The following is a 288,358-nucleotide window of genomic DNA, read 5'->3' as shown; positions in this document are numbered from 1 at the left end:
TCAGTTTATCTTTAGAAATATATTCAAATCTGTATGTGTATATATGTATATACATATATATACATGCAATGAAATTAATACTAAAAAGGTCATTAATTTGAAAGAGAGCAGGAAGGGGTATATGGGAGAGTATGGAGGGATGAAAGGGAAAGGAAAAATGTTATAATTAGAGTATATTATCAACCACATGCCGAACTCAGCTAGAAAAATTAGAATAAAATAAATGGACACAATACTTCTTTGGCCGTTTCGTTCCTTTAGCTAGATTTAAATTTTCATTAATTTAACTGCTAACTTGTGAATTATTTCAGTCTATTTTCCTACCTATTCTTCTTTTTCCCATAAGGTCTCAAAAATCTTGATTTACTAACCGAAATTTATAGAATCTTCATTTTTGGGCTTTAGTGTACGTAGAAAATTTATTGTCTGACATTTATGATTTTACTCTTCAAATGTGAATAGGAAGATGACTTTGTTGAGCATAGTGCAAGGGAGCAGCGGGAGAGCCTGCGACTGCAGTATAGCATGAAGCACTACTGCAGTGGGCTTTCAGAGTTCTCATCCATACTACCTGTAACTTCTTCCTCTGTCAAATATATTGTGCCAGAAGGCTGAAGAAGATGCTCCAACATTATAGAGAGTTTTGCATGACTATTCAGGTAGCAAACTGTATTTTTCATCTTCTCATTTGGAAAGCTGCTAACCTGCCCTCCCGATATACTTCAGTAATCAATTGTATTCCTTCTCAAGTCTCTGATGGAGCTGAAGACCAGGTAGCTTAGTTTTACAATGAAGCTTAATTGTTTAGGGGTTAAGGTGTTTTTAGATCTAGATAGATGTTTTAAGTTGATAAAGAGGAGATATGATAGATATTGACTTACATTCAGAATTTTAGACTCACCAAGATAGGAAAGATGTTTTATTCAAGGCTGCCAAATACAAATAGCCAACACACTAAGAATGTAACATTTATATAATTCCTGATTGTGTCATGGTTCTTCCTGATATAGGTAGTTAATTGTATATATGTGTAGTAATATAAATGTATATGTAAAACTAAAAGATATATTTAATAGAAAAATTTTAAATTCCATCCAGGTGAGAGGTGTCAGTCCCACTGCCAGGAGCTACAGATATATCTACCCATTTATAGTACCTGTCAGCAGGCAGTTTGGATGAATATATGTTTTTTTCTCTCTGTGGTTTTGGAACCCAGCTTGGCAAAACTGCCTAGAGAGTCCTCTTCCATTCTACTCTCTCTTGTAAATGGAGTTTCCTGCTCATACACACATGGAAAGTAGAAGCACTCAGTATGACACATTTAGGTTAAAGCACACTCCAAGTAAGACATTGACTATGCTCTGGTTTTACTTCTAAGGGAATAAATTCTTTTCTTTAAATCTATCCTTCCTGGCACAAAAACTATACAGCTATCCAAGTTAAAACAAAACACACATTATCAGCTTCTGCCAACATCTTCACCTGACTCATAGCAGTTTGTCCCACTGACTCAAGTTTTTTATAATTTTTTATTAATTTATTCAGATTACATCTCAATTGTTATCCCATCATTTTTATCCTCCCATTCCTCTTTCCCACCTGCTTTCACCCTATTCCCCTCCCATAGGTTTATGACTGAGGGGAACCTCCTCCCCCACTATATGGTCATATGCTATCAAGTCTCATGTTGGTGGCCTGCTTATTCTTTCTTTGAGTGCCAGCGGCCTCCCCACCAAGGGGAAGTGGTCAGATATGGGGCACCAGAGTTCACATCAGAGTCAATTCCCTGTTCTCCACACAACGGTGGAGAATGTCCCATCCATTGGCTAGATCAGAGTAGAGGTTCTATGTTTACTGCTTGTACTGTCTTTGATTGGTACAGTAGTTTGAGCAGTCCCCCATGAGCCTAGATATGCCCATCATGATGTTCTTCTTGTAGGGTTTTAGGACCCTCTGGATCCTTCTATTTCCCCACTCTCTTATATTTCTCTCACCTAGAGTTCCAATAGGATGTCCTCACATCCATCCCAATTCCACTGACTCAATTTTGCTATAGAAATAGCAAACAGTTTGTTGATAGATTCAATAAGCACAATATATAAGTGTCTTGGTTGTGTGAAGAAGGGATCTTAATTGTAGGGTCAGGAGGTTCTTTCTGAATTCCTTTGTAGAGTTATTATAATCAATTTTTCCCTCCATGTCCTAATATATTTTCATGGTCAGGCTGTGTTATGCGTATTATCAGTACAGAGTACATTGGAAAGACTGGAAGACCGGGGAACCTCTATAAGAACTCTGAATTCTTTTTTTACAAAATAGAAATGGTGAATGGATCCCACAGTGATTTTTCATTATATGAATTCTTTATTTTCAGATGTGAAAATGCAAGGGGAAACATTAAAATTAAAACTCAAATTAAACAAGGGCAAAGTGGTACTCTCATCACACCAAAAGAGTGTGCAGAAATTCCCTCCATCCTAGACATTTTAGATTTTTGTAGAATAGAATTTTTCATCTTGAGCTAGGAATAGTGGAGTTTTGATGGTCAGGATTTATCTCACTCTATTTCTCAGAAATATATGTTATTCTGACTAATTTTTTCCATTTCATGTCTCTCTTTTGATTTTCATTAAAAAAATTGCCGTAGGTCAACTTTATACGTGCTCTTCAACATTATCCTGTTATAGCTATTATAAACAAATGCTACAAGCCAGAAGCTAGACATATGCCACCAAGTTTCAACAGGCTTGCTTTCTCCAGAGGACTCACTCCTTAAACTGCAGACAGCTGGCATGCTTACAGCTTTTCTCTGTACCAGTACAACCCTGGGGTCTCTGGGTAGCCAAACTTTCCTTTAAAGAAGTTTTACTCCATTTTATTCATTTGTTTTGTTTCCTGTATTTGTGTTTTGGAGTGTGTGCGCATGTGTGTGTGTGTTTGCGTGTAGAGTATATGCCTCTGGGTCTATGCATTTCTATGTGAATGTGTTTGTGATTACATGTGTTTCTTGAAGTCTATGTATCACAGAGCACCCTCAGAAGTCCGAGGATAACCACCAGTATATTTTTTTTTTTTTCTTCTATCATGTGGGTCTCAAGGATGAACTCCTCCATGGCAGCAAGCTTCTCTAGTGACTGGGCTATTTCACAGGTCCAGTACAATGCTTTGATTCACATTTCCACTTGATAGTGATTAGTTCAGGGTAATTAATTTGTATGTATTTAATACTTTTCATGAGGAATGCATTCAAAGATGTCTCTTTTATTTGGCCGTATATGATATATTATTGCTAATTGTATCCACCTCAGTCTGCCACAGAACACTTGGTGTTTTTCTTCTCATCAACCAGTGACATAGGACTGCTTATATTCTCTCTTCTCCAAACCTCATATTTTTTCACACTCTCAGGTTAACACAATTCAGCTTTCAATTTCTAGGGGATCAACTTGATTAAATTTCATTTATGAGTGGGATCAAGTATTTATCAGTTCATTTAAGGCAGTTCTCTAGGTCTGCCCATGTCTGAGAAAGAGTTAACATTCTGACTACAAAATACACATAAACAACTGAATAGAAAATTTAAATTTAATTTTTATTAATTTAATTCCTAGTTAAAGGTCTGAATAGATAGTTTTCATATAAAAAAGGCAAAAAGATATATAAAATATTATCAGTAGTCATAAGAGAAATGTAAATAAAAATCACACTGTGAGAACACTTTACATACATACCTGTTATTTGAAAAGAAATGCTTATGAGGATGTGGAAAGGGAGATTACCACACAGATAACATCATGACATCATCTGAACTTTAGGTGTTTCCTTCTAACTCTGAGTAAGGAGCAGAATGCCTGAATGCTAGAATGACACAGACTATTTCTTATGATCTATCCATGTGTCTCTGAGCATACGTACTTTACAAAGAACAGCAATGCAGTGAAAATATGAGCAGTATGTGTTCCTAAAACCCTCATATTGAAATTTAATCTGCATCATAAGATACCGACATACAGATAGAAAGAAATGTATACCTTATAAGCTATATCATTTATGTCTATATAAATATATATTTGTACATATATCTATAGAGTTATATATATACAGATATCAGATAGAGCTTTTAATTGGTGACAGGTTGAATGGTCTTCATGGATGAATTGTTCCATGAATTATTAATGGGTTAAGATATCATGGTATGTTCCTATACACAGTAACTGTCATGTGCTTACATTCTCTCATTTGCAATGCATTAAATAAACTTAAGACAATGCCAGCAAATGAGAGACATCCAATGCATTTCCTATAACATGGAGCTAACCAAAAATAAACACTTTCTTTATAAAAATTACCCAATCTATTATAATACATTATTAACAACACAAAATATAAACTTGGGTTGGTGTCATGAATGATGACAAACAAATGCATATGACCCTGTAAAATTAGTCTTTTTAAGCCTCGTATCCACTGGATAATTTGATTTACCAATAATTCTGTCTCCTAAATGATAAAATATAAGCACATTTGAGAATAAGGAAGTGACTATTACAGGTAAGTTTTACATTAATATAGTAATAAATTAATACATTTGCAAAATTTTTATAAAATTGGATATGTAAGACTGGAAAGTCAATATTTTTTAATTTACATATTAAAAGCTGTAAAACAAGAGTGCTTTGACAGAAAGTCACCAAATGTTCATCATCCTGCCTTTCAGGATACCTAAAGAGAAAAAAAAGCCTCAGAATTGCTCAGAGGTTAAAGTCTTAGCACAGAAACTAATATTTCTCATCACTGGTTCTTCTAAATTAATGTCAACCAATGCTCTTGCTTCCTTTGAAGTTCCATGAACAAATATATCATATAGATGCATGTTTGTGCAACTAATAGTTTTTTAGGTGTTTTTTTTTTTTTCACATTTGATCACAAGCATTGCTCAATAACATTATCTGTAGAGTTAGGAACTTCAAGAACAAAAGATTTGTTTTAAACTCTGCATTAAAAGCTAATTTGTTTTCTTGTTTTCCTTCTGGAACCTTAAAAATCTCAACCAAATGAGAGTGTCTCCCAAGTAACCTGAATTGAACCTCTTCTTATCATCAATATCAGGAACATTTTCTGTCTCAGTATCACTCATATTGATAGCAATCAATTTCCAATCTGTTACCCTTATCTAAAAGGCAAACAGTCCAAGGAATTTTACAGGAATTGCCTCTCTATGAGAAGGGATATGTGAACCCATTTCACAAACAATGATGTAATTGTTATCTCTATATCATTTTGTGCTCTTAACTTTTTGATAATGATTTTCCAAATTTGAGGGGGGACCTGTAGTATATATGTCTCTGTAAATGAAGATATTTACATTTAGAATATGCGTTCATTCTTTACATCTTGTTTATTGGGATTCTGTGGCTTCTCGGTGGTAAGCTCCATTTTGTTGTTCGTCTATAGAGATATATCCACAAACTAAATAAACACATTTTCTTTGTAAGAATACCAGTTTTCACTTTGCAGTCCACTCTGAAAGGAATATCATCAGGAGGCGGTATATAGTGAGCAGATAGACCCTTGAAAAGCAGGCATGTGGAGTGCATGGCAGGTCACAATCCTCCATATAGTACAAGACCATGGTAAACAGATAGGTGGGATAGAATGTCAAAATTATTGAAAAATAAGACTAACAGAATAAACATTAATTACCTTTTGGTTATGCCAAACTTCAAGGGCAATGATTAGATAACTATCAAAAAGAAACCTCCTACTTAAAAAGATATTTATTGGTTTTGAATTAATATCTAATAATAAATTTAATGTGAAAAGTAAAGATAAAGATAAAGAAAGATATTTTATCCTTTTTTCAGGTTATCATTTACATATCACTTAAAATATAATGAAATGTGGCAATATTCCATTATATAAGGCTAAAGTAAATATTAGGGATGGTTTGTTACAGCATGATGAACTATTTTTTTAGTATTATATATGTGAATATTTAACATGAATAGTAGTATATTTGGCATCAAGTAATAAAATAGCATTTAAATGGTTTACTTTTTCTATATTTTCTAATTATTCTAATATGGCTTATGGTAGCAATATAATATTATGTTTTGTTTTATAATAAAATACTTAAAATAAATGGTGGCTTCTTTAATTCACAAAGAAAATCTTCTTTGAGGCATCTTAAAGCAGAAGTGCATGCCAATTTTGGGATCTTTATTAGCAACTTAAACTTTACTTTCTATGCCCTAAATACTAGCACTTAGTTGGTAATTAGTACTCCTAGAGGAAAATTGCTTCTTTGCTTCAGGTCAATGCTCAACAATAATTAAAATTACTAAACACTGTGGAAAAAGGGCTAGAAAACAGAAGGGCATGGCAACATGATCCAATTTTGAAGTTATTTAAAATTGGGAAAAGCCCATCGGAAAGAATACTGGAAAACCAACCACTATATGTGATCCCTTTTATTGTTTTAAGTTATGTTAACATAATTTAGTATTTCTTTATTATTTGTAATTTATCCAATAATATTTAATTAAATAAATGATAAATGAATAAATAGTGCTTGAATTTTATCCAAGAATTAAAACTTTGAAGCCTATAGCATGTGCAAGAACTTTAGAAAGAGATTAACATTATTAAAAGTGGTAAGAAAAATAAAACAGTGGTAGAAATTAGAAATATAAAGATTAACTTTAGAACCATCAAATTAGTTTACTTGAGAAGAGAAATATTTTGAGAGGAGGAAAATTGAAAGACATAATGAATAAGAAATATTTGTCTCCCAAAAGGTTGTCTAATTTTGTCTTACTTAATTTTAAATGCAATAATGACATGAATAGACAATATAAAAAGTTTGAGGAATATATTTACTTATGTCTTTCAATTTAAAATAAGCCATGCATAGTGATACACAGCTTGAGTTCCAGCACTCAGGAGTCAGATAGAGCTGAGTTCAAGGCCACCAGGGCTACCCACAGAACCACTGTGACAAAAAATTTAATTAAAAAAATTGAAACTGAAAGAGATATTCTTTAAATATGTTTAATGATAGCACATTTTTCTGTTTCAAAATATTTAGTTACAAATATCACTATTCTATTCAGGTTAACATAGACTGAAGTGACAATCACAGGATGTGCAGGGGCTGTAACAGGTCCTCTGCGTTTGTGTTATAACTGTTAGCTTGGTGTTTTGTGAAACTGCTATCTGTGGAAGCAGGTGTGTCTGCTCTTCGAATTCTTCCTTCCATTGGGCTGCCTTGTCCAGCCCTGTTGTGAGGACTTTTGCCTGGTCTTTTTGAATTTTGTTTTGTTGTGTTTGGCTGTTGTCTTTTAAGGCCTTTTCTGAAGGGAGGTGGAAGAAGAGTGGATCTGGTGAAGACAGGAGACTGTGGGGAGTTGGGAGCAGTAGAGGGAGGGAAGCAGAGGTTGGGGTGCATTGCATGAGAGAGGATCTATTTTCAATAAAACAAACAAACAAAAACCAAATATCACTATCCCAGTGAACCAGCTCCTCTTTAAATACAGTATATTGTAAAAAAAAAAAAAAAAAAAAAAAAAAAAAAAAAAGTGATTTTTGTTGTTCTATTTCTTCAACAATGGAAAATTTCAGTCTGTCAAGTGATCTCAATGTGCACAGAGTTAGAAAAAAAGTGGACAAGCTTTTAGTTTTACTTGAGTAAGTACAACATTGTGTTTAATTTTAATAGCACACTCCAGTGTGGCAAAATTATTTCTTTATTCAATAATTATATACCCATTGAAAATGATAACATTCATGAACCTTTAAAATGATGTAGAGCAAACAATATATTAGTCCAGTCTATCCTTTCCTTTTTGTTTTTTCTTATAATTTCCATTCACACTTAAAAAGGCAACATTGTCCAGAAAATAGCATACTTGATTATTGTTCTCTGTAAATATAAACATGACAATGAAAGTCTGTGCTCATAGTACAAGGCTAGAAAAGTTTTGGCAGATGCATAGTTTTCTGCCTTATTCTTTGCAGGAAAACAAAAGGTAGTTTAATTCTCAGCATAAACTTTGTGAGCTGCAACTTTGGATACAGTATTTAGTATCAATAAGTTAAAATGTCTCTAGACTTTGTATCTCATTCCTTTGGGATGCACATAATTTCTGGTAATGAGAATAATAATAAAAAGTTGTGAATTAAGTATAAATCTATGACTAATTATGTGATATATATTTATTTTCAGTTAGTATCAGAAAGCGGGGATTATAGCTATAATAAATGAAGCAAGAAGAAAATGTGCTGAAGACAGCTTTTCATAATTTTTACTTAACTTTTTGTTCTGGGGCAAAATTTAGAAGAAATTGAATTTGCTGTCATTATCCCCCAAATATAATAAAAATCAAGGTGTAATAAAAACACATACACAACATTCATATGCCCAATACAATAGTACAACCACGTCTAAAAGCAATAAATTTTAAAATGCATTTGTATAGCTGGCATATGAAAGCACTTTTTGAGAGAAAGATAACTTGTACATTACTTCTATTTAATTTTTTAATTGAAACTGTGATAAAGTAGGACATCAATTTTGTCACTATCCTGTGTACAGTGCTGTAGATAATAGATTAAAGAGGAGAGTGTATCCTGACAGGAAAAAAGTCTCCAAAAGAGAAAATAACACATCAATAAAAACTTCTCGTGAGGGTCTGGAAATACATGTCTCAGCCATCTAAAGTGAATACTGCTGTTAAAGAGGATGCTCATAGGTTCCAAGTGTCCACACTGGGAAGCTTGAAAGCATTTGTAATTCCAGCTTTAGGGATATAATGCCCTTTACTGGACTTCCCAAACACCTGCACATACATGAACATACCTGCACAAATTTTATTCAGATATATTTAATTGAAAAAAACTAAATATAAATTTGGTGGCATTTTGAAGGTAAGTTAAATGAAAGGAAGTGACTCAAGAGAAAAAATCCTTTTCTCTGCGAGTTCAGGAGTTTTGTTTCTTACTGAAATTTCTCACATAAATTTTTACTTAAGTGTAAGCTGTTTTTATGGTTGGTTGAAAATCAACTCATCAGTCTTGTTCCCTGACCTCTCCCTGGCCCTTTCTAGGCATGATGAAGAGTTTCTTTGCTGGATAACTGCAAACCAATTATACAAAAACTATCTTACTTATCAAGGACAGAGAAATACCTGTAATATTACATTTTTTGCAAAATTAGTTGGTTATAGTTACTGAACTGTTACCCCAGCCCAAGTTCATTTTATTTATAAACCATAATAGTTAAGGTTCAGGTTTATCAAAATTGATAGAAAATACACTCAAAATAAACAAACTCAGATGTCTACTATGATTTCTTGGCCTGGGTCCTCTGACAACTTGTTTTTCCACATCAATGTGGACAGTCAAACAGATGCTGTAGACAGAACATGTTGCGTTACAGTGAATGGGTTTGTTTTTACATTTTCAGGAACCACCTATGATTTATGTGCTCTTGGCCTGATGGTAGATAATGTTAGATAACCAAGGTTGTTTGCCATAAACATTGTGTATAGGTCAGGGGCAAGGCAACCCTTTGGATATTTCTAAAGTGTGTGGACATGAAATTTGCAGATGGTCATCCACTACTAGTTTCAAAACAAAATGAAAAGTATGAGAAGAAAATATGTGTACTTATAGTCTATGTTGGTGTTAGAAATATAGCATTGCGAAGAAGAAAGAAGAGTGTTTATGAGGTTAAATTAGACTTTGTAGTTTACCACTGGTTAATTTTTGACATGATTTTTTTTTTTTGGTTTGTTTGTTTTTTTGGTTGGTTGGTTGGTTTTTCAAGACAGGGTTTCTCTGTGTAGCCTTGGCTGTCCTGGACTCACTTTATAGTGTGCCACCATGCCCAGCCAATTTACATTTTTAAAAGATAGAAATGTCAGTAACTAGGCATGCCTTTTTCCCCCTCCTTCCTTTCTTTCCTTCCTTCCTTCTTTTCTCATCCATATCTCTTCTCTCTCCTCCTTCATTCCTTTCTCTTTCTCTCAGTGTGTCTGTCTCTGTCTTTCCCTATCCTTCTGTTTGTCTCTGTTTCTCTTTTTTCTGCCTGTTTGTGTGTCTCTGTCCCTCTGTCTGACTCTTACAGTCTGTCTCTCTCTGTGTCTGTGTCTCTCTCTCTCTGTCTCTGTCTGTCTCTGTATCTGTCTCTGTATCTCTCTGTCTCTGTCTCTCTGTCTCTCTGTCTCTCTCTCTCTCATGCACACACATATACACACACACAACCACACAACCACACACTTATACACAGAGGATTAGGCTTGATGTAATAAAGTAAGAATTATATAGCTCATGGAGAGAAATCACTAACAAATTACCTTTACAGTTGTACATGGGAATAGCTCTGCGACTGGCTGAAACATGAAATTCTATGCATTAGACAATGCTCATTGTTGGTCACAGAATCCCTGTGACATAGTATTAGATTCCATTCTCCTATGGCATGAATGAAGATTTAAAGATGTGTTTCTTCTTATCATTCAAAGAGCAGAGGTCTAGCCTTAATTGCTCTGTGCATCCTACACACCTCATACATTTATAATTTTAGGATTGTATAATGCTTGTGAGAAATTATATGCTTTCAGAATGAAATGAATGAACACTGGACTAACCTGCACTCCCGGTATACACAGGTAGTCAATTTTATTCTTTCTCAAGTCTTTGATGGGGTTGAAGACCAGATATTTTTATTTTACAATTAAGTTTAGTTGTTTAGGGGTTAAGATGCTTTTGGGTCTAGAGAGATGTTTTAAGTTGATAATGACGATATATGATAGATATTGATTTACATTCAGAACTTTAGATACATTAAGATAGCCAAAGATGTTTTCATTAAGGCTGTCAAATACAATTAGGCAAAACTTTAAGAATGCAACATTTATATAATTTCATTCTGTGCCATGGTTCTTCTTGCTGTAGGTAGTTTATTTCATACATGTTTAATAATATAAATGTATATGTGAAAAATAAAAAATGTATAATAATTTTTAAATAAAAAACTAGACACTGTCATTGACCTGATTGGATTCACTCCTCTCTGCATGCTGGATGCTGACATCCTGCTTACTTCAGGTTCCAGCCCCACGTGCTTCAGAGGTTGTTCCTAATCAGAACAGGACAGCTTCTAAGGAAGCTTTTGATCCCAGCCGGTCCAGCATTTCAGACTTTCTCACACAGGACTTCTATTAAGCATGGAATTTCTCAACATTTGGAAACTGGACCACAAGTGCTATTCCTAGCTTGTTTAACTATTTCCTAAATTTGTTTGTGACCTTATAAAGGTATTATTTACTCCAAATCAGCTAAAAGAAACCTTAAGAGAATGATGCAGCATTTCCCCTAAGGGGAGCTGGGTAGGTTTTTGGTTGCTCCTTTGGGCTTCAGAGGTTTATTTTCATTGCTGGTTGATTATAAGTTATTATTGGTCTTATTCAGAGAGAAACCAAAGTTGGACTAAGGGATGTGTTTGTTTTCCTTTATCTTTCTTTTGTATGTATGGAGGTAGGGGTTGGACCTACAGAAGGGTGCATATAGAAATATATAGAGATGATAGGACAAAACATAGGTTATTGAATCTACTCCTCAACTTAAGGCCTTAATTGTTACTCGCAAATAAAGTTATTGTTAATTCATTGGTATACACTTTTGTATAGTGATGCAAAATAAGTTTAATTTTGATACATTAGCATGGAATTCAAATTTAAGATTATTCTTCACACATTATATATATATGTGTGTGTGTGTGTGTGTGTGTGTGTGTGTGTGTGTGTGTATTTCTACTCTAATATCAGATATTGTACCCACACAACTCAATTACAATACAAGGTTTACTTCCAATACTTTGAAAGTGTTATTGCAGGCTGTTTAGGATGATTAAATAATACAAGTTAATTGTTAGTTGATCAAATCATGGTCATGACAAATACTAGTCTATTTTTATTGTAGGAATATACATCCTAGGTTTTACAAATCAATATGATTCTATAGATAAGATAAGATAACATAATTAGATAAGGTCTTCAAAAACCTCAGAGACCTACAGAATATGGCATTTAAAGATGTTTTTATTATTTTTAAGATTCTTTGACAACAACACAGGTTAACTCCTCGCAACACCCAGCCTACTTCAAAGATGAAAAAGAAACAACTTCCTAAGGAGATGGCTTCAAGTGTAGCAAATCAGGCATTGGGCAAAATGTCTTTATTTCTACCACAGAGAGAACAGCGCAAAATGAGCAGGCTTGGATGTAGACAGAATCGCTGGCCAAACCCTGCTAAGAGAGCATAAGCAAGTCCTCAATACTTCCTGCTTTAAAAATATGTCTGTCAGACATCCTGGGCCAGAAGGCTGAAGATGATGCTCTAACATTACAGACAGTTTAGGGTGACTGTTCATGGTTCTTTTTGCTGTACATAGTTTATTGCATTTATGTGTAGTAAGATAAATGTATGTGTAAAAAAAGAAAAATAATAATTAAAAAGGAATAAAAATTGCAATCATCACTCATAGAGGAAATATTAAAGTTGTTAACCAATTTGAATATATAAATCAAAAATTAAAAGATGCTATCTCTTTTTTCTTTTGAAAAAATACACACATTGGAAAATAGAAAAACAGAAAAGTCTTGAAAGCAAATTTAGAATCCCATACTGAAAGCCTTTAGTTAGTAAGTCAAGTTGTATCATAAAGTACAAATCTTACACACACTCTTTGAAATACACATTTTTCCACTGAGGGAAGTTGAGTAGAAGGAATTATTTGTTTTCTAAAGGAAAACCAACTGACAGTAAGGCAGCATACCAAGTTATTACAAAAGAAAGAAAGAAAGAAAGAAAGAAAGAAAGAAAGAAAGAAAAAAATACAGTCATTATGTGAGTCATTAGCACCTATCAATTTTCCCAAGTCAATACCAAGAATTTTCATGCCTAATACCAAGGTCAGATTGTCTCTGATTTGGTCTTTCTACTATCTGTCTATCTTCTATCTGTATATCTATCTATCTATCTATCTATCTATCTACCAGCTATCTTCTTTCATTTATTTTAATAAGACTGTCTTTCCTAGAATAAAAGTAAATTGCAATGGTATATAAATCACAACAAAATTTAATTATTCTAAAGCAATCAATCAGTATGGCTGACTAAGCATTGCCCTGAATATACTTCAGTTGGAAATCTACAATCTATAGCATTCATTTGTGTTTCAACTCTGTTTACACTATTAAGCAGTAATAAAATTAACATTGTGCCAAGGTTGTTTATATTTCTGTTGTTGCTAATTTATGCAATTTAACTATTTCCATCTAACTCTAGAAATTATTTTGTTTATTTTACTCTAAAATTCAGTTTCAGAGAATTTAAGAATTTCTTAATATGTTAATTATAGGTATATGCTTCACTTAACTATATTATATGAGATAATTAAAATAAATTGTATTTAAGGGTTTTATTGCCTTAAGACATTTAAAATGTGTTCATCAACCTATAGCCATGTGACCTGTGCTTACAAAGGAGTTCAATTTCCATATAGTGCCCCATTCTACTATCTTACAATAACAAAGTGATGGTCTATGAAATCTGAGTTTTTTCTTATGGTCACTACTTGCATTGGATAACTAGAGGAAAGTTAGTGCGTTCTGCCACAAGATATCAGAGTTCAGTATTTACAATATTAATTAAAATAAAACAGGATTGCTACTCCTACTCAGTAATGCAATATTACCAAACAATAGTATTGTGTTAACGAAGGTGTGCTACTCTAGTAGCTGTTAAGTCAGTACATTGAGTCCATTACCAGGACTACCATGTCTAAGGTGAGAATAGAGAATTTCATATTTGAAACTAGAAGTGTTAATTATTCGGTCAGGAATCTTAACATCTTAATGTGTACTTTTGAAATTCTAACAAAAGCTTAATTTATGTTTCTTCTTACCACAATTCACCCAAATTAGCGTGACTAAGAGCCTTGATCTTTAATTTGGCTTTTATCTTGCCTCACGTCAAATCCTAAATTTTATACTCAGAAACATTAGACACAGACTAAGATTTATGCACGTATGTGATTTAGCACACACACACATCCTATGAAAGTCAATGAACTAATAGTGTATTCACTTTCATTTTTCTTACTTGAAAGGGGAGAAAAAATGACCTCTACAGTGTTATAATTCTTACTGAAAAACTCTATATTTATTTTTCGTGCATTCCGTGTGCACTGATTACACAATTGAAGTTAACAAATGTAGGCTTTCCTACCATACAATTATGCTAGTATATTCTTTGGTCTGAATGGCGCTTCAGCTTCTGAATCTAGGCACAGTCTAAAAAGGTGGCATTAACGGAGCCATTCTTATCAATGGGAGTTCAGCAGAGAGTGACTAAAAATGTTAAAAATAAGCAAATGGTGCACAGATGCTCATAGCTGACTTCTTGATTTCTAATTTATTAAATGGTCTTTTTGCAAACCTATAGACTGTTATTCATGCAGATTTTCTATTCAGGGCACTTCAGTAGAGACTGCCTATTTTGAGTTAATGAGAAAAGTCCTAATTAAGCTAGCCATATGTTCAATTGCATTTATAAATGGAGAAATAGCCCTTCTTGCTGCTGATACCACCATTGTTGTCATCTCCTGCTGCTACGGGTGTCACTGAAGCAGTCCCCATTTCCACTTCTCCTCTGTACTCATCCTGTGCATTCCAACCCTGCACTCCGTCTCAGGAGATATTCTTGCCACGCACAGCAGAGTGCCTGCAATGCTTGCTTAGGAAAATATCTTTCTGAAGATCTATGTCTGTATTGAATGCAACTATGTCTTCAATTTTGCCCTGGGGATATAGATCTAGCAACGCTGCCAAAACATATTCTTTCTTTTCAAGCATTTAATCTATTCTACAGCACACAGAGTGCCCAGAAGTTAGGATTGCCCTACATAGCCCAGGCTGCTTTTGTCATGATATGTAGCCTTTTCTTCTGTACAGGTGCAAAACTTTTGTTTACACTCCCATCTTCACTGATATCAGGCAAATGAACTAAATTGAAGAGTTGCATTTCCTTGAGCCTAACACTGCTAAGAGAAATGTACTTTCTTTTCACAATTACCTTAATGTAATTATTGAAAACTGTACAACTAAATAATTTTAAATTAATGATGGTGTCAGAACAATGACTAGAATCCATTTTTCATTTACTTATTTTATGCAGTCTATAAATATAATGAGTTTGGTCCTGGGTAGATGGTTTAGTGGCTAAGTGTGTGCACTGCTCTTGTAGAAAACACAAGATTGTTTCCAAATGCTCAAGTCAGATAGCTCACAATGCTCTGTAATCCGAGCTTCAGGGAAAGTAAATGCATGCTACATTTGTGGAAACCACCTCCACACTCAAAGAAACACACTCACACAAACCAACAGACCCACAAACAAGCACATTATTTAAAATAATAAAAATGTATATTCATATTTATATCTAACCCTCCTTTAGTTTAAAGAACCTTGTATGAAACCCACATTTTCTGGGAAAAATAATAATCTCCATTTATGTGCAAAGTTGCAATAATCATAATCACAAAATATATGCATATACACATATCTGTGACATAGACAAGGTGGATATCACTATCTATGTATAATTTGAATGCATTTTGTCTTTGGAGTTTGGAAAATGGCTTATGTGCCTAAAATATATGGTGATTATAATTTCAATAATGATATTTTTCTGTTTTTTCATTTATATTTGTTAATCATTTAACCTTCCCAATGGTCTTTAACTTTATGTACAAAGCATTGTTTATATTATTTACTGGGACTCAAACCAAAGACTCACTCGGGCTTGGCAAGGCTTTAACAGTGAGTTAGCTTACCTCTGGACCTTCATTAACAGGTGCATTGATGGCTAGACAAGACTTCAGATGCTACAATAATTTTCTAAATCTCTGTTTAAACAGGACAAAATGAAAACTGTCATTAAATCTGTCTATTCTCAACAACCCCATTATCCCAAATAATGTATTTGTAAAACTATGCCTTCACTCTCCTCCTCCAAATATTTAATCTTTTAAAATTTTATTTTGTCATATGATATATTATTGATTTTTCATTTATATTGTCTTGTTGTTGTGTCACAATCATTAACAAAGAATACTACCCTATTCTCTAACATAATTAATTAGTGGTTCTCTTACTTGATTACCTTGCCATTTCAAGTGAATAATTACCTCAACTATACATATTTCTTTCATTTGTGGTATATTTTCCATTGAAATCTTGAAATTTGCAGTCAAATGGATGAAACTAGAAAAGATCATCCTTAGTGAGGTAACCCAGACCTAGAAAGACATGCATGGTATATTCTCACTTATAACTGGATATTTACCCAGCATAGTTGTCCTCTGGGAGATTTCATACAGCCAGGAATCAGGAAAAACACTGGGACTCTGGACAGAGCCCTGAAAGATGTATGACGTGATGGGATGGAAGGAACCAGAGGGGATAGGAGTTCCCCAGAAAGACCATAAAGGCCTGAGGATCTAGACACAAGGGAGCCTCCACAAAGTGATGCACCAACCAAGGACATTGCATACAGAGAGCCTAGATCCCCTTGAAAATAGAACCAATGGACGGCTAATTCTCCACGTGTGTGGGCGTGGGGTGGGGAAGACTGCCGCTGTATTTCTGACATGCACTCTGGTACCCAAGGCTTGAACACTGTCCATTCGGGCACACAGAAGAAGGAGATGAAGCCTATTTTGATGAGACCTGATAGGCTGTGGCCACACAGTCGGAGAGGAGCTCCCCCAAACACCCACCAAAGTCTAGGGAAGGGGAATAGGGCAGAAAAGGGAGGGAAGTTGGGAACCAGACTATAAGAGTGAAGGGGATAAAAATATGAATGCAATGTGAATAAATTTTAATGAATAAAAAATTTTTAAATATTTAAATTAATTTCCATACCAACATTATATGGTGATATCCAAACTAATCGTTACTACTTTTCTTGCTCTATTTGAAATAAAAGTTTTTCTTGATTATTTCTTATTGTAAATCAAATTTTTACTTTAACACTAATAATGGATGTTGAAATTTAACAAATGCTTAGAGAGTTAGAAAATTTTTACCCTTTCTTGGTGACATGATAAAATCATGTAATCTGACTTACTAGCTCCATGAAAACTGCATATAATACAGCATACTTACATTAATATTTAATTATTGTAAAATCTAATTAAGTTATATATATATATATATATATATAAAGAGCATTTAAAACAAAGTCCCTGGAAGGAGATAAGCATGCAAGAGTTAGTCTTTCTCATCTTGAGCAACATTTGCAATAAACACATAATGTAAAATTATTTCATTCTTTCTTCAATTTCATCTTGTTCACATTTTAAATTCCTGTGATTAAGCTACATTAAATTTTATCACACTAGAATAAACATGTTCATGAACACACACGCATAATATTAATCGTAAAACATGTTTAAAGGCACATTTCTGGAGTTAGTTTTTTTTTTTTTTTAATTACTGTCTTTCTTCCAAAATGGCCTCCCTTTGGAGATATGTATCCTAGACAATTATTCAGATGTATCTTCAAATTTAGAACAGCACAGATGGGATGTGTGTGATTGTACGACGGCATAGTTTGTTGGTAGAAGGGCCTTCATCCTTCTCGTCTGAAGCAAGAGTAGGTTTTAATATATTCCCTGGCATTTAATATTCAGTTTAAGATACGTACGTACATGTGTCAATTTACAGTGGTTGTTAGTGGTGTTTTTTCTGGACGTGATGTCTCAAAGTATTTACCATCAGCTGGGCGAAAGCTTTACGTATAACAGGAGAACACTAGGTGGTATATCACTGCTGTCACTCGTGCCTCAAGCTGTCATTATCCCATCTTAGTTTTTTTTTTTTTTTTTTTAAGCTGATGAAAAAATAAAAAGTAAACACCTGTCAAATTTTCTTCAGTTTTCTCAATTAAGATATGGACATGAAAAAGTAGAAAATGTATAAATATAGTACTAATTTTTAAATGATTATAATGTTGTGAAAAAATCTCCATTAATATAATGTAAATATAAATATAAAAATTTATACATAGTATATGCATTTAAGTTTAACAAAAGCATGAATCATTAGCTAATGATTCATTATTAATTACATTTTGCAATGTGTCAATCTTACTTGAAGCAACATATTTCTTTTTTTTTTTAATTTTTTATTAATTTATTCTTGTTACATCTCAATGGTTATCCCATCCCTTGTATCCTCCCATTCTTCCCTCACCCCCATTTTCCCCTTATTCCCCTCCTCTATGACTGTTCCTGACCCAGTAATATAAAAGAAGTCATGATTTGGATCAAGTTCTTCTAGTACCAGAGAGAGTGTCCATAACTTCTAGAATATGTTGGTTATTGTCTTTGTGTTATATTTAAGGTATGCTTCTCATATTAATATTTGAATTTCTAAAAATATTTGCTATTTTAAGATTCTTTTTTCATAATTTTTTTCTAGGTTTTAGTAAACAATAACAATCACAAAATTTTACCTTTTGGCATTATTTTTGTGAAAGCTAGAAATATACAGTATGATGAAGATGGTGAGTCTCAGGTCGGCTACAAAGAGCATGGTGGCTCCCCAATTTGTGAACAACGCCCAGAGGTGCTCCGACCACTCAATTACTGAAAAGATTTGCAGGATTAGAGATTCTCTGTCTTTCCAGGGACTGGACTGAAGAATTCTGAAACTCTCTGTTGTTAGCAGTGAAAAGAATGTGGAAAATGTGGTCTAAAGTCTTTATATAATGTAAGAAATCAGGATTGTGCCAAAAAATCTGCAATTTATTGCTTAATTAGTTAACTTATGAAATATACCATTTATTTTTAAAGCCATGGATTATTTTTTATTTTAACAGATCTGTTCATGCACAACAAGTCATATTGCTAACGTTGGTGTCTCTTTCATGAATTCATGAGGTAGGACCATGGATTTTAAATGTTATGGTTAACTCCCACCCCTGAAAGACTCTCAAGAGTTGAAAGTAATTTCTGTGAAAATTTAGCTAAAAATGAAATTATATGTAGGGTAGCTTTGGATGTTTGCAAACCTGTGTGGTGCTATGGATAAAATATTCCATGGATTCCAAAACTGGCTCTTATTAATAAAGCTACTATAAACATAGTTCAGCAAATATTTTTGTTTTGTGGTTGAGTATATTCAGGTATATGCCCAGGAGTGTTATAGCTGGGTCTATAGGTAACACGATTCCCAATTATATGAGAAAGTGTCATATTGATTTCAAAGTAGTTGTACAAGTTTGAACTCCCACCAGCAATGGAGTGGAGTGGAGGTTTCCCCACAACCTCATGGGCATCTGTTGTCATCTGAGTTTTTGGTCTTAGCCATCTTGTAGATATAAGATGGAATCTCAGTCACTGCCCATTGGCAGGGTGGCCTGCAGGCACACAGAGCAAGGGGATGTAGGCTATCTCATGGAGACCTGTAGCCTGAGGTCAGACAGTAGGGGAAGAGGGCTCTCCTTTCAGAGGTCTAGGGGAGGGGAATAGGATGGAAGAGGGATGGAGGGAGGGTAGGAATGGAAAGATAAGAGCGAGGGGATAACAATTGGAATGTAATGTGAATAAATTATAACAAATAAAAACGTTATCTGGTAGCTGTTTCTGATAAGACTATTGTATGTATTTATGATCAAATAGAGCCTGTAAAAATAGATTTTATTGAACATTTATATATGAAACAAAGTCATTACTATACTTTATTTGAATTATATTGACCTTTATTTTTTAGGAATGATGTTATCATTTGCCAACATTTTCGTTTTTATTATGTGTAAAGAAAAAGTATCTAAAACACAGGAGTGTATATTCTATTTGAAGGTTAGTGCGATTTTGGGGGGAAGAATTCTTTCTGAGTTAGGAGAGTATTTGTCACTGAAACAAAGATCACTCCTCAGAAAAATATAGATAATCTTAGCCTTTAATCTAGAGTCGGTCATATGTGTGTGTGTTTATTTATTCACTTCACATCGCAAATGCATCCCCCTCCCTCCTCTCCTCCCAGTCCTACTCTCCCACTCTCTTTCCCTCTCCCCTTTTACAAAAGGGGATCCTCTCTGCGTCATCCCTCCCCTGGAATTAACAGAACAGAGTATTTATACAAAGCTTTATCAAGTGATGGAGCACCCTAGTTCCACTTTGTATTTGTCACTATAAATGCAGTAAGAATGAAGAAAAGGTGAAAGAAAGACAAAATTTAGAGGGCAATGCTGTCAGGAATGCATAACATAGTAGCTGAGAGCAAACATAGAACACAGATGTAACTCAGTTCATTGGGAAGAAGTCTATGTGTCCACCTGATTATTTATTAAAATAATATATTCTTATTTTATTTGTATCTGTATTTTTGGTAGTGTAAAAGTATGAGCAGATATGTGCACATGGTACAAACTGGTATGAATATTGCTTGGGTAGCCAACTATATATTGATTGGGTCTGAGGTTCTACTCCCTGATGTAGATCATATTCTAAGCACTATTAAGGGTGAAAAAAAAAAAAAAACTTGTGCTATGGGTCATAGGTCATGAGACCTAGGAGAAAATCTAATAGTTTACTTCTACTAAATGTACATAGTATTAAATTCCCCCTAGTGATTTCTTGCTAGACATCTCTTTATCCTTTTCAGTAAAGAGGTTTCTTGCAGTTAACATAGACATATTCACTTGGTCAATGAAAAGAAAATAAGAGCCTTTTAAATTCTCAGTGATAAATGGAATTTCTAAATGACAATCTTACCCTCAAAGCTCAGGAATTATCTGGGAAGAGGAAATGGAAATAGTGTATGAGACTGAGACTGAGGATAACTTCAGAAAAACAGTATTTAATGAACATAAAAAGGCATTTATACTTATTAAATGGCAATATATGTGACAACTTGCACAAGATTTTAGGAATTTTATGGCAAAAAAAAATTCCAGCACATAGTAGAAGAAATGGACCCTAAATGCCCAGACTAACAAAACAGTTATTGTTTTTTCAAATGCCAATGTGATACCTGACAAATTTGTCACAATCCAGACCAGGCCTTAATTTCAAAAGCAGTTAAAAACAGATTGGGACTAATAGAAAACAGGAGTAGAAGAAACATTGGAAGAGGAGGAGGAAGGAAAAGAGGAAACTTGAAGGGAAAGAAGAGGAAAAACAAGGAGGTGGTGGTGGAGGAGGAGGGAGGAGGAAGGGGAGGAGGAGGAGGAACTGAACTTGGTTGCATAAAGAAATGAAGGTCGATATGGAAGGAGCTGGGAGGAATGTATGATGGTAATCTTGTCAACTTGGCTACATTTAGAGGTAAATAAAACCCAATTAGTAGGAAACAGCTATGAGAGATTTTTCTTGATTGGATTATTTCACTTACCCTAAATTGTACCCTATCAATAGAGTTAAGGAGACCCATGCTAAGTCTGGACCACAAGTTCTTGTGGCAGCCTACATAAAAAGTCCTGAAAAATGGTTTCCATTTTTCATGTTTACTATTACTTTAGATAGCTAGTAAAGGTATCTTGTTCCTGAATACCCCTTCACTTATATTAGAGACTAGTTGTTGTTGGGTTTTTCTTTTTCCTCCCACATAGGCTGGACACTGGCATCTCTCTAGTATGCTCTATCAGTTCTGTTCTTAAAGAAACCTTACCAATACGGTCTATTGTGATAAGTGTTTCACAAGACATTGCCTGAGAATTTCTTCCAAGAAAAATATTTTATTCTTACAGTTTCTAGGGATGGAACCATTTTCGAACATTAGGATCCAACTGTGAAAAAACTTGATTTCTTCCATTTATTCTCTATTTCATGAATCTCAGGAAAGAATGCATTGCCAACCTTCTTCCTCCATCAGAATGCTGTCATTTTATGTGTGTTTCACTTTTCAGCTGTAATTGAGGAACCTACCTGCACTTCACTTTTCCAACAGTTCCTTCATTGACTATCCTTGGAGTTCTGAACTCAGGGGAATTTTAAAAGGGTATGCCTGGCACATAGCAATCTTCCTTCTCAAAGAGTTCCGATTTTTATTTTCTTACTCAAAAATATTACATTCAGTAGTTTTTGTTTTAGACAATGCTTTTACATGAATGCCCTACTGTCTCTCAAGTGTGAATAGTTACAATTGTGTGGGGTTTTTTTTTGGGGGGGGCAAGTGCATATCTTTTTCTAAAAATTCATTGATAATTATCGATAATTACAATTTGTGAATATAGGTTTAATTTAGTCCTACTAAAAGACTACATAATCTTGACGACTTCTATTCACTATCCTCTAGTAACTCACATCATGTCAAAATGATGTTAGCCTTGAGTAAGGTGGGACTAACATTGCATTGTGTAAAAGAATAGATATTGCATTGAGGTAAAGGGAATCATTAAAAGGTTTTCTGTTTGTTTATATGGAAATACACATGTGTAATGATATCTGGTTACACTCTAGAGAGTTCAATTTAACACAATTCTGAATTTTAATGTGCATGTATATGTGCATGCTTGTGTGTGTATATTCATACATGTGTGTGTGTTTAATGTGTGCATGTGTCAGTATATGTCTGTGTCTGTGTGTGTGCCTGTGTGTGTCTGTGTATTGTGTGTGTGTTTCCTCCTGCTCATATATATGTGTAGAAACCAGATGCTAACAGGTGTTTTCTTTAATTGCTCTGTACCTCCCTTCCTTCCTTCCTACTTTCCTTCCTCCCTCCCTTCCTCTCCCTTTCTCTCTCTCTCTCTCTCTCTCTCTCTCTCTCTCTCTCTCTCTCTCTTCTTTCTTTTCTTCTTCTTTAAATGAAGTCCCTCACTAAGACCTGGAGCTCACTATTAAACTATGATGGGTGACCACTGAATGTCAGGTATCTACCTCTCTTTGTCTTTCAAGAAGTATTCATAACTGTGTAGCACCAGAGCCACCTTTGTACACAAGTGATATAGATTAAACTAAGGTTCCCATGCTTGCATGGCTGCACATTACTGACTGAAATAATTTCCCCAGATCCCTGATTTATGTTAAATCTTTAAACATCAATTTTATTTTTCTTTTAATTACATTCCTTGGAAAATTGCCATTCTGTTATTCAATTTCCCATATACATTAACTAGGAAAATGCTTTGTATATATATATTTTTTTTGATTTGGGTGTGAAATGAAAGAAATCACAATTCAATAATACAACAGAGTTCACTTGATAAATTAGCAAGTATGTGTGAACTCAAAACCAGGAATGACTACAAATTGTAGTCTTGGTATAGAAGCAATATACAGGAACGGCTTAGCTGTCGCAATGGTTCACTTGTATTCTTGACATGACAGCATCATGTCTGCTATTACTGGTTTATATTATATTTAAAATAGTATTACTATCAGTATGATCAGTATTCCCAGCTAGCAATCAATTAAGACACAGACACTTGTTCTGTTTTAAAATAGCTTTAGTTAACCTGGGGCAGGGCAGACATTAATCCTCTAGACTACTTCCCATAGTGGGGCAGGTATGGGATCCCTGCCTTAATCCCAGGCCATGTGCTTCTAATAACTTCTGCCAAGCTACCTTCCACCCATAATCTCAAATACTTGTTATTGTTCTTTATCTGGGCTGGATTCTCCATTCATGCAGGCCATGCTCTTCTCCTCCATCTAACCCATGGCAGCCTTCCTCTCTTCTTGTTTTTCTCCTTCCTCCTCATGGCAGTCTTTCTTCTTCTTCCCCGAATTCTCCTTCTCCCTAAACCCAGGAAATTTAGCCACACCTCTCTCATCTGTCCTGTCCAGTTGGGATGGCTTTTTATTAATTAACATAAAAATACATTTGACCATCCTCCAACAGTCACTTGTGATTGTCTGGGAACAGCCTATCCTTTCTAAAACATATGATCCTGAATTAGTGTTCAGTTTTTACACACACACACACACACACATCATCTATCTATCTATCTATCTATCTATCTATCTATCTATCTATCTATCATCTATCTATATATATATGTATCACTAAATGGTTATTAATTTAATATGTAGATTACTCATAAAGAATTGATTTGTTTCAGGTTGGGCCAGGTATTATTTGGAAATTCTCTCAATCTCTGATCTATATTTCCCTCTATACATCTTTTAGGCAGGGTAAATTTGGGATTGAAGTTTTTTGGTTGGGTTCATGTTCTCTTTCCTCCACTAGGAGTCCTGTCTATTTAGAGAATGCCCACTTCATTTTCCATGTCCCCTGCTACAAGGAGTCTCAACTAGAGTCAGCCCCATGTCCTCCATGGAGAGAACTAACCTTTGACACTATTAATGTTCTCTGTTATGCTCGTATAGTATAGCTGTCCAGCAGTAGACCCAAAAAGATGTGAAGACTCACAGCCATACACTTGGCAAAACATAGGAAGTCTTGTGGAAAAGTGAGGTAAAGCATAGAAGAGGCTGGAGGTGACAGGAGTACCACAAGAAGACCAACAGAGCCAACTAACCAGGGCCCAGAGGGTCTTTTGGAGACTGAAGCACCAACCAAGAACCATGCTTAAGCTGGACTTAGCCCCCCTACACACAGACAGGCATCTCAAGCTTCATGTGGGTCACCTAGTAAGGGGAGCAGCAGCTGTCTCTGACATGTACTTTGTTGGCTGCTTTTTGATCACTCCCTGCTGACATGGCTGCCTTGACAAGCCACAGGGGAAGAGGATGTCCTCAGTCTTAATGAAAATTGATGAGCTAGGGTGTATGAGGAGAGGAGGGCTTCCCTTTCCTGAGGAATAGGGAAATAGGGATGGGAGAAGAGGGAGGGAGGGTGAGGCCCAGAGGAGAGGAAAGAGGGGGCTATGATGATTGGGATGTAAAATGAATAAATACACTAATTTTTAAAATGAATTAGCTAGTTGATGACAGTTAATGGATAAGAAAACTATATTGTATTTCTTTTAGAAAAATATAGGGTTCTGGTCTTGAGGTAATGAATGAAATACTAACATTGACAATGGGAAAAATACGGCAATTTCAGTTTCAATAAATAATTCAGAGGTAGAATTTACATAAGCAACACGTTACCAGGTAACTTTTCATCCTGTTAGGTGAGCATGGTGACATTCGGTTTCACGGTAGGGAAAAATGAAGATAGAATGTCAATTTTCTGCATATCATTTCTGCTTTCTTAACTGATTTTTCAATATCACCTTTAGTAATGGTGAAGCTATTGACTTGAATCATAATCATTATTGATATGAAATTAATGTTACAAATGTAATATTTCTAGTAGTAATGGTCCTAATAAGAAGAGATTAAATTGACTACCATACAACAATTCTGATTGGAAATCCCCTTGGGGTGTGGAAAATTAGTAAAGAACATTTTAAAACAAATAGTTTTCATAGAAAAATAAAGTCAACTTAAAACAATAGGAAAAAAATCATCTTGAAAAGAAGAGTAATGAGCAAAACTCAACTCAGAACTCATTCATCTATGCATCTATCATACTTTCTAATTGAGTGTCAAAATAATACCTGTAGTACCAGATTCGTAGTGGGATATTATTCTCACACCATTCAGCTTTAAAAATGTATACAATATATATATTCTACATATATATATATATATATATGTAAAATGCCATGAAATAATATTTCATTTACAGTGTTTACATGATGAAAATTTATATTTCTAAATGCAATGACCGCCCTTTTTTCCTGTACGGACTAGGTTATACTCACTAGTTTTTAAACCATATACTTAGACTGGGACAATATTGTATTAAAGCCATGAGGTTGTGTCTCCTCATCATGTCAGAAGCTGTACCAATAAATTCTCAGTAACATGAGTGACCTAACATGAGCTGGACATGAACAAAACAAGCAGAAATGCCAAAGTGGACAGACAGAAACCCACAAGTCCTTGCTATTACAAAAACTACACAAAGAACTCCACAACTAAGAAATACTGAGAGTTGGAGAAATAGTCTTTCCTTGGGAAGAGCCACCTAATTGGTTATTCACCCATGAATGTATGGTCATCCCTGAAAGCACACCTACAAGTGACGTAATACAGACAGAGCAAGTCGTATTATGAGCATATATATATATGTACATGTATACATACGCAGCAATTAATTTTAAAGAAGCATGACGTTGAAAGGGTGCAAAGAGGGCTATAGAGAAGGAAGGGGAGAAGAAATGTTCCAATTATATTCTCAACAATAAAACGTAAGTAAATTACAATGTTGATGTATTCCAATAGGAACAAAATCTTAAATGAGTTTAGTTGCCAATACCTAATGCAGGAACTGATATGTGGAAAAATTGGTAGGAATTTCCTAATCGTACTAGATTAAACTTAGACATCATACTATACTGTCTAATTTACAACCACATTGAAGTAAAATGGTTTATTCTTTACTCTGAGCTTTATTTTTTTTAAAGAACCAAACATGACAAAAATAAAATATAATACAATAAGGGAAAAATCTATCATATTGAAGTTGGACACAGGAACTCAATAGAAGGAATGGAATCCCAAGAGCAGAGACAAGAGCCAGGGATCCACTTTTCTCACAGTCAGGAGTCACAGAAAAGTACTAAACACTAAGAACTCAAATGACATGATTCCACTTACAGTCCCCAGTGACTACTCTTTTATATAAGCGCCAGAGGGTTAGGGAACAGGGTGGCCATGGAAAGTGTCAAGATGCTCCTGCCTTTTACATCTGAACTCCTGAAAATTACCTTTTTACCAAAATGGTTTTGTAGCTGATAAAAATGCTGTGGCCAGCAGCCATTGTGCAGTTGACCTCCCTCCGAGGTAAGTACCGTCTTGTGGGTGGCACTGGAAGGACAGTACTGACCGGCACCACAGAGCCTGCAGGATATTATTTTTTAAAATTTCTTGTTCTTGTTCTTCTAGTTATTCTTGTTGTTCTTTTTTTCTTGTTCTTCTTGTTCTTGTTCTTCTTCTTATTATTATTAATTTGCTTTTTGAGACAGGGTTTCTCTGTGTCACCTTGACTGTCCTGGACTCGCTTTGTAGACCAGGATGGCCTAGAAGTCACAGAGATCCACCTGCCTTTGCCTCCTGAGTGCTGGGATTAAAGGCCTGTGCCATATATTTTGAATGGAACATTTGATGTTATTTTTAGAGAATAGAAACCAAATTAATAGAGGAGGGAGGGTGTGTACCCTCTGCTGACTGTTTTGGAAATGATTAAGAAGATCCAAGGAGCCTAGAAGGAGTGCCAATGTCAGCAAAGCCAGGGGATCCTTTACCATGCAGTCTTGGACAAAGTGAGAATGTCGTTTCTAGCAGTGCTTGTATCATACCTCTGATTTCAGGATGTTGGATTTATGTTGTTCAGTCTGTGTGTGATTCATCTTATGTATCAGATAGTTTTTATGGATAACTGTTTGGGTTGTAAACTTCTATGCTCTTTTATTTTTTAATTATAATTTAATCAGATTACATCCCGATTGTTATCCTCCTACTTGTATCTTCCAGTTCCCACACTTGCTCTCTCTCCTGCCCTACTCCCCTCCCTTAGGCCTCTGAGAGAAGAGGACTTCCTCCCCCACCCCCTGGCCATAACCTCTCAAGTCCCATCCCCATAGCCTGCTTCCACTTCCTCTGTGTGCCATTGCACCTCCCACTTCCTATACTCTTTACTAAAATGGATGTAATTAAGAAAAAACATGCTAAGCTAATAGTTGTAATACATACACAGGAGGCAAGAGAATCAGAGACCTACTTTGTTGCACATGGAATTCCATGAGAATACTGAAGTGGAAGCTATAATATATAAACAGAAGTCCTGGTACAGACTTATGTAGTATGCTGCTTCAGGCTCTGTGAGTTCATATGAGTTTTGCTCAAGTTTTCTTGGTGTTCTCCCTCCCCTATGACTCTTAAATTCCTTCTGCTTCCCTCTTTGCTGAGCTCAGGAATTTGGCAGAGATATCAATCTAGAGCTATATATGTCATATTTTTTCTTTTTAAAATTCAATTTATTCCTTACTATTTTCTTTTTAAAAATTTGTTCACTTTACAACCTGATTGTACCTCCCCCCATTGTCGACTCCCACTCTCTCTCCCTCATACTCTCTCCTTTCCTCCCCCCAGTCCTCAGAAAGAGGAACCCTCCTCCTCCAACATCTGACCTCAGACTATCAAGTCTTATGTGGACTGCCTGTATCCTCTTCCTCTGTGGCTTGGCAAGGCTGCCGCACCAAGGGGAAGTGATCAATGGGGGAGGGTGGCAGAGTCCAGTACAGAATGTAGTCCCTACTCCCCATATTATAGGACCCACAAGGAGACTGTTGCCTACATACTACATCTGAGTAGGCTGTCTAGCTTCTCCACAGGCTTGGTCCTTGGTTTTTCCATCAGTCTCTGAAGCATACGCATCCTTTGCCCAGGTTTCTTGGCTCCATTGGTGGTCTTTAGGAGCTCCTGACATCTCCAGGTCCATCTAGTCACCAAGTCCTCCATAAGACTCCCTGCTAGAGCAGTAAGACAACTAAAGGAGATCAAATGGATACAAATTGAAAAGGAAGATGTCAAACTGTCAGTGTTTGCAGATGATATGATAGTATACATCAGTGACCCCCAAAATTCTACCAGGGAACTGCTACAGCTGATGAACAACACCTTGAGCAAAGTGGCTGGACACAAAATCAACTCACTATTTTTAAAACAATGCATATAAATCAAAAAAGTAAATGATTTGCAAGTATTGTTATCAATATAAATTTATTGTAAGAGAAAACATTAAAGTATATTTAAATTTCTGTGTTATTTAAATGTGAAATATTTCCTAAGTATGTATACGTTTGAGCGCTTTTCTGACTCTCACCCAAGTATTGTTTGCGGTACTCTGGAAACTTTGGGGCCAGGGGCATATTTGATGTGGGTAAGACACCCTGAGTCACTAAAGGTCATAACCTCCTATTGTTCTCTTTCGTGCTCTGCTTCCTATTTGCCACTGTGATATGACTAGACACGTCTTCATCATTACAGACCAAACCACCCTAAATACCATATTTTCATCATTATGCATCATTATACACTTTGTACTTTAATCTGTGAGCAGAAATAAATATGTCTAGCCTTATGTTGTTTGTTCCATCACTATGATGAGGAAAATGGATCAAAATATCATGTAACAGAACATAACAGTTTGAGATAAATATGACTTTTTTTTTCAAATTTTAAACACCTATGAAACAAAATTTTGGCACATTCTTAAGCAAGCAGCAACACTATTTATAAACACATCTGAACAAATAAAATTTTGTTTGATTTTAATTTTCAAATAAAATTTGATTCTTCAAAGGTTGATAACTTTTACTGTTTCAGTTAAGTTTGTCATTTGTTATTGACTTTGTACATATAAATATATTTATCAAAGGTGAGTTTTTAAAATTAATTTGTTTCTATTAGATACAGAATTTATCTGTACATATCACAAACAAAAAACACAAAAATACAAACCATAACTAATTCATCACTTTGCTTTTTGACTGATTTTTGGTACAAAGCACACACAAAAAAAGCAAGACAACACACTTCTTTAAAGAACAGGTTGATGCAGAGTAACCCATGTCACTCGGGAAGTGAAAAATGAAAGAAAAATTTAAATACTATGTTGACTTTTCTTAAAATCTGGATTACTTAGCAACATGTTTTGTGTTTCAAATAGATCAAGAAGAAGTTGACTTTGAGATTAAATTTTTGTACAAACATGTTTATTTTTCTTCAATTTTGTAATGAATTGTAGTAGTGCAAATTAGGTAACATCAATGTATTCTAGGTTTTAAGAATTATTGCCCCACTTTCTGTCTTTGTTATTGCTGCATTTGAAATTTTGAGGTGTGTATATTTATCTAAGGATTGTTTAGGACATAATAAAAGGAAATGCATTTACATAAAGGACACACAAATATGTTTCTAAATGTTATACCTTTAATGGAATAATTTGCCTGATGATAATTCCGTTCAGTTGGATGTAACTTTCCATATTTAAAGTGCTTTTTTGTTTTGGAACTATCAAAAAATATTCTTTAAAGTGCTCTGCTAAGTACTTTAAGTCCCATCCAGAAATAACATCTCCACACTTTGTTCTCTATTGTTAGGATCTGCCATTCAAAAAAAAAATTATCATGAATTTAGTTCATTGAGAAATTGCATATTATTTACTCTTTGTACAAAAGAATTTGTACTGCAATTTTAAATGACAGCTATCCTATCATTACGCCAATATAGTGGCAACAATGATGGTTATAACCTTTGCTCTCTTTTGACAGCTATAATTTTGTATCATGATCCTACACCCTCTCAATTGTTTAATATCTGCCTTTCAATAGAAATGGATGACAGAGTAGACATCTCAGACTACATGTTATCTGTAAGATCATTCCAACCCTTACTCATATACTTTATCTATGTGGATGCAATGATAGAATAAAATCAGAATTCATATATAAAAGAAATACTGGTTCTGAAATAAAACTATGTTGTTACAAGCTAAAGACTGTATATCAGTTTTGCCATATACCTCATACCTACCTAGTTATAAAATATTATTTAAACAACTAAAGAGTCCTTATAGAATAAATTTAGATGGTGTAGTGGGATATACAAATATATAATAAATAAGAAAGTAGATGAACTATAAAGCAAATCCAATTAATTTCTCTGAGTTATAGTGTTGACATGGTTAGTCTTTTGTACCACCATGTTCTTTATTATTGTTATATCCATATTCTACTTATGCAGTCTTAAAAGAAAAATAATTTGTTTAATAGATAGCATTTTTATTGGCATTTGTACATTTTTCATGTCTCTATCCCTAGGTACTTTGCATAAACACTCAGATTTTGATAGAAAATCAAGTATCAATATCAACAAAATTTTATTATATAAATGACATCTAAATTTGTCCTCAAACATCAAATAGATGTAACATATGAAAATATTTATTAAGCTGTTAGTACTATTATTCAGGAGAAATATCAATCATTTTACTTGTTATAGAATAGAAAGTTTAAATGCTATCTTATGTATAAATTTTAATTTTAAAAATAGTGTTTCTTTTTCTAATGTTTGTTTTTTCATTGCCATTGCCCAGACTGATATACATAGCCTATAGTTTTATTATGGTTACATAACCAATGGTCTATGTCCTGGGTACAGCAGTACATGTCTATGATACCAGAACATGGGAGGTAGAGAAAGGACGGTGTTCAAGGTCAGCTTCAGCTATGGAATGAATTCAAAGTCAGAATAAGTTATATGACATTGCGACTCAAAGAAAAGGAAAAGGACAAACATATCCAGGTGATCTATCTGCAGTGTTAAAATTCGTTTCTCATTAATATTTTGTGATAATTTGTAGGTTCTCTGATAATTAAAGAAGACAAATTTCCTATGAGATGAGGGCTTGTTCTGTACATTTAACTCTTACCTTTCATAATATTTGTGCAATTTGTCATTAGTATAAGTAGTAAAAATCTCTTTATGTGCTTTGTGTGTAATGACTGGCAACATAAATCAGCTGGTACTCTCTTCTCTCTTTATGGTATGTTTCATGAGAAAGAAACATTCACAAGATACTACTCTTTAACTAGTTCTTGATATTTGGATGATGCTTTAAAACAAATGCTTTTATTTAACCCTTAATATTTTAATGATATTACTACTACTACCTCCACCACCACCACCACCACCACTACTACTAATATACACCATAGATATAGATAGATTAGGTAGATAATAGATAGATGATGGATACATAAATAAGTGGATATAGACATAATAGGCACAGCATTAGAGATAGATAGATAGATGGATGGATAAATAGATGATACTTTAAATGCTGTTTCTTACAATAGAGGGGCAATGTCTCTCCAAGACACCATATGTAATCTAATAAAAGTCCTGTGTCAGGTATCGCTCATCCCCTCCAGAGTTAATCACTGGGATCCCTTAGACATCTCCTCAAACATCCCTCAGACATTACAAGATATTACTATTACAAGCCATTACAAACTTGTCATTTCACTTGTTCATGCCTAGAACTTGATGCTACGACCCTATACTATAGACACTAAGCAGTTAAGTAACAATCTATGGAAAAATAAAATTAGAATGGACATGAAATTTTAATTTTTATTCCCTGGCTTTCACAGTCTTAGAAGGTTCTAGGCACACTGACAGGACAGAAAAGGGCAGGACAGTCTTCCATGAATTAACAGGGCTCCAGCAACAAACCCTATGAGCTAGATCTGGTAAAATACATATTTAGTTAGACAGTAATGGCATGCAATTTATGGAAGTAATAATTTACTTTCTAATTGTATTTAAAGTCCACTCCATAAGTTGTCACCCATGTCTTGTCCAGTTAAATGGGCCAAACACATGTGGCTAGCTAGACTATAGGAGATTCGGAAGAATATATTTTTATTCTGTTAAATAAGAATACTAAAAACAGCTCCCTAAATTCTTTACTTGATACCCATATAGTATACATCTGAACTCTCAGTAGAGAAGCTGCTTTTTACAGAAGATGATGATGGTTTATGAAGAGACCCACAACTGGTCAAGGTGAAGAGAGTAAGTCTGTGGAGGCACTGAGTTCTAATAAATAATTCATATAAATCACTTGCTGTCTGTCCCAAGCTCAGGCATCATGGCAGAAGATGGAACTGAAAATTATAAGCAACAGAGGTAGTGAGTTTCTGTAGTGAAATGGTATGTGCTCAACATGATAGATCCATCCACACTTAAACTCATAACAACTGTGATTACTTTTATAAGATCTTCACAAGATGGATGCATCCAAAGTACCCACATGTATGGTAAAGGGGATCATAATGACCCAGCCTTAGCTCAGTAATATTGGCAATTGATGGCTTTTGTTGATGGGGAGTTGATTTCCCTTAAAGATATGTCCTCTTTGAAGCTACACTAATATTGTCTCTTACAAAAACTCATAGAGTTATTTCTAAGTGAAATCATTTGCTTTATAAATAAAACACATAAGGGTGGAAGAGATAAATGGCTTGTGGATGAGTGATAATTAAAGGTGAGGTAATAGTGTGGTGTTTGATCAAAACACATTATATTACATTTTCCATTAAGAACTCGTTAATGTCAATGTGTTCACAATAAATCATCATCATCATCACAATAAATGCTGAATAATACTATTTTATTTTTATAAATATGAATCAAATTTAATCATTTTAGTATATTCTTCATAAGGTTAATTTGAAATTGCCATAAAGTAGTGTATGAGTACAATGTGAGATATTGTGGTTCTCAAAATGAGCTTTTCAACTTATGAACTATCATTAAATTTTTTAAATATTGTTTACAACATTTGCAATTGTTATACTACACGATCCAATAATTCTGTGTTCTGCTTAGAGAGGTCTAAAATAGGCATAATTTTACCAAGCAAAATTAGATTATGATACAACAAGATAGTGGTGGACTAACTTCTGATTTGTCATATCAGAGAGCCAATTTTCTCACAATAATAACAATTTCAGTACACTCCTTAGGAGTATTCATTCCGCATGTCATATTTGGTGCATGATTGTGACTCTAAAGGCTTTTTTTTTTTTTTCAGAAATGGAACATTTAGTTACTGATAATTGGAAAGTTTGTGCCTCATCTGTGATTCTTTTCTCACTATTTAGTAAGGTGCTACACATCATTGAGAGAGCCAATCTGTTCCTGTACAGTGGACATCAAACGTAGAAATGACAAATTACTCATCAAACCCATAAAGTTGCCTTATGTTATCCATGAGAAAGTGAGGGAAAGTGATACTGTGAGCCTTGAGGACTATGTTGTAGACATCAATCAAGTGTGTTCCCCTTGTAATAAATGTTGACTATATCACAGATTAGTCTTTCCACTCATAACTTTTTGGACCCTAGTCTCTTTGGTCATTATGTCATTTCTTGACTTAAGAAGGGTATTCATGAAACACTATTACTTTTCTCAAATAGTTCAGATGTCTCCTTTTCATACGTAAGTGCCAACTAATTCAGGGTATAAATACAGCGTCACTGTGTATCATCGCCTGCTTCACTTTTAAGTCTCAACTCAGTCAACTGTAACCTTTAGTTATCATGAAGATATAGTAAAATTCTAAAAGTATCTACTGGTTTATGCCTATGCATAATGCATGTGGCAAGATTTATGATTGGAGATATACAAATATATATGTATAGTACATTTTTCCAAGAATACCATCCAATGTTTGTGATTTACTATATTGCTAGTTTTAAGACCAGGATGACTAAATTAAGCTGCACATTAGTGGCTGGCAGTAATTCTTTTGCTCATTAAATGATGATAAATCTAAGAGAGTTACAAGAAAAAAAAAATAAAAAGATATGGAACTATACCTTGCCAGGACAAGATTTCATTCTGTTAACCAAAATAAACAACATATTGTTAGGAAGTTTGTTAAGTAAGAGATAAGTTAAAAATAACTTATAATCCATAATAAAAGTATAAATAAGATGCTTTACAAATTGAACCATTTAGTCTCTAATTACACAATGAATGTGGGAGATGGGGTCAATATGCATCAACATCAGGTCTACAGACTGTGAGGGAAATTCTCACAATCTGGATTCCAGTGTATGTGCTCCAACGGAGGTGTCCCAAATCTCATTAGTCCTGAAATATTTGATTTCGCTCCAGAGTTATAGTTATGTGACACAAAACCTTAAATTTTGCAATCCAAAAAGTCTCCATGACACTTCATTTTTTATAACTTTGAATTAGTAAGATATTAATTGCATATTAATTTTATTTTAAATTTTAATGATCATTTATTAAATACTGAAAGTTCATTTCCAGTCATGTATATTTATGAGAATAATTGAATGTAGTCCTTAAACTACACAAATTGCTTTTTATATGTCTGTATTTATATTAAATTTTATTATGTTTATTATAAATAATAACATTAAACAATGGAAATTAAATATAAATAATAAAAAAGTTATTACATATTTAGAAATTTGTTAACTGATTTTTTGGTTTTATTTCTTGACAGTTTTATATATGTATATAATGCATTTTAATTTCTCTCACCCTCAGCCCTCTCTAAATTTTCCATCATTGTAACACCTCATCTTTTCTATACATCCCTTTCTCATGTTGATGTCTTGTGTTATTTTGTGGCTCATTGAGTTTTACTAGGGTTATTTGTGAGACTATGAGTTTGTACTTTCTCAGTTGAACTGGTGAGCTAACCAGGGTAGAAGTCAATGAGCTTATTACTCCCAAAATTGCAGTTGAGGGCTAATATTCAATGAGCTCCTCTAAATCCATAACTTATAGGTGGACATGTCCAGACATGTCCAAACCTAATACAGAGAAGCTATTATGACTTCATGATTTCAATGGCTCTGACAACTTTCTCTTGCACAATTTTTCATTTTCTTTTCAGTCCATATCCCAAATTTATCCTTGATTATAAACTGTTTTGAAAAATGTCATTTTTTTTAGGATTAAATGTTTAACAATAAATTATTCTCAGTATCTTTATGATATATCTGCCTCAGAGCCCTTATTTCAAAGAAAAGCTTATATTACTAAGGCTCTGAGTTATATTAGCCTATGGCATGCATGTAAACATGGTTTTGTTTTGATCCAAAGTGTGGGATGTGAAATAGACTTCTGAGAGGACATGTGGTGTTTCTTCACTAGAAGAGGAACTGCCTCTTGTTGGGGTAAGGACTCTGCTAACAGATGACCATCCTAGCATGAACTCTGAGAGTTATTTACATAGATACATAGATAGATAGAAAGATAGATAGATAGATAGATAGATAGATAGATAGATAGACAGACACACAGACAGATAGATAATTAGATAGGTTCCCAAAACCAGAGGCTTGACTTTTGTTTTTGCATCATCTGGCTGTTCATTCCTCTGCTTCAGGACACTCCTAGAGAGAAGTACTCAAGAGAACACTTGGAGGCTCCAGGCTCTGGCTGCTTCTCCAATGTCTGGCTGCTTGCTGTTTATTAAGTCGGCTAGAATCCTCATGATGAAGAGTTGAATCCCTCTAAGGAACTAAGTCTAAATAGGTCTATTTCTCCTGTCCCCATTAACTTTTTTTTCTCTCCTATCTAGGGAAGGAAGGTTGGAAGGGAGATATAGGTAATAAAGAACACCAAATAAAGTAGGATCATAAAGTTCAAAGCCAATTAGTTTATGGGTATAAACAAAAAAAATTTTCAATATTTATCTTATTTTTTATTCACTTTAGAGCCTGATGACAATCCCTCAATTCCTCTCCTCCAAATACCACCCTCATATCCTCTCCCTAAACACCCATTCCTCATCCCTTTATCCTCAGAGAAAACGAGGTCCCCCATTGGTACCAACCCACCATGGTACATCAAATAGCAGCAGAACTAGGCTCATCCTCACCCACTGAGGCCAGACAAAGCATCCTAAATATGTGAGAGGGATCCAAAAGAGGCAAAGAGTCAGAGACAGCACTTGATCTGATTGTTAGGAGACAAACATGAAGAGCAGCTGCGCATTTGCTACATTTGTGTAGAGGCCTATGTACAGCTCATGCATGCTCTTTGGTTAGTGGTTCAGTCACTGTGAGGCACGATGGACCCAGGTTATTTGGCTCTGTAGGTCCTCTTGTGGTGTCCTTCATTCCTCTTGCTTCCTCAATCCTTGACCCTACTCTTCCATAAGACTCCCTGAGCTCCTGTTATTGCTTGGCTATTGGTCTCTGCACCTGTTTCCATCAGGTGCTGAATGAAGCTTCTCAGAAGACAGTTATCCTATGCTCCTGTCTATAAGCATAGAAGAGTATCATTAATAGTGTTAGGGATTGGATGTCTTCTATGAATCTGTAGATTGCTTTTGGTAAGATGGCCATTTTTACCATGTTAATTCTACCAATTCATGAGCATAGGATATCTTCCCGTCTTCTGATATCTTCTTCCATTTCTTTCTTCAAAGACTTGAGGTTTTAGTCATACAGGTCTCTTTCACTTGGTAAGAGTTACACCAAGGTATTTTATATAGGACATTACACATCATATCAACTTAGCCAATAAGATTAGTTCTACTTTAGTGTTCAAAACCTCTCCAACATGGATTGACTAAATATGCATTGCCGGGCATGAATTGTCACCTATACAGAAGGGCTCAAATCTAAGCTAAGATCTGTTGGCTGTCCCTACCCCCCATAACAATTTTTTCACTATTGTACAAGTAGAGATATTTTGCCTTTCAGGTTGGCATTGTACTTCACGATATTCACTTATGGGTAAGACTACTGATGCCTTTCCTTCCAGGATACTTAGGTAACATCTTCTGACATCAAAAAAGCTAACCAATTAAAAGGACACTTCTACTATAGTGCTGGTTTAAGTGTCTATATATCACAAACAATGTGTCTACTTCCTTCTGTAACAGAGACTTATTTACATTTGGTTCTTCTGAGTGAATCACTTCTGACTCATAAATCCTAACACCTTATAAGGAGGCATGCTACACTTGGCACTGAGATGTGTGTTTAATAACTGCAGTGGTTTGAATAAGAGTGTCCTCAATAGGCTTTTTGTATTTTTCATTTTAATTCTTGGTTGCTAGTTGTTGGAATTATTTGGGATGGATTAAAAGCATGACATTGTTAGAATATTTTTGTTGCTGTTGATGTTGGAGGAGAGGTGTCAGTGTTGAGTAGATTGGAGGGATTTTTTTGGTAGAAATTTTCAGTCCATATACTTAAATTTTTAGGTTTTTACATACAAAATATAGAGCTAATTTTGGGGGAGCTTTTCCCCTCACACAGTTGATAATTACAGTGTTGACCAATAGCTTTAATTTTGATTTGAGTTTTTAAAAGCCCATGTTAGTCCATGCTTTCTGTCCATGTTTTCTGCTCGCAGATTAGGATGTAAGACTCTCAGCTATTACTCCAATGCCTTGTTTCCTGATCATGGACTAATATCCCGAGTTATAAGCAAGCCCTCATAAATGCTTTCGTGAGTTCAATCCCTTGGTTATGGTGACTCTTCATATCAATTGAACAGTCACCATAATAGTGACCTATGGTTTCGAGGAACAGCATGATGCTTCTATGTGTATAACTCTTACTTTTTGCATATTTATTTAAATGGACCTATAAAACAGTAGATTTCTATGTGGCTTTTTAATATACCCTTCATTTTAGTTAGCTGTTCTTATTCTCAGTCATCTTCAGACAGTTCCAAACAGACATTACTATTTTCTACTCTCCCTTATTATACTCGCTTATGTTTTTGTCATTGTGATCAATTACCCTGACCAAAACAACTTAGAGGAGAAAGGTTTGTTTTATTTAAGAGTTCCAAGTTATGGGTCTTTTGTAGCAGAGAATTTACAGAAGCACTAGCTTTAAATAGTTGGTCACAGGTAAGAACTTCTTGAACAGAATAGCAATAGCTCAGGCTCTGAGATAAATAATTAATAAATGGGACCTCATGAAACTGAAAGGCTTTTGTAAGGCAAAGGACACTGTAAACAGAACAAAATGACACCGTACAGACTGGAAAAGTTTTTCACCAACCCTACATGTGACAAAGGACTAATATACAAAATATATAAAGAATTCAAGAAAGTAACACTACCAAACCAAATAATCCAATTTTAAAAAGAAGAGACTTGATACCCTATGAGAATATATAGAGGGAGGTAATCCCCCTCAGGAACAGTCATAGGGGAGGGGAATAATGGGAAAATGGGGGGGGGGAGGAATGGGAGGATACAAGGGATGGGATAAACATTGAGATGTAACAAGAATAAATTAATAAAAAGGAAAAAAAGTGGGGTACATAAATAACTAAACAGAGAATTCTCAAAAGAGGAATATCAAATGGCTGAGAAACACTTAAAGAAATATTCAATGTTCCTAGTCGTTAGGGAAATGCAAATCAAAATGTATCAGAATGGCTAAGATCAAAAACTCAAGTCAGCCCATGCTGACAAGGATGTGGAGAAGGGGGAACACTTCTTGATTGCTGGTGGGAGTGCAAGCTTGTATAATAACTTTGTAAATCATCTGAGGTTCTAATGAAGGAAAGATGTAACTATCAGATTAGCAGTGATTAAGTATGATATTATTGATAGATTATTCAATATCAAGTGACCATTTCTAAACACAGGAGCTAACAGTAACACAAATGGATTCATCTGAAATACGTAAATATTATATAACAATGATCATTATAGGGATGATGTAAATAGAGTAATCTTATAAAGTTATAAAAGATAAAAGGACAAATATTAATAATATGCTGAGATCACTATAATGATTTGCAGTATAAAATGTGTATCTTTAAAACTTAGACAGTATTTCAGCATAGTGAAATTCGAGGCATCATCCACTCAGCATTTTTAATTCATATTTTGCTATTAATTTCAAATCTGACTGTTAATTCCTTTTATGTATATTACAATTTATGTTTTATTTACATGTATGCATTTCATTTTGAATCCTTTCTTTGTTTCCTTTAGCAGGAGCTCAGATGCCTGTACTAGTTAGATTTGTACTTCTGGGGACACAGTGCCTGATGGAAAAAACACAAGGCTAGAAAGTTTGTTTAGGCGCAGAGTTAGACTGAGGTATGCCCATCATAGAAGGGAAGGTATATTAGACTGTGTGGCGGTGGCAGTGTATGGCAGACACCTATCACATTGTGGCAGACTAAGAAGCAGAGAGAATAGGCCAGAACCTGGAGAGAGGTAACGGTCAAAGACTTGCCCTTAGTGATGTATTTCTGCCAACTTGGCCCTACATCCTAAGGACCCCAAAATCATGCCACTAACTGAAGAGGCACTCAAAATATGAGTCTGTGAAGGAATATTTCAGTTCTACCCCAGTACCTGGTAGCTCAGCTCACTTCTCAGCTCAAGTTTACAAAGAGCTTACCAATAACTTTTGATTCACTGCAAATATTGTAAACAAACCCAAGACCTACATGGATTTAAACTACCTAATAATACTTGTAACTCCATGATAAATGTAAAAACAAAAGAGGAAACATTTCATATACATGTAAGTAATGCTAAATTTTTAAAGCAATTGCTACTTTATGTAAGACATATTCCTATTGAAAAACATATGTAATTCTAAATCACAGGACATTCTTATGGCATTTAAGAAAAATACTACAAAAAATTTAACTTCTTTATTTTCTTTTATTTCTTATGTGTGTAGGTGTGTGTGTGCTTCTGAAGAGCATATGTGTATAGTGCCTGTAGAAGTCATAAGAGATTTTCATATACTCTAGAAAAGGAATTATAAGCCATTGTGAGATTATATCTGCATCATGGGACCAAGCACTAATTCTATGCCAGAAAGGGACCATATTATTTTAATCATTATGTATATGTACATTATATAACCCTCATGTTCTTCCCCACTATAAAGCTTGCTTTTCATATTCAGGTGTAATATTGAGTCAACTAATTGTTTCCATCTTATTTTCTCTTGAATGATCTGAGTCTTTTTAAGCCATTTATTTTGTACATTAAAAGGTGAATTTCTACTTGGAATAGACGATTGATCCTGGCTGTCCATTTTCCTTGTTGGCATTTGGCTTTTCCTGCCTTGCTTCTTGGGGAATCTAATTTCTTTCCTGCATGGGATTGATTCTATTACAATATACTGAGTTTCTCTTTTTGAGAATCATTTTTCTCTTATAGTTGTTATGATTGCAGTTCTCAGTGCTTTTCTCACTTCTTTGTGCTCTGTTTTGTATTTCCCCAAGGCAGAGAGTCATTCCGTAAATGTTGTACAATTTGTTTTGTTCAGCAGAATTCTCTCCATGCACGTACACGTACTGCATTTAGTTTCATTCGACTATCCTTTCCAATGTTGCTTTTTTTCCCGTAATCACTCTTACCCTTTTCAGGTCGCTGCTTGATGTCTAAAGCTAGGATATTACTTTCTTGTGTCCATGGCTATGTTCCAAGTACATAAAAGAGTGCCTGACATACACTACATGTTCAATAAGTGTATGGTGAGTCAATGGATTAAGTTGATTTTTTTTTTATTTTTTTCCTTCAAGACTCTATATTTTATTGTTGCTTTTAGAAGGTCATAATATCTGTCATTTGCTACACAATGTTTTTAGTGTTTGTATTTGTGCCATAGCCCTTCCTGGTTTATGAATTTATCACAGAATTGTGATTCTATGTTAATATATCATACATAATAAACTTTTAGTATAACACTAGCTGTAAATAAAAAATTGACTGCGTAGTACTCAGTTATTGGTACTTGAAATCTATATCATATACCCGAAGGATCAGGGTTGGAAAGAAAGACTGTAAAAGCCAGAGTTTGTAGAGCAAAATAGAAAACAGTGTTTTCGGAACACTGTAGCTCTGATGATTAGTTAATTAATACCATCTGTTGTTATCTCCAAAAGACCTTTACAATATCAATCCATTTAGTGTTTTATCAATGACTGAAAAGTGGTTGCTTATTCCCCAATCTAAAATGCAGAAAATATGGCCAGATGATGGATTATGTGTTACAGAGATTCAGTTTGCTTTAATTATAAAGTTCCTGGTGAGTGGATCATGCCTCAGTGGATACCCAGAATTGTAGGAAAAACACAAATATGGTCATTGGCCTATTATGCACAACCAGAGAGAACATGGAATTGAGTGTTGAGGGTACATTTGTGGACAGATCTTGAAGAAATTAAGAATAATGTTTTGGGTTGAATATGATAAAATAATTGGAATATCTAAATAATTATAAATTATTGTTTTAAAATTTAAAGTTAAGAGACAAGCATAACTAAAATAGTGTAATTATTAAAATTATAGAAAGTATAATAGAATATTACTCTTATCTCCCTATCATAAATAAGGAATATAAAATAACCTAGATCTTGCCGTGCTAAACTACTCAAAGAAACTATTTCAACTTTATTCTCAGTTAAATTAATCATATGTCATGGTGACATATTGTGAACAGACTTTATGGCACATGATATTATATAAATAAATCTAAGTGGAGAACACATGTATTGCCTTGATATATAAGCATGGTAGAAAGGAGAGAGGATGAAAGGATAGCTTTTAGGTTATTTATTTGAGAGGTATTGTATGCATTCAGTATACAAAAAGCTGTAGAAGAACATATTTCAAAGAGAGCACACCAGTTATTTTGGCTTTTTAGTTTTTTACTTTCTGTAGACTGCAAAAGAGATAATTACTAGTGACCAAAATGATCATCACTAAGCTAATGATATGTGATTCTAGGAAGTAAAAGGGGAAAATAGATATTCCCAGTAAATAGAAAACTAGTAAGAACCAACAACAGTGACATGAGATAAGTTAGACTATTTGATGATTCTATCAAGAACACAAGTAATGAATTTAGACCAGACGAGGTCTACATCCTGTAATGTGGCAATAAGGAACTGTTCAAGAAGGATTCTGAAAAGAGCTAAGAGAGATCTAACTTTGAATGCCTTAGTAGAGGAAACCTGAGCCTATCTCTCTGTTAAAAGAATGATAGGCTTTAAAATACTACTAGAATGGACTTGAAGGACACACACACACACGCACACACACACACACACACACACACACACACACACCCATGCACACATTTTAACAGTCATTGTAATTAGCAATATATGGAACATTGATGTGTTCCTGTGGAATTCCTAACAGTGTACGTGGGAGCTGTCTCTGACTCTTTTGCCTGCTTTTAGGACACTTTTTCTCTTATTGCGTTGCTTCATCCAGCCTTGATATGGTAGTATGTGCCCAATCTTATTGTAACTTCTTATGCAATGTTTTGTTGATGTTTTCTTTTCTGAAGGGAAAAGGGGTAGTAGTAGGTCTGGGGAAAAGGGGAGGTTGGGGAAGGAAGAGGAAGGAGAAATTTTCGTCAAGATATAATATATGAGAGAGAAAATATTTTAAAGGTCAAAATTAATTAAATAAATAAATAAAAACAGAAATTCAAGACATTAACAAGAGCATTTTTGTGAAATAGCTGGACATAAGCACTAAAGAGTGTCTGATGAAAACGTACAACAAAAGTTTGAGACAGTTTGGTTTAAACTATATAGTCTATGGCAACATGAAAAATCTATCCTGATCTGATTTCCTAGTTTGAAAATCTTAGGAATATACACACAAATTAATGTCTAAGAAACAATTTTAAGGAATTATAGAAGGAGGCCACTTGTTAGATTGTTGTCACTCTAAGCACATACCATATTTTAAAAGAAACTTTAAATATGAAAATATTCATTTTCAGATGACTTCAGAGAATTCATCTCACACTTGCTTGACTACATGTTTCTGCGCTTGAATTAATGTCATCCCTCCTGGACTTAAGAGCATTTGGCAGAGCCATTCATTTCCTTGTGGAGAACCAGGTGAGAAAGATAATTGTAAGACTTTATCCTATTTACACAATACAAATTGTACACAAATTGCAAACTTTATCCTGTTCCTTTTATTCTGTTATGTTAATATACCATGAGATGCAACCCATATCCAGGGTGGAAATGCCCCTTTCGGGCAATGCACTTGAAAACAAATTCTTTTGTATAGTTGTGTGTCTAGATCATCTGAGTGACTAAATCTAATTGACTTGGGGAATCATGTGCAGCTCTTGCTTGATGAATATGCCCTTGGCATTTTGTACCTTTGTGAAAAGAGATTCTATTATTAGTGGAAAATTAGTTTAGCAGTACCTGGCAGGAAATGCTGGTGCTATGATGTGTTCTCCTTTATTAAATATTCCTCTAGTACCTATCAGTAATTAGGAATATAAAAGGTCTATGCTTAATTTATCCTTATCAGCTGATACTAATTTTGAACAGCAATGTCAGTGATAGAGTACTGAACATATAGACATATATTTTAAAAGTATCCTGATCAAAAAGTGTTAAGTTCTGTTTAACAAATGTTGATTATTTTAATTATATATTTATTAACTTACTTGAGTTATGTTACATATATTTAGAAATATAACTTCTTTTTTGTCAGAAATTAGACTTATTTGGAAATTTTCAACACTAGAATTGCAACACCAGCATTTATATTAGGCATATTCTTACTATCTGTTTTGTAATATAGCATAGCAAGGAGAAGTTAGCATAATTCATGCATATAAAGTCATTTCAATGAGCAAATTAACTAATGATTAGTAGTGCCTTTGTAAACCATCCACCATTCCTCTTAAAAAGTTAACAAGAAAATAATTCCAACAACATTAAGATTTAGAGATCCTAACAAGTAATACTGTTGTCCAACATAAAGCTGTCACTTTGTAGCAGAAACTGTATTGCAAACAAAACTTTATGCATAAATTTTATAGATTTCTGTACATTTGCTGGATATGTAGCACCACAACAAGAAATCTGAAATGATCTGTGTAGGGGATGAATTGAGGTGAAATTAATGTAGGGATACTGTGATGGTTGATAGAACCAAGACTTCCTGTGATCTTCAGTTTAGTTCATGATTCTATGTGTAAAAAGTATTTTAAAATTACACTAAAATATAATTGATCAAACCAGAGAAATGTGAGCTTGCATACGTTTTGTCAAAAGTAAATTCATTGTATTTAATACATGAATTTTCTTGTGGGAATTACGATGTACACAAGATTGTATTTTTTTTTTTTTTGAGTTTTAAGAGTTTAGAGAAAATTTAGAATTGAAATAAAACATATATACACACAGAGAGACACATACACATAGGAAGTTATACCTATTAGTTTATCCAAATTAGTTGCAATTGGCAATTATTGCCAATACATACTTATCTAGACAATGTCAGTAAATAATCAAGCTATTAGGAATTATCATATTTCTCTGTGCCTCAAGTTTTATATGTGAAACTTAAATGTGATTAGATGACATCTATCATACTTATTATTACATGTCTTACCATTCATAGTGTTTCCTTGAGGCAGATGGCTTTGTTTAATGGAAGACATACTTTGATTACCAGTGACAATTTTGATTCTGTATATAATATAGGTTACTAAGACAAAAGAGGTGTTTAAAAAAAGAAAAGCATTGATTTGAACATAATACTTTTCAAAAATTGCGGATTCTCAAAAGATGAATGATCTAAAGAAAGAAAATTGTAGAAGAATTTTAATTCAGAACATGGCTGGTCTGGCAATTAATCACATCCAAAGACCTTCTAGGTCTGTATGATCCAGTTGGAAAACAAATGTACCTACAATCAGGAGACTGGAGCGAGCAGGTCTGAGTTCAAGAATAGCCTGACACTGACAAAGTTTCAGATAAAGAAAAGCCTAGGTACAGGCATGGTGGACATGCCTTTAATCCCAAACAATGAAGGTCCAAATAGTTTGTAGAATGAAGCACCCATGTTTAAAAGTGATGTTCAACTGAGTGGCAGAAAAGTGATAAGTCAGAGAAAGACTTGACAGAAAAGGACATGCTCAACTCTCACCAGAACAGAGGGGAAAGGGAAGTGACTTAAGGAGCAACACAGAGAGATAGAGACAGTTTTACATGAACAGTTTTACAGAGAGAGGTTGAATGGCAGGACAAGCTAGACACAGATAAAGTCAGAACTTCCAGAGAATGAGGAGCCAAAGATAGGAAACAAATGCTGAAGTTATTTTGAGGACAAACAGAGCAATGCAGAGGCTGAGAGAAAAGCCAGAGATTTGGATGGGAGAGGAGTTTGAGCCAGAACAGCTGAGATACATCACCCAGCTATGAACTCAGAAAGAACAAGAAAGGGTGTGCTTATTAAACAGTAAGTCTTAAAGGCTGAAAGTATTATAGGCCTAGGTTAGAGTGTATGGAGCCTAGAAGCTTCCAGGACCCAGCTTAGGTTAGCACACAGAGGCAGTAAGCCCCCCAGACAACAACTGAAACAGGTGAATAAATGTTCCTTTTATAGAATGTGATACAGGAACATTAGTAAAGTCAGAGAGTGAGGCGAGGTTAAGGCTGAGCATAAACAATAGAACAATTGTAGAAAAGAATACAACAAAAGTAAGTGTATATTCGGAATTCAACCAAATAGTTCACTGGAAGTAAGAAATTTGTTATTTTCAATAGGTAGCCCTTTACACCAAGGCTTATAGTATTGAGGTAAGGATAGAAATAAGTAGTTATAACTAGGTATGTCACCTCATATATAGAAGAAAATTTACACAAAGTTTTCTATTCCTGCCCAATTCACTCTGGATTCATGTATAAAAAAGTCCCAGTGATACAAAATATATGTGATTCCTTACATATTCTTTTTAGACAAGCAAGGAAAGGTGTTTGAGGGAGATTAGATACTATTTTTATTGTATTTCAAGAAAAACAAAGAGATCCAAGAAGAGGGTTTCTAGAATGAGATGGTTTTCTCATTTTATCTGTTCTGGAAAGGGTTTCTAAATGAAAAGGAAGGTACATGTGACTTAAACCTCCTGCGTCCCTTCTGTGTTTCTTTCTAGAAGAAGCCTAAATGCATACCAATTATTGACCTATACTCTCAACCACGGCAGATCTTTTTGCCTGGTGATTACGTTTGCTGTGCTCTTGAAAGCTGAAGCACAATTTATCAAAAAAGCTATGAATAAAGCAATAGTTAGCAAAGCGCCTCAACAGGTAGTTCCATTTTTCTACAAGCCTGATGATTTGAGTTCAGTTCCTGGTACCCACGGGAAGAAAAGATGTGAATTCCAAGGTTGTTATGTGATCTGCATGTGTATGCGACAGCATGTTAGTGTGCATGCTCCTTGTACACATTCACCATATAGATGAAGTTAGCATAAAACCAACAGTAACAACGACAACAAGAATAACTTGAAATAATAAAATAGAAATACATTTGCCATGCCTTGTCTAACTATCTTAACTCTCCCTCATGTTTCTAATATCAAGCCTAGAATAAAGCTGTTCCTTCTGAGTAATTCTGCTAAAACTTCAAAGCGCACTCTCACCTTTTTTGTATCATTATCTAGTATGAAATGGGCTCTTGTGGAATATCAAGAGCTTCAATGAGTCCATTGGGTCCTAACTACCAATAAAAATTTCTGTACGTTCTTCCGCACAGACGAAAATGCACACTTAACCTTAGGCTCAGTCATTGTTTAATCCAAATCAATTAGCTCAATTTGAAATCCTTATCTCTCTCAGCTAATCAGCATGAAACCAAACTCATACAGCACAGAAAGTGTCTCTGTGAAAGAAAGACTGCATTATTTCTTTGTGGCCTTTGTGATCACTCCATTTATACACAGACATAATTTTTAGTAGCACATCATAATATCTGCCTTAATTATACTTACCCAAGATTTCATGATGTGCGCATTTTCAAAGGGGTATTTTGCCATAGTTTTGAATTTCAGAGGTCTAGATAACATTGTTTAGAGGAGTGTCAAAGAAGAATTCATTAAGATTAAGATATAAATCAAACCATTACTTACCAAATTGAAATTTGGGAGCTGATTTTCCAGGATGAAGACTGTGAAGAAGAAAAGCAGATCATGAACAATGAATATGGAGAACTCTGAGTGAGGAAAATGCAGGATGTATGTCAAAAATGATGCTTGCAAATTTAACAAAAATATAATTAATTCTATTGAAGATGACATGGATAGGGTCATGAAAAATATAGGGTGAAGAAAGAAAAGAAAAGAAAAGAAAAGAAAGATAAAAGAAAGAAAGAAAAGGGAAGCCACTAAAAACATATTTTGGAGGACAACATTTCTCAAAGCACCAATCCTGTTTTCTTCAAGGTTTGCAATGTTCTGTTATTTTGAATACATTTATTTTGTCTAAATTGATAGCATATCCTCATCTATAAAGTGCTGATCTACGACAGAAATAGCTAATCTTTAGATAATGGATTTTAGTGACCCGTGAATCCAATTTCAAAGGTGCTATAGCTTTGCAACACACTGCAGAATTATGATCTAGTATGCAATATTCAGTACAATAATGCCTTTAAAATGTCCATAGGCATTAGGGTGATTATACATGAGCATTCGCTCAGTGGGTACAAGAATGTGAAAGTCCCTTCTTGGATGTGTAACTTAAGCTTAAATTATCTCAGCAAAGATGGATTAGAGAAGAGTGATGAAAAGTTTAAAATGAGCCAAACTTTATAGATAGCTGTTTGTGTTCTTCAGATAATAGATAATGGGAATTTCAAGTACACTCTGCAGCTTTAAGATTCAACATGGATATGAACTGTTTTGGGACCCTGTTCCTACTCCAAACATACAGTGAAACACTCTCTAGGTCTCAAGTGTTGTCACTTGTCACCCTCATATTCACAATCAGAATGGAACTGCAGGGGAAATGGTACTTAATCATTGATATATTTGAATTCTTCTCCTGAGGGACAGATATTTTATCATTTGAAAAGGACAATGAGCTATATTCTTCTTTTTTTATAGCATATGTATGCAATTTGTACTGCCTTATGACTATTTTTCACATCCACATAGAACCTTAATGTTAACAAGGTTGCATGCGTGCTTTTCATGAATTAAATGAAAAATTTATAGCCAACACTAGTCTTGTTTTCTCATTATTAGTGCTTCCTTTGAATAAAAAGTTTTACAGTGTGTATGGCATTAAAGTAAATTATGATACATATTTCATCATTAGCATTTAATCTTCCTTTTTAGATAACTTCAAAATGTCAGTGTCTCAAAAATTTTCTTGAACTTACACTTTTATCTTCCATTGTTATTCATATAACATATGAATAATATGAATATGCATATAGCTATATGCATGTGGTATATATATTCATATACCATTCATATACATAAAAGCTCACGATAAATTGGCATTGACACAGGATGAGAAATAATTTGTCATACTGTATGTATACATTGCATTTTCTTCAAGTATACATAACTGACTAGTTTCCAGTCATGTTTTTCTCCTGCTCTGTCCCAAACTATACACCATTACAACACCAAATGCTTCCAGCCTGGATCCCTGCTTTCCTAAGCTTGAAAGGTCTTTGAAGGATAGGCAAGTAGTAACTTCTCTTTGCATTTCACTGCAAGTGTCTGTGAGCAAAACTGGGTAAACACATCCACCCTTTGCTGAAGTTACTTTGGAAATATGAAGTTCTCATCAGCTTTCCCGAGTCTTTATTATGGGTATAGCCCACAGGATTTGACTTTTCCTGTGTGCGACCCATGTCATGATATAATCACTTGTTTGTTGTGCCATTGCTTCAGTCAAAACATAATTTAGAGAGTAGCACTCTAGGGATTTTTAAAAAACATTTCTCATTCATGCAGGCATTCGTTTAATTGTATTTGGCCCATGAAATAAACAATCATTTGAACGTTATTTTTCATCTTTTGCTAGGTGTTTAAGATTTGATAGTTTGTATGACTGGTCTATAGATGTATGGAAAAAATTAAGCATGTACGTTTCTGTGTATTTTCAGAACTCCCATAATTTACTATCGACTCATTAGAGACTATACTCAATCAGGACTAAATGTTATGATAGCTATATATAATGCTAACTGTAAATATATGACATGGGCCTTGGTAGTTAAAGAAACACTTTATTTTGTTTCCATCATCAGTTATAAGTACCAGACCACAATCCACCAAATAACTCCAGGTTCTGTTAGCCTAATAAGAGAAAGCTGAATCTGAGAGCCACATTCAGTCTATGTTCACAGAGTAACTGTTCAGAGGCCGCTTCAGAGTGATATGATAACTTCAAAACATAAACCATTCGTCTATTTCCTACTGTATTCAAAAATTCGCTTTACCAAGAAACAATGTATAGCATATGTGTTGATGTACAATTAATCACAAATAGTAAATAAATAGCTTCTCTAACTGGAAGGACAAAATCAAATAATTATAGACAAGATAATTTTATTAGACTATTTAAGATGAAATAATATTATGAGTGTTAAATATTTTGCAACATGCAATATCATGATTTTGATATTTCATCATTTCAAAGTTATGAAAAGTGTCATTTTGTAGTAGTCACTGTCAAAATATTAGAAATTAGTGAACTAACTTTAAAATACTCTAGAAGTTGTGTTGCTCATGATTATATATTTAAAATTTTTAACCATTACTGATATTGAACATAAGGAAGTGACTGAAGACAGAGTGCTGGTTCGTAAATGACTAAAGAAGGGAAAAAAGAACAAGGAGTAAGAAAACAACTTCCTTGATATAGAAAATATAGACTGAGCAAAGAATGACATGTTTGAGAAAAATCAATAGACTATGACGTTAGGAAAAGAAAAATGAGTGAAATTTCAATGACTCATGAACATAGATAATATTTATTTTATCACTATAACATGCAAAAAATCAAGAGAATTGGGTGATGGAGAAAGCACGGTGCTCGTGACTTTAAGGTATTCCATCCTAGTTGTTATCTGGGGTTTTAATGCATGGATATACAAAGAGCCAAGTTTATAGACGTCTATGACCCCTTTCATTGAGTTTACATTATAAATCACTGTGGAAGCAATGACATTTTAAATGAGACTGTGAGGTTTGAAGGAAAACACCTTGAAATCATTAATTTTATGAAAGATTTATAGTGAACTAATAAAGAATTTTTAGACTTGTTTCTTATTATTCTGTACTGCTAATTATAATAGGTATCAAATATATACATTGATATATAGATAAATAAATGATAGGTAGGTAAGTAGTTAGATATATAATATATCCATAGATCCATAGATGATAGATAGATAGATGATAGATAGACAGATAGATAGATGATAAAGAAAGATAGAAACAAACATGAACAAATATAATAATTATATAACCTAAAGAAAGATAACGGTGTAAAGGTAAATACAAATAATTAATATATGGTCAGATTCTGCTACTTTTATATCTTATTTTATTTTCCTATTAAGAAAAGCATCCAGAGTTTCCTGCTTAAAAAAAAACCCTAGAAAATGCTGCTTAAAGAAAACTGTTCCCCTAGTTAACACCAGATGGCAATGTAAACTTTTCCATTTCCTTAAGATGATGCAAACAAATGTGATGAGATCGAAATAAACTATCATTGAGGAAATTTCTCTTATTTCTGTTTGCAGGTTACCCAACACTACTAGTTAATGTACAATCGAGGACTATGCTCAAAAGTACTATTTTACATCTTTTTAAAATTCCTTTTTATTGAAATAGAACTTATTTTAGAATGATAAATTTGATTATAATTTTCCCAGCTCTTCCCCAGTTCCCCAACTACCCTAATCTTTCTTTCGTTTTAGATTACAAAGATGCATCTAAAAATAATAATAATAATAATAATAATAATAATAATAATAATAATAATAATAATATAATATTAGATAAGATAAAAACATACTGTTTCTTAAATAAGAATGTTTTCTTGAGTGCTTCCCAAATGTTTGCATTTCATTTCCTGTTGGAATTTAATTAATTTTCACATATATTAACCACTCTCCATACTGATCATGCATAAATATACCAAAATAGCAAAATCACTAATATTTTTTGAATCGTGAATGAGTTCCTAATCTATCTACCTCATTATGAATTTTTAAGTTTCATTAATAGATTTTACTTGTTAACTTCTTCAAGTTGACAAATGCTTATGAAATAGTTCAAATGATTATATAGTTTTGTTTATTTTTATTAAAGAAAGGATATGTAAACGTGAAGTAAGTGATATATATGAAAACATATTTGGTTTATGGTTATATTAGAGAATCCCCAAAAGTTAAGGTTATTTTGTAAGTAAAGAAATAAGGTTTTATTAAAAAGTACATTGTTCTTGTAGTCTGATTCTCCAGAAACACCGCTTCTCTTTCCAAACACTCTGATATACAAGTGTTTGGATTGCCACTAAGTATCAACATTAAAGTTTACAAAAACCTATTCTCTGTAGAACCCTAATCATATAAATTTCCATTTGTTTGTAACCAAGTTTTACTTTTATGTATATCAGATTTTTCAGGAAGCTACTCAGAGATGTATTTTTACAGGCACATCTTTGTATTGTCTGCCCAAAGTATTGTGTGTGTGTGTGTGTGTGTGTGTGTGTGTGTGTGTGTGTGTGTGATGCATACATGTACCTGTGTATCAGTTTGCAAGTGCCAATGTGAATAAGCAAGCACAAATCTATACACATCATGGGGTAGTGAAAGGACAAATAAATTTGATTGTCCTTTACAGATGTTCCTCCACCTTGGAACACTGTGTTTGTTGCTTGGACTCCTGAAATGATTCAGTTGCCTTTCTTGTGGAGGTCTATAATTAACTTTCAGGCCCACCCACAGTTTAGAGGTTATACTCGGTTGGGTAGAGAATTACAGGTTTTTAAAGGTAAGTAAATTTTCATATACCTTTCTTTATGTTAAATAATTATTATATTTGTTTGTGTATCTATCTATCTATCCATCTATATAAATATATATCATTAATTAATCTATCTACTTTTCTATATCTAGCTATCTGCCCCCCACCTTTACTTCCTCCCTTTAACTCCACACAGTGAAATTGCAATTGTGAGTTGCCATTCCTTGTTTTTAGAATGGGTATTCTTGAGATTGAGTTGAAGTCTTAGTGTTTACAATGTAAGTGTGTTTCCAAAGGAGTTATCAACGCAGCATCCAGTAGTATATGTGTGCATTGTACAATGTACAGAATAAGACTTACATACGTATCTTCTTAAATATTTTTCATTTGTTAAGATGAAAATATTCAAAAGCTGTATCTTAGCTCTGTTAAAATTTTATCACACTTCATTGTTATGTACAATTACTTTGCTATTCAGTACAATATCAACCTTTCTGATTTCTGTCTTTCCTTTCTTTTCTTAAGCATTTGGAAACTAACATGAAAAGATAGTCCTTGATGTACACTTTTTAAAAAATCATTTTATGGTGTTTAGTATAGCATAGCATTATGCCTTGAAAAAAGCCAATACAATAAATCTATGGAGTTATTATAATCCATAATTTCAATTTAAATAGATAAGACTGTGTTACCACTCTCAAATAATTATACTTTAACAAAGTGTAAGAGATATTTACCACATGTACACTCATATTTAGTAGAAATCCAAGGAATACTTAAATATCTGTGAATTTTACTCATATGCCTTAAAAAGAGCCATGAACATCTCAAAGCCCTGCAAGCATCTGTGAGCCATAAGGAGGCAGGATAAAATGGGTTTCCTTGCATTTGACATTCTACAATTTGGGTTTTGTAATGAGAGCCTTTTTACATAAGAGAGAAAAGCATATGCTTATATGGATGTTTTGGTAGAATTGACTAAAGGTTACATGAGAAATAAGTTAATGGACTGAAGTTTATAGCTGTGTGTATAACTGTCAAATCTTTCTGTAAATTACCTTTCTTTTCTGCTAGCTGGGATGCAAAAATCCAATAAACTGTTAATAAAAATGGAAAGGTCATATGTAAATATCAAAGATCTTGAAAATGAACCAGAAAAGATGATAGTTTGCAGAAAAATATCATTTCATATTCTGTTTCATTGTATTCAGAATGTAATTTGGGTTGCAAACTGTGTTTCCAAGAAAAAATGCATAGGAAAAGTTTCTAGTTAGAGGAGATTAGCTTCTCATCTGAAAAAGAGAAGTTTAGGTACTAATTGGCTGTTGGTTTCTGCAACTTCAGAAGAATTGCAAACAATTAAACGCTTTGATATTTTCTCTGATTAAGCAAAGTCTTAATAGGGCCTCATGGAATTATTTTGGAAACAACGAGAGAACACAATGGGCACAGGGTGTGAGTGTGTGTGTGTGTGTGTGTGTGTGTGTGTGTGTGTGTGTGATGAGAGGTTCATTGCTTAGAGCCTAGGAGGTCATTTTCTCTCTGCAGCCAGACTCCACACAAGCCAATATCTTTTGGTCTGTGCTCAAGCCTACATAGAATCAGGGACACAAAGAAGTGGAGCAGCAGAAACTGCTCCTTTATGCCCTATTCCATTTTCCAAAGACGGAATGGTCTTTTAAAAGCCAATTTGAAAGTTAGAGTCTCATAAAGGCAATGAATTGAGGTCTGGGGAGAAGCTGGGTTTGAACACATGCTGCTTTTGATGAAGCCATGCGTGGTGCCTCTTGATCTCTATGTCTGTATTTCAAGGGCTGTCCCGGTGCTGAAAAGAATGGATCACACAAGGGCAAAGCAGAGGTTTGGTCCCCTGAATAGGTTCTTAAAGGAAAATTTCTTTCCTCTTTTCTTGCCATATGCTATTTTAGTAGTTTCTATATAATGTCATTGAACATACTCAACATAGAAAAGACATATTACTAAGAGTATAAAATAGTATCATTGGTTTTCAAGAATGCTGTACATCTTAAGAAATAATTAATCTGTAAGCAGAGACTTGATTTTACTCATTAAATATTCTCAGTTGTTCACCAAGAGCAATGAATGAATGAAAACAGACTAGTAATTGACATGACCATGATTTGATCAACTAAAAAGTAGTTTGTATTACTTAATTATCCTAAATAGCCTGGACAGCACTTTCAAAGTGTTGGAAGTAAACCTGTATTACAATGTATTATAATTTAGTTACATAGGTACAATGGTTCATATTACAGTAGAAATATATATATATATATATATATATATATATATATATATATATATATATATATAATGTGTGTAAAGAATAATCCTAAGTTTGAATTCTATACCAATCTATAAATTTTAAACTTATTTTGCACCAATATAAAAAATCTACTAATGAATTAAAATGGCCTCATTTGAGAGTAACAATTAAGGCTTTAAGTTGAGGAGTAGATTCAATAATCCACATTTTGTCCTACCATCTCTCTATATTTCTATATTACCCCTTCTTTCTTTTCAATCCCGATCTCTATACTTACAAAAGAAAGATAAAGGAAAAAAGAGATATCCTTGAGTCCAACCTCATTTTCTCTCTGAAGACCAATAAAAACTTATAATCAACCCCCACTAAAACTAATCATCTGTAGCCCAAAAGAACCATTGAAAACCTACTCAAGCTACCTTAGGGGAAATGGGGTATCATTCTCTTAAGGTTTCTTCCTGCTGATTTGGGATGAATAATACCTTTATAGGGGCCCAAATAAAATTAGGGAAAATGGTTAAACAAACCAGGAATAGTATTTGTGGTCTTGTTTGTAAATGTTGAGAAATTCCATGCTTGATAGAAGTACTGTGTGGGACAGTCTGAAATGCTGTAACATTGGGATTTGAAGCTCATTTCAAAGCTGTCCTGTTCTGATGAGGAACAGCAACCGAAGTGCTTGGTGCTGGAACATGAAGTTTTCAGGATGTCAGTGACCAGCATGCTGAGAGGAATGAATCTTGTCAACTCTGATCCACCAACAGTGTCTAGTTTTTTTATTCTGAAACCGTATAATTTCTCACAAGCATTATAAAGTCCTAAAATTATAAAATGTAAGAGCTGTGTGGGATACACAGAAGAATTAAAGCTGGTTCTGTGCTCTTTGTATGAGCAGAAGAAAGGCATCTGCAAATCTTCATTTATGCCATCCAAAGAATGACATCTAATAGTAAGTTAAAGAGATTCTGTGACCAATAAGAAGCATAGTCTATTGAATTTCACATGAACTCTGGTGTCCCATTTTTGACCATGTCCCCTGGTGGCACTCAGAGGAAGGATAGCAGGCTACCAAGAAGAGACTTTATACCCTATGAGCATAGACAGAGGGAGGAGGTCCCCCTCAGTCACAGTCATAGGGGAGGGGAGTAGAGAAAAAGTGGGAGGGAGGGAGGAATGGGAGGATACAAGGGATAGGCTAACAATTTAGATGTAATATGAATAAATTAATAAGTTATTTAAAAAAGAAGCATAGTCTATACATAGATATTCATGTTTCAGGCAGTCTCAGAGCTATTCCCATGTAATGGGATTAGCAATATAAATTATCTGTGTTTTCTGTAGTTTGAATTCTTCCCAACGCCAATTGTAGTCTCCTCTCTCATCACCTTCTGATCCCACCCTCCTTCTCTCCTTCAGTCCCTCTCCCTCCCTCCCCTCATCCTCAGAAAGTGTAGCCCTCCACCCCTAATATCTGACCTCAGCCCAGGTTTAACACATAGATATGATTCTCAAAAGAGATAATATAAAAGAGTTAGACAAGGTCTTCAAATGCCTCAGAGAACTATAGAATACGGCATTTAGAATTGTTTGTTTGTTTTTGTTGTTTTTTAAAAGATGTTTTGGCAACAAGACAGGTTAACTCCTGGCAGATTCCAGCCTACCTCAAAGACGATAATGAGCATCAAAGAACCTCCTAATGGAGATGGCTTCATATGTGGCAAACCAGCCACTGGGCAAAATGTCCTCATTTCTGCCATAAACGGAAATCTTCCCTAAAATGGGCGAGCTTGGATTGAGGCAGAGTTGACAGCCAAACTCTGCCAAGACAGGGTAAGCAAGCCCTCAGTTGTTCCTGCCTCACAAATATTTCTGTCAGATATACCTGGCCAGAAGGCTAAAGATGATGGTTTAACCTTATAGAGAGTTTTGGGAGTCAGGAAGCAAACTCTCTCTGCCAGTTTTTCATTTTGAAAGCTGCCAAAGTGCACTTCCTGTTTACTCAGGTAATTAAGTTTTATTCTTTCTCAGGTCACTGATGGGGTTGAAGACCAGATAGCTTAATTTTACAATTAAGTTTATTTGTTTAGCGGGTAAGATATTTTTAGGTCTAGATAGATGTTTTAAGTAGATAGAGATGAACTATGACAGATATGGATTTATATTAAGAAAATTAGACTCACAAAGATAGGAAAGATGTTTTCTTCAAGGTTGCAAATGCAAGTAGCCAAAATACTGTGAATGTGACATTTATATAATTCCTGATTGTTTTGTGGTTCTTCTTGCTGTATGTATTTTATTTTATATATGTGTAATAATATAAATGTATATATAAATAAGAAAAATAATTAAATGGGAAAAATAAAGTACTTAGACCAAAATTTCCTGATTTTGTTTAATTATCTAAATGTGTCATCAACAGTACTGATTGAACACATATAGGTATTGAACTAAATTTAGAATTAAATTTACATTGTTCATATTTTGTATAAATGGCTCTCATTAGCTAACAGTTGAAACATGCTTATATAACATATAGATGATGTGGGATGGATAGAAGTATGTGCACAATTAAGAATTTAAGTTTGTGGAAAAGTTCTATCTTGATTTCATAACTTACTGCATTGAAATAACATTGGCTTAAGGTCAAATAGAAACGAAAAGGTCTTTCAATGTAAGCCTTTCTGATTCCTTGTGATGTCTTTTCAATTAGACAATGAAAAACAACTCAGTGGTTACTTAGTGTAATTGGTTTGCTTTTACTTTTTGACCTCTGGACTCTATTTAAATATTCTATGCAATATGCTGTACAATTATGTACCTTTTTAGAATGCACAGTTCCTGTGATTTTATACAAGGCTCTTTGGTTCAGTCACTGATAACTAATCTTTACTCTTTTTCCTCCTTTAGACTAGTAGGATTCAAGGCATGTCGTCTACATTCTAGGATCAAAGAAGACTTAACTTCTTAAAGGGTCAATAAATTACACCAAAAACAGATTTATGTGCATAATTCCAACTATATATCTTGTTAAAAATAAAAAATAAATGGTATAATGAGAAATTGTCAGTAATGTGGATAATAAGCTTTCATTAGACCTAAACTTAAATATTTTAACAGTGAATATTTAGAATGACAGCCATGTTCCTATCTCATTGTTAAGTTTCTAGGTGTCTAAATTCCTTTGTATGAAGTTGACATTGTGTTTCAAACATATAGTGGTTCAGTTATATATTACCAATTTTATACAATGATTGTATGCATCTGTTGATGAAAAGTATAGGTTAAAAGAAAAATCAGTGTTTTATGAATTCTGATCTTAGCTTAAGAGATTTAATAATGAGGGTTAGGGAGGAACTCGGTGGTAAAGAAATGCCTACTGTACATAGTGATTTAGGTATTATTTTCAGTTACTCAAAAATATAAATGAATAAGGAAATAAATAAATAATAGTTAAATAGATAGCTTTCTTATCAGCATTGCCTTGGTGTTGGTGAAAAATTCTTATAAGGCTCAAATTTTCTTACAAAGTACGATTTAGAATGATAGACGGACGTTCCATTACACTGGGAAGGAAACATTAAAACTAGTCCTGAAGCTAGCCTCATTTGAAGTAAACGTGTTTATCAATTCATCACAGATACAATGATTAAAAAGGAAAAATAAGTAAAGATAATCCATCTCTTTAATATTTAACTCAAGGTCCGGGTTTAGTTCTTTTTCACCTCTTTTTAGCAGAGCTGCAAAACATGAGTGTAAACTCTTCAGGAGAAGAAGGTTTTCAGTTTTCACAGACCTTATATCCTGCAACATAGCTTTTAAATTTTTTTAAACTATATCACACAGCTTCAGAACATTTCAAATCAGACTTCTTACTTCAGGGTTACTTCAGTGTTCGTTATTATCCTCTATTTCTGGTTCACGTTACAAACAAGTGTCTTCCAAAAGCTCACTTCATATCTGTAAATAGAATCTTCAGTGGACTTATTCTGTAGGAATGAACTCTGACCATTTGGCTTCCTGGCACTGCATCGACCAACTCTGTAATCTCCCTGCCCTGATTATCTACAGTTTACAATCAAACTAAATCTGTTTTTGGATTCTTAGGCAAGGAATTTACAAAGGACACGAACTTAGGCAATGTTGGTGATTCTCTCTAGACTTTAGTGGAAGGTGGTACAGCACTGGTCTCAAAAGGTATTAACAATCATTATTATTAAATTAAAGCTTGATAGTGAAAATTAGCCACAAAGTGTTCAGTGAGTTCAAGTGTTTATGTGTCGTTTGAAATCCCTTATAAGTCAAATCAGACCAATAAGCATGGGTATTCCAGCACCTTTTATTAAAAAATAATCCTATAGATTATGAGGTATCATTTCTATTCTTTTACTGAATTCCTCAGCCTGAAGATTGCTTGTAGTATTCAATTTTAAAATTGATTGTTTTCCTCTAGATAGTCTACCTATGCATGCTTTGTATTTCTTTTTAGATGAAAAATCTGAAATTCATGAAATGGGCTATTAGTGCTGCATGCTTTGGGGTAAAGATACCATTTCATAGTATATTTGTATTTTGCAGTCTTAGGTAGGGTATTTTAAGATCAATCTCTAGTCACCTAATTCTTGTTCCTTAGGGCATATTAGCAATTCTAGACTTTAATTATTGTGATATTATGAGATATATCAGCAATTTGGAAAATCTTGCATGCCTACCAGCTAAGAAATAAATTATCTATGTGTAGTCAGCCAGTTTTTATCTTTTCCCTCCTATTAGATTTCTTTCCAACCCCGAGCAGGCATGGGTACTTCCTGTCCACATTTAATAGGCAGTCTACTTAATGAAACTGATGTAATCATTATCACTTCAACCAAAGCAGGGTAGAAAATTGTTGCCAATAATTCTCGGGATTAGATTCAAGGTGTGCACATTTGGATAATTTAAAATATTTGGCTAATAATACAAAAGAAATTAGGAATGGACAATTTTAATTTTTCTTTGAAAAAATATTCTAAAGGAGTGTTTCTCAACTTGTGAGCTGTAACCCTGTGGCAGGTTGAAGGAAAGTATCACAAAGGTCCCCTACTACGATCAGAAAAGACAGATATTTACACTGCAATTCATAACAGTAGCAAAATTACTGTAATGAAGCAATGAAAATAATTTTATGGTTAAAATAATTGAATGGTTGAGGGTCACCCCAATATGAGGAACTGTATTAAAGAATCACAGCGTCAGGAAAGTTGAGAACCACTCTAATAGAACTTAGTTTTATTATGAAGGTTTTGAAACTTAGTATGTTTAGAATACTATCATTTGTTAGACTTCATGACGTATTTGAGCTAGGAGAATAGAGTTTTTAACATTGAAAACCTAGTGACTTCATAAGTAAAACATAACCAAAATTTAGAGATAAATTAAAATTCAATTAGCATTTTGAAAAATAAATTCAACATACATCAAGCAGAATCTAATTGGACAATGAAATGTAAATTTCATTTGTTAGTATATAAATAGGTTCAGATTTGAATTCTCAGTAATATTTAAGATAAAAAGGACATACTGTGTTTTTGCTATATTGTATGTGTTTTATATCACAGTGTATATAGCATCAGCCTTTGATTCATTTTATTTCTATGGTATTATATTTCACACAGGATAAAAGTACATAGAGTGACCTAAACATTTTTACATTTGTATTACATTTATTTAGTGTACATGTGAGTTTAAGTGCACCCAAATATGTGTGTATGTGTGTGTGTGCGTGTGTGTGTGTAACATGGAAATAAAATAGATGTCCGATATCAGAAGACAACTAAGTGGGATTTTTTCTCTTTTTCTACCCTGAGGCTTCTGGTAGTACACTCTAGTCACCAGGCTCAGTGACAAATCTTTTAACTACTGAGCCATAATTCTCTGAACATCCCCCTATCTTAAATATTAAAATCTTCACTATTAACACATGTATTTGAGCTCATCTAAAATTATTGTTTTTAGATATATTCCAACCTAAAAAAAACACTTGATATTCCCTAGAAATACAAAAATCTTTCCTCACAGATGGCCATTACATATATTCTTATCTACTGAAACAATCTTTCCAAAGAAACTTGTATGTCCTTAAATCTCTTTCTAGGTTTCTGTTCAAATATCCTTTATTAGGTTTGGCAATTCTATTTCTACTCAAAAGAGTAATGATAAAACATGATTATTATTTTTCTCCCTTTTTTAATTAGAAAGAACTGACTTATAAACATTTCAAGTGTTACTGTTTTTTTGGTCACAAAAGAATAGAATAATGAGCTACTTTGAAGTATTATGTAATTGCTTTTCATGTCTTCGCTTTCCATATCGTTAAATGAATAACAAATAACTACCACAGTAGTTTACAAAAGAAATAGAAGAAACAATGCAATAAAGAGAGAAAGCATGCATAAGGATGAAAAGGATGGAAAGAAGGAATGAGAGAGGACACGTGTATATTGAGATAAAAAATTTCCGTATAAAAAGTACCTATATTAAGATGTGGAACTTAATATTGCTGGAAATAAGTTTCTGAACATTTAATGTGCAGTTTGTAAATGTATTTGATGCTTTCACATGTTTCATTTTTACAAGCAAACGTGACTAAGAAATCATGTGAACACCGTGGTGATGCTCACTCTCTCATGCAAGGTTCTCTGGGTAATGAATCTGAAATAAAACTTGTGATATGATATTTTACTGACAAGATATGCAGATGATGTCAATGGAGGAAATGGATGAAGACTCACCAGGTAGGAACTACCTATCATTTTGCAGATATACTCCAATCACAAAAGAAAACTCTGTAGCTGTGTTAATTTCCCAAAGTTTTCAATCTACATCTTTGAATTCCCCTCTTATAGACCACAGGTTGCCAAAATACACTTGGGTTAGGCATTATCCTGAGGATGGTGGATTTTTACATGATTTGATTTATAATTCATCAGCAATTTATATTAAATTTACATAGAAGATATATGTATTAATTTTTAACAGGGTGATACAATCTACTAACTTCTTTGACACTTGTAGTTATATTTCCTGAAAAAGTAGTGTTCTCAATAATATCAATTATCAAGGATTGATAGTAAATATTTAGCTTGAGTACATACAAAATTATAGAATCAGAAATTCATATTTTCAATTCATAAACTAAAAATGCCTTTTGAATTTATTAATTTCATTTTGTTGATCACATTTTGGATGGGAGGCAGAGGCAGGATATTTCTATTAATTTGAGGTCAGCCTGGTCTAACAAAGCCAGTTCTACAACAACCAAATCTACATAGATAAACCTTATCTCAAAAACAAAGCAAAAAAAAACCACAATAGATATAATTTTATATTGTGTATTTGTGTGTTTTTTCTTGCTGAAGAGATTGCTGTTATATCAGGGAACATTGCTCAGATGAATAGAACTTAAGAAATCTTAAACTCCCTATCCTAGGTCTTAGGAGAAACAGCAAATGGATGTCTATGAGACAAAAACAACAAACTAAAACAGAGGATCACCATCTCAAGTTAAATATTTGCTCTTTTACATCCTAGAAAACCTATTATGTTATTGGTATCCAACCCAAAATTAAATTGTTCACTGATATGGGTGATGTTATTGGTCCTGTGCACTCTGTTTCCTCCTCTGACTTGCTCTTTTTCCTTGCCCCCTTACTTTGTCTCACTCTCTCTATCTATTGTTCTTTATGTCTCCTCTAGCAAATGATAGAATTCAAACATGAAGGTTTTCTTCATAAGAGACCCTTTGAAATAAAATGAGAGGATTGTAAAAACATTACAAATAGCTTAAGCATTCCTCTATTCAAAAAGTGCACATTATTTTTAGTTATTGATTAGGTAGAATAAAAAGAGGTGCTAGATGGATATGGAGAGATTGAGAGATAGATAGATAGATAGATAAAAGGGCAAATAGATGACAGATAAATAGACAGACTATTCTTGTAGACAAAAGACTATATGTTCTGGGAATTTTCCATGTTATTACATCTCTAAATTGATTCTTATTTTCACCATATCCAGCTCTTCTAATATATATTCTTCTTGGAGATTCAATATGGTGGAACTAATCATACACAGATTACTGGAACTGCTGTGATTGCAAAGTGACCCCCAAACTCCAGTGTCTGTGTTTCCCAGGTAAGAGGAACACCCACAGTGAGGGAAACAGCAGGTCCAACCTCAAGTCATCCGGCTAATCCCAGAAAAAGTCCCTGACTTCTGAGGGAGCTTTGTCTCAGCCTGCTAGTCGCATACTCTCACCATCCCATGTGCGGTTACAAAATATGCAGCTCCAATGTAACCCCCAGAATCCATGGAAACACCCCAGCAGCTGCTCCAAAGAACAACTCATCTCCCTAAGGGACCAACCATCCCTATGAACTAATAGGATCTACAAAAGAGTTGCATCCAAAGAGCACATTGTCTGGGCAGCTGGATCCTATCAACATAAGAGCAACAAAGACAGTAGCTAGACTCTGGGACTTCTAGTGACAAGATGAGGGACCCAGGGATCCTCTGGAGCCCATTCTATCCTGAGGATCATACGCAGAGGACAGTTTGAGGCAATTCACTGAGAACTACCAGGCAGTCTGAGACCATATCGTGCAAGAATATCTATCTTCCTGTCCACGGTTATGCTCAGCTGGCACAGTGCCTTTGCAGCTGGAGGTCATTTATATTGGAATCAGAAAGGCAGTAGTGGAGGAGCTGACTCCAGGACTTCCCCTGTTGAGAGGGGGACACCCCCAAGCTCCCAAGGAACCCAATGAGTACTGAGGAACGTAGAGCAGAAGAAAACCAGGGACAATTCCCTGAGAACCACTCACCTGCCAGTTAGAGACCATACCAACCAATCCAAGGAGGCCTTCTGCAGGAACATACAGCATCCTACCCAGGGCTCTTTCTGAACCCTTGAAAACCCCAGAAAGCACCAAGAACTACACCAGAGACAAAAAAATGGCTAAAGGCCAGCATAAAAACGCAATCAACAAAACCCAAAGCAATATGGGATCTCCAGAAAATCTACCTACCAAATAATAATTCAAACACTAAATGTACAGAACAAAGAAAATGTATTAAAAGCTGCCATGGAAAAAACCAAATAACATATATTGGTAAACCTATCAGAATCACATCTGACTTCTCAGCAAACACCCAGGGCCTGGGAAAATGTCTTACAAACCATAAGAGACCACAGATGCCAATGCAAAAATCGATACCCAGCAAAAACTTTCAATCACAATAGATGGAGAAAACAAGATGTTCCACAACAGAACGAAATTTAAAATATATCTATGCACTAACCCAGCCCTACAGAAGATAGTAGAAAGAAAACTTCTACCCAAGGAGGTTAACTACACACAACAAAGCCACAGGATATGAACAACTTCACTAAACCCAACCCAAAAGAGGATAAGCACACAAACATTCTACCACAAGCAACATCATAATAAAAGGAATTAATAGTCACTGGTCATAAGTTTCTCTCAGCATCAATGTACTCAACTTTCTAATATAAAGACAGAATAGCAGAATAGATGTGTAAATAGGACTGATCATTCTGCTGTATACAAACAAACAAACCTCAGCCACAAAGATAGATATTACCTGAGAGTACAGAGCTAGAAAGAAGATTTTCCAAACAAACAGGATCAAGAAGCAAGCTGGGGTAGCCATTCTCATATCTAATAAAATAGACTTCCAACCAAAATTAATCAAAAGAGATGAGGAAGGACACTTCATACTCATCAAAGAAAAATCAACCAAGATGACATCTCAATTCTGAAAATCTATGTGCCAAATGCAATGACACCCACATTTGTAAAAGAAACATTGATAATGCTTACACATATCAGAATGGTTAAGATCAAGACCTCAAGGGACAGCACATGCTGGCAAGTATGTGGAGGAAGGGAAATACTCCTTCATTGCTTGTACAACCATTTTAGAAATAAATCTAGCACTTTCTTAGAAGGTGCTAAAGTATAGCTCAAGACCCAACTATTCCACTCCTAGGCATATATACAAAAGATGCTCCATCATACAAAAAGGACATTTGCCGGACTGTCTTCATAGAGGCATTATGCATAATAACAAGAATCTGGAAACAATCCGGGTTTCCCTCAACAAAGGAATGGATAAAGAAAATGTGGTACATCTAGACAATGGAATACTATTCAGCTGATAAAAACAAGGAAACCTTGACATTGGCAGTTGGATGGAGCTGGAAAAGATCATGCTGAGTGTAGTATCCAAGATCCAGAAAGACACACATGGTATGTACTCACTTATAAGCTGATATTAGCCATATGATACAGGATAATCATACTACAATGCACAGAGCTAGAGACGCTAAATAACAAGGAGGGCACTAGAGAATGTGCTTAATTCTCACTCAAAAGGACAAATTGAATAGACACTGGAAGCTGTTGAAGAGAGGGAAGAGGATGGGAGCCTACCTTAGACATCCTCTGAAAGACTTCACTTAGCAGGAGAACAAAGCAAAAGCTGAGTCTTACAGCCAACTTTGAGCAGAGCACTGGTAGTCTTATGGAAAAGTAGGGGGACAGAAGCACCCAGAAGGCATAAGATCTCCACAAGAAGACCAACAGAACCAACAAATCTGGACTCAGGGATCCAGTGGAGATGATACCCTGAACAGGGATCTTGCATGAACAGGATCTAGGCCTCTTGCTTAGATAAGCATCTTAGTTTCCTTATGGGTCCCCTAGTAAGGGGAGCAGGGGCTGCCTCTGCCAAAGACTCTGTGGCCTACTCTTTGACTACTTCTCCCCTTGCAGAGTGCCTTATCACACAACAGAGGAAGAGGATTCAGTCAGTCCTGATGAGATTTGACAGGCTGGGTTCATTTGTAAGGAAGAAACCTCTCCTTCTCTGAAGACTAGAGGAAGGGCATAGATCAAAGAGGGAGGAAGGGTGGAACCAGGAGGAGATATGGGAGGGGGCTATGATTGGGACATATAGTGAATATATTATTTAAAAGTTTTAAATATATATACATACATATATGGACAGATGATAAATCTATTTCAATATCTTCATCAATATCTGCTATTTCAATTCTAATTCTAAACCCAAACATTGCTTAAATTACCCAGAAAATATTTATTTATTCAAAAATTATCATTCATCAGAAGTATATAAATAGCATAATGATGTTTCTTCTCAGAAAACATACAATATAGAATGGTAAAATAAGAAATATGTGCATTTTATTCACATAAAATATAAAAGACTGTTTTAGACTAACACTATTCATTACCCACAAAAACTTACATGATACTCTCCTAATTTTAAATGTGTCAGGATTTTAGGAAGGAATTATAATTATATGAAATCATGATAGTAGATGCATAAGATGGAATGAAATAATACAGCTCATGAGACAAATTTCAGGTATCTCACATAGATACTGGAAAAATAAGTTAATACATAATTATGTGACTGTATGAAAATTTGGTAGCAAAAAATAATACATACATTTATAGGTACATAGCACATAAAATTTCTAATGGATTTTCTGAAAACAAGATATAATCAGAGAGAGAGTACAGATTTTTGTTAAATATTCAACAAGACATTCAAAGCCTTGTAAATTTACAAAAGTCTGTTAAATGCCTAAAATAAAATAGGAAGTGGACTTTTGAATTATTTTTACATATGCATTTATATTATTACACATATATTCAATAAACTACCTAGAGCAAGAAGAACCAAGGAACAATAAGCAATTATATTAATGTTACAGTCACAGAGTTTTGGCTATTTGTAATCGGAAAGCTTGAAGAAAACATCTTTCCTATCTTGGTGAGTCTAAAATTCTGAATGTAAGACAATATCTATTATATCTCATCTCTGTCTATATAAAACATATATCTAGACCTAAAAACATCTTAAAGCCTGACCAACTAAGCTTAATTGTAAGACTAAACCATCAGGTCTTCAACCCTATCAGAGACTTGAGAAGGAATAATTTAATTATCTGAGTAAACAGGAAGTGCAGTTAAGCAGCTTCAAAAATTAGAAACTGACATGCACAGTTTGATGCCTGAACAGTCACTCAAAACTCATGTGACATTGGAGCATTGTCTCCATCCTTCTGGTTCAATGTACAAACATATTTGTAAGGCAGGAACTAGGGAGGACTTGCTTTCCCTATCTTGGTAGGGTTTGGCCATAGACTCTTCCTAAATCCAAGCATACCCGTTTTTAGGCAGAAAACTGCCTGTGGCAGAAACAAAGACATTTTGTCCAGTGGCTTGTTTGCCACATTGGAAGCCATCTCCGTAAGGAGGTTTTTTGATCCTCATCATCTTTCCTGAGATAGGCTGGGTGTTTCCAGTATTTAACCTGTCTCATCATCAAAGAATCTTTAAACTAATAAAAAATACATTTAAATGCTATATTCTGTATGTCTCTGAGGTTTTTTGAAGACCTTATCTATTTTACCTTATCTATCTATAGAATCACATCTATCTGTTAAACCCAGGATGTATATTATTGTTATAACAATAGATGAGTAATTGACATGACCATGATTTTATCAACTAAGAATTAACTTGTATTACTTAATTATCGTAAACAGCCTGCCAGAGCACTTTCAAAGTATTGGAAGTAAACCTCATATTATAGTTGAGTTGTGTGAGTACAATACATCATATTAAAGTAGAAATATTTATATAATGTGTGTGAAGAATAATCTTAAATTTGAATTCTATAGCAATATATCAAAATTAAACTCATTTTGCATGAATATACAAATTTCTATACCAGTAAATTGATAATAACCTTGTGAGTAACAATTAAGGCCTTAATTTGAAGAGTAGATTCAATAATCTACTTTTTGTCCTATCAATATTATGTTTCTATATTTTCCCATCTTTCTTTTCAACCCCTAACTACAAACTTAAGAAAGAAAGATAAAGTAAAAGAGAGACATCTCTGGCTCCAATCTTGTTTTCTTTATGAATAAGACCATAACTTATAACCAACAGCCAATAAAAATAAACATCTATTGCCCAAGAAAGCAAGTATACACCTACCCAAGCTCCCTTAGGGTAATGGGGTATTGTATTTTTAATGTTAATTCTGGTTGATTTGGGATGAATAATACCTTTTTAGGGGCACAAATAATATTGGGGAAATGGTTAAACAATCTAGAAATAGCATTTGTGGTCCAGTTTCTAAATGCTGAGAAATTCCAGGTTTAATGGAAGTCCTCTGTGGGACAGTCTGAATGAGTAGAACAATTGGGATCAGAAGCTTTCATGGAAGTTGTCCTGTTCTGATGAGAAGAAAGTTTGAATATGATATATTTTAGAAAAAAAACAATGCTTTATGATTCAGAATAGATGCTAATAAAATTACATTATTATAGGTTATACTTACAATTAATAAGTATACAACACAATTAATTGTGCCATATTTGCTTTCTAAGCCCAAATGTCCCTGTTGATTTTTAAGATTAAAGCAAGAGTAAAAATGAAACAAACAAACATAAAGCTACTAAATTTCATCAACTACTGAATAAAGAGAAAAGGAAGTACTAGCATTGGTACTGGAGTGGTATGTATAAAGCTTGGCCAAGGATGTGTGATAGTATTTGGAAGGGATGGTAGTTTAGAAAGTAGAGTATAATGGAAAAATTCATTTTGGAAATACAGTTGAAAGGGGTCTTGGGACATTCAGCCTTTGCACTTTGCCTCCTAGTCACAATGAAATGAACAGCATACTTTTGTCTAAATTTCTATTTATGTGTCTTTTTCTCCCATTACATCATTGTGAACAAACACTTTACCTTACATTTCATGAGATTCTGGATATATGGAAGGGAGCTTTGACAAATGCATAAAGGCACTAGAAATATGAATTGAAGATGTTGGTTTTAAATATTGTGCTGTGTCCACCTTAAGAAGAAAAGTAAAGTGTGTTTCAGGAGCATAATAAAGAGACTGCCCATACAGCGGCCTAATCATGCAATATGAAGTGTGAAACTTTATAATTCCCATTAAGTTGTACTTAAAAAAAAAAATTACTCTGGGAATACTACTAGTTAGAGATACTTGCTCTTTTGTGTTAAATCCCCTCAGGGTTTCTTTATGCCTGAAAAAGAAACAGCAGTCTATATGAATGCAGGGAAATGTAAAACCCTTTAGGTGTCTCAATCAGAGAAAATTCAGCACAAGTAATCAGTTACATGGGTGACTGAAGACCAAAGGAACAGAATGTGTGTGGAAGTTAGGCAGAGATTAGAAACTGCAGGAGGTGCTATCCGCTCCTGTTAGACTGATGCATGAAGTTAGTGACAGGACAGAGCTCTGGAGTTGCTATACAGCACAGGAAAATTCTACAAGTTCCTCCCATTAGCCTCTGACCAAAAGAACTGAGGTTGTTTTGTTCCTATGTCAGAGGAGAAAAAACGGCATGTTCAGAGAAAAATAAGCATTGTCTGAATAAACACTGTCAGGACAGGAATCCAAACACAAAGCTGTTAATAATCTTACTAATTGATGAAATGTATATGCATTTTTATTATTACAATGGAACAATTCAGCTGAAACTGCTTTGGGCAATGGACTCAGTAGGAGCTATATCCCATTATTTTATAAATGAGCATTAATACAAGAAAAAAATCTGACTAAATCCTACTTCCCCACTTTGTTTTATGTTTTAAAAATAAGAAAATAAGATAATAAGATGCCAGGCAACATATATCATATTACACGAGGTTTATTGAGCATGGGGGGAGAAGGAAGCAGGGAGGGGTACCCTAGAGAGAGAGACAGAAAGAGAGAAAGTAGAGAGAGAAGCAGAGAGAGTGGTAAAGAGAAGAGAGCATGTAAAGGGTCTGTCTTTTATATGGCCTTGGGCAGGGTCACGCCTCGTGGCAGGTAAGCAGTGACATCACAGTGAGGCAGATTGAAGCAGAACTCTAACATTCTTACCTTTTCCTATAGTTAAAAAAATGAGGAGTATTGGGTTGTTTTATATAAGGTAAGTTAAAGTATATAAAAGTAGGTTCATTGGAAGCCACTTTTGACTGCTATGTAAGAGGAAAAGAGAGAGGATTAAAAAAAAATAAAAGCAATAGCAACAAAATGTCCACATTATATAGTGAAGGGGAAGGAAAAGTTCTTGTCTGAAAGTTCAAGGTAAAGGGCAGGCTATGTCAGCCATGTCCTGCAGCAGACAGGGACTGAGGAGTGCTAGGGGAACCTGGAGCTGTTTGTCCTGGGCCTGGAGCACACCATTTAAGCCTTTTACAAATGGATAAGGGGCAAAGTAATAGTCTTAACTACTTCCTGCTTACAGTAGGGAAGTGATAGGCAGTTTTAAAGGCTGAAATGTTGGCCAGGTTCTAGAAGAAGAGGCTGTTGATTTATTGTCCAGCATCTGAGAACATCCGCAGCTCAGAAGGGCAATAGAGGTCCAGCTAGGAGGAACAATGCAGGCCCAGCTGGCATGATCTATAAGGTACGGGAGCACTTGTGGGTAGCTGCTTTGATGATATCTCAGATGTAGAGAGTCTGGCAGGATACTGGAACATATATGTGAGCAGAAGACAAAGTAAATAGGCTAGGGAAATAATTTTCTTTAGGTGTACATTTGAAACTCTTGGAAGAGCAAAGGGAAAAGGCTTGAAAACAAGGCAAGAGACAATGCTGACAGTTCAGGAAAATTTTGCGAGAGCAAAGAAAAATGTTTGGACATGGGAAACTTCCTTTCATTTAACCCTAGGAAAGACTTGAACACAGGAGAGCAAAGAAGAGGTTTGGACAGGGGAATTTTTCTATTTTATCTGATTGCTGGCAATAATTAGAACAGCTTAGTTTTGGATCTGTCCAAGTTTGGTTACATAGGCATGAAGGCTTAGAATCCCTTATTGTGGGCATGGAGATTTGAGGTTCTCTAAAAGACATCCCAAGGGCATACTAGAAGGAACAGGCATCTGAACATTTTTCCATGGTGAGGTGAAGCCAGTAACCCATTAGAATGTCCCCCAAAATGGATAATGACCCAAGGGACAGTACAGACTGGTCAGTAGCTCATCATCTCTGACCAGCAATCAAGAGTGCAGCTCAATGGCAGATTGAGCTGGGCCAGAAACATAACTACTCAGTGTACTGAGATTTGGACAGCAGCTACAAATGGCAAGGACAGCTGCGGGAAGGAAGCTATATCTGAAAGCTCGCCCAATTGGAATGGTCCTAGTTGTAGGTCAGCGAGGAGGACTGGCATTGGGTATCTCTACTCCCACTGAACCAGAGAGGTGTCGACAGTCTCTTGAACAAAGGGAAGCATTTAGGCGAGTAGGATAGGGAAATTTGGCTGGTGTTGGGTGCAGAAAGGTGACAATCAGGTGGTTAGGGGAGTCCCAAATCCAATGAAAAGAAGAATCCCACCCTCAGAGATAGGTGATGGGTGAGAAACTTAGGCTTTGGATTGCAGTACTTGTCTGGATTAAATATGACCTGAGACAGATTTCCTGTAACTTACAAGAATCCTTTTAAGTTCATAAAGGGGAATAAATTTTACACCTGTTAGCATCATCATTTTTTGTAATCTGCAGTGAAATATACATGTTAGACATGCATACATTGTAGGAAAAGGCAGTAGATATATAGCATAGCATAGCTTGGGAAAAGAACTTTGTGTTATATACTCAAATACTTTTAGGTGAGCTTAGGAAAAGCAGAAACCTTTCTGGCCTCCGAGGAACAGTACCATGGGGGACAGAAATCTCCTGTGGAGCAAGATGGGAAAAGCTGACTAGCCTCACTACACCTCATGGCAGAAGGGCTTTTTCCCTGTTTAGAAGACTAGAGGTATATAATTTTATTACAATCTGAGACATTTTAAGAAAAGACAAAAGAAAAGTTAAAATCCTGAGGTTGGAGCTATGATAGGATCATATAGTGGAATGTTTTCCATAGTTAAATCAATAAATTAGAGCTCCATTGACCAGTGTCAATACTTTGAACAGATAACCCAACAATAGCATAGCAACAGGAAGAAGTAAAGCATCCTTTTAGACCTTCATAACTCACATTTACCACTATAAAACACATTCTTAGACCTTCTAACATTCATAAAGCACCTTCTTAGGCCTTCTAACCTTCACAAAACATTGTTATGGAAGCTTTAAGTCACAGGGAAAATTGCTGTAAGTAGTCACCTTCCTTAGCTAGAAGAATGGGAAGGCAGACTGTATCTAGACCTGACAGTTAAAGTTTGGTCTCCTGCATATGAAGAGGCCTGGGAAGGTACCTGATGTCTCCCATGATAAAAGGTGGCCATGTGACTGACTATGTAGCCCAAGTAAGAGTTTAAAACAGATCTGTAGCATTACCCTGGGTTTGGAGAGGCTCCTAAATCTAAGAATCATCTGTACTCCACCAGGTCAAGGAGCTTGAAGGCTGGAAATGTCTATAGCTTCTGATGGTTGAACCTCCAGTGGCTTGGCACAGAGAACAAGCCTGCACATGAGCATTCTGACATCCATAGGCCCTATTTGCCAACAGGCTAGGCTGTGGGGCCAGTGTCCCATTCTGCCTGGAGAGACCAGTGTCTCCTTTTGGCTGCATCTGAAACAGGTCTCTGGCAGAGCTGGTTCATGCTGGATCCCAGAAAGAGGGTGCACTGCAGACCTCTATTTTTCCCTAAAGGGTAGCTGAGCCTGTCGAGGAGGCACTTCTTGGATATTAAAGACATTACCAGTTCTTATATGGGGGGTTCAGGAAACATCCTCAGCTGTTTAATTAATTGTCTACCTTAAGAATATTTAAATAGACAACTTTGTAGTTTATCTTAATACTTAAGTACTAAAACTTTAGGTTTTATTCCTGTTAAGTTGAATCTTAAAACATAAACACAGTCCAAAAACACAGTCCAAAAAACAGAAAAAAAGAGTTTTTGTAAGATAAATAATATCACATTTAGAATTTTAGGCTAAATATGTTTTAAGGCAATGATTTAAATTTTAACTTTGAGAACAAATGAATGTTAACACAGCAGAACATTATAGAATAATTTAAAAACGATATCAAACCCATTAGCCAGGAATGGTTGAATCCAGGTTAGCTGTTGACAGGGGGAACAGCATTTATTTACTTCTTTAAGAATTAGTAAAACCATGTTAGAAACAAGACATTTTGGATCAGGGTAAAAACAGCCAATAAACAATTTTATACCCAATAAACAATCATAACTTTTTTTTTGACAGCAGAAAAGAAATCAGAGGCAATTTTCATTTTCAGGAATTGGAAAGCATAGTTTTAGAGAAAAAGGCAGGTTTTATTTTAGCCGAAAGCCAGGTGTATTTGGCTCTTTTAGGCCATAATTAACTGAGTTAGCAAAGCTGAGAGTTCAGGGTTGGAGGCCTGGAACCAGTCACTGCATTTAGGTGGAGAACTTCACCCATGGCCTTCCCTGGCCTGCCTTTGGGAAGACAGGGCTCAGGGAGTAGAGGCCAGGCATGTGCATACCCAGTGAATCTCAGGCAAACCTACAGTGGGGAGGGGGAGGTGCCAGGGCAGCGGTGGGAAGCTAGTAGTGGTGGCCAGGCTATGTGTAAGAATTTTTTAAATGGAAGAGAGCAGGCAGTCCTCAAGCACCCCAGAAATGGTCTGGGTCACTTTGGAACAGCATGGATACACAAGCTGGCCATGAGGCAGGGAGTGGCTGTCTTAGCAAAGCCATGTGGATGCCAGAGCACACCCCATGAGGTGTAATCTCTTTTCCCACTTGCCTCTAATGAACCATGTGACACAGTAGTGTAGCAGCATGTTTGTTTGTTTGTTTGTTTGTTTGTTTGTTTAATGTGGTTAGGTGCAGTTCGCAGATGATGCAAGTGCACAGGAAGGAGAGATAGGAAGCCAGTGCCAAGGGTAGGCTCCCGAGGGCTGGGGAACCAAGACAAAAAATATCCCTTTACCTCAGTAGCAGTCTTGAAAGCTGGTTAGAAAGGCTTAATCACAGGTGGTCTGGGGCAAGCACAGCTAGGTTCCTCTGAGGCAGCAATGGGGGGAGAGTTCAGGGAAGAGAATGCTTAGAGAAATTTTTTATGGACAGCAAAGGGGGGTAGGGAGCTGGGATTCCACTGTGAAGACAACAGGACGACCCTCTGGATTTCATATCAAAGTCACCACACCAATTTTATGTTTTAAAAACAAGAAAATAAGACGATAAGCTAATAAGATGCCAGGCAACACATACTATATTATATGAGGTTTATTAAGTGATCATGAGGAGAGGAGAAAAGGTGGGAGGGGTACCGCAAAGAGAGAGGGAGGAGGGCGGCAGAGACAGAGACAGAGGAAGAGAGGGGAAAGAGAGGAAAAAGGAGGGGTGAGGTAGGACTGTTCTTTTATATAGCCCTGGGAAGGACTTCACCACCCCTCCTCCCCCCTGCAGTGGCAGGTAAGCACTGACATAACAGGTAGGCAGACTGAAGCAGAACTCTAACAGTTTGCATATTAAAAAGAAAGATAGTCTATTTCTACCACAAGAATGTAAATCCTAGGTTTAACAAATAAATATGATTCTATAGGTAGATAAGGGAAGAAATATATGGTCTTCAAAAACCTCTCAGACCTACACAATATGGCATTTAAAGATGTTCTTATTAGTTTAAAGATTCTTTGACAATGAGACAGTTAATGCCTGCCAACATCCAGTCTACCTCACAGAGGATGTTGTGCATCAGAAAACCACCTTATGGAGATGGCTTCAAATGTGGCAAATGAGCCACTGGGCAAAATGTCCTCCTTTTTGCACATACAGAATTCTGCCTAAAACTGAGCAAGCTTGGATTCAGGCAGAGTCAACGGCCAAACTCTGCCAAGACAGCGTAGGCAAGTCCTCAACAGTTCCTGCCTCACAAATATGTCTACCAGACTTATTGGCCAGAAGGCTAAAGATGATGCTCCAATGTTATAAAGAGTTTTGGGTGACTGTTCAGGCATCAAACTGTCTGTGCCATATGCTATATTCCACAGACCCAAAGTAGGTAAGTTACAAGGAAGGCCCCAGCAAGGGAGGATGCTTGAATCTCACTGAGAATGGACATCTATGGGGTGCATAGTGGGAGAGAACAGCATGGAAGGAGAGAGTGAGAACTTGGACAAAACAGTTGAATCAATGGGTAAGGGCATCTCTGAGATGGGTTAGAAAACTAGGAAAAGGAAAGCTCCCAGGAATCAATGATGGTGATTCTAGGTAAGACTTTTTACAATAGGAGACTTGGAACCTGAAACTGCTACTCTCTTCAAAGGAGAGATGAAGACACTAATCCACCCACAAACTCTTGACCAACAATTTGCTGTGCTTACAAGTTATGCATGGAAAAAAATGGAGAAGTTGAGGGAAGGGCCAACCAATGACTTACTGGTCTAACTTAAGACCTTTGCCATGAGAGCGAGTCCATTCCTGACCCCATTAATGATACTCTGATTTACTTGCAGACAGGAGCCTAGTGTAACTGTCCTATGAGAGGCTTTCCCCAGCATCTGATGGAAAGAGATGCAGAGACCAAACATTAGGCAGAACTTGGGAAATCATACGGAAGAGAGGCAGAATGGATTGGAGGAGCCTGAGAGGTTAAAGACACCACAAAAACTCCTACAGAATCAACTAACCTGGGCCCATGATGACTCAAAAGGCAACCAAAGAGCACGCTTAGGACATAGTAGCACCCCCTACACATATGTAACAGAAGTGCAGCTTGGTCGTTATGTTGGTCTCCTAAGCCTAGGAGCAGCTATGGTCTCTGAATCTGTTGTCAGCCTTTGGATCCTTTTCCCTTAATTGGGAATGAGAGAGAGAGAGGAACTCGGAGGAGAGAAGTGAGGGGAAGCTGGGAATGAGATATAAATAAACAATAAACAAATTAATTAATTAAATGTCTTAGATGCAAAACAAAAAAAACCATGGTATTATTGTCATTAGTAATATTATGGACAACTCACCTCTCAATTATAAATTCTTGACAAGCTTGTTGGCAGTCAACCATATAATGGGCACATTTTGTTCTCTTCTCAAGAATAATGGAATAAACTAAATTTTAATTTTGTTTTGACTTGTTTAAATTTATAGTTGGTAATTTATCATAAAGAGACAGTATAGAATATTCACCATTTAAAAATATCATTTTAAATGGAATTAACTTTTTAATATTCCAAACTATAACTGGTTCTCCATGATAATGACCAGTAAGCAGATATTCCTTGATGTCAAATAATAAATTCCTTGTAGGGAAGCTACACAGCTGGTTCAGTGCCAACAGATTCTTGGCAGCTAGAGGTTTTGCATGATAAATGTTACAATTAAAGTTATTGAGTTATGCATAAGATATCTTTCTCAAATATTGCTTCAAATTTTTCTAGAAAGAAGTACGTTAACACAAAACATATGAGAAGTTTCCTAAAACATTCATACAACTCAAAATATTATCATATTAAAATGTATAATAAAAGTTTCATCATGACAAAGGAATAAGAAGTGAAAGATACAAAAATAATTCCATTTGATTATTATGTTTATGAAAGTTATTTATATCTTGTGTTTTGACATGTAGTTTTCTAACCATATTATAGACAAATATTCCACTAGCACCACTAATTTCCCTGGTTCCATCATTTCAATGACAACATGAATATAAGATATGGATATGACTGAGCAGTTAAGAATACTTACCTTTTTTGTAGAGACAGAAACAATGTTCCCAGTACCTAAACTATATGCCTCATAACAGCCTGTAATTCCAGTATCAAAAATTCATGTTGAACATATTTAAATAGTAAGTTTCCTTTCCTTTCCTTTTCTTTCTTTTTTTTGTATTTTGTGTTTATTTTTTGAGATGGTTTTTCTGTGCAGCCTTGGATGACCTGCATTAGCTTTGTAGACCAGGCTGGCTTTGAACTCACAGAAATCTACCTTCCTTTGCCTCCTCAAGTGCTGAAATCACAGGCATGAGCACTGTGCCCATCCATTTAATGCAAACTTTATACATAGAAATAAAAAGCATTGTTAAAACAATTGCTATAGTATATTAGCAGAATAAATCATAACCATGTTCCTATCTGCCATTGAATTCACATACACAACCTATTAATGGGTACTGAGTTAATTGCCTAGAAAAGAATGTCATTAGCTTGCTAGTACACATCTTTTCCTGACATGGTTTTGTGACTGCCTGAATTCTATAAACCTTTTCTTTCTCAGAATGCATCAATAGGAGTTTAGAATTGCATGAAGTCCACATGGAATCATCATCATAAAAATGTTGGAATTCTGATCTAGTCTACATGGTATTTTCCAAATTCATATCTTAAAAAAAAATCTGTGGCAATGTGATACAACCAAAATACCTTATCAGTTTATATAGAGGAGAGGCTTATTTTTGTTCATGGTCCTAAATATAAGTGATGAGATGACATATAGTACGCTTGCCTCATAGGGACCAGATCTCACAAGAATCAAGACAAGTCTGTAGGGAGACATTCTCATCTTGTAAAGGCAATCTCCCTTTAAAGACTTCTCAGACCAAACATTCACAACCATTTAAATGTCTGCATGGGCTGTAGAGGAGGCCAGATAGACTGTGGCTCTAACAGATGTGGAGTAAATTATAGACATTGAGCTGGAACAAGATATTCATATGCTATAACACATCTGTAGCACGTAGATGTGTGAACACATGTCTTCGCACAGGTGTTTAAAATAGTTCAGGAAGATTCTTTCTTGATATTCATGAATATTATCCCATAAAATACAGAACAAACTCTATATTATAGTGAAGCTGAATAGAGCCTGAAATTCTAGTTCTGTTTCCACAATTTCAGTAAATACAAGGTTCTCAGCTCTCCCCCCATCCCCAAACCCTTCCACCTCCTCTTATTTAAGAGCTAGTAGCTAGCAAAGACCTCCATGTGTGCTTGGGGAAATGCTGAGTCCTTCATTGCCTTGGTCAATATTGAGTAGAATAGATTTTTGTCTTCATGGTTTCTTACCTTGGTATTAACCATCATATAACATTGTTTCACATGCAAAAACATGAAGTATCCCAAAATTTCCAAAAGTTTGTATGACTTATTTTTGGTTTCAATTCCACATTTTAAATTAGATATAAAAAATACAACCCACATAAATCTGGAAATAATCTAGCTCTTCAGGAAACAATGACTTCTACAAAAGCTCTTACTTCGGAGAAGGTCTATGTACATTTACAAGTGTTGATTTCTAAAAATATATTTGATATATAGAATCACTTTCCTCAACATAAGCCAGATCAAATTAATTCTAGTTTATTATTAATACATGCAAACATATTGAATTGTTATTCCTGAGTTTATCAAAGATATGATTTATTATTTATACTAATTAAGTACAGTTTGTCATCTTGTAAATAGTCAATAATGACTACACAATTAACCATCATTACAAGAATAATTTCATAGTCATTTTATACCCACAAGAGTGTAAAGTATCCTGTTACTATGTTACAGATACAAGGGAATTAAGGCTTAAGAAAATCAATAATGCTTCTCCAACCACATAGCCAATGACACAGTGAGATTAGAATGCAGATTTTCCTCAGAAACAATGTTCAGGGTTAAGCAGTATCCATTCACTCTAAATAAGAAAACATTGAATTGCATTTAATTAAGATGTACTAAACCTTAATGATACAAATTATTTCCATTTATAGGCTAATTGTGTAGTAAACAAAACTGCTGTGAATTAAGGTTAAATGTTTAAAGAATAGTTATATTCTACTTACATTTTTCCTTTATTGAAAATATATTTTTTTCACATAATATACTCTTCCTAAGATTTTCCCTCCCTCTACTCTTCCCAGTTCCTCCCGCCTCCCTTCCTATTATGGATCTACTCCATTTCTATCTCTCAATAGAAAACAAATAGGCTTCTACGGTTTAGTAGTAAAATAATGTATTAATGTAAGATAAGATAAAAACAGAAACAACACATCAGAAATGGACAAACCAAACAAAAATATAGGAGCCCAGTGAAGGTATAAGTAACAGAGACCCACTCTTCATACACTCAGGAATCCCATAACACTAAATTGGAAGTGAAAATACATACACAAAGAATCTGTTGTAAACTAGTGCAGGCCCTCTGCATGATTTCTGTTAGTTCACAAGTGTTAATTATGCTGATTTAATGGGTGGTATTTCCTTGGTGTATTCCATGCCCTCTGGCTTTTATACTCTTTCGCCTCTACTTCCTTGGAGTTTCCTAAGCCCTGTGGAAAGGAATTTGATGGAGACTTCCTGTTTAAGGCTGTGTTCAAAGGTCTCTCATTCTCTGTATATGGGTCATTTTATTTGTTCCCATCCGCTACAGGAGGAAGCTTCTTTGATGATGTATCAGCAAGGTACTGGTCTATGAATATTGCAGAATGGCATTAAGGGTAATTTTATAGCTATCTATTTTTAGTAGAAGAGTAGTATCTGACTTTATGTTGGATGCCTGGGATATTTAGTCTCAGGCTCTTGGTCAAGCAAGATAAGGTATATTTTCCATCTCGTGGAGTGGGCCTTAAATCAAATTAGATATGGCTTGTTACTCCTACGAGCTTTGTGCCTTCCTTACACTAGCATAACTTGCAGATAAGACATGCCAGTAGAGCAAAGGGTTTGAAGCTTGGTTGGTAGAATGAGTGGTAGAATGAGTGTCCTGAAGACACTAGCATTCTGGCACTCACAAGTGAAGGCTCTGTGTTGAAATCAGCTCAATTCTCCATGTTAAACAAGTTGTGTAAGTTTTGTCCTCAGTAATGTGGCCTTGCCATCAATTTGTGGCAACAACCTTGTTTGTTGGGCCTTCCCATGGGAACCCTTTGAACAACAACACAATTAGATATAACCCAATCTTGGTGCTGGATGTTTCATTTGGTAACAAGAATTGCCCAGTTGCAGATCTGTCTCCCTCATTATTCTGTGATCCCATTTGGACTGCCTTAATATTGGTATATATGCTAGTAAGCTTCTATGCTAATGCACCTTCATACTACCCTGCAAAAACACCCCTAAGTTTTAGCAGTGTTCCCCTATCTCTCTTCCGTTGTCGGCCTTTCACTATCCCTCTCCACTTGATCCTCCATTTCAGTCCTTCTAACATCTATAACTATCTTTATATTTCCTTTTCCTAGGGAGATCTATCTGTCCCCTCTCCTGCCAGTTCCTTACTCAGTACCTAACCTCTCTGATTCTATGGATTGTAGTTTGGTTATCATTCACTAAACAGCTGATATCCATATATAAGTGGGGTAGGATTAAGCACTATTGTGCATATTTGCAAGACGGTACAGTTTTATCTTAAAGTAGATCAATTCTTATGTTCCAGAGAACTAATACACTCATTTTTGTATTGGATGTACAAGTTTGTACTCCCACCAACAAGAGTGTTCCCCTTACTCCACACCTTTGTCAGTATGAGGTGTCATTTGTTCTACTTATTTAGCCATTTGACTGGGTTTATGATGAAATTTTAATGTACTTTTTATTTGAATTTCCTAGATGAATAAGGATTTTGAACATTTCTTTAAGTGCTTCACAGCCATTTGAGTTTTCTCCTTTTAGAATCCCCTGTTTAGATTCATACCCCATTTTTCCATTGTATCATTTATTTTCTTGACATCTAATTTTTGAGTTGATTATATATTGTGTTTATTAGTCATCTATTGGATGTGAATTTGATAAAAATATTTTCCATTTTATACACTGTCACTTTGTCCTTTTCCTTGCAGAAGCTTTTCATGAGGTCCCATTTATTAATTGCTGATTTTAATTCCCTTGCCATAATAGTCTTTTCAGAAAGTACTCTCCTGTGTGAATGAATTGAACGCTAGTGCCCACTTTCATTTTTCTTAGAATTTTTGGATCTGGTTTTATGTTGGGGTCTTTGATCCATTGGAGTTGACTTTTGTGCAGGGTGACAGTGTAGATCTATTTAGATTCTTCTACAGGCAGCTGTCTAGTTTCAGATGTTATCTTTTCTCCTGTGTGTATTTCTGTATTCTTTATCAAAAATCACTTATTTGCAGCTGTGTGGATTTATCTTCAGTTCACTTTCATTGATTAATGTCTGTTGTTGGTGCCATAGTTTGAGTAGGACCCCTGGGCCCAGATCTGCTCATCATAATGTTCTTCTTGTAGGTTTCTAGGACCCTAGGATCCTTCTATTTTGCCATTCTCCCATGTTTCTCTCACCTAGAGTCCTAATAGGATGTCCTCCCCTCTGTTCCACTTTCCTGGTAAGTAAAGACTTTCATGGGACACGCCCCTTGGCCAGCCAAGGACAATACATGCAGTAAACTTCAAACCCCTACCCAGATCTAGCCAGGACAGTCTCTACAGTTGAGTGGAGAGTGAGGTCTGACTTTCACAGGAACTCTGGTGCCCCATATTTGACCACGTTCCCTGGATGGGGAGACTTGGTGGCACTCAGAGGAAGGATAGCAGGCTACCAAGAAGAGACTTGATACTCTGTGAGCATATACAGGGGAGGAGGTCCCCCTCAGTCACAGTCATAAGGGAGGGGAGTAAGGGGAAAATGGGAGGGAGGGAGGAATTGGAGGATACAAGGAATGGGATAACAATTGAGATGTAACAAGAATAAATTAATAAAATACTTTTAAAATGTCTGGTGTTGGGCCAATACACTGCTGTTTTTATCACTGTAGCTCAGTTGTACAACTTGAAATCGTGGATGGTAATACCTCCAGAAGATCAGTATTATTTTACATAGCCTGAGTTTTTGTCTTTTCATATGAATCTGCAAATTGCTTTTTAAAGATCTGTTAATATTTGTGTTAGAATTCCTTGCATATCTTGAAAGTACAGTCCATTCATACATGCCAATTTTTAGGTATGTTAAAATGTTTACTTTACAGTAGTTGAAATTATATAATAGTTTCTAGAAATAAAGACATCAAGGTAGATATATCAAAAGAGTATCATTGTAAAAGTAACCTTCTATGTTCTTCTAAATTTATGTTGATACATTTCATTTCCAGAAGTTTGTTTTTCTGATTTAATACTTAAGGAATGGAGTTGATCAATCAAGCTGGAGAGGGTTGCAACATTTCTAAAAGCTACATTGTTGCTGATGCATGAATTATTTCTGAGTATAAGAGCAAATGGGAACATGTTCTGGGGGTTATGTGGGCTTACTAATTTTGAGTTTCCAGATTCTCCTAATAATTAATTGCTTCACAAGTACTCAGAAGTTAGCTAGGCTTCCAGGAGAAACACACCCCTACAGAAAACCAGACAAATCAAAACATCCCTGTACCTAAGGTTTAAAAGACACTGTAGAAGACAGAGAGGTAAAATTGTAAAAGCCAAAGTATTAAAAAATGCTTAATTTTTCTATGGCATAAGAAAAAATCAAGCCAGATGATTGTGGCTCACACTTTTAATCTCAGCACCCCAGAGGCAGAAGCAAGCAGAACTCTGTGTCTTCAAGGCTAGCCTAGTTTACAGGATAGCCAGAGCTACACAGAGAAACCTTGTCTCTAAAAACATAAATAAATAAATAAATAAAATCAAGGATGAAGGAAGGAAAGTGCTTATTTTTAAATAAAATTATGTTTATTTCTTATTAGGAGTAATTTTATCACTACATTCCTTTAATAGAACAGTAGTATTTGATATTCTTCTAGATCCTAGCCAATCTAGTCTCAGATTTGGACGTACCCTAGTAGTATTGAAAATCACTTTCATTTCATGGATGAAGCTTAAATCAGATCAGATCTTCATTGGTTACTCCCACAAGCGTCTGCCTCTATTTAAATAGTGTATTTTGAATTCCTATCACCATTGTACACCTGAGGGTTTGTAGTAAATTGGAATTTACCTTTCTCATATGATATCAAGTAGAATACCTCCCAGTACCATGAACACTAGTCCCTATGGCAGAAAGTGATAGGTAGGCAGCAGGTCAACTAATTTGTGTTCAATTAATTGTCATCAGCAATAAGGTCTTGCTTTGATTTTGTGGATAACCAGAAGTCTTGTTAACAGTCTCATTGTCTGGGGTTCCCATGTAGGTTCCTTTGGAGAACAACTTGATTAGATATAACCCATTCTAGGTACTGAAAGTTTCATTTGGTGATAAGTTGACCAGTGGGTCTGTGAGCCCCCATTATTTGGCTCTATCTTTTAGAATAACACCTATATGTATGTATTTTAATAACTTAAAACTGTTTCTGGTTTTCATGACCCCTCAGTTGCCCCTGTATCTTACTTCTCCCCCTCCACATTCCCCACTTCAACCCCTCTTCCTTCCTCTTCATGCTTGTACCTCCCATTTCTGTTCCCTCCCTCATCCATAGATTATTACCTATTCTGTTGAGGAAGGGAGAGAGAGAGAGAGAAACACAGAGAGAGAGAGAGAGAGAGAGAGAGAGAGAGAGAGAGAGAGAGAGAGAGAGAGAGAGAGAGAAGAGGAGAGAGGACCAAAACTTAGGGTGCGTTGGAAGATGGGAGACTTAGGAAAAGGTGATCAAAATATGTTGTATGTAGAAATATTTAAGCAAAATTAAAATACAATGTAAAATATCAGACAGCCATTTACTTCAATGAAAAAAGTAGAAAAGGTGTGTGTGTGTGTGTGTGTGTGTGTGTATGTGTGTGTGTGACATTCTTCCCACATAAGACGTTTTTTTTTGATATTTACATAATGCAACCCTATCAGAATTCCTCCAGTCCTTCTATGTCTGTCCTACCTTGTGAACAACCCCCCAAAGGAGTAAAACTAAGAATAAAAAAGAAAACAAAAAGACAAACAAACAACCAGACAAAACTATCCACTTTATGTCATCTGTATACTCAGTGAAGTATGGTCAAACTCTCAGTGGCATGCCTGTTAAATAATGTTGAGGCTTTCCCCTCCTGTATATCTGGTGGAAGCCTTGAATTGTGGAAAGCTACTCCTCAGCATCTCCATCCAGAACTTTTAACAATAACAAACAAACAATAAAAAAAACATGAGCAACAAGAAAGTAAATAATATGTTTACAATTACAGAGACATTTAATCAGGGTATTCAAAATTAGATATAGGACAGATGAATAAACTTAGTAAAATATGCTAAAACATATTATTCACTTTTAATTAAAAACTGCCATAGGATAACACTTCACAGTCCTTGAAAGTTTAAATATTAAAAGTGTGAAAATACTAAGAGATGACAAAGATTTGGAAGAGCTCAGCTCCTATGACAGCCAGAAGAACTGCTCCACACTGCTAAGCATCCATCATGCGTTAAGAGTCTCTTTGTTGGCTTTCCGTTGAGGCTGTTACTTTATGAGGGATAGAGTGAGAGAAGGAAGAACTCTCATAGAGGCCTTTCTTGTTTTTCTCTCAGCTGAGCATCTGAACTCATCAGTATCACAGTAAGTGTATCCCCTTGCTCTTCAGTAGTCATTGGGAGCAAGGATCATGAGTTTTCATACAATTTCTGGCAACACCCAGACCCAGAACACTGCCCCCTGCTGCAGAGGATAACATCTCTCAGAGGCTGCCCAGATCACAGACATCAACTTGGCCTCAGGTATCACCATGTCCCAAGGCATCAATGTGGCTTCAGGCCTGGGGTGGCACACAAGACTGTGCTGCTGGATCGTCCTTATTTTTGTGTTAATTATTACATATTTCTCTCTTTGCTTTCCTCCCTCATAAGCTTTCAATATCCCATTCTACATTATTGTACATTTTATAAGATTTTTTGTGATATTCAGATGAAAGAAAATGTGTTTGTGAAAGATACTCCCATAAACTTGCATATATGCATGGATCTTTTCTAAAAGTCACTTTAGAGTTTGTGTATATCTTTGCTTAGGGAGTAAGGGATGGCTTATTTTAAAAAAGAAACTACAAATGAAGTTTACTACGAAGTATAACTTGGGAAACCCATATATATTCATATGATTTTAACACATAATTTAAAGTAAGAGAAAAAACATTAAATTTTTAGCAGAGACAAGTGAACTTACTTAAAATAGCCCCATATCCTTTATTTGGGGCTCAATTTTCTGATCATTTGCTTGCATCAGCTCTACATACTGAGGTTGAATTTCCAAAAAGACTGATGTATGTACACTGACACATAATTGTTTATGTTGTAATTTTCTTACTCTGAGAATTCAGGTTTAATCATTGCTGAAATGAAATCGTTTACAAAATGTTCTTTTACTAAAATTATTCCCTTTAGGACAATTTTGTCAATAATGTATGCACATTAAGCATATATTGAGGAAACTAACAAGTTTTCTATTTCTTTTTGACAAATGAACTCCATGCTGCCTTAGAGAATAGTGTTAAGAGTAAAAGTCATCAGAGGCTCAACTGTAGAGCTCTTGCAAATCACATGCATGGTGTATGTGTGTCATCTAAATTACAGAATAAACATGTCAAATCTTGACCTGCTGCAAATAGCACATGTCCTACAGATTTGTCTTAATATGCTGGGCGATTAGACTATGCTTTAAAAAACCTTCTTCTTTCTCTGCATACAAATTAAGTGTACTAGAAACTGGAAGCTATGAAAAAGTTCCACCAACTGAGACTACTACATTTTACTATCTTAAACTGCTGCTACTTTCACAAATTTAGCAAATGTCATAATTATCTCAACATCAAGGTTTTGGTCCTAACATAAAAAATGATATTGATTCGTAGAAACACGCAATGTAATACCACTTTAAGTACCACTCTCAGAAGAATATGAAGATGAATAAAGTCTTGATTAACCTAATGAACAGTACCAAATAGAATGTAGTGGGCTATAAGCCACCCCTCCTCTCTTTGGGGTATGTAGAAAAACATCAGGATAGTCATTTCAGATAATATTCTTTTCTTCCCAATGGCTTCACAAATATACTGCAGATAATTTATAGACAGATCACATCACTAATATATTTATTTAGTAATTGTCTAAGAAAATATCGGGTCATATTTAAAAGGCAGTGTTAACAGGGAATTTAGTTTAACCTAAGAACATGCTATATGCACACATGATGTCTGTGGGCAAATGGTTTATATAGAAATATAATCTGTAATCAAAGAAGCGTGAAACCAAGAAAGGAAGAAAAGAAAAAAGAAAAAATGGAGGAAGGCTAAAAGAAATGATAGAAGGCTTCATAAAGACAACAAACTTCTACTTTCTATGCATGTGATACTACATCTACAACTATTATTCTCTTTTATTTGTGTATTTCTATTATCCTCTGTTATTCAAATGATCAATACATGTCAAAACTCTTAAAATATGAATAAAATGTTTAAGTCATCTTTTATGTGAAACTATATGAATATGCTTATACGTAGTCCACTTTTCCTCTGCTAAACATGAATATAGACATGTCTCTATTGGCTGTCTCCTTGTAGGGATTCAGGCATGTGGAAGTCAGTATCCATGTTAGAGTATGTTTGCTTGTATTTTGCAAGTAAGATTTAGGTGAAAGAAAAATATCCCATCAGAGATTATATTGAAATTTACTCTTCATTGATAGGTATGTTTATTCATATTTGGGTAACACTGGGATATGAAAAGACAAAGTTCGTCACTTTTATTACCTCTGCATAATGCAGACTCTCTTGGTGCCTAGTAAAATGCAAAGGTGCATGTGCCAGAAAATCTAATTCTGAAATGCTTTGCTTTCCATATGGTAAATCCAAGTGTAATTTATTTTCTCCATTTGTTACTCCCTAGTCACTACTATTACATAAGAAATTGAAAATGGCCTTTTTGCTTCAACAATAACAAGGACATTTTAATTAAAAATTGAAAAACATTGGCAACTTTAATATATTCTTTATCTACATTTTGCTTTTTAATGGGGCTCTGCATTCCATGCATAATCACAAAGGACGATGCACCAGAACACTCAGTCCCTTGCCATATTTTTTTCTAAGTTTTCTGCTTCCATGAACTTGGATTCTCTATTGTTACATTCTTTAATTTTCTTTTGTTATTATTTTTCCTTTTACATATATATATATATATATATATATATATATATATATATATATATATATATATATATATATACACAATAAACTACCTACAGCAAGAGCCACAAAGCAATCAGGAATTATATAAATGTTACAGTCATAATGTTTTGGCTATTTGTTGTATTTTGCAGCCTTGAAGAAAACATCTTTGTGTTCCTAAAATTCTGAATGTAAGTCAATATATATCATATCTCATCCTTATTAACTTAAAACATCTATCTAGACCTAAAATCATTTTAACCCCTAAACAACTAAGCTTAATTGTAAAACTAAACGCTATCAGAGACTTGAGAAGGAATAAAATTAATTGTCTGAGTAGACAGGAGTGCAGGTTAAGAGCTTCTCAAATGAGAAAATGACAGAGATGGTTTGCTGCCTTAACAGACACACAAAACTCTCTGTAACATTGGATCATCATCTTCAGCTTTCTGGCCCAATATATCTGACAGACATGTTTGTGAGGCAGGAACTATTGAGGTCTTGAGTACCTATCTGTCTTGGCAGAGTGTGGCCATTGACTCTGCCTGAATCCAAACTTGCCCATTTTTAGTAAGAATTCTGTCTGTGGGTGAAACAAGGACATTTTCCCCAGTGGCTTGTTTGCCACATTTGAAGCCATCTCAATTCAGAGGTTCTTTGATGCTCATCATCCTTTTTGAGGTAGGCTGGGTGTTGCCAGGAGTTAACCTGTCTTACTGTCAAAGAATCTTTAAAATAATAAAAAAAAATCCCTGAATGCCATATTCTGTAGGACTCTGTGGTTTATGAAGACCTTATATAACTATTTTACCTTATCTATCTATAAAGTCATATCTATCTGTTAAACCTAGGATGTATATTCTTGTGATAAAAATAGACTAGTAATTGGCATGACTATTCTAAATCAGTAATTCCCAGCCCTCTTCAATCTGTGACACTTTAATACAGATCCTCTTGTTATGTTGACCCCCATCAGAAATTATTTCATTGCTACTTTGAACTCAATTTTTTCTGTTGTTATAAATTGTAACCCAATCTCTGATATACAGGATATCCGATATGTGACTCCTAACTGTTCTGCAACTTACAGGTTGAGAACCACTGTTAAGCTTTGTACTTTTTCTAAATTCTTCCTTTTATGAAGAGTTTAATAAGAGTATGCAAATATATTGAATGGTTTAAGGCAACTTTAATCCAATGCTAAGTGTTTGTACTAAATATTATGATTAATGAGGGTTAATCCTGAAGCTCATATAGACATATGCAACCTCATGAATCTTTCCATTGAAATTAACCACTTGCAATTCAGAGAGGGCCTAATTAACAATTAGTCAGATTCATACTTTGAAAAAATTAAGAGCTTGATTGAGTTATTCTTAAAACAAATATCTTGCTTTACGTGAAATTCCAGTTCTCTTTAGTTGTTGATTAGAGTATGGTGGTTGTCATTTAGACAAAAATAAATTGTAAAAACTGTTGACAATACAAAGAGGTAGTTTAGCAGCTTAGCCCTCTCAAACCAAGTGATAGGAAAGAGGAGGAGGAAAGGAAGATGGAAGGTGAGAAGGAAGAGGAAAACGGAGGAAGATAGATGAGGGGCAAAGAGAGAAGGCTATGGTAGGGAAGGGTGAGGTAGAGGAAATAGGTGGAGAGGAGTAAGTTAAGAGAGTTAGAAGGAGTAATGAGAAGGGAAGGAAAGGTGAGTGTATGGTAGATGGGAGAGGAAGAGTGGGAGTGGCCGTGCAAAGGAGAGGTGGGAATGAGGAGTTTGGATAGATTAAAATGAAATTTGCATTTATGTGCCATATCTGAACCTTTCATGACCATGTTGTGACCATGTGGACAATAGCTATGTTACTATCATTTTGTGAGCCAGATGTCCTAAATAGTAAAAAGTATAAGAAGCTTAGTGACAAAATTTAGAATTTAGAGAGTTACAACCCCATGTAATTATTGGCCTAGAAAATGGATTGATGAGTATATACATTGAGAATGATGTTTTACTTAGTTGAACATGTGGATTAAATTATTTAGTTTTGGATATTTACAAAAATGGGGTAGGAATGGGATCAGCAAAAACCAAAACATGATATGAATCTTCTAGTACAAAGTTTGTATCTTTTGGTTTTTGGAAACTATATTTCTCTTTTAAAGTTACCCCGACTATTTTTTTTTTGCATTTTTTTTATTAATTTATTCTTGTTACATCTCAATGTTTATCCCATCCCTTGCATCCTCCCATTCCTCCCCCCCCCATTTTCCCATTATTCCCCTCCCCTATGACTGTTCCTGAGGGGGATTACCTCCCCCTGTATATTCTCATAGGGTATCAAGTCTCTTCTTGGCTACTTGCTGTCCTTCCTCTGAGTGCCACCAGGTCTCCCCCTCCAGGGGACATGGTCAAATGTGAGGCACCAGAGTATGTGAGAAAGTCGTATAAAGAAATTGGAAACATCGCACATAAGCATCTTAACAACACAACTGGAAGCCCTAGAAAAAAAAGAAGCAGAAACACCCAAGAGGAGTAGATGCCTGGAAATAATCAAACTCAGGGCTGAAATTAACAAAATAGTTACCCCGACTATTACACTCTATTATAGGAGTATAAATTGAGACAGACATTAGGAATGATTATCATTGTCTGTTTTCTTTTTATTGGGAAGCAAGACATGTTTTGAGGCTGTAGATTTCCAATTGTATTTTAGAATAAGGAGGACATAGTTATAGAACTAACCAAAGCGCCATAGGGGAAGAGCTGTGGGCATGTCCAGGCATAAGTCTCCAAATCTATATTGCCATAACTCACATGCCAAACACTATGTCAGGATGGAAATCAATAGCATAAAATTTCATGTTTGTCCTGAAATAGTTAAAAGTGTGAAAGGAAATATTTTTATTGCATTTTGTTTTTAAATATACAGAATTATTTAGTTTGGTACTAGTCTTGATAATTTGCAACGTCACTGAAGTTTTGAGGTTGACCAATGTTGGCTTTGGCTTTTATGGATGATTCTACTTTAAGGGGTTAAATCCACCACTCTTTAATATAAACCCCGAATCCATCTTTTCACATGTTCCCATTAAGAAATTGAACTCCATAAAACAAGAAGTCTTTTTAAAAATAATTATATTTCTATATCCCATATTTTATAAAAATATACAAAACAAAGAAATAATAATTCACTCAGGAAATGTAGAATTTTAAAAAAGAATTATGTTTGGTGTATAAAGATTATCTGATTAAACATTTCACTGAGAATTCAGAATAAGGATACTAACTCTCCATCCTGATAATAGTCACTAAGTTTACATATCACGTGACATGACATGACAAAATGGTAAAATGGTTAAACATTGTCCAGATTGATCATCCCTTTAAAATATGATTTTTTTAATTTAAACTATTTTTTATTAATTTATTCTTGTTACATCTCAATGTTTATCCCATCCCTTGTATCCTCTCATTCCTCCCCCCCCCTATTTTCCCATTATTCCCCTCCCCTATGACTGTTCCTGAGGGGGATTACCTCCCCCTCTATATTCTCATAGGGTATCAAGTCTCTTCTTGGTAACCTGCTGTCCTTCCTCTGAGTGCCACCAGGTCTCCCCCTCCAGGGGACATGGTCAAATGTGAGGCACCATAGTACATGAGAAAGTCATATCACACTCTCCACTCAACTGTGGAGAATATTCTGACCATTGGCTAGATCTGGGTAGGGGTTTAAAGTTTACCTCCTGTATTGTCCTTGGCTGGTGCCTTAGTTTGAGCGGGACCCCTGGGCCCAAAACTGCCTATCATATTGTTCTACTTGTAGAAAATATTATTGCTCTGGATTCCAGAAATTTTTATTTTTGTTTTCAGATTTTGGACATTTGTATATAAATAACAAAGTCACTTGGAATGTGCCTTTCTTTTAGAGACAGCATTCAATTATATTTCATAAATCGTGGTGGCCATGCAGCATTTGTACGGAACAGCATATTAGAGCTTTGCTAATGGGACAGGGCACAGCAAGGCCCATGGAAAACATTTCCCACTTAGTAAGGAGCTGCACGTGAATTTTTAGTGCCTTCTATGCTTATTACCTTGACCGTGTATGCTACAAGCTCTCCTTGCTTTCTTTATGCTGTTTATACTAACAGCGATATTTATTTTCACGTTGTTGGTCACGAATAAGACTGGGATCACACAGACTAAAAGACCTGTCCATGTTTTTCTCATAACTCTTTAAGGAGTACAGCCGTCCCCTCTTCCATCTACCTTTTTTGATCCTACAGATGTGAACGTTAATCCTGGGTATCTGGGGTCACGGAATCATGTTCCTAGAGAAATACCTACATTCACATTGAGGAAGACTGTGACAGTTGTGGAGAGCAGTGGGTCCTGCATGCTTAACTGTTCTGTGGAAGCTGTGTCTGAGCAATAGAGACATACAAAAATGATTCTTGGTTAGATGTTATCAGACATTAATAGGTGCATATCAAAAAAAGTTTCTCGGTACAATGAGGACAGTTCTGTCTACAATTTAAAAAGTATTATGACTAAAGGATTCTGTATGATGGCTGGACTTATATTTACAAATGGGTAATCTGTCTCTTTCCTTAACAACTGTGTAACCACATTTTTGAACAACTTGTTATACGCTCATGTCCACAGGATATGCCTGGCCATATATTTATTTTTGGCTTGCTAAAATCATGTTTTTTAGTTCAAAATATGTTAAGCAGGAGAGGAGAAGGAAGAAAAACTATTGGGGAACATATAGGACTTTTGCAATGATAGGGTGTTTGAAATATGATGTTATGATTTCTTTGAATAATAATTAAAAAAGCAATAAGGCATACCTCAGGCAAACACGCTTGTGATTGTATAAATGAAGATGGCTTGAGCTATTGGGGCCACTTGCTTGAATGTCAACTGTAGTCAGTGTCAGTGTCTTCATTCTTGCTGATGTCACATATCCATCCTCATTTCTAGAACCCTGCAGTAGTTCTGGTCACTGGCATGTAGATGGTTTATGCACATATTTTAAGTATATGTCATAATTTGCATGCACTGAATTTTGATGATAACCTATCACTGAAGTCAGGGGAGAAATTTTTCACATGTGGAAACACTTTGATTCTTATAAAGGTTCCAACTTTAGGATATTTCTGATTTCATATTTCAAGTTTAGTGATAGTCATCTTCTATCATATATTGAAAAGTATTGATGGGAACCACATACATGCAAACACACACTATACTACCACACAGAGAGTCATAACATAGCACATCTCTCTCTTAAAGAATAAGTTCCCCTGGTCTACAGTTTGCACATCCCTGTCTAGGTAGATCAATGTCTCTGAGGAATGGACCTCACCTGAATTTGAGGCTTGGAATTGAGGACCTAGAGGTCTGTCACTTCAGGAGAAATCAAATCATGCAGAATGCAGATATAAGATCCTCACAAGTGTTTTCTGCCTTTACTTGCCAGGCTACCAGGATATTTATCAGGGATATGTCCTATGACACTCTGTCTCCTCTGGCCATTAATAAATGATGTGCCACTGGAACACGGTCATATTCATGCAGCTTATCATCCATGACCTGAAGCTTTGCGCACTGGACTCTTGATTGGTTTTACTTATCTGACTTTTAAACTTGGTCTCACAATGTGACCACTTACTGAATGTGAAACAATACATATTTATTTACTTTAAGTAGCTCATAATATATTGAACCTGACAGTGGATGAGGAGTTCTTAACAGAGGTTCCAATGCATATTAAAATATGAAAAGGTACTAGGAACTTCTATTTATATAGAGAAAAATATCCTAATCAAACACAAAAACAATTAGGAATAAATATGACGCATTGGCATGTTGGAAAGTCCTGTTGAGATGTGACTAAATTGAAATTCCACCTTCAATAATAGCAAATATATAATCTTCACAAAACGTTTTAAGTTTCTCTATGTTTAAAAGAGTTATAATTGGAATAGAACTCATTAGTTTATTATGAAAATTTTGAGTCTTTGAATTGTCCCTGGACTTTCATTTATATACAAATGTGTATCTGCTAAAAGTTAATCTGTGTTGTATGGAATGCGAGAGCCACTGAGTTATTTTTAAATTTTTTGGAGAGAAGAGTGGCATCCAATTTTTTTGTTAGGGCACAGAAGTAGCCTATAACTATTCCTCTTAGCAAGTGAAGCATGCATGCATAATAATACAGAGTGCATGGATGATAGTAAAATCCTAAATGATTCAATGTTATAATGGGATATTAGAATTTGATGACACACAGTTTCAGGATCATTTGAAAGAATGGTGACAGCTTTCCCATGTGAAGGGAAAACATTGGGCCCAACTGTATAAGAAAAATTGGAACAAGAATGAGAGTTCAGAAGCGAGAAGTTTAGGTTAAAAAAAAAAAAAAAATGAGAGATAAGTTTTTGAACTGGACTTTAACAAACACCTACCCTAAGCTTAATAATGGCTTATGTAAGTTTTACAACAGCTGTGAAGCTGCATGTGTCAATGCAATGCACATATATTTTGTGCTAAAGACTTGAAGCACCAGTGTACAGAAGTAATAATTGTCATAACTATCAAAAACAGTATCTTGTATAAGACTCTGCTTTAATGCACAACCCCAATTCCATCCTCCTGCTCTTACGTCAGCCTTGGTATGGTTTGCCTGCCCGGATACGGCTAATCACCCAGAGAGAGTCACAGGCAAGGCTGATGGGTTCATTCTGCTTTTTAACTGTTTGTAATAATGTCATGGTCACATCTAATTTATTTCATCTTTATCACAGCTAAAGTTAATCTTTAGATGTTAATTGGAGGTGAATTCCACCCACTTTCCAATCCTTTCGATGATGCCTCCACACTCTGCTCTTCTCCTCTTTCCCTGAAGTCATCTCTGCTTTAAAATTAAATTGTATGATTTTAACTCTTTTTGACCTTTTGTGCTAAATCCATATTCTAGCTCTTCAATCAATTTTGTTTCTTTCTGCTTTATCTTCTAAAATATAGTTTCAGTAAAAATTAATTAACATTTGTTAAGCAACTCTTTCTAATTCTGACAACTAATTAATGATCAAACAGACAGAAGAAGACATGTCCTATGCCAATTTATATGAAAGCATGTCATAAAAACATTTAAACCTGGCACAATTAGGCTCTTTTCTCATTAGTTTTTTTTTTTTTAACAGTATAGGGATATGTGTTCTTATCAAATCTGGTGTTAAGACTCATAATAGCACTGGATATATTTCAGATTTTGCCTTGCCTAAATTAAATCCAAGAAAATAATTTATATCTTCAGATGTATGTATTATACTTATGCAGTTAAGTTTGTCTTTCATACTACAGATAAATACATCTATATATAGTCATTTCTTTTGGGCTATAAATATGTATGACTGAATAAATATTGATGACAGGTATATAACCTTTATATCCATAGCCATCTGCTTATCAATTATTAACTTAAACTAATTTTAGCCTGTGGAAATCCTTCACTGTGTCCTAGTATAAAAAATTAAAAATCTAACTTAGGACATAAACTACCTGAAAATTTAAGTTAAGTGTAAAATCGTATAAAATAGGTAAGTCTGAGTCAATCACAGCAGCTGAGCTTCAGTCAATTTTAGATGGCTAAGTTTTCCAAATGTGTTTAAAGCCTGTCAATGTCGATTATTTCTTTATGCATGTAATTTTCTCTTTCCTTCCCACAAATACTATTTTGCAGTTGTTTGCAGCTGTTCTTTTTCTGAGGCCTGCCAAATTCTCAAATCATTCTTTTTTCAGGATATGTTGTATGGATGCATTTTAATCTCTTAAAATTAGATCATAGTTTATACATATTTGTATTTTCTACATTGATTCTTCATTACAAAGATTTTCTATTGGCTTTTCTAGCCCAGTATTTATAAGAAAAAAACTTTCCTTTTCTCCTTGAGAAAACTACTATATGTTTAATTTCATATCTGTCTAGTTAAACCACGGATGTGTGTGAAGATATGAATAATGGGAAGTAGTTCAGAATTCATCACAGTGAATATGGCCAAGTCGTATTCTTATATTTTTAATACAGGAAATATTTGCTATCTCTTTGGTGCTGTGTTGAAAACATTAGTGTCTAAGCTGGTAAAAAAAAAAAAGTTGATTGACAGCCAAATTGGTGTTTCTAGATCTTATAATTGTATAGTTTTGGAGAGGTACCTCTATGTTACAGAAGATAGGTGTGAAAACCTCTTCTATGGTGCCAGCTGTACTTTTCATCTTCAGACTTTGGTCTTAGGAAAGACAATCACCCATTCCCTAGTGTAGAACATGGAAAGGGGGACTTAGTGTGAGGAAGCAGAGAAGTCTTTAAGCACTACAACCCAGTCACTGAAGCCCAGCCAAACCTCATGGAATGAAATGATAGTTCCATTTTCCCCATTCATTATGTTATTGTTTTGCCTTATGCTTCCACTACCAAGCAAAAGGATCCTAACTTCAATATATCTAAAATCATATTTTTTAATATTTAATTGTTAATATGTACTCAAGATTTATTTTTAATGTAGTTGGAATTTGCTTAAGATTTTATTTTATTTTTTTATTTCAAGTGGAACAAATATCCTGTTCCTATTCTGCCTTGTGGGTATAAAACTAGTTGAGCGTCTTTATTCTTCCTCCAATTTCTTGTTATCTCTCTGTACTGTTATCTTCTTACTGATTGTCCATCCACTGAAACCATAATATCCCACATATGTGTCTACATAAAATTAAAGCATTACGCACCCCTCTTTATATCATTTAGTCAGACTTCAACATATATAAATCATAGGATATATTGTTATTTTTAAATAATGTATAGTAAGCTTTTAGTTTCTCAAGCTGATATTAATCAATGGGATTCTCAAGCTCCTAATAACCCTGGAGATTTCATCACACATCTGCTCTGAATAAAGCTTAGTAAAACACATTACTGTTTAGTAGAAATGCTCTGGATTGTGTATGACTGAACATCTGTGAACATCTAGAGACAGACTGTTCCCCTAGAAGTTAGAAAGGATCAAGAGCTGTGAACATCATCGGTCAATTATACAACCCTCGACTCACACTTTTCAGGATGGAGACTTTATTTTTTGGTCTCCACTGGTATACCCCACTTTGTTTTACTTGAAGAAAATGTAGATATCTTTAATCACCTGTAAGATCTTTATTTAACCAATTTAGGTACATTTATTGAAATATTAGTTTGGCAAAGTTTTAGTTTAGAAACTTTGAGGCTTATTTAATCTTATTACTCAATTAGTTATTATTATGCCCTTAAGTAATTATATTATCACATGCTTTTCAATTTAGTTTATGCATATATTTCTAAAATGGAAAGGTGATATAGATCATCAGTAATTATTGTTTTTCCTATACTTAGATACACCTTTTTGTACTAGCTATTTTGTCAAGTACCTAAGCATATTGTGTAGATAACAAAATCGCCTTTCTTATCATCCATACTGTTAACTTTATTTTCATAATCTACTAACAAAAAGAATGTATATATATATATATATATATATATATATATATATATATATCAATATATAAGCTTTGGAAGTAAACTTCTAAGCATATTTTAACTTAAAGTATTGAGATTAAAAAATCTACATTTTAGTTGCTTTATTATGTGTACTTGATGTAGGAGGATGAGTGCTAAATTCATAGTTGGTTCCCATTATTATCAGATGCAACAGTCTCACAAGGCAGTGAATGAGATAAGTTATCCAGCCAATATAGATGTTCTTTGACAATTGTATTATATGCATGTTCTAGTCTATCAACACACTTCAGTTATATGAGAAATAATAGGTTGTACTTTTCCTTACCATTGAAGTGAAACAATTCTATGGCTATTTATGTTTATACAGTTTTGAAGGAATTTAACTGGCCTACCTAACTTTTCATTGTGTGTGAGTGTCTTTGTGTCTAAAATAATTATGTAACAATTTCTCCATTTGCTTTTGAATTTCTAAACATATATGTTCATTACTTTCACTGAAAGTGTCACCCCTGGCTTTCTCCTCAATAGCCTCATCACCAAATGTTATATTCCAAAGCCAGGGAGGAGTTAAATACTAAAAGATCAATGCCGATTTTATTCTTTCTGCTGTGTCTATCCATCCATCCTTGAGAGACAATTATCAATATACTTAATCATATTTTATAATGAAATTATTAAAATATGAACCACCAAAGACAAATACAATTTTCTAATTATATACATTTCAAAATATATTGAGACAATAATTTTCTGGGCTACCATACTCTGATGTATTTTCTAAACGATCACATGTTTCTGAAAAGTATGATCATATACTAGTGGTAACAATAATGACATGTGACTCAGGTAGGATATTTTAAACTCTAATTCCTGTCCTCCATTTCCCATTTCTCAGTCCTATTCCCAGCTTTGAAGTAGACTACCTATAATTGCCTGTCTTTCCTCTATTTCTTTATTCCCTGGGAATTCAGTTGATTCTTAGAACAGACACAATTTCCTCCCTAATTTGGACTCTCACCATTTCCTTCCTTGAACCCATTCCCATTCTTCCATGTCTGCTCCCTATAACTAGAAAGACATTTAATCCAGGACTCCTAGGGCTACACCTGATAGAGGCTAAGAATCATTTCCTACTATAAAACTCTCAGCCATCACTCCCTTTAAAGTCAAAAGTAGGCAATGGAAATTAAGGAATGAAACAAACATCCTCAAAAAACAGAACCAGGTATTTACACAGAATAAAATCATCCCAATCACAGATACATGACCACAAGAGTGAAAGCACAATCAATACAAGTAAGGACAATATGGATTCACTAGTGTCTGGTAAACCTGCTGCAGTAGATCCTTAGGCATGCAATATAGATTAATCACAAGCAAATAGTCAAAATGACTATTGTGAGTGTTCAAGGTTCTTAAAAGAAATATGTGTGTAAATCTATTAATAACATCTATAAAGCATGAGCAGTAGAATTAAATAATAAATGAAGTTCAAAACATGGAAATATCGAATATAAGAGATAGATGAGAGAATCTCAGCCATTGGAGACAATATAGAAAAAATAGGTTACTTGTGTGAAGAAAATGTTGAATCTAAAGCAGTTCAGGTTAAGACATCCTAATATTAAACACTATGAAAAGACAAAATATATGAATAATGTAAATAAAGAACTACAAAATAATGAGAATCCATAAGCATTGCTCATTAAAAGTCTTAACATCAATTCAGTTCTCAGTAAAAAGACATAAATTAATAGATAAATTATAAAACAGGGTCCATCCTTCTGCTACATCCCCCCCAAAAAAATCCACCAAGGAAAGGTAATACCTCAGGATAAAATAATAGAAAAATATATTATAAACAAATGACCATGAAAAACAAACAGTGTTGACATTTTAATATCTGACAAAATAGACTTAAAAAAAAACTAAATAGAAGAGATAGATAAGGACACTACAATGAAGGATGAATTCATCAAGAATATGTTGCAATGCTAGTTATCTATGCACCAAACACAAGAGTACTCATGTTCATAAAAAGATAGATTACTACAGCTAAAAATCAGGTATTGAGGTTCAAAGAGTAATATGGGGTGACTTCAATACCCTACTCTTGCCTATAGACAGGTCATCCAGACAAACAGTAAAATACTGAAACTAAAAGATGTCATAAAGCAAAACACATAACAGATATTTACAGATTTCTTCCATACAAAAGTAATTAAATTCATCTCAGCATTTTATGAAACATTCCTCACAATTGGCCACATATCTTGACACAGATCAAATCCCAATAGATACAAGAAAATTAAAATAATACCCCACATGCTATTTGACCACCATGTATTAAAGTTGGATAGCAATATCAAAGAAACAACAGAAATATAACAAACTAATTGAAACTGAACAATTCACTAATGAATAAAGTATGAGTAATAAAAGCAATTAACTGTTTGAGTTTAATGAAAATTGAAACACAATATACTTTAACCTATTGGACATAATCAAGACAATTCAAAGAGGCACCTTCATAGCTATAAGTACCTACTAACAATTGAAACAATCTCCTCCTACCAGTAATGACATGAAGACATCTGATATGTCTAGAACAGAAAGAAGAATTGAAACCATAAGTAAAAAGCAAGAAATACTCAAAATCAGAGGTGAAATAAATGAAACACTAACAATAACAACAATACAAAAATCTAAAAAAAAAGAAAGAAAGAAACAAACAAACAGTTGGTCCTTTAAGGGAAGCAATAAGATTGACAAACCTTTAGCCAAATTGACTAAAGTATTGATATAGGGCATACAAACTAGTGAAACTAGAGATGAACAGAAATAATAAAAACACACACCAATGAGATTCAGAAAATTAGAAGGATATAATTTAAAAACCCGTACTCTACCAAATTGAAAAGTATAAAAGAAATGGATAACTTTTTGATAGCTATATAACCTATCAAAAGTAAATAAATATCAACTAAGCCATATAAACAGACTTATAACTCCTAGAGAAATTTAATAAAACTAATTAAAAGTCTTCAAATCATAAGACACATGGCCAGCAGGTTCAAGTTCAGAGTTATACATGACTTTCAATGAATAATAAATATATTTACTCTTTAAATTATTCCCCAAAATAGACAGAACATTGTTCTAATCTTTGTACAAAGTCTCAGATACTTCGATACATAACAACCTGAGAAAGAATTAGAATTACAGACCAATTTTCCTTATGAGCATACATACAAAATCTCAATAAAACGCTTATGAACTGAAGGTTTTTGTGGATGGGTGGGAGTCTCAGACATATCCCTGGAAGCCTTACCAGGTTACAGAAGATGGATGCTTCAGGCTCCTTATCATCCCTTACTAGGAGTCCTCACTTGGGTCACCCTTGCCGATTCCTAGGAGTTTCCACTGCACTAGATTTCCATATAACTCCTCAAATGCTCTCCAATTCCAAGCATCTCTCCCCATAGTGTCTACCTCCAAACCTCTACCCCCGCATGATGCCCCCATTACCGTTCACACCCACCCCTCAGACCACCTGTAGAATCTATTCTATTTCCACTCCTCAGAGAGATTTAATGCATCCCCCTAAAGCCTTCTTTATTACTTAGCCTCTTTGAGTCTGTGGATTGTAGCATTATTATAATTTATATAACAGCCAACTTCCAGTTATAAGTATATACCCTATTTATCTTTCTGGGTTTGAGCTACCTCACTCAGGATGATTTTTTCTTGGCCTTCAATTTGTCATGTCTGCAAGATGTGCTTGGGCCATGGTGTTATAGAACTTGTAGGAGTGGCCAACCAATGACTCAGTGACTTGTCTAATTTGAGGTTCACACCAGGATAGGATGTTTTTGTCTGACAGACACTGTATTGTAACCAGAAACCAGAACTGAATACTCAGTGACTTAGGGTAGATCCAAAACTGGAGAGAGAGAGAGAGAGAGAGAGAGAGAGAGAGAGAGAGAGAGAGAGAGAGAGAGAGAGAGAGAGAGAGAGAGAGAGAGAGAGAGAGAGAGAGAGAGAGAGAGTTGGAGGGTTCCATCAAATCTCTCTCCTTGGAGCACAAGAAACTTCACTGAAGTGGAGGAGGAGTAATGGGAGAGAGAGCGGTTGAGTACACTGAGAGTGCACATCCAGCAAAATCAACCAATCAGGGTTCATGGGAATCACAGAGACTGAAGTAAAACCTCCATTGGTCTGCACTAACCCTCTGCTGACTTGGTAGTTTTGAGGGACTCCTGAAAGTGAGAGTGGGGGTGTCTCAGGCACTTCTGCTTGCTCTTGAGACACACATCATCCTACTGGGCTCCCTTGCCCAGTCTTAATATAAGGATTTGTGCCTAGTCTTATTGTATCTTTTTCTATCCTGTCCAGTTCATGTTTCTGAGAGGCCTGCTCTTTCCTGAGAGAGACAGTGAGTGGGAGGAGGTCCTGGATTGGAGCTAAAGTGGAAGCAGACATGGGAGGAGTTGAAGGAGGGGAAGCTATCATCATAATATATTGTATGAGAGCAATAATTACAAAATAAAATCAAAATCTTGCAAACTGAATCTAAGAACACATCAAAAGAAGCAACCAAATTCCTCACATAAGCTTCCCACAGCAGTGGTCCAAAATATGTAATTTGATAAATGATATGCAACACACAAACAGATTTTAAGGCAATATCTCACATTATTATCTGACTAGATACAACCCAACACACCTTTATAATTACTTTGGAAAGATCGCATTCATTTGATTGCTTATCATTGATTCATTTGATACCTTATCAAAAAGAAGCAACTTACAAGAAGCCCAGAGTCAGCATCAACCTAATGATTTTAGAGACACTCAAAGTATTTCAACTGAAATCCAGAACAAGACAAAGTTGTCCTCTCTCTTCACACCTTGTCAGTACAGTTCTTAAGGTCTTAGAAGAAACAATAAGAGAACTGATGAGAACAAGGAAATACAAATTGAAATGGAGCAAGTCAAAGTATCTTTATTTGCAAGTGATAGGATTTTATACTTAAGTGGGTATTACAATTCCATGGGAACACTTCTTCCTTTGATGAGCCCTTTCACCAAAGCAGCAGGATACAAAATTAATATGCAAATGAGAGTCCTATATAAAACCAGATACACTGAATCAGATAGAAGAAGTGGGAAATAGTCTTGAATTAGTTGTCACAGGAAACAGCTTTGTGAACAGGACACCATTAGCATAGACACTAAGATAAAGAATTAATGAATAGGGCTACATGAAAATGAAAAGCTTTTGCACGACAAAAAAAAACCATTATTACAACAAGCCATTAAATATAATTTTGCTTATATCAATTTTACATTATAATCATTCACTCCACTAACTTTAATATGTCATTTCTAGATTGATAGCATTTTAAATATATGATCTATTCTTCATTACTTACTTTAAATGGTAACTGAAATGGTTAGTTTGATCTTCTGTGTACCAATTATTTCTAACAAAATCCACTTAAAGTATGGATTTCCAAAATAACATTCCTAGATGTGGAATATATTAACATTATAGTTGTACTGTTAATAATACTAGTGAAGAATAGCTTCTGTGTTTCTGATTTTTAAGCATACGAACTTCAATAATTTATTTAAACTAAATATTTATTGTGTAGACAAAAAGATATATTTAAAATAATAATATATAGTTTTAGAATATTTAAGATAATATAATATATACTATAGCATATGTCACACAAAAGTTTACATTTAAGATGTACTTAATTCTGTTTAAAAGGCCAAAGACTCACAGTTAGCAATGCTGCCTATATGGTGTAAGGATGTTTCCCATCTTAAGTTATTAAAATTGAATAGAATTTACATGAATACATATAAATAACATTAAATAGGCTATATTTAGTAATAGATGTGTACTACATACACTATGTATAGATAAACGTAAATGTACACATAAATGCATGCAATATTAATTAATGAAAAAATAGATTACAATTTTGAAAGAAAGGAGGGTTATATGCCAAAGCTTCAAGGGAAAAAAGGGAATGGAGAAATATTATAATTATATTGTATATTCAAATTTGTTAATGTTAAATGTTAATATTAAAAAATAAATATAATATGATCTCTCTCATCATTTACAAATTTTAGAGTGACAGCACATGAATCTAAACGGGATTGTAGCTTTTCTCAGTTACCAAATTAAAAAGTAATCATGTAAAGTGCTCTTTATGATTGTTCTTAAAAACTAGGGGAATTAAACCAATTTTATTTCTCTATTATTGGTATTTTTCAACTTAAAATTCATTTTGCAATGAGCATATTCAGGGGGAGGAAGTCCTCCTCAGTCACAGTCATAGGGGAGGGGAGTAGGGGGAAAATGGGAAGGAGGGAGGAATGGGAGGATACAAGGGATGGGATAACCATTGAGGTGTAATATGAATAAATTAATAAAAAATAAAATAAAATTCATTGTCAGAAAAATAGTGTTTTTTTTTAATTATACAGAATTTTCTCATTTGTAATTAGGCTATTTTATTTCTATTTTTGAATTAAATCTATTTGTAATCACAAATATTATGAAAAAATTTCTTTATATAATTCTATCATCACATCACCTTAATCTCATTGGCCAACATTTTATTTAATTTTTCTAGAAATGCCCTTTTGACTTATGTAGCCACTTGTATAGATTATCTTCTTTAGTTCTAATATTGCACTGAGGAAAAGCATGTGTGAATAAAGAGAATAAATTGGAGTTTCTCCCAGAACAAGAAAAAATAAAGCTCATTTTTAGTGAGCATTTGACGTATGACATTTATTTTGCCAAATGGGACACAGGCTCTCACTCAAGGAGCAAACAGACAAATGAAAGAGAAAAGAAAATGATGGCAAAAGGCTAATTCCTATCATGGACATCTAAAAGATCTCAGGGACACCTCAATGGAGAGCTGTTGCTACATAGTTAACTTCATATGAATGGATGGCACCGTGGAATGCACCAGTGGGAAGTGAGAAAGGGAGTGCCTAATTATAGAATCCTGGGAACAAACTGTAAATGAAATTGTTTAGAACAGTTGAGCAAAAGTAATAACCAAAATAAGGAAGGGTCTGATAATAAAAATGTTCTTGTCATCATAAGAAACCCAGCTTCAGGTGCCTACATACATTTGGGGGAAGTAAAGACTGAAGATTTGTCTCAGCAGGCGTGGTTACCAGCTGCTGAGAAATTAAAAAGTGTGAGTTGAAGCTGTTTCAGACATTCAATAAAATACTTAGACTCCAACTGTACAACCAAATGTCTCCAGAGGAAAATCAGTCCATGCCCTGAAAAACAATAGTAATTTGACAGCAAGGACACCCATCACACATATGGTTTCTTGTTTAATGAAAAAGCGTTTCAGAGACCTGTGCATACAAAGAAAACAAAGCTGAATGCTACATCAGTAGAATGCAGAGATGTAATTCTGGAGTGCATACCACAACTTTCTTATTGAATACCTGCTCTATCTCAAATCTTCTCTAAGTATCATTTTGCAAGAATAAAATGAGGCATTAGATCAATGACTTGCTTCCTCCAGTTTCCTGTTCAAAGAAGTTTTCAGTGAATTACCTGGGGTTTATGCAGCAGTATTATAAAAAATTAAAGACAAACCTGGTGCCTGGAGGGATGGCTCACTGCAACAATCTTTCCTGTGTGAGCATGAACACTTGAGTCCAGATTTCCAGCAACCATTTAAAATCTCGGCATGCCTGTGTGGATACAATCCCAGAGTGCAGACACTTGGATTTGATATAGCTTACCAGCCAGTCAGTCTAGATGAAACAGAGAGCTCCGGGTCCAATGAAAAAACACAGTGAGAAAAGAAGATGGAGTAGCAGGAGGAGAAAGAGGAAGAAGAAGAAGAAGATGGTTATGATGATTAAGTAGCAGGAGGAGGAGGAGGAAGAGGACCAAGAACAAGAACAAGAAAAACAAACACAAGAAGAAGAGCATGAGACAGAGAAAGAGAAAAACATTCAAATCTACTTCTGTTTGGCAGGGTCATACCTAAGAGTGAGCATGACTGGAAACAAATATATATAGAGAGAGAGAGAGAGAGAGAGAGAGAGAGAGAGAGAGAGAGAGAGAGAGAGAGAGAGAGAGAGAGAATATGAGTCTTTTACCATCTGTATTTCCCACCCACCTCCAAACCCTAGGAAGTGCGCATTCTATTTTCTATCTGTTTTGTGTTCTACATGTAATATTCATCTTTCTGAGTCAACTTCATATCTTTGATACAATGTCCTCCACATTCTACAATGCTTTGACAGATGTCAGGATTTCATTATTTTTTAATAAACCCAAAAGTAGTTCATCACTGATATATATATATATATATATATATATATATATATATATATATATATATAATTTCTGTTTCCTTCAAATATTCATCTATTGACATACTCATTGAATTAAACTACATACCATTGCCTTTCTTCATTTTCATAAGCCATTGAATCTTCTCTATATGAATATAATACTATTTCCTTTAGTTGAGTGGAGAGTGGGGTATGACTTTCACACGCACTCTGGTGCCTCACATTTGACCATGTCCCTTGGAGGGGGAGACCTGGTGGCATTCAGAGGAAGGATAGCAGGTTACCAAGAAGAGACTTGATACCCTATGGGCATATACAGGGGGAGGAAATCCCCCTCAGGAACAGTCATAGGGGAGGGAAATAAGGGAAAAATGGGACGGAGGGAAGAATGGGAGGACACAAGGGATGGGATAACCACTGAGATGTAACAAGAATAAATTAATAAAAAAATAAAAATAAATAAACTCTATTGGTCCATACAACCTCTTCACCTGGACAGATCTTGAGCATCCTTTCCCAAGTGATTGTACAGTGCCAAAAAGTTAGCACCCAAGACATTCTTAGAGGCAACATTATACATAGATGAATGGAATAGCAATTGCTGGAAAAAGAGGCTACGCACTCGAGACTGAGAACGGGTGTTTGGGGTGGCGATACTTATATTATGATATCAAAAGTAAATAAATAAAAACAATTTATAGTGAAGGTGCCTTTGAAAACGAAAATGGTGAAAAGTACAAATGTTTCTCAGGCAATATCTGTACCTTTTAAAATTAAAGACAGTCAATTTCAAAATGATCATTGATTCAGCTCAACCAAACTTGTTCTTTTGAATTCTCAGCGAATTATGCTTTTTATATGCTTTATCTGAAGATTTTGCATAATGAAAGATACTAACTAAGCATTTAAATACTTTTATTCTGAAAGAATATATTAACTAGATTTTAACTTATTAAAATTTTCTTATAAGAAATTGATAAATTCTGTAAGTTCAAAAGTATGAAATAAGGTCTATTGTGAAATAATGTGGTGAAAATGTCAGCAGCTTGCCTTTACTCCAGGTGTATAAATGCAAGGTGTTCATGGAGAGAATAGGTTCTGTAAGAACAAGTTATGTAAGGAAATTATCTTTTAAGTAATCACATAAACCTTCATAACAATTATGTATGGGTCTTTAGTATTCATACACAAAAGTCAAATTTTGAAGGAAGAAAATGGGAGTGACATATAAGTAAGTACACATGAATATTAAAACAAATATTGGGCCATTTAAGAATGATACTGTTTTAAAATAGCACTAAGTGGATACAAAGACATTCAGATTTAGAGAGTGCTCATTTATAAGTTACAATGAATTGTGGCTTGAATATGAATGGCAGCAGAGCCTTATATATTTGAAAGCTATTCATTAAAGAGTGCTGCTACTTGAGAGTAATTAGGAGATGTGCCCTTGTTGGAGAAAGTGTGCCATGGGGTGTGGAGGGATTGGGGTTTTGGGGGAAAATTATGGTTTCAAATATCCAAGACACACCTAGTATGCCTACTTTCCAGTTGCCTGAGGATCCAGGTATAGAAATCTCAAACTATTTACCTAGAACCATGTCTGCATGTTTGCTACCATGATTCCTACCATGATGACAATGGACTAAACTTCTGAAGCTCTAAGGAGGACCCAATTAAATGATTCCTTTATTATAGTTGTGGTCATGATGTCTCTTCACAACAATGGAACACTGACTTAAGCCAGAAGTTGGTACCAAAGACCTGGGTACTGCTGTGAGAGGTCTGACCAAGTTTCTTGTTGGTGGGGTTGGACTTTGGGATTTTGGATTAGGGAAGCACTTGCCTTGTTTAAGCAGGGCCTAATAGGCTATACTACTTGTAGCATGGAAGACAGTGCTGCTGGGACCAATGCATATGATGATGGTAGCCAGTCCAGGACAGTTTTGAGAAGAATATTAACAAGTGTCATAGTTACCGGTCCTGTGATATTATGCTGAAGAGTGTGGATGCTCTTTCTTCTTGTACAAACGAAAATATGCCTGACGTTAGACTGAACAGTTTTGGGGTAATGGCATTGGCAGAGGAGATTTCAAGGTAGGCTTGTTGACACCATCCTGTGGGTATTAGGGGTAACTGTGATGCAGATCTACAAGAAAAAGTAGCTAGTAGAGCAAGAAAAAAACAGATGTGCCTTAACCAGATAAGAAGTAAAATGCTCCAACAGTGGGAATTGCTATCAGGCAGTTTAATCAACTTCACCTTTGCCTCCATCCTGTATAGTTTCTTCAATAATTTTGCTAGTTATGTCTTATTTTAATTCATATTGTGATAATTTTGGCAAAGTTATTAAGTAGAAAATTAACTTTTCAAAGTAGGAGCATGATAAAATGATACATTTTTCAAAAGCACATGACAGCTTAAGAATCAGTATATTAGACAGTAACATGCTATGCCATGTGCTAAAATAGCTCTCCTCTGTTGCTATTATCTAGTTAAATAGTGTATTGTAATGATTCTATAGGATATCAATTGAACTGATACTGAAGTAATAATGGTTTTTCACATTTTCAATTAGTACTTTTAATGTATTACATGTATTATTTGGTGATACAAAGGATTATAAATTAATCATTTTGGTCCTGGCTATGAACGATTTAGAATACAGTACTAATTTTATTTATACTCAGACTAAGGGGGAGCTAAATATCGCAGTTCTGCTAAAGAAAGATATCAATAAGATGACTCTTAATGGCGTTCTGCTACACTCCTAGATCCTTGTCTTGCTAAGCCATTATCACTGAAGCTTCTTGCAGCAGATGGAAAAAACTGCAGAGCCCTACAGCCAGAAAATTTTCATAGAGTGGGAGACCTTGCAACACTCAGCCCTAAATGGGATGTATTCATCAAATAACAAGGCTCAGGGAACTCTGCAGAAAGGAAGTGGAAAGAGTACAAGAGCCAGATGAGACAGAGGACACCAGGGAATCAAGGGCGTCTAGAGACAATGCCTTGAGCACAATGAATTCAGAGAAATTCAGGCACTTTACACAGTTCTTGCAAGAATCTTCATGAGATGGGGTCCTAGAGTTAGAAAGAGAAATAGACACAGACACATCATTAACTCAGAATCTATTGCCAATTGATGAACATTCCTTCAAGGGAATGTTACCATATAAACACACTGCTTTTTTAAATGTATATTTAGTTCCAATACATTGAAAGTGGTATGTATTGTATGCAGGCTGTTTAGGATAAATAAGTTATACAAGTTAATTATTAGTTGATCAAATCATGGTCATATCAATTATTAGTCTAGTTCTATAACAAGAATATATGTCTTAGGTGTAAGAGGTAGATATGAATCTATAGAAAGTTAAGGTAAAATAGTTAGATAAGGTATTCAAAACCCTCAGAGACATACAGAATATGGCATATTTAAATGTTTTTATTACTTTAAAGATTCATAGACAATGAGACAGGTTAACTCCTGGCAACACCCAGCTTACCTCAAAGAGGATGATGAACATCAAAGAACTTCCTTACGGAGACGGCTTCAAATGTGGCAAAAAAGACACCGGGCAAAATGTCCTTATTTCTACTGCAGATACATTTCTGCCTATAAATGAGCAAGCTTGGATGCAGGCCAAGTTGATGGTCAAACTCTGTCAAGACAGGGCAAGCAAGTCCTCGATAGTTCCTGCCTCACAAATATGTCTGTCAGACATATTGGGCCAGAAGGTTGAAGATGATGCCCCAACTTACAAAGAGTCTTGGGTGACAGCTCAGGTAGCAAATTGTCTCTGTCATCATTTCATTTGGAAAGCTACTAATCTGTGTTCCTGGTATACTCAGGTGATCAAGTTTATTCCTTCTCAAGTCTTTGATTGGGGTTCAATACCAATAGTTTAATTTTATAATTAATCTTATGTTTAGGGGTTAGATGCTTCTCCTCCAGCTAACCCATGGCGGCCTTCATCTCTTCACTCAGGTCTCTCTCCTTTCTCTTGTTGCAGTCTCTCTTCTTCCCTGAATTCCTTTCGCCCTTTCCTAGCCCCATTTATCACGCCTTGCCCAGGTGAGATGACTTTTTATTAAGCAAAAGTTGGATCAGACAACAAGCAGTAATTAGCATCCAAAACCATCAGACCATCCGCCAGCACTAAATATTTCTAAAACAGCTGAGTCAGACATGTTTATATAGAAAACAAAATTCATCATCAAATGCACCACTAATTCATCCAGTAATCATCTTATGACCACATGTGTTCTGCTATTTTGTTTATTTAAAACTATATTTAGCTTTCTTATAAAACCTGTACACACCTTCTTAATTGAACAAATTTTCAAAGGAAACTGAGTTTAATTAACATATCTTAAAAACAGTATTGTTGGTTACATAATGATAGAGTATATCAGTTGTGTTAACATGGAAGTAAGAAAGACTAGAGATTAATAAATAAAGCATTAAGTAATTATACAATGTACTGTAGAGTATTAATAAACTGAGGCTTATATCATTGAAAGTGATTTTAGTTTTATCACAAAGCTGAGCTGATACCATAACAGAATTTACAGTGACAATCAAGTATTCATCCATTTATTAAATTGTTTACAATACTTATTCAAATTTTTCCATTACATAATACATCAGTACTCCAAAATTCTGTTACTGTTACTTCTATGAATCATGACATTTCATAATTAACCTGGAAGGTGAGAGAATGAAATCACCCTGTCATTTAATAAATTATTGAATAATTAGAGTGGATATTACTACCATTTAATGTGCAATTGTTGTATAAAGTTTTGCTTAGACGATTTAAAAATGTATTACTATAATGTTAACGACAAATTATTTATTAATTATCTGAATTTCCAGTCTTTTTGAACAATATTAGATAGATTTTATTTTAATTTTTTGTTGATTCCATAGGTATTAAATTATACTATCTTTGCCACTATTTCCTAGTTTTCATTGACTAACATTTCTGTGCTCTTTTGTGCATATTGTGTATGATTCCGTGTTATGACTTGCTTCTGATGTTTGAGGTACTGGGTGGGTATCAATGCCAAGTTCTGGATTTGCTAAGCAAATACGTCACCAATGACCTTACTCTACACCTTGTAACCTACTTTTATGTGTTATTATTTCTTCATTTCTTGGAGTCATATATTGGTTTTTTTATTTTGAGATCTGTATGAAATACTTTTAGAGACTCTGCATCTGCCAAATAACATTATCCTAGTTCATGTACTACCAGCATTTTATGAAGACAGTAAATCTAATCACTCACATCCTATTGGATGCTCTTGACCTTTATCTCAAGTGTTGATAAGGTGATAAATATTACACTCTTATCATTGCTACTTTATGCAAGTATGTTTATATAAATTATGAAAAATAATCTATACTATATTTACATATCTTGATTTCTTCAGGTGGCACCACATTTCTTATCTATAACATTTTTCTTCTGTTCAAGCATGTGTTGTCAACATTTATGTAAAGAGTTATTTCTAATAATTTTTTCATATATTTGTTCATTTTTAGCAACATATTAAGATATAAATCATATCAATTTTGGTTATTTAAATTGCATAATTTCCAGGACATTTTAATTCAGAATTTTACAACAGTTACTTATGTTCAAAAATATTATCATATTTTCATTATATCAGATATGTGTGTTCACATGCATGTCTCCATGTTAACTTTGAATGAAATTTTATGAATGTATATTTGTACTGTAAGGCTTTTCCCTAAGCATATTAAATATATTTTCTCCCTGGTTGAATTATTTCCTTTTGAACCAGGAGAACTGAATAAAAATGTATTTTAAACATTTTTAATTATCATGTGATTTACACTGGAGTTTGATATGACCTTTGTATGCATGAATGTACTTTGCAATGATCATGTCAGAGTTCTGCATGTTCACTATCTCAGACATTTATTTTGTACCAAACCTCAAAACATCTCATTATTGCATATTATTTCTTCCTTAATATCTGTTAACTACTATTCTACTTTCATGTTCTGTAAGATGTACTTTTTTATGTTTTGCATATAAGCAATGTAATACCACACATGAATTTCCTTGCGTAGCTTATTCCAGCAACATGATGTCTTCAAATTCAATAAATTTTCGTGTGTGTGTGTGTGTGTGTGTGTGTGTATGTGTGTGCATTTTTATCCTGTCATTCCATCTGGACTCCATGAACATTAATTGACGTATAAGTATCAATTTGTTTCAAATTTTCACACATACTCATGGCCAAGTAAGTACAGTAAAGAAATCATATGTTATAGATCACTTGGTCAAAACATCTTGCAGAGTCATAGGTTATGACTGAAGTAGTGCAGTGTCATGTTATTATTATGCAACTTACATTCACGAAATATGTATAATAAATGTGACCACTTTTTGCTTTATTCATTATAGCATAGTTTAAGGCAGTATATAAACTAGAATGTTTTCTAGAAAGACCAGATCAATGAGAAAACAATGCTTACTACTATCTAGATATTTTGTAGATTTACATAAATTAGCATAAGCATGACACATCCTAAGGCCTAATTAAAAAATAGTAGTGACATGGATTTAGATTCATAATGAGAAAAATCTGTTATCAGTTGAGTCATGAGTGATGAATATACTGCTTTGTAGTGCGTTCATGGTTGCTCTGTTTTCAGTTAAACACGAGATCACTATCTGTTACCCAATCTGTATGTATGTTAAAAAATTTCTAAGTGTCAAGAATAATAAATTTTCTCAAATATGGTACAGTAGTTGTCTATTGCATATGTCCCGAGAAGAAAGTTAGAAGTTGAAGACAATTACATCAATAATAAGCATTCGTCCATAGACAGTAGAATGCATCTTATCACTCTCATGTACGTCGAGTCTCAGATTCCAGCTTTGATAGACAGCACAGCATACTTTTGTCATTTTTAGTCTTTTTTGCTAATATAGTAACCAACAAACTTGTTTGTTCTGAATACTCTACTTCAGATTATCTTCAGTGAAAATACTTACGTGCATTTTAGTGTATTCATTGATATTGTTATTGTTTCCTTTCTTCTTGGTTAGTAAACTATTTGCTTATGGGAATGGCAAAATGATTAAAAAAAAAAAAAAAAAGACAAAAACCAAAACCAAACACAGGAAAAAAAAAAAAAAAAAAAAAAAAAACCTCCTGGAGCTTAGCAGACAGTCCGCCAGCATTCTCCTGAAAGAGCCAGATTGCTAACATTTGCTTTTCCGATTGTGATATAAGAGTTACTTAATCAATAGGGTGATAACTGAAGACAGTCATTTTTAAATATAATTTTAAAGCTGGAAAAAAACTGGTGGACAAGGGCAGACCTTAAGTTTAGTTGTTAAAGTTAATAGGATAAAAAAATAGAACATTAGAATTTTATAACAGGAACGAGGAAGCATTTTATATGTGTAAACATGCTATTCCTATATTTGGGGCACACACTATATTTAACTTCTATTTATCTAAAGTTATCCAAATAAGGATTAATACAATTGGTGCTTCGTTTGTGTTTACATATTACACAATAAACTTCATAAGAGTTTTGTACTTATAATAGATAATTTATAATTAATAAATATGATAGATACAAGAGCTATTGTGCATATCAGACAAATGAAATTACATAAGAGTTCAGAAAGAATAATGGATACAGTATCATATATTCAGTTTTAGCAAGTGTGTGGATCATTTGAAGCCTTTCTTGAAAATCAGTGAGCCTATGGGCACTATTTTAACAATCCTTCCAAAGCTCTAACTTTGACTTAAGTAAATCTTTTTATCTCCTTTTGGAAAAACTGGGCTGTGTGGATAGAGTAAAATATTTTCTTTATTAGATAATGTACTTTAACATTTTTCTTGCTGAGAATATCCAGTCTTCTGATGTCCAAGATGGTTGTTTATGTTGGTTCCCCCTTCATAGTTGGTCCACATGACTTAGCTGCTTATCACTGGCTTTAAGAAAAATGAAAAGCTCAAGCTTTTCAATATAAAACTCACTATTAAAAGAAAATTTCAGTTTAAGTGTCATCATCAGATTTGAAAGAAAAGAGAGACATATATATATATATATATATATATGTATATATATATATTCAAACAATTTCAATAGAAGTTTCATTTTTCTTAAACAAATTGTTAAATATGTTAGAATAATCTTGAATGTAGAAGGGGACTGAAGCTGTCTCACTGTGATCAGATGAATCAGATTCATGGACAAAGATAAAAATAATATATATATATATATATATATATATATATATAAAATTCATAAAAGTCTTGTAAATTAATTTTTACAGATGTGACTAAGAAAAGTATTATCTTGAGCACAGGTATTCATTGTGATTTTATCACCTTTACCCTTTCACCCTGATCCATTTTCTGAGGTATTTTTAGATTGTTTCTGTTTCTGTGGTGAGCCTGAGGCCTTCATCATTTGAACCAATTGTGTATTTATCCCAAGCAAGAAGATAAGAGTCTTATATATTTATGAGACATTTTAAAACATTTTCATAAAATCCTATAACTGTGTATGTAATATGGAAAATCAATTTAGTGAATTCCCAAAGAATGGTAAGTAGCATATTAACACAATTGTAAAAATACTGATGTTTCCCTTACACATATCTTTAAAGTCTGTCAGAATTTAAAATTTTTGCCAGAGATTGATTATCTTGGTGATACAAAATCCTATTTATCATTAGATAGTAAAACCATAACAGTATAGAAACTAATTCATAGGACATTGAGGATAAATTTAAACTTTAAATATTTAAATAAGAGGACAAGCAATATTTGAGGTTTTTCGATTAAAGGAACATCCGTCGGATTTATGAGAAAAACAAAATATTAACTGAACCCATCCTTAGAATCAGTCTCTGGTATCTCAGCAAGTTTCTTTTAAATTCCCTTATGTTTGAAACTTAAAGAAACTATTTTTAGAGATCTAAGGAGGATGGCTTTGAAAAGCTCAGCTTGATTAAGAGCCAACAACACACGTTCAGAGAATAAAAGGAGTCACTCACTACTTTTGTAAAATTCCACAGGGACTTCGCTCTAGGTAGACAAATGTGGAAGGGAGTTAAAGGGGATTTTAAACTTGGATGTTCAGAAAGCTTTTGACAAAATTCTTTACAGTCTTGTAACGTCAGTTGGAAAGATCAATGAAACCAACAGTAAATTGGCTCAAGGTTCTGAACAATGATTTATAGACAGAAATAAAGATACTAGAGATAGGGCTTTGTGTCCCACATCAATCTTCTTATTTTCACAAATAAGAAACAAGGGTCTGATTGTTGAATACTGTACAATTCTGCTTGACATATAATTTATTTACATATCTTTCAATAAAATAAAATATATATGACAATGACCATTTTAAAAATGTTTTCCTCATTTTTTTTTCTTTTTGTTACTGATGTAGTATACGGGCCCAAACCGACTTACATATGAGAGGTTTATTTTGGCTCCTGTGTTACTGTAGTCTATCATCAAACAGAAGCACAACATGTACTCAAGGCAGGAACTAGAGGCAAGACTGAAGCCGAGACACTGGACAGACGCTGTATGCTGGCTTCTTTACTGCAGCGTCCCATAGGATGCTGCATCACAAGCTTATTAGGATTGCCACCACAGACTATGCACTGAGCCCTAACACATCAAACATTAGTCTAGAAAATCCTCCACAGTATAAAGATACATGTAATGTGATTGGAGAAATAGATAAAAAAGGGTCTCTATTAGAGAAGAGAAAGGAGCTTCAAATAACAACAAAGATGTCTGAAATAATAAGGAGTCCTACTATAAACTATTTAATTTAAAATTAAAAAGGATTATCTGTGTATAAATATAATATAGTATGTTTTATATAAACATATAGATATACTATGTATACATACATATACTATACACATACATGTTATACACACATATAAATATAGTATATACGCCATATGGTATATAATATATAGTATATTTATAACATACATAATTACATAAAAATAGACTGTAAATATTTTATGTGCACATATACATATAATTTTCTCATTTGGGCTGCTGATAAACATTCCCCAAGAACTAAATACCTCTTAATAAAATCCCAACACTAGTCATGAGAGTCTCTGGTTTGAGTTATTGGTTAAGTATGTCTAGGAGACTCCCATCACATATAACCTACTGCTATAACTTCTGTTGCCCCAGAGGTACAATTAAGTCCCTAATGCTGAAAACACCATTCAGTTTTTTCATACAAGGATCCCAAAAGTTCCCAATCTGGAACTGACCTGAAAGCCTCCTTTCTAAGCACTAGCTTACATGGTACCATAAGATATCATAAGAGCTTCCAAAGGAGGGAAGCAATCAACAGCCCCACCTAGCAAACATGCCTAAAAACCACACAATGGCCAGTATATCACAATAACACTAAGGCTGTAGGAGTGACTCACAGAACTTTGTGTTTTACAGCGTCTTTGAAATAAGAACTAAGGATCCTTCATGTTTGGTATAGGGAACCAAGCTAACTACCCACTCCTAATGAAATCATGGATCTTGGAAAAGAACATACAACCAACACTTACCTAATCCAAGATAACCCATACCTACATTCTAAGTATTACCACAGATAAGGATAATCTTCATTCTTCTTTAAGGAAGCTTCTCTTGCAACAGACAGATATCATTGTGAATAAAATTTTAGAACAGGCACAGATGATCAAAATTTAGAATTGTAGAATCTAGTCCCAATGGATATACCTACACTTTCTTCAAGGGAGAAGGAAAACTGTGGAAGAAAAGGCAGACAGATTGTAAAATAAGAGAATTAGGAGGTTTCCTGTAATGATATGTCTCCCAATAATGTTAGAAGTTATATGGTTAAACTCTTAGCAATAAGACTGTCTAAATATGTGCTGAACACTGTCAACACCTATAAACAGACACAGTGAATGGCCAAGTGAAAGGCCAAGAAGGCCTCAACACTACCCAAAGAACTATAGGCAACTAAGGAATGCTTCGTCTTGCTCAGGAATATACTACCAATTTGTGATCTAGTACCAACTACTCATTTCTGAAAACATAGACACAATTAACATTACAGAGACTGAGAAGGCCATGTTTATAAATATCTATCAATAATTAATAGAACCAGAGGCCATATATTTCAAAATAAGCAATGAGATGTATATGGCAAGGTTTAGGGGGATGGGAAAATGGTAGATTTATATTAGAATCTCAAAAAAGTTCAAAATTTTAAAAGATGTGAAGTTGATTATTTTATCTACTGTGTGCAGATGGCTGTCAGAAAGCCATTGACGGTGATGATACTTAGTATGACTCTTTTTATTACATGAAAAAAGTAATATTAGAAATTCCAAGATAAAGAACTAAATTGGAAACCTCATAACATTACAGTCCGGATGATTTGGCTAATTTATTGGGAAAAATATGTAGATGTTCCTATGGCTCTCACTTTTGTGAACTGGACAGTAGGTAGAAGAGTACAATTAATTAAAAATAAAATTATGTGGAAAGTGTAGATAATTATGGCATAATAATACAGATTTTGAGCATAACAGTGCTTGGAAAAGTCAAGTTCAAAATGCCTACGGCAAAGGGGACCATGAGTTTCAGAGAAAAGAATGGATACTTAGACAGTCAGTAATGAATAGATTGAACCAGAGAATGTGTGTAACAAGGGAATATGTGTTGAATTTAAGAATTAAAATTACTTTTGGAGGAAGATCAGGACAAAAAAATACAAATTAAACAATTGTCAGTGTTCGTGAAATAACTCACACAAGACAGTTATGGACAACCATGCTAAATAAGCCAACTGAAAGCTTTAGTACTTTTACTAATGGTTAAATCAAGAGCAGGATCTTGCCTGTGAAACATCTCTTGATGTCAAAGAGTATAGCATTTTAAAAGAGAAATTAGAACTTTCTTCCATATTTACAAGGTGTATGTGTTATATTAGGGAACAATTTGGAGTAGCCGATCACATTTGCTTTCCTTGTAAAGCTCAGAAGTATTTTTGCAAACATTTTATAATACATTTGTACAAATGTCACAGTCATAGAAAGTCAAAAAAAAAATACTACCAAGGTGAATGTGGCTATTGGGTGACACAAGCTGGAGAAGTGATCCATAGACTCTGATAAATTTAGGACAATATGTCAATACCTTAGTCATATTATTTGAAGTGGGATAAAGAGGCCAGGTAGCAAAATGACCTATAAAGGTACATAGATCAGCTCTCTGTGAATAGGAGAGGATTAACTATAAGTTGTGAAATATTGAAACATGATGCTTTCTCTTAGTCTTGAACCCAAATAGACATAGAAACGAATGTATGTTACATCAACTGAAAACAAAATAAAACAAAGGAAAAAAAAAAGCAAAAACCAAAATCACCATAAAAAATCAAAACATTTGTGAAATAAGTTGTTTCTTAGGATGTTAAGTTTTCTTGTTAAGTACTAGCTGTACGCAGGTTTCTTAAATGGGGAAACTAAAATACACCATTTGCAGATATTTTATGTGAACTTATTCAAAGTCTCTGAGTGGTCTGAACATGTGTTTACTGTGAGGAAAGAAGTTAATGAGGCAAAGACAGTGGGAGACTTTTACCTCAATCTCAGCAAGATATTTGATAAAAGCTTAGGTACGACTCAACTAAGGAAAAAATCAAGGACTTGGAATAAATGGTTTAACAAGCTGGAACATAAGATGAGTAGATGCAAAGATGTATAAGAGTGATCTAAGCTGCATTTGAAGGAAAGAACAGCAGGATTCCTTTGAACTCTTTGCTGTTTTGCTTTACACTTAATATTCATAAAGCAATTGTCAGAGATGAAGCAGTCAATACCGGCACTCAGTTGAGTCGTTAACAGCATCAATAACTATGTCTGACTGTCTAATTGCATTTAGTCTGTGTTTCTTTAGACCAGTATTATGCTCTTTAGTTTAGATATGATTTTAGATCAATAAAATAACTTGATTAGCATGTACTCTCTTTTATTACAATATAGAGTTATGGTAAGTTTGGCAAAACTGCAGCAGGCCATTTGAACTGGATGGTTACTATACCCTAGCCGTTTTACTATCCTTGAAAACAAAGATATCAACCTAGAATATTTTTTTCATAAAAGAAGTATGGTAAAGATTGATATATTGAACAAGATAATCATAATCTTGTAAGATGAATACCTAAATAATAGTTTGAATGAAAATAAGCAAACAAAGCAGGCAATGTACGAAGAGGCTGGGATATTGGGCACCCCTTTTGACAGAAGAAATTCAAGCATGCCACAGCAGCTGGAAAGTAATCTAACTGGAAACGGAACTAGAAGGATTTAATGCAAGACGTGTGAAAGACAATCCATGCAAAAATGGGTAGAGGTTGCAAGAGCAAAGACTTCACAATTTTGTTTACAATAAGAATAGAAACCAAATAGTTTTCTTCTGAAATTTGCTACAACTTTCTACATTCTACAAATTTTTGCACCAAATAGCCTCTGTATGGAGAGGCAAACTTATCAACATACGAACAGTCTTGTACTCAAAGCACTTCTTTCATTAGTTTTTATCAATACATCCACACCTGATACCACAGTCAAAGAGATATTTAATCTCTCAGAGGAAAAAAAATTCAATTGTCAGAGTGAAGCAAAAAGGATAGGGCTCTTTCAACAAGTTTGTATGTTTATTAATTAAGAAAAGAGAGGAGTTCTGGACCAAAACAGTATATGGTTTAACCAGACAGCATTTAGGTATGTTTGCCTATGCACCCAGGACCTGCAGATGATGTTGTTTTCAGATGCAGAAGAGTCTATATTACCAAAGGATACTTCTAAAATGATGAGATTAGAAGTTATAAATAGCATGCCTGAGACAATTGCCACTCCCTTGCAATCTAAAATATGAATAATTACTATTCAGGGAGAGGAGTAAAGCTCTGTAGGTCACTATCTTCAAAGGTAAGCTCACGACTGAGAAAATAAATAGTAGTTCTTTGAGTTCTACATTTTCCAGTTGCTGCTGTCTTTAATTTATGCTAGATCAGCATTTTTCTTTGTATTCATTCTTTTCTCACACAATACATTCCAGTTGCAGTTTCTTCTTCTCTCTAGCCCCCCCCCCCAAGTTCTCCCCAAACCTCATCTCTCCCCAGATCCACTGCTTCTCTGTTTTCCTTCAGGAGGATCAGACATCTGGGGATATCATTAGAACATGGATGGCAAAGTACAAAAAGACTAGGGATAATATCTCATTCCAAAAATGGGTGAGACAACTCAGCCGGGGGAAAAGGGTAATGAGAGCAGGCCAAAGAGGCAGGACACCACCACTTCCACTATTAGGAGTCTCAAAAGAATTCCAAAACTAAACAACCGTAACCATCTTGTTTATTTGAAACTACTAACATGCTTTAATTGGAACATAATAATATAATTTATTTCCTGCCTATGTCTTTGGTTGCCTTTTGATCAGCTCTCCATCATTTAGTTGTTGAGACCACCACTATAGATAGTCTTGTCTCTTCTCTTCTGCAAGTTGTACCATTTACTGCTTGCTGAAAGAGTGCTGCCTCTTTTCAAATTCATGTGTATGTGTGTCTCATTTATTTACTTTAGATCTCAACAGAAATTTGAATCTTCAGAGAATTATACTTGCTCATGCTGTGTGGCAAAATCCATACAAAGTTTTCTTCCCAAGTTTGCTATTATTTTAAGCCTAATGGACATTGGGCAATTTTATTTCCAAAACCTAAAATGTTGCAAGTTCTAGTTCAAAAGATTTTGAAATCTTAATCATATCTGTATTTCTATCATATAGAAGTATTAACTGATACAAAAATACCTTGTATTTATGAGATTTTCTGTGTGTGTGTGTGTGTGTGTGTGTGTGTGTGCATACGTGTGAGGACGTTGCTCTCCATTTTTTTATTAGCTACAGTTTGATACAGGGTTTCTCACTGAATGTGGTGTTCCCAGATTTGTATTTAATGACTGACCAACAATCTCAAGAATCTTCCTATCTCATTAGCGTTGGGATTTTATGTGCATGTTTTCACAGTGGACGCTTCTGTGGATTTTTAGTAATTGAGCTCATGTTCTCTTGCTTGAGCATCAATGATTTACAAAGGCAAAATTGACTCATCAGTCCTGAGAATGATTTTATTATGAAATATAGTAAAAAATAGGTACATGAATCTTAAAATTATTTTTATCACAACTCTATCACCTTTAAAAACGAAAACTAAAAATCAAGAAAATACTGCCTCAAGTAATTCTTTCAAGGAAAGCACTTAGAATGTACAAGGAAAGATACTAATAAGTGATGCTTACCTTTAATATATAGCTCTCTAAATATTCTCAGATAAATAAATATATCATTGCATTTTATATAACACTGGCAAATATAAGTGTTGAAATCTCTAAATACATCTACATATATACCATGATGTAATGCACATTCCTTATTATAGAGACATTCCCAATATTTCCTTAAGCTTATAAATATATCCCATAGAATTATTACAAAATATATAAAAGTATACAACTAGAGAACATGTAATCATCTTTATGAAAATTAACTGAGGTCTTAACTTTAATGTAAAAATTATGTGTTTTGGACAAATATTCATTGACTGTTTGTTTTGTTTAGGGCTGTATGGATATGGAGCCAACTGATTGACCTCTGAGTTTATATTTATTAAACCTGAAATTTTAGTTCTATCTGTTTTCATCTGCTTACAAAATAGTTTTATCCCATAAACATGAATATACCAACTTAGGAAATTGTTTTATTTATATTTATGATGAATTATTAAAATGATAATTTTATGGAATCCTAATACTGTGTTTGGAATTCACTTGTTTTAGGTTTATGTAGAAGGCAGTGTCACTATCTATGTTTGAGCATTTCACACATGACAAAGAAGATGTAACTCTGTAAAAAGGCTATAACAACATTACACCTTGAGTTATTTTTTAAATTTTTAAACATTTATTTATGTTATTTATTTGTCTGAATCTCTTGCTCTCATTTATATTTGTGTCAGGGCCTTGCTGGGATTCATGGAAGTTAGAAGAAAGCATCAAGACCCTCTGAAATTAGAGTTAAAGTTCTTATAGCAGCAATTTTGGGTTCTGAGAACTAAACTAGGGTCTTCTGCAAGAGCAAGAAGTGTTTTAAATAACTAAGTCATCTCTCTGACCTCTAAACTAGAACAGATAATTTTGAGATTCCTGTAAAATGATTAAGTGGATGCACAGAAATGTGCACTTAAATTTTTAATTCTGTTCTTTGGAGGTGTGGCATAAAATGCACAGTAGAGTATCATGTTGTTGAGACAACAATGATCAGTAAAATACATACAAAACTAAACAAAAATATTTCAATTGCTGAGCATTGTGAACACTAATATTGTGGCATGACCAGAGAGTTGTAAGAAATTCTTAAATGAAACTGAGCATCAGTATCAACAAAGGGAGAGACAAGGAACATATGGCTTCATAAAACCTAACAGAATAGAAATGAGGACTTTTTGCCAGTGGCTAGTTTGCCACATCTGAAGCCATCTTCATAAGGAGGTTCTTTGATGTTCATCATCTTCTTTGAGGTAGGTTGGGTGTTGCCAGGAGTTAACCTGTCTCATTGTCAATGAATCTCTAAAGCATTAAAAACATTTTAAATGCCATATTCTGCATGTCTCCAGGGCTTTTGAAGACCTTGTCTCTCTATAGTGTCACATGTATATGCTGTACCTAAGATGTATATTCTTGTGATAAAAGTAGACTGGCAATTAACATGACCATGATTTAATCTCCTAACATTTAATTTGTATAACTTATTTCTCCTAAGCAGCTTGATAGCACTTTCAAAGCATTGAAAATAAACCTTGTACTATAATTGAGTTATATAGGTACAATAACTCATATTAAAGTATATATATATATATATATAGTGTGTGTGTGTGTGTGTGAAGAATAATCTGAAATCTGAATTCTCTACCACTGTATCTAGAACTTATTTTGCATCTATATACAAAATTCTTTCTCAGTGAATTAAAAATATCTTGGGAGTGACAGTTGAGGCATTAAGTTGAGAAGTAGATACACTAATCTACTTTTTGTTCTATCTTCCCTGTACATTTCTATATTCTGCCTTCTTTATTTTCAACCCCTTTCTCCAAACAGGATGTCAATGTCCAGTATGCTGTGAGGAATGCATCCTGTCAGGTCTGATCCAATGTCAGTGTCTGGTTCTTTTGTTCTGAAAGCATATAATTTCTCACAAGCCTTTCTACCACAGACAGAATTCTACCTAAAAAAATAGCAAGCTTGGATGCAGGCAGAGTCAATAGCCAAACTCTGCCAGGACAGAGTAAGCAAGTCCTCAATAGTTCCTGCCTCACAAATATGTCTGTCAGAGATATTGGGCCAGAAGGCTGAAGATGATGTTCAAATGCTATAGATTGTTTTGTTGACTATTCAGGTAGAAAACTGTCTCTGTCATCTTTTCATTTGGAAAACTACTAAACTGCACTCCTGGCATACTCAGATAATCAAGTTTACTCTGTCTCAAGTCTCTGATGGAGTTGAAGACCAGGTAGCTTAGTTTTGCAGTGAGGCTTAATTGTTTAGGGGTTAAGATGATTTTAGGTCTATATAGGTGTTCTAAATTGATAATGACAATATGTGATGGAGATTGATTTACATTCAGAAATTTAGATGGACCACAAAAAGAAAGATGTCTTCTTCTAGGCCGTCAAATAATTATCCAAAAACTAAAAATGTAACATCTATATAATTCCTGATTGTGTCATTGTTCTTCTTGCCATAGATAATCTAATGTATATATGTGTAATAATATAAATATATATGTACAAAAATAATTTAAAAATTAAAAAAGAAAAAGAAAACCAACAAAATAGGCAATTGATATATCCCTGAAGCATTTGATAGCAGACATTCTAATTATTGGAATTTGCACTCAATGCTTTGAGGATATTGCATGTGACAGATGCCATACTACTATTATCAGCTTTGAACTGAAATGGAAGTGAAAAAAAAAATGCTATTGTGGGCTTTTTTCACACTCAAGTAATATGTGTGAAAAACCCCACAAATTAAAGAAAAAAAGTTTGGGGTAAAGAATCAACTAAGAGCAGATGGAATGGATTTAGATAAAAAAGGAACAGTCTTTTCTTTATAGCAGAAAGGAGAAGAGAAAGTGTGATAGTTGCCTTTAAATAACATTCACAAACTTAGATTAACTTTTCAGGTTAATTGCTTCATCCGCAGATGAAGAAATGTGTACATCAATGTCTAATCCCTGTGAGATTTGCTTTGATCACCGTAAATGATATAGGAGAACACAACGTGGGCAATAGCATCCTTAGGATCTGCACTGTTTGAGAAAAAAGAGTTTAGTGTAAGGATGTGCACATGAGTCAGCCAGCACTAGCTTCTTTCATGATTTCTGTAATAATTATTGGCTATGAATTTAGTCAGATATAACACTGTGTAATCAGTATGGAATGCCAAGCCTGCCTGTCTGCATGTTGTTGCCTTGAGTTCTCTTCCCTAACATTATTTCAATAGAATGTTTTATTACAGTAACACAGAGAACAATTGTTACCAAGGATATAACACTGTTGTGAAAAAAAGACATATTGTTTCTATGTTTTGGGAAGTTATTTGAGGAAAGAAAGTGGAATATTTTGATACTTTTGTCTGGATAAGCCACTGAGTATTAGGGACCTAATAAGCCATTGTTGTGGGGAGTTGGAAGACATCATTTCTGACAGCAGTGTGGACTATGAAGACCTGGCTTGAGAGGTTCCAGATATAAAGAAAAAAATTCAGTACTTGAGGAAATCTCAATGATATTTTGGGTAAGGAATCTCTATGTGCTAATCACCTTGGGAGCGAATAAACAGCTGTACGGCCAAAGAGCTCAGCATCAGCAGTGTGAAGCCTCTTGTGCTTCATCAGGGCATTAAGGTGGTGATCAGGTAGGGTCTGAAAAGTCAGATGTGATTAATAAGAGATCAGCACTACTGCTTTGCAAATTTCTCTCCTTCATTGGAATGATAGAAAGCATTTTCTCAAGGTCAGCTCAGAGAAGCTGATCAAGTGGACAGGGCAAGATATTGACTTGGAAACCTAAATTGGCAGTGTACAAGCATCAGCTATGAGGTAGTGATTTTGTAGGCAGACAAGATGCAACACTGAATGGGTCCTGAAGAGAAACTGAATCCTGACACTTTATCTGCTATGCAATCCTGCGGAGGCTAAGTATTCGCACTGTTGATGGGGTAGCAGCTTCAGATACAAAAAAGAGCCACAAGTTGTTCAAGGTGTCAAGACCATTTGTGGGGCACCACTGAAGGACTTGTAGTAGAGTTATGGGGCAGCGTTGTCCTAATTCTAAGATGTAAACTTATGTACTATGGATGGCACATCTGGAGAAATTCCTAACCTTTTAAATCCAGAAGATTCGACTATGATTCCCCAATGCCAGCCACTGAGCTACAGAATTCTAATTTATACTGATGTCTGGTTTATGTGATTATTTCTGTACCTCACTTTTTCTCTTTTGAAATAATCATTTATTTTATAATACTTATTGAATATAGAAAGCATATAACATGTTTTGATTCTGTATCATGTTACTTTTACAAAATAGATTATGATTTACATTATGATATTAACATGAGATTTGTGCAACAAGAAATGAGAGATTATAGTTTTAAAGTGATGAGTTTCTGTGTCAAATTGACAAGAGGTAAAATGTCTTGGTTATTTTAACTATCAATTTGTTAAAAGTCTCGGTTGTGGAATTATCTAAAACAGATTAGTCCTTGGGTATGTCTGTGGGGGCTGTCTTGATTGCTAATTGACTTAAGGAAGCTCAACCCATTGTGGTCAAGACCAACCCTAGGCTAATTATCTTGAACTCCTTAATAAAAGTAGTACAGTATGATCTGCCTTGTGAGTATCCATTATGTTTGCTGATGGTATTCTTTGTCTATAAAATCATTGGAGGTAACACAGTGTGCAATAGCAGACAGACAGGACTACAACCTCCTTTCTCAACTTCTTCCCATAACTCTCCTCAGTGATAGACTTTGAGTTGGATTTTATACAGAATAAACACTTTCTTACCTTTAGTTGCTTTGGTAAAGTATATTACCATAGCAACAGCAAAGAAACTAGATTAGGAAGGGAGGAAGCAAAGATTAGGAAGGCAGGAAGACAATCAAACAAATGAGTAAGTCACTGAGAACTCGAGGATGGTATCTATCTTAAAAGCAGAACAATACATAAATTCTGAGGCTCAATTCTATCTCCAAATAAACACAGCATATAATCATGTAAACATTTCTTTTAGCTTAATTTAGGTAAACCCCAGGATATCTATGCATGGACAATGCATACCTACATATTTGTCTCATTTCATCCTATTATGCTGATTTTTCTGAAATTACATTCTCTATAATACATAGAAATAGCCAACCAGAGTCAAAGCTAGATTTCCTCTCTTAAGCTTAACTTTTCATTTTTATTTATTATTATGATTTAAACTACATTAAAAATCAAATTGTGTAATCTGTAGAAAATTTTATCAAGCATTATTTGTAAAATAGCAGAAAATAGATATAGTATGGTTGGTTTGGCTATTTGTTTTTTGTTTGTTTGTTTGGTTGGTTGGTTGTTTGGTTTTTTTTTTTTGAGTTGTGGAAGGGAAAGTCCTTCTCAACATCTTTTTTTTTTAATTAATTTATTCTTGTTACATCTCAATGTTTATCCCATCCCTTGTATCCTCCCATTCCTCCTCCCCCCCCATTTTCCCATTATTACCCTCCCCTATGACTGTTCCTGAGGGGGATTACGTCCCCCTATATATTCTCATAGGGTATCAAGTCTCTTCTTGGCTACTTGCTGTCCTTCCTCTGAGTGCCCCAGGTCTCCCCCTCCAGGGGACATGGTCAAATGTGAGGCACCAGAGTACGTGAGAAAGTCATATCACACTCTTTGGAAATCTATCTGGTGCTATCTCAGAAAAATGGGAATAGGGCTTCCTCAAGACCCAGCTATTCCACTCCTTGGAATATACCCAGAAGATGCTCCAGCACACAACAAGAAAATTTGCTCAACCATGTTCATAGCAGCCTTATTCATAATAGCCAGAACATGGAAACAGCCTAAGTGTCCCTCAGTAGAAGAGTGGATAAAGAAACTGTGGTTCATTTACACTATGGAATACTACTCAGCTATTAAAAACAAGGAATTCCCGAAATTTGTGGATAAATGGATTGAGCTAGAAATGATCATAATGAGTGAGTTAACCCAGAAGCAGAAAGAATCAAATGGTATATACTCACTTATATCTGCATACTAGCCCAAGGGGCATGTCCCACAAAAGCCTTCACTTACCAGGAAACTGGGACAGAGGGGAAGGCATCCTATTGGAACTCTAAATGAGAGACGCATGGGAGAATAGCAAAATAAAAGGATCCAGAGGGTCCTAGAAATCTACAAGTAGAACAATATGATAGGCAGATTTGGGCCCAGGGGTCCCGCTCAAACTATGGTTTGGCTATTTGTATAGTAAGAGGTGCCTACTGAATTCTATCATTATGGCAATAAAGTCAATATAAGCCATTAATTATGATTCGAAAACTGTACTTACATGGACAAATCATAAGCTGGATTCAGATCATGGATGTATTTTGTGAATCCCGGGAATAGTTAAATGTAATCATCTATATGAACATGCATTGTAATCATATATTTCAGAATGGTGCTTGATAAATTTTAGAATACACAGAAATAGTAATTATTTGAATATGTTCAGTGTCATCTGGATTTCCAATTCTTAAGAAATGAAGACAAAGAAAAGAACTAGTACTTTAGAGATAATTGTTTTCAGCAGTAAATTTATTTTTCTGCATATGTTCTGGGTCTGATGTAAGACCCAGCTCCGTGTTCATTTCATTCTCATCAAGCTGATCAAATATTTGCTTTTTAACACCTAATATCCACCTACAGCAGTTGAGATTATGAGATTCAATGATTTACAATATTACATAAATAATCAAAATACATTAATTGCATGGTGTATTATTATTATTTATTGGTAGCACCAATGGAAGAGGATTCATAGTGTTCATACAATATAGGATAAATGTTCACTTGTTATTGAAGAATTTTTGGATTGATATTGCCATTAATGGCAATTTTTTTAATGTGTAAATTCATTTGTTTTACCTAAAAATAGAAAATAGAAAAAATTTCATTTGACTTGATTCATCATTCAACATTTGAATAAGGCTCATATATACTATGTAGATGAATTATATTTATATTGTAAAATTTCAATTATTGCATATAATTGGGTTTTATTTATGCATTAATCATTTTATCTTTTATGTATATTAAATATTTGAAATATTTCCATGTATCCTTCTTTCTTTTCTCTCAAATTCTTGTCCTCTTTTTGTTATTAATTGTTGTCATATGCATATGTTTATAACACATAAATATTTCCTATTATAATCTGCTCAGTCAGTATGAAGCTACTTGTAGGTATGTCTTCAGGGCTAATCATTTGGTATCAGACTTCCAACTGATGTGCTCTTCTCTGGCTCTCAGCAAACATTAGTTACTTGTAGTTCTACTTTGCAAGGTTGAGCTCTTGCGGGTAAGTTTACCTCGGCATATGTGTTGGCGTTATCTTTGCTCACCTCATGTTTTGGCAGTCATCGTGGTGAGACTTTAGGGCTGGAGAAATGTTTCATCCATTAAATATTGTTTTTATTTCTTCATAAGAACCAACATGAATCTTCAGGTGTTGGTTTTCCAGTTTGTATTCCAGGTTCTGAGCAAAATTCATTACTCTTTTTCAACCTCAGCACTTAGGAAGTAGACTTTACTATTATTTCTACTGGAGTTACAATAAGCAGCAACAATAACAGGAAAACACCATGAATTTGATGTCTTGAATCTCTGTTTTCTGTGCATGGCCAAAGCCTTTGCCAAAAATGAATTAAATGATTGGATTTCCTCGATGAAAATTATTAAAAACATTTTAAGAAATCTCTCTTCTTACCCTCATTTCATGTCTGCCATTTGGATATTTTTTGCAGAAAGTGTCATCATACTAAATAGTTGAAGCCATGAATGTGTACCAGGTGAAACAGCCTTCCCTTTAGAGGGAAGGTAGGACAATAGTCTGAGGCCCCAGACCAATATGCCTACATTGTTATTGCTGGTGTTCTGACAACAGACATTTATAGTATGAACTTGTTCTGATAACAGCCATTTTGAAGCATGAAGTTGATTGTGTTTATTGAAAATGGTGTTTTCTTTGCCTAATGAATTTCCATCTTATATTAAAAACAAATAGGAGAGGCAAAATAAGATTTTATCATTCAAATTTGTCAGATAAATTTCACTTCACTTGTTTTTGTTATATTCCATTTCATCATATAATTTCACATTTCAGCTGCAATTAAAAATGTTTTCATTGTTTTTCTAATAATTATACATATAAATAATCCTGTGAAGACCTTTGAATTGAATGATAATATCTGACACTTTAAATCTGACCATTTTCTATGGACATTATAAAATATGAAAGAATGAAGAAAACATTTAATTTCAAACATATTGGAAAAAACCATGGTTTGTTTTATTTAAATTTTCTCAAATTTACTAGTCATTTGTTTACATTTCCATGTGTGCACTACAATATTCCATATGAAAATACAAACAAATCTTTATTGCCTTATAGGATAGTAAGATTGGTGAAATGTCTCTGGATACAATTAATTAAATAATGAACAATTACATGCTGGAGGTTGGTCAGATATATTTTGATGCTGATTACTTCCTGCTGTCTCTTTGACCTACCTTGCCTAAGATCCTAACCTATTTGACCAATAAAAGGCCATCACACCTGGGCAGAGCAAATGGGATATTTGGGATATGCATGGGAGGTAGCTTGAGATAAATTATTAAAACTAAATGGCATGGGATTGGGACAGGTATTCCATGCCTGCCCCACTATGGGAGGTAGTTTAGGGGATTAATATCTGCTCTGCCCCAGGATACCTAAGGCTATTTTAAAATATAACAGGTGCCTGTGTCTTGGCTGATTGCTAGCAGGTTAGAAAAACTGCCATAATAATAATTATAGGCCTAATAATAAACATTATTAGGCCCTGATGATAATTTAACTGCAACAATTACAACAAAAGGGAAATAATTGTTTCATCAGCATCTCCCTTTTGTTCCTATGTGTCTGCTTATTGCAGTTGGCCTTGACTTGACTTGGGAACTCCTTTACTAGAAATTAACCACTCCACTAGTGGGTCTTGCCCTACTCCTTTTTCCTGTTTAATATTAACGGTTTTGGGAAAGAACTAGAACTATGTTATTCATCAATTAGGGCTGATGTAGTGAAATAACATTCATCTTTCCTTATAAATAGTGAATGTTTCCACTTGGTGACATCCAACATCGGGTCTCGAGAGGAATAGTAGAAAGAAGGACTGGAAGCAGGAAATGCATTTTTAACCAAGGTTGGTAATGTGATTTTTCTTTGACAAAAGCAACACTGTGTCTTCTGGAATTTAGTAAGAAAGACATTCAGCCCAGTCAGCACTGCTGAAAATTTCCAAACATCAGCTAGACAGAATCGAATTCAATCTTTTATGCGCCTTGGGATACGTCCAACACACTTCTTATTTTCTTCAGAAATCCTGCTGACTTGGAGCAGGTGTGTCTTAAAATAACAAGAACTCATCAAGTCGCGGCTGTTATCTTTCTGATGGCTCCATCCTAACCTCTTCCTGTTGTGTGCACCTGGCTGCATAAACCCTATGCATTCTTCCAGGCTTACAACATGCAGTCCCACAGAGGTTGGTGGATTTTTTTTTCTTGGTGTTGTAGGTCAAAATTAAAAAAAAAAAAAGATTGTGTTCACAATGGTTGGTAGACGTCAACAGTAGGACTAGGACTGACCTAAAAGGAAAGATTTCATAGCCAGGAGACCTCTCCTGACTGGTTTGTCACCTCTACACCTGTATATTTAAGAATAGCAAGTTTGGCTACTCCCAATATACACATAAGCACTTTCTCATTACTGACTATTTAGTTCTTTCCTTTGAACTCACAAGGTGATTTTTATTTCACTGGTATTGAATTTTATATATAGATGCAAAATAAGCTTAATTTTTAATACCTTGGTATAGAATTCAAACTAGCAGGGATAGACTTACTAGTGGTGATATTGGCCTCTATTTACTTTATATTCCTGGTGTCAGTTTATGTAAACAGTTAATGCTGTTTACATATAGTTATGTAAACATTCTAATGCTCATAAAGAGTACAGCCATTAAGATAATAAGATTTGAAAAATTGATTGTTTTTACAACTATGTACCTTTTGTTACTTGAAGGTTTTCCATTTACAGGGAATATACCTAATATTTAGTATATACTTCACTTGCCTAAACTTATAACATACGATTATTTTATAATTGTATTATTATATAAAGATAGAAAACCTATGTACTATCTTTCATAAACTATCCTTGAGTAGGATACATAACTAAAGACTAGGTTTATAAGCCACATTAGCAGAAAACAAAAATAAATTCTGAATTTTAATTTTTTATTTTACTTTAATTCCATTTTACACTGTTTTATACCTTTTAGAGATAAAAATGGATTTGAGATTTAGACCTCTCAAATCACTTTTTAAAATAAATATGCATTAAGTACTTATTAGGATAAGAAGTCCTTATAGCTTTTAACATTTCTCTTCATTCACTCTCTCTCTCTCTCCCCTTTCCTGTGCCCCCCCATGTGTGTGCACTTGTGTGTGAGTGTATACAAATATTGTTATGTTGATGTAATTTTTATGTGAGCTGGTAATACACATTTTCTCTAAGAATATTTAAAAATCACTCTAATTGCAGCAGCATCAATTAGAATAATTCAGTTAGCTAACTAATCAGATCAATGTAAAACTCATTTTAATTGTGTAACATACTTTAAAACAGAAAGTCTTCTGCTTTGTCTTTCCTACTTTAGCACTCTTTGGTTTACCCACTTGCATCCATGATGTTATACAAATTTATCATTTATAATTAGATCTGTGCCCAGTGTAAATAAACTGCCTCTGATGTACATTAACTATTCAAATTCTCCTTCAGTCTGCCTACCAGTGATGTCATTGCCTACCTGCCATGGGGGCGTGGACCTGCCTGGGGCTATATAAAAGGATTGTCCTACCTCATCTCCCCCTCTTCCTCTTCCTGTGTCTCCCCTCTCTTTTCCTGTGGCTTTGGGTCTGGTTCTCTCTTCCTCTGGGGTACCCCTCCCTCCTTTCCTTCTCTCTCCATCCTCATTTAATAAACCCCTCTATAACATAACATCTGCTGCCTGGTACCTTATCATATCTTATTCTATTATTGTCTGACTTATATCTTATATTATTAAACATAAAAGTAACAATGTTACCTGATGCTGCCACTGGTTCCATATGGATATCTACTAAAAATCAATAGCTTTCCTATGAGTCACTATCCTTTTCTTATCAAATTATTTTGCCTTTTTTAAAATCAAAATTCAATTAACTGTTTCTGTTTTGTTTACTGAACAGGCTGTTGCTTTTCAGTTCAGCTAATTACATATGGGGCAATTTCTTGATTAATGTAATCAAATGATATTTTATTGTTTTCTTTCACACACGCATATTAATATATTATATATAAGATGATAGATAGATGATAAAAAGATAGATTCTAGCTTGATTATTTGATTCTTGATTCTATGTAATATACTTTTAAAAAATTAAAAAGATTCCCTGGTGACCCGCAGTCTACTCTGTCGAGGGAATCTGGAAGCTTATCTGCCTGTGATTCCCCACCTCCCTCTCTTCTCTTCTAAATCCAATTCCACAGTCTCAGCCACAACCCTGTAGCCCTCCCCTTTGCTCTGCCTCTATGTTTAGTAGACCACATGGATCTTCTCCTCCAACCTTCCTCCTGACTCACTGAGACCCTCAATCCCGTAGGCATTACCTGGGAACTAACAATCCAAGTCTGCCAGAGAAGCAAATAGGCCACAAAACACGTAGGTAAGCTCCATATCTTAATTTCTCCTTCTTTCTTCCAAATTCAATACCACAGTCTCATCGCTAGATCTAGAGCAGACCACATGTTACGCCCTCTCTTCATATTCTGCCCCCTGTGGGCTAAGCAGTTGCTAGAAGAACACCCTGCTTTTGCCTGACCCCCACTCCAAACTTCCACAGGCCCCACCCCCATTCCGTGCCTATCCCCATTCTAAGTACCAGCTTCCAATAAAAAGACATGTATTTTACCCAGATTTCCCAGTAGCCACACTTACCAGAACCCAAAATGAATATTCTACAAGGCAAATCATAGTCAACACACACTCCTAGGAACCAGTGAATATTAAAGAGAGGGAACATGGTAAGAAGAGTGCATGGAGAGAAATGAGAGCTGCTATCAGACCTGAGGTGAGTCGGGAGGGAAGACAGGCGGCTTGTGGGAGAAAAGAAACCTTGCGGGCGGCGGGGGGGGGGGGGGGGGGGGGGGCTTCTCTGACAAGCTTGAGAACTATGACAGAGTAGGCTCCAGGGAGGATATGATGGTGACTCTAGCTGAGACTCCTAGTAGCAGGGGACATAGAGACTTGAAGAGGACCCTCTAACTAGACAGGACTCGCAGGGGAAGGAGAGGAATACCAACCCACCCACTGAAACTTCGACCCAGGGCTCGCCCTGCCTATAAGATGCTCAGGGAAAGGGAAGGAGCAGAGATTGAGGAAATGACCAGCTAGTGCCTAACCCAACTTGAGACTCACCATAAGAGACAGCCTACCACTGACACTACCAAGAGTGCTGTGCTGTGCTTGCAGATGGGAGCTTGCGTGGCTGCCTTTTGAGCGGTTCCACGCAGCAGATGATGCTGGAAGCTTATGCAGAGACCCATAGCCAAACATTGAACAGAGTGCAGGGAGTCTTGGGGAAGAGTTGGGGGAAGTATAAAGGACTCAGAGGGGACAGGAGCTCCATGGGAGGACTGACAGAGGCAACCAACCAGGGCTGGGATGAGGGGTGGAGTGGGGGTCTGGAGACTGGAGATCCAGCCAAGAACCAAGTAGGGATTAGACTTGGGTCCCCTACAAAGATGTAGCTTATGGGCAGCTCCTTCAATATTTGGGTACCCTAGTGAAGGCAGTGTGGGATGGCGCTAAAATGGACTCTGCTGCCTGCCTGCCTATGCCCCCCCCCCCGCCCTCTCTGCTGCTTTCTCTGGCAGGGCTGCTTCCATGGGCCACAGGGGAAGGAGAGATGTCGTCAGACCTGATGGGACTTGGTATATTGGGGTGGGTGATGATGTGTCCCTTTCTCTGGGGAGTAGGAGATGAGGGTGGGGAAAATAGGGAGGGAGGATGAGACGGGGGGGGGGAGGGGGAAAGAAGTTATGACCAGGACCTAAAATGAACAATCAAAAAAAAAAGATTAAAAAAAAAAAAAAAAACAAGGAACAAAAAACCCAACCAACAAAGAAGAACTATCAATACTGATAATTGCAATCTTCTCAAACCCAATACCTAGATGCTAGACAAAAAGAAATAAACAAACCCCCCCACAATCAATAACACCCAGAACAACATCTCCACTAGAGCCCAGTATCTCTACCATAGTAGGTCCTGATAATTTCAACATACCTGAGGCAAAAAAAAAAAAAAAAGACTTTGAAATTTTCTTATATCCTTTATAATTATGAACAAGTTGCTTAAAGAGGAAATAATTCAATCTCTTAAAGGAATCTATGAAAAACAAATTTTGGAAGAAAATCAATAAAATGATTCCAGACTCAATTTTGTAAAAAAAAAAAAAAAAATAGGTAAAGAAATTACAAAGTGAAGGAAATTTGTCTAGGAGCCTCAGAGGCAAACCTTACCAATAGAATACAAGAGATGAGAAATAGATTCCCAGACACTGAAGATGCAATAGAAGAGATAGGTAAGTCAGTCAAAGAAATATTTAAATCTTAAAAAAAAATGCCAAAACATGCAGTAAATTGAGAACATAATGACAATACAAAATATGAATAAGAAGAATAGAAGAATGAGAAGAAACCCAGATCAAAGGAACAGAAATTATTATCAATAAAACCATAGCAGAAAAATCTCCTAACACAACTCCAGTATACTGCTTAGGAAAGAAAGTTCCCCCAGGACAGGACCCAATAAACAAGACACTAACCATACAGAACAAAACAGTTTTTGAATGACGCAAGGAAAAAAGAATATGTAACATGCAAAGACAGAACAATTAGAAAACACCCTGACTTCTCAGTTGAGACTGTACGACCCAGATGGGCCAAGACAGATTTTTCTACAGACTAAAAAACAGAGATGCTATCCTGGGCTACTACAACTCACAAAACTTTCAATAAGAATCCATATAGAAGGGAAGACACTTCCTGATAAGACCAAATTTGAGCAAGATCTCTCCACAAATCCAGCCCTACAGGAGCTAGAAGGAAAACTAGAACCCAAAGGAAAACTGCAACCACACACAAGAAAACACAAAGAATAAGTAATTTCAAACCAGTAAATCAAAGGAGGAGAGGAGCTTCCACTGTAACAAAATATAACAGAAATCAATAAACACTGCTCACTGTTAACTCTCAACGTCACTGGTCTCAATTTACGAATAAAAAGACAAGACTAAGGGAATGTACGTGAAATTAGGGTCAGTCCTGCTGTGCCCAAGAAACACACTTTAATATCAAGAATAGATTCCACTTCAGGGTAAAAGTATGAAAATTGGTATTCCATGCAAATGGACACAAGCAGGTGTAGCCATTTTAATATCTGACAAAATGGACTTCAAGTGGAAACTAATCTGAAGAGATAAAGGAGACAAAATACTCAGTGAAAATCGACAGATCAGGAACATTGGTATTCTTAGTATCTGTGCATCAAACACATTAGGAAATACTACTACAGGATAAATCACCTGCTACTCTTTATGTGTTGATAGTGGGAGATTACAATTCCTTTCAACAGATAGGTCGTCCAGACCAAAAAAAAAAAAAAAAAAAAAAAAATCAAAAAAACAATAATAAAAACAAAAACCAAAACAAACAAACAAACAAACAAAAACAGAGAAATATTGGATCTGTCATTATAAACCAACTGGCCTAACAGATATTTACAGAACATTTCATCCAAACACAAAAGAAGATAATTTCTTATCATCACATCATGGAAAGCTCTTCACAATTTACCATACACTTGGGAACACAAATCAAATCTCAACAGAAACAAACAAACAAAAAAAATCAACATAACATCTTGCAGGATGTCGACTGCAAGAGAACTAACAAAAAGCTCACAAATGCATAAAAAAATGAGCACCTTACAAGTGAATGGTAAATGGGTCAAGAACGAAATTAAAGACCTTCTAGGGTTGAGTGAACATGGACACAGAACACACGCAAACTTATGAGACACAATGGGAAATATTCTATAAGTTCATAGCACTAAGTGCCTACAAAAAACACGTGGAAAGATATGAAATTATTAACTAAGGAAAATATTTGTAAGCTCTCGAACAAAAGGAAGAAATCACCCCTGAAAGCAATAGACAGCAAGAAATAATCACACTTGGAGCTGAAATTAATAAAATAGAAAAAATTATATAAGAAATAAATGAAAGAAAAAAAGAGTTCGTTCTTTGAGAAAATTAACAAGATAAACAAAGCCTTATCCAAATTACTAAATGTGAAGAAAATAAAAGTCAGAAATGAAAAGAGAGACATAACATCAGACAGCAAGAAAATTAGGGGAATGAAAAGGACATACAATAAAACCGGTATTCGGCAAAACTGGAAAATTCTAAAAAAAATGGACAATTTTCTCAGTACATACCACTTACTACACTTAGATTGAGATGAAGTAAACAATTTAAACAGATCTATAACTCTAGTAAAATAGAAGCAGTAATTAAAAGTTTAACATGCAAACAAACAGACAAACAAAAAAAGCCCAGGGCCACATTCTTTCAGTGCCAATTTCTACCTAACTTTCTAGATTTAATGCCTGTACTCCCAAGTTCATTTAACAGAAAAAATATTTCTCAATTTAATTTGGAAGGACAAACTTATTGTGATAACCAAATCAAGTAAAGACCCAACAATAAAATAAAATTACTGATCGAATTCCTTTATGAGCTTAGATGCAAAATTACTAAACAAAATGCTTGCAAACACAATGCAAGAACATTTTAAAAAGATCATCCACCAAAATAAAGTAGGTTTCATCCTAGAGATGCAGGGATGGCTCAATATATAAAAATCAGTTAATGTAAACCACTTTATAAACAAACTGAAGAGAATAGACATAGTCATCTCATTAGATACAGAAAGGTCTTATTATAAAATCTAATGCCTCTACATGAAGAAAGTACTGGAAAGACTAGGGAAAAAAGGAACATATCTAAACATGATGAAGGCAATTCACAGCAAGCTTATAGATAAATGTCAAACTAAATGGAAAGAAACAATTACAGTAACATGAAAAATAATACAAGGTTAGCCAATTTCTCCATATCTATTAAGGACTTGAGGTTTTAACTAGAGCAAACAGACAACTGAAAGAGATCTAGGGGACACATACAGGTTGGACAGAAAAAAGTCAAAGTCAGTTTTTGAAAATGATATAATAGTATACATAAGTGACACTAAAATTCCACCTCGAAAACTTCCAAGACTTTGAAGAAAGAAATTTCAAAACATTCCGTGGACATGCATTGATAGGATTAATGTAGTAAAAATACCCATGTAACTGAAAGCAATATGCAACTCAATTCAATTCTACCAAAATTCCAACACAATTCTTTATAGATTTTGAAAAAGATAAACGTCAGCTTCATATGGAAACACAAAAACACAGGGTAGTTAAAACAATTCTTAATAATAAAAAAATTGCCATAGTATGTGTAAATGTATGTACATATATATGTAATTTTTTATTTGTACTATTTTTTAACTCCGCAGTTCCTTTGATGTCTATTATAGCTTCTAATTTATTGTTCTGTGGGATACCTGAGAGTCCAAACAGATAATTTGCCATGTGTTTTCCTCATTCTTTTTCCCTTCTTGGGATCTTTTTCTTCTCCTTTTTTCCATTGTCTTATCTTGATACCTTCATTTTAATGCTTCATTTATATTATTATTGTCCCCTAGAGATATGTTTGTTCTTATTTATCTATTTATTTATTTATTTATTTTATATTCTATAGACACACGAGGATCCCCACAAGGTCTGTCAAGGCTGTATGAAGAAGTCTTACAATAGGACTAGAAGTTTTAGATTATCAGTTAAGAAATGGAGTTCTCTTGAAGAAAACTCACAGTTCTTACTTCTGAGCTGTTGTTGTTTTCCTGCCTCCTTCTATCAACTAAGAGAGAAGCCTTGACAGATCTTGTGGGGATCCTCACTTGTTCAGAACTTAAATACCAGTGGATATAGTACTAAGAATCCGTGAGAGGTATGCTTCTTTGATTTATTACCTGATACTCACATCCATCACCAGCCAGCCTCTAACATCTTCCTTCTCACCCGGATAATAGAGCCAAGCATGGTGTATCAGGCCTCTTTCACAAGCACTGGCAACTCCCAGCTCCCTATATCATCAATTGCAGGCAATATGGCACCTTCTTATGACCTCTATGGACACTGACCACAAGAGTTACGCATACATATATGGAGCCAAACACATATAGACATAAAATTATAATTAAAAATGTATAAAGGAATTCATAGTGATTTTTAATTACCTTTCTAATATTCTTTTTGTTTTTACTTAGCTTATTTAACGTAAAAGTTGTTGCCCTAAGTTTATAACCAGTAAATTGATATCATTAAGTGTTAATTATTAAACGAATTTTTGTGTCACAGGAAGGTTATATGTTAGAGTCTTGCTGGCATTTGTTAAACATTTTAAAAATAATTAGTGTTCTTAAAAATACATAAAGAAGCCAAAACTCCTCTCTACCCAGGAAGAAAAAAAATCCCAAAATACAAAAAAACAGAAAAAGGAGTTGGGGACTTTTCATCTGCATGGCATAGAAAGAATGTGCACCTAAATAGCATCCTGGTTGTGCACTGATTTTATACTTCCCCTCACTAGCAATAGGAGGTGAGCTCTATGGTTCTGGTTGTTGTTTATACCACTGAGCATATGTTATACATTTTTAGCAGCCTGAGTAAAAACAAGCACATAATACTTTAGCATTAGAGTAGGGAACTCCCAAAAAAGTTAATCTGATGTAATAATAAGGAAGAAAAAATAATTCATGATAGTTGTTATTGGGATTGACAGTGGGGGAAAAGCCTAGTATAATCTAACTAGAACTTCTTACATGCAATTTTTGAGGAATATTTGTGAATACAATATAAACATAGTACTATTATCTAAATAATATTATAAACATTGAAATAGAAATATGTCACTAATCACCATTTGAAGATTTGAAAATAATGATATTTGTACATGTATTTATTTATTTTGTGTGTATGTGTGTCTACTCTGCAGCATGACACATTCTGTAGGAATCAGTTCTTTCCTTCCACCACGACCATTCCAAAGTTCCCCAGGCTTGGTAGACACTGCCTTTATCTACTGAGCCATCTTGCCTGCCAATGTCTTAACATTCTGTGTAGCTGAACTGAAATAACAAAACACTACTAAAGTTTGAACAGGAAATAATAAATTTGTCAAAGCTTCCCCATTCCCTACAGAGCTTCTGGGAGTGAATTATATAGTTAAAATATTTTTATCATTTTAATGGTACATTTCTCATTATAATATACTATATCTTTAATTTAGTCCCTTGCTTTTAACCTTTGATTTCCAATGCTCTTCACTTGAAGAGTCACAGCCTCTTCACATAGCAGTGGTGAAGAGATTTGCCCAGGCAGCAAGGAAGAGCTTCATAGTAATGAAAGAGATAATTGTGGCTCCCTGCCTTTGCTATAATTGAAAATCAAGTATACAGAGTTTTCCATTTAGCTTTATTGCCTGGCTTCAAACTAGTACGTAGGAAGGAAAGTAACACTAGAGTAATTCCTCTGATGTTGCTTTCCTGTGTGTACAACAGTTTGAAACCCAGTATTAAAGTTAAGCAGAACAGGCAATTAGATTTATTCAATTACAGCTGTGTGGAAAAGCACAATTATCAGTTTTATTATTGGGAATGTGCTGCTTTCCAAATATTTGCTTGGGAGCCTGGCTATTAGAGTTTTTCCTTCAGACTGTGAAATAGATAGTAATTGTTTGATAAAGCAATCCAGTATTTTACTTTACTCTAACTTCTAGTGAAAACTTTGCTATATTACAATGTTTAAATAGCTTTATTTGAACCAGAGAGGTGGCTCAGTAGTCAAAAGCACTTCCTTCTCTTTTAGACTTCTGGGGTCACTTCCCAGCTCATACAAGGTGGCTGAGTGCCACTTGAAATTGCAACTAGAAAGCGTCTAACTGCCTCTTCTAGCCTATGTGGGTGGGTATAAGACACAGCAGTGGTGCACTTATATACATACAGGCCAATGCTTATTCACAAAAAATGAAATATTTTTTTAATATGCTGGATTAATGAGTCATGATGATTAATGGACACCAAATTTATCATAAAATTGCCAAATTATATCAAGTGGAATCTTTATATTAAAGAATATAGTTACATTATTTTATGGGCTAATCATGAGAAAATCCACTGCAAAGAACACCACAGTATGTGATATTAATATTAATTTTAGTAATGCATTTAATAACACCTACAAAATTAGTCGTACTTATGTAAAAATAAATATTGAACATTTAGATGCTAAATGACACTCTGAAATTGAAACTCTTATAGATTCCCCCTAAAGCTGCAAGCTATTAGCCTTGTAGTTGGTGACTTATCATTAAAATATATAACAATTGTTTGAAAGAGTATATGCACAGCTAGATATTTGTGTTTCAAGAATCAGTTGTAACTGTTATGAGCATGCCTTTGTATGTACTTGGTCTTTCTTTGTTGCTGCTTTATAAAATAAAACATTAAATAATTAAGTAAATAAGCCATGCATTTAAAAACAAAAAGAAAAAGGATGGTTTGTTGCAGAATAAAGCTCATCAGGTAACTTATAGATGGCAATAATTACATGTCCAGAAGATCTGATGCCCTGTTTTCCATCTGAGATCACTACACACATTCTCACAGAAAAAAACACACATATGCATGAAATAAATCTTAACTAGTAAATGAATATTATTTGTAAAACTTTATCCAAATGGTTTAATGCATTTACTAACATTCTCTACATAAACAGAAAAGAATTATATGAACTGTGTTACAAGTGGCTGGAACTACCTCAAACTTCACATACTTCAAAGCTAGTGAACCACAGCAAAGCGAGCATTGAATGAAAGCTCTCGCCATCATGAACAACAAGAGAGAACAGAAGCATTAGAATCAATAAAGGAAAAAAATTGAACACTCACAGGAATAAACAGAAAGCAATAACAAACTTTTTATAGAAACAATGGAAATGCAAAACAATATTATTAACCTGAGGATACTGTTCCTTCGATCAATTCTCATACAAATGTAAAAGTCCCTAACATAATCTTCAACTTTGATAATTAATCAGGAACTTGTAAATAACCCACTGACTGACCATAAGTACCACAGTTAGGAACTACTGTGTTCCCAAAGATAAAGAGAGAGATGACAGAGAAGCCAGATATATTCCCTCATGGCATTGTTGTAACTGCTTGTCATTAAGATGTGGCAATATATTCAGAGGACTGCTGACCCAGAAGACATCAATTAATATGCTCAGGCATAGTTGTAAGAACATTTCCTGTTTACTATGAGGCTTATGTCACTTTTGAGCCCCCAATTAAGAGTACTGGAGGTAAGGAAGATGTCATTAATAGTAGGTTGTCTCATGGTTCAAATTTCTGCTCTAAGAAGTTAAGGGCACAATAAGAGTTCTTTGGAGGCAAAGTCACAATTAAATAAAGCAATTCTATCAGGTTTTCTATGTTGTCATATATTTTGATTGTGGTTAGGTTGTTAGAAACAAGTGGATTTCCTGAGTCTTGTAATAGAATGTAATAGTAATATCTCCTTTGTTTCACTAATACAACCATATAGAAAGTTAGTAAAATGTTCCCAAAATGTGTAAATGTCTGAGCCAACATTAAAACTATAACACTGCTTTATTCCATTTTCCTACCAAATTTAAATTCATCTTTTTACTGAAAAAGTAATTTCTAAAATAATTTTTATTATCCACAACACACAGCTACACCTGGCTCAAAACATTTTCCTCCCTGTTTCAAAGAAAAAAAATACAGGATTTTGTCCAATTTCTCCAACTAGATTGCATAGTGACATTTATCGCTTTCCTATTTATGGTTCCATTTCTGTTATAAAGAATGGAAAGAAAGTCACCTCTAACATGGAACATACATGAAATGCAGTTGACTGGTGGGTCTTGGCAATGCCTCATTTCTACAGCCAATTACATGGCTGAGCCCTTTATGACACTGAGCTCAATACAGAGACTTGTTTGAGCTTCTGTACAGATATGGATCAGGTCACACCGTTTCACCCTGGCCATTAGCAGAATAGGAAGTACACTCCAGGTCTATTTTTCTTCTACCCAGACTTCTTTCTGGGGCTGTTTACTTGTGTGCTGTTCTTGGCATTGAGTGGATCTCAACGTCCTGAGACCATAGTGCCTGTCCTTTTTCAATCTTGAACATGTAAAGCACCAAGTGAAACTCGTCTTCCAAGTTAATAGTACTGTCTTCAGCTGAAAACACAACTTCCTTAACTACTAAAGTATAAAATCAAGTTTCTGATGCAAAAGGCAAACATTTTGGAAAGAAATTATTTAAAAAGAATAATAAATATACCACTGGCTTTTCAATCAGTTTTATTACATAATGTGTGTTGGAGGAAAGCAGTACCAACTTGGTCAGGACATGTGGCATGTCCTGGGGCATGTCAGAAAAACTGCAAAGGAGTAATATCTGAAACATCATCATTTCTTTATGAGCTAACTCCATCTGCTAAATCTGAACTATGAAATGAACAATACACTCCACAGGTATGAGCTATTTATTGCCTTCCATCTTTCACTGAAAAGCTACTTTTCTTATAGGTAGTGGAATTATATGAGGCACCATAATTGTTCACATATGATGACTGAATAGAATGTTTAACCAAATACTCAAAAGAGGCCCATGTGTCCAGTTTGCCACTTTTAAGCTGAGCACCTTGATAATGATCAATTTGCTCTTTTCACCTCTGCTGAAAAGCTAGGACTCTTTAGTAGTGATAACTACTCTCCCTTTTGGAAAAGGGCTAGCTGGACTTCTACTGCATACAGACTCTCACGTGCATGCTGTTGACAACAACTGATAGCATCCCCGAGAAATCATCTTGTCTCTGTTGTTGAACAAATATTTATTTTTAAGCAACCATCCACATACAGAAACATCTGCACATACTAACTCCATCTAGAAAGACAATTTAATGTATTTGTCCTTTGACTCTTATTTTGTATTATCTAATCCATAGTCTTTCTCTTATACTTGAACGTTATGAACAGCACTGTTTTAATTACTTATAATTTTTCTAAACATTCGTCCAGAGTTATTAGAATGACTGACATTGTGATGTACCTAACTTCCACAAGCCTGGTTTTAGCAAGGGACAAATACCAAATAGTCACATTGAGTTCTATTGACATTAATGCCTTATCCAAGTAAAAAGCACACCATTTTTCCTATAGTTTCTGGGGGAAGTGATTAAATGGTTGCAAGTCACCATCATTCAACTCTTTCTCTTCCACTGAATTACTAATTAGTTTACAAATGTATGCCACATGCCTGATTTGCTTATATTTATATTCAGAATGCCAAAATGGCGCATGGAAAAAACTTCCTATAATATTTACTGTATTCTCTCTGTCTCTGTCTCTGTTTCTCCCTCCCTCCCTCCCTCCCTCCCTCCCTCCCTCCCTCCCTCTCTCTCTCTCCTTCTCTCTCTCCCTCCCCTCTCATATGTATGTATGTGTGTGTGTGTATGAATGTGTCTGTATCCACATTTGTAAGTAATGTCTGTTATCACAAATGTCACAATAAATAGACTGACTATAATGATAGTCACTTACAATTCAGTTTCAAACTAAGAAAGATAAAAAATTATTGTTGTTATAGACTCAGTGCATTCACTGTATATGAATGTTTTGCTCTAGATAAACAAAGGTGGGCATTTTACAGTTGCTACAGAAAAACTAGGTCTCCTGAGAATTAACACCGGGGTGTTAAAGGAAATAAATAGGAAGCTAGAAGGGCTCGTGTTGTAAAGGAAAATAAAATGGGATTTTTATGGAGTCAATGAAGGCTAATAGACTGTGTAGAATAACAACAGTGTAATACCCAATTAATTATTCACATAGTGTGTTTATGAGATACCACTCAAAACGAATTACGGGTTATTAATGATATGAACACAATAATATAGGCAAATTGCTACCAAATAAAGCACTCAAAGAGTGTGCTTGAGAGACTAAAGAAGCTTGTGAGGGAATTGAGTTTCATAGTATTGTTGACTCTTATATTTCTGCTTTATTACTTCAGAGGTGAATGACTGAAGGAATATTAGCAATGCCTGGATATCTTTACCTCTTTTTTTTATGGTTCCATTACTCTTACTTTATTTGTTTTCTTTTTATTTCCTTCCTTTCTTGTCTTACACGAATGCACTCCCTTTTGTTGTCTTTTTAAATTTGATTCCAATAGTTCATATTTTTCTATAAATTATTGAAAAATAAGCGAAAGTTTAAAAATTAAATTAAATTGCTTCTATTTTTGATTCCATTTTTTAATGAATGTAGGTGTTCTGTTGTATGTCTGTTTATTATGTGTGTGCCTGGTACCCATGGAATCCAGAAGAGGGAGTTGTATCACCTGAAACTGGGAACTCTTATAAGTGGCTGTGTGGGTGCTCAAAATCCTAACTGAGACCTATAAAAGAACAAACAGTGCTCTTCACAGCTGAACAAACCCTGGAGCCTAATAAATGGTGGTTTTAAGAGTACAGGTATGACTTTATATTTCAAAGATTATATTTTTGTGAAATAAATGAATAGCAGTGAGTTGGAATATAGATGATAATATATAAGTAATTTGCCTTTTATGAATGCCAGGGAATTGGGATTGATAGTTATATAAGGGCACAAATAATGTAAACCATTTCTAGCAGCTATTTATAAACTGGAGACAAATATTACTGAAATAATGGAAAGCATATCAAAAATCCACTGTGTTACTATTTGAGATGTACATCTACCGAAAGTTAAGGAAATGACAATGTTATTTAAATTAATCTGATGTTGAGTGGTCAGAAAAGTGTGTAGTAAGAGATTTTCTGAATCTAGATTCACCTCTTCCTCTGTAGTACTGAATGTGTCCTCGGAGTAAGCAGTGGAACATACGTCTGGGTGCCAGAGAAGGTGGGGTGCACTTTTAAGACAGTCTGAGGAACGGTATATACCTATACAAAGAATTTCTAGATTCCTGCTTGTTGCACCGTCTTAGGAGAATAGAAATAATCACATGCTTGTGTTCTGTTTGCTTCTCTGTCTCTGTCGTCCTCTTTCTTTCTCACTCCCACTATCTCATCCTCTCTCTCTCTCTCTCTCTCTCTCTCTCTCCCTTCAATAGAAGTCTCAGTAAAATAATTAATTCAATAATTAAAAGATTATGTTCCAATAGTACTTTTCAGCGCGGAAAACACAAGACACAATATTTTGTAGATGTTTAATTTCTATATATACCGTATATCAATTTCTTAATTCATTTGAGAAAGAAATGAGATGTTTTCATTTATTTTTTAAACACATTTTTATTGAAAAATAAAATAATTCATATTACATCTCATTTTCTATCCCATCCCATGCAGCCTCCCATTCCTCCCTCCCTCCCACTTTCACCCCAATCACCCTTCCCTATGACTGTGACTGAGGGAGACCTCGTCCCCCTGAATATGGTGCTCGGGTATCAAGTCTCTTCTTGATAGTCTGCTATCCTTTCTCCAAGTGCCATTGGGCCTCCCCAACAAAGGGACATGGCTAAATATGGGGCACCAGAGATCATGTGAAAATCAGTCCCCAGTCTCTACTTAACTGTGGAGAATATCCTGTCCCTTGGCTAGATCTGGGTAGGTGTTTGATGATGACTGCACGTTTTGTCCTTGGTTGGTGCCTTATATCAAGCAGAACCCCTGGGCTCAGATCCACCCATCATAATGTTCCTCTTGTAGGTTTCTAGGACCCTCTGGATAATGAGTGAGCTAACCCAGAAGCAGAGAGACTCAAATGGTATATACTCACTTATAACCGGACACTAGTTCAAGGGGCAGGTCCCATGAAAGTCTTCACCTACCAGGAAAGTGGGATAGAGGTGAGGACATCCTATTGAGACTCTAGGTGAGAAAAATATAGGGGATACAGAAATGAGATACAATCAAGGGAGATAACTTGATTGATGACTAAACACTTGAGAGTATTTCTCCTGTTGCTCTTGTGGAGGATCTGAGTTGGTTCACAGCACCTGTGTTGGACATCTCACAACTGCCTGCAGCGCCATTTCTAGGTTATATGAAACACTTTTCTGCTATTCCAAAGCACTTGCATTGATGAGCACATGCCAGCATCCATCCATCCATACATACATACATACATACATACATACATACACATAAATATATTAATCATACATTAAATAACCATAAAGTAAAAATATTTAAAACATGTTTTTATGTAAAGTCATCCTTGCTTTCAATTTGTCAGTTTGTTTATTGTCCTAATATTGAGAAGTAATTTTTGCTTGGAAAGCTTTAAGGAATGTTAGTCATGAGTATCTTTATGCTGAGCTTTCATATATGCTCATATATAAATGAAATATATATATATATATATGTATCTCAGTTTGTCAGACTCTACACTAAATATGAAAAGTATTTTATTCACTTGTTTATAAATACCAACATCATATGATAAATCAAGATATAAGTTATTTTTCATATAAATATTGTTGTTTATATAAAAGTGATCTTCAATACTTTGGCTTTTTCATGAAAATTTTATTTCAGTAGTACATTTTATATACCTTCAGTTATTTTACCTTTAAAATACATCTTTCTAAGAGACTTTCAGGTTTCCAGACATTAATACTTCCAAACTCATTTACAATATCTTTTCTTTTCTTTTATTACATGATAATTTGTATATATAAGTTTTTATTATTTCCTAATATTTTTCTATGAAATTTGAAAAGAGGAGTTTTCAGGTCATTTTGTTTTTCATAATATATTCCTCAACATGGAATCATAAATACTTAAACTTCAAAGAATATATTTTTATTTGGGTTTATTGTTATGCTCTCTAATTCTATATCAATTTCCAAATAGCATTTGCTTACCTTCACTAATATTTTCACTTTTGATTCTGTTGCATTGTTTTTTATATATCTGCTTCTGAAAGAAGTTATTAGAGTTTAATATCATTCTTTGGAAAATATGTATTTTGCATTGCATGCTATCTTTGTATGAATTTATATTTTCCTTGAGAAATGAGCTATTCTATATATATGCATGGCATAGGTTGTATCTTGTTTCTTATCCTTTAGTTATCTTTTGAGGCACGGTTATGTAGCCAATAGAATTCTCTATCATGACATTAGTTATAAAATTCTGAGATTAGTGAGTATACTCCTACTCAAATTACTGTTTTTCATTATGATCTAATACACAAAGTTACATTCACATGAAAGGTTAAATGACATACATAAAGCAGTTTGATGATGTACTAAACATGGATCATACATACCAGGATAAAATGTCAAAAATTGATTAGTGACAAATTTTATATTTAATATTTTCTGCATTGTCCCTTCCATGCTTTTTCTTTAAAGCAAACTTCAATAAGCAACATCACTTTTTTGTTGTTCACATTGAGCTTTCATTGAATTTTGTTTGAAGTACTTTCTACCTGTAGCCCAAGGAGTCCTTGTACTCATTGCATAGTCAATCAGACTTCAAGCACATGTTTTTCCTGCCTTCAAATTCCTTGTGCTGAGATTGCAAATGTGTACTGCCATGCCCAGCTGTACTTAGGCTATTTATAGTATAATTAAATTTATGTTCTCTAAAGTTTTAAAACATTTCTATTTTATTTAACGTTTACCAAGGAAAATATGTCTACTTTAAAAAGAACGCACTAATTATATTAAGGTATTTATTTACTGCCTCCTCTGTTTCCTAAACATTATTTATAGTGCATTTACTAAGTACTGACAAGACTCAGTTGAAAATACTTCTTAATATTTTCTCAATATGTATGCTCCCTAGGTTCCATATATTAGAAAATTAACCATAAATACAATTGCTTGAACAGGCTATGGACTTTAAGAGGAAATAGCTTAGTGAGGGCTTTAGCTATAAGTAGATTAATTTCATCACCACTGGACCAGATTCTTCCTCAGAGTCTGGCTTCCTCTACAGTACAGGGCTTCTCCCTGCAGGAATGGGCTTGCCCTACAAGACTGTGTTTCTCCCTATTAAGTTTCTTCCTCTAAGAGTGGGTTTTCTATCACAGAAGATACATCCTTGCACAATTTGATTTAGCCTCTTAACTTCTTCCCACGTGACTCATGCTATCATTCTGTCTTTCATCCTAGGACAGCTCAGATAAAAGATTGATATAAAGGCAAAGACTGTCAAGATCCACCATTGTAAGCCATTTGTTTCTGTTGTTGAAAACTTACAAGCTTATTTATTCTAATATAGCAAGGCAAACCAATCTAAGAACATTATATACAGAGCAATCTTCAATTTTTAAAATTTATTTTCAATCTTCAATTTTTCTGTGAATGTTAGTCATGTTATAGTTACATATTAATTGTTTTAACTGAGTCAGCACAAGTTAGAGATCTTAAGAATATTGCTTTGTTACATATCACATATAATATAAAGTGCTGCGTATTATATGAATTCTAAAAATTTTGATAACTGACTACTAAAGATGAACTACTGATAAAACACACACCTAAAGAAAACATAAAGTATGCTTAAGAACATGCATGTTATCTTCCTTGAAACGTTATTAGAATTTATATAAGGTGAATTTAGGAATATTTGTTGAAAATCTCTTTAGTTGACATTGTAAAAATTTAGCAGAATATTCCACACATATTTGTACTGGAATAATGTAAATATATGCTAAACATGATTGGTAATATTAAAAATATTATTCAAGGTCATTGTAAATGTAATAACTTGTTATTGTTTGGGAAAATATGAATAAAACACAATAGAGTGTTCAAACAAAAGATAAAGTAGTCAAGAGCAAAATATATTAATAGCTTCCTGTAATTACTGGTAGTGATCTTTTTTGTTTGTTTGTTACTTTGGGATAGATTTCATTATTTATATTTGTTTGCTTGTTTATTAAAAAAGAGGCACTTGATTTATTCCACTTTATACTCTTAAACAATGTTAATTTTCCTAAGGAAAAGCATTAGATTTTGGAAAACTTAGGATATAAAATGAACATCCTTTCTTTCAGAGTGCATATCAGAATATAAGAAGAAGAAAGTTTCCAAGGCATTATGAACGGTAGCGATGAAAATAAATTTGCAATGTGTATGTATTCTCTATGAAAGTTGAGGTTCAAACACCAAACTGAAAATAAAGTTTGCTCTTTTAGACCTTTATAATGTGTGTCTTTTTTCAAGTTATAGTTTTAGAAATGTTTGAATAGCAAAAGAGCTTGTTAAATAGCCTGACGTTGAAGCAGAAAGCAAGAATACTCCTCAACACATTCGTTTGTTTTCCTTATTCTCTTAGGCATTGCATCCCTAACACAGCCTTGCCTCCCTACACTTTTCTTGCCCCACCCCTTTCATATCTACAGATCCACTCCTCCTCACATTTCCAGGAGGATCAACCGAGCATGGCTTAGTAAGTTACTATAAGACTAGGCAGGAACCCTCATATCAGGATGGGAACGGCAATCAGTAGAACAGAAAGGGTCCTAACAGCAGGCAAAGGAGTCAGAGACACGCCCCACTGCTAGTGTTAGGCATTCCCCAAGAGCAACAAACTACACAATTATAACATACATTCTGAGGACCTAGGTCAGACATATACAGGCTCCCTCTTGTTGGTTCACTCACTATGAGGCCCTATGCGTCCGGCTTAGTTGATTCGGTCGGACATGTTCTCATGGTGTCCTAGACCACCCTGGGTCCTCTAAAGCTCCTCCCCACCTCCACGGTGTTCCCCACCTCTGCCTAATGTTTGACTGTGAGTCCCCACCACTATTCCCATTAGTTGTGACTGGTCCAACTTGGTGAGGCCCACACCAAAAGAGGGAGTCCACACTTGAAACTTCCTAGATTCCCAAGATCCTAAAGCTAGTTAACCCAGAGACCTTGCATGGAATCATACACAACTGCAGACAACAACAACAACCAACAAATCATGGCTATGTGACCAGCTCAATCATCAACAATTTTAATGAAGATTGTCGTTGCTCTAGAGTAAAAGACACCTGTGCTCCCTCATATGTAAAGATTCAATTTATCTAATATCCGCCTTCTTTCCTGTAATGCAATCTCTTTAAATGTATATATTTCATTTACCTCCTCTTGTATGAAATGCAGTATAGTTTAAGAACTAACAAAAGAAACATATACCTAGCCGGGCGTGGTGGCGCACCTCTTTAATCCCAGCACTCGGGAGGCAGAGGCAGGCGGATTGCTGTGAGTTCAAGGCCAGCCTGATCTACAAATTGAGTCCAGGATGGCCAAGGCTACACAGAGAAACCCTGTCTCAAAAAAAAAAAAAAAAAAAAAAAGATTCGTCAAGGTTTCCAGGATTGTTTTCTTTTATAACTTACTCTTTTTCATGCCAACATGAATATCCCCACTGGCTTTCCTCACCTTAAAAATGGGTCAAAGGAAATAAAGAGATACCAGAAAGTTGATGAAGTGTACATATTTAGAAAAGAATGGTGACATCCTCATGCAAACATTGCCAGAAGTACAAGATGGCACACATAAATCATCACAGCACTGAAGGATCCCAGGAAGGAAGGTTAGCTCGAGATAATCCTTACTCAGAATGTACTTACAAACAAATTACTGAATCAGCAAAAGCTGCACAGGTAACACAGAAAATAAGACAGATACAGACACATACCCCATTTATTTTTATAATCCAATGTTATGATAAAAAATTTATTGCAATATTGATTGACCAATAGATGTATGGTACCAGTGAAATTTTAAAAATTTACTTAGGTGATTAGGATGGTTAGGATGTATACTCAAGTTATGAGAGAATACTAGACATGTAAACTAGACTAAGTGTTTTGAAAAAATTAAAAAGTAGAAGAATTCTATTCATAGTGTGTAATTTCTGGATATCTCTTTGTTACTTTATTCAATATGTTACCTATTGATGTTGAAATAGGCAATGAAAAGAATAGAAATTTAAGTGAGCAATCTATCTGTATACTCTCCTCAAAGAGGTATGATGGCTGTGTATGTGGACTTATGAAAATAAACCTCCATCTATTTAAAAAAAAAAAAAAAAAGGTTTACTGGAAAAGAGCTCCAGGAAAATCTTTCAAAACCCTGCATAATCCTACAATAATGTGTGCATCTATGCTTTCACTAAAAAACATTAAAAAATTAAAAAAATTCAAAGAGCATCATACACATTTTTAAAAAGTTGAAGAAGCTATAGAGTCATGGTATAAAATATTATATCAGATGATTGTGCATTTTCTTCTGTGGCATTTCAAATTTGTCATACAGCCTCTAAAAAGTAAAAATGTGATTTAAAATTACAGAAAAACATTTAAAGATGCTTTTATCATCCTAAAGATTCTTTGACAAGAAGACAAAATAACTCTTGACAACACCTAGTCAACCTCAAAGAAGATGATGAGCATCAAAACCTCCTTATGCAGTTGGCTTCAAATGTGGCAAACAACCCATTGGGCAAAATGTCCTTATTTCTGCCACAGACAAAATTCTGCCTAAAACTGGTCAAGCTTAGATGCAGGCAGAGTCGATGGCCAAACTCTACCAAGTCAGGTTAAACACGTCCTCAATAGTTCTTTCCTTGTGAGTAAGTTTGGCAGAGGTATTGGCCTAGGAGGCCAAAGATGACGCTGCAACATTATAGAGAGTGTTGGGTGACTGTTCAGGCAGTAAACTGTCTCTGCTGTTTTGTTCATTCTGGAAGCTGCTAACTTACACTGCTGGTTCACTCAGGAATTTAAGTATCATTCCTTCTCTTGTCTCTGAGGGGTGTTGAAGACTAGATAATTTAGTTTTACAATCAATTTAGTTGGTTAGGGGATAAGATCTTTTTAGAGCAAGATAAAGAATTTAAGTTAATAGAGATGAGATGGGATAGATATTGAATTTCAGTCAGAAATTTAGACCCAACAACATAGGAAAGATGTTTACTTCAAGCTTGAAAAATACAAATAGCCAAATCACAAGGAATGTAACATTTATATAACTCATGTTTTTTTCATGGTTCTCCCTGCTGTATGTAGTTTGTTTCATTCATGTATAATAAAGTATATACATTAAAACAATAAAATTGCAGAAAAATGAATTATGTTTACCCTCTGTGCAGGAGGATAATAAGTCTAGAGTACTTAAAGGATTGACCTTGATGCCACTTTAACTCTGTTAATCAGTGTGGATTCTGCTTCTACTTCCACTCAGGTAAGTGCCCTGACTAAATAGCCTTTGGATATTTTATATGACCTAATGTTCCTGTTTCCAACTATATTTAGATACAGAAATGCTTGCTTTTATGTTACAACTACCTACAGTATTCAATGCCTTAGTATGTTGTGTGGTTTTAAGCCTGGGAATGTTCAGCCTTACCAAATAGCCCATGTTTCAGTTTATTGAGTTTCCTTACAGAGCACAAATGTGGGATTACTTATGTATGTTTGAGTGCTCGCCAATAGGCTTCACCTGGATATTCTTTACTCGGCAGGAATGAGAAATTGCCTGTAACCATATCAATTGAGTACTTCTTCCCTGGCTACATGCAATAAATGGCAAGTTGTATACAACAACTGGGTGGGATTGGCTGGATGCTGGGTGAGGATCCTGTGAGCCTCTCAAACCACCCCTGATGAGGTGTGAACAGTCAGCAAGGCTAGCAGCTATGCTCCGTTTTTTTTTTTTTTTTTTGTTTGTTTGTTTGTTTTGTTTTGTTTTGAAAGAGTACAGCTGATTTCCCCAACATGGTGGCTGCATAGCTTAGAGGTCAGTAACTCACAACTTACCAACCAATTCTTCCAGTTGGGAATTCAAAATATGTCAATGCATAGAAATGTTTAAGGTATCTTTGCATATTGTAAAAGGAAAAGAGAGATTTGTATTTTATCCAAGCTTGTTTTACTACCCAGAAATAATTAATATTATTTCATTAAGAACATGGAGTGATTCTCAAAAATATTTTTGATGTCTGAGAAAAACTAATGAAAAGTGGTCCTCAAACATTTCAATTGATATACACTTCTAGAAATAATAGCACTTATATATAAAATTACAATTCAGTGCAAATGTTGCTTATAGCTGGTATACTTACAGGCTTCCTACAGTGGAACATGGTATTTCAGGATAACATAGTGTTTTGTTTGATGGCGGTGTTGGGTATGCATATCAGCCTGACAGTGTGTATGATTTCTTTGATTGTGATTATTTGTGCTTTATTTTATGAATCAATTCTATTTATTTCAGTGATAGGAATGGTTTAAAAATAAGACTTTGGAAGAAATATAGTTTTTTGAATAAAGCATTAATATAATATTATAAGTTATATTAAAAAATGAAATCTGGGCATGGTGGTGCATGTCTTTAATCCCGGCACTCAGGAGGCAGAGGCCGTGGCAGATGGATCACTGTGAGTTCGAGGCCAGCCTGGTCTACAAATCAAGTCCAGGACAGCCAAGGCTGCACAGAGAAATCGTGTCTCAAAAACATAAAAAAAAATCATTAAATAAAAATTAAAATTAAAAAATAATGAAAGATGTATGTTAAGGGAAATATATCTTTTTACTAGCCACAAAAAAGAAGACTGTGTTAGACTTAGAACCCCTGGAGTAACTCATAGTACATAGGATAAATGTTGAGATAAATAACCAGAAAACTTTTAATATGTTTATTTTAATGAATGCTTTCATTTGTGCAGCTTTATTCAGTGAAACTAAAAGTAACTGAGGTCACAGAATTATTTTCTTGCTTATTTTCTCCTTGGTTTTATGATACTATTTGATATATTAAAATAATATATGATTTATATACTATCAAAAAGCATAGGTCACATGATATATACGAATGGATCTAATGTAGCTTCTTCTGTACTCAAAACAGATCATCGATGGTCCAAGCAAAAGTGCTTTGCGGAAATAAATTGCATCAGATTGTTCAGATTTACTTTTACTGAGCATCACCATTAGCATTTTCCAAGACAATTTATAGGTGAGAGTACAAATGGCTGATGACTCTCACATTATTTCAGCTCCAACTGTTTGACCACCACCCAGAAATGACAAATCCATGGGTAATAAATTCATTCATGGCTCTTACATGAAGTTGCACAGGAGGTCAACAAGTAGCTGATTGAAGATTAACAATTGATGATCAATATAATTACATCGTGCATAAGCAGAGTTGACACCTTGTGAAAGGAAGGGCACAGCGGTGTGACTTTCCCATTATTTTTCAGCTAGACACTGTTACCTCTGTACTCAACTCACTTTCACACCTTACAAAATTGATATCATTTGCTGGTGATTGCACAGCTTTTCCAGCTATTCTATTTCAAAACCATTTTTCTAAGTACTTAGTTGAGCTAATGCAGAAGAAATATATGTAATATGTTCAGGTTTGGTAAATTGTCAAAATTACCAAATAGATTTGCACTGTGACCACAGAGTAACCTGGGATTAGTGGGATAAAACATGAAATATAATGGAAAGGAAAGGATTTTTTTTCAGTGGAATTAAGAAAATAGACCAACACCTTGCTCATAAAATTGGGCACACAGGCACACACACACATGAAAGGCTCGTGCACAAGCATACGCCCACATAAAGTTCCTAAGACCAAGATAGATTAAAAATCAAACGGATTTTCCTTGAAAATTAATTGGGTTGTGTCTGGGTCATATTACCTTGTATCTGAGCCTGAACTAGTAAACCAGAATTTGACAGCCCTGATTCAATGACTTAAAACTGAGAATATAACTTCCAGACATGAAAGTAAACTTTCAAATAGCTCTTGTAGAGGAATGATGCCACTCAGAAGAGCAAGTTTTTCATCCGTTATCACATTTTACTTAAATCATTTGAGTCTTCTAAACAAGTGTTTGAGGTTTATTTTAGAATTTGTTTGAAACATTTCAGTTTCCATTGAAGCTGTCATTCCCTGGGAGGCAAGAAAGAAGAGTGAGGGCAAGTGGGGCCACTGGGAACACAGGAGTGTATGAGGCATGTATTGTTGCTGGCACCATTTTCCACTCTCCTGAGCCTCACTTCATATCAGTGGTATGTGCTGGTCCATACACGTCAGGGTCTAGACTCACTACTATTCTACTTATTACCCAATATTAGTGGGATGAAACATGAAATAAAACACTTCTGCTGTAGTTGCTCAAGATAAAGAAATTTTGTGTTTTTTTCTTAAATAAGTTTTTCATATATGTATATATATATATGTGTGTGTGTGTGTGTATATATATATATATATAAGATACTAAAAAAAATCTGTCAAGAGGAACCACCTCTTTAAAATATTTGAAATCCTGACACACACAATAATGAGAAGTAATACAACCTTAGGCTCATTCCTGGTTGACTACTTGTGCCTCAGGATCCCAAATGCCCTCTAATATACTGGGGTTAATTGTATAATCTGTGCCACTGAATGGCATAACATTAAATATGTACCAATGTGAAATGTGATGTATGTGCTTGGCACTGGTGAAATACGGTTCACTGTTACAAATTTTGTGGGGCAGAATATGTTTAACACAAAGTTAATGGTCATGATTGATTTCTAATTTCTAAAAGTATCAAAATGGAAGTGACACAAATTTGGGCTCAATAATTAGCATTATCAGCCTTACTCTTGTTCCTAGATGCTCGCACTACCAATGAAATGTAAGTAGGTTTTATCGCATGTACAGACAGACTTTTGGGTGCCATGTGCTCACATAAGGAAGGGCTCAAGTAATAACTGGGTTGGGATTCCAGGGAATCCTTTTTATTAACCATGAGTTTTTCCCATTGTCTCATTTGTTGACCTTGGAATGAAGAAAGATGGTGACAGGCAGCTTCTCTGTAATAGACCAATGATCTCAAACGGTAAGCCACATCAGGCTGTGGGCGTCATTGGACTACAACTTTAATTAGTTTGCCATGGTGGTATGAAAACCTATGAGGCATTCTCATGTCTTTCCATACACTGTGCTTCTAAGCGCCATGAACTGGTTCTTGCTCCGCAGTCAGAAAAAACAGAGTTAATAAGACAAAATGTATCCAGAAAATTGAGTTAGACATTGAAGTGAAGGTTAAACTGACCTTTTACAGGAATGTTCTATATATTCCCTGCTTCCATCCGCCTCTTCATTTGTCATTGTCTGAGGGCATTGTTTCATCTGTTCCCCAAAGCTTGCTTTCTTTCATGCTCTTTCTTTCAACCTAACTTCACATGTCTTATTTCCTTTAAAATCTGTATTCTGTGATCCCTCTTTTCCTAAATTTATGGTCTATCTCATACCTGTGGCAACTTACTAGGTTTCTAGTTGTACTGGCTTAGGACTTTAGCATTTTCGAGTCAGGTAGAGGTTAGACAACCAATAATCATTCCTTTTTTTTTTAACCCATAATTCTACAATGGTTGAGTATCAATTTTAAGAAAGAATACTTTATAAGATTCATTATTTGACATATATCTCAATAAATCTATTAGTATAACTTATTTCATCAAATTCGTCACTGTATTTATGAACTAACCTATTTTTATTCAGTAAGATATTTATAAATATTTTTCCTGCCCTTAATGTTTCATGCATTTTTTAGTTGAGTAGTATCTACCTGTATGATAGATATGTGACAGTTTGTAAATTGAAGGACATTGATATTTATATTAAAATGATTTTGTATTAATCAGTAAACTTTGATTTTAGTTTCCAGCAAAATTGAGAGAAGCCAGTATTTCCAAATAAATGTTGTTTCTTCCTATATATACAACTCATCTCACTATGGATCATGGGTGTCCATGATCCATAAGGTCTCCCTCTGTTCATGTGAACACTGTGATACGTGTGTGTGTGTGTGTGTGTCTAAGTGTGTGATTTTCAGTTGTTATATTGGACCATTTCATTTGCTACCATTCATAGTGCAAAACACACTGAAAACAATGTAGCTTCCCCATGATGTCGCATTTTATAATCAGTTGCTAGAATGATAAAGATGGAAATTTTATTGAATTTGTCATTGCAGTCCTAAAAGGAATGAGTCCAGCTCTTAATTTCATCAGCACTCAGTGTGTCAATTATCACTTCCTTTATAATTTTATCAATACCTCCTGGCCTTTGTCTTTACTGTTCTTCTTCTTCTATAATGCAGCAGATATTGTGTAGCATGCTGACTTAACAAATTGAGTTTGTTTGTTTTTTTTTTCAGATATAATGTGAGTTTCTTTTTGCTGTTCCATCAATACACTTGTTGATTAATCTCCAAATTTTGGGAAATTTTTAGATTTCTTTGTGTTATGAGTTTCCAGCTCATTCTGTTGTTTCCTTCACTTTACTTTCATTAAATGGAAGTTGCATATTCCTGTGACTTCAAGCTTATTGGGGTTGTTTCTTTAAAATATTTTCTATGTGTCCATTGTTTGTCATTAATTGATGCTTGTTTTCTTACTGAGTTTGGTTTTCTGCCTGCTTGAGTTTACCCCTTCATAAATGCTAAACTCTCCAGTGATAAGAGAAGCTTCATATTTTCACCCTACTGTTTCATAAGTCTTTGATATTCTCTTGATAGCTATATACACATTAGGTCCTATGTGCATTCTTGGAGAACTATCATATAAAAGCTGTTGTTTTTTTTTAAACTGGGTCTGAAATCTATAGAGATTCTCACACTTCTTTTGATTAGTACAAGCATTATATACTTTAAACTTTTTAACGTGACCTGGTAAATTTATTTTTATTGATAATGGTAAAAACAAACATACAAGCCAGTAGTAGTGGTGCACAGGCAGGCAGATCTCTGTGTGTTCAAGGCTAGCCTGGTCTTCTACAAAGTGAGTTCCAAGACATCCAGGTTTATACAATGTGAAACCTTGTCTCAAAATAAACAAAGAAACAAACAGCAAAAAATAACGAACCAACAACCAATTAAATAAAATATAGACAAACAATAAAATTCATCCATCACTTTCTTTTGTTACCTTTTTAATCTAATGTCCTACTATTTGTTTTAAAACTCACTACATCTATTGAGTGTTTCTTCATATGCACACAGGCAGCCTGAAAAAAAAGCATGGATGGTCTATATGCTTGAAGGACACTGATCCTCCATACTTCAGCAGCATTTATTTACCAAGGTTCTTTACTTGGTGTGGGTTTCTGGAATCCTTGTTCATCGATTCCTGATTATTACCTCACATAATCTTGTGTAGCTCTCTGAGGGCAAGGTCAGCTGTAGCCAGTTCACTGGTGTAACAGCCCTCTCACGTCTAAGAACAGTCCTGTAGACCTCTGGCTCTTAGACCCTTTCCACACTCTCTTCTGTGTTCTTCTCTGAGCTTTAGGGGGAGAGCTTGTGATGGTAATTTTTGATTTAGTGCTGAGCATGCCACACTCCAGCATTACTTGCATTTTGGCCAGTTCTGATTCCCTATTATCCACAGTCCACTGAAAGAAGAATCTTCTCTGTGAGCGAGGAAAGCGTCACTAATCTAGTAGGAAAGATATGCTGAAAATGCATCTTGTACATGTATGAAATCCTTAAAGAATAAATAAACATATTTTAAAACATTTTTATAAGTAATACCTTGCAATGAATTTTTTTAACATTCTCAAAAACATTTTACATTACATAACTAAATTTAGTCATAGAAACTTCAGAAATAACTGGTTATTCCACAGGAAAAAAGAAGTTAGCATAATGGCATTGTTTTACAGTTGAATGCAAATGCATTTCCAAGAACATTAATCTTGTTTTTAATTCAGTAGAATTTTTCCTCTGAGGCATTTGCATTATGTCACTTTCTCACTAAAGCAGATATAGGTTGTGCAATATAAAGTAATTTTCTGACTGGATTTCAAATTAACCTTCTATCAATTTCAACATGCCATACTTGACCACGAAAGGTACTTTTAACACCTCTCAAGTTCAGAGTGTTATGGAACTTAAAGCAAATCAAGAAAGTTCAAATTAAGATCAGATTAAAGATTTACATTTGTCAAAGGTTAAGCAAATCTTTCCACTTTTCGTTATTTTTAATTTGCATCTTTAATAAGCTGTAGCATAAACAGAGCTGCTGGCTTCATTTGCTCATATTTCAGAATAGGAAAACTTGTATTTTCTAGGTCAAAAATTAAAACTTTTCTGAGTACCAATGTTCGTAAGCCACCAAATGCTAGTCCTCAGAACTTCAGCCTGTGGAAGATGCTGGAAGGGCTCAGGTCTTTTTGTGCTTATTTACATGATTCCTCCTGCTCCTTTGTCACTGCCTTTTGCTAGGCAGTTTGAGCTGCAACAGCTCCCTGTCCTGTTCTGTGGCTTAAAGCGAGGAGCTAAACTTCTGTAGGATCCTGAACTTGACTGTCTCAGGATAGTAGGACATTATTTCAAAGTGTATCCATTCACTTTAACTAGATTTAAATATTGTCAATGTTCATTTCCAAACATGACATAAACAGTGGAATGGTTTTGCAATAATTTTTCCTGAAAACATACATACAGGTAATTTCATAAAGGTGATCAGGTCATATCTATGCATTCAGGAATATACATATATATATGTATATATGTACATATAAATATACACACACACACACAAAGAGCTGTATATGGGAAGATTTGGAGGAAAGAAAAGGAGAAATAATGCAATTTTTTAAATCTCAGAAATAAAAAGAAAAAATCATTCACTGATGAACTTTCTATTGCTTTATTAAAACCACCAACAAATCCAATACAAGGGTGTCTTAAACCCAATTTGAAGCAAGGCAGTGCTAGGAGACCACATAGATGCTTCTGAATCTTGGGTGCCTCTTCAATACACAGTGGATGCACTCTTCCAACTACCTAATTTTCCACTGGAGAGTTTTGCAATCAGCCTAGGGCGAGGAGCTAAGGGGGTGTATCACTCTTTAAATACACTGGTCCCCAAGTGACAGAGATGTGACTTAAAATTGAGGGGCTTAATCAGAAAAGTTTTTGTCTCTCTTTCTCCTTTTCTTTCTTTTTTTTCTTTCTTTTCTTTTTTTTTTTTTCTTTTTGTAATGGGGTACATCTGAGGACTTCATGCATATGCATGTCTGCAGGGGTTTTTATAAAGGATTCCTTCTTAGAATTTACCTCTTGTCATGTAACTGATGTAGTTTATATTTGGAGCAACATTTTCCTATTACTTAGAATTTGTGACAGTGAATTCAAGACAAAAAAAATGGTAATGATTCAAATGGTTTCTTGGAAGTACAAATTTTCCTCTTCAAGGCCTACAGAGAAAAAATAACTGCAGCAATCAAATGCAAAAATTATATAATCATGTAAAGATATGTAGTCGAAGGAGTTGCTATTAAAGGCAAATATAAAGGGTGCTACAGCACATTATGAATGTCCTCACTCTGAGTACATTCATTTCCACTAGGAGATATAATGTCAATTGTAATGTTGCTTTTTGAGACGGCGGTGGGGGGGTGGAGGGGAGTCCAAATACTAACAGGGCTCCAAGGATTAAAATATTTTAATTTATATGACAAATGGAAAGAGAAATGGGCATGGAAGCTATGGATTGTTTTTAAAATATGTGAAACAAAAAAAATCATATTTACATGCATATTGTAAAATATGCTCAATAATAGACTAATTAATCATGCATATTTTTGTCTTTATAATCTTATTTATCTGGATGCAATTATATATTTTTAAATTTAATATTATCTACCTTTCAATTTTACAAGAACTTTAATATAGCATTCCTCTACAAAGTAAAATAAACATATTTTTGATTGTGAGCTTAGCTTTTTTATTTTTTTATTAATTCATTCATTTTACATCTCAATAGTTATCTCATCCCTTGTATCCTCCCATTCCTCCCTCCCTCCCGCTTTCGCCCTACTCCCCTCCCCTATGGCTGTGGTGAGCTTAGCTTTTAATGGTTGAGTTACCTTGACAGACTTCATCTAGCAACTGAAAGGCGTAGGTGCAGAGTGCCATAGAGAAACATAAGACAGTGCTCGGGAGTCCTGCTGAGGAGAGGGAGAAACAATCAGAGATTGAGGCCTCAGGGACATGCCAGGAGAAGAAAACACAACCCGCACAATCAACTGACTGGCACTCATGGAAAGTTGTGAAGATCAAGTTCCTGTAGATGTCTGACCCAGGTCCTCTGCCTATATGTTATCGCTGAGTAGCTTGGTGTCCTTGTGGGAGCAGGGGCTGTCCTAGGAGACCCCTGTTCTCTTACTGGGTTGCCTTATCCAGTCTTTTTTTAAAAAATATTTTTTAATTATTTTATTCTTGTTACATCTCAATGTTTATCCCATCCCTTGTATCCTCCCATTCTTCCCTCCCTCCCATTTTCCCATTGTTCCCCTCCCCTATGACTGCTCCTGAGGGGGATTACCTCCCCCTGTATATGCTCATAGGGTATCAAGTCTCTTCTTAGCAACCTGCTGTCCTTCCTCTGAGTGCCACCAGGTCTCCCCCTCCAGGGGACATGGTCAAATGTGAGGCACCAGATATCCAGTCTTGATGTGGCGGTTTATGTCTCCTCTTACTGTAACTTGTTATGCTGTGTTTGGTTGATGTTCCTGGGAGATCTTCTCTTTTCCAAGCGGGGCAGAGGGGTGGATGGTGTTCCAGGGGAGGAAAGTGGAGTAAGGAGAGGGAATGGAAATTTCAGTCGGGATGTAATATGTCAGAGAATAATAAAAAAATTAATAAATAAAAGAGTAAAGCCAAGAAATAATTCTACGAAAGTACACCAGACGACAAATATGAAAGGCCTATCCCCACTGAGGCCATAAGCAAGGCGCTAAGAGGATCGATCATTCTGACGGGTGAAGACCTCGGCAACGGGAGCCCTTTGATGATCAGAATGACTGTGGCCATGGCTTGGTACTGTCTGTCAGTCACAAGAACCCTCCTCAGTTCAAGATAACAGCATGAAGTCAGGGGCAGATCTGAGAACAGATAGAATGTGAGTGGCCCCGCAGGAGACCATCCAGCAGCCCACTCCCAAAGCTTACATCGTACTAATTCGGAAACCTGTGTTTTCTCTATGACTTTAAAAATAACATTAACAAGAATAAATTAATAAAAAAAAATTTAAATAACATTAAATTGTATATCCTTGTGCAGAATCTATTAAAAGGTTAAAAAAAAAAAAAAAAAAAACAAAGCATCGTGCATTTCCACTTTCAAAACAATCATCTTTTTTGATAACGGTGTTATGCTGAAAGCGAGAAGTATGGAGTAAAGCCCCCAGCTCCACACCGTCACCGCTGGTTTGGCACATATGTGTACTGCACCTGAGAGGACCAGAGAGGGATCACCTTGAAACGAGGATGGTTCTGGTCTCTGAATCTCTACTACCAGGATGTAAATCCTCCCTCTGTAACTCAGTAACCACGTGGTTTACTCGGTTTAATAAGACTTTTGTTTGTTGCCTCACTTAAACAGTCATGGCAATTCTAACACCAGATACACTTAATACATGCAAGCGAATTGAATTAATTACTATTTGTAAAGCATTCAAAATATGGTGAAATACAGTAAACCAATAGGTATTAAGCAATGAAGAATAGTAACTATCCATTATGATGTATTCTAAGTATCTACTTATATCTTGTTTATTCCTTAGATATTATTATTTCAGAGGTCATCTCAGAAAAACAATAAGTACACTATGTACAATGGCCTATAAGGAAGAAATCATTCCTTGGTTCTCAGAGTAATTGTTTTCTTTCGTTGAACTCAGGTGTCACATGCTGTTATTCCATACTTAAATAAACAGTGTCCCTCTCAGCATACCCCAGGTTTAAGCCTGCCTATCAGCCACTGGAACATTAGTTTGTTTAGTTGATTCAGAGGGAGTTCTTCTGTTCCCTACCCACCCTGGGTCTTACAATCTTTATGTCTCCTCTTCCTCTGGAGTACCTGAGTTCTGAGGAAAGAGATTTATTGGAGACTTCCAATTTAGACTCTCTCTCTCTCTCTCTCTCTCTCTCTCAATGTCTCACAGTGGGTCTAAGCATGCGTTCTGCTCTGCTGCTGGAGAAGGCTCCTCTGAGATGTTTGGATGAGGCACTGATCTATGAACATAGCAGAATATCATTAGGAGTTAGTGTAATTCAGCCAGTGGTGTTTGGTTTTAGCTTAGGTCCGTGTACTATCTAGTCTCTAATTCTTATTTACCCTAGCAGTGCAAGAGTTCCTTCTTATGGAGTGGGCTTTAAGTAAACCCCATTGATTGGCTACTCCCACAAGTTCTGTGCCACAATTGTGCAAGTATATTTTGCAGGCAGGAGACACTGTAGTTCAAACATTTGATGTTAACAGTTCTATTAGTATGGGGGCCCACAGAGCACCTTTCCACACCATGGAGTGTAGAATGTAGGGGCACTACATTAGAGTGACAGACACAAAAGCAATAAGCATAGGTCCTACATGCATTAAGTCCTCTGTGTATATATTAGAGACATTAGCTTAGACTTTTTATGGGACTCCTGACTATGAGAACATATGGATCTCTGAATCTTTTACCTGCTATTGGGTCTCATTTTCTCCTTCAGATTGTCATATCCAACTTCAAAATGTGTTTTTTCATATTTGGTAAATCGAACAATCTATTAAGTCCAGAGACTATTAAAAATCTGTTTAATTTGAAAGTCTTTGAAAAGTTTTATCACAGATGTTGGTAACTCTTTGCCAGCCTGATTGAATGGCTTTCTCATCTTCAGATTTCTCATAAAATGCTTTGCTTTTTTTCTTTTATATAGTGTATATCTTATTTTTTTAAAATCACAACATCCCAGTTTCTGTGCCTCTTGATTTGGTGCAGATGGGAAGGCTGACCTTGGCCCAGAGGACAAAATCTTGACCCCTCCCCCTGCCTTTCTCCTCCTGTAGCCTAGGGGTCTCCTAGGACACTGTTCTTTGAACAGGATAGCATCATTGCTCCCATGCCCCTTGCTGAGCAATGGCTGCCTATTCAATCCACTGTAACTGCACCCAGAGCATTGCATGTATCCTGAGAATGCTCTGTGGCAAACCCTCGCTTTCTGCCTTTTAGGGTCTCTGTTTCCTTTATTCTTGTCTCTTCAGCTGGAGAATTCAGACTTCTCATTAACACCTGTCTGTGCACACAGCTCTTGGTCCAGCACTGGGCCCTTCTGTCTCCCCATTACCATGCAGTTCCCCAGCTCGGCTTCAGTCCTCAGCCCACCCAGGTGATAACAGGGATCCCTGTCGTAGATGCTGGAGGAATTGCCGGAGGTCTCATCTGCAAGTGCTTCCTTTTGACCTCCTGGAATAGAATGGCACGGGTATCATCTCCTTCCTTCTCTCAGTTGTTACCCACCCAGAGGAGCTATGTGCTGTGTATCTTGAAAACGTATTTACTTACTGGTCAAGTGTAACTGTATAGTACACTCAATAAAGACTTAAAAGCAGAAGAATTGAACAATAAGCATATGTTTCTGAAAACAGGAGAGTACATATGTTAGACTTAACTACCATCTCTTACCTTTATTAGCAAATAGGCATCAGGTTGAATAAAGTTCTAAATTACTGACCATGCAAATGCTTTTACTTGAGACTGTATTTTCATTACATTTCTTCCTTCTCTTCCCGTCTTTCTTTCACACCCTCCCATATATCTCTCCTCTCTGTCATTAAAATTCATAACCTCTTTTTCATCAACTGTCATTGCAGGCAAGTATGTATTTTATTTGCACATATATTCCAAAATATAAGCTGTTGAGTCTGTATAACTGTACTTATATACTTATTTTCAAGGCTGACTGGTGCCAATTAACCAATTGGGGTTTTCATTTTCACAGCATTGCGTTTATCCTGTTTTGTGATCCTTTGTGATACACATAATGCTGAGAGCACCACCACACAGAGGTTACCTTTTATTTTATCATCATATCCCTTCTTGATTATTGAAACAATATTATCATTTTACATTCTTATATTTGGAAAATAAAGGATTTAAACCTTGTAAAAAATATTAGCTCTGTTTATACTTCACAAGTGTTGAATTGCCACATTCTATTACTTCCAAGCTTCTGTTAATTAGTGACAGAGTCTGAAGTTTAAGTCTTGTTATGGTGCAACGTAAAGAAGCAATGTCTTTTACTGGAAGTGAATGTGAAAACAAAAATAAAGAGAATCAGGCAAACAATCAACAATATAGGGAGATAGTAGGAGTGATTCCATACAGGAATGAAAATAATACATGAAACATAAGAAATTGACAATGTATACCTTATGAGACTGAGTCCTGTACAGATTCTATGCAAGATGGAAACAAAGAATTTCAAGGAAAAAAGACAAATGTTGAGTACATAATTTAAGTATATTTTATTATAACCAAACCTCAGGTTTGCAAAGTATGGCTTTGTTAAAAAAAATTCTAGAAAAAATATTCAAGATATTCAATGGAGAGTTACAAAAGATTCATAAGTTTTATGACCCATAGCAGGACAATATTTTTATAGTATAAACATATTGCATACTCAAAGAATAACCTGATTTTGTTTTTATATTTTGAAAGTGAATAGAGTAATGGGGAATATTGGCTCATTGTTAAGAAAATGAAATTCTTTCATGGACTTGATTCAATTTGACATTTACAACTTCTCAATTTTAATTCCTGAGTATATACACAAACATGATATGAATAAAAATATTTGGCTTGCATTCATTACAATTAATATTAGTATAAAATATAAAAATTACATTTGTAATTTAAATTGGCTTGAAGATTTTCTAATGTACTTTATTAGTTAGCACTGCTTAATTTGTGATTCTACCAATTTCTTTCAGGAAGCTCTGATTAACTGGATATAGAGGTAAATAAAAACTGAATTTCATATTATACAAACACAATAAGATAATTAACATAACATTTTCCAAACTAAATTTATTATAATAATACTAAAAATTTTAATGCTATTTATCATTTCTGTTATTATCTCTTTTATGCTTCTACTTACATGGATGTCATTTGTAATTTCATTATTTTTTCAATTTAAGCAAATATTTAGAATGTAAGTCACACTTATTTTTATCTATGAGATAATATTTACATAGCTGATTAAAGGATCATTAATTTATTTTTACTATGTTTTATTACTATCTGATTTTGAGTTTGCATTTATTAAAAGGCTGGTGGTTCAATGTCTTTCGATGCAAGGAGAATATAGTTCATTCATAAATCATTAAGCTTGGAAAAGCTGAGTGGAGGTTTTGAGGCTCTTTTATGAGTCGCTTCGCTCGTTCTCTGCTGACTTATTAAGCACTCAAATTGGCCTCATGCCAATGTGAAAGGAAAAGGACTCAGTATGATGAGCCCCAGCCTGGAACTATAATTTAATTATTAATAGTTCATATGTAAACTCGGTTCCACTGAGTGGGGTAGGGAGTGATGAGAAATGCATCTTGTGATCCTGTACGTATGCACAAGCAGCTAGCTGCACTGCACAGCAGAGGAGGTCAGGAAGAGCTTCATCTAAAATAATAATTTAGCTATTTCGGGTGGAAAGGTACTCATTTGGATTTTTAGATAATAGTAAAAGTATTGTCTAATATATATTTATTGCTTCAGTTATATGTGAGTGACTGGCAGTAAAAACAGATGCCACATAATTTGGATTGTCATTTGGTGTAAGCTAATTTTTGGTCAAAGAGTCTCATGAAGTGCCTCCAACTGAAATAAAACCAATTAGTGGTGACTCCAGGAGAATCAGTGAAGGCTGAGTCAACGCAAGCCAAAGAGAATAAAAGATAATGTTTATACTTTTTAAATTTATGAGAGTGAAGGAGAAAATGAATTATCTTTTTGTTTTTGTTTTTTTTAAATCTGTAACAAGTCTTTAATAAAAATTAATTCTTTCCAGTTAGTTTGTGATTTGTGGCATATTTCAAGAGTCCCTTCATTTTCTTGCATATGCACGTAAAGAAAATAACAAATGAACATGCAGTTTATCTGACATATTCTGCTATCCGGTGTCATTTGTACATATATGAAATGAGTATGATATTATATTTTGGTCCAAATTTTCCTTTGTATATGTGATGTAGATAGATAGACAAGCTATATTCAAATTAATTATAAATTTAGTCAAAAGATTAGTACTTAAAAAGCATATTGTCAGTTTTCAACTGAATATACTATGCATATGGTTGCCTAAAATTAAACATGGCCAAAAATGTCTTGAATGAAGGTTACTATACTCTGAGTTTCACTAAGTCAAGATGTTATTAAGTGTTGTCTCTTATAAAGATGGCACTCAAACTGTATTGAGCTCTTACACTGCGGAGCCATAAATTTGTCTTAGTTTAGACCTTATTTTCACACAGACTATTTGTTTGAATCAAGTGTTATAAACAACTTTCATTACTTAAAGACTGTTTAAGTAGAAAAAATAATTTAATAATAACAGCATAATAATTGTTAGCAATTTCATTATTGAAATACCAGGAATTGTTGTAGTTATAATGCCCACTTATAATATCTTGTTATTTCTTTAGAATCTTGCATGGTTATAGAAGGAAGATGTCATTATAGGAGGTGTTTGCTTATTCCATTTTTCTGAAATTCATGCTTATAATAGAATATAGTGTATGTTTATTAATCTCAATTTGAAATATTATTTCAGCTTCTGTAGAGATGATTTCAAGAAAGAAAACTGAATCTTTTTGTAGTGGTGATTCTTTTTTATTTAGTTTAGTTTGTGTATGTGTACGTGTACATATGCATATACCTGGTAACCTAAACATATACATGATGTAAATAACCTATCCCATAATGAACTTACATTGTAAGTTAGAAGTAAAATCTTATATTTTAAGATTTCAAAAATAAATTTAAAGAGCATACAAACTGGACATTATGGTACATTTTGTAATCAATTAATTAACTTTACATCCTCACAATCACAGATTGTAATTCGCCTGACTTTGGTAATCATTGCAGCAGTACGAAGTGGCTTGCGAACAATATTCTGCAAATGGCTTGCATTTATAAAATAACACTTTATTAATTGCAGCACAGAGTGTATTTCAGAATGAGACTAATTGGACTTTTCAAATAGATCTTTCTGCTGATATTACATCCTGATAATTATTCCTTAATTTGAAACTGAGAAATATTTCCATAATGTACACATAAGAAAAGTGAGGGGTTGTTTTTTGTACATTTTGGCTTGTTCTAAAACATCAAGACATTAAAAACTAGAAGAGATGAAGTTGTTCATATTATTTATAATATGATATCCAACAAATATAGCAATAATTAGTTGACATATATGTGTCTTAAACAGCAAAAGTTTGGCATGTTAGAAAAAGATTCACCACCTCTTCAGATTGTAGGTTCATTTCATAATTAGCAGTAGTAAATAATGTATGCAATGCTCCCTCTTTCATCTATTTCTAGTATTTAATAAAAAAATAATTTATCTCATAAGGGTTACAGAGTACATTAGTTGTTTGCTAGTGAGAAAAATATGGACTAAAAGTGGAATTTCTTCATGACTTTTTTTGTTTTCAGGTATTTACTAAGTCATGTGATGCTACCTGGGAAAATTGCTATGGCATTTTTAGAATACATTTAAAACATATTCCTGAACCAAGAAGTGTGTACAAAAAGAAAGAAAGAGAGAAAGTTAAGGACACTTAGAGATAATAATGAAAGATAAGAAGACTGATGGACATGCAGACATTAAAGAATAGGTTAATGCTGTTTCATATGAAAACTGGAACTTCATGGAATGTTGACCAAAGTAGAAGTTGGGAGCATACAAAAATTAAAGCAAAAGACTTGACAATTTTTCAACCTAGGTGTAATATTGATGTGTTTTAAATTCATTCAGAGAGTAAGCATATACTAAAGATATTAGCAGCATGAGAAAGGAGACAAGAGCCTTGATTAGGGTGACTTGAAAGATGCCTGTGAGGTGTCTCATAAATGTGTGACATTCTTCATAAACAGAGTTGTAGAAATCAAATATTGCTTCAAATATTTTCCAGGTCAACATCTTTCTAAAGGAGACCTAGGATAACTGCCTAACCTGAAAATGTCCGGTGAGATGTTTTTAAGTATTTAGTGGGCAAGGAACTCCAAGGCTCTCATAGCTATGGTTCAAGTAGGCAAGAGTCCAGCTCACAGCAGGAGTCTGTATGGGCACCATACATGATTTGACTCAAGATAGCTGACTAGACTTAGAAACAGTACTGTCAAAATGATAAAGGAAACCTTCAGAGGCTGCCTTTAGAAGGAGCCTCTATCAACATGAACCATAAAATAACTGGCAGTGCAGACTCCAGGATGTTGAAAATACCAACTACATGGACTGTTCAACAAAAGATACCCAAGAGTTAAATATGAGAACAGCAATAAACAAAACTACTGGTACAGAAGTTCATAGGAAATTTTATTATCCCACAATTAGCCTTACATGCTGACATGAGACTAAGGACATAGTAATACTGGATTTTACTCTGTTATTAGTATGCTGATTCCATTATATTTGCCTATTATTTTAATGTTTAATTTAATTTTGCTTCATGTGCGTGAGAGTTTTGTCTGTATATATGTTGGTTTATAATCTGCATGTCTGTGCTTCAGGAGGAGAGAGGAGGCTGTTGGATGCATTGGAACTGGATTTAACAACAGTTATAAGCTTCTGTGTGCATGCTGGGAATTGAAACCAGGTCTTCTGGAAAATAAGCCAGTGCCCTTAACAGTGAATCAGTACTTTGGCCCCTTTATTATTTTCTTTTAGTACCAATGTTTATGCTTTACTTCTCCCACACTAATAGCTTTAAAACATGAGAACTTTCAGTTTAGTTTTACAGTGGCTTGTGTATTAGCTGACTTGAAACTTAGAGAAATCACTGTACTTTAAATTTTGAGCAATACTGCCAGAGTTAACAGTTAAGGACTCTTGAGAAAGAAGTGAATGCAGTTAGAATTATGAGATAAACATTACATTACACGTTCAGTGGTTCTGTGCTATACCTTTGACACGGAATGCCTTATAAAACTTGGTCCATATGCCTTGGCACAATTTGCAATTGTAGAAACTTTGAGAGACAGAATAAGGTGACATGTTTGAGTCACCAATGATGTAGTCCCTAAAAGACTCATAGATATGCAATCACTTCTCTTTAGATCCTCAGACATTGTGGTGAACAGCTTTATTCTTTTATGCAACTTTCATTTTCATTAGCTTCTTTACTACAGATCCTTAACAGTGGAACCAATTAACCATAGACCAAAAATTCTTAAGCTATGACACAGAATTAGATCTGTTTTCTCTAGTGATTGTTTCTCAAGTATTTCTTACAGGAATGTCGACAGACACAATATCTACTTGAGTATCTGGCTTTGTGTTGTCCAAGATATTTAATGATGTTTATAAGAAAACTATAATTGAGATTATACAAGTTTGTTTGGAGAAATTAAAGAATAACTTAGTTTATACTAAGCAAACATACTTTATTTACAAAGAAAGCATTAATTTAAAGGCTTAGTAAGGAGGACATCTTGGATAAGTTCATCAGGAAAAAAAAAAAAAACAACAGTAAAATGAGGCACAAAGAACAATACAAAGATGTAAATGGATTTGACGAAGAGACGTTGTATAGATTTATGAAATTCTCAAAAATAAAAGTAAAATTTGAAGTGCATCCCTACTTGATAGCTTTTATAGTGGTAGAAGAGATCACGCATGCAGTCAGTAGTCTTCATCTTACCCAGCGTTAGCCCTAGGACCTAGAGAATGACTACCTGGGAAGACATGCCTGGTACAGTAGTCGGTAGCAGGAACATCATAGGAGCAAACAAACACTTTCTGCTTAGATTTTTGTCCCATTTTACAAGATGAACCTCATACCTAACACCATTATCAGGGCCCAAACCTGTGAATAGGAAGAATAGGGGCCCTAGGGGAAAGCCCACTACTGTAGTTCTGCTAAAAAGGAAAGTATTATATTGACTCCTGATGACTTATACACATCTTTATACACATAGAGTAGTGTCTCTTTTATTCCTCATTAGAGAAGTTTCTATTTGGAGTAAAAGTGATTAATGCAGAAATCCACAAACTGGGCCAACGTGTAGAGAATAAGTTACTACAAAATGATCAATCCTTTACTGAATATATAATTTTGTTGAGGGAACAAAACATGGGTAAGGACCAGGGCAATTAATGAGTACAAGAAAACTGTATTATTATTATTATGGACAAGACATGACTGCTGATCATATATTTACATGTTACAATAGTTGGAGCAGTATACATAAAGCATAAGGAAGCCCATATCTTCATAGATGCCAACATGGAGAGATCACTGGGCATGAAATCCCACACCATGCATGGAGCTATCCATAATCCTTAAAAAAGAGAGAGATTATTTTCTATGAGAAAACTTTCATGACTAAGTTGATCTCTCCCCAGTAGAAGATTACACATAGAAGAATATGTGGAAAGCACAAATTAATTCTAATGGGTTAATTTTTTTTGAAAGGGTATAAATAGGGTTGGTAGGAAAGGTAATAAGGATTGGGCAAAGAAAGAGGGGGATGTGAATGTAATAAAAACATCTTGCATGAAATCTCGATGTTCAAATACAAAGAACTAAAAAGTCATTTTAAAATGTAATTCTCTTTAGTAAAATGAAATGTATAGGCAGACAAAATTTTGGACTCAGTCTATGTGGGTGAAGAATTTGGATTTCATCATATCTTATGAGAACTGTTAGAAAGATTTTTAAATATGATATTTATACAAACTTATTTCCATTTTTATGACCTTAATTTTTCAACTACATAATAAAAGAGAGTAACTATTTATTATGAAGATTCCATTGTATTCTTAAAAATACAGCTGAGGAGAAAGACAGTTAAAACTACATTCACTAATATGGAGAGGAAAGAAATAAAGAAGATGAAATATGACTGCTTTCAGGATATTTTCTGGCATTTAGTGATTATTCCTTTATCAAAGATAGTCAGACCCTTGAACAAGAACTTTTAACTTCCTCTTAGCTTGAAAATACCTTAGGCAGGTTGCTTCCTAATCACTGGCTGCAATTTCCCTTTTCTTTTAGTTAGCTTACTTTAGTTAGTGTGCTATTGTTAATCATTTTTCCCTCTTTGAGATGTAAATTATCCCTAATCTAGAAAAGTCTCTCAAAAGGCACTGGAAGCTATCTTTTAAAACATGATCTCGAAGAAATTCAAGATAATACCTCTATCTTCTTTGCATGAGGATATGAAGAAAAATTTTGGATAATAAATAATTAGCTAATATCAAGAGCATGGTCACCTTAAACTTTTCTAGACCATTATAAAGTAAATGACTGTATATTAATCCCTGAAGTCTTGAACAAGACTATTTCATTTAGCTGGCTTGGTATAATGTTTCTTTTATTCTATAATATATAAATATTTTCAGGGTTGTAAAAGAAGATGGAGAGAAAAAGTTAAACAATTATAAGCTAGACTATTGAGTTATCCAATGCAGTGGTCTATAATGCATTTATTCTTTACAACATGATTATGATTAGATTTAAAACTGTGACAGTTAAGGTGACTCTTGCAGTGAGGGCATTGTTGTGGAGGCAACAACCTAAGACATACTATTTTACTTACTCCTGACGTAGAAAGCTCATACGAATATAATACTTATCTTAAATATATCAGATACTTCCTCAACATACAGAGATTCCAACATGCTATTCTTATGGTTTTTAAGATCATGAAATAGTTTAATATCTCTACAAATTCATTTATATTTTTTATTTAAATGTTTGCTAAGGCCTATTTTGGTACAAGTAACTGGGAAATTATAAAGAAATTCCATTTCTTTTGACTTATGCTAAAATTTCAATTTTATATCTTATTTTCTTCAATTCTGGTTGTGTAAATATTCTGGCTTGACAATGCTGTCACTGACTGCATATTCCAGATAGCCCAGGGATAGTGGCTTAAGTCATGGTCTTGAGTTGTGATATAAGAAATGATTTTTATCTTATTTTAAGATAAGCCATGTGTCAATCTTGACATATCATACCTAAACTCTCATTGCCAAAACTAAGGGGAATTTCTTCCAGAGAAACTGAAGAGGACATAATTTATTAAACACATATAAATAATTACATGGTGAAATAAGACTTCAATCCTGAGGGAAGGATGGCACTTGGCTAATGGGTACCACAGGAGCATGGACTAATGTCAAGACATCATCCTAAAACTCAGTCCTGTTTCCTCCAGCTTTTACATTTATCATTTTAGAGATATATAGATCTGCATATCATAGTTTGGAAGTGGGGTAGGAGTAGCTATAAATAAAATATGCTAGCTTATAAGTTATTAATCTTATGTGCTGTTCTGACCCTGTATAGTGCTTCAGCGAGGATCAGCTGATAGTATAAACTATGTACACTATTAAATATCTGTTCCCACAAGTTATAATAATAAGCTCTTATATTTCTTTGGTTAATTGTTTCAGTATTTAGTACTTGCATTCTTTTGTTTCAGTGACTTGAAAGATTATAAGGAGTAATAGGAAATGTTTACTCTGGGGAAAAATACTTTCAATTTAAAATGTTAAGAAACTGGTGCTCAGCTGAGAAATGAAAAGCATTTCTATTAAATGCAATAAAATGCAAAAAAGTGCTATAAATCAATTTCAACATACTGCAATTGAAGAGATATAAATTCTAAATTATTGTAGGTAGAGTACCTGAAACATAATACACTCACAGTTTTCCAAGTAAGATTAAACATTAATATTTCTTTATAAGCATCCTAGAATTGAAGTGATTTAGAGTGGTATTATCCCAAAGATAGTCTTAAAGTTTCAATAGAGTTTTACTTATTGCAGATCCCAAACTTTATGTACAAATTGTTATGCATTTAATTATATTCCAAGAGATTTCATTTTGCAAAAGCAAATGTACAATTATAATATTATAAGCAAATTTCTTACATGTTTTGAAAATATGGCATAATCCTTAAATGAGTTTTGGAAATGTGATATAATGATAACCTAGTAAAATGCTTTTTCTCATGCATTTTTATGAATTCAATATTATAACTTTTGTAGCTGAAAGCATAATCCAAACAAAATAAACTCTTCAAAAACACACAGTTCATGAAAATTCTCACATATATTATTCTCTCATTCGAAGTGAAATCTTTGCAACTCGAGACAGGCATTTTAAATTATGTTACCATGTTTATTGTTTCTAAGTTGAAATGGGTCTTTTGATGATTAAATACGCATTTTACCTCTTTTTACTTATTTACTTTAAGTGTTCAAATGAATAGAATTCTATCTTTTCCTTTTTCTCCACTAGATCCTCTTAGCCACTCTCCCTTGATGACTTCTCATACAGCCACTCTCAAGTTGATAACTTTTTCTATTAATTGTTACTCTTATGTGTGTGTATGTATGTATGTAAGTATGTATGTATGTATGTATGTATATACACATACACACACAAATTTAGTTTCCTGAGTCAAAGCTACAACTTTGTAGGATAATCACTCTTTACATAAATATAGTTACAACCCCTTATAAAAGACACCTCTCTTCATAGTAAATGGAGACTGAGCAAAATTCAGCTAGACATGATCAACAGATTATTAGCCAACCACACATCACAGCTTCACAGTTCATCTATTCACAGAACAATGAAGAAGAAGGGACAGAAAGCTTGTAAGAGCGAAAATTCCAGGAAGTCTTTTGTGAAACATTCTTTCTTAGAAGTGAATATATAAGCAAGACAGAGGCAATGGAAATATCAGTAAACAGGTTAATATAGAACTGTGAAAATTTTGTAGAGTCCTGTTCATAATTAAAGATCTACATTTTCATTTCTTTTGAATTAGTTACAAACAGATTTTTAGTTGGCATTTTGAGTAAATTTGCTCTCTTTTCTAATGAACGCTAACATTGTCAGATCAAATTGTTTTGATATTGTTTCTTAAAAATATCCATATTGTACACATTGAGAGAATGACAAAATCCTCATGGGTCCCTAAATATTTAATGATCACTGGCTATATTTGCTTTTCCAACACATCTGCTACCTTATATATTTTGCTGTGATACTGAGTTCTGTGGCCTACTTCCTTTCCGTGATGCTCTGCTGGAGAAGTCGAAATCAGGCATTTTCAGGATAACCTTTGAGCTGTACAGCTATGGCACTCCTTTTCTCATTGGGGTCTTCTCTCAAATCTAGAAACCCTAAGAAGCATCACATGGCCAGCAGGGAAGATTATAGGTGCAACTCTTTTCTGTTGGAACCTGTTCAGCAAGCATCTGGGGATTCTTGAAAACACCCCACTCTATGTTATGGAGATCATAGCCTTCAGAAAATGATCTTTATTTGTACCTGGAAGTTCTTCCACGACACCTAGGATAATCAAGTACTGTGTTCTCCTTCTTGTGATAGTACCCCTGGCTACTGCATGTAAGGGGTGTACTGTTCCACTGCATGTGAATCAAGTATCCTGGAACCTCTAGCCTTAAGGAATCAGATACATTCAGTAACAAACCTCCTCACTGCCCAAGGCTTATTAATCCTCAGTTCACAAATGAAGGCTTTCTTGCCCTCTCATGATCCCACCAATTCTCCCTCATGAACAAATGAAGCTCCAAATGAGACTCCAATAAAGGCAGTCAAGGCAGCGATGGTAGAGCTGCCTTGGCAGCCACTGAAGCCTTCTCCCTTGCAGCTGCCATATGGTGAAGCACTGGCTGGGCATGTGTCTCACTGGACCTGCCTTCTGTCTGGTGTACAGTTTCAGCCTGCATCCTTGCCGAGGAGCTCTAACACTATTGATGACATCACGGGCTTTTGGAGCTCCAGAGTCTCCACTGTTGTCAATACCACCAATGCCATTCTAAAAGAGCTAGCTAACTGTAACACTCAATGGAAAATTCTTTCCACACCCTAGCCTAGCACTTGAGCCTCAGGCTAACTTCTCTAAGTCTGTCCTGAACAAGAAAGTAGACCTTTGATCTTGAGGTCTGCCTGGAAGCAAGCAGTGCCTGCACTGGCCCTCTGGATGTGGAAGCGAGTCCAACTCCGGACATTGAACTATAACTTTCATGTTGCTGGGGAGTAGGTTCCATGAAGCAGATACAGTGGTGAGAAATGGGAGAACTGACCTGATACTTGAGTCCTCTCTTTCCTTATGGCATTTTGTGATAGAGACCTACTCAGGTTATGCTGCATATACAACACCTAAAAATGTTGACAGTTCCTAACTGGAAGATCAGTCAAATTCCTCTTTCCTATATCTTAGGAACAGTATGCATGCAATTAGTTATCTATAATATCTGCTTGACCTAGAACCCAAAAAGTGCAAATGATCTTTACCCTTTCAGCCCTACATTCTCCTCCTAGCCTCTGGAAGCCTGTAGTATTATAAACTGAGTGCAATCAGCTTGGTTAGAATGCACTCCTAAGTTACAGTAACAAGATTCTGTGGTGGTTTACACCAGGCTTTCTAAACCCAACTCTTCATATTCTGTCTTCTGGCTTTTTGTCTTCTTCGTTATGAAATCTAGTATCAACAAAGGTAGATATTAGAATCATGCTCATTCTGAATTTATTCCAAAACTTTAAAGGAGCAGTTTATCTTTTCTTTGAAAGTCTGAGGGTAAAAGGTATGACTTATTTTTAAGCTTTTCTACTCCTCATCAGTATTAGCTTCATTATTATTAAACTGTATCTTACCTATGAAATAGATGTTTTCCTAGCAGAGACATCAGGTGGGCAATTTTTGGTGTGATTGATTTACATTTATCTGACACCAAAATCATTCAATATATTTCCCTGGATGAATAATTATCTGTTGAAATATACTGGGTTACTACACTAGAGGTTTTTGAAGTCTCTAAGACCCATGAATTCACTAAGCCCAGGCATGACATAACACCAAGATATTATTGCTATTATTGTGGTTTGCCAATACAGTTATATCAATAACACAACTCCTGCACATAAGGCTCAGAACTCCTGGGCAGAGGGCAGGGAACATTTTAAGAGCCAGAAAATCAGGAAATGTACCCAGAAATGTGTCTCCTAGAAACTTCAGGGTAGCTACACATGTGATATCTCAACAACACAGCTGCATAAACAAAAACTAAACAAAGATAACACCAATAGACACGTTAATATGGAAGGGGAAAGTCTCATGGGCCTTCACTATAGACAAAGACTCACAGTCAATTAAGGAATGCAGGAGAAACAATCTTTCTTAAGAAAAAGTGATCCAAATGTATATTCAATGCCAACTGTTTAGCCCTGAAAGCATACATATCCAAGTAACATTATATAGACTGTGCAAGTTGTATTTATGTATTTAGGAAATATATATACATATATATTTTAAAAGAGGAACTGAATTTGAGAAAGAGCAGGAGAAAGGTGAATGAAAGTGGTTGGAGAGAGGAAGAAAAAAGAAGAAATGATGTAGTTATGTTTTAATTTCTAAATATAACAACATAATATTAAAAAATAGAAATAACCAGTCCTTTCCATTTTCATAACATGCTAGGACTTACAGAGCTCAGAACTTCAGGAAGAAGCCTTTTTTTATAAGTACACTTAATGAATTGGTGTGTCTCTTTCTTGTTGTCTCCTTGTGGATCATCCAAAGCATGGGAGTTAGTAGACAAAAATGGCCACAACAGTGGTATCATATGTTAAACATCTCAGACAGCGGGTACATCTTTGGCAATAAACAGACTCCAGGAGAGCTTAGAGTAGTACCACCCAGCTGTTGAAGCAGATTAATCATCAAAGTGGCTTCCTCTCTCTTTCACATTTGGCTTTGTCAGCAATTGGCAAAGCTCCACACAGTAAGAACATGCTGAAAAAAGAGAGAAAGTAATGAGAAATAATTAGACATGGCTTGTGGCCAGCATAAGTCTACTTGAGGAGAGGGAAAGCTGTAGGACACTATTAGACAGGCAAATCCTTGCCCAAAATATTAATGAATATTGCTGGGGAGGGTCAATGAGATTATGCAGTAAAATCATAAATGTTCTTCAAATTACCATTGAATAATGAGTGGCACATATTTCTGAGAAGCCATTATGAAATGGGTTGGTAGCTGAAGAGCTGACATATGGAACTGAGAACCATGAACTCACTTTTTCTTCCTCTTTGACAATTCCCTCATTAATGCACAGCCAGGAAACCTGGAAAATATGTGCCTTTACTGAACTGGAGAGAGATGACAGCACCGTGAGCTGCTTGCTTTGTTTCTTTGTTCTCTATATTAAAATGATGGAGGAGAAGGAGGGAAGAGGCTTCTCTTTTCCCAAGCCCAGTGTTCTGAAGGACTTATTGGACATCTGCTCACCTATTGTTGGTTTTGAATGGTTCCTTCTCATATTGGAAAGCAGAAAACATGAAACAATCACATTAGGTACCAAAGAGGTTATATGATAAGCCAGTATGAGTGGGGCAAAAAGACAAACCTATCAAATGCTTGTTTCAGTTGGGAAGTTTTTGTTTAATAGGTAGTATTTTCCTAGTTCTAGTTACAGTCTCAGTTCATATAAGAAAGTCGTATGTAGAGGCTGGGTACAATACTCAGTCCTATTGCAGGGACTATAGGAACAAACTACAATTTTGTGAGTAAGGTGGCTAAGGAAACAAATATTAATTATGGAATTAATCCCAGAATCCTCAAACCACAGTTTGATATGCTGTGATTTCTATTTAGTAATTAGCCCCGTTTGATCTGAAAATATAAAAATATTATAAATGACAGTTTTAATTGTCTTTTATCTATGCAAATATTTGGATATATTAATATGGTTTAGAATGTAGTAATAGTGGAATATAAATATATGTATGTATATATATATATTATATAGGCTTGGCTTTATATTATATATTTATATTATATTATATATTATATAAGCATAACTATATATTTATTCTTCTAAGCAGGGTATTTATTTATGTTTTCAATGTATTTAAAAGTATGCTCACTAATTCAACATACATAGTCTCTGCGTTCCTCTATTCCTAAAGCCTCCTTTAGATTTACTTAGTAAGCAATGCTCCTTACAGAAGGGATTATTCAGATGGTGAGTTCTTTCAGCAGTGTCACTACCTGGGTCATCAGCACAATCAAAAGTAATTTGTAATTAGCATCTCAAATGATCTGAAAAATGAAGGGAACATGTAAATGACAATGACTCCCAAGAGATACCAGCCTTCCACTAAATGGCCTTCTCAATTCCAGATATTTAAACAAATATAAATTAAAACATACGTTATTAATTATAAAATAGTTAATACCATATATAGTGAAATTTTGAGTCTCTCTCTCTCTCTCTGTCTCTCTCTGTCTCTGTCTCTGTCTCTCTCTCTCTCTCTCTCTCTCTCTCTCTCTCTCTCTCTCTCTCTCTCTCTCACACACACACACACACACACACACACACACACACATACCCCATATATAAATACACACACATAAATCCACCCATAAATTAACATACACACAGACACACACACACACACATTCACATATGCTCAAACAGTGGTGGGAGCAGCAGGGAGGCAGAGAGACAGAGACACAGAGAGAAGACAGTGCACTGAACTCCAAAGTAACACATTTCTCATTAAATTCTAGATTTCTCAGCAAGTAATCTAACTACTTATTTATTTTGCTCTTTATCCCCAATTCTCTCAGTTTTAAAAATATTATTTCACAGGCATTGTGAAAAGTCTCTTTGATATATCATCTAAATAACTAAATCTGAAAAAATATAACCTTGGTTATTTATTGCAGGCACTGTCATAAAATTGAGGGAAGATAGAAGTCGGAGGACATAATGTCTTAGAGAACATAAGATGTTACATTTAAGTACATAAGTATATCTTTACTCATAAAAATAAGTAAAAGTATTAATATGTATATGTTAAAATTATTAACATAAAATTTGCTATTCTACAAGGTAGCATGGTTATTGGGTGTGCATGTCTACATTTGAGCATTGATATGGAGGTGGAAGGACAATTTTTGGTGTCAGTTCTCACTTTCTATCTTGTTTGAGGCAGAGGTTGTTTTTGCAGTTAGTTACTAGCTTGCTTGTGAGCTTCCTGTGATTTTCCTGACTCTCTGTGAAGGACAAAACAGATGGAAACAGAGACTTTCAAGCTATTCAAACTAGCTGCTCAGACCTTCTAGGAAAGCACTGAGGCATCCTCGCAGCCTTCATCTTATGTTTTAAGTGTACTATTTATACCATTAATTATAATTTAATTATTCTGAAATAAATCTTATGTGATTACCTTTTTGTATTCTCAGATTGATTGTTTGTATGCAATGAATAATTTTCACATTTTATCAGCTTCCTCCAATCTGATACTGCAAATTCTTCTGTTTTCAGGAATCACCTATTTATATTCCCCAGATAAAGGAATGGTACAGGATTTAACTCTTTAATACTGTCCTACATCACGTAGAATAATAGTCTCACATTATTTCAATGTTGTGTTATGTGGCAAGATTTCTTTCACTTTTGTTACTTAGTCATCATTTATAATAAGCATATACTACATTTTCTATATCAAGCCTTTCAACAATAGACAATCTAGCTGCTTACATCGCTTGGTTTTTTGCTTTTGGCAAACAACTCCTGACAGCTCACTCATTTTCTCTCTTATCTGAAGGCAGAATTTGGATATGGTTAATAGCCCAGAGCTCTAGATACTCAGGAAAGACTGATTTTCCAATGATTTCCTATATTCTTGCTGATACAAATTTCTTCCAATCTGTATGCTGACTCCACAACAATAGCCTTTTTTGAGGGACAGTTAGTGGGAAGTAGGCTTCTGGCTATCTCTGAATGCATTGCCATGCAGTCAACTATCCACAAAGTTTCAATCAGTAATGTAGCACTATGGACCACAGATGCTCATTTCTGACTTTAAAGCATCTAGTGATTGTTGCACTTTGTCAGCTGTTTGGAATGTCGTTCCAAAATATTTATCAGAGTGACCTCAAGCATAACTAGACAGTCAGAAATTCAATGAGAAAAAGCAAAATGTTCCAGATTAACATTGAAGAGTAAGTAATGCAGCTTTTACAGAGTGATTGAATTCTGAAGATTTGGAATGGTAGGAGTCAACTTCAGGTAAATGGGCTTCCACGATAATCATATTACAATTCACAGGCTTAAGGAGGCGATATAACAAGGACGACTCTGGAGAGGATGCATAATTCTCATCCAGAAGGGCAGATAGAATAGACATTGCAAGCTGTTGAAAATAGGGAATAGGACGGTAGCCTATCATAGAGGTCCTCTGAAAAACTCCACCCAGCAGGGCATGGAAGCAGAAGCTGAGTCTCACAGACCAACCTTGGCTCGAGGACAGGGTCTTTTTTGGAGGAGCTGAGCATTAGAAGGACCTGGAAGGGACAGACAGGAGTCCCAAAAGAAACCTAGCAGAGTCAAAAGAAAAAAAATTTTTTTGAGCAAGTGGGGCCGCTTCAAACTGATGCACCAAACAAGGACCACGTATCAGGGAGGACCTATGCCCCCTGCTCAGATATAGCAGATAGGCATCTTGGTCTCGATAGGAGTCCCCTAGTAAGGAGAGCATGTGTCCTTTCTGCCATGGACTCTTGTTGCCTCCTCTTTAATCACTTCTGCTTAGCGAGGTGCTTTACTGTACCACAGAAGAGAAGATGCAAGGCAGTCCTGATGAGACCTTGTAGGCTGTGGTCAGTTGATAGGGGAGAAGGGCTCCCCCTCTCTGTCGACTAGGGGAAGGGCATGGGGGGAAAGGGAGAGAGAGTGGGACTGGAAGGAGACTAGGGAGTGGCCTATGATTGGGATGTAAAGTGAATAAAATTTAAAAATAAATTCAAGTTTTTAAAAAAAAAAAAAAAAGAATGGGCTTTTATTAAATAGATTGAAGGTGTTCGGTTTTTTCCCATGAGAGGCCATGATGAATGCTAAGGAAAAGCCAAGATTCTAAATATTATTTTTAAAATATAATGTATCATAATTCTCTTGGCAATTTGACTGTCCAGCATTTCAGCATTCGGAGGCAGATATGGTCAGTCCTTACCAAACACTGTTTGAGTCTCCTCTATGTGTCTTTACCAACCAATTTTGCAAATGTAAAATCAGAAGAAACCAATATAGCATCTGACAAGTTCCTTTCTCACATAAGACTGAAGACATATTCATGGCTCTATTTCACATCTTACAATCTTGAAGATGGCAGGTACATCCTCCTGTAGCCACTTATCACTGTCTGTATTTGATGCAGTCTCTCTAATTAAGCACTTCAAATGAGAACTCAGCAATACCCTTCGAACTTGGTGGCTTTTTTCCATGACCAGTCATCTTCTAAAAATCCATCCAAGAATCAATGTGTGCATTTTTTAATTAGTTCCTATATTTAAGAGTCATGTTTTTATGCGACAACATATTGTATACTCTCAAAAGTGAATAAAACTGAAGAAAAACCTTAAAACATTCATTAATTTTTCAAAGGAAAAACTCAATGTGGTATATTGACATAATCAACTCTCAAATTGTACAACTGCAGTGCATAGTTGACCATTGATTTTACACTGATCCATTTTTAATATGGATCATATTTTATAATGGTATTTAGAAGTGTGATTCTATCCTATAATACTGAAGCCAATCACATTCAATGTATTTGGTGAGGGTTGTTTTTTCATTTTCAATTATTCAATTCTTTTCAGTAATGAAAATTAAAGAATAGTAGAAATGTTGACCTCAAATGAACAAAATAGGTATTTGTTAATACATATAAGATATCAGAAATAAGTTATTTTTAATTAATATACCATGTTTTCATAAGAATTTAGAATGTTGATATGCCCACTATAATATTTTAGTTTATTTTAAAATGCATTAATAGATTCAAAGTTTGTATTGAAAATATAAATTACAATATTTTAAATTTCCTTTGATATAGTTGATAAATAATTGCATCTAGTAGTCCATAAGTGAAAATCCAAATTAACATGAGCAGTGCTGCAGGACAGGATAAAAACAAAACTGAACAACAGTCACCCGGGTAATCACTAACTGAACATCTTTAGACAATTTAATGAATTAACATTGTACTGTTTTGTGGTCTCTGCATGCATAGGATTATTAATTTGCCAAAATAGCACTATATAAGATTGCTTTTGTTGTTCTTTAGATTTCTGTTTTTATTTATGTTATATATCCACCCAAATGAATTTCTTAGTTGTCTCATTTAGCAACAAGACGTTAATTTGTCAGTTGTTGAAGGAAAAGGCACTTTTCTGAAAAAATAATTGAAGGTGGTTCATATTTTTGTCTCAAAGTCTTCATCTGGTTATCTTATTTCTTTTTTATATAATGATCATTTTATACGGCTTTGTGTTCCTTTATTTTAACTTATTGTTTCTTTATCAAAAATACATTTTTGGTTTTCCTCTATTTAGCTTAATATTCCCAAAGGAAACATACCAAATGTATCTTCTATTTCTCCTGAATATGTCCTTTGTTCATGATGTGCAATTTCTGGCTCTGCAGCTGTGAAGGTGGATGAATATGGATAATGCTTGTTATGGCTCCACGCTTCATGTTGCTTACCTAACTTGCAGATGTATTTTGAGGATTAATGCCTATTTAAAGTACCTTACTATTGCACTTTCCATTAGGGAGAATGGCTCATACACATTACAAAAATCACCCAGTAGAAATAAAATTATACATACACTTAGAATCCTCCAAACTTGCAGTAGGCTAAATTTTAATGAGACAAACACTTTCTATAGCTATGCTACAGTATTCTTACTGATCAAAAGGAAATGTTCACATGCCATAAAGAGAAGAATTTAGTGAAAATGTAGGGAGATTTTAATAATTATGACTGTTATTCAAATGGCATTTGATGAACACCATGTTATCTGCCTCTGGATTGTATATTCAGTCAACCTTAAAAAACCTGATTTTTTGCAAAGCCCATATTGCTAATTTCCCCAGATAATTCTACATTCCATTATGAACCACAGATTTAATAGATCATAAAACTACACTAATAACTAGACACTGTGCCTTTTGGCCCCCAAATCACCACCTAGTGACTATTAAAAATAAATGAATCTCATATATGGAAAGTGAATGTCTTGAGCAAACAGCATATACTGTAAAACACATTTTCTCACTTCCTTGCTATTTCAAGAATAACATTATCTTATTATCAATTTACCCAGTCATAAGCTCTTGGCCAGGTTTATAGTACCCTTTTCATACTACTATCTAGGCTTAACTTCATAACTATGTTGTTAGAAATTACGATCTTTTGAAAACCACTTTTTTCATATGCCACTTTGTAGTGGATTTTTAATCTCACAGACAAATATTCATATGTGTGATATGATTCAATTTTAGTAGAAAGGAATACTAGTGCTAAATTAATATGGCCATGGAAGTTTATACTTCTTCAGTCAAAAAGAAAAGCCAGGCTGAGGATCTGGATCTGTCATGTGTGGCATGCTTTAGTCACCTGATATATTCAGAGCTACTTCCCCACTAAAAGAATTTCAGTAGGTAAGTTTCCCTATGAGCAGCTCACTGTTCTTTGCCTACTTGTGTATAAATAAACATACTTGGTTATATTAAAATATCTCTTATAGTGAGACATTAATCAATTTATCACAGCACATGAAGAAAACGTGTCCCCAAAGAGTTTGTGTTTGATGTGACTTAATGTTTAAGCCAAGATTTATTACAAAACTGAGACAAAGTGAATACAATTACTAAGATGTTTTTTGCATCACTCTTCATGAAGATAACAAGCAAAAAAGCAACTTCTTTTGTAAGGTGGCCTTCTGTTCAAAGAAAGGCATGTAGGTGCCATGTCTTTCAGGATACCATCTAGGGATGTACTGCAGTCTAGTGCCCTTGGAAGAGCTGTTGGGTATAAGAAAGAAAATACCTCAGATTAAGAGATATTTTTCTTTTTTTAAGAAGAAAACAGAGGGCTTTATGTAACAACTTAAAGTAGCTTTAACATATATAGAATACTTTATATAAGAACAGAATACAAGAAGACCAACAGAGTCAACTAATGTAGACCCACAAAAGCAGGCAACAGCCTCTATGTCAGAGAAATCTCCGGCTCCCTTATAAGGGGACCTACATGAAGATCAAGCTGCCCATCAGTTACATTTGGGTAGTAGACTTAGCTCCAGTCCATGTGTGCTCTTTTAAGAGATATTTTTCATCTTTCACTTCTCACTCAGTGCACTTGCTCCCATGGAGTGACCAACCTTCATCAGTTGCAGAGGGCCAGCCTTTTGGTAACTGATGACTAGTCTAGAACGCAGAAGTAGTAGAATGGTCCAGTCTTCATAAACTGGGTTGAACTAAGCAGATGCTGTTTGGTGAGCAAAAATAAGCAAAGAACCTCAAACATAAGCTGATATAGTCACATTGAATAGACCTCTCTATGCTTTCCAAACAAAGAGAATAGAAGGTCAATGCTGAAGACAACAGACTGAAGGAGAGAAACCTGTTCTTTAGGATCCCAAGTGTGGGATCGAATGGTCTAGTGAGAGAACAGGTGATGTTAATTCACTAGAAGAGCAACCACCTCATGCAGGAGTTTAATTGCTACCAGATGAAAAAGATCCCATGAACAGACTCTTGGAGGAGATATATAAATGAGCCCAGAACTGGCGGCAGGGTGGATTGAAGACTTGGGATAGATTTGGCTGTTCATCGCTGCCCTTCAAGACACTCCTAGAGAAATCCACTTGAGGGAAGGCTTCAGAGCTCCGGTTCCTGCTGAGGCTCTGAGGTCTTGTTACCCCCGGTTCTAGTGAAAGAAATCCTGCGGCTCCCGACCAGAGAATCGTTCCTTGGGACTGATATCCTTAAGGTTTTGTTGTTGTGTCAATTAATCTTCATTTCCTACTGTTTTGGTTAAGCAGGTTATAATTGACATAGGCTCGGTCAATAAGTTGTTAATAGAATATTCTGGTTAAGAAAACTGAGTCTACAACAGATGAAATGTCTATTTAATAGAATGAAGATGGTGGCTGCTAAATTATCAAGGACAGTTTATATCCAAGTATATGGGAAGAAGCATAATTTTGGGCACCAGGGATGTCAGATTTTGCAAATAATTGTTAAACATTTGATGTGAAATCTTTGATTCTCAAATGCATTGTATTGAATCTTTGATCTATTTGTGTATCGATACCTAAAATTATATGCAGACATGTGGTTATAGCTTGATTCTTTCACATATATTATAATCAATATCTATGTGTTCCAAGAATATTCACTTATCAGGTACAATGGAGCCATTTTCCTCTTGTTTTCATATCTTTGAAACTTTCAGGTCTTTGAAAATTCTAGCAGGCTATTGAAATAGTTTTATCCATAAGCAGTGCTATGTAGATGTCTGGGAAATTACCTCAGTGAGCAGCTATATGAACACCTGGCAGTATTGGATGCATCAAGAAGATTTGCTTCATTGGTCACCTAATACACTAACAGTTTCAGAAAGATAATAATGTGTAGCAATAACTTAAAAGTATATATTATGTGGAATATAAGTACAAAATAAAAATTAAAATCAGATTTTAAACAAAAATTTAACGGCTGGCCGTGGTGGCACTTGACTTTAATCTCAGTACTCAGGAGGCAGAGGCAAGCAGATCTCTGTGAGTTCTAGGCTAGCCTGGTCTACAAGGACAGTTCAAGGACATTTAGGGGAAAAAGAATGCTCAAAAGGAGTATTTTCTAGCACTAACTGATCTTTCAAAGTATGGGTTAACATGGAGAAAAATATACAAGCATACATACTCATATACGTGTGGTGAATTAACAAAAAATAAAATAACTGAACACATGAAATATATAGCACATGACATATATTAGTAATTAGTGTAAGTAATTTTTGAATCAATTGCTATTTTGATGATACCCTTTTCTTTCATTTAATAAATGAAATTGTCTTAATGTTTTCATTACTCAAGCAATTTCCTAATTTGCATCCAAAATATGATATGTAGTAGAGATCTCATACAGTCCATAATATGAATGTGATGGACACTTGGGCACAAAATAAAATGACTTGATTCAATTTTAGTACTTCATATTCAAAACTCTTGGTAGACATAACTCTCTTTGTCTCTGAATAAAATTACAAGTGTCCCTCAGTAGAAGGGTGGATAAAGAAACTGTGGTACATATACACTATGGAATACTACTCAGCTATTAAAAACAAGGAATTCCCGAAATTTGTGGATAAATGGATTGAGCTAGAAATGATCATAATGAGTGAGTTAACCCAGAAGCAGAAAGAATCAAATGGTATATACTCACTTATATCTGCATACTAGCCCAAGGGGCATGTCCCACAAAAGCCTTCACTTACCAGGAAACTGGGACAGAGGGGAAGGCATCCTATTGGGACTCTAAATGAGAGACGCATGGGAGAACAGCAAAATAAAAGGATCCAGAGGGTCCTAGAAATCTACAAGTAGAACAATATGATAGGCAGATTTGGGCCCAGGGGTCCCGCTCAAACTAAGGCACCAGCCAAGGACAATACAGGAGGTAAACTTTAAACCCCTTCCCAGATCTAGCCAATGGTCAGAATATTCTCCACAGTTGAGTGGAGAATGTGATACGACTTTCTCACGTACTCTGGTGCCTCACATTTGACCATGTCCCCTGGAGGGGGAGACCTGGTGGCACTCAGAGGAAGGACAGCAGGTAGCCAAGAAGAGACTTGATACCCTATGAGAATATATAGGGGGACGTAATCCCCCTCAGGAACAGTCATAGGGAGGGGAATAATGAGAAAATGGGGGGGGGGAGGAATGGGAGGATACAAGGGATGGGATAAACATTGAGATGTAACAAGAATAAATTAATAAAAAAAAATAAAATAAAATTACAACCACATGAGGCAATCATGTGACCATCTCACTGTACTGAGATTCTAAATGGTCCCATAAGTCTATATAATGTCTATACAAAGACTCATTTAAATAAGAACATATATATTCTTGTAAATTAAAAAACCTAAATTTAAGATTAAATTCATTATTCCATCGATCTGTATTATTTCGATTTAAGATTCCTACAGCTGTAAGAGCCCAACAGAGTGTTTTCCTGTTTTCTTCCACACTTGGACCCAGAAAAATATGGTTGTGAGATCATTGTGAGAGGAGAGGCATCTTATGAAGGGCAGCTAAAGGACACAGCTGGTCCCATCCTGGATGGCACACTTTGACACTCTTAAGGCAATGTCTCTCTGCAATGGGGGAGTCTGTCACATACAGCTGATGGTGCATTATGGTGCATCACCGGGAAGAGCCCCTGCCCCACAGCTAGGCATTCATATCTTCTCTAGTTTGAAAGCATTGCTCTTTTCATATTTCTTTTTCAGGAAATTTAGAAGAAATGTTGGGTTCAGGCTTATTACAAGTTGAAGGGCACCTAACTTTAATGTCCAATTATTTTGAGGGATGGGTATATTGTAAAGTGCCACATTCTCTAGGCGTCATTGTACATATGCAAATGCCCATGATAGTTCCATGGAGTTTTCTGGAAGGATGAGTTCCTTAAAATTGAGGAGATTTAGTAAGATCTGGATCTCACTAACATCATCTTTGAATTTCTAACATTTTTCATGATAGTGGAAGCATCTTCTTAGACCTGCGCTGGGACAGTAAGTGGTTAGCTCAGATCACCTCACCGCACATCTAACCTGGCATAGAAGCTCTGTTCCAGTTTTGGAGTTTTAACATAACTTGCCACCGTTCGTTTGGTTGTTATTTTGTCTCTCACTAAACATAAAGCTTGAAGCCATTTTAGTTATTTGAAATTCTCATATTTATGAACTCAAAAGGAATTTTATAAAGCAGAAATATTAAAGATCACTAAGTAGAAAAACATAAAGTACATTAGAACCGAGACTTTTTTGATAAAAAGTATTGAAATTTGTAGGTTTTGATGAAAGTTTTCATTATAAGAAACTGCTTCATCAAGTGGCAGAGGAAAATAATAACTTATCTGACTCATGACGATTCACTTGTATTTTCTTAAGTCATCTACGAAGTCCAAGGGAAAAACAGATAGCTTCAAATGGTGAAAGTTTCCAAATACTTAAAAAATGTGTATGTGCAGAAATTCAAAATTTTAACTCCACTAATATTAGAACTTACTTATGTTTATTATCATTAATTATATTTTCTCTCCTTTCCACTAACTTCTCCTTATCTGGCTATCTACCTGTCTAACCATATTCTCCTCTATTTCTATATTGAAAGTCAGTTACAAAAAAAAAAAAAAATGGGTCCCACCTACTGAGATAAAACACTCGTTTTATGGTGCTATTTAAAGGCTTCTGCAGCTTTATACATATTACTTCATTAATTTTCACAATATCCTGTGGAGTGAGTAGGTGGAAACTATTTCACATTTTATGAGTAGATAAAGCTAGGTAATGTAAACTTACAAAAATGTTCATATGGGAGTGAAGTTTAGAAACAAAGTACCTTTTTGGTAAGATGTAGACTATAGCTTGTCTCACTTTATTCTTTATGGGTTGTAGCTTATTAAGACATTCTTGAAACATTCATAAATTAAAACGTTTTTCTGAAGAAATGGAAAATCTTGTGAAATATAGTGGTGTTTGTCATAAAATCACTGTAGAAATATAGTTTGGATATTTTATTTTGGTCAAGGGCTTCCTGGATAATCCTGTTGACCTTCAAAGATACTGTAATTTAACTTTTATTGAGTAAGGTATTGTATTCAATGCACTGCTTCAAAACCCAAACATTTTACCATTTTTCAACCCAGAACTGCAAAATAATCAGACAAAATAGCAGCTCGGGGAACAAGAGCAGTACAGTAAAGCTAGTGCATGGAGCTCAAAGAGGAAGAATCTATTCTGAAATAACATTATTGGCATGACACAGATTTGATAAAGTTTGTAGAAAACTTTCTGGAAAGGTCTTTGTTGATGATTTATCGTGGAGGTTCTTCATTTCCTCTTTTTTGTCTTCACAGATTACAATATTCCTTACCCTTCTGAAATCTGTATAAATGATTTTTACTGGTCTTCTCATTTTGCATGAATTGCTCCTGTCCTATCTTTAATTTCCTCTCTTTTCCTTCCATGCTCATTTCTTACTAGTTTTATCATCAGTTTTCAAATGGAAACATTACATTTGAAATCAAGTTTAGGTAAAGATATTTAAAGTTCTGTTGCTTTATCTCTTTCCTCTTGAATCTTGGCACAATCCTATAGAATACACATGTTGGTACATTTCACACTGTAGGGAAAATCTATGCAGCCAGGTCCACCTGCACATTCGGATGATTTCTAGTTCCAATATGTATATTAATTTAGTTTTTCTAAACCTCACAAGAGCACATTGGCTTCAACAACAGAAATTTATTACATACAGACAGAGATAGTAGAAACATGAGACCAAGCTGTTGACGAGTCTGTTTCCATTAGATGCCATCCTTGGCTCAGAGAAAGCCATCTTCTGGGCCTTCTTTTGTCATTATGTCATAATCTGCTATAATGGTACTTGTTATGTGTAATTAAGGTTGAGTCACATGACCTTATTTATCTTCCATTTTTTAAAGTCCCTATCTTTAAATACAGTGACATACTGAAGTACCAGTATCATACAATTTGATGGTGTATAATCATATCCTTAATGAAACATAACCCTAGAAAATGGTCTGATCTGCTTTTGCTGTGATATAATCAATTACATGATCAGCATTAAGGAGAACCAGTATATTTTAAACAGGAAGCAAACAACAGCAATAACAATAGTATACCAGACCACGTGGGTGGAGGCAAAGGAAAGCAGTTGAAGGAAAGGAGCTTGGTGGTGGATTTACTCAACATTCATTATATGCTTACAAGAATTCTCAATAAAAATGTAAAACAAGGGAAGGGTGTAGAAGAGGGCAGTGAGACAGATCATTAAAAAAAAACCAACTTGCTAACAAACGGAGGCCCTGTATTTAACCTTCCCAAATGTAGTGAAGTGAGAGCCAACTTCTACAAGTCCTCTTACTCTATTTAAGCACCATGACAGAAATGCCATACACCCAGTGACATGCACACAGAGAGCAAATAAACAAACATTTAAATAAAAATAAATAAATAAATATGTTTTAAAATATATATGAAATCAAAATGAAGTATATAGATATAACCAATACTAAAATGTAAGTGTATACTTTATTAAATATCCAACTTCATTCCTTTTTATCTTAGAAGCAAAAAGCATGTTCTGCTCCTATATACTGTAACATAACATATAGCATTACTGGCCTGTACTATATTCAAGATACAGTCTTCTTTTCAAATAAACAACATTATGGTTTTTATTTCTATCACATAAGAGTAATATAAACACATTTAAAAATTGAGCCAGATAGCTGAAGAATATGCTCCAACATTATAGAGAGTTTTGTGTGACTATGCAGGTAGCAAACTGTCTCTGTCATCTTCTCCTTTAGAAAACTACTAACCTGCACTCCCGGCATACTCAGGTAAACAAATTTATTCCTTCTCAAGTCTATGATGGGGCTGAAGACCAGGTAGCTGGTGGGAAGCTGAAGCTATCGCCCTTGCTAAGATGGCGCCTGGCAACCTGCCAGGCAGGATGACTTGCAATTCTGCTCCTGGTAAACAAGTTCTTATTTGAGTTGTGGGTCGTGCTTTGCTCTGACGTATGCATCCCGCCTTGTCGGGAACCAATTGGAGCTACCGACGTAAGGGCTGCTGATTGGTTGAGGCAAAGGATATAAAGGGGCGCGGAGGTGTTGGGGGAAGAGAAGCGAGTGAGTGGGAGAAGAAGAAGCTTGCTGAAAAGGTTCCTGAATAAACTGCCTGGAGAACGCTCGGGTCATGTCCTTATTTTCCGCTGGTCGGAAGGGACGTGGCAGTAGCTTAGTTTTATAATTAGGCTTAATTGTTTAGGGGTTAAGATATTTTTAGGTCTGGATAGATGTTTTATGTTGATAATGATAATATGTGATGGAGATTGACTTACATTCAGAAATGTAGATGCTCCAAGATAGGAGAGACATTTTCTTCAAGGCTGTCATATACAAATAGCCAAAACACTAAGACTGTACCATTTATATAATTCCTGATGGTGTAGATATGCTTCTTCTTGCTGAAGGTAATCTTTTGTATATATGTGTAATATTATTAATGTATATGTAAAAATGAAAAATGTTTAATTAATAAAAAAACCTTAAAATGTATGTTATTTACACTGAATAATATAAAATGTGAAGGAAAGAGATTAATATTTTTATCAATAGGATGTATTTTTATATAATCTATTATTAAGGATAATATACGAAGAAACTATGGGACTACTTTAGCCCTAAGATTTTGATGAAATTCAGGAAATTTAAACAATTAAGTGGAAATATTGTAAAGCTAGAGGATCAGGTATCTGATTATGAGATAGTGTCTCCTGCGGATGTCAGAAGCCACACCCACAAAGCTTCATTAACATGACTGCCTAAACATGAGATGAACTAAAGATGATGCAAATGAACATGCTAAAGCCAACTAGGGAAAGACCATGAAGCATTAACCCGACCCAAAAAATACTAGTGGATACTCAGGAATGTTGTAAGAGAAATCATCTTCCTACCGGAAGACCACACTACTTGTTAATTTAATGCCAAATGTCAGCCCTAAAAACATACAGATTAAGCAGGATATATTTAAGAATGTTTATGTATAGATGCTTATATTTAGGTAACAAATATTAATTTGAAAGAGTCCATACATTTGAAAGAAAGCAAGAAATGGTTTATGGCAGTGTATGGAGGGAGGAAAAGGAAGGGAGAGATGAATAATATCAAAAAGTATCAGAGAATTTTAAAAACTTTTATATCATGCCCTTCTGCCTTTCAGTGTAGAACAGCAGCTAAGAACTCCCTCTAAATCTAAAACAAAGGGCAATGTAGTCCATGATGCTTATCTGATGATAAACTGTTTATATTTCCTCCACTCTGTTATAGACAGGGTGGAATAAGATAGTGTCCTTAGAATAAGATTGCTCAGTATCTTTAATGGAACTAAATAATACATGAAGCACTATAGATTGTAATAATAAATATGCATTAGAATCTCTATGTAAACACACAGCAGAATAAACTAAAATTTTATAGACAATAACACATTATATTGCCTGGAGAAATATACAGTGGTTATTTTCAATTTAGAAGAAATATGACTCCAAGTATTTTTTCATATATTAATTTTATATTTTAACTATTTCCAACTTCTAATTAATTCACTGCCTTCCTTTTTAAAAATATTCTTTCCATTAATTTATTTTCTATTTATCCTTGTAATTTGTATCATTAAACACCACAGTTACAATATTGTATGGCCATTAAAATAGTAATGTCAGGCTGGAGAGATGCTCAGAGCTTAAAAGAACTGGCTTCTCTCCTAGAGGATGCAGTTTTGATTCTTAGCACCAAGGTGGTGGCTCACAAGTGTCTGTTACACCAATTCTAAAGGATATGGAAACATTTATTTGTCCAGGTTGGCACCAGACATGCATGTGGCATCACTATACATGCAACCAAATTAACCATACACATAAAAATAAAGTTATAGTGAAAATAATTAAAAACAGAAATGGTCTTATTACATTTTATTTAAACATTAGTAGCCAATACATTTATACAAAAGTGCACAACATATGGCTAGGCATCTTAAGACAAGCAAAATGTGATATAAACAAGCGACTCATTAACAGTGAAAGGGAAGCTTCTTGTGAATTCTCATCTATACTTTTTGTTGTATAAGATACTGCTGCTCATGAAGGAGCTCTTGAAAGAAGGCTGAACCAATGTAACCTTGTGCATCATGGTGACCTAGATAGTTACATTTTTAGTATTCTAAAGGCTCCACTCTCTTCTGTTGATTAAAATTGGACTCAGAAACATACTTTATAAATGTGGATACAAAGAGATTTGGATAAAAATATTATTTTATATTATTAAAAGTATGTGAATGATTTATTTGTTCTTAATACCATAACTAATGTTGTTGGACAAAATAATATAGTGCTTTTTAATGTGCACCTGTTATTTGCCTAAAATATGATAGAATAAGTTGTGTAATTATTCAAAATGCAAAGAATTTACTTAAGAAATAATTTTGATTTATTTAATTTAATCAAACCATCTTTATGTATCAAGGGAAGAAATTTTTTCTTCAGTGTTTCTAGCAATAACATATAGAGATAAATGGATGCTTTTCTTAACTCCAAAGACTTTGACATGGCACTTTGTGTAGCACTTAGGTAAATCTGGAAGTTAATATCTGAACTGAAAATAACATAATCCTAACTCTAAAATGTGCATTTCATAAACATAATTAGGTGTAAATATTGTATTTTTCGTGTGAAAGTCATACCCCACTCTCCACTCAACTGTGGAGAATGTTCTGTCCATTGGCTAGATCTGGGTAGGGGTTTAAAGTTTACCGCCTGTATGGTCCTTGGCTGGTGCCTTAGTTTGAGCGGAACCCCTGGGCCCAAATTTGCCTATCATAATGTTCTACTTGTAGGTTTCTAGGACACTCTAGATCCTTCTACTTTGCTATTCTCCCATGCTTCTTTCATCTAGAGTCCCTGGAGGGGGAGACTTGGTGGCACTCAGAGGAAGGACAGCAGGTTACCAAAGAAGAGACTTGATACCCTATGAGCATATACAGGGGGAGGAAATCCCCCTCAGGAAGAGTCATAGGGGAGGGGAATAAGGGGAAAATGGGAGGGAGGAAGGAATGGGAGGATACAAGGGATGGGATAACCATTGAGATGTAACAAGAATAAAATAATAAAAAAATTTAAAAATATTGTATTTTTCTGTAAGTAATATTTCAAAGAGATATAGAAACTAATAGTTGTTGTCATAACAATTTTCTGTACTCTTCCTGGTCTACACAGTGATTCTAGGACATGGAGAGCAACAGAAAGAAAAACCCTGTCTCAAAAATCCAAAAAAAAAAAAAAAAAAAGAAAGAAAGAACAAAAGAAAGAAAGAAAAATATGTCTTTACCACTTTTTCCAATAAAACTTTGTAGCAACAACACAGCAAACCATTTATTTTCACTGGTGCACAGATATAAAACTATTCTCAGTGTATACACTAACACATCTGGGATGTTCAGTATAAACATGGCTGAGACATGACAAAGAAACCTTACTGCTAAAGTCAATGATATCTTTATGCAGTTCCAACTGCATGATATAATGAATACTGTAAGATATAGGAAGAGAGTGAAAACATTTCAGAAATATGAGATAGATTGACAACTTGTTTGTTAGTTTCATAAGAATTGCACTCTTCTATGTACAGTTTATAAAAATATCTTAACTTGACTGTGTGGAACAAAATCACAGAAGCCTGGCCTTTCTTTTACCACACAAGTTGCCTATAAAGCGATGGATTGATTTTAATTTGACCCTGGCAGCTTTTGGTACCCTCTGAGGTATTACTCCTGCACTCTTCCAGGCCTTTTTCTTGAACTCTGATTTTGGACAGTAACCTTCTTCTAAAGATTTGTCTCAGGAGCCTGAAGCAAGCTGTCAGTCATAACTTTTCAGGCCGTGACCGATATGGAGTGTCAAATCAAAACCTTTAGTCATTTTTACCAATTCTATCTATTAAAAAAATACAATCCTTGTCTAAAAGTCCATATTCAATGGACCTTGGACTTTGTTTGACAGAAAGAAAAACCTAAGCAATAAAAGCAATACTGTTTTTCCTAATTTAATAATAATATTATAAGGATATGGCCTTATATAAAAACTTGCACATGATTCATGATTATGCCTCATTTATGTCAGAATTGTATATTCACATGACCTTAAAAATTACTGAGACATTGGCCATTTCTGAAATAATTCATTATCAGTGAACTAAAAGATATATTATTAACTTAACAGTCTAGTATGTATTAAATACTCTAAATTCTCCTATACTGTTTCAAATAAATTATTTATGTGTGTGTATGTGTATTTTGCCTTCTCTAATTTATTTGACATTATACATGTTATGACTGTTTCTTTGTGATATTTTTCTTGCTGCTCACCTTTCTCAATATTTATTCACCTATATTGCCTAATAAAAAGTTCCATATAACTATTATAAAGAACACTGTGCTTATTTAATTTTAATATTGACACCTATTAAAGCATTTGGTTGGTATTCTCTAGAAAGGTTTTCTATATACTATGAACATTATGATGGTTTATTGTCAGCTGTAATATTAAATGTAGTGATCAACTGATAACCTTATCATTTTAGTATGTTTCTGTTCTAGTTTGTTTTATATTACTGCGATAAACACCATGAAAAAACAACTTGAGGAGAAAAGTGTTAATTTGGCTGACAGATGTATACCAAAGGCTATTGCTGGACACCAAGGCAGGTACTCAAGGCAGTACTTAAGACTCTGGAAATAATACTGATTCAGAACCATAGAGCAAGGAGTTCTTTATTGCCTTGTTCTTTATTATCCATTGCTTACATAGCTTGCTTTTATTCATTTTTAACTAACTTATGGCAAATGTTTTGAATAAACATACAAGTCTCTAACACCATTCCTTAAACCTCTGAAGGTGCATTCATTTCTGTTCTTCTTTTAATACAAAATTTTGTGCTGAAAAGTTGGTTTTCATACAATATCTTCAGATCATGATTTTCCCTCCCATGCCTTTCACATATCTTTGCCATCTGCTAGCCCATTCAATTTGATGTTCTAGCTCTCCCTCAGGCTCTAAGATCAACAATTATTAAATGTGATCTCATGAAACTGAGAAGCTTTCTATGGAAAAGGACACTGTTAACAGAACAAAGAACAGTCTAAGACTGGGAAAAGAGCTTCACCAACCCTACATCCAACAAAGGGCTAATATCCAAAATGGATAAAGAATTCAACAAAATAAACACCACCAAAGCACATAACCCAAGTAAGAAATGGAGTTCAGAGCTAATCAGAGAATTCTCAACAGAGGAATATCGAATTGCTGAGGAACACTTAAAGAAATGCTCAACATCCCTAGTCATCAGGGAAATGTAAATAAAAATGAATCTGAGTTTCCATCTTACATCTATCCAATGACTCTGATCAAGAACTCAAGTGACAGCACATGCTGGAGAGGATGTGGAGAAAGGGAACACTCCTCCATTGCTGGTGAGAATGCCAACTTCTACAACCACTTTGGAAATCAATCTGGCACTTTCTGAGGAAACTGGGAATATCTCTACCTCAAGACCCAGCTATACCACTCCTGAGCATACATATACACACTCAAATTGTGTCCACCATACAACAGGACATTTGTTCAACTGTGTTCATAACAGTTTTATTCATAATAGCCAGAATCTGAAAACAATCTAGATGCCCCTCAGATGAAGAATGGATGAAGAAATTTTGATACATTTACACAATAGAATAGTACTCAGTTATTATAAACAAAGATATCTTGCATGGAACTAGAAAAGATCATCCTGAGTGAGGTAATCCAGACCCAGAAATACATGTGTGGTATATTCTCACTTATAAGCAGATATTAGGCACATAGTACAGGATAACCACATTACAATACAGAGACTGATTCACCATCCAAGGACCATGTATGATGTGGAACTAGACCCTCTTTCTGGATTTAGTGGATAGAAAGCAAACAGGAAAACAAACAAAACCCAAACAAATATGAATTAGAAAGAAAGAAAGACAAAAAGAAAAGAAAGCAAAACAAAACATAACAAAGAATTACACACAGAAGGTACAACCAGTACCATCTACTCACAGCAGCACAGCTAGCAGCAGCTTATGTTTACCACAGCAATCAGTAACCAAAAATAAAAATGAAATAAAACAAAACAACAAAAACAATACTCAACAGACCTCCCTATAACCTCATTTGGCATGGGATTTTTTTAAATTGATATTATTTCTTCCATAATAAATTTAGTTTTTTTCAAGTTGACTGAAAACTAACCAGCACAGTTACTAAATCCATAAAAGACATGTTAATGAATCTTAAACAACAAAAAGATATAATTATTTTTGAAGTCATGTCATTAAAATAGTTGTTTAAATGTTCATTTCTCATGAAATAATGTATTCATATTACCTCTAGCTTAGTTTTCTAGTTCATTTTCAATAGCATAAAAGAACATAGTTGTAGTTTTATATATAGTAATATACAAGCATAAATGTTCAATAAATGGAAAAATACTATCAGGGATTATGAAAATGTAATGATTTTCTAAAAGTGATTATTCATATAAAAGTAAACATTTATGATATCTCTACTCAGCCTTAGGCATATACCCAAAAGATACTCCACCTTACCACAAGGACACTTGTTCAACCAAGTTCACTGTAGACTTATTCATAATAACAATAAGAACCTATTAGCCTCTCAATACAAGAATGAATACTATGTAAATATATATATGTATATGTATGTGTATATATATATATATATATATATATATATATATATATGGGAGTATTAGTCAACTGTCTAAAAAAATATCACATTATGATACCTGTGGAAAAACGAACACAACTAGACAAAAAAGAAAAAATGCAGAGCGAGGTAATCCAGACCTTACTTATAAGTACTTACTTATAAGTGGATATAATCATATTACAATCCCTATACTCAGAAAGTTTAGGTAAAAAGGATGGTTCTAGGGGTACACAAAGACCTACCTATCAAGGGGATATAGAATAGATTTTGGGATCTACTGGGGTCCGATGGAGACAGGAACTTGAAGGATCAAGACAGGAGGAAGGCAAAGAAAGAGAGTACAAAGAGAGACAGCTGGAATTGGAGGGACTTTGTGGAGGTTGTTGGTAAACCTAGTGCAGTAGAAATTTGCTGGAATACATAAGGATGAATCTAGTGAAGACTCCTTATAATGGAAAATAAGGAGTCTCAACTGGCCATCTCCTGTAGCTAGAGAAGTTCCAAGGTTTCCAGTGGGAGGACTGAATTGTTTTTTGGCTTTGACTAAGGGGGTCCCAAGGATATCTCAAACTGCCCAGGTTTATGCTAGGACAGGGGGATGCTCTCCACAAAATAATCGTGTCCTGTGACTGAAGACAACATCTGCACAGTTCACTGACTGTAGAGATGTCCAGCTGTGCCTACATGGAGCCTTCATCCCTCTGTTCTAGTCTTTGGTGTGGGAAGGTATTCTGTAGGCTACTAAAAGAGAAACATGGATAAAAAATTGACACAAAACCAGTAGCCCTACTGCCTGAAAATTGTACTGGGGCAATGATGGTACAGAATTTGCAGAAATGGCCAACCAATGTTTAATTTAACTTGAGGATCACTCTAGGATGCCTAACACTGCGTGGATGGCCAGGAACCAGAATTATCCATAGGGTTACAATAGAACCAACAAGTATGACTGGACTATGACTTTCACACGAACTCTGGTGCCTCATTTTTGACCCTGTCCCCTGGAAGGGGAGACCTGGTGGCACTCAGAGGAAGGATAGCAGGTTACCCAGAAGAGACTTGATACCCTATGAGCATATACAGGGGGAGGAAATCCCCCTCAGGAACAGTCATAGGGGAAGGGATAATGGGAAAATGGGAGGGAGGGAAGAATGGGAGGATACAAGGGATGGGATAACCATTGAGATGTAACAAGAATAAATTAATAATATTAATTAATAATATTAATAAATTAATAATATAGCAATAAAGCAAAGGACCTATCGAAGAACAATACAGGATCCTTGGCTGTACACTCAGTTTCTGTGAGCCCCTATGAACAATGTTTATATTAAAGAAATAATATAGAAGCCTGAGTTATAAAAAGAGAAAATGTGATTCATCATCTTCTCATAGTCCATTTCATTATTTTATAATTCCACCAGGAAGAAAAATATAGAAAACGAGGTTTGGTATCTTTGACTCACTTATTGGGTCAAATAGTTTAAAGGAAAAATTTGATAGTTTCATTATACTATATTGCTGTAGCATTTTTGTCTGTATTTATCCCAAAATACTTATTGGTTTATACTTTGTAATATCATTTGGCTAGTTGTTTATCTGCACAGAAGCAGTTAGAGACTTAAATTTCGCCAGATTATTGGTACGGTAAGATCATCTTTAAGAAAGTCTATTTGAGCATTTGTTGGTGATTATTGATTATTGTGAATCTCTGTCATGGACCATTGAGGGCTCTGTCCCATCTCTGACTCATTTCATGATCTCATCTTTCTGCTTCCCATACTGAGAACATGCTTGTGGCCTTGGGAATGGAACTACTTCACAATGCTTGTGCTCTGAATTCATGAATCAAAATCAATAATTTCTGGTCTAAATTGTTTGGTATTTTGATCACATCAATGCATTGATGAATGAGATTTTAATATATTGATCATAAAGCTTTTCACATATCATAGTATGTTGGCAAGTTGTTGGATGGTTAGTGAAAGTTTATATCAATTAATAGCATCTGTGCATTTTATAGGAACTTATTTAGCTAATAGTTGAAGAATGTCATCACCAATATATTAAACTTAGCATTTAAAATCCTACAAAGTTAGAACCATGTGATCATAAATTATTACTTCATATGTACCTTATTAAAATGTATACAGTTTGATCTGAACACAGAATTTGTGGGTGAAAGACTCAATTCCCTCTCCCCATGGTGTAGATGAATTAGGTAGAGCTTCATGCAAACCTCCATGAGATGGTCATATGCAGAAATCTGCACCACCTAACAATAATGAGCATTTCACCTTCAGTTTTGTTCTTATCCACCAAACAAGTATTTCATGCCATGGAGCAGACATTGGTCCAGACAATGCTCTTAAATTTGACTTACTCTAAAAAGCATTTACTTATCTCCTAACTTCTTGAATACAAAGAGGAACTGAATAGAAAGCTGGAAACCTAAGATTTCATGACAGGCCCAGGCTTGACAGCGATCAGACTGGCCATCAGCAGACACTTCTTTTTCAAGTGTACTTCACTGAACAAGACAATATATGATAAATCTATTTCACTGACCTTAACCTGCTTCCTGCCATGGGCTTAAATTAGCCAGAATTTTTGTCAAAATAGGGAAAATCTCCATGGTATAAAACTGCACAGGAATAACCTGTACAAAATATTGTATGCTTAAGTACAGTTTGTTGAAGAAAAGTGCAGTATGTTCAACTTCTCTTTTGAAATGCAAAAATAGGGATTTTGGGGGGGGGATATCTTTTGTTCTAATGTGGATAAAGAAATCAGATTCAGGTAGAAGTATTAATAACTTCTTATTCCTGTATGTGCTTAGCTCAGGGTGACATTTTTCATGCCAGACTCTAGCTAGCAAGCTTATCTCTGTGTTTTGTAATCATCGGTTCTTGCTGGATTTATAAGATGGCCCGTAGTTCTTAGTGATCAATCATGACAAAGTACGAACATGACATTCCGTATTGGTGAGAAAAGTACATAAGCCTGTTGTTCACTTCAAAGCTTATTGCTATGCTAATATCTTGACTGCTTAGTGTTAAATTTTCTTTCTGTCATCATTCAATATCACGTTAATTGTAAATAACCTGTATGCATATATTCTTTCCAGAGAACATCTATAAACCAAATGTAAATACTCCATGTTAGTTATATAAAGACACATCTGAATGATATACAGTATATTATCATAGCATATAGTTTTGGACTTCAATGCTTAGAGCATTATTTCAAATTTAAATTTGGAGCAACTTTCAGAATTAAAGCTAAAACATGCAGATGGCTCAAATTCACAGAAACAGCATTCACTGGTTTAAAATAAATGTGACATTTTATATTTGATTTTTACTACAGTTTATCATTTGAAGTGTGTGTACTTAGCTTGATGGTGTGATTGCCCTCCTAATGAGAAGGACATTTAAATTCCATGCATATGTATACATCTTTAAGCAACATTTCACTTCTGCATTGTCTTGTATTAATTTCTGTGTATGTGGGTGGTAGTCACTCTGCACATCATGTTTTTGCTACCAAGGATATATTCTCTACATGATGTAGAAATTTGATAACTTAAAACAAAGCTGCTATTGTAGAAATCCTGATACATTAGTCAACTATCATCTCCCTATCGCAAGTGCTGTTATTGTTTATTGTCACATATTATGGTTTACTACAAGAATTTTGCCTTCTGTATATAATATAGACATTTTAAGACAGAGTTTAATAGTGGTTGATAATATTAAGTTAATATGAAGTCATACTTTAGGTGAAATTCCTATAGTTTAATTCTGACTTGATTTAGTTTTAAATGTAGCAGTAATTCCCAAAATAATAACTTTACATTCCATTTGTCATTTTAATAATGACTGATAACATGTACCAAGAGAGAAATCAGCCTTAATATAATTAATAGGTTCTAAATATGTTTATCATTAATTTCTTTATTAGAATGTTTTAAATTAATTTCACCATTGTCTACTTAAAATAAGCACCTACACTTCATGTCAACTCTTTTTCTCTACCAATACACATATTTAATGTTTTCTATCTGCTTCATAACCAAATTCATATATTTATATGTGTAAATTTAAAAGCCTTGTTCATATAAAACTCAATGCTATTTTATCTTCAAGCAAATCATAAATTGCATTCCTTAACTATTGTACATTATCAAAATATTTGCAATATTAATCTATTGTATATGATATATAATACTGCTTTGTTATATATTTTAAAACTTAGGTTAAGACTTTCAGGGGACATGTTCCTTGGACTAGTGTCCAGATATAAATGAGTATATACCATTTGGCTCTTTCTGCTTCTGTGTTAACTCCCTCATTATGATCATTTCTAGTTCAATCCATTTGTCCACCAATCTTGGGCATTCCTTGTTTTAAATAGCTGAGTAGTATTCCATAGTGTAAAGGTACCACAGTTTCTTTATCCATTACTCTACTGAGGGACACTTAGGCTGTTTTCATGTTCTGGCTATTATGAAAAAGGCCGCTGTGAACATGGTTGAGCATATGTCCCTGTTGTGTGCTGGAGTTTCTTCTGGGACTGAGGGGAGGACATCCTAATGGGACTTTAGGCAAGTGAAGCATGAGAGAATGGGGAAATAGAAGGATCCAAAGGGTCCTAGAAACCTACAAGAAGAACATTATAATAGATGGATCTGGGCCCAGGCATCCTGCTCAAACTATGGCACCAGCCAAGGACAATGCATGCAGTAAACATCAAATCCTGACCCATATCTAGCGAATGGACAGGATATTCTCCACAGTTGAGTGGAGAGTGGGGACTGACTTTCACATGAACTCTGGTGCCACATTTTTGGCCACATCTCCTGGTTGGGGAGGCCTAGTGCAACTCAGAGGAAGGATAGTAGGCTACCAAGAAGAGACTTGATAATCTATGAGCATATACAGGAGAAGGAGGTCCTCCTCAGTAACAGTCATAGGGGAGGGGTATAGGGGTAAAATGGGAGAGAGGGAGGGACGAATGGGAGGGTACAAGGGATGGGATAATTATGGAGATGTAAAATGAATGAATTAGTTTAAAAAAGTGTAAAAAAAAAAAGCTTAGGTGACTTTAATTCCTGTAGTAATGTATCTGTGATACCTTGGGCATATTCATTATTCTAACCAGATGATTTCTACCAAAAATTGCTTGAATGTTGCTTGGAAAGATCAATTTTATCTTTAGCTATTTATTAACTCCCTATCAATTTCCTTCAATCCATTTTGTAACCTTATAACAAAGTTAAATATCCATGCCCTTCCAGTTAACTTGGAATTCATGCAGCAACTCTCTTTTACTATCAGAATGTGCTTACCCAAGTACCTCTTACGGAAAGGCATTGAGGACGATATTGCTGTACTATACACATATAGCAGCAGGGGTCACGAGGTTTGTTAATAAGAGGAATTGGAGATACCAGGTCAAGGGATGGAGAGGAGAAGCCAAGTTCACACTGACCACAATGAAGTCCATGGTCTCCTTTGATAAAATGGATTTACAGCAGCCCTCAAGGAGATTCTCCATTCTCATATGTTCCTGTTTTGTCCTCTGAACGGCATGTTCTTGTATCCAACATGCTTTGAATTCTATCTGAAAATCATTATTAGAACTCTATGACTTTTAATGTTTCCAGGCAATTTCCTCAGCCTATTATATTTTCTTTTCTAGTTGGAGGAATTTCATTTATCTTTCAATATCCAGTTCAAAAACAACTGTGACACTTTTTAAAATTGCCACAGCAGATTAAACTTCTTCTCCCTATGACCTCCTCTGGATATTTAATAGTTTATAGTTTTAAAAAGTCATTCTATTGGTTGTAGTTACTGTTTTTTTTTTTTTTAACTTCCCAATCAAAACTGTAGCATCATAGGAATGGGAGACTTTGAATACCAACCACAGAATACTGAGTCTACACATTAATAGTACAATGTTTATTTTAATCTGTTAACACAATTATGCAGGTTTAATAAGGCTTCATTCTAATATTTTGGGTATGTATGTATAGATACATATATAAGTAAACCAAGAGGATTACTTACAAAATGTCATCTTTGTGCCTCTCACTTATTGAAGCAGCACAATTTTTACCTTAAGAAGAATAAGAAATGATTCATTCTGAAACAAAGTGTAGGTGAATATACAGACAGACGTCATTTTCCATGAGGCTGATTCTAGTCTCATTACTTTTTTTTAACATAACACATAAACTCATAAACAAAACACTTTTTAAACGCATTTGGGGCATAGTCATTGACAGGTTATAGACATCTGTGCTCATCTTTAAAGCTGGGGGGCATATTTGCATATTTCATGGGATACATGTAATTATTTCAAGGATATGGGTTTTATACAGAGGTAAATAATACAAGAGTATTTAATTTGGTTAAAAACAGCCCCTGATGATTAGTAACCAGATCAGCCAATCAGCTTTGTCGGTAGAGCTTCTGTTAGGAGACCTGGATTCACACAATTTTCATTCGGTATCAGAATACTGTTTGGTTAGCTAAAGTGTATGCAAACCATTCTAGAAACATTTTGCTTTGAACATAACAATTTTAAAAAGCTATATTAAATACTTTCTAATTGTATAGTGTTGGAAGGCAGAATGGAAAGAGATTGGAGACTATATGTTGATATTTTCGATGTGTTAAGAAATATGCCAGGTTTGTTTTCTATTCTTTCCTAAATGTTTTTCAAGGTTGTCCTGCAAGCTGGTTAACAAAAGCCTACAATGTTGATATTTAAGGGCTGCTGATTGCTGGCAGCAAAGAATTCCAACTGTGCTGGCATCCTAGATAGTATCTCCACATTTTCTTCCAGGATCATCACCTCTCTTCTAAATAGCTCCCTCATGGTGTGAATAGAAGTCACATGTTTCAGATTTTCTGCCTTGGCACCAGGAAACAGTACGATTGAGTAAACATATCAAACTTCCCCTGCATTTTCAGCCTGAACAGATGTTAAGTACAAGCTGATCCACCTACATTCAACCCGAGAGGGTCCACATCCACAAACTGTTTCATTTTCCTTTTTCAATTTATATTGAAGCATAGATTCTTGCTGGCACGAATAAATGTGGCATTTAAGGCAATCAAAAATGGCTCCATGTCTCACTTGATTTCCACAATTGTTGCTGTAATGATGGACCGCTGAGGAGAGAAACTTAATTTCCCTGGCAGATCTTCCCCCACTGAAGCCACATGTTCATGGAGAGCCAATATTCAGTAATTACAGCACAATCCCTCACAAATTCACAATTCGCTAACAGTATGCATGTTCACAATGTAAAGCTAATTTCCCTTTAACCAAATGAAACATGAAAAGATAACTAGAAGCAATAGGCAATCTAGATCATTAGACTATTGATGTAAAATTAGAGGACATTTCAATGGGGATAGATTATTCACACGAGGGAGCTTGGAATCATGTATACGCATTATATTTTGAAGAAACGTGTTGTTGATGTTCTTGTGGCTCTCTAAAGCAACCTACAAATTATAAAAATCAGCTCCAAATGGCATACTACCAGTTACATCAAATAACTACTTTCAACTATTTTACTTCACAGACTTTTCCAGAAACTTCTCCACATATCTCACTCACCATAACAGAAGTTTCATCTCTAATTCAGTGTCACCATCCATACTCTTCATCTTACTTACCAGAAAGGAAATATAAAACACACAATTGCAAATGTAGAATATATTAATTATACTTATATTTTTAATGTGAAAAGGACTGTCTGTAATCAAATGGATGTTAGGATTTGTCAAATCAGTTCCTGCTAATAACTGAAAACATACAGAAATGAAATAGCAAGCTTATACTGCTGTATGTGACTGTCTTCTCTTACTAAACTTCAGTGTTTCTTTTAATAGCAATGAAATTTATAATTTATTCAGCTAAAAGATATACACTGGTATAATTATCACAACAATACATAGTGTCGATTTAACGTAAAACTTTTATTTAACATGGGCAGTTATATGACAGTTACTCTATGTTTTTACAGAATGAGGAAGGTTAAATGCAGGATAGAAGAATGTCCATATAAGGGCATGAAATGAATTGTGAGGATAAGAAAATTAGATAACAAATATATTAATCACAAAGCCTCATTAGCAGATGTATTGTGGCAACATGCATGAAGGACTGTTAGAAAGGGAGAAATCTTCCTGTTTTAAGATAATCAAGCCCTGACATTAAATTTTTTTGGTTATTTTTAGCAATATTCTCCCTCTCCCCCCCAAAAAATATTAATAAAAAAGAAATCTAAGTTTAGGTGAGGAAATAACACAAGTTTACACACATTTGAAATAAATCTATCAATCTTATCCATGTATATGGGAAAAGAAATGAATGTAAAGAGAATTAGAGCAGAGGAGCTTGGGTGCATTCCACAGCTGAGCACCTGCTTACCATGGCTACTTAGAAGAGGCACGACAGTGGAGTAGAGCAAACCAAAAGCCTCTGGGGTGGTGACTAATACATACATATGGTTCTGTCAGTATAAAGTGTTTGCCATGTAAGCTTGAACATTTGATCTCCATCCACTGTATACACCACATGCAAAAAAGAGACTTGTATGATTGTGGCCTCCAAAAGTCTCAGCACTGGGAAAGTAGAGCCAGAAAGCCCACTGGTTAGTCACTCCAGCCTTATCTCCATGCTTTAGGTTCAGCAAGAGCACCAAAATTGCAAATAATTATAGAATGATTGAAAAATATGACCAACATTGGCATCTACTCTGCACAAGTACATGGACACACATGTATATAAATACACACACACACACACACACACACACACACTTCCACGAAAACAAAGGCACACAAGACAAGTCAATAAATTTACTGGGATGATAACTGGGGGAGGGGGGGATTCTAAACACTTGACAAATACAACAGGTCTTGGTTGTCCTAGCCTTGTTGTACAACAGGTCTTGGTTGTCCTAGCCTTGTTGTAGTTTGGTAAAGCCATAATTTATATGATTTGTTGACTACCATATCCTAGATGTTTACTTTCCCTTCTAAGTCACATATGAAAATTTCATTTGAAAATGTGGAACCATAGTACACAGTAATTTTAGTAATTGAAATTATGAGTAAGGGAAAAATGGGAGGGAGGGAGAAATGGGAGGATACAAGGGATGGGAAAACAATTGAGATGTAATATGAATAAATAAAATATATTTTTTAAAATGATCCTAGCATTTACACAAAAAGTAAACAAATCAGAATAGGCAAACCCAGGATATGAAGACAGATATTTGGTTTATGATAAGATAAAACTAGAAGACATTGTGAAATTTACTTCTCAATAAAGTTTGAATAATTTCCATTTAAAGAAAAAAAAAGAAATTATGAGTGACAAAAACAACATCTCTAATCTGGACCTCAGGCAATGTTTGGAATTCAAAAAGTAAATACTTCGTCAAATATGGGGCACCAGAGTTCATGTCAGAGTCACATTTGACCATGTCCCCTTTGTGGGGAGGCCTGGTGGCACTCAAAGAAAGAATAAGCAGGCTACCAAGATGAGACTTGATAGCCTATGACCACATAGTGGAGGAGGAGGTCCCCTTTGGTAATAGACCTAGGGGAGGGGAATAGGGTGAAAGCGGGAGGGAGGGAGGAACAGGAGGTCATAAGTGATAGGATAACAATTGAGTTGCAATCTGAATAAATTAAATAAAAAAATAAAGTGGAAAAAATCCTAAAAAGATTTTTAACAAGTCAATACTTTACACTTTATGAACTTTCAATATTAGAATAAGTTGTTTAATTTTTAAAGCCTATCTAATCTTGAAAAATACACATTATAAAAAGTAAGAAAGATAGGAAATGAGACAATCCTGGTACCCTTGTGAATGGGTCTGAAGAATGACACTGTCTATGATCACTCTGTTGAACATAATGATGAGGATTCCTGTCAACATCAAGGTATGAATTTAATGTAATCCAATGGGATCAACTGGTCCATATTTGTTTTCTTCAGATATACTTAAGTAAAAAGCCTCTCTTATCACTAAAGCAGTCAAGATGAGCAATAAACTATTTTATGCTTCTCAAGAAAAAAAAAAAGAACAAATACTTTTGTAGTAAATGATACTACCTGTGTACCACAATGCTAAGACTGGAGAGATTCTTTTCTATCTTTTAAGGGACAACGTCTAAAAAAGACAAGTGCTGTAACTAAAATACTATCGCCATGGCAACAGACATCTCAGCTTTTAACCTTTCAACACACAGGAAGAAATTTAAAACATTTTTTATTATTTTTGTAGTTTGTAATAGCAGTGCTGGCATGTGAATTTGGCATTTTCTGGGAACAAGTAATTGGGAAAGCCTCAGGCCTTTTTGACCAATGTATGAGAGGGTCGCTGCTGAAGTGTCTCTTGTAAATGTTCAGTTCATTTTCTGAGCTAAAAAACTTAAAGATAACACCTTTAACTAATTAGTACTTATTTAATTAATATTTATTGATATGTCATATACCCCTCGTTAAGTGTCATACTGATAAAGATATGTCTTGTTGAATATGTGTCTCTAATTAAGTGTTCTTTATCTCTTATTCATTCATTTTTACATGAAGTCATGTTGTCCAAATATGACTTATATACACCAACACATATACAATACATAATATATATATATATATATATATATATATATATATAAAACCGTCCACACTTGCGTGTCCATGAAGGATGCAAAAGGGCACCTTCTTCCACCATTTTCCATAACTAGAGTTATAGATGTTTATGTTGGTGCAGTTGGTACTGAGAATCAAACATAGAGTCTCAAAAACCTTTGTTTTTAAGACTGAGCTTCACCTTTTTAAAAGACTTTTCTCTACTCCCATTGATCATTTATCATTTATAATTTTTTGTATGAGAATTTTGTTTATTTTGTGACAATAACCTGAAAGTTGACTCGGTAAGAAGGAGGGACTTGTAAAGGAGAATATAATCAAAGTTTATTTGAATTTAAAGTTGTTTTAAATAATTAAAAATATAATAATAGATCATGTTTATTAGAAACATTATTTATAATTTATCTTCTTAAGATATGGTGATGGTGATACTATCTTTTATGTGGAAAGGAAGATCATTTTATATATTCATAAATGCCAGTGAATGGATTTTTAAAGATATCACATACAATTATGTGCAGTTAAAAAAAAACTGAGCATGGTTAGATGACTCAATAAGTAAGTGCACTGGCTGCTGCATCTAGCAATGAGGGTTCAGCCCTCTCTGCAATACATATATGGTAGGAGAAAACTATTTCCATCAGGTTGTCTATATGATCTCTGGCACAGGTCATGGAAATTGTACAAGCACTAAATGCATACATGTAGCTATCTTTAAATGGGAGCAGAAATATGAAAAAAAAAAAAAGAATACAATTTGCCAATAGCACTTTTTATTGTTATCAATAACAAACTATTTAAGATAACAGAAGAAAATAATTTTTTTTATTGATCTCCTTATACTTTCAGTGGCTTACAACTTCCCCATTAAGGTTTCTTTTGTCTAGGACTCTGAGGATATACATCCTAAACTGATTATGTGTTAGAGTTATCATTTAACGGCTAAATACCCCAGCACCAAGATAACAAAAATCCATGTTTACAGTATTACTTCCTGAATGAAGTCAGGCCATTATGTATGAAACCTGACACTACTGAAGACAAGCGCACCAATTGTAAAGACCCACTGTCTTGATCAATTTGTTTGTACAAAATGAATCCAAGCTAAAAGGATTAGTGTGCTACGCAACTGAAGATTGCAGCAGCTGGCAACTGCTGTCCTCGGCTGATGGTCCTTGTCATATATGATCTTGGAGCAAAGGAGACACACTCGCAAGGTTAAACTAATGTCTCAGTAAGAAGCAGTTTACCAGGGAGTTTGGTAGAACGATCATCCAGTGCATGGCACAGCAGCTGCACCTCCCATCTGTCGCTACCACTTGTTCAGAGGTTTTGCTCAAGCAGTTATATCGAACCCACCTTGTCACCCTTCAGTGTCTTCTGAGAGCAAAAGAATAATTATGAGTATACAGAAAATGAGTCAATGATTTTAAATAACTGAATGACACAAGATGGAGCTATAGAATTCAGAATGGTGTGAGACTGCACGAAGGGCAAATTGCAGAAATCAGTGGCCAAAGGCAGACCCTTAGCAAGCAGAACTAATCTGTGGAGTTTCGAAAACAGGTTTGCTTGGCTCTAGCCTCGTTTGAAAGACATTTTCCTATATTAATCATATATGTTCAATATGAATAATAAAAGATGAAATGCTGCCTAGGTGATATGAAATCCAATACCAGCACTCCACATGTTTAAAATACAACTTGGCATTTGGTAAATTTATACAACAGTTTAAAAAAACACCTTGCATTTGCTAAAATTGGTGACATTACATTGTTGTCTCTAAAAGGGCTTTATACTGAAGTCTGAGTTTTGACAGTGCTGACACAGAAATAGACCCTGCAGATTCCCAAAATATAATAAATAATTTGAAAAGTTTAACTTATTCTGATGTGCCCAAATTATGTAATTTGATCTTGTTAATTTCATTTTCTATCTAGTCTCACTAAATCCTTTTAAATTATAAGTGCTGTAATTTACCCTTTTGTAAACAGTTTATGTAGTTAATTAAGAAGCCCTTTCATTGTAGTTAGAAGTCATGGTGTCAAAAATACGACAAGACGCAGTCACTTTATTTGTTAGGGAATCTTTTTCTGAGAGAGATAATTAAATTCAAATAGAATCATAGTCTGCTTTAACATTCTTACAGTTTATCATGATGTTATTTTTGTTACATGTAAAGTAGTATTCATAAAAATAAATTGTTTAAATTATAATCACGTATGAGCTTGACAGTCTTGAAGTCAACTTGGTTAGGGAACATTATGTATGCAATGTTGGAAGAGTATTGATAGAGAAATTGTGGCTCATTTTCTAACTGGAACACCAATCAGCACTTCCTTTTTTATTTTATTTTATGAAGGAGCATCTTAGAACCAAGTATATGACAGAAAGCAGTGTGGACTTTTTTTATGTTCCCAGAAACACTATTAGAAAGCAATATTCTTTTTTCCCTCTGAAGTTTATGCATGTGAATTAAATGTGCTTGTGAAATCTCATTACAGGCAGGTTAAATGTTATGTTTTCTATTTCGTGGGTAATGGTCCCTGCTACATTGATGGTTTCTGGAACCTCATAAAAGAACAATGAATTATGAAACAGCTGTTTGAAAAAATTGACAAACACATATGACCATAGAGGCAACTGCCACTTTACTAACAAAATAATACTGTCCATCAGAATCCTGTAGTAAATGTAAATCAAAATAGTCTTTCTTCACTGACGGTATTCTACATTTTTTATATAGCTAAAGGCACAGTTGATAAATGAAAAAAAAATTTATAAATACAACACAAAATTGATCATCTTTTAAAAGTTAACATGAATATTTATAAATAATAATATGCTTCTAGTGTGCTGAACGCACCAACAAAGTTACGATAATGGAAAATGTTATCCAAGTCTCTATTATCTTAATCACTTTTGAAATTCTTTTCCCCCTTCAAAACCTAACTTTCAGGAAAGCAAAGAATGCTTACTATTACCTTGATTCCCTTGAGTTTCCTGAAGTTCATTTGAAAGAGACTTGTCCACCTTCTTTAGCTCACTAACATAACTTTCATTTTCACCGATATTGTATATCTATCAATGATTTGGTTGATTATATTACTGCATATTTCATTTTATAAACATTTCACAATTTACTTGACTAACTTTAATGGACATTTTACCCTATTACATGAAACAGAAGCGTGGTTGAACATGTGATTAACGGCTATTAAGGAATGTATAACCATATGTATTGATGTCTTTCCATGTTAGTTGCTACCAGAAAAAAACTGCTAGGCTATGCATGGAGTTTACGCATATGGCTCTACTTGCATTTTTCAACTTGTAGCCATCCAGTTAGACCAGCATCATTTGTTGAAGATGCTACCTTTCTTCCATTTTGTAGTTATGGCTTTTTTGTCAAAAATCAAGAGTCTATATGTGTGTCGGTTAATTTCTGGGTTTTCAATTTGTTACCATGGATCTACCAGCCTAATTCTATGCCAGTTTCATGCTATTTTTATTCCTGTTGCTCTATGGTACAGCTTGAGATCAAGGGTGGAGGTTCCTCAAGAAGAACTTTTATTGTACAGGATTATTTTAAATATTCTGAGGTTTCTGTTTTTCCATATGAAGTGGAGAATTGATCTTAATGGACACTGCCAACAGAATAAAACAGCTTACAGACTGGGAAAAGACCGTCACCAACCCAACATCCAACAACAGGCTAAAATCCAAAATATATAAAGAACTCAAGAAATTAAGGCTGGAGAGATGGCTCAGAGGTTAAGAGCACTGACTGCTCTTCCAAATGTCATGAGTTCAATTCCCAGCAACCACATGGTGGCTCACAACCGTCTATAATGAGATTTGTATACATAATAAATAAGTAAATCTTAAAAAAAAGAAATTAAACTTCACCAAACCAAATTATCCAATTAAAAATTGGTGTACAAAGCTAAACAGAGAATTCTCAACTGAGGAACCTTGAATGACTAAGAAACACCTAAAGAAATGCTCAACTTCTTTAATTAATAGGAAAATCCAAATCAAAATGACTCTGAGATTCCATTTTATACATACAAGAATGGCTAAGATCAAAATATTCAAGTGACAACACCTGCTAGCCAGGATGTTGAGAAAGGGAACACTCATCCATTGTTGGTGGGAGTACCAACTTGTACAACCATTTTGGAAATCAGTCTCATGTTTTCTGAGAAAGTTGGAAATAATGCTACCTCAATAGCCAGTTATACCACTCCTGGGCATAAAATGGAAAGATTGTCTACCATACAACAAGGACATTTGCTTAACTATGTTCATAAAAGCTTTATTCATAATAGCCGGAATCTGGAAACAACCTAAACATTCCTCAAGGGAAATGGATGAAGAAACTGTGGTACATTTACACAATGGAATATGATTTGGCCATTATAAATAAGGAAATCTTGAAATTTTCAAGAAAATGGATAGAACTAGAAATGATCAGTGAGGGTGGTGTGGAAGAATGGGGAATGGAAGGACCTAGAGAGTTCAGGAAGGAGACCATCAAGGCTGGTGGACCCAGGAGGACCTGCACAAATTGATACAATAACCAAGGACAATGCATGCAGAGAACCTAGATCCCCTGTTCAGATATGAACAGCTCATTCTCCAAGGTTGTTCGGGAGAGGGATAAGTGGAGATTGCCTCTGATATGAACTCTGGTGCCTGTGATTTGACCAAGGGCCACACAGAGGAAGGGGATGCAGGCTATCTGGATGAGACCTGATAGGCTGTGGTCAGACAGTTGGGGAGGAGAATAGGGTGGAAGAAGGAGGGAGGATGGGAAGGGATAAGAACCCAGGGGATAACAATAGTTATGTAGTGTGAATAAATTATAATAAATAAAAATTTTAAAGGAGAAAAAAGCAGATCCATCTGCTTTACAGTTTTTATTACACACATTTGTCTTTTTTTTTTCTTTTTCTATTTTGAGAGACCATTTATAATCTCAAGATATTCATCTAATCTTAACCAACATTGACTTAGATATTTTTATGGAGAACATTTAATCTCTCTGCAGTCATTATTGTGTGAACTCTTCACACACACCTGGGATTAGTCACTGATCTCCTGACTGAAGAGACCGACATGAGGGTGGAAGCATGCTATAAATGGATATTTTAGCAAGCTATAAGAGCTGAAAGGACACTCCTTTTAACGTACATGCCCCACATGTAAAATGATCTCATTTAATATCAAACAATTCTAGTGAATAAGAAATAAAATTGAAAACAACTACACTTTCATCATTTGTAAATCATTTCCAAAACAGTTTACCTTCCCTGATATACATTTAGCCTCCCTATGTTCTTTGCTATATGTGGCACATTTTGTGATTGTAGTCATTTTTTTACAGAGAATGGCATGTATTTAAAATCTATATTACAATTAAGTATGAAACTGAAATATTGTATATTGACATTTGCTTTATTTCTAAAATAGATCAGTTGGAAGAAGCAAGGTTAGAGGTTGTCCTCCATGGGCATGAACCAGTTTTTAAAAGTTAGGTAAGTCTCATCTTTCCTTAATTGTAAAATAGAAATGTCATTGAAGATAATAACAGTATGAGAACAAGAACTAACTGAGATTTGATACATCCATGGTAGATTCTTGAAAGCTAATGATTACAGCAGAGGAGATGGTTCATTTAGTTAGAAAACTTATTAGTCTTGCAGAGAACCCAGGTTTGAGTTCCAACCCCTATATCCTGGCTCATAACCCCCTGTATCTCCAGTCCCAGAGGCTCCAATTTCCTCCTCCGGGCTCCATGGGCTGCAGGCATACACAGGATGTACCTACATTTGTGCAGGCAAGCTACTCACACATCTCTTTTGAAAGAGATAATGCATTAAATTTCCAAATTTATATTGTTTAGAAACACACACATCACTTTTATATCAATCTAATGTGAATAGACAAAAATATTTTGAATGTGCTTCATTAGAATGAGAAAATTTAAATTGTCAGGGAATACTCTAGCCTTAGCTATTCAAGTTGCTCCTAAATTAATCTCTATTTTCGACAAAGAAGAATATTCATGTGACAATCAAATGAATTATATAGAAATGGAACAAAGAGTTACAAAAGTAACAACACAGAAAAATAAGATTATACTGACAAATAAAACAAATGTATTATTAATATATTCAATCAAAATATGTAAAAGAAAGTAGATATATGATAAAATAATATTTAATTGTAAATTTCTATTAGTAAAAGTTTCTAGTTCATTACACTATCAGATCTCATAATCTTGAAAGTACGAATAACATAATTATTGACTGGGAAAATGGCTTAGAATAAACACTTGGAATATTGACAAGTATCACTAAAGCAGGTGCCAAGCTTATCCAAAAGCTGTGGAGAATTCATAACAGTGGCCCTAGACTTGCTAGCCACTAAGTCTAGCTAAATCAGTGAACTCCAGCTTTAGTGAAAGACATTCCCAGTCAATATAGTAAAGGCACACTTGAAGGTGACTAAGTGCCCTGGTTGCATTTAAAGAGGAGTCAGGTTCAATTACCCTGCACCCACAGGGCTGGTAGCTCACACTTATCCAGAGCTCCACTTCCAGGTAATTAGTCACCACATTTTGGGGCCTCCATAGGTACCACGTACACACACTCACACTCAATCACACACACACACACACACACACACACACACACACACACACATATGCATGCACAATTTGCGCACACACACACACAGGCATGCACACAGACACACACAGGAGCAAAGTACCTGTTCATATGACTAGTGATATTTAAAAAGGTTTTTAATATAGATATAGATAAAATAATACACGTGCCTTTGAAGTTAACCTCTGACCTGCACACATGTACCTTTAAGAGTCACATGTATATACATTCATGGGCACACACACAAATATGTAAATGTACTTATACACACAAAAGTTTCTCTTCTCTCAAAATACCAAAAACTAAAAATTTTAACAAGACAGTGATATTTTATAACATAAATTGCAAAATATGAGCAATGTCCATTTTATTTTTAAATACTGTAATTTTTAAAACTTTGTGAAACTATATTGCTTTAGGAGATTTAGCAATTTCATTCCTATCTACTTTGATATATTATCAACTGTGTAAAGAAATATATGGGAGCCAATAATACATTTTTTCATGGCAAAAAATAATTATGACATTCAAGTTGAAATAATAAAAATTTTATGTACTTTTGATTAAGCTTAGTAATTTCTGTAATTTCCTTAATGCTTTTTCAGCAAATGAAGATATTATTATACCAAATTACTTTTTCTTTAAACCCAGAGGTTAAAAAGGCCTTTGACAAGTTTAAAGAGAACTAACTTTGTAAGGACCAGTAATGTGCAAAAATATTTTGAGCACTCGCAAATAGAATTTCAGTACACAACAAACCATAAGTAGTCTGCATTCTTCTAATCTGCTGTCCTTTCAGATTCCTTTAGTCACAGTACCTCACCAGCAGACTTGAAACCTAAAAATTCTTCCTCTACTTTTTCTCCCCCAGATGGTCCATGCAGACACTGTGTGCAGGGACTTCACGCTGTCGTTTGCCTTTCCTGAGTTTCTTTCTTTAAAGCGGGTCATGGTGCAGTTTAATGGGCACTGAGTGCAGAATTACCCTGGGGAAGGACTGCTTTAAAAACTACAAAGGCAATGCCCGTTCTCTAAGTAGTTCTCTTGGGACTGGCTGTGATGATCTTCTCTGGAACTTGACAGACCTCTGTTCTTTTCCTCTGCCACTCTTGGAAAATTGAGTCAAAAGTTTCCCCCTGAGAGTTCCACTGTGCTTGGACTCATTGCATTTTATCTCTTGGGACTCCTCTCCAGCTAGTGACTTTTAGTTAGAGAGCAGTTTAGTCTTTCATTGTCTCTTGGTATGTGTGTGTGTGTGTGTGTGTGTGTGTGTGTATACTTTAAGGAAGAGGAAGCAATGTATACATATTTTAAGAACTTGCTGAGTTTTGCACAGAATTTATTTTAACCATATTTAAATAAACACCACGTCGTAAGTGTTATCTACACAGTCAAAGTGATTGCTCATGGTAATGGCATGGAGTAGTCATTGTGCCTATCTAGGGGACCATATCTTAATTTCCTTCAGTGCTAGTATCATGGGCATTCATGCTAAGCCAGCAGCTCTTGTATGCTTGTTTTGTCTTTAAATAGTGATACATGAGGAAGTCAGGTATAAAGGGAAAAATAAAATAAGATTAGTCAAAAACCCCAGAAAACCAAGAGAAAAAGTTTGGAATATTAAGAACCTTACACACATAATTTTTTATTCACTAAAAGCAATAGCTAAGACATACTTCCATGGATATAACAATCACTTAAATGATATGAAACAGAAAGACCAGGTACATGATACTTTATAACTACTTATTTACTATTGTCTGTTTATTTTGAATCCTATACATTTTGCTATAATTATATCTTTATAGGTATATTCTAGAAAGCAAAATATTCTAAATGCAAGTAATAATAGCAAAAATATAGCATTCAGTAAAATACTATAATTTAAATATGCTTTATATCTTGTAATTCACACACACACACACACACACACACACACACACACACACGCACGCACAATCATGATGTACCAGATGCTGCCATACTTGCTGGATGAACAACAACCATGTGGTGATTAATCATGATTTTCAGTTTGGTGGGTTTAGAATCACCTTGGAAATAAACATTATACAATTCTAAAATGATAATTGTATGAGCTGTGTGGGATACACAGAACAATTAAAACTAGTTTTCTGGTCATTGTCTGGGTCGATGTAAGGCATTTGCAAACCTTCCTTCAATCCTTACTAGTAGTGGCCTCTAATACTAAGTCACAGAGATTCTGTGGTTAACATGAGGCCTCTCTAAGCCTTTACATTCATATCTCTGCCATATTATTCCCATGTAGTGGGGTCAGGAATATAAATTACCCACTTGTTCTGTAGTTTGAGTTCTAGATTAGATTATTGAAGCGGAAAGATCCATCCTGGATGTGGGTAGCACCTTTCCAGGAGCTGTAGTCCCAACTCATTAAAGAGATAAAGTGGCATTAAGGTCAGTGTCACTCCTTGCTTCCTGGTGTCATATGTGTTGTGACCAGTCATCTTTTGTTTTGCCACCAAAGTTTTTCTACCATAATGGACTATAAAAGAAACAACAAAAGACCTTTTCTACTGTAAGTTGTTATTTTACTGATATTGTCTTGTAGCAAGGAAGGAAAAAAAATACATAATACAAACTGTCAATATTTTTAAGAAGTTCTCATTTTAATTGGGTGATAGGAAAATGGAAATATGTAGAGTTGTTTTTTTTTTTTTTTTTTGATGCTACTTATCTGGTTAATAATAAAGTGGAGGTAAATATGAGCAAAGCTGGATGATAACATATTGACAATTTTGATTTACTGCTTAGGATTTGCTTCCGAGGTGGTGATACGTGGGCTGTCACTTGAAGGGAAAAGGAGAGGAGCCTTAAAGATGGACAGCTGTACTGTAAATGAAGAGGGGTCAACAAGAAAAACGTGCAACGTGTGTGTGTTATAGCTAAACAGAGAGGTCCACGCAGCTGAAGATGGCTTAGAGCAGGTGGTAAAGGGCAAAGAATAAAAAAAAAAAAAAAAAAAAAAAACAGCTGTCATGAGAAATTCTATCTAACGGATAGGCAGGTATGGTGCTAATTTGCTTTATGTTAAAAACACCACCAGTTAAGCTTCCTACTTTCATTGTTCAAGAAGTTTCTTGTATGTGAATCATCTTCCTGTTTGATTTATCTTTTACAATATCCAGAGTAGAACCGCAATGTTTATATATATATATGTGTGTGTGTGTGTGTGTGTGTGTGTGTGTGTTATATATACGTGTGTGTTATATATCGGATATATACATGTATATATAAATACAGATAAATGTATATGGGTGTGCCAGTACAGGTGGAAACACACACACACACACACACACACACACATGAGTTCTTAAGTTCAGAACATTGTACCTATAGCTTTAACATTGAGTTCACAAGACAGGCTGAAATTTTCACCAGTTCTCAGGGCATTTGACATTGAGAAAGATTAGATGACAGAGTCCAAGTTAATAAGGTTACCTGACTTAAGAATCAGACTGGAAGAGAATGCGGGAAAGGAATAGTTAGTTGCAGACACTTCACCTACGTCAATGGCAAAATTTCTGGTTCTTTTATTCTGACTTCATGAGACATGCCAAGGGCTCACCTTAACTGCAAACATCAGGAAGGAGAATTCTTATCAGCCTAGATACATTCACACATTGTACAAAAAATCAAATTTTAATTTTTTTATCCATTTATGTAACTATTTATTTGCTTCAAAAAGATTTACTATAAAAATCTATATTTTTATCAGACTGTGGGCACAGATTGGGGTTATATGAAACAGACAGTGGGATCAGCCAGTGACATATACTCATTAATGATCATCCCTTGTGAGTTTCTCACTAATTCTGTGTAAACTGCAACCGAAGCTCTCTCCACCTGAGTTTAAGATGGATGCCTACATGCATTGCAGCCAGGTCACGTGACACAGTCCTTGCTTTGGTCTCAGTCACAGCATGTTTTCTTTCACATTGCCTGGTTATATTTCTGTTAAGTATTGCTTTTTGTGTTGCATGTCATTTCCTGAATCTAAACCATCCTCCATGCCTTTTGAATCCATTTCTGTTAGAAGTCTCAACAAGGAAACTTTTCTTTGCAGAAGACATTCCACATAGTTCAGTCTCAAAACTAGACTTGGGACTAAATGTGTTCAAAACAAGTTAATTCCTTAAAATACCCTATAATTAATTTCCTACACACGGAAATTCATTGCAACTCATTCTTTCTGCATTAGAAGTACTTCCTGATTTTCCTAAGTCAGAAATATATATATATATATATATATATATATATATATATATATATATATATATTATACATATATCATGTATCAATGCCATATTCTGATGTATGTTGAGAGAATCTGCATCTCTGTAGGTCAAACATGATGGACTGTGGAAAGTAACAGAGACATGTTAAAACATGAATATATCTTCCTTTTTGTGGATTGAGAACACAAATGGCATCTAATTCACTTTTCTTTTTGTTGTTGTTGTTTGTTTCTTGTCTTCTATATTTTTCTTGGATATATGCTATTACGCTGAAACCACTCACTGTAGAATTCACTGTGTACCTCAGGCAGGTGTGAAACTAGGATTACTGGAATGGACCACCACACATGACTACATTTACTGGTTTGGTTGAAAATGAACAGAAGTGGTAAAACATTTGCGAAGTCGCATTGCCTTTCTCTAGCAATGTGGCTTTTTATTTTGTCACAGTAGATGTAGTTACAGCTATTAATTTACTCCTTCATGGAGCTGTGGTCCTCCAGTATCCTCCACACATCTGCATGTAATTTCAACCATGAGATATTGCTGAAGTAATTAAGAGATGCATTTTGTAGAACTGGAGTTTGTTTGTTATAAACTTAAGTTTCTTCACATTGTTTTCTTTTAAATACATTTAATTAATTCATATATTTATGCTGTGATCTCTCTCTCTCTCTCTCTCTCTCTCTCTCTCTCTCTCTGTGTGTGTGTGTGTGTGTGAGAGAGAGAGAGAGAGAGAGAGAGAGAGAGAGAGAGGGAGAGAGAGAGAGAGAGAGTCTATGTGTGGAAGTCAGGGGACAACTAGTGGAAGGTGTTTCTCTTTCCAACGTGTGTCTATTGGGGATCTATCCTGCATCATCAAGCCATAGGTGCCCTTATTCTTTCATCCACCCCAATAAGACCACAGCTTATTCTTTTTTTTATTATTAATTTATTCTTGTTACATCTCAATGGTTATCCCATCCCTTGTATCCTCCCATTCCTCCCCCCCCCATTTTCCCATTATTCCCCTCCCTTATGACTGTTCCTGGGGGGGATTTCCTCCCCCTGTATATGCTCATAGGGTATCAAGTCTCTTCTTGGCTACCTGCCGTCCTTCCTCTGAGTGCCACCAGGTATCCCCCTCCAGGGGACATGGTCAAATGTGAGGCACTATAGTACGTGAGAAAGTCATATCACACTCTCCACTCAACTGTGGAGAATATTCTGACCATTGGCTAGATCTGGGAAGGGGTTTAAAGTTTACCTCCTGTATTGTCCTTAATAACATTTATCTTTTAGTATTTAGTAAGAAAATTGAGTCCTGCATTAAATCCCAAATTTTCTATCATTTCATTTTCCTTTAAATGTATAGATTAATTGGTGGAAATCATGTTTGAATGATTATCTCTACAGCTGTACTTTATCCATTTAAATGTATATTATGTCCATGATAAGCAGTTTCAGTATTAATAAAACCTATCTACTAGTTGTTAGCTATATTACCAGATACTTGTCTTTCATTTGATTGTTTTACTATTTTTAAAATTAGTAAGTTTTTGTAATTTGTTTTTTCGAGACAATGTTTCTCTGTGTAGTCTTGGCTGTCCAAGACTTGCTTTGTAGACCAGGCTGGCCTCAAACCGACAGTGATACGCCTGCCTGTGCCTCCCAAGTGCTGGTATTAAAGGTGCCTGCCACCACGCCCGGCTGTTAATTTGTAAAAACTTGCTGAATGCTTAATATAAAGTGGTTATTACAAGTATAGCGTTAAATAAAGGAAGTATTCCGTGAATGAAAAATTTGCAGTGCAAATATTGCAACAAAATTACAAACTCCTTAAATTCAGAATTTAATACATCAATTAATCTGTTTCTCCATTAGATACATTTTAGGCATTTAACATATGTATTTGAAATATTCATTGTACATTACTACTATGCCCTCATTTGTTACAATTAAACAAGGACAAAAATAAGTTGGGAAATAAGAGACTTAATTCATCATATAGCTAACAGTCCATTATCAAGAGAGATGAGGACAGAAACTCAAGTCAGAAGTCTGGAGCCTCAGCCTGAAGCAGAGGTTACAGAGGAACCTGAGTCCTTGTTTGTTCTCCTTTCTGTCTCCCTCAGACCATGGAGAAGCTGGCATACCGATTTGTTTTCTGTTGTGACTCACTCAGCCTGCTTCTTTTTAAGCTAAGATCCACATCTCAGGAGTGGCATCATCTCTAACAGCGCAGCCCTCTGACAGCAAGTATCGTAGAGATGTTTAGAGGAACTCTGATGTGTGGGTGTTTCCAGTTGATGATTAAAGTTTATATTAAGTTGAGAAAACTAACCAATACCATTCACCTCTTGTCTGCTACATCACTGCTAAATCATCACCTTTCATTTCTTATTCCCAAGTTCTCATGAGAATATTGTAATATAAAACAGCACAACTTTAAAAGTCCCAAGGATCTAAAAATTCAAACACTTTCAAATTTAAAATATACAGCCTCCTAAAAGTTCAAAGTCTCACCTGTCATCTCCTGTAATATAAAATAAATTACCTGAGTCTAATTTAAGAGGGAATAATCAGTTTTTGTTTTTCAATAAGAAGCTAAAAATTAAAAATATAATAATTGCCTAATGATATTATAAAGTTATATCTAGGTTCAATTAAATAAATCAATAGAAAATAATTAAAAAGTTCCTCTCTTATGTTGCTTCCTGAGGAAGAGACTATAATGATTAATATCATCTACAAATATTTTTACCTATGTTCCTAAGGTAATGAGTCAAAAAAATCCTCCCAAGGTGAACTGCAAAAAGAGCCTAAAATTTGTTTTATTAATTTCCATATTTTATTATCTATTTCTTCAATTAGGGGATAAATACCTGCCTCAATCAGCAGTTAATATTAAAAATCATCTTAGGCTGTACCAGATGGTATGGTGCATACTTGCAGGTCATCACTAGGGAGACTCAAGAAACAAGATTGCTGTGAGTCTGAAACCAGTAGTGATGCACTGTGTAAGTTTTTCTTAAAACAAAACAGAAACAGGAAACAGAATAAAGTAAAAATATCATTCTGTATCCCTTATGGTATCAAGAAGTGATACATTTTTGGAAACCACAGCAGGCTTTGTTTCATTCTCATGCATAAATCAACATCTATTTTAAATCATTCAGCCTGGAGCTGCCTCTGGTGAGAATTACATCCAAAGGCCTTATAGGACTGTATGATGTGGCTGGAATTACACGCCTTTAGCCCTTCCGTCTTGAACACAGGCATGCCCTTACTGCACACCTTTAATCCTAAATAATAAAGGTAAAGTTGGTTTATAGAAGGAAGCACACATGTTTAAAAGTGATGCCCAGTTGAAGGGAAAACACAGTGACATATCAGAAAAAGAATTGACAGAATGAATCAGAGATATGATACATTCAACTCTCATGACGACAGACAGGAAAGAGAAATAATTATGAGAAGTACAGTCGAGTTGAGGGCGTAGAGTAAGATACAGTAGAAACAGGTGGAGAAAACAATATCATAGAGTAGAGATAATCAGTGCAGTAGAGAAAGTAGTAGAGTTGAGTACAGTTGAGAGATAGCACAGTAAAGTTCAGTTCAGTATAGTACTGAACAGTACTATACAGTAAAGACAGGTGGAATTCAATTGAGCTCATTCAGTCAGGAGCAGTTAGGGTTGTGGAGTTCAGGGGAAGTTTTCCAGCAGAGGAGGCACAGCAGAGAGAAGCTGAAGGAAGCCAAATTGAACCAGTCAACTTGGAGAGGAGTTTAGGTGAGAACAGTTGAGTTAAACCAGCCAGTGAGAGTTCAGAAAGATCTAGAAAGGGTAGATTATTCAGCAGTTAATCTTCAAGATGAAAATTACATTGGGTGAATAAAAATTACTTCTATAATAATTAGAACATAAAAATTTTATCTATTAAATATGAATAGTGTGAAGTCAAAGATTAAATTATATTTAATAATAGAGAGTCAGCAGACCAAGAGTGATTTTATTTTGTATACTTATAAAATGTTCTTTTTTATGAAATTATTTGTTTGTTTCTTTGGTTTTTAACTTCATTTCTAGGTTGGCACAGAAAAAAAGTATTTTCAAATATCGCATTCCTTATGAGTTTCCAGGTTCATGAGACCAAGAACAGACCTATTCCTTATTATAATCAGATAAATGTACATAAAGCTAATTAAGAAGTATGTTCTCTTTATTATCCTTCCAATTTTATTCATTTACTTTGTAGGTTTGATTTTTAAATTATATGCATATCTATGTGACATGTGTATATAAATCAGGTATAACCAAATTAGTCATCTTGAAATACTACAGGTGACAAAGTTAAGTGAGTATACGGTCTTCATTGAGGAGTGAAAATTTTAGATATATCTTTATATTGTTATTCCTGAGGGCCGCTCTAATATTCATTAAAATCTGCTTCTATTTGAAGCAGAAAGTGCATCTAAACACATTAGTCTGAAATGTTTTCTTAAAGTTAATAATATTTGAAAATTCCACAGGCACAGAACATTGTCAATTTCAGGCCTTGTGCAACTGTAATTAAAGAGGAGGAAGAAAATAAATTTTACTAAAGATTGTACTGTGGATGGTTCAAACTAGCAAAATTAAAGTCAGGTAGCTACGTTCTTGTTAAATATATTTCCCCGTTGTTAATGTTAGTTAATGACACAAACCACACATACAAACATGTCATATACACACACACACATATGTCCTCTTGAATCACGTATATGTATATCATTTTATTTACATATAATTATAAAAATACTTACAATTGGTTCAAAAAACAATCTAATCTTACCTGTAAAAGTAAATTCCTGTCCATTGACTCATCAGGTATTTTTCTCTGTGAATGAGTACAGCAGGGTCGTTGCCTCACGATATAGGCAAAAGCAAATCAAATAAATTGGATATGCATATTGATTTGACTTCCCTTTGTAGGCTCATATTTTATAACATGTTTTCAACTCATCGGGCATTTTACTGGAAAAACTAATATTCACAATGTTTGTATAATTCAAGTGTTGATACACACAATAATTCTTTCTGAATTAACTGATGCCAAACACTGAAGAGGCTGAAATATATTTTTCAGCATAGAAAAAGCTTAATGTGCTTTTTAGTTTTTTGTCACTTTGACACAAACTAGATATAGTTGAAAAGAAGTAATCTCAAATGCGAAACTGCCTAGATTAGATGATGTTGTGTATATCTGTGAAGTATTGTCTTGACTGCTAAATGATCTGAGATGGTCCACTGTGGTTTGTGCTGTTTAAGATGGGCCTGGTTCAAAAAAGAAAAAGAAATCTCATGAGAAATGAACCAGGAAGTGACATTCATCCATGATTTCTGCTTTGTTTTTCGTTCTTTTACTGAAAATATTATATATACATATATGTATGTATGTATATATATATATATGTATATATATATATATATATAAAATCTCCTGATTACAGTTTTTCTTCGCACTACTGTTTCCTGTTCTACTGCAACTCCTCAACCATCCTTATTCACTCCCTTTCTGTATTTCATTAGGAAACAAACAGGCTTAAAGGGATAACAAAGAAAATAAAATAATAAAATAGAATAAAGCAAACACACCAGAATAGGGCAAAATAAACAAAAAGAAAAAGAGCCCAAGAAACTTCACAAAATACAGATAAAAACAGAGAACCACTATTTTGCACACTAAGAAAGCCCATAGAAACACAAAGCAAAACCAGAAGTCATAACATATGTGCAAAGAATCTTTAAGGCTAAAAGTGCATGTATGGGGGGGGGTAGGATAAAGTTAAGGAGGAAAGAAAGACTCAACGGAAGATGGAGGAGATAAGGACTGGAAGGAGCGGGGGATGGAGGGACAAAGGAAATAAAGGAAGGAAGGAAGGAAGGAAGGAAGGAAGGAAGGAAGGAAGGAAGGAAGGAAGGAAGGGCCATGACTGACATTATATGACAAAGAACCTTCAAAACTACAGTTGAGGTCATTTTCTCTTGGCTGTCTACTGCTGGGAATGCACCCTACCCTGAAGAGACTCCCTGTGAGACTCCCTTTAAAGTGATTATCAATTGAAGATAGCTTCTGGGTTAAAAATGAGGGCATGTATCCAATTCTACTTTCAGCTCTAAGATTCGATTGGGATTTGCTAATTCTTTCCTCATGATTGAGTTTCTGTTCTCACTCCCCTCATGATGATTATGATATGGTAAAATAAGTCACACAACTCATCTGTTCATCGGCTGGTTTGAATCAGAATGGCCTCCATAGGCTCATAGATTTGCAAGGTTGGTCAACAGGGAATGGCATAGTTTGAAAGGATTAAAACATATGACCATTTTGGAGGAGGTGTGTCACTGGAAGTTCCTTGAAGGTTTACAAAAGCCCAAGCAAGGCCCAGTATGTAGGATCCAGATGTAGAACTATCAGCTTTTTTTCCATCAACATATCTGTGTGATGCTGGCATGCTTCCCACAATCATGATAATGGAATAAACTTCTGAGACTATAAGCAAGCCTGAGTTAAATGATTTCTTTTGTAATTTTTGCTATGTCATGAGATCTCTTTGCATATCTAGAACATGAAGACAATCCCATAAACTGGTTTTCTCCATATTTTATCATAACAAGAGAAAGGAAACTAGGAGATATGGACGCATTTTAGTTTAAAAACAATTGGAGATATGAGGTAGCGGTTTCTGTTTAATATTTTATTTGTGATGTACCTATAGTTACTTATATGCATATTCTGTAGATATTTTGTGCATTAAATGAATCTCATCCAAATGAAAGAAACAAAAAGGAAGGAAGGATGAGGAAATAAACAGTAACACAGTGTAAGAAGACCATGAAGAAGAAAATGGTAATTACTACAGAACAGATTTTATAGCTACCTTCTGAAGTGTAATCTATGTTCTCTTGAATATGTGTGGTAAAATTATGCAAAGCAGCTGTTAAATGTAGCAATAGTATGAAAATATTGGAAGTTGATTTTTGGCTTATATAACCAATTTATTCTTTTCTGCAAGAGCGTGTGGGACACAGGTCTTCATCAAATATCTTATTTTCCATCTGCAGGTATCTAAAAGTTTGCATTTCAGCAAAACATCTGAAGATCAAGAAAAAACCAAACTGTTTAAAGCTTTGTGTTTGATAGTAAGCTGTTAATCAAATTTAGCTTTATTTCTACAGAAGGATGTTCACACATTGCAGCAATGATCGGGTACTTTCTTTTATCTCTCAATAAAATATTAAATTCCTTCCTAGCATATAATAAATAAACAGTGAACTATCAACCATTTGAGTTAACTTCCCCTCATTAAACTCCATTAAATAATATATATGAAATATATATAATATACAATATAATACATATTATACATATATATGTTACCCTTACCCATTAACTTTCTTCCAACTGCTTCATGCCATATACTCTTAATTTGATAGCCTCTTCCTTGATCATAATTATTGCATATGGTTATATCCTTTTTTATTATTTCTGTGTATATGGTTTGAAGTATGACCTCCTCCTGGTTTTTAGCACTTGGATAGGCTATCTCTATAATTCAGTAGTGATCAGTTGCCTCTAGTTTCTAGTGTAGAAGTGTTATCCTGTGAGATACTTTCTCTCTGATATAAGAACATGTATTGATATTGACATTGTTTAGATCTTGATTATGAGACAACTTTATTAAAAACCACATATTTTCTAGCAATGTGTCTGTTACATGCCTTCAATCCCCACTCATTCTTACAACAGGTTTTCTTAGCCACAGATTCAGGAGCTGAAATATCAAACCCTCCAGGGACTCAGTGTTCCTCAATCTGCTTAACTCTGCAAAGTGCAAAGTTGTTTTTTTCTCTGATGATCTCCACTTGTTACTAGATTTTATGGTGATGGGTGACAGCTAGACTATCAATTTAGATAAGGATGAGATTAGAACAAAATTAGGAATTATGCTGCCCTGGCAAAGTTGCTTTAGTTGATTCAATACTAAGATCATTAGCCCTATGAAGCTGGCTAAGTTTAATAGAGTCAGACATGGATTCTCTCCTCTTGAGTGATCTTTGAGTCCAATCAATGTGTGTTACCATTCACATGATCCTGTGCCTTTATGACCATCTTGTCATTCTAATCCATGTATTCCTTCATAGATATCTCAGTTGGGTAGGACTATTAACTACTTCCTTCCCTTAACCACTTACATTGTATTTTCTGTTCACAAGGAAAATAGACCACGAGAAGGTGGCTTTCAGGTTAGATAAAATTCAACTAATCCAAGTCCCAAGTCCTAAGCACTAGCTGCCTTCTGCAATAGGGTTTTATCTTTAACTTCTGAAAGTCAACCAAGAACAGCTGTAGCTATGGCCTATATTGTTTTGGGAGTCATTTGTAGTGACCTAATCAACCATTCCTAAAGAGACATTTTCTTGCCTGGTAGTAGGGCTCCTGTTAGTCTCTGGTCATGCCTGTGATTCATTACTATGAATCTATAGTCCATTGCCAATGGTTTCATTTCCTGAATCAGGATATGGAAAACTGGGAAGGTGAGTTCCAACTGTCGATGGGAAAGTAGGTCAGTACAGATGGAGAAGGAGTGAGGAGGGAAAAAGAACACCAAATGTATTTGATAAAACTCAAATAGTTTTTATATTTAAAGTCTTGTTATATGTCAGTTTGTGTGCATGTGGGGGGAGGCTTAAAGATCAATGATTATTATCAGAATTAAATTGGTAACAAAATCCATTTTCACACATTAGAATGACGAAAGGGAAGAACTTTTGAGTTTACTAACTTCAATATTCACTTGGTACATTTAAAAATATTATTTACTTCTTTATAATTTTAAAAACATATATACATTGATTAGATTTAAGATAGATTATAATATGTACCAAAGGAAATGAACAGAAAATATATTCATTTTTAGAAAGTATGCAAATGATATAATGCTCAAGTTAACTTAATGGTACTATATATTAAATAACATTGCAGAGGGGTTTACTAAATATTTTTAATTATTGTGGCACAGGAGGAATTTGTGGTCCTTTGTAAGATAGATTAACTCTCTTTAATCAGTGACAAGATAGTCTTATGCACATGTAACTGTTAAGTGAAAAGTAAAAACAGGAGAGGAAATGAATTTATACCTAATGAAACTTACCTTTTCATTACAGTTTATATATTTATGTGTAATTAAATATCTTCATATGTTTGTAACCCTGAACATATACTAACTTCATGGTGAGAGAAATGACTTATCTGCTTACTTTCCCAGAGTTAACTCAGCTGTGAGAGTTTTAAAGCACATTGCTGCGCAACTGCAATGGATGTAAGTTATACATAATACAGAAGTTGAGATATGTCTGCTAATTACACAGGCTACCCAAGGGTCTTTGTGAGTATTCAGAGCTGTAACCCTGCTACAGACTAGGGAGTACTTGTCTTTAAAACTCTTTAGTTATCCTACTCAACATGAATGTAAATAATCACTGCCCTTTTTTCAAGTTAAGTGAATAATATGATAATTTATCATATTACTAGACTCACCAATAGAATAGGTCATATTTCCAAATTAGCAAAACTCCTAATTCTCTGTTTGGAAAGGAATAGTTTAATGTTCTGAATCAAACTTTTTTAGAAATATATTTAAATGAAACCAAAGGCTCACTGTTTCATAACCCATTGACACTTTTAGACTTAGAGGAAAATGAATAAGTATGGAGATTTAGTTGTCATCAAAGTATCTCTGTTTTCAAATATTTCTTAGTCTGAGTCAAGAATAGAGAGTATATGTACAGGCAAAGCACAGGAGTGGAGACTTCATGCACAAGGTCTGCCCTGAATTGTGTTCATCTACGTAACTTGGGCCCTATAAGACCTTAGAAATGTAAATTTCATTCAACATTCAACATGTGAATGTGTCCAATTCATCATTAACATTTTGTTTTGTTTTGTTTTTTTGAGACAGGTTTCTCTGTGTAGCCTTGGCCATCCTGGACTCACTTTGTAGACCAGGCTGGCCTCGAACTCACAGCAATCCGCCTGCCTCTGCCTCCCAAGTGCTGGGATTAAAGGCGTGCGCCACCACGCCGGGCAACAATTTTTGTTAGTTGTCACATATGTAGACCTTAGAGCAATGTCAAAAAGTTTATAAAAACAAATTTGCTTTTGATTTCCATCCATATTTTCTATTAGGAAATGACTTTGACCACAAGAACTGATAATCCAGTTCTTACAGGTTATAGGAGCCATGGAAATTTTGGCACATAAAGATCTTTCAGAAATTTCAACACGCCTCTGAATTCATCACTGTTACATGTCACTTGTTCTGCCTTTTTTTAAAACTAAACAAAATTGTTCAATGCCCCCACAGATACTGAGGTAAATTGAAAATACATTTTAAGCAAGAAAAATGTAGTCACAGTTTAGCAAAATAAAATATATTTTATTAACACAGTGTGTCTGTATCTCTTGATGTGAGGTCCTGCTTTTGTGCCAAAATTGGCCTCAAACTACAGGATTATTGCTCCTTCATCCTCTCAAGTATCAGAGATTGTATGTTTAAGTGTGCTTGATCATAAAAATATAGTATGTTTCATTTATTATGCATATGTGGCATACATGTTTTGCTATTTGTACATATTGACTACTGTTGCATGAAACTGTGTGCACATAAGGTCTATGTTGAGGAAAAGCCACCCTTGTTTGCTATATCTTACTTATTGAGACAGGGGCTTTCAACGAATCTTGAGCTCACTCACTCTTCTAGATTAGCTGACTCATGGGCCCTAGCCATCCACTTGTGTCTGTCCATTATTTCCCTTGATTGTAACACAGATTCTGGGGCTCTGTACTCAGGGCTCCAGGCTCACACACCAGCCACTTTAATGACTGAAGTAAGTTTGAAAATTTCTTATAAATATACAATGTATTGTGTTATATCTAACCTAACACTACATATATTTTTCTTATAACAACCTTCTCCCAGAATTTTCTGACAATAAATCCTTTTATTTTCCTTAGCAAAGAGGTATTTTAAATCCATGCAGTTACATTTTTCTTCCCTTAAACATATCATAGCCAATGAACTACTTATAACAAATTATGACCTTGTGCTATATTGAGTATACATCAATTTTAGGAAATAGGAAAATTAACTTTAAAATATAATTTGAAATTTACTTTATCTAGTGGTACCCCCAACTTGTCATGACAATTGATTGAGCAAGGTACAACTCTCAAACATAAAGTTTTCAGATGCTTATATATATATTTAGCAAATTAAAATATTCATATGGCACAGACAATAAGTGTTTTTATAGACAAATTAATATAACTGGTTTTCATTTACTCCAACGAAACTCACATTAAAGGTTCCAATCTCTTCTGAGGATTTTTTTCGTCTAGTAAAGTTGCCTTGAAAACCCTCTTTTCTTTGTAGATCTCTGCGGGAATATAGCTTCACTCCCTCTCTCTGATTCTGTGATCCCTTGGCGATGTAGAGTGTGTTGTAATTGTTCCAATAGCTCAAGAGGACTCTCATATCTTTGGGGTTATTATTTCTCTCCATTATTGTTATTTTTTTTGCTTGCCAGGCACTGATTGACTCCAAATCAACCCTCCCCCATAGGAGTTTGTACATTCTAACAATTGAACAGCTGTCTTAGGAAGTGGTGTTTCTATAATTCTCAGCATGCAGCCACACTATTAATACCATTTTACATCTCTAATAGGGGTAATTCTTAAACACCACAAATCCTAATTATTTGAGCAGCAGTGGGTCTTAATTCATAACCACTACTTCTGAAAACAAAAGACCTTTGCTGCTTGGCACAGAACTCCTATGAGGGGCCCTCCCTTTTTATCTGAGGGTGAACACCATCTCTGGAAGGCCTGCACCCTGAGAGGTGATAATTGCCCTTCAGAGCGGCCTGCGGCCTCCCTGCTGCTACATGGTTGTGCCATTACACAATTAATACTCGTTCATCTCTCCATGTCTCCCCATTTTCACATGTTCCCAATGATCTAATCATCACTTTATTTTGGAGGGAAGATTAAAAGTGCAGGAATCATGCTTATGCTTTAAACTCTCCCTTAGGAAGGAAGATGCTCTACTGACTTGACGTACAGGCATTTGTACACCAGCAATGTTTGTTCTGAAGTAAAAACCAATCCTATTTGTCAAATTACTCAAATAGTTACACTTTTCCTAAGTTCTAAAGGAAAAGGCTATTATTGGATTTTAAGGAGAAAGGCAAGTAGAATATAGGAAAGTTAGGAGAGAGGAATGGGAAAAGAGAAATATTGTTATTAAAATAAAGTCTCACATATTAAAAATCATACCTTATAGTTATTTATAAATCTGGTCATTTTACATTTATGCACTTCATTTGGAACAGTTTGTATTGTAACCTCAAATATGTACCTCTATCTGGCACTAGCTACAATGTATATGTTTTCATATTTCAAGTGACTTTAACAGGTAATAAATGTTGAATTTTCATATGTTCCATCTTTGAGAATATAGAATGTGCTATGTGCTTATATTGAATGAATATTCACATATATAAAAATTCATGAATCAAGAGCATTAATGATCATAATGCTGTCTGTGACAAATTTTAAAATTATGTGAAAGATACAGCAAAGTTTTGTGAAAAATAATGTATAAAAATAGTATATACTCACTTATATCTGGACACTAGCCCAAGGGGCATGTCCCATGAAAGTCTTCACTTACCAGGAAAGTGGGTCAGAGGGGAGGACATCCTATTGAGGCTTTAGGTGAGAGAAGCATTGGGGAATGGGGAAATAGAAAGATCCAGACGGCCCTAGAAACATACAAGAAGAACATTATGATGAGTGCATCTGGGCCCAAGGGTCCTGCACACACTATGACACCAGCCAAGGACAATACATGCAGTAAACTTTGAACCCATACCCAGATCTAGCCGATGGACAGGACATTCTCCACCGTTGAGTGGAGAGGGGGACTGACTTTCACATGAATGCTGGTGTCCCATATTTGACCACGTCCCCTGGATGGGAGGCCTGGGGGCACTCAGAGGAAGGATAGCTGGCTACCAAGAAGAGACTTGAGACCTCATGATCATATACAGGGGGAGGAGGTCCCCCTCAGTCACAGACATAGGGGAGGGGAGTAGGGGGAAAGCAGGAGGGAGGGAGGAATGGGAGGATAAAAGGGAGGGGCTAACAATTTAGTTGTAATATGAATAAATTAATAAAATATTAAGAAAACAAAACAAAAAAAAAGGATGGCTCCTCCATCTTCAGTAAGAACTATATTCATTTGAGATGAACCATCATACCTGTTAACATGTGTGTAAATGTTTGTGCGCATATGTATATATGTATGTGTGCAAATGCACATACATATATACATACCTATATATACAGGTTTATCTGTGCATATGTATATGTATGCATGTGTACATATGTAATATGCACATGTATATTATCTATGTATATATCTAGATGTGTATGTATAAATATTGGAATATATTTTATTTATTTTGATAAATTATTCAAACTTTTTATATAAATCCCTAATCACATCTACAGTATTCAGATATTAGAAGGGTATAATTAAAGTATCAGTGACAACCAATATACTGAATAAAAATGTTGAAAGAAAACCTAAATGAAACACAACAAATAAAGGGATATTGTGTAGATTAGTCAAAATAGGCATATATCAAATATTATGATTTATTAAAATTATTTCTCATAAATATTTCATTAAATATAATTTTACGACAATGATATTAGACCATTTACTTCTATTTTCTCTCATTATTTTGTCAACAAGTTTAGCAAAACAAAACTCTAAAGCACTCTCTCTGATCTCACTGATTGCTGTATCCTACAGAACACACAAGGTACACAGTAGGTTGTTATTCAAACTCCTAAATTGGGGTTTTTCAATTGTTCATCGTCATAACTGAGTTTTCGATAAAGTAGTTGTCAGGATTGATGATGAGTCTGTGCTGTTTCCCTGTGACATCACAGGTGTCCAGTCTGCTAAAAATTAGCTCTTCATTCATTGCAGACATGATAATAAAAGAAGTTAATGAGAGATAGCATTTTCATGGGTAGCTGATAGTGTGTTGAAATTTACACTCAGCTCAATAAAAGTAATGGCATACCCCTTAAAAGACGTTTGAATGCAAGAATCTGTTCAGAAGAGATTTGTTATGAAGGTGTTATTGGATTTATATGAAGGAATTTAATGCAGTAACATCGCTTCTCTGGCAAGAGATCACACACCAAAGACCTTCTAGTTCTATATGATCTGGCTGTACACAGACACAGCTTTCATACAAACCGTTAATCCCAAACAATGAAGGTAATGTAAGTTTAGAGAAGAAAGCAGTCATGCTTCAAAGTGAAGTTCAATTGAGGGGCAGACAAAGTGATAAATCAAGGAAAAGGTTAGACAGAATCAGTCAGAGATAGGATATGCCCAATTCTCACATGAACAAGCCAGGAAAGAAAGGCTACTTAAGAAAAGCACAGGTAAGGTCTGACTTTCACAGGAACTCTGGTGCCCCATATTTGACCACGTCCCCTGGGTGGGGAGACCTGGTGGCACTCACAGGAGAGATAGCAGGCTACCAAGAAGAGACTTGATACCCTATGAGCATACACAGGGGGAGGAGGTCCCCCTCAGTCACATTCATAGAGGAGGGGAGTAAGGGGAAAATGGGAGGGAGGGAGCAATGGGAGGATACAAGGGATGGGATAACAATTGAGATGTAACAAGAATAAATTAATAAAATAAAAAAAAAACATTAAAAAAAAGAAAGCACAGGTAGAGAAAACATTTTTTCCAGAGAGTTTCTTACCGGAACAATTTTACAGAGACTGGTTGCAGAGAGAGCAAAGTAGACACATGTGAAGTCAGAATGAGCCAGATACTGAGAAAGAAACATAAGGTTAAAAGATATTGTAAGAATTAGTTTGAGGACAGGCAGAGCAATTAGTCAGAAGCAACAGAAGCTGATTTGAATCAGCCAGCTTAGAGAGTAGTTTACACTAGAACAGCTGTGTTAAACCAGCCAGGGAAAGTTTAGAAAGGACTAAAAGGCCTTGAGGATAGCTCTCATTTCCTCCTCTCATCAAAGGAAACAAAAACAACATTTACAGACTTATTCTTAAAATTATTTCTGTGACTTATGCCCTCTCAACATGTTTTGTTTCCTGAGATCTGCCATGAATTTGCTATCCTTAAGATGTCTATCTTTAAGGCCTGAAAGTACACCAGAATAGACCTATGGCATTTATGAATCCTCCATTTATTCTCATTTTTAAAAATATTTTTCACTGCTAGTGAAAATGATTATTTGATCCTCTCAATACTGAGGCCTGATAGTAGATAACCTATGAAATATCTTTTTAGCAAATATCCTTTACTAAAAGAATAAAGTTTCATTACTATGATTTATTCATTTTCATTAATATATTCTATTTTAATAATTATAAGATAATTATACAATAAAACTTTGTGAAATTAATAAGGATTCTTCAGTCAAGGGCAATGATATATTATAATCTATACTTACATATTGCATACAATGTGACAATTCAATCATCAATCATGCCTTTGATTGTAGTGATAATAATTAAATAGTACAAATGAAGAAAATAACCTGAATTCAAATGACACAATCAGAATATATATTATACACATATATTATATGTTATATATATTACATACTATGCATATATACATATAATTTCAAGAATTGTATTTCTTGTCAACCAAAATTTAAAAATTATATCCAATGTACATTTTTATTCTCTAAAATTCAAAATGATAATGCTAAGTATAGGATTATTATTATTATTATTATTATTATTATTATTATTATTATTATTATTATTATTATTATTATTATTTTAAATAATCTTATTATTATTATTATTATTATTATTATTATTATTAATTCAAATTACATGCTGATTATAATACTCTCACTCTTATATTTCCATTCCCACCTTCCCTCCCTCTTCTGCCCATGACCTCTGATACGTGGGGTCCTTTTCTGGCCACAGCCTATCAGGTCTTATCTGGAAAACATGTATCCCCTTCCTCTGTGTTCCCACAGGGTTTCTCTCTTAAGGGGCAGTGATCAAATCGAGAGCACTAGAGTTCATGTCAGAATAGGACTATTTTTTAATGAGAAAATCAATATAACTTATTTTCAAACTGTCATAAGATTATAAATGGAGTAAGCACTTCTTATTATAATTATCCTGGTACCTATTTTTTGGGAATACTAACTCTAATATCAACATATTAAATTTCAATAATTTTTTCAACAAAGTGAAATCTATTTAAAAAGAAAACACATTAGTTCTATTTTACAATATACTTTTAATAAAAATAATGCCAAATAAAATAGTTTGCACTTCTTTAAACCTGGTGACCATAACTTAATATTATTAATTTTCAAGTCCTTTATATCCTATGTAATATACAAAAACCAATTGAAGTTTCTAACATATCAAGAGATTGTAATGGCTGACAGACAATTAAAAATTTGCTTTTAGCTTCAGTGCTGTCAATAACATGAAATATCTTGACTAAGAATCCTCTGATAATGGGCAGGGTTGGATATTTAAAAAGGAAATGCTGTGCTTAGTATTTTTTTCATTCTTTGGTGTTTGTAATAGAATTAATACAAGAAGCACATCAGGAAAAATGGAAGTTCTGTACATTCTTTGCAGAAGACAAAGAGACTTTAGAAGCCCATGTCTGCACTGCTGTAACTAGAAGCAAAGGTTTGGGTGACACTAGAGTGTTCTCCTGTGCTTCTCATGGTGTCCATTCTTTCCTCGTCACAGTGCCCTCATTGCTCATTAAAGCCAGCATTCTAAACAGTAGTGGACTTTGACTCTTCCCTGTTGATTGTATCCTGGAAGAATGGCTTGCTGTCCATTCCAAATATTAAACACAAAGTTGCATGAATAGTGTTACAGCAACGTTTTATGAAGATAAAAATAGGAGGATTCTTCTCATTTCAGTTAGAACTATAGTCGACGGAGATGAAGTTGTGCTATGGACTGAAGAAAAGAAAATGTATAGCAGTGGCCTCATCCCACTTAAGGAATTTGAGATGGTTATAAATAACTCAATATATATTCCATATATATATATATTTTAAAAATTATTTACTTGTTCACTTTAAATCCTGATTGCAGCACACTTCTCCCAGTTCACCCATCACACATCCCCCCCCCCCCATTCCTCATTCTTCTTTCCAGGAAATGGAGAGTTCTCTCATGGATGCCATCTCACCCTGGTACATCAAAAAATAGGCTCATCCTCTCCCACTGAGGCCATGCATGGCAGCTTGGTTAGAGAAATGGGATCCCAAAAGGGACATCAGAATAAAAGAGAGTCCCCACTCCAGTTGTTCAGAGATCCACATGAAGACTAAGCTGTTCATCTGCAGCATATGTGCAGGAGGCCTAGGATGCGTGCTCTTTGATTTGTGGTTCAGTCTATATGAGCCTCTATGGCACGAGGAAGGACTGCAAGTGCTGTGATAAGGACACCAACCCATCCTCAAAACTTCAACCCCAAATTTGTCCTGCCTATGAGATGTGCAGGGACAAAGAGGAATCAAAGATTGAGGGAATGTCCAACGAAAGATGTGTCCTATTTGAGACCCATTCTATGAGAGAGAACCAATCCCCAAAACACTAATGTGTTATTCTGCTGTGGTTATAGGCAGGATCCTAGCATTATTCCTATGAGAGGCTTCAGTGGGCAGCTGATGGAAACAGATGCAAAGACCCTAAGCCAAACATTAGCGAGACCTGGAGAGTACTATAGAAGAGTTGTGGAACAATTGACTGAGCACTCCACAAGAAGACCTGCAGAATCCACATATTTTCTTAAACCCTCATTTTATTATAAGTTAAAATGGATTTAATGTATATATAACTCAATCTGTAAAGTGAATAAAAAATGTACAGTAAATAGTAACACTTGTGGAAATTTATTTCTAATGTATTTATAGCCAAACAAGAGTTATTATGGCGTATCTTCTGCCTTATGTACAGAAAGACTTATACAGATTGTACCGTGATGATAGCTTATCTGTGCCAGGAAGAAAGAGATCAGATGTTTCAATAAATAACAACCTTTAGGGTTAATGTCTTATAATGTACTATGAACAGGTATGAAGTTTATATCAATTGTCAGTTTGTGAAGTGCTGTTTTAATGTGGTTGAGTTAGGAAGACCAACCATCCTGAGTTACAGGAGAAAGAGAAAGTGAGTTGGCACACAAATTCATCTGTTTCTGTTCCTGACTGTGGATGCGATGTGTGAAGCCTTCTCAAGCTTCTGGCCCTATGAGATTCTTGTCATGATTGACTAGAACCTGGATCTGTGAGCCAAAACAAACCTGTTATTCCTTAAATTGTTTTTCTCAGAGTTTTATGGCAGAAACAGAAAAGTCAATAAGACAACATACTAGTGGACAGAAGTAGTAGGCTGGTTCCCCTGAATAGAAGTGGACATATTAAGCATGGTTTCCTCTGTTCCCAGATTTAAGAATACAAAATAATGAACTAAAAGCACACTCATCTTTTCACCTTTCTACCTACCAAATGTTGAACTCTGACTGCACTCCACAAACACAAGGATAGTAGAGTCTTGTGCAGAAATACAATCCAGCTGAAACCTGCTCTTGACATTGGATACAGTAACTATGTAATGTTTGAATGTAATAAATAAATATATGTTTTGCACCAAACAGTTTGTTCACAATCTCTACATATTTATTCTTGGTTTCAGTATATGTAAGCAAGACATGAGCTGTAAGACTGTTAACGGTGGAAATAGCGGTGTCTCTGACTCTTTAACTTGTTTTTGGGACCCTTTTTCTCCTCCTGGGTTGTCCAGCTCAGCCCTGATATTGGGGTTTGTGCCTATTATTATTGTAACTTAATATGATGTCCTCAGTTGCTACTCCAGGGTTCCTGTGCTTTTCTGGAAGGAGATAGAGGACTGGCTCTGGGGGAGAAAGGCGGTGAGAAGGGATGAGATGAGAGGAGGGATGAGAAACTGTGGCCAGGATGTAACATTTGAGAAGAGAATAAAAAACATGTCCTGAGAAGTAATATGTCTCAGAAGACTGCATTACAAATTTGTTCGTAGATTATATCTTCCATACAATTCAGGTGAAAACATTCCTTCTGTATGTATTAATCACATTTTCTGTGAAATTCTCTAAATATTTGAGTTAGGGTTTTTTTTTTTTTTTTTTTTTTTTTTTTTTTGTATTTTTGTTTTTGTCTTTGTTTTGTTTTGTTTTGTTTTTTTAGTGAAAGTTAACTTCTATAGAAAACCACATTTTCAGTCATCCTCCAGTAGGCTATGGTTTGAGCTTAAACTTTTCCCTTGAAGTCACACATGCATTGAAGGCACAGTCCTGAGAAATTGGAAATTTGGGGAACTAACGAGATCGTGAAGGTTCTGACCTCTTCAAAATACTAATCTATTAGTGGGGTCATAGTTTAATGGACCCTTCAGAATAGATAGACGTTTTGGTGATTAGACTTAATTAGTGGAGCACATCTCCACTCCCTTGTCTTTCCTACTCCTCCCAGACATCCACAATTATATAAGCAGCTGTTTCATCATCCATCTCTACCAGGACAGAAAACATGGAATCAAGTCCCAAGAACTTGAATGCTGCTTTTGTTCTTCTATAGTTACTTTCCCAGATGTCTTATCATGTTGATGGAAAGCTAAGACCCTGATGTTAGAAGACTGAATGTACTGAACAACTACGGTTCTGACATTTCTATAACAGTCTTGTCTAGAGATTCAAAAGTGGTTTCCATTTGCAGGTAGATATGATATTATTGAAGATACACTTCTCTTCAGAGACAGTGCTTTTCTTCCATATTTTGGTCAGCTACCTATGTACCAGTAGCAAATAAATATTGTACTATATATAGTTCTTTGACAGGTGAAAGACTTTGCTTTCTTGACTCTACTCACTTTCTTAATTATTAGTATTTTAATTACATCATGCCTCTCTGATGTAACTTTGCATCCTACACACCATGAAGTATTTAATTTTCTTACTCATGGTCATTTTGTGAAACTGAATTCGATAGGAGTCAACCAGAATTGGGTCTGAGTGATGAGATAAGCAATTTGAGCCAGAACGTATGAGAATGAGTATGACACTGTGGATTTGGCTGCAGAAGGGACGTGAGTTAGACGTTGTGTCCTATTAGTTTTTCAGTTTGCCTTTTGTTTTCCAGACTACAAATGAAAACTTGTTACTTCTAAGCTTATGACACTCTACTCTTGTGGATTCCTCTACTGTTCTTTTCTTTTATTCCATCCATACTAAACTTAATTCTTGAAGTAATTTGATAAGTCCTATTGACAGTAACTCACCAAACTTACTGTGTTTACTCCTCTTGATGTACAGGCTGAGACTATAGAGACAGTAATGCTTAATGTAGCTACTATTTCTTAGGTCGGATGGAATGGACGCAATTGCTTACACTTTTTTCTGTTTTTAAATTTTCATTTGCTTTTGAGTTTATAATACATTATAACATTTCTCCCTTTCCCATTCTTTCTCTAAATCCTTCTATATACACCTCCCCACTGTCCTTAAAATTTTTGGCCTCGTTTCTTATAAACTGTAATTGTGTGCATGTATGTCTATGGTTATACATTTAGATTTCTAAATGTAACTATCCAGTCTGGAAAATGCTACTTGTCTGTCCATTTTCAAAGTTGACCATTCGACTTTATTATGAATACCACTACTTCATGTCTACTTCTTGAAGTAATCATGGGGAGAAGTTCAAAATGGCAACACTTACTCTAAAATGAAATAAATGCCATCTCTCTCACACACACACACACACACACACACACACACAGACACACACACACACAGTCGTGTGTGTGTGTGGAAAGAAGCTATATAACAATGCATCATAAAAGCCTCTGTTTGTCATAGGCTAGTTTTCTCACTTTATTTTCTCTGCCTTTTCTACACATAGATAGGAGAATTAATGGAGAATAAAAGACAATGGAAAAAGATAAAAATGTTTGTCTTAGTCCTATTTAACTACCTTAAAATCTTTATAATATCAGTATCTAAGAATATAGTAAATATTCTACTTGTATCTTACATATCTGAACAGGTTCATAAGGTTGAACCTAAGTGTAGAGCTATTAAAGGTAGCTGAAATTTTAGGATCTACATTCTTGTTGGAGGTCCTCAAGTCAATAGACTTGTGTTCCTGAAGGGGATGCTAAGACACTATCTAGTCCCATTTCTTCTTCTTAAAATAGAGGAAACTGTTTTCATTCTGGCACATGCTTTTGCTATGATGTGCTTATTTGTGTGCCATAGGACTTAAAGGAATAAGGAAAACTTGCTGTGGACTAAGACTCTCTAAAGTTGCGAAACATAATTAATAATTATTCTTTGTATTGTTCTGAATGTTAGTCATAGTATTGGAAGACTGATGAACATAGTAAGACAAGGAAAAAACAGAAGCTTCAGGTATACTTCATTTTACAATTAGTTCAGTGTCTGGAAAGTGAATACACTAGAATATTTTGGAAACAGTTTTTTTCTTTGACTTCCGGACCATGATATATCTCTTTATAGGATTTCTTTTTGATGAACATTTACTTTGGCATACAGTTCACTTTTTGCCTCTTATCCTCTTCTCATCCACGCAAGCTATTGCTGAAATCTAATCACATTTTATACTGTGTCAGTCTTGGGTACTTTAAAGTAGCTTTTCTACATCATAAAAAGTCAAGGAGACCCGTAGCCATTTTGAAACTTGATTGTACTCAATATGGCTTTCAATTTGTTATCTCTCTAGACTGAATATTATGATAATAAAATATGACTGAATAATTAAGAATACCTTGTAACAAACTTTAATCATTCCAAATTCTTTTATCTAGTCTTTCTATACTACTGTAGGTGGTAGTTTTATCTATCTTGTCAATATATTATCAGTATTATTAGTAATTGTCATGAGTATGAAAATGATTGAACAAAATTTTAGCATTATTAATCTTTCCCATTATTTAATTATTGAATTACTTTACAGCAAGAGCCCAGTGTTACCTTCATGCATCCTTCCCTCTATACTCCCTACTCCTTCTTAGAGAAGGGCAGGCACCCAAGGAGTACCAACCCACCCTGGAATCTCTAGCCAAAGCAGCACTAAAGATATAGTCTCCCACTTAGACCAGATAAAGCAGGCCAGCTTGTGCAGAGGAATCCAAGGTAGGTAACAGAGTCAGCCCCTACTCCAGTGATTAGGAGTTTGGCTTGTTGACCAAGCTGCCCATCTGCTACATATGTGTAGGGAGCCTAGGTCCAGCTCATACATATTCTTTGGTTGGTGGTTCAGTCTCTATGAGTCCCCATGGGCCCAGGTTAGTTTATTCTGTAGGTCTTTTGTAGTCTATCCTCTCTTCCACAAAACTCCTTCAAGTTTGGCCTGATTTGTGGCTGTGGCTGTGGGTGTTTGCATCTGTTGCCCTCAGCGGCTAGACTAAGCCTCTCAGATGACAGTTATGTTAGTCTCCCGTTGGCAAGTGCTGATGAGTATCATTAATAATGACAGGAGTTGGCTCTTTCCTATGGGGCAAGTGAAAGCCTTTTACAAAAAGAACTTCAAGTCTTTGAAGAAAGGAATTGAAGAAAATATCTGAAGATGGAAAGATTTCCCATGTTCATGGATCAGTAGGATTAACATAGTAAAAAGGTTCATCTTACCAAAATTAATCCTAATCAAAATACCAACCCAATTCTTTAATGACCTTGAAATAACAATCCTTAACTTCATATATAAATGTTGAAAAAAAAACCGCACAGGATAGCATTATTTATTCTTTTATTTACTATCTGAAATAAAAATAATATGCCCCTCTATATCTATTATCTGATGTTGTGTAAGTTTTGGTTTATATGAAACATGTTTTTGTTTTAATCCCACGTGTGGGATATGGGAGATGCTCCAGTTGGTTCACAGCGGGTAATTTCCTCATGAGAGGATTGTGATGTTTGTCAGCTGTAAAGTGCCTTCTGTGGGGGCATGGTCTTGACAGTTTGGATAGAGCCAGACCCAGAGAGAGACTGGGGGCTTCCCCCTTGCTACGTCTGGTTGCTGTTGATGCAGTGTGATGAGAAGAAATAGGGGATATCCTGAAACAAGAATTGGACTTGCCCCAAGAAATCCTATGACCCTAAACAGCAGGACGTAGCTAGGGAAAACTATGGCCCCTCTCCCCACTAATCTTTCTCTCCTACACAGTGTTGGAGTGTTGTAAGGGATTGGAGTGGAGAAAGGAAAAAGAGGAGTAAGAAACAAAAATAAAGTAGATTTTTAAAATACACCAGCAATCAGATATTTATTGCTTACAGCAGCAATGTCTTCCAGTTATGTTATGCCATATGTGTTTCCTATTCCAAAAGACAAAAGCATATCTTATTTTTCAAAAATTCCTAATATATTTTCATTCCACATAGATAAGTATGTTAGTAACATAAAAATAGAGCCTTGATTTTATCATGTAAAATTAAAAACATCCTAATAGTAGTGGTGGATCTTTAAGGGCACTCCTTGTGGGATGTTGGACCTAAGGTAAATTAACTGATATAAGTAGCACATTGTATTCACTTTGGGATTTTAAAAGATAATGTTACATGTGCCAGATTCTTTCTCACCAAGGATATCATAATTGCTTTTCAACTAACAAAAGAAAAAAATGGTTCAAACTACACATATAATCCTTTTAACTAATGCATCATGTATTATAATTATTTTAAAATTGTCAGAGGTAGCCACTATTCCCCATATTAGAGGACCCACAAGGACTGTGCTACTTATAGATTTCATCTGACAAAGGGGTCTAGGTCCTCATCATGCATGGCCTTTGGTTGGGGAATCAGTCTCTGCAGCTTACGCAGACACACACACACACACACACACACACACACACACACACACACACACACACACACATCAACACCTTGCCGAGATTTGTTGCCTCCATTGGTCCTCTTGTGGAGTGCCTATCCCCTCCAGGTCCTTCTATCCCCCAATTCTTCCATAAAACTCTCAATGCTCCATCCCGAAGGTTGGCTGTGAGTCTCAATATCTGCTTTGATCCCCAACTGGGTGGACTCTTTCAGAGGACATCTATGGTCGGTTCCCATCCTATTCCTTCTCTACAAATGCTTCCTGTGTCTATTCTCTTTGCCCTTCTGTAAGTGAATTAAGAATCTTCCCTAGGGTCCTCCTTGTTATTTAGCTTCTGTTTTGCTATTGTAGTGTATTTTAGTGTAGTAGTGTAGTCTAATTGTGTGACTAATGTCTGCTTATAAATGAGTATATACCATGCATCTCTTTCTGAGTCTCAGTTATCTCTCTCAGAATGGCCTCTTCTAGGTCCATCCCTTTGTGTGCAAATTTCAAGATTTCTGTGTTTTTAATAGCTGAGTGGTATTCCATTGTGTAAATGCACCACAGTTTCTTTATCCATTCTTTGGTTAATAAAGAAATAGTGATCTTAAATGTGCTTAAATTATGACATTTCTATATTCAGAATGCAGAATTTAAAAAACTCAAGCTGTTCTATCATCAACTTTGACTTGATGTTTGAGTTTTAAAGCAATACTTTTCTATGATATAATATACAATAAAATTCACTCTCTGCATTTTTCTAAGTTACATTCTCTGCCTTCTTAGTGGTTTTGTGAACATCTGACTCCACTAATTAAATAATGTCCATCTTGATTTAGATGGTAACTTTTGTTTCAACAATACAAAAACTAAACACTAGATTACAGAGTGGAGTCATTAAAAATCAGTTGATACTATCCACTTTTATTGCAGCACACACAGTAAATTGGAACCAAGAAACAGGTGCATGCTACCATATGAAAATTTCTATAGCAATCATATACAGAATTTCTCATACCAGTGATACAAATATACAACATAAAAATTTGAAGATTTTGATATTAATTTGAAAGATGATATCATGACTAAACTGTACAGATTAAACATTTCACGAGTGGTTGCTGATGCTGACAGTAAAAAAAATTGACCTCCTTAATTAGCATATAATATAATAACTTTCAATAAATGAGCTATTTTATTACTTCTTTTGCATTTCAGCATGTCTTTAGGACCATCCATAGGTGTCATTAAAGACTTTTATGTTTGTCAACTAGTTTTCTTAGGAGAGCAACAAAGTTGAAAATGAGTTGGAGAGCAAAGCTTCCTGATTTGATGCAGTTCACTAATCTCAACTGTCCCCTTTAGCCTTGATAGTTAGGTCAGTACCATTATCTCTAAATGCTCCAATCAACTGCTCCTTCAAAGTCTCACTTGACCTTTACTTTCCCCTTTTTGTCACGTCCTTTCTGTTTTTCATGCAAAAAAAAAAAAAATACAAACACATAGGCAATCTCAACATATTTCTTTTAAATATCACCAAAAGATACAATATTATATTCATAAACATATAATATTTTTTCATATTTTATAATATTTACAAGAATTTTATAGGTGTAAATGAGGATTATAGTTTTTGTAGAAAATTACATGAAACTAACAATGTCAATCAACTATTTCTTCAAAAACCATTTGCCTCAATAACACTTTGTATCGTTTAAAAATTTTTACTGTAGATTTACGAGATTTTTAATAGGTGATGTAGATTAATTTTATATTTTAAATGATGTAACAAAATGAAATTAATATCTTAGATCTGTCCTGTTTTATTCTCACTTCCTTGCAAGTGAACCCTCCAGGACAATCACTGTTTTCCTTATTTTTAGGCATATAGTCTGTACCTCCAGAAAATAATCATCTATACCCATTTGACAAAGTTAAGTGCACAAAATGTTATATATGTGTTTTCTTTTAAAGCTTTAAAGTGAAGTATTATATTTTTAAGGGTTAGCTCATGATTATACTGTTAATATTATTAATAATTTAAACTTAAGTATTTAAAGGTCTCATTGCAAATAATAAAAATCTGTTTTATCTATTTTAATGTTTTCTTTCATTTTTTATGATTTAACTTTGTCTTATTATATCACCTGGTTTTGAACATTAATATTATTTATACTTTTATCATTTATTATTTTTAAGAATTTTTAGTTTGACAAGATATAGATTACCACAATTTTTCAATCCATCTGATATTTTTATAACATACAATTTATATACGGAACCACATAGAACCATGAGTTTATTGATATTTATAATGCTTTAAATTAGTATAGATGAACCAATACAAAAATGGATTTAGGCTCAACCCTCATTTTTGTTCATAAATTTACAAATCAATCTTTGAGAATATAACAAAAGGTTATCACACATGTCATATGACTTGATTTAACTTTTCATACTATAAATGACTTCAAACTTTTGAACTTCAACTTTCCTAAGTTGTATAACTTTGTAAAAATGTTTGATTTATGTTAAATAAAGTTGTCTGTTCTGTGCCACTATTATAAAAGAACCAGAGGAAAGCAGATTTTTGTTTTAATTTTTCCATTAAAGATGGTTTGACATTTTTAGTTAAATATAAATGGAGAATTCCTTTCTTGTCTTTAATACTGATTAACAATGCTAATATATCTATTTTGCTAATCTTGTTTAACTTTTATGAAATATGTCATAGCCTAATTCTGTAGCCTCAAGTTTCATTTATTTTTGTTAATTCTATTTTTTGATCATCCTTGTTACTTTCTCTTTTTCAAAGCATCCATGAAATAACTTGATATCTGGACTTCATCACTGTCCTTTAGGTTTTTCCAGAATAACTTCTATTTGAAATTATCTTAGAGTTTTCAGGATTCATAAAGTGTAGGTGGCATTAGCTCCTATCTCATTTCAAACAAATGTAGGTTGTCCATGCCATATTGAACACACTGCTGTCATTGAAAGTGAATGAACTAGAAGCAAGAATAACAGTGACACCATTTTGGAGGGGATGCAAATGGTCAATATGTAAATTCCTGCTCTACATGAAGTGTAAGGGAGAGTGCTTACAGCACATGATTTTTTTTCTAGTCAAATTAGCAATGCCTAACACTGAGGGAAGTGTGTCCAGTGATTTTTCAAGAATCTGCTGTTTTGATTCAGATGCAATTGGCATGAGGATCAATTTGCAACTGTCATCTCAATCTGTTCTCTCTGTGATTGCCCAGAATATAAGAGTAGTTTACCCTTTTGAAATTTATTAATCAAAGCAACATTGTAGGAAAAATATGATGTGGGCAAACTATTAAAAATCTTCATGGAGTAAAAGCCACTGTGGAAATAAAAGGATAACTAATTTTCTATGAACAACACTAGCAAAAAGAATGATTGGATTAATAGAAAAAGTAAATACATCATAGGCCAATGATGACTGTCAAGTATGTCACAACAGGATCCCTGGAACATGGCAGTCTTCTCTTCTATAGGAAGATAGACTTCCTATATTTAATACTCTTCAGAGAGAGAAGATGTGAAAGATTATTTCTATAGACTGATACAGTATCTGTGCTTTAAGGGAAAGAAGGTAGACTATGCACCTAAACACAGGAACAGAGACAATAAGTGAGGCAAGAGGTGCAGTGACCATTGGGCATTGAATGACATCTGCTCTTCAGAGACTGGATAGAATATGTCGCCTTCTGTACATTTGGTGCCGATAGTGCTATGTGGCTCACATCTTTTCAATAGAGTGGGATATTTTTGTTATTAATTTCAAAAATATGAGAAATTTATATAGTTTCAAGTCACCAACATCTGCTAATTATTGCAGCCATCACAAGAAAATCACCAAATGTGCTTACTTGTTTAGAATGTGTCTTTACAGTTTGAGAGAACTGAATGATTACATCAAGTGTGTGATTAATTATTTTATTATATTTTATGTGTTATTTTTGAATTATTTGAATTTGAAATTTCTTGACACATTTCAAAGATATACAGAATTCCAGTGTGTGACAGAATATGTGGCATTGCATGTGTATACATTAAAAGTTACATATCTGAAAATTTGATCTGCCTATGACAAATTGTCATGTTTACTTAAGATCATTCTGTAAAAGAAGATAAATCTGATCTTAGTTAAAACCACATACATTTATAAACTTGGAACATTGCTTTTTGGTGCCTATACCTTCAAAAGTGACACTCAACAATGTGGGTTATACAAGAGATAATACAATATGGTAAAATTAGTGTGTGGATCACAGTGCAATACAATTTTGGTAGTAAAAATGTATGCAGCAAATACTTCTGAGTTTTCCTCTTTCCTGAAAATAAAGTCAATTCATTCCAAAAAGAATTAACCTGGAAGCTGACCAAAATCATTACTATTGCTTCTATGAGAAAGAAGATTGCTTCAGTATCCATTTCCCTCATAAATGGTTACGTTAGGATTTTGGAAGTGGAATCTAATGTATGGTTTTGTTGAGGAAGCAACATAAATCTCTGTAGAAAAGGGGCTTTTGTGAGAGCAAGGATGTTACAGTTTCCAATAAAATTAAAAAATTACATATTTACTGTATCTAGACCACAGACTGTCTGAATGCAAGAACAAGTATGTGAAGACCTATTTATGCAGCCTTAACTCACTGTCATTTTATATTGGCATCCTATTCATTCAAAATAATGTGAATTGTCTTTGTACTGAATTTTACTTAAAAAGAACAATCAAAATCTTACCAAAATTAAGTGAAATATGTCCTTACAGAATTTAAGTTTGTTAAATTTTCTAAAACTCAACTAATGTTATATTACATGTTTTTAAAGGATTGTCTACACAGGAGGAGAACTCAAATTGATTTTTGCGAACAATTTCTAATAGATATTTGTGAAAATGCAATCAGAGGCATGGAGGGACCTATTTGCTGCTCTAGAAAATTTGATTTGGCTGCCAGTTTTCATGTGTAATAAGAACAAGTTGCACTAGTAAGCTTAGAGTTAAGCATACATGTGTTGAACTCAGCTCTGGATCCTAGGCTGTTTCCGAAATAATAAAGGAACAAAAACTCATAGTTATGAGTGATAATTTCACTTGTGTGGAACATGTTCACCCACCTGAAGGCAGGCGGCAAAGAGAGAGGGGGCAACAATCAGGATGTAAAATGAACAAATTTTAAAAAATTAGAAAAAAAAAAGAAAGAAAAAGAATCTGTGTTCCTTTTACTCAAGGGAAAACTTATCTACTATTTAAACAAAAAGGAAATCTTGAAATTTAACGCAAATGACTGGAACTAAAAATGATCATCCTGAGTGATGCAACTTCGACCCAGAAAGACTCTCATGGTATATACGCACTAAAAAGAAGATACAGGATAACCGCACTACAACACACAGACCTAAAGAAGCTATATAACTAGGAGGACCCTAGGGAGAACACTTAATTCTTATTCAGAAGGTTGAATAGAAGAGACACCAGAAAGGGTCGAAGAGAAGGAACAGGATAATGGCCTAACCTAGAGGACTTCTGAAAGACTTCACCCAGTGGGGAATCCAGGCAGATGCTGAGACTCACAACTAAACCTTGTGGCAGAGTGCAAGGAATCTTCTGGATGAGTTGGAGGAATAGATGGAAGTGGAGGGGACAGGCGCTCCACAGGAGACCAAAGGAGCCAACAAATTCAGGCGGAGAAATGGCGAGGTGGCAGGGATGGTGGTTGTGGTGGCTACAGATACTGATGCACCAAGCAAGGACCATTTATGGTGAGGATCTAGACCCTCTGAGCTGATGTAGTAGATATGTACCACAGTCTCCTTATGGGTCCCATAATACGGGAAATAATGATGGCTTCTGTCATGGACTCTGGCCCTTACACATTGACCGTTCCCCTTGAGGGGCATCCTTTGCAGTCCCCAGAGAAAGAGGATACAGGAAGTCCAGATGAGACTTGATACAATTTCAGGAAAGTTTAAATACCTCATTAACATTGTTTAAAAGGCTTAAGATGTGATGTTTTTAGTACAGTTAGCATTACAAAGTGAATGGTGAGCCAAATCCATATTCTACATATGAAATTCTAGCCTTTTGTTCTTTTTTATAATATCACTTTCAAAAGTGCTATTTTTATTGATATACATGCATTTTTTGTGTATGTGCATATGTACACACTCTTATTGAATGCAGAATAGTACAGTGGATACCCTGGAGCTGGTGCTCTAAGTCAATGTTAGCGACCTACTGCAAGTACTTGAAACTAATGTCTTGTTCATTGATTTTTAAGGCAGAACCATCTCTCTAGTCATTTCAAAATGTTGCCTTTGTTTGAGACATTGTCTGACTATGTATCCTGACTAGATTGGTGCTCACAAGGTAATTCAAGATGGCTTCAAGCATATAGTGATTATCTGTTTTTTCCTCCTGAGTTCTTGAGAAACTCTCCACAAGAAAACTATGTATACATTAGTTTACTTTTCTTAGTTCTGTTGCCTTTTCATTGAGGATTTGTCCTTTGTATGTTTCATGTTATAGAGCTTCCACTACAGAGAAAACAGTATGTACCCTCTGCAGAAAGCCTTAATGCTTATATTTCTCAGACTGTCAATCACAGAATATATATGAAACAGTCCTAACTTGAAAACCTTTTTTTACACATGGCTTGTCATTCTTCTTGGCCCTGTAGATGTGATATCTTTGATATTTTTCTTTAATAGTGCACAACTTCCTTTGTATACGCTCATACTTTTTACAGTATATTCTACTTTAAGAATTACAACTAATTACCAATAATTAGATTTTTTACAATTTTATTAAGTATTTTTACATATACATTTATATTATTACACACATATACAATAAACTACCTACTGCAAGAAGAACCATGAAACAATCAGGAAATATATATATGTTCTGGTCATAATGCTTTTGCTATTTGCATTTAAACGTCTTTTCTATTTTGGTGAGCCTAAAATTCTGAGTGTAAATCAATATCTGTCATAGCTCGTCATTATCAACTTAAAACATCTATTTAGACCAAAAATCATCTTAACCTTAAACAACTAAGCTTAATTGCAACACTAAACTATCTTGTTTCAACCCAATCAGGGACTTGAGAAGAAACAATTGTTAAATAATAATTAGTGATGTTATGTACTACCTTCTCAACAGCCATATGAAATTCATCTCCTAGTTATGAGCCCACTTTCCTATCCAACACCATTATTTAAAACGTCTTCTATATTAATCCCTCATTTTAGTGCAAATACATGAAGTCATACATATTTTATTTTCATATCAACAATCGACATTACCATGGTAATGCATCAGAGCATAGGCACTCACATACTATCTCTTGGCTTAGCTCAATGTCTACTAATCCTATATCATCACTCCAGTAAGCTAGATTGAGTATGTCTTTCTTTTACTGCCTTTTGTCATTGTATGTTCTATTGCCTTCCTCTTACATTATTGGACTTGCCTTTATAAGCTATGTTCTGTCATTATAATGAGACTCTTAATTTATCAAGTTTAATTTTTGCTATGACGTATATAGATAAATATTTAGTGAATATATATAATTATTAGTGTCACATATACATAGCTCCTGCTTTCTCAGTTGTAGAATTTGTAAGAAAAGGGCATAGAAAATGTAATATTAAAAAAGTATAGACTGTTTGATCAATAGGATGAATTTTAGAAACGTTAAGTAATTTCTCCAATTAATTTAGACTAATCCTCATTCATCTTTAAAATTACTTCTTCACAAAGAACTTTCACATGGTATTCTTTTACTTTTGATTAACCAAACATTTATGGGTATAATGACAAATAGAGTGCAGATAGAAATTACACTGTTTTAGCAAAATGGTGTACATGTTCTCTTTTATGACCCATGCATTCACTACTCTTGAGTAGTTAGGTAGATTTCCAGCATTAGGCATAACTTCCTTCTCAATGAGAACCCTTAAGTTCAGTCAGGGAACATTTGGTTATGATCAATGTATGCTTCACCTTCCAGCACTCTTATGGTTATCACATCATGGCTGGGACGGGGACAATGATATAATTACAGTATAATTTCAAAACTGAAAGACAAAATTTAAAATTATTATGCTTTTATGTAGTTAATTATGAGAAATTACAGTTATATTTTCTGTTTAACATTCACAAATTGCAAGAATTCACTCCAACTTGAGATAAGATAGTTTCATAAATAATTCTTTGCAATTCCAGGGACATTTACCTTATCTTGTTTTATTTTTATGAGCTTTCTAAGTAGGTGAGGCAGGTTGAAAGAACATCCTTATAGTTATAACCATTCAGTTGATGACTTATTCAAAAGTTGCCAGAGAAAGAGACACATCCATTAGTCATAAAAATCAGCAGGGAGAAAAAAAAAGTAAGGCCATGTCTGTGAACAATAAAAATATTAAATAATGGCATAGCAGTTAGGTCCCCTTGTCATTCCTCACAATCAAAACTTACTTGTGAAAGCCAGAGACCTCACAGCAGGGTTGGCCAGAGCTTTTAAATATTCAGAGTGGATGTAATACCAAGACATTCAGGAAAGAAGACATAGAATTGAATGGCAGTACTGATTCTGCTCTTAGTCAGGATGTCCCTTTTATAAAGAGACAGTACATCATCAGAGAACATAAAAATGTCCCTCTTCTCAAATAAGTCTTCATTCTCCAGTGCATGCTACAGAGTGAATGTGTACTTCAGGAGTTCTTTATTTTGCTTCTCACGTAGAGAGCTAATTCTCACTAGATTTTCCTACTTTTCGTGACAATCAGGTAATTACAAGTCCACTGGGTTAATTGGCCATTGTGAGAGAAAAAAAAAAAGGTTACAGCAAGAAATTAATAGATCAATTAGTGTCTAGCTTCCAAGAGGAAAGATACGATAATTCAAAAGTGAAAACATAGTAGCTACTTTAGTAAGAAACAACATCTAAACAATAAAAACAAAACAAAAATCTAAATGATTTTAAATACTCTCTCAGTTCTGTAACTCAATACACTAAGCCACCCAACACATTTTCAGAATGTGGACTGGACTGTGATAACAGCGAATTGTAGGAAAGAAAGGAAGAATGAAGTCATTTTTCCTCCTCCTCCATCCTGATTCACTCCCATGTTAACAGTGAATTCTGTATTCTTCCAAGAACTCAATGTTCCTGCTAGTGGATCTCTTTTAAATGTTCCGGAGGTCACTGGACCTGATAAAAGCTTCTCCACCTCTTCCTTCATCACATGGAGAATGTGTCCTGCTGTGCTGCGAATTGGCACGGAGCATCTGAGCTTCCTTCATGCACTAACTCTTACTTGCCTTAATCTCCATGCATCTTCTGTAAAAAGCCAAGTTTTTAGGGTCTTAGCTCCTCCATTGCACAACAATTCATCACCCTTTGTTCCTGTCCGTTACTAGTTCCATGTGTTCTAGAGTCTTTTCACAGGAACACACACAGAGAAGATAGGCACACAAGAACACATTGGGGAAGGTGTGATAATCATCCAGTAGACACTGATTTATAGAAGGCTTACAGATCCTTTTCAACCACAGGGATTTTTGTTTGTCTCCGTGTTTTTCTGTTTTTTCCTCCAGAATACTTCTCCATAATAGTTTAACATTTATAATTCACGGATGTGTCATTTTTTTCATCAAGCTATTGTATTCCACCTCTGCTTTGGGTTTTTTTTTTTTTTTTTTTTTTTTTGGCAAAGCAGACATGTAATACTGTTTAATAGACATTCAGAAAGAAGACAACATCTCAAAATAGACATCCCCTTACTGGCTCTGTGAACTCAGAAAACTGGTTAATTTCACATTATTTTGTGTCTTCTATTATGTCTCATTTAAAGCGATGGTTCTTGCTTATGAGAATTGCTTGGAAGACCAAAAGAAGGCCTATGACTAAAAGTGCTATGAAAACTGATATAAAATCAGAACATACAGCATTTTCTATAATCAACTACTAATTTTTTTGGCAGAGTTTCTCTGTTTGTGTGACAAACAGTCCTGGGTGTCCTGGATATCGCTAAACGAGGTTGGTCTTCAACTGACAGACATCCTCCTGCCTTTGCCTCTCTAGCACTGGATTTAAAGGTATGTGCTATCATGTCTTGTTTAAATTAAACTACTTTATCAATTATGATATTATTATTTTTATGAGTGTCAGAAAATTGTGCCCCCAAACTGTAATAACATCATAATATATACTATATTATATACTATACCATATACATATTATAATATTGTTATATATAGTATAATGTATAATGCATATAATATATACATATAGAGAGACTACAGATACTAACCTTCTTGCCTCTTTGACATCAAAGATTAGCTCCTCTTACTAAAGTCACAATATACTTAGAACATGTGAGTCACTTTAATATAGGAATACTTTCCCTGAAACTGCCTTGCCTACAGCCTAGCTTCCATAATGTGAGAGAATACTAAGCAAGCAACCAAAATAGATAAAAAATTAATAGTCTTGGTGGGAGGATCCAAGATGGCGGCGAGCAGTGTGGACCGCGTTTGGAGACTTCAGTGAACAATTCAGGGAATTGCACAGATTTCTGGGCCAGGAACACCGAGGTCCAAACATCACGGCAGCAGGAGTGTTCCACGGTTCAGAGGGACCAGGGTGTGGAGGACCTGCATGCCCCTGCACACAGGAGGAGCGTGGATTTTCTCTGATCAGAGAGGCAGTGGCAGAGACAGAGGCAGCAGCACCAGCGGCACCAGCAGCGGTGGCTGAGGTTTGCAGCTCATAGCCTTCCAGTGGAGGCGATTGGTGTGGTGGCTGGTGGGAGTTGCTGCGGGAGAGGGGACTCGGGGCAAAATTTGGGTCACGTGGAGCCTTTGGACCCAGACTCGACTCGGCGGACAGTTCGGCCCCAGAGTCCCGGGTACTGGCCCAGCCCAGCAAGCAATTCTGCCCGAGGCACTAACTCGGCGTGGCCACAGCTCCCCTGCTGTGGCGCAGGCTTAGTTGAGCATGCAGCTCCACACTGGGCAGCACCTCAGCTCAGCGGCAGCTCCCCTGCGGTGACACAGTCTGGGCGGAGCACTTGGTTCCACCACAGGCGCTAACTCAGAGCAGCTACAGTTCTCCTGCTGTGGCGCAGGCTTGGCTGAGCACTCAGTTCCACCCTAGAAGCCACCTCAGCTCAGCGGCAGCTCCCCTGCAGTGACACAGTCTGGGCAGAGCACTTGGTTCCACCATTGGCACTAACTCAGAGCAGCCGCAGTTCTCCTGCTGTGGCGCAGGCTTGGTGGCATGCTCAGTTCCATCCTAGGCACCACCCCAGCTCAGCGGCAGCTCCCCTGCAGTGACACAGTCTCAGCGGAGCACTTGGTTCCACCACTGGTGCTAACTCAGAGCAGCCACAGTTCTCCTGCTGTGGCGCAGGCTGGACAGAGCGCTCGGTTCCACCAGCTCTAAGACTGGTTGGACACAGTGTGCAGTTTGAATCCAGAATTCCTGGCTGAGATTGGTGGTCAGTTCGGGCCCTGAGTCAATAACTGACCACAGCACGCACTTTGGGACAAAAGGCCCTAGCGGAGCTTGGTGCGTAGTCTCAGCCCAAAAATTCTGGCTGCACCCTATGTGCTTTTTGGGCCCAGAATCCCTAGCTGAGCTTGGCAGACGGTTCAGGCCCTGAGAATCTAGCTGAGTTCAGCCCGTGGTTCGGGCCCAGTGCTCCTGGCTGGACTTGGCAGGGAACACAGAAGGCTGTGGATACCTGGGCCTGACCCAACACTCATTCAGAGACCCAGAACAATTGTAGGATCCACAGCACAGGGGGGCTGAAGATCACTGGCTGTGAGAGACCAGAACAACAGGGCTAACCTCCTAACATCCACACCAGTGAAGCTTTGAGCTCGTAGCTTAGGGAAATCGTGAGAAAACAAGTGAATCTATCGTCAGACACCCTCCATCCAACTCTGGAAGCTACCCAACAAAAACAAAGATGGCAAGATGTCTAAAGGACAACGAAAAAGCATACGCAAAAAACCCCAAAACAACATGGCGTCTCCAGTTTCCAGCTATCCCAAAGAAAACAACCCAGAGAACTCAAATACAACGGAAGTACAAGAAAATGACATCAAATCCTTAGTAATGAGGATGATAATGGAGGAAACAAATAAAATTCGTAATCAAATGCAGGAAGACGCAGACAAACAGGTGAGAGACATAAAAGAAGCACAGAGTGGAACTGGAAAAATTGCAGGAAAATGCAAACAACCAGATGAAAGAAATAAATAAAACAGTTCAAGCTCTGAAGACCTATAAAGAGGCAATGGAAGAAACTCAGGAATATACAAAAAATCAGATGAAAGAAATCAAAAAATCAGTTCAAGATCTGAAAATGAAAATGGATTCAATGATAAACACACAGACAGAAGAAAAACGAGAACGTGAGACCTCAGAGAAGAAGGCGAGCAACACAGAGGTGAGCTTTTCTAACAGAATCCAAGAGATGGAAGAACGAATCTCAGGGCTGGAAGATACAATCACAGATATTGAATCAACCATTAAAGAAAATGCCAAATCTGGAAAACTCCTGACACAAAACATCCAAGAAATTAAAGACACCATGAAAAGAAGAAATCTGAGGATAATAGGCATTGAAGAAAGAGAAGACATCAGACTCCAGGGCCCAGAAACTATTCTCAACAAAATCATAGAAGAAAATTTCCCCAATCTAAAGAAAGAAATGCCTATAAACATACAAGAGGCCTACAGAACACCAAATAGAATTGACCAGAAAAGAAAAACTGCCCGCCACATAATAATCAAAACACAAAACATGCAGAACAAAGAAAAAATATTAAAAGCTGCAAGGGAAAAGGGCCAAATAACATTTAATGGTAAACCTATCAGAATTACACCCGACTTCTCAGCAGAGACCATAAAAGCCAGAAGGGCCTGGACAGAGATCCTGGAAACCCTAAGAGACCACAGATGCCAGGCCAGACTACTTTACCCAGCAAAATTATCAATAACCATTGATGGAGAAAACAAAATATTCCATGACAAAAACAAATTCAAACAGTACCTATCCACAAATCCAGCTTTACAGAAGGTACTAGAAGGAAAATTCCATTCCAAAGGGTCAAGCTACAACCAAAACTACCCAGGAAATAGATAACTATCCCATGGCAAAAACACAACTACACAAACGCTCGACTGGAAACAACATCAAAATTAAGACTCTTAACAGTCACTGGTCATTAATATCTCTCAAAATCAATGGCCTCAATTCTCCAATAAAAAGACACAGAATAACTGAGTGGGTACATAAACAAGATCCAACATTCTTCTGCATTCAAGAAACACATCTCACCCATAATGAAAGGCATTACCTCAGGGTAAAAGGTTGGAAAAAAATATTCAAGGCAAATGGTCACAAAAAGCAAGCAGGTGTAGCCATTTTAGTATCAACAAAATAGACTTTCAACCAAAATTAATCAAAAGGGATGAGAAGGACACTTCATACTCATCAAAGGTAAAGTCAACCAAGATGACATCACAATTCTGAACATCTATGCTCCCAATACAAGGGCACCCACATTTGTAAAAGATCTCCTAAAAAAGCTTAAACCACACATCGATCCCCACACAATAATAGTGGGAGACTTCAACACCCCACTCTCACTGAAGGATAAGTCATTGAAACAGAACTAAGCTGAGAAATAACATCATTAACCAATGCCATGGGTCAAACGGATCTAACAGATATCTATAGAACCTTTCACCCAAACAAGAAAGAATACACCTTCTTCTCTGCACCCCATGAAACCTTCTCCAAAATTGATCACATCGTAGGTCACAGAGCAAGCCTCAATAGATACAAGAGGATTGAAATAATACCTTGTATCCTATCAGATCACCATGCTCTTAGGCTGCAATTCAACAACAACAGAAATAACAAAAAGCCTACACGTACGTGGAAACTAAACAACTCTCTGCTAAATGACACCTGGGTCAGGGAAGAAATAAAGAAAGAAATCAAGGAGTTTCTGAAATTCAATGAAAATGAAGAAACAACATACCCAAATTTGTGGGATACATTGAAAGCAGTGCTAAGAGGAAAATTCATAGCACTAAGTTCCTTTAAAAAGAAATTGGAAACATTGCACATAAGCATCTTAACCACACAACTGGAAGCCCTACAAAAAAAAGAAGCAGAAACACCCAAGAGGAGTAGATGCCTGGAAATAATCAAACTCAGGGCTGAAATTAACAAATTAGAAACTAAGAAAACAGTCCAAAGAATCAACAAAACCAAAAGCTGGTTCTTTGAGAAAATCAACAAGATAGACAGACCATTAGGCAAACTAACTAAAAGGCAGAGAGACAGTATTGAAATCAACAAAATCAGAAATGAAAAGGGAGACATAACAACAGACACTGAAGAAATTCAAAGAATCATAAGATCCTACTTTGAAGGCATACACGCCACAAAATTTGAAAATCTAAGGGAAATGGACGATTTCTTGATCAATTTCACTTGCCAAAGTTGAATTAAGAACAGATAAACAAGCTAAATAGTCCCATTTCCCCTACAGAAATGAAGCAATCATCGATGGTCTCCCAACCAAAAAAAGCCCAGGGCCAGATGGTTTCAGTGCAGAATTCTACCAGACCTTCAAGGGCGAGCTAATACTGATACTCTTCAAGCTACTCCGAAAGATGGAAATGGATGGAAAATTACCAAATTCATTCTATGAGGCCATAGTCTCATTGATACCTAAACCTCACAAAGACTCAACAAAGAAAGAGAATTTCAGACCAATTTCTCTTATGAACATAGATGCAAAAATACTAAATAAAATACTTGCAAAACGAATACAGGAACACATCAAAGATATCATTCATCATGACCAAGTAGGCTTCATTCCAGGCATGCAGGGATGGCTTAATATACGGAAATCCATCAATGTAATCCACCATATAAACAAACTGAAAATATAAAAACCACATGATCATCTCCTTGGATGCAGAGAACATTTGATAAAATTCAACACCCATTCATGTTTAAAGTTTTAGAGATTGGGGATACAAGGCACTTTCCTCAACATAATAAAGGCTATATAAAGCAAGCCAATAGCCAAAATCAAAGTAAATGGTGAGATACTCAAGGAAATTCCTCTAAAATCGGGAACAAGGCAAGGCTGCCCACTCTCTCCATATCTCTTCAATATAGTATTCGAAGTTCTAGCCAGAGCAATAAGACAACAAAAGGAGATCAAGGGTATCCAAATGGGAAAGGAGGAAGTCAAATTATCCCTATTTGCAGATTATATGATAGTGTACATAAGTGACCCTCAAAATTCCACCAGAGAACTCCTAAAGCTGATAAACACCTTCAGCAAATTGGCTGGATAGAAAATTAACTCAAAAAAGTCTGTAGCCTTCCTATACACAAATGACAAGCTTGCAGAGGAAGAAATTAGGAAAACCACACCCTTCACATTAGCCACAAGCAATATAAAATATCTAGGAGTTACCCTAACTAAGCAAGTGAAGGACTTATATGAAAAAAATTTCAAAACTCTGAAGAAAGAGATTGAAGATGACCTGAGAAGATGGCATGATCTTCCTTGCTCATGGATCGGGAGAATTAACATAGTAAAAATGGCCATCCTACCAAAAGCAATCTACAGATTCAATGCAATCCCTATCAAAATAACTACACAATTTTTTAAAGACATTGAAAGTTCAATTCTGAACTTCATATAGAAAAATAAAAAACCCAGAATAGCTAAAACAATCTTGTACAATAAAAGGTGCTCCGGAGGAATCTCCATACCTGATTTCAAACTGTACTATAAAGCAATAGTAATTAAAACAGCATGGTACTGGCACAGCAACAGGCTGGTTGATCAGTGGAATCGAATCGAAGACCCAGATATGAATCCACACACATATGGTCACTTGATTTTTGACAAAGAAGCCAAATCCATTCAATGGAAAAAGGATAGCATCTTCAACAAATGGTGCTGGTCTAACTGAAGGTCTATGTGTAAAAAAATGAAACTGGACCCATATTTGTCACCTTGCACAAAACTCAAATCCAAGTGGATTAAAGACCTCAACATAAAACCAGAGACACTAAGCCACTTAGAGGAAAAAGTGGGAAAGAGCCTGGAGCATATTGGCACAGGAGACAACTTCCTGAACAGAACACCAACGGCCCAGGCCTTAATGTCAACCATTAATAAATGGGACCTCATGAGGCTGAGAAGCTTCTGTAAGGCAGGAGACACTGTCAAGAGAACAAAGCGACAGCCTACAGCCTGGGAAAAAATCTTCACCAACCCTACATCTGACAAAGGTCTAATATCCAAAATATATAAAGAACTCAAGAAATTAAACACCACCAAACCGAATAACCCAATTGAGAAATGGGGCTTGGAACTAAACAGAGAATTCTCAACAGAGGAGTATCAAATGGCTGAGAAACACTTAAAGAAATGCTCAACCTCCTTAGTCATCAGGGAAATGCAAATCAAAACAACTCTGAGATTCCATCTTACACCCATCAGAATGGCTAAGATCAAAAACTCAAGCGACACCACATGCTGGCGAGGATGTGGGGAGAGAGGAACACTCCCTCATTGATGGTGGGAATGCAAACTAGTACAGCCACTTTGGAAATCTATCTGGTGCTATCTCAGAAAAATGGGAATAGGGCTTCCTCAAGACCCAGCTATTCCACTCCTTGGAATATACCCAGAAGATGCCCCAGCACACAACAAGAAAATTTGCTCAACCATGTCCATAGCAGCCTTATTCATGATAGCCAGAACATGGAAACAGCCTAAGTGTCCCTCAGTAGAAGAGTGGATAAAGAAACTGTGGTACATATACACTATGGAATACTACTCAGCTATTAAAAACAAGGAATTCCCGAAATTTGTGGATAATTGGATTGAGCTAGAAATGATCATAATGAATGAGTTAACCCAGAAGCAGAAAGACTTAAATGGTATATACTCATTTATATCTGCATACTAGCCCAAGAGGCATGTCCCACGAAAGCCTTCACTTACCAGGAAACTGGGACAGAGGGGAAGGCATCCTATTGGGACTCTAAATGAGAGACGCATGGGAGAATAGCAAAATAAAAGGATACAGAGGGTCCTAGAAATCTACAAGTAGAACATTATGATAGGCAGATTTGGGCCCAGGGGTCCCGCTCAAACTAAGGCACCAGCCAAGGACAATACAGGAGGTAAACTTTAAACCCCTTCCCAGATCTAGCCAATGGTCAGAATATTCTCCACAGTTGAGTGGAGAGTGTGATATGACTTTCTCACGTACTCTGGTGCCTCACATCTGACCATGTCCTCTGGAGGGGGAGACCTGGTGGCACTCAGAGGAAGGACAGCAGGTAGCCAAGAAGAGACTTGATACCCTATGAGAATTGAAAGGGGGAGGTAATCCCCCTCAGGAACAGTCATAGGGGAGGGGAATAATGGGAAAAAAGGGGGGGAAGGAATGGGAGGATACAAGGGATGGGATAACCATTGAGATGTAACCAGAATAAATTAATAAAAAAATTAATAGTCTTACCCAGATGTAATATTAATGAACGACAACAATACTCAGCATGACAAAATATCTGCAACAGTATAATTACTGTCATTCACATATTGGTGGGAACCAAATGCTGTTTAACTGAATTTAAGGTTCACTCAATAGGAGGGAAAGCATGCCTGGTATCAGAAACATAGCCAACTTCCAGAGCCTAGTAATCTCATGGATCTTATTAAATAATATCTTATTAAATAAAATCTATGACTACTATACTATTATATCAACATAATTTCTTGCTACATTCTAAATCTTATTCTATACCTACAGATAAGTGTACTTAACAAAAGTCATCAAATAATTTGTCTTGGTATCAAATGGAGACTATCCCTGGAAACTTTCAGAAGACACAATGTGAAGATCCTTGTCACAACTGCAGCTATGTCTCACAGAATACCTTGGAAGAGTAGGAGAATACATTTTAGTCAAAATACTAGCAAGTCTGCCATAAAACTGTTTCTCTTAGAAATAGGTACACAATATAGATAAGAATCATGGCAACATCACTAGACAAGCTGACACAAAAGGGGATGTTTCATGGGATCACAGCCCTGGACAAGGATACGGTCAACTAAACCCTGCTCAGGTAGGGATAGGTAAGTTCTCCAGGAGATGAGACCCCTAAAATTGGGTTTCTGATACAAAATTGTCATCTCTGAAATGATATACAAACAAATATCAAGAATGGACTCAGATATTTTTTATATTTGTGCATACATATACATATATTCACATGGGTATACACACACACACACACACACACACACACACACACACTAATATTTGGTGATGAAGAGGTTACCAATTTTAAAATGAAGGGCCTGAAAGGAGTTGTAAAGCAGAGACTTGGGTGGGAGGAAATGAAGAGGGAAAACGATGTGATTATATTTTATGAACAATGTATAAAAAATAAAAAAATATTTTGAGCAGTGAGTGTTAGTATTTCTCAGCAATATAAGTATGAACAGAAAAAATATTTAAACTTCTTTCCAAAAGTTTTCTAAGTTAGTTATAGAAAATGTTTTACTTTTTCTATTTATAGACTGATAAATTAGCCTGTAACTTACATAACACTACTGCACATGAAAAATAAGGAAAAGATATTTCTTGCTTTTTGCTGAATACACAAGTATGCCATGAGAAGTGCATCGCATTTTTATACCCTTTAATAAAACTGAAAAAAATTCTGTTTATGTGCATAAGTATATATATATACATATCATAATATATATTCTTATATATTCACAAAATTAATGATAGAAACCAAAGTCCTCCTGTTTTATTCAGTGTCACTTCGTTGGCAACCACATTTAACACTGAAGTTCTTTTGTTGTATTACTTATTAAGCATCTGAACTTCAGGGAAGGAGTGATTCCACTACTAGCTTTTCGTTATTGTTGTTATTATTATTATTATTATTATTATTATTATTATTATTATTATTTTACATTACATGTTGATTGTCATCCCCTCACTCCTTTCTTCCTCTTCCCATCTTCCCTCCCTCTTCTGCCATACTCCCCCCCTACTCTTCTGACCATTGGGGTCCTTCTCCCCCACCATCAACCATAGCCCATCAAGTCTCATCTGGATAGCCTGCATCTCCTTCCTCTGTGTTCCCACAGGCCCTCTCTGCCAAGAGGCAGTGATCAAATCAGGAACATCAGAATTGCTGCCAGAGGCAGTCCTCTGCTCTCCCCTCCACTTCTCCATGTGGAGAAAGAACTGTCCATCTGCCACATCTGATCGTGGAGCCAAGGTTCTGTGTTTGCAATGTCCTTGGTTGGTGCATCAGTCTGTGCAGGCTCCCCCAGGTCCAAATCCGCCAGTCTCGATAGTCTCCTTGTGGAGCTTCTGACACCCCATCCCCATCTTTCTACCCCCTGTCTCTTCCATACAACTCACAGCTCTTAACCAAAGGTCCTGGTTTGAGTCACCGTATCTGTCCAGGTCATCTGCTGGGTGCAGTCTCTTAGAGGACATCTAAGTTAGGCTAATATCCATTTATAAGTGAGTATACACTATGCATGTCTTTCTGGGTCTGGGTTACCTCATCCTGATAATTCTCTCTAGTTCCATCCATTTGCCTGTAAATTTTAAGATTTCCTTGTTTTTAATAGCTGCATAGTATTCATTTGTGTAAATGTACCATAGTTTCTTCATCCATTCTTTGATTAAGGGACATCTAAGCTGTTTCCAGAGTCTGGCTGTTATGAAAAAGGCTACTGTGAGCATAGTTGAGCAATTGCCCTTGTTGTACGGTTGAGCATCTTTCCTGTTTAATCCCAGGAGTAGTATAGCTGAGTCTTAACAGTAGCATTATTCCCAATTTTCTGAAAAAATGCCAGATTGATTTCCAAATTTGTGGTTTTACAAATTTGCACTCCCACCAGCAATGGAGGAGTGTTCCCTTTTCTCCACATTCTCACCAACATGTGCTGTCACTTGAGTTTTTGATCTTATCTATTCTGACAGGTGTAAAATGGAATCTCAGTGTTCTTTTGATTTGCATTTCCCTGATAACTAAGGACAATTAGCATTTCTTTAAGTGTTTCTCAGCCATTTGATATTCCTCTGTTGAGAATTGTCTATTTAGCTCTGAGCCCCATTTCTTAATTGGGTTGTTTGGTCTGGTGGTGTTCAATTTCTTGAGTTTTGAGTTCTTTGTGCATTTTGGATATTAGCACTTTGCCAGATATAGGGTCCTAGTCTGTAGGCTGCCCTTTTGTTCTGTTGACAGTACGCTTTGCCCTACAGAAGTTTTTCAGTTTAGGAGGTCCCATTTATTAGATCTTAGAGCCTGAGCTATTGGTGTCCTGTTCAGGAAGTTGTCTCTCATGCCAATGAGTTCAAGGCTCTTCCCCACTTTTTTTTTTCTAACTTGATGTCTACACGTAGAAAAATACAAATAAATACATATTTATCATTCTACACAAAACTAAAGTCCAAGTGGATTAAGCACCTCAACTTAAAACCCAACACACTACTAGCTTTTCTAAGATGGCTTTAAGTCTTTCTTCTACCAAACCCGTCACTGTTATCTCCCTGTTTCAGGAATAAATAATCAAGATTAAGAACTCTTTACACTCTATCCCTTTGACCAATTTGTGCAGCAGCTTCTGGAATAGGGGTTTACTTTCAGTTTTCTTTTCATTTTTTCTTTTAAATTTTTATTAATTTGCTTATTTATTTATTTAGCTTGCTTTGTGGAAAATTTATTGCAACACTCCAACAGCACATTACTTTTTTGGTTTCAACATCTTGCTCAGCAACTTCCTTTGCTTTTATTGCTAAGATTCCAAAGAGCAGGGCGTTGGCCCGGATCATGCAGAGGCTGGCAAAAGCCTTAGAGTTCAGATGACTCTGGCTTTCTACTTCTTGAAGACTTTCCAGATGTGCATCCTAGGACCTGTTAGCTGGTGGCCAATTTAAGTTCTTCAGCAGAACTTTCTCCCTTCTTTGGAGCAGATGTCTCCCTGGGGCAAAAGTATGCACTTGGTGCAGTACTCCTTTCTGTGCTGCACATAGTCCTGTAGTGACTCAGTGAATTTGTTTTGCACTCTTGAGTCTACAGAGATGCTGATGGTCCAAACCATTTTATGGATACCATACACCTGTTCGGAAATAAAAATTGTTGAAGTTCCTTGGAGTACCTCCCCTGCAGGCCCTACTCAGAAAACAAGAGCAATGTTCATACCTGCATTGCTCAGATGCACTCTGCAACTTCCCTGACCAATAACTGAAAGAGTAACTATACACACTACCTGCTATGGTTTTTCTTTAAAATCCTATGGGTCTGGGAGGAACACTACTCCCCTGATGGTTTGGTGGTGATGTTCAATTTCTTGAACTTCTAGTTTTACATTTTCAACTATGGATTAATAAACATAAAATATTACATCTCCATATGGTTTTACACATATCTTAGGATATTGTTATGTCTCCTGTGAGTCTGGTGTTCCCTATACTCTTATCTCCTCCCCAATTAACATGTCCTCCTCTGCTTTTTCCTTTCGACCTATATAGCATCTATTTTCTATTATTCCCTCTATTTTCAGTAAACCCCTCTACCTTGGTAGATTCTGCAGTTAACCTGACTTAAATATACAATGTAAGCATTAAAGCTAGACTCCATTGAAAAATAAGATATGACACAGTTTTCTGAGCTTGAAATAAAGCACTGATATATGTCTTTAGAGTTCTATTTACTTGTAAGTTTCATTGTTTCCTTTTTCTTAAGGGCCGAGTAACATTCCATTGTGTTATTACATAATCGTTATATACTCATCAAGTGATGGGCATCTGGATATTTCCATAACTAATGAGCTCATACTCAATTAAAGATCCTCCTACTCATGCTTACATGGGTATCCCCATTAGACTCAGGAGGTCACAAAGTCAATATAGATACGAAAACAGGAGGAGGACTCATTGGTTCAGAAAAGAAGAGAGATCAGGATAGTAAGACAAGGTCGGTAATGTAAGGAGGTGAACTTGACCCAGATGAACTTTATGTATGTGTAAAAAATAAGTAATAGAAAAAACAAATTATTTTCTTATTTCATTGACTTCCTTGTAATAAAGAACAGTGGTAATCTTCAATAGGTCGCCATTAAGATGTTTCAAGAAGATCATCAAGGCTGATGGATCTGGACCAGAGCGGCGGGGCTACACAAACCCACAAATGTATCTAGAAAATGCAGGTCTTTCATATCAGAAAATGTGACATAACTATAATCTAAGTGGTGATAGTTTTATTAGAAATGCATTGATATAGAAAGATAAAACTGAACAATAGACACAGAGGTATCAGTTCAAGCCAGCACACACTACCTGAAATCATATGTCTCTGGTTGTATTTTAACACAGTTTCCATGACAATCCTAATAGGCAGCTTCGAGACATCTTGAAACACACACACACACACACACACACACACACACACACACACACACACACACATGACTGAATGGCTGAGTGGGGGCAGAAACAAAACATACTGTTAGAGTAAATATAAACAATGATATTTCTGCATATATAATAACACTGGACATCCACAGAAGTAAACAACACAGAGCATCTTCTGTCCATTTTATTTCAAATCTACTATTATTGACTTCTAATAAACCTCTGTGTCTTAAACTATACTTTTGTACTCTATGTTCCATTAAGCTTGGCTAGATCACTTCAGGTTTTAGCCAATTATTTCTTCATCCCATAATATTTTATTGTATTATTAAGAAATGATGATATATATGATGTATTAACAACCACAAATGCAGAGTCCTTCTCAAGTATTTTCTTATTGTACACTGTTTTTCCATCTTCATCTCAATACATTCGGGAAAAATACTGGAGTGACAAATAAAGGATTAGCATTATAATTCAGTCTACAGTCTTATGAGCACACAGAATAAATATAAAAATGTTAACAACTGGTGTTAGAGTATCTATTTGGAGTTTCTGTTTACTCATATAAATGTAAATGGGACAATAAGTGTAGCTTCCAGTGTTATTCTATGAGTTGAGAGATTACTTTTTATATTTACTCTAAACAAAGTGCTATTTTTTTGTTTCTGCCTCCACTCAATCATTCTTGCCTGTATTTGTGTATTTTTCAAAATGTCTCGAAGCTGAAGAAATTGTGTGCCATTATTCATTCAAAAAGATGCAGAAGAAAACTTCATGTACTAAGATAATAAAGAGTTAATGAAAAAACCAGAGACATTAATTCAGATAAAGGAAAAAGTGGGGAAGAGCCTGGGACACATAGGCACAGGAAACAACTTCCTGAACAGTACACCCACAGCCCAGGCCTTAATGTCAACAATTAATAAATGGGACCTCATGAGACTGAGAAGCTTCTGTAAGGCGGGAGACAGTGTCAAGAGAACAAAGCGACAGCCTACAGAATGGTAAAAGATCTTCACCAACCCTTCATCTGACAAAGGTTTAATATTCAAAATATATAAAGAACTCAAGAAATTAAACACCACAAAACCAAACAACCCAATTGCGAAATGGGGCTTGGAACTTAACTGAGAATTCTCAACAGAGGAATATCAAATGGCCGAGAAACACTTAAAGAAATGCTCGTCCTCATCCTCGTTAGTCATCAGAGAAATGCAAATCAAAACGACACTGAGATTCCATCTTACACCCATCAGAATGGCTAAGATCAAAAACTCAAATGACACCACATGTTGGCGAGGATGTGGAGAGAGAGGAACACTCCTTCACTGCTGGTGGGAATGCAAACTAGTACAACCACTTTGGGAAGCTATCTGGTGCTTTCTCAGAAAAATGGGAATAGGGCTTCCTCAAGACCCAGCTATGCCACTCCTTGGAATATACCCAGAATATGCCCTACCACACAACAGGGACATATGCTCAACCATGTTCAGAGCTGCTTTATACATAATAGCCAGAACATGGAAACAGCCTAAGTGTCCCTCAGTAGAAGAAGGGATAAAGAAACTGTGGTACATTTACACGATGGAATACTACTCAGCTATTAAAAACAAGGAATTCCCGATATTTGTGGATAAATGGATTGATCTAGAAATTATCATAATGATTGAGTTCACCCAGAAGCAAAAAGAGACAAACGGTATATACTCACTTATATCAAAACACTAGTCCAAGGGATACGTACCATGAAAATCTTTACTTACCAAAAAAGTGGGTCAGAGGAGAGGACATCCTATTGAGACTTTAGACGAGAGTAGCATGGAAGAATGGGGAAATAGTAGGACCCACAGGGTCCTGGAAACCTACAAGAAGAATTTTATGACAGGCAGATCTGGGTCCTGGGGTCCTCCTCAAACTAAGGCACCAGCCAAGGAAAATACAGGCAGTAAACTTCGAATCCCTACCAAGACCTAGCCGATGAACATGATATTCTCCACTGTTGAGTGGAGAGTGAGATCTGACTCTCACATGAACCCTGGTGCCCCTTTTCTGACCACGGCCCCTGGATGGGGAAGCCTGGCGGCACTCAGAGGAAGGATAGCAAGTTACCAAGAAGAGACTTGATATTCTAAGAGCATATATAGGGGGAGGAGGTCTCCCTCAATCACAGACATAGGGGAGGGGAGAAGGGAGGAAGTGGAAGGGAGGGAAGAATGGGAGGAAACAGGGGAAGGGATAACAATTGAGATGTAATATGAATAAATTAATAAAAAAATAAAGGAAAAAATAAACAAAAAACAACAACAAAAAAAGAAAAAAGTTAAAGAATATATATGTATATCATTATGTTATTCCTGAAATTTTTATATTTGTTTTCTAATGATCCATAAAGAAGAAGTGATCTTATGATAGGCATTTATATCAATAATATTTGATATTATCTTATCACTTTGCAAAAAATGACAGAGAAATCCTAAATAATTAATAATTGTAGATGACTAATTAAAGATGAGTTATGAAAAGATTTCACATATCCTTGAATACAATTTCTTTAAAGTACATATTTATATTTCATGAATTAAAAATGTGGTTTTTCTCCTAGTAGATAATATGGATCTAAGTGTAAATTGACTTAAAATAATTATGTCTTATTAATTTTTTGTATTTTCATATATAAAAAATGTAGCTTTTCAGAGTCCATGCAATCAGTCCATGTAGTCTACTATTTTATAGATTTCTTACTTTAAATACTCAACAGTTTTGATTGTCTTTTCCATTCCAGGCACTACTCTAAATTTCTAAATACGAATTATTTTTGTTAAAAATGGTACTATCATGAGTCTAGAGTTGCAGACTTTTCTTCTTTGCCAATTTCAAGCACCAATTAATTCAACTTTCTATTCGTTAAGGTAATGGTGAAACAAAGGAGCTTTAGTTTGAGCCAGCCTATAAACTTGCTATTAATAAACCAGTTAATACTTAAAGGAAATGACAGTTTGCTCTTCATCACCATATGTTTGTTGTAGTCTGGGAGCTTGAACAGTATAGGAAAATTTTTCTTTTTCTTTTTTGTCCACTTTGATATGGGGCCTTTCACCTCTTCTCACCCTTCAATTTATAGAAACTTCATAGAAACTTCAAAAATGTTGTTATCCAACACTGGACCATACAGCTGTAATACTGACCTGCCATGCAGACAAAATATTTCACTAATGCCATAATGGTGGATATGGGAGTAGTCAACTGTCAGTTCCTTTTGTGGGGGGAGATTGGTGCCTGCTCTACATGGGGGAGAGAAACTCATACAGAGAAGCATTTCTTTCCTGGTGTTCTTATTTTGCGGGTAAATTTAGAGTTCCAATTTTCAACTACCTTCCTCTTGTGTGTTCTGGTTTTGAAAGTGGACTGAAGGGTTTTGAAATCACCAATATGGGTGAAAAATATTGATAGTGTATATGGCATTCTCTGCACAATTATCTTCTGCCATCCAGAACTAATGAAATCAGCAGGTCACTAGCTCCACCAATTGTACTTCCCAAAGTAAGCTCAATGCATGCAAAGACCTAGGAAAAATCACTTTGAAACGCCAGCTATGACATCTGACTTAAAATGAATTGGTGTCACACAAAATATTGATGAAATCATACAAAACTGTTTTCATTAGTCTTTCTAAATTGTTATGAACTTAGTTATAATGCAGAAAAAGTTAGTGCTGAAGGCTCTACATGGCATGTGACAATGCTACAGAACTACCCTGAGTCTAGCTGATACCTGGTAGTTATCATGTTAATTTCTGTCCTCAACTCTTCTGCTTCAATTCTAAAGCATTATTGAAAATGTGGTGTTAAAATATCCAAATGTAACAATTAGGACATCATTTTGGGGGCTCTTTTCTCTCTAACTTTATCAATAAATATAAAATAATGTTTGTTTCTATTTAACCAAATTTTAATTTTTCAATCCTACTGTGATTTAAGAAAAAACATAATATGAAATTATATATTTTCAACTGTGCAAAATGCCCAGTAATATTAGAAATACTTAGAATTATTATTAACAGAAGCTTTTACCTTAGGAGAGGGTGTATATGTATGACTCTTACTATTTGGTACATAGAAATGGATACTTTCAGAGTAATTATTACTAGTTTTCCACTACTTATTTTACATGTATTGTCTTGCCTATAGAAATTTTACTAGCTAGTATTTAGAGGTTTTGTAATCAACTTCAAGACATTTTCACAGATAATTGTCATTATAATATATAAAAATATTTTCCCCTGTAGTTTTGGAAAAATAAAAAACTCAACAGTTGTCCAAAAGTAGAATATTTTATTACAAATGTTAGATTATTCTATTACAAAAGATATCATAAAATGCTATCTCTGTTTTCAGTGTAATTTTGACTAAAGTTAAAGAAGGATATTTTAGGGCAAAATACTGCTCCAGAATGTAACGTGCATGGAGCTTTAATAGATTTTTAGAGAGAGAATGACTCAAGGAGATCATTCTCCATATTCAGCCCAATAATGTCTTTGGACATATAGTTTATGTTGTAATTAAATAAAATCATTTTTATTCCCACATGAAGGTCATAAGGCAGAAAAAATGTAATCCATATAAAATTTAATACCAAATCTTTGTGTATTCTAAACTCTAAATATTTGTATTTTAGGATTTCGATAGACTATTGTATCCAGGTTCACAGAGATGTCAACCCTTCTGTTAATTCCCTTTTCAGAAAATGAAAAATGTTGAAAAAGAAATCTATCTCATACAGAATACATCTAATTCCAATATGATGTATTGTTCAGTATGTATTAAAGATTTTATTATTTACAATATACATTTCAACATAATTCAAAGTTTCCATAAATAAATTATGCATTATTTAGAAAATAAAGAATAGATAAATCTGGAAGCATGAATCATCTACATTTTAAATATGACCTCTATAAATATAAGAATGCAATTTATCTTTCAACATGAAACCAGGTCTATAAGATTTTTCAATTGTATACAGGCATGAATTATTTTATCTATTTTAAAATCAATCTTTTATTGCTGCAACTATGCATTTTTCTTAACATTTCCCAATTTGTATGTAAGGCAGAAGTCATAATATATATGTGAGGTTTTTACATGAAATATATGTTAAACTCTGCTAGATTATGTATCTTATCCTAAGTCTTAGAATGCATTTCTTCCACAGAATTTAAGATGAAATTATATGTAGCCTATTAACCATCCGTACTTAGTACTCACGTTATGAGAATCTCTTCAGTGTTTCAGTGACTCCTATTTTCATACACCATCTGCACATTACTATTTATTTAAGTATTTGAAGCTCATTTAAGGAAATCTGTGTCTTGGAACATACTGTAATACATTGTATGTGTAATTAAATAGAAGGAATAATGAATAACAAAGGTGGGTTCATGTTGCAAAAGTATTGAGAATATTTCAAAAATTAAATCTTTACTTCAAGTAATTATGGTTGTTAAACTACTCTTGATCCATACTCCATACTATAAAATTATTTTTAAAGGCTTATTATTTTATTGTACTTAAGAAAACATGCTTAGTTCTGGTCAATGGACTGACTTTTAAGACAAATTAATAATTCATGACCTCACAAGATTAAAAAATCAGACAAATGAGCTGTCATTATTATGCATTTAAGGAGAGAAATAGCATAAGTTTTCTGAATTTCTAACTGCATTTGACAATAACCCCCTAATGTTTGCTTGAATTTTGTAATAGTATTCAGAGTAAATGGCATTCTTTTTCCTTTTTTTTTAAACAAAAGGACAATCGGAGATAAAATTCTCTTTAAGATGTTTAAAGGAGAAAGAACAGTAGCTATAATTATTTTTTTTTATTTTTTATTATTAATTTATTCTTGTTACATCTTAATGGTTATCCCATTCCTTGTGTCCTCCCATTCTTCCCTCCCTCCCCTTTTCCCATTATTCCCCTCCCCTATGACTGTTCCTGAGGGGGATTACCTCCCCCTGTATATGCTCATAGGGTATCAAGTCTCTTCTTGGTAACCTGCTGTCCTTCCTCTGAGTGCCACCAGGTCTCCCCCTCCAGGAGACATGGTCAAATGTGAGGCACCAGAGTGCGTGAGAAAGTCTGTATAATTATGTTTAAAGCAATAAATTTAGCAGTAAATTATAAAACTGGCTCTTTATATCTGAAACAACATTATTAATTTCATAATCCCTACTTTTGTACAGAGTGGTATGTATCCTTCCTAAGCTAAATAATGATTACCACAACTTCTAGAATTTTCATATTCTCTCTGACACAGAAGATCTAACAGCATGTTCTATAATCTTTGCAGTACGCAAAATGTTCTGAATTGCTGTCTTGCTATGTCCACCTGCACTCACACTATGAGCTCACTTGCCCTCCTTCTACCCTAGACATCACATTCTCTCTGTCATTGCAGCATCTTCTAAGTTTCTTACCACATACTAAGTAATCAGCACTTCAGACAATCATCTAGTTTGGATCCATGATGCTCCATTTCCACCAGCAAACTAATAGACTTGAGATTGGTTTCAGAATGTTTGGAATCTACTGACAATCTACACTTGTCAAAAAAAAAAAACAAAAACAAAAAACAAAAACAAAAGACCACAAAACCATCAACAACAAAAAACTATGTTAACTTTACAACTTGCTAAATATGACAGTACATAATATTATTGTTTAAAAATTCATAAATATTTAGAGAAATTATGAGGACTATATATATATATGCTAAGTGGAGATAATTTTACATTAATAAATGGAAGTTTGCATAATTGGAAGTGTGAGAATTCTGAATTATTATATCAAAAGAATATAATAAAGGTTTATAAAATAATTCATTGTATTATCAGAATGTTAAACATTATGAAGTTTTACTCGCTCAATTTTTTATAGTAAACACATTCAGACAAGTAAGTCATTCATTGAATAAATCATAAATCAATGATTTATGATGGGAATTTTGAGGTATAAAAATTATAAAATATAATAACACCTGGATTTAAATTTTAGTTTACATTACTTTTTTATGTGCTTGAATGTTATAAATTCTTTCTGTTTCTTGTTTTGTTCTAATAACGAAGAGGGACAAATTAATATCCACCTCTATAGTTAGTATTGGCTAACTACATATTATTTTATATTAACATTTTATAATTCTTATTGTTTAATAAGCTCAGCATAATTCTTACCATTCATTGTACAATTTCTGTGGGCCACTTGGTAGAAAACAATGACACAGAAAGATTTTCCGAGTATAGGAAACTATTCAATTTATGTCTTCTCTGTTAGATTGTTTTGTTTTGATTGAGACTATGTAATCTCAGTATGTACCTAAGATTTAGAGTTCTCCTGCCTCAGTCTCGGTGCTGGGGTTACAAATATAAGCCACCAGCCCTTGCCTGCTGGTCCTCTTTAAAACAAAGAGATTATAATTTCATGTGTTTAATTTTATCGCCCACAAAGAACACGTATCAAGTGAATCTATTTAATGGTTATGAGTATTTCTTTAACAGGTTATATGCTAATAATTAGAGAACAGTCTTTCTCACTACTTGAGGAAAGTTATAACATAATTTTATTCAAATGATATGCACTTTGCATCCTTATATAGTTTTTCCTCCGAAGGAAAAGAAATCTATCTGGGATGTGAATTATGGAACTAGTACAAACAGTAAAATATTCCAAAATACATGGGAAATTTTCATACAGACAAGCATTCCTTTCCCATTTTTATTACACGGTGAGTAAATTTACAGTTACTGGGAGAGTCTTGGCTTTGTTTTACTTTAAGAAGTGTTCTAGTACCTTCCTCTTGCATTTTCTAGTTTTGAAAATGGACTTGGGTATTTTTTTTTAGTTTCATTTTTTTATTGAAAATAAAATCATTCATATTACATCTCAGTTGCTATCCCATCCCGTGCATCCTCCCATTCCTCCCTTGCTCCATCTTTCACCCCATTCCCCTTCCATATGACTGTGACTGATGGGGACCTCCTCCCCTTGAATATGATGCTAGGGTATCAAGTTTCTTCTTAGTAGTCTCCTATCCCTCCTTGGGTTGCCATCTGGCCTCCCCATCAAGGGGACATGGCCAAATAAGGAGCACCATACTTTGGTATTTTACAATCACAATATACTTTATTTTTCTGGAAACACTATCTAGACATATTATTGTAAGCCCCACAGAAATCCTCTGTAGTATTCAAGAATCACTGCATTCTTTAACTGAAAACTTAGCAAAACTTTATCTATCCTTTCTTATACTATTCCTGTATGCAAACATTTTTATCTGAGTCACGGTCTAACTTTTTCTTCAAATCATGGCATATAATGTTGATGGAGTATTTTCTTAAACACAAATAAGATCAATGCTTTTTTCTCTACCTACTTCATTAAATCTCTAATGGTAAGCACTTCTCGCTTATTCTCTGTGACTTATATTCTCTCAAGTTCATACCCTTATCTAAATCAGAATATACCTCACTTATTAATAATGGATTGATATAAATATATAGATAATTTCTGGATTCAGAATACCATGTTTAAGTTTGTTTATGCATTTGTTGACGTGTCATATTTTTGTATAATTACTTATTTTATTTCTAATATATTTGTTTTCCTTTGCACAATAAAGCCCGTACTGAATGTATCATACACACCGTCCTTTGCAGGTTCCAAACTTTGACACCTAATGCCAAACTATCTGTTTGTTCCCCAATCTCATTTATTGCTTAAAAATTCCTGAATCCTGCTGTTCTCTTTGTCACAGAAAGAAATGAGGTAAAAAAGAAAATTAATATGATACTGTAGAACAAACATTCTAAACTTAATCTGAGCTTTCTTGATATGAATATTTCTAATTGCATTTGGTCAGTGGATTTAGCATATTTTATCCAGTAATTTTTCTCCTCAGAAGAAGTACTAAAGAAGTACATAAAATGCTTCTTCATGATTTTTGTTGTTCAGAACATTAATATATTATTGCAGAATATTGGTTGTTATGGTAACAGAAGGGGAGACAACATAATGAGGAGACATTGGTGAAGTTATTAGATCAGAGTTAAGATTATTCTTAAACAGTCTGAAAGATAATTTCCCACTTTGAATTGACTTTGGCCAGGTTTCATTGTGCTATTCATTTGACACCAGGAAAAAACAAACCATTAAAATTTTCTAGTAATTTAAATCAAATACGAGTTTCTCTACAATATTTATCTTTAGGTGCTACAGGAATAGGGCAATGATACAATTTCCCTTGTTGCTTAAATAAGCTTAGTTTCAAGAAGTCACCAATATAGGAAATGCTGCCTTTTATATCTGGTTAAAAACATGCTTATTATTACTGATGGGATCTAAGTCAATAGCAGTACCATTATTCCCAGAATGGGATTCTGCATATTGAGACCTATTTAAGGACTCTAGCATTAATAGGCATGTGGGAGCTTCATGAAAAAACAACAGGTTGTCCATTGCAATCTCCCAGCTTGATTAGTGGAGTGCAGCATTACCTATGAATAGGAGTGGAAGCAGGTGGTTCTTTTTATTTAGGTAGATAAAGTTTGATCTAAAAGGAGGATGAGGGCAGAGCTGTAAAGACGGCTCAGTGGTTTAGAAAGCTGTTCTTACAGAGGATCTGAGCTAGCATCTATTTCAACTTTTTACTATTAGAAGCATAAATGACTTTTCTTTATTAATATTATTAAGTGTTAAATTTTATTTCAGGGGTTATCACAGTAGAAGGGGGAGGACAAGAATGTGTTTTCTTAAAAGGAGGAATTGTGAAGTGCTCAGCATTTTCAGAATCATGAACATTAGATTAAATTTACTACCTTAACATATTTAATAACCAAATGTACAGAAAGAATAAACATCTGGACAAAAAAATCCCGAAACCAATTATTTTAATGAGCAATGTGTAAATCATGGTGCTTGTTTATGTTTTTTCAGACATACCAAAGGTTGTTTTTTCATATAGATCTGGAAGTTTATTTTTCAAATAACATTATATAAACATGTTATCTCTATAATATTTCTGAATTCACATACACATTAACATAATGTTAGTGAATTTTCCACGTTAAATAAGGTCATAAAATTATTCATTTCATATTTCCTTATTGTAGTTTAAGATACGTCATTTTAAATTTTAAGCTAGCATGCAAATAATAAATAGCATGCAATAGTATCAGTAGCATTTTTATTACCTATCTGATCATCTATGTGACAAAAGAGCGATGACAATCTCCATGATGTGCTGTCTTAGTGCAATGTTCTGCCATATCACCAGGTTTGCATTGACTGTGCTTATGAGTGTACATTCTCTTTCATAAAATTCTGAATTATTGACCATATTACATTGAATCTCTTTTAGAAAGACTGAAATAAGATGTAAAAATAAAGAAACACAATTGATGGGAGATAGACGAAAGCTAGATAAAGCTTCCTCAGAATTTTCTAGTATAGTTTCATCTGGACAGAGAAGAAACCATTCCTGAAAACAAAGATTTGTCCTTCACCACCGCACAATGATGGTCTTGGATAAATCTGGTTTTGATCGCTGTTGTTTAAAATATTAATGGAATAGAGTCCTCTGAATTTTCAAAGTATTTTGGATGTTGTATAACACGAAAATGTGTTGTTGAACATACTATCCCCATATATTTCCCATTACCTCACTATCACTTGCAACTTCTGCTAATAACTATTGCAAATTGAGGATTTGTTCCTAGCTTTCATATATGAACCAGAACTTGTGAAACTTTTGGCAGTAACTTAGGTTCTTTACTAAAACGGAAAGAATACATAACATTAAATCACTAATTCAGACCTCGCACAGACTTCATACACTCTCCATCAACTAATACCAATAAGAAATATGTAGACATAAGCCAAGTTTGATCAGGGTTTAGTGATCGATATAACTGCAGATTTTCTAAGATATTTATTCTTTGGATATCAGAACAGTTGGAATGTATCTGTAGTTTAATATATTCTTCAAAAGGGATGATGACAGTGCTTACTATTAAGGAAAAAAACACAAACGATAAGAAACTTTTACTTCAGGACATTCAGAATCAAAATTAGTTTTATAAAATCGTTAGTAATATTTCAAGTTTTAAAAGATTATGTTATGTTTATATGTGTACATATATGTAACTCTGAATGCCCCGTCAGTCCAGAACAAAGCATTGGATTCCATGGAGCTTGAGTTACATTTGGTTGTGAGGCAGTTTACTTGGTTTCTGGGAATCAAACTGAGTTCCAGTGGAGGAAACACAAGCATCCTTGGCTGCTGATCCATCTCCGCAAGTACCAGAATAAAATTCCTGATGCTTATCAACATATATCAGCTTATGTCATACAGAAAGAGGAGGAGGAGAATAATTGCTTTTAGAGAAACATACATATGTCTTGAATGTCATAAATTTTCTTTATGGAACATACTGTATTTAAGCAGTATGAAAATCAGTTACATTACTCTGTACAAACTCATGGGAGTTAATAATGTATATTCTTTCACTTGTTTCTGTTTTTATACATCTTTTAAAAGCATTGAGTGGAATAAATGAGAGTTAACAGATAATTTCCTAAGTCTTCATAGATAAGTGAAATATGATCCTAATCAATCAAGTCAGACAGTTGTGAGGAATCCATGGCTTCCATTCATTTCCCATGCTTTAAATCATAAACGAGTCAATCTTTCAAAGAAGGAACCTGAGGCAACTGCTCCTCTGTATCGTACATATGTTAAGCAGTTACATTTCTTTTTTCAATTTCTTTAATTCACACAACTATCAACTGTTTATTCATTTTATTTGTATTACTACATTTTGCTATGTGGTATACATTACTACTTTAATTACCTTGTCTTCCCAGTACAAGGCATTTTTTTCACATAGTAGGCTTTTCAGTTTACCCAAGTGTGATACAAGTTTGTGTACAGGATAACCATACTATGCTCCACTGACCCAAATAAGCTATGTTAAATTATTTATATAACATAAATATAATATTTATATAATATAAATGTATTCAGGTAAATAAACACAAACTCAGAATTTAATAGGGAATGAGAAGTGTAGTGTTATTTAATATTTCATTTTCCAGTTCTCCTTGTATATATTTGTGATGCCAAATTTATACATCTAATTCTCTCTGTCCGATGAATTAAAACTTCCAGAACTATGAAATCGTAGTGTAGTTTTACTTTGTAAGGTTGAAATAAAATGAATATTTGCTTGAGGAAATTCTCTACTGTTTTATAATTAGATTTTAAATAGAAAGAAATCTCATATAACAAAGCCATAGCGTACTTTTTTATTATGCAATAATATTCTACCCTGCTTCAAAATGGCATTGAAATAGCTCTTGAATTTAGGAATTTCAGATACATTTGAATACCCTCTCTTTAAATTTTAATTATTTATTCACTTTACATTTTCCCTCCTCTCTTCATGGTCCCACACACCCTCTCTCTTCCTCCATCCCCCTGCCCCAGCTCATCAAGTAACATAAGGTCTGAGTGCATTTTCTTCTCTTGTAGCCTAGGGAGGCAGCCCTGCCAGAGGGGAGTGATCAAACAGCTGGCAACAGAGTCCAGGTCAGTGATGTTACTGTTCCACTTCCTAGGGAATGCACATGAAACTTGAGCTGCCTATCAGCTACATCTGAATACAGAGCCTAGGTCCAGTCTATATATGGTCTTTTTTGTTTTGTGCTTCAGTCTTCACAAAACCGCTGTGGGACCTGGCTAGTTGTCTCTGTTTGTGTTCTTGTGGAGCTCCTGTCACCTCCAGGTCCTTTTGTACACCCACCCCCACTTTTCCACAACACTCCCTATGCTTTGCCCAGTGTTGGGGTGTGATTCTTGGGTATCTGTTTCTATCCATTGCTGAATGGAGCCTCTCAGATGACAGTTATGCTAGGCCCCTGTCTGTGAACATAGCAGATTATCAATAATGTCAGTGGTTGGCTTTCTCGTATGGAGTGGGTATCAGGTTGGTATAAGCATTGATTGGACTTTCCCTCCATCTCTGCCCTATCTATATCCCTCCACATATTTCAAGCAGGGTAAATTTTGGCTCAAAGTTTTTTGTGAGTGGGTTGGTTGGTATTCCTGTCCTCCACCAGGGTTCCTGGATAGTTAGAGGATAGTTTCTTTAGTCTCCATGACCAATGCTACTATGAGTCTCCTCCCTCATCTCTAGAGTCCCCTTCCTAACCTCTCAGAAGCCTACCTTGACTTAGGTCTCCAGCTTGTCACAGAGATGTCCGCACCCAAGGTATCTCTTCTCTCCATAGGCCTTCTGTCCTCCTGCCCCTGCTCTCCCCAGGTCTGGTTTCCCCCTCATTTCTCTCTGCACTCCCTCTTCTACTTTGTTCCTTCTCTTCAGCCACTTCACTGTTCAAAATTGATCATTATTTCCTTTCTTACTTTTTCACTAATATATATCTACACTACTTCTCCAAAGAAATGACCAGAGATAGTAAATGGTCTACGTTAATTTAAAAATGACACTGTTTTATTCCTTCCTTGATATTTCAGTTTTCTTTTCCTGTCTGAACTGGCCATTTATCTCCTCCATCATACCAGTCCAGTAGAAGAAGGAGATGAAATGTCTAAAGATAGTATAATTTTCTCAATGGGAAAACTCACTGTAAATATTGTAAGAATTTTAAATAATAATTTTAGACCTACATTGTGGCTTTAGATCAATTCTTTTACTTTCTGGATTCTTTTATTCACATATAAGTCAAACTAATTTTTTTTTTATAAAATCCATGTTATGAATATAATTATTCCATTTAAACTGATTAAACGTAAACACAGAAAGCAACCAAACACCATATTTTCCATCCAAACTTCTTTTGTTAACAAAATGGCACAATTCAAAAAATATAAATCAGTGTTAATAAACCAGTAGTATATTTGCTTGGTGTAAATGATATCCAGCCCTTATTACATTTTGTAACTTTCAGACTAGGATCACTTGTTTAAAAACAATTGAAAACAATATTCCCAATTTTCTCTCTGTCACTGGGCCTGAGACACAGCCCCGCAAAGGTATCCAAATTAAAATAGAGTATAGCTTTTGCTCTTGTCTACCCACAAGATCTATATGAGAGGGTTCTATTGCTAAAGACAACATTCACTTTGAATACAGGACACAATAAAGCTAGCAGGAGCAAAGCTGAACATTTCCTAAGGTTAGCTAATGTTCATAGTATTGGGAAGTGCTATGTGTGTAGGTTACTGGGAGAGAAACATGATCAATATTTTTTTTTCCTGCATTCTCCAAGGCACAAGTCTACTCCACTAAGAGAGAAGTGGTCACTACTGCAATAGTGGTAAAAATACTTTGGGGTAAATTGCTAATTGATTTTAGTTTCAGTTTATTCCCTTATTCTTTGCATGTAGACTTGTAGCGGGTCTCTGTGTTAATCACTGTCTGCCTCAAGAAAGAAGCATTTTTCAAGAAGATGGAGAGCTGCCCTAACTTTCAGGTACAGGAATAAATCATTAGGACCTAGTTTATTACTATGTCCACTTAGCAGAAAAGTAGTAGGACACTTGACCTATTTAACCATAGATACTTGTCCCCAAGAATGGTGCCAGTTATGGCCTCCACCTTGCAGAGGGTGTCTTAGATCCAATCAGAACTTAGTGCTTGACTAACGTTTATTATTTTTAAACATTCCTGAAAAAGTGCCATGCATCTTGTAAGAAAAATTTCTCCAAAGTTAACTTTTTAATCTACATGTGCCTATCATTTTGAGGAAATATGTTGTGCAGAATTTAATCTGCATCCCGAAATTTAATGATGATATCATTTATCATTTTGTTAACATATCTTAGAGAATTCTGATTTGTTCATATATTGAAGTGTTTTGTTAGCCTTTGTTTAAATACAACCTTACAAACAAACTATTACAGACTCGAGTCTAAAGATTTATTTTTTTTTCTCTCTCAACCTGCAGGCTATGACCCCTTCAAATGATCTTCTCACTGCAGTTGCCTAAAAATGTTTGCAATTTAGATATTTACATTGAGAATCTTAAAGCTCTGAGGGGCTCCATCAAGCAGTGCTTTGAAACAGATGCTGAGATTCACAACTAAACATTGAGAGATGCATAGAGAATCTTGTAAAATGGTAGAGGGAAGAAAAAAGCACCTGGAGGTACCAGGAGATCAAATTTAAAATCACCAGAGGCACCTAACCAGGTCCCAGAGGGCCTGGTGGCATCTGAAGCACAGGTAAAGAACCATGAATGGACTGGACTTATGTAGATGCAGCTGATGGGCAGCTCAGGCTTCATGTAGGTCCAGTAGTAAGGGGAGAGGGCACTAGCTCTGACATGGACTCTGTTGCCAGCTTTTTAATCACTTCCACCTGGGGAACATGACTAACTCCATCCTGATGCTACTTGATCAGCTTGGGTGGGTGGGTAGGGGGCTCCCCTTTTTTGATGAATAGGGGAGGCAAGACAGTGGAAAGGGAGGGAGGTTGTGACTGGAGGGGAGGAGGGATGGGGCTATGACCAGGATGTAAAGTGAATAGAGTAATTATTTAAAAGAAAAAAATAATAAAGCTATCAGATTACAGTCAAGATTAAAGGGTCACCAGAGCCCGAGGAACTGCGTTAAAGAGTCATGGCATTAGGAAGGGTGAAAACCGTTGCCTTAAGTAACCCTAGTTGGTCATAAGAGCAAAAGGCCACAAACCGCTGCAGGAGTTTATATGAGATTTCTGTTTTGCTAAGTAAAATGTAGGTGAAACTGAAGGTTGCTCTTCAGTGATATGTGATAGGTGAAATGTTATCTGAATTTTGTGAACTATCCGAAAGAGTTCATGTAAATGTGGCAACATGACCTGTCCATCCTTTAGGTCATCTTTTTTTTTAAATTTATTTATTTTTTTATTAATTTATTCTTGTTACATCTCAATGTTTATCCCATCCCTTGTATCCTCCCATTCCTCCCCCCGCCCATTTTCCCATCATTCCCCTCCCCTATGACTGTTCCTGAGGGGGATTACCTCCCCCTATATATTCTCATAGGGTATCAAGTCTCTTCTTGGCTACCTGCTGTCCTTCCATCTTATCGGTGCTCTGAAGTGAGAGGAAAGTGATGGTTAGGCAGACTGAACATCAAAGGATGCTGATCTGCTGCACATCCTGTAATCTGGGGTCACAGCAGGAGCTCTCAGTAATGAAATAGATAAAATGAGCTGGGTGATAGTCTTCATCATTATCCGTCCACAGACATGATTTATATACTGACCATTTCTTCTAGCCATTTAATTATACAACTAGAGAGAATAATACTTATCCTTCAGTGTGGCATCATTTAGGTAGAAGATTTAACACTTAACTGATAAGCCAACTATAGTTTATACTGGTACCAAACTATTTTCATATTTCTGTGAAACATACATGTGAAAAGAAGAGCATGTTTTGTTACCCTACCTACAGCACTAAGAAAAAAAATGGTTTTCTTGTATTAATACACACTAAAATATTAAAATGTAAATACATTGCATATTGAAATTAACTGGGATCAATTTGTAAATCCTGTGTGCTATCAATGTCAAAAAAATGGCATCTAGGAGGTTTGTTGATAAAATTATTTATTTTCTCTTATATAAAATCCAATAATATGGGACAAAGTAATGTAACATTAAAGATTCAAATGTGGATGTTATTCATTGCGCTGATACCAACCAGCAGGGTTTTTGTCCCATCAGCTAAGGAGTTAGAGGACAGAATAACATTTCAGCAGAAATGAAAAGTGTTTAAAGAAAATGTTGCAGACTTTGCAAGTGGAAAAGCAGCCCCAAGAGCTTGGGATACCTACTCTAATGGTGTTGGGAATTCTATCCAGGCTGAGGTGTGCCACAACTCCCTCCCTTCTATAACAGTGTCTGTGAAGCCCTTCTATTGCTATCTCTGTTCACAGACTTTTGGAAATAACTGAAATTTTGAGCTCCACGGAGTAAGCATACTTTACCTGATATCCTATGTTCTTTGTGTAGTAAATGGTACAGACACACCCACCACATGTGAATGAAACTCATTGCTGCTGAAAAAACCAAAACAGTGATGGAAACTTACTCTCTACTGCTAGAAGCAAAACCCATAAAAATTTCAAGCTGAGATTACTATGTTGTCTCTTCTCTCATCCCAGTTGTCCACGTGCTTGAAGTCATATTTTATGAAAGTGAAAAGTTATTTATGTAAGATAGCAAGTTACAGAATTTAAAGAATGAGCACTTTTGTAACAATTTTGTCATTTATTTTTGTAGTGCAAATATTTCTAAGAATTAAAAATACTGATCAGTATTATAGCACTGTCAAAGTTCACTGTTTCTTGAGCTACCCAAATATCAGAACAAGGGTATAAATGGCATATTTGGCCTATAGTGCCAAAAAAAAACTCTTCAGCATTCCTATTCTCAGTCATGGAAAGCAGGAAAACGTTAAAACCAGATCATCACAAAGCTCACAGATTTCATGACCTTGAGTCCGAGAAGTACATTCCCTCAGGTACTTCGTCATCATCTACACCATAATGAAAATGCCCTCTTTGGACAGCAGAATGAGGAATGGGTATAATGTTTCTGGCATGCAGCAGATACTTAATAGAAATTACCATTTTTCTTTATTACTCTTGTCAGGACAGCCATAAACAATAAAGTAGACATGATGCTTATAGTTGCTAGCAAAGTTCACTCCTTAACAAAGTAATACTAACCAATGATCTACCATTGCCTTTAGGCACTTTGGAAAGAATGAAAAATATTTTGTTAAATATGACATTTTTAACATTTTTCATAAATGAATCAAAAAATTTTAAGGAAGAAAATTAGGTGGCAACCTTACTTTGTAGTTTTAGAGGAAGGGTTAAAGTAAAATATAGCTTTAGTCATTCATGAATCTAGAATACTTCCACAAACTATCAATTTTTGAATGGTTTAAACCTCACCAACATACAACTGATAATGCTCCAATTCTAGGATAAATTTACTTCAAATATTGAGGAGAAAACTAAGGAAGGTTAATTAAAAAGTTCATATATAAGCATGTTGGAAAAATGGTAATGTTCCCCTAATGAACTATGCACTCCTAATTTCTTATTGTATAAGAAAATAGGTGTGTGATTGTGTAAATATGTTTTTTATGAACAATACATCTGAAAAGAGGCAAATGGAGTAAAAAGCACAAGCAGGTTATTAAAATCAGTGGCTTAGAAACACACAGCATATATTATTTTATAACAATTTGGAAAGCACTTCAAAATATTTTTGTTTTATTTGTATGCCATGCCTCCTTTGAAAAAATAGTGGTGTTCTGCATATATTTAGTTTTCTTTTAATACTTTATGATTATCAAGTGAATTGTTTGACCTAGAGCCAAATTAAGTAAATGCAAACCATTTGCTTCTACATGACAGCATTAGTTTATTTTCAACTTTTCCAGGAGCCAGAATGACCTAGATGACACTACATTTAAATAAAAAAAATAAGTTTGAATAAAAGAAACCATGGCAGGGAGTGACTATATATAAAATAATAAAGATTCCCCTTAGTTTCAGGATACTCAGTTTTCTAGGGTTAAACAATACTAAAACACAACACAATTTTGCACATTTTATTTTTTGTATAACATACTACTGTGTAGGTTATTTTTCAGATTGTCATGTTTAGATAATACACAGATGTCTAGAGATGATTTACCTGCATGAGGCTACTTCTTTTATATTTGTGCTTATAAGATGACAGACCATGAGTTTTAAGAATGGGTACAGCCATTTGAACTCTGAGCATAGGACTGAAGAAATTTATGCTTTTAAGAAGATGCTTTCACAAACATGAATCAGCATGCCCAGTGAAGGTAAAATTGGCAATGCATTTTATATTTATTTATATAATAAATGTCATGTAGAAAAATTTAAATCAGTTATCAAAGCTTTGTGTCAATCTAACATATATGTAAATAGATAGAATTGTAAATATTATCTTAATTTTTAAGAGTTGAGAGTTTAAAAACTGCTAATACGAACTCAGACTAAAGCAGCAAGCACAGGCCAACATAGATCTATACATATATTAACATATGTTACATATGTATAGTCATATATACTTTCAGAATAGTGTTTTTATGGCAATCTTGAGTACGTGAGTGATTGAGTCTCTGATTCCTGTGCCTGTACTAGATTGGGTTGCCTTGTCCAGTCTCGATGTGATGGTTTGTGTTTTATTATCCGATATTTTTGGTTATGATTGATTGTTAAGCACTTAGATGTCTACTCTTTTCTAATGAGAGACAAAAAGGGAGTGGATTGTGAAGGCAGAAAATATGGAGAGAAACTTTAAGGAGTAAAAGGAGGGAAACTATACTCTCTCTATATATATTGTTTGAAAAAAGAATCTATATTCAATTAAAAAACGTGCTTCGGAAAGCCTGATAATGAATGCAGACCAGAAACTTCTAATGTTGGAGCACACAACCAAAGGCTTTAAATTATTATCTAAAAAAGACTGCCAAAATTATGTTTAAATAAGTTAAAAGATGTCTTGGTTCAATTTAAGTATCATTTAAATATTTTGAGGTGGAATGGGGTTAATATGCATATATCAATGGTCAAATTTCTTCCAAAAGTTCATCTTTTATTCAGTGTTTGGTTATAAAATATTATAAGATAATAATTGAGTTTGGATGATAAAAAAGAAAATAGAATTTAGTTTTGTTAAATTGAATATTAATTACAAGTTTTACTTAAGTTCAGCAATTTATTATTACATATCATAAGTCTTGATTCATAAATCAGGAAACTTATAATCTGGAACAAAAATAAAGACATACAAAGGAATTTTTCTGTCTTAAAAGTCAGTAGTGCAGTTTAACACAACTCTGAGTATAAAAAGAGAACCTGATAATAAACAGAACAAGCAACAAGTTTGTGTCTCACTTTCCTGCAAATTTCAAGATGTCCTTTTTTTAAATGGTTGAGTAGTATTCCATTGTGTAAAAGTCTCACAGTTTTTTTATATATTCTTCAGTTGAGGGACATTGAGGTTATTTCCAATTTCTGGCCTATTATAGATAAAGTTGCTATGAACATAGTTAAGCAAGTATCCTTGTAGTAAAGTGGAACATCTTTTGGGTATATACCCAGGAGAGGTATGGCTGGATCTTGAGGTAAAAAATTCCCAATATTCTGAGAAACCACCAGATTGATTTCCATAGTGGTTGCACAAGTTTTCATTCCCACTAGCAATGGAAGAGTGTTCCAGTTGGTTTCTCCACAACCTTGTCCAGCATGTACTGTTGCATAAGGTTTTGATCATAGACATCCTGATGGGTGTAAGATGGAATCTCAGTTCTGAGTTGCAATTCTCTGCTGACTAAGGATGTTAATATTTCTTTATGTATATAGTCCTTTCATGTGCTTCATTAGAGTTACAATAAGATATTTCATATTATTTGTGGCTGTTGTGAAGGGTTTTGCTTCTCTAATTCCTTTTTCAGCCCATTTAAAATTCTACCACTGTTCTGAAACAGGTCTTCATGTAAGACCTGGGAGTTAATTATGCTATTCCAAATACCGCCAGAATACCACCTGCAGTGGTGTAGAATTTGACAGCAACTGAGAAAGGCTATGTAAGTTCACTGCCTCACGGAGAAAGAAGTGGTTAAGACTAAGGACCAGATATTGGTAAAAGATAACTCTCATGTCTGAACCAAAAATTTGAAACATCTTTTTTTTTTTTTTTTTTTTTTTTTTTTTTTTTTATTAATTTATTCTTGTTACATCTCAATGTTTATCCCATCCCTTGTATCCTCCCATTCCTCCCCCCCCATTTTCCCATTATTCCCCTCCCCTATGACTGTTTCTGAGGGGGATTACGTCCCCCTATATATTCTCATAGGGTATCAAGTCTCTTCTTGGCTACCTGCTGTCCTTCCTCTGAGTGCCACCAGGTCTCCCCCTCCAGGGGACATGGTCAAATGTGAGGCACCAGAGTATGTGAGAAAGTCGTATCACACTCTCCACTCAACTGTGGAGAATATTCTGACCATTGGCTAGATCTGGGAAGGGGTTTAAAGTTTACCTCCTGAAACATCTTGTTGCTTCAAACTAAACAACTTCATAGGGAGGCTCTGAGCACTAATGTTTCTTACAGAACCAGAGTGATGTGATTCATTGTTGGAACACCAAATATCCTATAAAAGATGTTCAGTTCTCTTAAATAATGTATGTTCTACACTTGACCTCATCTGTTTCCTGATCTTTCACCCACTGCAGTTTCTTAAACTTCATGGTCAAAGTCAATTGACCTTTTAATATTGAATTAGACCAACAGAAGTTTAATAAACTGTGATCCATGAGAAGGTTAATCTATAAGTTGCAGTGTAAACAACTACAAAAGTATCAGTCCTGTTTTTTTTTTTTCAGGAGATAAACTCATACAAGCAAGTTCAACATAGAGAAAATGGAGTGTAGAGATAAAGATACAATTAGACCAAGAATTATTTTTTGTTAATATGAAAAACAATTAATACAATATGTACCCAGAGAGAAGAACATATTAAAAACTATTGAACTCAAAGCTTTTAATTTTTGTTACTCTTAGTTATTCTTTATTCAAAATAAGCCTTGTAACTACGGTAATTTGTGTGTTGTGTAACAAGGACAATCAGACTATGGTAGAAACTGAGTTAGATATCTCTAATATTTGAGAAAAAATAAAATTATCTTACACAGAGAACAACTAAAATAAAAAAATTAAACATACAAACACACATAAACACATATGTAGATATTATACTCATCAGTCTAACAGTGTTTACTTTGAATAACAGTGGTATTATGAAATGATGACTAAGAGAGAAGAAATAGATCTTCTAAAAAAATTCTTTTTTTTTTTTTTTTTGGCTTGGGATATGAGTCAGTGACTAAGCACTGGGGTAGTATGGATGAAGAAAGGAATTTGACTTCTATAACCTAAAAGGAACACTTAAAAAATGGAAAACACCATTAAATGTTTTGAAGATAAATGTGTTAAATAAATCTATTTTAAA

This window comes from Acomys russatus, chromosome 22 (assembly GCF_903995435.1).
Source record: "Acomys russatus chromosome 22, mAcoRus1.1, whole genome shotgun sequence".
In the NCBI taxonomy this organism is placed as follows: domain Eukaryota; kingdom Metazoa; phylum Chordata; class Mammalia; order Rodentia; family Muridae; genus Acomys; species Acomys russatus.
The sequence above is the reverse complement of the archived record's forward strand: the minus strand, read 5'-3'. Positions refer to the sequence as shown.